Here is a 230,538-nt window from a genome sequence, read left to right as displayed (position 1 = left end):
AGAGTGGGACAGGGGAGGGGGGAGGGAGAGATTTGGGGGTAAAAGAAAGAGAGAGAGAGTGCAGACACGTAGGCTTGTGGGGGAAGATAGGAGAGGCAAGAGAGAAACCAGAGGGATCAGAAGGGGCCCCATCATGGAACTTGGGCAGTAGGGAGGCATTGAAGCTCTTTGACCAGGTGAGTTCCCCATCTGAGTGGTGTTTCCAAAGGGTCACTGGCAGTGAGTGGAGACAGGTTGGAAGGACATCTAGGGAGGCATAGCCATCTCTGGTTGTCCTTAGGTGGACCTGAAATGCGTCCAGAGTTGTGCTGACAGCAGGAATGGAGGGAGGGGCGAGGCTCAGTGAGGCATCAGCAGGGGAACCCATAGGATGGAAAGCTTGACTGGCCACCAGGTGGGTGGGAGTCATCAAGTCTGATAGTTGGGTCCTGAACGGTGGGGTGGCCTGTCTGTAACTGTGGTGGGGAACTCACAAAGGGAGAATAGGCAGTGTGTGTGCATCAGTTTTGCTGATGTAATCCTTTATGGTGAACATTAATAAATTGTGAACTATAGAGAGTTCACAGGATATACACACAATTTAGCCAAAATTATAGAGCAAATTGCCATATTTGCCCCTCCGCACCCCAGAAACCTCTATCCTTTCTCCACCCCACACCTTCCTGCACGGGGCAGGAAAACATCCTGATGTCTAGAGGCATCACTTCCTTACTTGCACGGACAGTTTTACCACCTGTATCTGCATCTCTGAACAACATAGTTTTGGTTTTTCTTATTTTGGAAGTTTATATAAACAAAATCCACATTTCTTCAACTTACCATTAAATTTGTGGGATTCATCTGTGGTGTTGTTTGTAAATACGTTTTATTCAAGTTCATTGCTATATGCTATTCCAGCACGGGACAACACTACAGCTCTGAACCCTTTCTCCTGTGGACAGATGTTTGGGATGTTTGCAGGTTGAGGTATTGTAAGCGATGAGTGTTCTTGTATGTACACAGAGGTGCGTATTTATGTTTGTGTTGCTCCAAGCTAGGTATCTCAGAGTGAAATTTCTGGGCTACAGGTCATATGCGTCTTCAACTTTAGTCTTCGACTAGACTATGCCATTTTTCTGAAGTGGTTGAACCAATTCTCAGTTCTACTCTGCTCGGATGAGTACTCCCGTGGCCCTCTGGTGCCACACGTGCGTGCATGCTAAGTCACTTCAGTTGTGTCCGACTCTTTGTGATCCTATCTATGGATTCTAGCCCACCAGGCTCCTCTGTCCATGGGATTCTCTAGGCATGAAAGCTGGAGTGGGTTGCCACGCCCTCTTCCAGGGGATCTTCCTGATCCAGGGATTGAACCTGCATCTCTTAAGTCTCTTGCATTGGCAAGTGGTTTCTTTACCACTGGAACCACCTGGGAAGCCCTTGCTTAATCTGCTGAGTGTGTAGTGGTATCTCATTGTTACTGTAAGTTACATTTCCAAGGCAATTTGATGAGGTAGAGCATCTCTTCATATATTTATTGGCTGGTTGGATTCCTTCCTCCCCCTTTTAAAAGCATCTGTTTAAAATTTTTGCCTATTTTCTATTGAGTTGTTTGTAACATATGCCCCTGGTGGCAGCATCACTCTAATTTTGGCCACTGTCCAGGGTACAAACATCCCACTGCCAGAGAGGCAGTCTGTCAATGTTCTATCCAGGGTCTTTTCCAACACTGGGGAAAAGACTGGAATGGGGGCATGATAGCTGATGGACGGGTGCCCCAGCTCCTGACCTTCACAGAGATAGCTCTAGAGTGCCTCAGAGGTCCTGGAGGTCCCACCGGCTACAGCAGTGACCTTGATAATGTCCTGGTATTGGGATGTCTACCTGCCGTGTCTCACTCTCTCAACCCTCACTCCTGCCTTGAGCATCATCTTCTAGACACCCAAGCCCTTGTCTCAGTCTCCCTTCTCCTCTTGTTCTTATTGATTTTTAGGGGATATTTATATATTCTGGATATGACTTCATTGTCAGTTAATTTATTGCAATTATATTCTCCCACTCTGTGATCTTACTCACTTTTCTCCCCTACAGTCTTTTTTAAAAAAATAGTTATTTGTGGCTGTGCTGGGTCTTGATTGCTGCATGGGCTTTTCTCTAGTTGCGGAGAGTGGGGCGCTCTCTTGTTGTGGGGCACAGGGCTCTCTCGTTGGTGATTTCTCTTGTTACGGCTCCTGGGCTCTGGAGCTTGGACTCAGTAGTTGTGGCACGTGGGCTTGGTTGCTCTATGGTTTGTGGGATCAGGGATCAAACCTGTGTCTCCTGCATTGGCAGGAGGATTCCTTATCACTAAGCCACCAGGGGAGCTCCCCCACCCCACCCCATCATCTTTTTATGAACAGAAATTTTTCATTTTTATTATGTTCTAGGTGATGAAATATTTCCCTGATGGCCAGTGCTTTTTGTGTTAAATTCTTCCCTGACTCAAAGTCAGGAAGACATCTTTCTATATCATTGCCAGGAAGTTTTGTAGCTTTTCACTGTCAGGTCTTTATATTTACCTGCAATTGATTTTTGTGGCATGTATGTATTAGGGTTGAATTTTCTTTTCATTTTTTCCCTGTATGAATACCCAGCTGTCTGAACACCACTTGTATAAACTCCAGCCTTTCCCCAATGCTCAGAAACGCCAGCTCTGTTGTAAATCAGGCAGCCACTTATGTGTGGAACTGTTGGTGAGTGCTCCAGTCTATTTCTGCATGTCCCAATTAAGTTTTAGAACTTTATCTGAATTGTGTGCCTTTCTGGTTAGATTTATTTCTAGGCACTTGATCTATTTTTGAAGTGTTGTAAATGGTGGTGGTTATATTAGTTTTCTATTAAGATGTAACAATTTATCCCTAAACTCAGTGGCAAAACCTCAAACATTTATCATCTCCAGTTTTTCTGGGTTATGCACCTAGCTGGTGGCTCTGCCTTATGTCTTTTATGAGGTTGCAGTCACGTTGATGGCTAGGGCTGTGGTCTTACTTTTTTAAGTGTACAATTTCAATAGTTTCTAGTATTGGGTGGACCCAAAAGTTCATTTAGGTTTTTCCCATAAGATCTGGTTTTGCAGAACTGTGCCGCCATCACCACAGTCAATTTTAGAATATGTTTATTGCCCCAAAAAAGAAACCTCATACCCATTACCGCACTTCTGTTTCACCCAAGCTTCCAGCATCAAGCAGCCATTAATCTACTTTCTGTCTGTATCAATTTGCCTATGCGGTACATTTCATAGAAATGGAATTATGCAATATGTGGCCTTATAACTGGTTTCTTTCACCTAGTACATTTTCAAGGTTTTTCCATGTTGTAGCATGTATTTCTTTTTATTGATGAATAATATGTCATTGTGCGGACATGCCACACTTTTATGTATTCTTTAATCTGTTGGTAAATATTTTGCTTTTCTTCCACGTTTTTAATAATGCTGCTATGGGTATTCATGTACAAGTTTTTGTGTGAATATACATTTTCAGTTCTTTTGAGTGTATACCTAGGATTGAAACTGCAAATTCATATTATAGCTCCATGTACCAGGGCTGTGGTCTTATCTAAAGGCTTTGATTCCCATGACAAAAAGCTGGTAGAAGAGGCTCGGTTCTTGCCTTCTTTGGAGAAAGAATTCAGCAAAGAGACCAATATTGTGAAAAAGTTAAAAGCATTGTTTGTGTGGAAGAAGTATGTGTGGAAAAAACAATACACGTGTGCAAAGTTACAGAGGTAACCTCGAGGTGAGTAACCCAATAGAGGCAGCTTAGGTTGCTTATATAGAGGCAGTTTCTGTTTGTTTTGCTTTGTTTTCCTGGTCAATCATCTCCATATTTGGTCCTGATGTGGGCATGCATCTCTCAGCCAGATGGATTCCAGCAGGTGTCTTCTTCATCCTTTCATCCTTCCCCTAGACTGAAGGCCTTCTCTGTGCATGCGTCAGGCTGGGAAATCCACAAGAATGCATCCAATCAAGACCCAATACTCCCACTGGTATCCCACTTTGAAATGTCAGCAGGAGACCAGCTGCACTGCCAATCTACCTCCTACCTCGGCTTGACTTGTGAAGGGGACCTGTAGGGCTGCTTCATGACATGACAGCTAGCTTCCCCAGGAGGGAAGTAATTTGAGAGGGAGAGGGAACACCCAAGATGGGAGTCACAGCCTTTTAGTAACCTAATATCAGAAATGACATGTCATGATTTCTGCTATGTTCTATTCATTAGAATATAGATCATAAAGAAAGATGAGCACTGAAGAATTGATGCTTTTGAATTGTGATGTTGGAGAAAACTCTCGAGAGTCCCTTGGACAGCAAGGAGATCAAACCAGTTGATCTTAAAAAAAAAATCAACCCTGAATACTCATTGGAAGGACTGATGCTGAAGCTGAAGCTCCAATACTTTGGCCACCTGATGCGAAAAGCTGACTCATTGGAAAAGATCCTGATGTTGGGAAAAATTGAAGGCAGGAGAAGAAGGGGATGACAGACGATGAGATGGTTGGATGGCATCACTGACTCAATGGACATAATTCTGAGCAAATTCCAGGAGATGGTGAAGGACAGGGGAGCCTGGCATGCCGTAGTCCATGGAGTCACCAAGAGTTGGACACAACTGAGCAACTGAACTGAGGTTACTAAGTGCAGCCCACACAAGAGGAGGGGATTACATAGAGGCATGACTAGCAGGAAGCCAGAATCATTTTGGACCATCATATAATGAATAGAACCTGTAACTGTGACCTTTTAAAAATTTTATTTTCTAATTGTGGCTACTATATAGTATTACACAATGATGTTTTAACGCTGGTTTTTGTATCCTGCAAACTTGATGAACTCTCTTGTTAATTCTAACAGACTGTCAATTTTTTAAAATAGTTTTTCAATTTTTAAAAGTATACTCATCATCACATCTATGAATGGTGAGGTTTGTTTTCTTTTCGATGCTTGTCTGTCTTATCTCACTTCCTTTTCTTATTGCACAGGCTAGGTCTTCACAGAACAATACAGAACTGGTATAGTAATAGCAAGCTTCCTTATCTTGCTGCCAAACACAAAGGGAAAGTTTTTGACAGTTTCACTCTGAAGTATAATATTTGCTGTAAGATTTTTTTCAGTATGTACCCTTTATCAGATTTAGGAAGTTCCTTATATTTCTAGTTTACTAAGATTTTTTTTTTAAACCATGAATGGATATTGAATGTTGTCAAATATCTCTTTTTCATACTTTGCAATGATCGTTAGAACTTTTGCTGTTATTCAGTCGCTAAGTCATGTCCTGCAGCATGCCAAGCTTCCCTGTCCTTCACTATTTCCTGGACTTTGCTCAAACTCATGTTCATTGAGTCAGTGAAATAAAGTTTTATTATTATCCTTACCACTAATAATGCATTTTGCCTTAAAGTCTACTTTGTCTTTTACAAATAAAGTTATACTAGCTTTTTGAAACCTAGTATTTTTATTTAATTGCCTTAAAATGTTCTCTATTCTTATGTTTTAGATATGTTCGTTCATTTTTAAACAACATAAATTCCTCCGCATCCAGTCTGAAATTTTTGCCTTTTAACTGGAGCATTTAGTCCATTTATAATTAATGACTGTGTATAGGTAAATGTAAATGTAATGTACATCTACTGTAAACATTTAGAATTAAATCTACTATCTTATTTTGTGGTGCTTATCTTACTCATCCTATTTTTTTCTTTTCTTTCTGGCCTTGAAAGAATTTTTTCTTTTATCATTTATATGTTTATCATTTATATCATGTATATGTTTTATCATTTAACTCATATCATTTATATACTCTGTTAATAAGTTTGAAATGATATACTCTTTTTCTGTTCCTTTAGTGCAGGAGCTGGTAACTTTTTTCTGTAAAAAGCCCGATGGTAAATATTTTAGGCCTTGCATGTCACTGATAGTCTGCCATAGATTCTTCTTTGATTGAATTTTTATAGCCCTTTTCATATGTGGAAACCATTCTTACTTGGCAGGTCATACCAAAAGCAAGCTGGATCTGATCCATGGAACAGTGTCCTGATCCTTGTTTTACTGTTTACCCTAGATATTGTAACATGCACACTTAATTTATTAAAGCCTGAAATTAATCAAGCCTTTATCATTCACCTGAATACCCCATTGATACTATAACATTTTGATACTATTTGTTTCCCACTCCCAATTTATGTTAGATTGTTTGGTACTTTCATTTCATTTTAAATTCCATTAGACTTTATGATTACTATTCCATACAACATTTTATACATTTGTCCGTATTTTATTTACTTATTTATGGCTGCTCTGGGCCTTCGTAGCTGCGTGGGCTTTCTCTAGGTGAGGGGAGTGGGGGCACTCTCTAGTTGCGGTGTGCGGGATTCTCGTTGCCGCGGCTTCTCTTGTTGCGGAGCATAGGCTCTAGGGCACATGGGCTTCAGTAGTTGTGGTGCATGGGCTTAGTTGCCCCGCAGCATGTGGGATCTTCCTGGACCAGGGGTCGAACCCATGATCCTAGCATTGGCAGCCAGCCTGTCAACCACTGGACCACCAGGGATGTCCTTTGTCTGTGTTCTTTTAGCCACTTTCTTTAGTCCCTATTCTTTTTTTATATCCCCTACCCTCCCATCTAGATAATTTTCCTTCTGCCTCAAGTGCATGTTTTAAATTTTTCTTTAGTGAGGGTTTGCTGGTGATGAATCTCAGTTTTTGTTTGAAAGAAAATATCTTTATTCGGCCTTTATTGTTGAAAGATATTTTAGCTGAGTATAGAGTCTAGGTTGGCAGTTATTCTGCTTCATTACATTAAGGATTTCATTCATTCCACTTTTCTATGGTTTCCATCATTGCTGTTGAGAATGATTTGTAAGTCTAATGGCTGTTGCTTTGAAAGTAAATGGTTTTTTCTCTCTGGCTAGGTTTTAATATTTTTTCCTTATTTTTCTATTTATGTTAAATATCAATTTTTTGTATTTGTTCTGTTTGAGATTTTCTGGGCCACTTGTATCTGTGGCTGGGCCACTTGTACCTTGCATCAGTTCTGAAAAAATACTCAAAATATTCAACCACCATCTCTTTAAATATTTTCTCCTCTCTCCTTGGAATTCTGAAGAAATATACATTAGATTTTTCTCTCACTATATCCTCCATGTGTCTTATCCTCTTATCAGTATCCTGCATCTTTTTGTCTTTAGCAGTACATTCTCAATAATTTCTTCTGATCCATCTTCAAGCTTCTAGGAGTTTCCTTTGGCTCTTTAAAAAATGTGCTATGCCACTTACTATAGTTTACTATCCCCTGAAGCTATTTTCAGCTTGTTGTTCATTTTTGTAGAATGTAGTAAGAATAGTTGTTTAATCTTCTTTATCCGATCATTACAATATCTGCAGTAACCATGGATCTCTTTCTGCTGATTCTGACTTGTCTTTGTGTAGTTTGTCATCTTTGACCTGCTTATGGCCGTTGGCTTTGAAAAATTATTGTGGGACTTCCCCCAAGGAATGGATGTGTTCCCCTCCAGCCTTGTATTTATTTCTTTTTTTAATTATTAATATTTTTTTAAAATTTGAATTATAGTTTGTAAGGAGAGTGCAGAGACAAAGAGAGAGAGCTGGGAAGTCAGGCAAGAAAAGGGAAATTTATTAGAGGAAAATGAGAGGGTGACTGGCTCTTAAGGAGACCCAGCGTCCTCCCTTTCTGACGGGGTGGGTCCTTCTTATACCCCACCAATGAAAAATTCTCTGAAGGGATGGTCATGGAGCCGGAGGTCTGGAATCTGGTGATCTTGCAGCTTTGAGAAGATAGGTGCCAGTGAGAAAACAGCATGCCATTTGGGCAGTTTGGTCAGTCAAGCAGATCACTGTGATTTTACTCTTTGCGAGGTTGACATAATGAGCCATCTTACCAGTGAGGCCCCATGTGGGCCCTGTCATAGTTGATTTATGTTGCATTAATTTCTGCTGTGCAGCAAAGTGATCCAGTTATACATATGTATACATCCTTTTTAAAAATTCTTTTCCATTATGGTTTATCATAGGGTCTTGAATACAGTTCTCTGCACTATACAGTAGGACCGTGTTGTTTTTCCATTCTACATTTAATAGCTTACATCTGCTAACCCCAACCTCCCACTCCATCCCTTCCCAACCACCTTCCCCTTCTTGTATTTGTCTCTGATAGGCAGCTGGTACACTTACAGATGGAAAAATGTAGACGAGTTCACAGCTTGAGGCCCCCTGTTTACCCCTGTCTGTACCTGGGGTGACAAAGTGCCCGAGCTCCAGCCTACAGCTGTAGCTCTCAGAGTGGGCCTCTTCCCTTCCTTCTGCTCTTCTCAATCCCAAATTGCTTTCTGGGGCCAAGGGGAGGGGCATGATTTAGTTCTGGTTTACCTTTTTCTTGAGGAGGGGGTCCCAACCTACACGGGAAGGGTCTGCTTTACGTCTTCCCTCCCTGGACTGGTCTTTGGACTTGACTTCTGTCCTGCTTACTCCGAAGGCCCCCAGACTGAAGCCCAAGTGGGTGGCACCTGCCAATACCCTTCGTACGGAAGTGGCTTTGGTGTTTCTGTCATGCTGGTTACATCTGTGGGGTGATATTTTCTCCTCACATTTAACCTGCTTCCCCATGATCTTTCTAGCTCTTCAATTAAATTTTTTTTTAGCTCAGCATTTTAAGCTGTGTTCAGAGGTAAAAGGAAGTCTGCCGTCGCTGAAAACAAAAATCTCAAGATCAGTTTTAGATCTACTGTGTTGGAGGGTCTGAGGGGACGTTTTGTGTTGGGTCGCATCAAAGAAAATCTTCTCTTTATAATAATGCCAGTGTCTGCACACATCCAGCCTATAGCTTGTCTGTACTGTCGTGTACCATTGCCAGGGTGCTGGCATCCTCTGAGTTGGAGTGAGCAGAAGTGAGTCAGATACAGCCGGCAGAACTCAGAGAAAGGTCAGATGCCTCACGGAGGCAGGAAAGTGGAGCCTGACTCCTCAGTTCCTGGCACATCTCTCAGTGACCTCACGTCTGTCCACTTCTCCCCAGACTGCCACTGTAAGGACCTCCTGCTGCCTCCTCCATGGATGGCTGGTGAAATGAGCGCAGCGCTGTGGCCGATGTCACTACTGACTGTGCAGAAGTGGCAGCTCCCTCCCATACGAGTTATACAACCCAGGAAGCTACCTAACCTCTCCTGGCCTGTGTTGACAGATCTGCAATATGGGATGGTCATAATAGCAACCAGCTTTGAGTTGATAGGAGAGTTAACTAGCCAATAATTGCAGTGCCCTTGAGAGAGTGCCTACAACATAGTAGGCTCTGTAAAATCTTTTTAAAATGGGATGAGGTCTCACGCACCTCTCCAGGTCAACTGTAATAACAAACACAATATTACTGTCACATTTGCTCTTTTACTCTCTTGACACCCTTCAGTTTAGAGGTGAGAAACCGAGACCCAGAGAGGGCAGTGATTCCACAAAGCAGCTCAGCAGGCCACCATCTCCGTTAGGGAGGGCCACTCAGGGTCCCAGCCACACCTCTGCCACCTCGGACTGGCTGTGAGACTGTGGCCTGGTCTGTCCCCTCTCTGGGCTTCGGTTTCCCCCTTGGTGAACCAGGAAGAAAGGCCAGTCATCCCTCTGCCTCCAGCTCCATCTGACCGGTGAAAGGTGTTCTGACCAAGCCCCATGGTTTGTTCTGGGAGATTTTTGGGGGTTGCAATTGCCGAGGTGATTCAAGGATCTAAGCGGGCTGGGAAGATGTGCAATGGGTCATTAGAACTGCCTTCCAGGAACCCAGAAGCTTGAGAACTTGCAGCCTCAAAGCAGCCACATCTACCACTTATAGCACTTAGGAAGGTGTTACCCAGATGCTAACTTGGGTAAGTAGCTTCCCACGGGTCAGGGGGTGGGGGTGGGGGAGAGGGGTGTGGGGGACGGGACGGACAGCAGTGAGGGGTGAGAATTCACAGCAGCTCTCTGGCTGGGGGGCCCCAGGCAGGCACAGAGGCCTACTCAGTCTTCCCTGAGCTGGGGTAGGACATCTAGGCTCTGGCTTCTGACTCTGGTCCCAGCCAGTCCCTCTCCCTCTCTGGGGAATCAGTCCCTCATCAGTGAAATGGGACCAGAGCCAGCACAGATAAGTCTCCAAGGCCCCACGGGACCTGGCATCAGGCAAAGGTCCTTGAGGTCAGACTTGTCCCTCCTAGTGTGTGGACGCTAGGACCTCCACCTGGCCCCACCACAGGGGAAAGGCAGCACTGAGTGCCCTGACCGCCTACTGTCTGACCTCTCTGAGCCTCGGGGCTCCTCACTGGTGCACGAGGAGAATGGCAACACCAACAGGACGGGGCTGGGAGGATTCCCTGAGACAATCACCCAGGGCCTAATGCAGCTCTCAGTGCAAAAAGTAATTCCCACTCACCGACATCCCCTCCCGCCGGGCCTCAGGGGCTAGAGGCAGCTCCCCAGCCCTCGCAGGCCTCCACGCCCAGAGGGAGCCAGACCTGGAAAGAGGCCTTGGCTGTGGTGATTTCGAAGCAGGTGCTACAACCGCCACTCCTGAGGCCTGGGCTCCCCCACACCCATATCCTGCCTCCAGGCCAACCCCCAAATTGGTTATCATTTAGTTAGGGCCACCAGCCTGCAGGCAGTTAATTGTGCCTGTCAGCAAAACAGGAAGAACTTTAGTGAGCAATTCATTAATAAAGCTGGTGACTCCCAGAGCCGCTTTTTTCAGGGAGGACTGATTTCATTAACCACTTCATCACTCAGGCAAAGGCTGATGATATCAGTGGTTTGCATCTTCCAAGATCCTTGGAGGGAGGGGGATATAGAATAACTGCTTCTCATTTGTAGAGAGCCTGCTCTGTGCCAAGCGGTGTGCTTTGCAAATCCCACCAGATTCGGTCCTCACAGTATGAAAGTGTTAGTCGTTCAGTCGTGTCTGACTCTTTGTAACACCATGGACTGTAGCCTGCCAGGCTCCTCTGTCTTTAGGATTCTCTAGGCAAGAATACTGAAGTGGGTTGCTGTGCCTTCCTCCAGGGGATCTACCTGGCTCAGGAATCTAACCTGTGTCTCATATCTTCTGCATTAGCGGGTGGGTTCTTTACCACTAGCGCCACCTGAGAAAGGTACTATTATTATGCCCATTTTATAGGTGGGAATACTGAGGCTCTGAAAGATGATTCTCTTCTCCAAGGACATATTAACTATTAATAAGTACAAATGGATCCCAGTCTGTCTGATTCCAATTCACGTGGGCTTTCTCTAGCGTGGTGAATGGGGGCTCCTCTTCACTGTGTACATGGGCTTCTCTCGGCAGTGGCTTCTCTCATGGATCGCAGGCTCTAGGCATGAGGCTTTGGTAGCTGTGGTGTGTGGGATCACTAGTTGTAGCTCGCATGTTCTAGAGCACAGGTTCAGTAGTTGGGGTACAAGGTTTAGTTGCCTCATGGCACACGCGATCCTCCCGGACTAGGGATCAAACCGATATCCCTTGCATGGGCAGGAGAATTTTTAACTGGACCACCAGGAAAGTCCCAAGCGAGATTAATTTTTAATATTAGTCTAATGAATAGCTTTTCATTAATTATGGCATGTGACCCTGGTCATTTAACACAGGATATTGTGTTTTCTTTTAAAAGCAATCATTTGAATTAAGTTTTAAAAGATCCATAGATTTAAAATATTAAGTAAAAATTTGGCAGATTTAATTTCTGGACTTGGAAAAAACTGTGAGAACAAACTTGCCTTCCTGAGTTGGGGATACATAGCCCAGGTTACCCCTGCCCCCTTCTTAACCAAACAGGTCCAGGGAGGTGTCTGTCAGTTTCAAGAGGGTAGTCCTTTCCCGGAGGGGAAGTTGGCCTTCTTCCTCAGCCAACAGACTCACGCTGCAGCCAGGTTATTTATTTCTCTGAAAATCTTATCAATGTACTACACACACACTCAGTTTAGCATCATGGTTGCCTGGGGTGGAAGTGGTGGGGAGGTTGACTGCAAAGGAGCATGAAGGAAGTTTCTAGAAAGATGAAAATGCTCTGTATCTTGATTGAGGTGTTTGCTACACAAGTGGGCACACTTGTCAAGTAATTGACTTGTACACTTAAAATGTGGAGATTTTTTTGCAGGGAGATAAAGCCGATTTGAAAACAATAAAAACCAAAGCCACAAGTATTCACTTATATTGGGAGCTCCTTGTATTCACTGCTAGTTCTAAATTCTGAGACCTGTGCTTTGCTATGTGATAGAATATGCTGGTCTCATTTAGCTGTTGTTTGGGTTGCTCCCCCAAATCAGCATTTACAGAGTTCTGCCGTATGCTGATCACAACAGGGGGGGGTGTTTAGACGGTCAGAGAGTTACATTTGGCAAAGGGACACCACAAGTGATTGTTGGGACAATTGGCTCTCCATTTACAAGGAAATAAAATTAGATCCCTACCTCACACCATATGCACACATACAAACACTCCAGATAGATTAAAGATGAAAGGATTAAATGTTATTTAAAAACTATAGAAGTATTAAAATAAAATACAGATTATTTTTTTATAATTTTATTTATTTTTGGCTGTGCTGAGTCTTTGTTGCTTGCTGCATGGGCTTTTTTCAAGTTGTGGTGAGTGGGAGCTACTCTCTAGCTGTGGTGCTTCGGGCTTAGTTGCTCTGCAGCATGCGGGATCTTCCCAGATCAGGGATCAAACCCATGTCTTCTGCATTGGCAGGTAGATTCTTTACCACTCACTGAGCCACCTGGGAAGCCCTAGAAGAATGTTTTTAATAAGGTCCGGCCAGTAGGAGCTAAGACATGAGGGCCAAAATTCGTAAAAGGACATTATGTTTGACTATCTGTTCAGTGGTTTCAGTCATGTCCGACTCTTTGTGACCCTATGGACTGCAGCCCACCAGACTCCTCTGTCCTCGGGATTTTCCAGGCAAGAATACTGGAGTGGGTTGCCATTTTCTCCTCCAGGGGATCTTCCCGACCCAGGGATCGAATCCACATCTCCTGAGTGACCTGCATTGCAGGCAGATTCTTTACTGCTGAGCAACCAGGGAAGCCCCATATTTGACTGTATAATAATGTAAAACATCCTGTGACCAAAGATACTGAGAATTTAGCTAAAAGGCATGCAGTGAAAGTGAAAGTGAAGTCGCTCAGTCCTGTCCGACTCTTCGTGACCCCATGGACTGTAGCCTACCAGGCTCCTCCGTCCATGGGATTTTTCAGGCAAGAGTACTGGAGTAGGCATGCAGTAGACCACAGGAAAATATTGCCTCATGTGTGTTAAAGAATTAAAATTTCTAGCATGAAAAGGGGTCCTGTAAATTAGTAAGAAAATAAATTAGTGGCAAAAAAAAACCATTAAAAATGGGTGAAAGATATATGCATTTACTTCACATAAGAAGAAATAAAAATGAAAAATGAAATTATGAAAAGATGTTCAAACTCCTTCACAATTATAGTTAGGGACATTAAAACAATGGCATCAGGACTTCCCTGGTGGCTCAGTGGTTAAGAATCCCCTGCCAATGCAGGAGACATGAGTTTAATCCCTGGCCCAGAAAGATTCCACATGCCACAGAGCAAATACGCTCATGTGCCACAACAACTGAAGCCCACAAGCCCTAGAGCCTGTGCTCCACAACTAGAGAAAGCCTGCTCACAGCAATGAAGAACCAGTGCAGCCAAAAAATAAATAAAAATAAATAAAATTAAACAAACAAACCCTCTCCCCCCAAACCCAATGGCATCAGGCCCCTCCAGACTGGCATAAAAAAGTGGTAAGAGTATGGGAAAATGGACACTTTCACAGAGTTCTGGAAATCTAAATTGGTACTACTTTTTAAGGAAGGCAATTTAGCAGTATCTAGAAAAGTTTTAACTGCACAAACTCTGACCCAGCGATTCCCCTCTTGGGAATCTATTCTTCAGAAATAGCCACACATGTGCCCAAAATATATGTTCATTGCTGCTAAGCATATTATACTAAAACTTGGAAACTGCTTAAATTTCCTTCAAGAGGGGGTTATGGCTAAATCCATTTTATATTGTATGCAACAGAATTCTTGCATCAGTTAGAAAGAATGAAATAGAACTGTAGGTACTGGTCTGGAATAATGTCCCTTATATCTTGGCAAGAGGAAAGAAAGCAAGTTACAAAAAACTATGTGTAGCATAATAACCCTATTTTTATAGACCAGTTGCATTTATGAATCATAGATGATGTTGTTCATTCACCAAGTCTTGTCTGACTCTTTGCGATCCCATGGACTGTAGCACATCAGGCTTCCCTATTCATCACCAATTCCTGGAGTTTGCTCAGACTCATGTCCATTGAGCTCGTGATGCTATCCAACCATCTCATCCTCTGTCATCTCCTTCTCCTCCTGCCTTCAGTCTTTCCCAGCTTTAGGGTCTTTTCTAATAAGTCAGCTCTTCACATCAGGTGGTCAAAGTACTGGAGCTTCAACTTCAGCATCAGTCCTTCCAATGAGGTTTCAGGATTGATTTCTTTTGAGATTGACTGGTTTGATCTTCTTGCTGTCCAAAGGACTCTCAAGAGTCTTCTCCAGCACCACAGTTCAAAAGCATCAATTCTTCGGCTCTCTGCCTACTTTAATAATAATAAAGATTCACAATTATATGCCAGCAGCATGGAATTATTATTCCTATTCAATAGATGAGGAAACTGAGGTACAGAGTGGTTAAATAACTTGCCCAAAGTGGCACAGCTAGCCAGTTGCAAAGCAAGGATTTGAATCTTAGCAACCTGATTCCATAATTTGAATACTTGACATTATTTTGGCTTCATAGGCCCCAAATGCTTTTGTTAAGAGTTGTGTGTGTGTGTGTGCTCAGTCGCTCAGTCGTGTCCAGCTCTTTGCAATCCCTGCGGATTGCAGCCTGCCAGGGTCCTCTGTCCATGGGATTCTTCAGGCAAGAAAACTGGAGCGAGTAGCCATTTTCTCCTCCAGGAGATCTTCCCCATCCAGGGATCGAACCCAGGTCTCCTGCATCTCCTTCATTGGCATGGGGATTCTTTACCACTGAGCCATCTGTTAAAGAGTTATGACCTCCCAAAACAACACTGGAAGGGCTGAGTCCCTTTTTGACAAATACTTTTAAGAGATAGATATTTTCAAACATGAACTGGTAAATAGTACTTATCAAAAGGCCTGATTTCCTGCCAACCCCTTCCTCAGAGTCCACTGCTTAACAGTTTTAATTTATGTCGTGGTTACCTCCAGGGCAATAAATAGCATGCTTATACGGCTGTTTTTTGATTTATTAACCTTGGACATTTTTTTATTGACTTCCATAAGCACTGGAAAAAAGAAAATTCAGTTTATCTTTTTTTCCCCCTCTTCCTGTTATGGTGCGGTTTTCTGCTCTAACTCTAGGCTGGATCCTGGGCTGGGCACTTCATTTACCGTATTGTTGCTAGGATTAGGCCCACTGAGGCTCAGAGTTGAAAGGGCCGTGCCCAAAGTCAGTGTGAGTCAGTGATGGCGGGGGGACAGGACCCCTGGTCTGCATGTCTCCAGGACTGGGCTGTTTCTGTGACGTCCTGTGGCCCACCCCATGGGTGACTGTGGTGTATTTCTGGCCCGTAGCAGCCCCTTTTGCTCTGGTAGAGGCTCAGACAGCTGGGGTAGGGTGGCCCTGGCCATGTGCCCGCGGGAGGCTGGCCTCAGGCCTCCTGCTGCTCGGAGGCGTGTTTGCCGAGCAGCAGGTGCAGCCTCTGGGTGTTTGGCCAGCAAGGGTTTCATTCTCTACTTCTGACGGGCGCAGACTTTGACCTTCTGGGGCCTCTACCTTTCAGATCCTTATCCCCATGTACACTATATCTTCCGGGGAAAGGCCGAGCCAGTGAGAAATGGTAACCTGATACCCAAGACTCTCAGGAAGAAAACACCATCCTCCCCCTTAGCTGACATGAAGTCACTCGGTAGGAGAGGGTTGAAAATAAATGACTAATGTTGGGCATTATCCAGGGTTTGCCCAGTGGCTCAGTAGTAAAGAATCCGTCTGCAATGCAGGAGTCACAGGCGATGCAGGTTCGATCCCTGGGTCAGGATCGCCTGAAGGAGGAAACGACAACCCACTCCAGCATTCTTGCCTGGAGAATCCCATGGACTGAAGGGCCTGGAGGGCTACAGTCCATAGGGTCGCAAAGAGTTGGACATGACTGAAGCGATTTAGCATGCACAGGCATTATACAAAATCAAATAATTCAGAATCTGTGGCAGGAGGCCTTGAGTCTGGATGGACAGGAGCCCAGAGAGGGCAGTGATTGGCCAGAGGCCACACAGCTGCTGCGGGGATGAATACATAGGAGTCCAGTCTTGAAGGCCGCTTCAGCCTGGAGAGAAGCTGGCTGAGTGGGGCCATTGAGGAAATGCAGGGCTGGGGCAGAGGGGGAGGTAGCCACCCGGAAGGGCAGGTGAAAGAGCGGGCAGGGCTGTGGCCGGTATGGAGTCCTGCCCCAAGGCCACAGAAGTGGAGTCCCAGAACCGAGGTCACCTCCGGAACTGAGTCCCTTTGTGTGTGGGTGTGCACTCAGTTGCTCAGTCCTGTTTGACTCTTTGTGACCCTCCAGGGGATCTTCCCGGGGATCGAACCGGCATCTCTTGTGTCTCCTGCATTGGCAAGTGAGTTCTTTACCATTATCACCACCTGAGAAGCCCCTTTGTAACCATTGCCAAAAGCCCCTGGTCTTTACAGGCCAGCTCCCTGACCCCAAATTAGGCAAAAATGCCCACCCAGGTGCTCAGCCTATAGCGCCCTAACCAATCACCTAATGCCACCCTTCCAGCCGCAATTTTCTTTCTCTTGAGGATATAAAAATTGGCTACTAACCCACAGAAAGCCTCAACTCTCCCTCGAGTCGGCCTGCTGTCCTAACAGTGTCCAGCCGACTTTCCCTGGTTTGTCAGTATGTCAGCCCGCTGTGCTCGCAGTGTCCACATTATCTTTGCTCTTTGTTCTTAATAAACTCACTGTTTTCTGCGATACTCTGTTCAGACTGCCACGACAGCTGGGTCTGTGTGCAGTGTGGGTGGCCTTCCTAGCCGGGTCCGGCATGACAGAGACGGGAGAGGCAGGGCAGGGACAGCCATGAAGGGGCTCCAAGGACGGCGATCCCGTTGAACCGAGCCCCAGGTCACCTCATCCTCAGCAGGAGCTGCGTTCGGATGGAGGGCGGTGGGGCTGCACCCCTCCCAGGGATGCTGCTGGGCTTCTCTACACGGCAGGGCTCTGAGAGAGAGCACGGAGGAGGCAGTGGGATTTTCGGGGTGCAGCTTGGGGGATGGGAGAAATGTGGCCCCCCAGTCCCAAACCCCAGTGCCTCCTCCTCCTCTTGAACTGTAGGGTCAGCACCCCCAACCCTGACCCTGGGGTGGCTCTGTGACTCTGTGTTCTGACTCACAGCAGCTGGGGCATCACGTGAGCAAACCCAGCAGCTGGGGGGGGCGGCGGCCAGAACCCCAGGGGCCAGGCAGATGGCAAGTCGGGGTAGGGCAGGGCAGGGCTGGTACTGAGGGGCCTCTCGAGTGGGGTGGGGTCCTGGCTGGGCCTCAGCCTCCCCAGGCTTACCCTTTGCCAGTTTGGTCCTCTCACCCGTCAGGAGTTCCTTGGGGCCCCCGGGGAGCCCTGCAGATTTGGGGGTCAGGTTGGGGCTGCTGGAGGAAGGAGCATGAGATACACATTTTCTGACCCCTTCCCGGTGCCTGCCCTGGCACAGGTAGGCTGAGATATCCACACCCCCTGCAGGCCCCTCAAGCCCCAAAGTCTCTCTGGTTCCCTGGGGGCTTAGCTGGACTAGAACAGTCCTGGATCCTCACTGTCCTCAGACTCTGCGGGGCCCTGGGCTCAGCGCTTTGCACGTACCTTTATTCCCACCAGTCATAAGCTCCTGATGTGCCCATTTTAGAGATGAGGACACCGAGACACAGGAGGCTTATCCAGGAGTGATCTCTTATCGTGAGGGCTCCAAGTGGACTTTTGTCCATTGTGCTCTTCTGCTCCCCTCCATGGAGAGGGGACCCCTCAGCCAGGCCAGACTCCCGTGCTGGGAGCCAGAGGACATGTGCCCTTGTCTTGAACCCCATCCCTGCCACTGCCATCCCTACACTCTTCTGGGGCGACAAGACCCACAGGGATAGCAAGGCTGCTTGTCTGGGGAGAATCCTGGCTTTGTTCCTCTTGGGTTGTGTGAACTTGGGCGTCTGCACCTCAGTTTCCTCACCTGGAAAAAGTGGATAAAATAGTATCTGCTGTGGGGCTGCTGTGAGCATGAAGGGGTTAATGTAGCAACGTGTTGACAACTGCACGTGGCCCATATCAGTGTTAGCCTTTGGGATCTCTGGGTAGGGCAGATGGGTGTACTCGGTCACGTGGCCATGTTTAACTACAAGGGAAACTCGGAAGTAATTGTTCTGGAGAACTGTAAGCCCTGATAAAAGTGTGAGGTTCCATTCCACTTAAAGGGGCACATGGACATCAGGGAACACCCCAAGGCTCTGACATGGGGTCTAAAGGCTGCCAATGAGAGGCCCATGGCGGTGTCTGGCCACATATATAGGCTTTCACTCTCAAAGGGCTTTAAATTCATTTGACAACCTTTTTTTAAAGAATTTTTTAAAATGTGGACCGGTTTTAAAGTCTTTATTGAATTTGCTACAGTACTGCTTCTGCTTTTCTATATTTTGGTGTTTTGGCTGTGAGGCATGTGAATCTCATCTCCCAGACCAGGGATCGAACCTGCACCCTCTGCACTGGAAGGAAAAGTCCGAACTAAAAGTTCTAGCTTTTCTCAAAAGAGCTGAAGGATCAGGCCACACGGGGCCCCAACCCTTTCAAGTGACATTTGGTTGGAGCTGGGCAGCGCTCCCCAGGATGGCCCCTACTCTCCAGTTCACCCTGGGCTCCCCCACCCATTCTCCTCTCCCTCCTGCTCTCATCAGCTTTGCCTGCCTGGCCCTTGGCGGCTTCTGCAGTCTGTACCTCCTGCTCCAGTAACTTCTGCAGACAGTGCAGCTGAGACACAGAGAAATGCAGGGACTCGATCAAGGGTCACCGGGTGGGCCTGGACAGGGTCGCGCCCCCAGCTCCAGCCTGCAAACTCAGCTTGGGCTTGTTCCTGCCATGCCTGAGGTCCAGGCAGGTGTCCGCATGCCAGGGGAGGTTTGGGGGTGGAGGGAGCGGGGAGAATGGCTCAGTGGTTAAGCCAGTGGACACCGGAGCCTGGCAAGCTTAGGTTCAGATCTTGACCCTGCTACTTTCCAGGGTGATTCACTTTGTGCTGTCTGTGGCTTGTACTTTTTGTTTTGTTTTGACTTTGAGATGAGATAATAAGAGAGCCTGCCTCACAGAGTCCGAGGCAGATTCGAGTGAGGTGCAGAGTCCGGGGCTCCTGGCAGCAAGCACCTCTTTACATTTTGTACCCGAACTGCCCCTTCCTACCCCTACTCCCTGCCCCACCCTGCACTAGCAAATCTAATATTAGGACAGGAGCTCAGAGACGAGGGAGAAAGAAGATTGGGAGGAGAGATAGCTGCCCCTTCTATGAATGGGGTGAGGGTGGGGGGCAGACTTTCCTGCCTGGGTGGCCAGGCCGGCTCCCCAAGTTGCCGAGGCTGATCTCTGCAAGGCGCGGTGAGTGCTGAGGGGAATGGAATCTGTGTCAGCTGTGGAGGTGGGCCCGAGATGAGCCCATGCTGGGCTTTCCCAGCAACAACAGACACCCTCTCTGACTCAGGAGCTGCGCCTGCCCGCCTCCAATTTCCTCAGTCTGCTCAGGTTTTTAGCCCTGGCTTGGGTTAGCATAACCTCAGAGAGAAACCAGCCAGCTGCATCTCAGCTGTTCTAAAGATACACCTCCAGGAACGGCACGCTTTGGGGCCAGCCGCGGTGTCCGGGGAGCAGCCCCCCATCATATTCCCTCACCACAGTGCAACATTTGGTTTCAGGCTCTATTTATATCCACCCAGGTACATAGATACCTGCGGTTTTTGTTCTACTTTGACTGTGTTGCGCAAAGCAATTTTAGAACAGCCATAATGAAAATAATTCTAAAACGGAAAGAAACACCCGCAATCCTTCCAACTGGCTTTGCTTCCTGGTAGCATTGTTTCTGGCTTCCCTGGTAGCTCAGACAGTAAAGAATCCGCCTGCAATGCAGGAGACCAGGGTTTGATCCCTGGGTTGGGAAGATTCCCCGGAGAAAAGAATGGCAATCCACTCCAGTATTCTGGCCTGGAGAGTCCCATGGACAGAGGAGCCTGGTGGACTACAGTCCGTGGGATTGCAAAGAGTCGGACACGACTGAGCAACTACTGTACACACAGCATTGTTTAAGTGCCCGCTGCATGCCAGGCACTATGCTTTCTGTGATCGATCTCACTGAAGCTGCACAACCACCCACGGTGGTAGGAACAACTTACAGAAGGAGACACTGAGGCACAGAACTGTCAGGTCACCTCCCCAAGGTCACCCAGCAAGTGTGTGGTAGAGCTGGGATGGAATGGGCTCCAGGGTCCCACACTTAGCCACCCCTCAGGGTTGGTTCTCCTTTCCCCACATCTCTGCTATTGGAAGCCGGACCCAGGGACACAGATATGATACCACCGGCTTTGCAGAGCATTTCTGAGTAGACTCTGGGTATCAGCCTCACCTCAGAGCAGACAAACAGGTCCTTGGGATGGGTAAAGATGCCCCATTTGTTTTCTGCTTATTTTCACTGAATTTATTTTATTAAAAAATTTTTTTTATTTTATTATTTATTTTTGGCTACACTTTTGTTGCTGCACTTGGGTTAGTCTCTAGTTGTGGTGCATGGGCTTCCCTGGTGGCTCAGATGGTAAAGCGTCTACCTGCAATGCCGGAGACTTGGGTTTGATTCCTGGGTCAGGAAGATCCCCTGGAGAAGGAAATGGCAACCCACTCTAGTACTCTTGCCTGGAAAATCCCGCGGACTGAAGAGCCTGGTAGGTGACAGTCCACGGGGTCACAAAGAGTCGGACACGACTGAGCAAGTTCACTTTCTTTCTTTCTTTCTTCTAGTTGCAGTGCACGGTTTTCCTATCGTGGTTGGCCTCTCTTGTTGTGGCTCACTGGCTCTAGGGTGCAAGCTCAGTAGTTGTGACGAATGGGTCCAGCTGTCCTGTGGCATGTGGGATCCTCCTGGACCAGGGATCAAACCTGTGTCCCCTGCATTAGCAGGCAGACTCTCCACCACTGGACCACCAGGGAAGCCCTATTTTCACTGAATTTAGTATTTATAGGCAGTTTGGGGGAGGTTGACCATAAGGTGGGGATGGCCAGCTGTCCCGATTTGCCCAGTCCTCAGGCATTTCCTGGAACCCAGAACATTCAGGGCTGAGAGCAGGGACAGTCCGGGGCAAATAGAGATGGTTGGTCACCCTAGTGGCGCAAGCTGGGCTGCGCTTTCTGAGCCACTTCCTGGCGCTGAGCACTTGGATTGTTTCCAGCTCTTGGCTGGTCAGGTCGGGAAGCCCTGTGACCACAGCTTGTCACTGGAGCATCCTTCCCTCAGGACCCTTTCCTGGTAAGAAGAGGCTGGGCTCTCAGGGTTCCTCAGAGGAGATGTTCAGGACTTGCCCCCAGCTTTTCTGACCTGTCCCTCATCTGAGCCTGCAGGGAGGTCAGTCTGGGACTTGGGACAGGGCTGAGAGAGGTGAGGGCCTCCGATGTGTTGGAGCCTGTTCATACCGGCCTGCAAGCTCCAGTTGTTGGTTATGAAACAGTCTTGTTAAGCATTAAATCACATAAACTTACAATTAAACTATAATCAGAATGGTAATAAATCCTCAAAATATATTACTTTCTAATTATTATGTCACATTTTGCAATTATCTATAGTTATGGGCTGAATTGTATCCTTCCCCTTGATTCATATGTGGGATTCCTCACCGTCAGTATTTCAGATGTGACCTTATTTATAGATGGGGGTCTTTAGGGAGGGAAACAAGTTAATATGAGGTCGTTAGGGTGGGCCCTAACCCAATATGACTGGTGTTTTTATAAAAGGGAGACATTTGGATGCAGACACACACAGAGAGAATGTCATAAAAAGATGAAGGCAGAAATCAGGGTGATGCTTCGACAGACCAGGAAATGCCAAAGATAGCCAGTGAACCACCAGAAGCGAGGAGAAAGGTTTAGAATGGGCCCTTTCTCACAGCCAGCAGAAGGGACCAGCCCTGTGGACACCTTGATCTCGGACTCCCAGCTTCCAGAATTGTGAGACAACCCGTTTCTGTCATCTCAGCTGTTCAGCCTGTGGTACTTAGTCACGGCAGCTTTAGCAAACGAGTCATCTACGTGCTTGTGGTTTTGACATCCATTGCACTGGTAAGATAGAAATGTTTAGAATAGTGAGCCATGGCACAGCTTTCCTCCAATTCCACATTCAAGGCGTGATACATCTTATGGAAAAACGCCCGGACGAACTTTTTGGTCAGTCCAATACCTTGAAATGGTCCGTGGTGGGAGTATGTATACCACAGACATCTACGTATGCTGCAATACAGATCAGGCCTTGATTTCTCGCTTTGTTGATCGTCTCGCTAGACTTAAGGAAGTGGTGGAGAAAATGGTGGTAGGGCACATTCAATGAGTGCGTCACGCCTGTGGCCGTTACATCGTGAATAGCACAAAACAACAGAAAACTGTTATCCCATTCAGCAGTGTATTCAAAAGCTATTATCTGAATCAACAAGAATTCCAGGCTTTGAGGACTGTGATCCAATTCAGTAAAAAAAAAAAAAAAAACCACTCATGTCACTGATGAACAAGAAAACTTCCAACACGTCTTTGCCATTTCACTCTTGTCTTAGATGTTGATGCAAATTAAAATCTCAGTGTTTGGGACTTCCCGGGCAATTCAGTGGTTAAGACTCTGAACTTCCACTTCAGAGGCCACAGGTTTGATCCCTGGTCAGGGAACTAAAATCCTGCATGCCACGCAGTGTAGCAAAAAAGAAAGAAGAAAAAAAGAAAATATCACCGATTATATCTGAACAATACACAGAGAGCCAGGTGTTACTGTTTAGCTGGTCACTGTTGGTGAGGGTCAGGGGTTAGGCCAGCCCTGGACCCAAGACTGCAGAGGGCTGTTGGGCAGATAGACAGAGAGACTGCCTGATGGATGAACAGGTGCCAGCCTTCCAGCTCTAGGGGAGCTAGCTACTGTGGATGGACCAGCCTCAGTGTCTCCCTCCTGGATTGGGTGGGAGGCTGCCCTGCCCTCTCCCCTGGGGGACTTCTGCACAGTTCCTGCTTGACCCTGAAGGACCCTTGATCCTTGATCCAGCCTTGATCAACAGTCTTGACCTAATCAGGGCAGGGACTAGTTCTTCAGCTACTCTCCTTAAAATGTAAGTGGATGCCCTCACTCCTTGCCTAAGTCCACCCACAGCTTCCTCCTACTCTGGGATCAAGATTGCACCTCCCTCCCTGTCTCCACGGCCCTCCTCTCTGGCCTCATCTCTCTTGCCCCTGTGCCTCAGACACATTTACTAGCTGCCTGTTTGCCCAACGCTCCGGTTCTTCTCCCACTCTGAGCCTGTGTGCACAAGCAGTTCCTTCTGCCTGGTTCTCTGTGCCCTCAGCTCATTCTTCCCAAGACTGGCTCTTCCTCGCCCACCAGGACTTTATTACAAGTGTCACCTTCACCAAGAATCCTTCTGCGCTTACCCGGCTAAAAGCAGGTTCCCTGTTGCATGTCATCTCTGCCCTTATGTTTTTTTTTTCTTTCCTTTTTTTGCCTTCTGCATTGCCCTTACATTATATAGAATTATTTTTACTTACTGAATTACTTGATTTATGAATTACTTCACTGAATCTTTTTTAATCCTTCAGCCCATCTGGCTATAAATTCCATGAGGGCAGAGGTGATGTCTGTCTCATGTCCACAGAGCCCAAGGGTGAGGTCTGGCATTTAGTGGGCCCTTGTAAAAATGTTTGTTGAATGAACGAATGAAATACACTTACTGAGAAGCTACGTAAAAGAGACAAGTTATGCTCCAACACAGATATGGGTTCACATGCTAGTTTGGGCACTCACAGGTGATGTGTTCTGGGGTAGGTGACTCAATTTCTTTGGGGCTCCATCACCTCACCTGTAATAATAGCATCCTCCCATAGGATTGTTTCCTGCGGAGCATCCCGTGGAGCATCCCTCCATAGCTTCCCTGGTGGCTCAGCTGGCAAAGAATCTGCCTGCAGTGCAGGAGACCTGGGTTCAATCCCTGGGCTGGAAGATCCCCTCGAGAAGGGAAAGGCTACCCACTCCTGTATTCTGGCCTGGAGAATTCCATGGACGGTCTAGTCCATGGGGTCGCAAAGAGTCGGACATGACTGAGCAGCTTTCACTTTTGATCTTTCAATAGGACTGTTATGGGGATTAAATGAATCTGTCCATGCAGAGTTTAGGCTTCCCTGGTAGCTCAGATAGTAAAGAAACTGCCTGTAATTCAGGAGACCTAGGTTTGATCCCTGGGTTGGGAAGATCTCCTGGAGAAGGGAATGGCTACCCATTCCAGTGTTCTTGCCTAGAGAATCCCATGGACAGAGGAAGCCTGCTGGGCTACAGTCCATGGGATTGCAAAGAGTCAGACGTGACTAAGGGACTAACATACACTTTAAAGCTTTATAAAGGAAAGGGCCTGGCATAGAGATGCCCAGAAGAGTTGGATGGTAGTATTCTTGTAGGTAAAGTGCTGAGGACTTTTGAGATGGTGGGACTCAGGGCAGGCTGCCCCCAGTGGGCCACATTGGTGTATTGATTATTTTGAATTGAAGTTATTCAAGGAGCAGCCGATGCAAGAAGGAAGCTCTGACCCTCCTCTGTCTCCTTGAAAAGCAGGAAGCAATTCTCTGATGTGAAAGGTACCCTTCCTGTGTATGGAGGAGGAAGGACACCCTTATCGCCAGAGAGCAGGAATTTGGGCCGAGAAACTGCATAAACAAACCTTGTTAGTTGTTTCCTTATTGACCGCCCCAAGTCCAAACTCTTGTTTTATTTCTGGCTGCGCTGGGTCTTCGCTGCTGTGTGGGCTTTCTCTAGCTGCGGTGAGTGGGGGCTACTCTCTAGCTGAGGTGAGTGGGGGCGTCTCATTGAGGTGACTTCTCTTGTTACAGAGCACAGGCTCTAGGGTGCATGGGCTTCAGCAGTTGCAGTTTGCAGGCTCTAGCGCACAGGCTCAAAAAGCTCCATAGCTTGTGATATCTTTCTGGATCAGGCATGGAAACTGTGTCTCCTGCATAAACAGGTGGATTCTTTACCACAGAGCCACCAGGGAAGCCCCCCAAACTCTGTTTAGATTCTTCACTAATAAAGTGATAAGTTTCTTTGTCTTGTTAATTCCTCACAAAGTTATTGTTTCTCTGTCTAAAAAGTATAAAAGCTGCCAGCTTGGGCCACTTCTTGGGTTCCATTTTTTTTTTTTTTTTCTTTTCTTTCTTGGCTGCACTGCACAGCTTGTGGGATCTTAGTTCCCTAACCAGGGATCGAACCTGTGCTCCTTGCAGTGGAAGCACGCAGTCCTAACTCCTGGACCAGGGAAGTCCCTTGGATCCCAGTTCTGAGACCTCCCTGCACACGAATTAAAATTTGTTTCTTTATCTCCTGTTAATCTGTCTTGTGTCAATCTGATTATAAGTCCAGCGAAGTCAAGAAGTCAAGCGAAGTAGGGGTGAGATGTCCCCCTTTCCAACAGAGGTTCAGAGGCTGACTTCCCCTAGGGAAGAATGGGATAACTCCAAGAGGACTATTTGGAAGAGGAGACATTTGAATCAGGCTATAAGGGCGGAGGGTGGGATTTGTCTGGGCAGACACGGGATGGAAGATCAGGAGGGGTGAGGGACACTTGTCCCAATAAGAGACCCGTGGGCAGGTCAGGGCCACGCTGGGACTGTGATGAGAGGTTCTCTAAGCTTTTCCCAGACATAGCCCCGGCAAGAGCTGTCCTGTTCTAGGCCCACAGCTCCTGCCCCCACAGTCTTGACAGCTGGTTTGTAACCCATTTCCTGTGTTTAGTTGCTACCCGGGGAGTGCTGACTTCAAGGAGACATGGGTGGGGGGACCCAGCAGAAAATGTGACTCAGTTTTCTAGAACTCAGTGAACTTGACAGAGGACCCCGGGACTACACAAGGACAGCCTCTGCAGCGTCACAAAACGCCAGGGATGTGGCCTGCTGCCACAAACACACATAGGCGATGAGCAAGGTTTTCTCTCTGGATTGCCCTCCGTCTCAGACACTTGGGTACAGGCACTTGACAGAGTTGTTGGGATGGGGAAATGAGTTTTTTGGTTGGCAGAGTGGTTTCAGAGTGGTTCCCTGCCCCAAGTCTCCTCCTGTGATTCATTTGAAAACACTGTGGCATGGGTCATCTTATTATCCCCATTTCACAGATGGGGAACATTGAGGCTCAGAGGAGGGCCCTGACCTGTTCAGCATCACAGAGCCAGTGAGCGGCAGACCCAGGACTGGAACCAGTTTCTCCTGATCCTCAGACTGGGTGCAGACGAAGGAGCAGGTACAGACAGAACCTGGAACACGTGTGTCCAAGGATGCAGAAGGTGGGGAATGAACTCCTCGTGGGAAGCAGGGTAATTCCCTTGGCTATCTCTCTGCCCATCCCAGCACAGTGAGAGCTGTGGGTTTGTACACCCACATCTGGCTGGGGAGGTCACTTTCTTCCAAATGTGGCCAAAAAGGAGGAAGAGGCCAGCTCTATTCAATACGGAGACAGCAGTAAAGACTATGACCGGCTTTGAAAGTGAAAGTCACTCAGTCTTGTCTGACTCTTTGCGACCCCATGGACTATACAGTCTTTACAAGGTCCATAATTTCATTTTCCCTCTGCATGTGGGTATGGCAAATACTGACTGAGTCCTTACCACATGCCAGCCACTGTTGGAAGCAGTTAGCATTTTCTCATTTAATTCTCATCGATTGCTACTGATATCACTCCCATTTTGCAGATAAGCAAACCAAGGCTAAGGGAGGCAAACTGACTGGCAAGAGGAGCTGGGATGTTCCACCCAGGCAGTCTGCTCTAGAGCCCCACACATCACAGCGCTGCTGCCTGCCCTGTGGGCAGTTTGCTTTTGAAAACGTAAGGAAGGTCCTGGCACCCAGGAGTCATTCGGCAAGTATCAGTTTAGTGAATGAATAAATGAATTAGTGAAAAATGACCCATGTGAATTAACCTGTGATTAGAAAATTATTTTAGAGATCATTGAGGAGAATTCCTTCACAGTCCAGTGGTTAAGACTCTGTGCTTCCATTATAGGGGACACAGGTTTGATCCCCGGCTTGGGAACTAAGATGCCACATGACATGGCCAAAAAAAAAAGTAGAGACCATTGAGTCCTCCTCACAAATGTGGCAAGTGTCTTTTCTGCAACACTTCAGCTGAGCACTCCTTGGTTTCCCCTGGGTATGGGGAGCTCACTCCCTGACTGTGGGTAGGACTAGCTCTCAGAGGGAGCTTGAAGACCGAGCCTGAGGTCCTGCTAGAGTGTGCGATATCACAGCTGGGCACCCTTTACACTGCTCCACACTTCCCACTTACCCCAGCAATGAAGGGGTCTGCATTTCCTGAGATTCCCCTCTGAGTGGGGGTAGGGTTGAGCAGAGGGAGGCGGGGTTCACCTAGGGTCAGATAAAGGGCCCCAGTCCTGAGTCAGACTGCCTGGGTATGACCTCAGATGTGTTACTTAACACTCCCCCCACCCAACCCCACCTGTATCTGTAAAACCCACATGAAAAAGCGGGTATAGCGGGGAGTTGAGGGGATAATCTGCAGGTCCTGGATGGCGGTTCCTAGAGACCCAGCCCCCAGCCCCACAAGTGCTTCTCAGACACCTGCTCTGACAGGGCACCTTCCCATCCATCCCCTCTCCTCCTCCTTTTGCCACTGGAAGAGAGGCAGGGCGAAGGCATGTGCTTTCATTCCGCAGATGGCCTGAGGCACAGGCGTTAGGCAACCTCCCCCAGGTGCACCCAGGGAATGAGGGCTCCAGCCCCTCCGGTTCACCTGAAGAGCCTGCGGATGACGTCACCAGCCAGGGCCCTGAGGGCACAGTGGGGCAGCGTGGGGGTTGGAATTGAGAGAGTCATTTCCTAGGCAGGTTGATAAGAAGTCTAGGGGTCCCCAAGGAGAGAGGGGTCTGGAATTCTCATGCGTCGTCTCTGGCCCCGGATTGAATTCTCCTCCGGAGGCCAAGAATCCTGACATCTTTGCGTGGTTCAGCAGTGGGGCAGTCACCGGCAGGTATGCAGGAAGTCACAGGGACTCCCCTGGTGTCCTTATCGGGGTGGGTGGCATCTCTGGGGCCATGGGTGCCGCTCTCAGAATCCCAGGGAAACTCCGTGGTTTTAGGGGTCAGGCTGTCTTCCTGCAGGCCTGTTTCTCCCTGACACCCCACCGCTCTCCTGGTGCCCCATCTGTGTTCAACTGTGGGCACATCTTGCTGCTGAGCAGAGAAGCCACCCAGGCTCATGGGCAGAGCAGCGGTTGTATCAGCAGTTAGAAATTTCCCTGGGGTGAAGATGGGAAGGTGATCTGGGGACCACAAACCACAGTGAGGTATGGGCAAGCCTCCAGGAAAGGGGCTGAGCTGTGGCCAAGAGGCAGACCCTCCCTCAGGGAGTTGGATCTCTCCTACACTTCACCAGACCTGCATCCCTCCCTTGTTCCCATCTGTCCATCTGTCCATCCATCCTTCCTTCATCTCCCTGGGCTCATCTCTACTTCCACCCCTTTATTCAGCAAAGCCCAGCTCCTCCTTATTCCTTAAATGCACCAAACAGCCACTCACCACAGGGCCTTTGCACGTGCTGTTCCTGCCCCCAGAATGCTCTTGCTCCAGACATCGCAAAGTCTACCTCCCTCATCACATTCAGTCTGTCATGTCATATTCTTAGAGAAAATTAAAACCAACCCTTCCTCCTCCATCCTTCTCTGCCTCCCTTGCTTTATTTTGCTCCATAGCTCTTATCACTGGATATATTTCATATTAATTTCCTAATCCGTTTATTATCTGTCTTTCTCAGCTCTAGAAAGGCAGAGGTTTTCTGGCTGTGCTGGATCTTCGTGGCTGCACGTGGCTATTCTCTAGCTGCAGTGAGCAGGGGTTTACTCTCAAGTTGCAGTGCATGGGCTTCTCATTGCAGCAGCTTCTCTTGTTGTGGAGTACAGGTTCTGGGGCAGGGACTTCAGCAGTCATGATACATGGGTTAGTTGCCCCGTGGCATGCGAATCTTCCCGGAGCAGGGATCAAACCCGTTTCTCCTGCACAGGTGGGTGGACTCCCAGCCACTGGACTACCAGGGAATTCTGGGCAGAGATTTTTATATTTTGTTTGCTGCTGTGTCCCCAGTGCCTAGAACAGTATCTGGTACACTGTAGACCCTCGAGAAGCACTCACTAAATACGTGGCTGAGTCTATCCACCTGCCCATCCTTCTGTCGATCCATCATCCACTGCTTCTCCCCACATTTTCTCCTTCACCCACCAGTCACCCAGAATTTCTCCACACCAGGCCCAGACAAGGAAGGGAATGACTCTGACCCTGGGGGATAGGCCCCAGGCGAGGGGAACCCAGGGGCTGTGGGAGACACTGTGTTTGGGTGGTGGTGGAGGGGGGAGGTGAGGGAGGGCGTCAAGGTGTATTTATGTGGCTCAGTGCCTCACCTCCACAGTGGCTCCTGGAAGAGACTTTGCCAAATGAATCAACAACTGCCTGGATGGCTTCTTGGAAAAAGTGGTGGTTCAGTTCTCAGTACTATGGACACTGGGGTGGGGCAGGGCAGGGAAACAAGCCACCTGGGGAAGTGGGGCCAGGAGAACTGCTGGCCTCAGGCAAAGCCTCCAGGGTGATGCAGGGGCCAGGCAGGTAGCGCTGGGCAGGGGAGGCAGGAGTGGACACGAATGGTCCACAGAGGCCCAGGCCTCTGTGGGGACCTCACGGATGGATGGAGCAGAGCCTGCCTGGACCACTCCCCCACTGTACCCCGGGAAAGCTGGGGCAGATGCCCACAATCCCTCCCATTCTTGCCCCCCATCCTTCTTCTGTGTCAGCTCCCCTTTGTGCCCCACACGAGGCTGAACATTCTGACAGCAGGGACCACACCCCCAGTCCCCATGCCCCAGAGCCCCACCCTCGCCTCCTGTCTCCAGCCAGCTGCAGGCTGTTGGCTTGTTCCTATTGCAGGCAGGTGAGTCTGGGCCCAGGATTCAGGTGGGGTCTGAGCTCAGAGAGGAGGCAGGCAGGAGCTTGCAGAGCTGGTCATTACATACGGTGATGGGGGCAGTGATGCCCACCAGCCCTGGGGAAGGGGGCGCTGAGACTCAGAGACATTCAGGGACCCCTGGAGGGCCACAACCCAGGAGGCCCCGGATAGAGGTGCTGAAAGCCCATTAAGGGCTGAGGTGAGGGCCGGGGAGCCTTCAGCACCCAAGAGTCCAAGTCAGCCCCTGCAGGAAAACCCAGGAATGAGAGAGGGAGGCAGGAGCCGTGGGGCCACCGGAAATGGGAAGAGACATGCACGCGGGCGGAGCCATACCTGGGCCCGCCTGCCCAGACAAGCTCCGGCTGGGTGCCTGGGCGCCCTGGGAGAAGGTGGACGGGAGGAAGTTGCACAGAGTCCGGCCAGGGGCCTGCCCAGACCCGAGGTAAGAAGCGGCTGCTTGGGGCAGAGGGGCTGGGGGAGCATGCCTTCCAGCCCGGCTCACTTGACCTTGGCTGACTCCAGGTCTAGCTTCACGCCTGAAGGCAGGTGTGCGGCCCGACAAGGACTCAGGATTCCAGGCTGACGTGAAAGTCCTGGCGGTCCCAGGGTTGCCCCTCGGGGCTCTGAAGGGGGTTTGGCCGTGCTTGCGTGCTGGTCATCGGGGAAGCTGGCAGGCGCGGTGTGCTCCCTGGGCTCAGCCAGGGAGATTGCGGAAGGTGGGGGGCCAAGGGGAAGCTGCAAACCTCGGTGCTTGGATGGGGAGGCAGGAGGCAGGCACCCAGCACCCAGAGCCTACTTCCACCAGGGATCTCACGGGAAACCGGTTTGGGAGCTGGTTGGCCCAGGTTGTCTGACTTTTCACAAGGCGGGGGAAGGCGGTCTCCCTGGGTGAGACCGGACAGGGTGCAGGCCTGGGGGTGTGCCTGCCCCTCTGGCCAGCACAGGGTCCTTCCCGCCGCTCCCCAGACCCCTCACCTGGCAGCGTGTCCCGTCCCACCTTGGCTGTCAGAGACAGGAGGCGAAAGGCAAAATGTTCCCCAAATGGCCTTGGACCCACCCTGGCCCAGGCCCCTGTGATGAGCCCATAGAGAGTGGCCCAGGACGGGGGAGCCAGCCTGGAGCAAAGGGCTGGTCCCACCAGTGCCTCCTGTGGAAACTATGGCAGCCTGCCATCTCTGGGCTGGTTCCCTATCTACCTCTAGGGAGGTGGCAGGAGCAGAGATCTGAAAACAAAGATGGGAGCAGACGTCTCCAGCCCCACCTCCACCCACACACACCCAGTCTCCTGGCCCCACACTGCAGCCAGACGGAGGTGGGGGGCTGGAGCCGGGAGGGGGCCCGGCGCCCAGCCAGCTCTGCCCCCACGAGCTTGGCTCCCTGGGACGTGTGGGAAGCAGAAGGGGCTCCCCATGTTCCCTCTGTTAATTAGGCCACCCCTGCTATTGAGAGTCTGTCATCATCGCCCCATTACGCCTCCTGAACCATCTGCGCCCCAGCACTTATGGGGAGGCCCTGGGGGCGCCCTGGCTGCCAGGGCAGAGGCGCAGGCGGGAAGTGGTGCTTCTGGGAGGTGCTGGGGGCCTCTCCCGGGGTGAGGATGGCCTTTCCGCAAAGTACACCTGCCTCATTATTTATCAAAAGAGGAGTGACGGTAGCCCCGGGGTCCAGGTAAGGACTCTGAGGCACCCTCTTTATGGCTCCCGGGTGCATCTCCTGCAGCCAACACCTCCCACACAGCTCTGTGTGGGTCTGTGCGTGCACACTCAGTCGTGTCTGACTCTTTGTGACCCCATGGACTCTAGCCCACCAGACTCCTCTCTCCAAGGGTTTTTCTAGACAAGAATACTGGAGTGGGTTGCCATTTCCTACCTCAGGGGATCTTCCTGACCCAGGGAGCCAACCTGTGATTCCTGGGTCTCCGGCACTGGAAACCAGATTCTTTACCACTAGCGCCACCTGGGAAGCCTACGCTGGTGCGTGTGCGTGTGTGTGCGTGTGCGTGTGTGTGTGTGCATCTTGCTGGCGGTGTGGCACTGGCTGCATGGGGAGATCAAAGTTGAGAGCCTGAGCCCTGGGGAGCCTGTGGCAGTCAGGCAAGATGACACCTTGTTACCCCACGATGAAGCAAGATCTGCTGTCTTTGCCCACTGCTGTGCCACCTGGCGGGTAGTCGCTCAACCTCTCTGGGCCTGTTTTGCCTCCTGTGACTCAGGAGTGGCAATGCCTCATCCCTGACCAGAGACACCTGGCCCAAGTCTTGGGTGTCTGAGCAGCTGCCACCCAAACCTCCCAGGCCAGGGCTGGGGGTGAGCACTGATCAAAGAAGCACAACCATCGAGACATCAGTGGCAGCTAGGGTGGCTGGCCTGGGTCTCTTGTCCAGGAAGGGAGGCTCCTATGGAGGAGGGAGAAGCCTCTTTCGCTCCTCCTAAAGGGCAAATTTTCCTTGAAAAGAGAGCCTGGAATAGTGAGAGCAACTGTGACTGCGTTCCCTGGAAGCCCTGGCCTCAGACAAGCCTGCGCAGACCCATTTTACACCTGTGAACACTGAGGCTCAGAAGCTCAGATCTGGACAGTTGGATGCCAGGTCCCAGGCTGTGCTGATTGGAGGACTTTGGGAGCAGTGCTGGGAGGAATTTAGGTGGGAGAGGGGCAGTAGGGAGCCTCCTAATCAGCAGGCGAAGAGTTCACTCATTGGAAAAGACCCTGATGATGGGGAAGATTGAAGGAAAATGGAGAAAGCGGTGGCAGAGGATGAGGTGGCTGAATGGTATCACTGGCTCAATGGACACGAATCTGAACAAACTCTGGGAGATAGTGGAGGACAGGGGAGCCTGGCATCCTGCAGTCCGTGGGGTTGCAAAGAATCAGACACGACTTAGGGACTGAACAGCAGCAACCAGCGGGTCTCCCCCAGGCAAGCCTGCCTCAGAGCAGAGCACCAGAGGTCCCCTTGGGAAGAGCAGTTCTCCCAGATGTCAGCCCCGCCAACCCCGGAGGAAGGCTGCACCCAGCTCACCAGCTCCAAAACCCTGGGCTGCAAAGGGGTGCCTGATACGTAAAGACAGCATAGGGTCTCACCTGAGGACCCCAGGCCCCTGGGTGCCCCGCCCTGCACCTACTTCCTGCAGCAAGGGAGGTTCAGGCTGGTGGCCTGGGAGTGGGGTGGTGGAGAGGGCTTGCGGCCCCTGTTTGCTGGGCCTGCCTTTGCCCTGGCTTCAGGGGCTTCTGGAGGCAGGAATGTGGTCAGAATGGCCTTCCAGGCCTGCTCTGGCCGGATCCAACCTTCCTGCCACGTGTACTTGGGGGGCTGGTCTGAGGTCAGACATTCCGTCATGCCCAGGGAGATGGGGTGGCCGCCCTGTCTACCTTCTGTCTTAGGTAGCTGGTCACCCAGGCGTGCCTGCCTCCGGGGAAGGTCAGCAGGGTGGTCCGGGGAGGCCCAGCCAACCTGAACTTTGTCTAAGGCCCTGCATAATGTGTCTAGGCAGGAATAGGGCAACTGTGGGAGATGGCGGGTGGGGGAGAGGGGTGCCGGTATCTGTTTGTCTGACTGGGGCAGGTCCAAGGACACTTCTTGTTGGCATATGGTCAAGATGCCACTGGAAACAGGAAGAGGGTATTGAAGGAAGACGCCGGCCTTGAAGTTGGATCCTATGTGACCTTGGGCTGGGTGCCCTCCCTCTCTGAGCCTCCATCTCTCCCTTCAGCAAAAGGGGCAAGACTTCCTTGGCAGGACTGTGGGAAAAAACACAAGTCCCTTGCTTGGTACACAGGGAGAGCTCAATAGGGGCACATGGGCTCTGAGTCTGAAGCCTTCAGGGGGCAAGGGGTGGTGAGAGGTCAGTGCTGGGGACACAGCTGTGGACACAGGAGCCCAGCGACTGGTATCCAGGGAGTGTCTTTTTCCCCAGACCACAAGCCCCAGTGCTTTTGAAACCTGATGAAGGTAAACATGGGTGGGGCACCTACCTGGTGCCCCAGGAGGAGCCAGTGGGGTTGAGTCTGTCCTTGGCCCTCCAAATAAGGCCTCAGAAAGCCAGCTTGGACCTGGGTGGCCTCTGCCCTTCATTCCACCACTGGAGCTGGCACCAGCCTCTTGCACCCCAAGTCTGGACTTGAATCCCATTAAACTTGTCCCATTGGCTGAAGGTGCCTCTAGCTCTCCTGCGTCTTGGATTTGTCAGGCTCCCTGCTCCTCCTCCGGCTGGGGGATGGGTGGCAGAGGCAGCCCTAAAGCACCGGGCACACAGCTCCCTTTGTGAGGGCGGCTGAGTCACATGGCCTGTGCCAACCCCCTGCGCCCTGGGGTGGCTGTGATGGTGTTATCATGGGACTGTGGCTGCCCCCACGCCTGTGGCCAGGAAGCTTTCCCACGGGAATGAACAGGGAGGTGGCTGGGAGCATCAGCCACCAAGTACGTAGTCTGAGTCAGGATCAGGGTTCGAATCCTGTCTCTCATGCGGATGCGCTGTGAGTCTTTGGGAAAATTCTCTCTCTGAGCCTCAGTCTTCATCTCTGTCAAGTTGGAACAGTCATCGCTGTTTGTAGGGGAGACACTGGACATGAAAGGGCTTTGCGAACGTTGGAGTGTGGGCCTGTGGCATTTGCGTTGACTTGATGATAATCATGACATTGGCCAACATTTGTCGAGCACCTACTGTGTGCCAGGCATGGTGCTCAGTTATTTTCAAGGACACTCAACTTGCAAGGGGGAGAAGCCTGAACTTGAACAATTCTTGTCCAATAAGAACCCACCCATACACAGTCAGTGGTGACCTTCCTGACAGTGGGCACAGTGCTCCACTGTTGCAAGGCTGCCCAGGCTGAAGGGTTAGCGTCAGGAAAGGGTGAGGCCTCCAGGCAGAAGCCCTGCTGTACACCCTCCTACTTGCCCAAGCCTCTGCCACTGTGACCACCATGAATGTCCCATCCCCCCACCTGTACTGGGGACCACACATCCTCCCACCACCCTGACAGCCCCACCTCTGTCTCCTGGGCAGGCTTCTCTGAACGGCAAAGCCCTTGCAAATATATCAGAGTTCACGTTTGTGCCAGGCTGGGCCAGGAGCTTGATGTGTGTGGCCTCATTTATTACTATTGATGGTGCTGTTACTATCTGCACAGATGGTGGATGGCTAGAGAGATGCTGCCTGGGTCCCTAGGCTGCCAGAGCTGGGAGCAGAAGCCCGTTGGTCTGAGCCCAGAGTCTGAGCCCAGCCTCTCGGCAGTAGCATTACCACCTCTCCTCCGTCCCTTCAGGTGAAGCCCTTTTCTGCAACTTTCTGCACTCTCCACCCCATCTCTGGCCACTATCACCAGCTAGTAATGTTCATGACCTTCCCTGGCCCTGGGAGACTCCAGCCTTCAACCCTGAACCCTAGCTATGTGTTTTCAGTGACCTTTTGGAAGGTTCCCCCACTATATCACAAGGATACCCCCATTCTGCTGTGCCCATAGGCAGCCTCTTCCCTGTCACCCAGATCTGCAGTCCGTCCCATGCCCCCTGCATTTCAGGGCAGTCTACAACACCATATCCCCTCTCACATGTGGAGTGGGGGTCCCAGCCTCTGCTTCTCATTTCTCGGACCAAAGTCTCTAGCCTCCCCTAGCCTCCCACCTGCTTCCATCTCTAAAGCCCCAGCGGGGCTCTGGCCTCCCTTCCATATCCCATCCCCTCACTGCTGGTGCAGCTCCTAGAGCAGACCAAGGTTTCTCCTGCTTGAATAAATGCTGGAACTACCTGGGATTTTGTTTAAATACATATTCTGATTCGGCAGATCTGGGGCACACCTGAGATGCTGGATTTCTAACGTCTTCTCTGGTTATGCTATAGGTCTATGGACCGCCTTTTGAGTGCTGGTGACAAGAAATTCCTTCCCTGGCTTCTCAGCACCTTTGATGAAACCCCTTCAGAAGCAAACTCCCTGCTTTCAGAATCTTCCAGAACTTGCCCTCACCCACTAATTAGATCCTACTTCTTTCCAAGGATGCCTCCCATGTCCCGCTTCTCCCCTCTCTGTAGATGCTGTCCCCTCTGCCCAGAAAGTCCTTCCTGATGGTCTCTGTTCATTGAAATGGATTCTTGGAGAGCCAGCTGGTCTCAAGGGCCGACAACCCTGGTTTAAACCCTGGCTGTGACCCTCACTTTCTCTGAGCCTTGTGCCTCTTCAATGGAGCAGGATAACAACTGTCCTGAGACACAAGGGAGATGATGAATGTGATGAACCTAGCAGGAGCCTGGTGCCTGGCAGGTGCTTGGTTGGAGCCCATGGGTCTGGAGACCTAGACACAGACCATTTGTGTCTCTGAAATACCAGCACGACCAGCCCACAGGGTGGAGGATACAACAAGAACTCAGATAGAGCTGAGCATTTTACACAGAGCCTATGGACACAGCCTTGGTGATTAGTCCCGATAGTAGTACTAATAAGAGGTAGCATGCGTGCTAAGTCGCCTTAGTCGTGTCTGACTCTTTGCGACCCTATAGACTGTAGCCCACCAGGTTCCTCTGTCCATAGGGATTTTCCAGACAAGAATACAGGAGTGGGCTGCTGTTTCCTCCTCCAGGGGATCTTCCCTACCCAGGGATTGAACCTGTGTCTGTTGTGTCTCCTGCATTGGCAGGCAGGTTCTTTCCTGCTAGCGCCACTTGGGAAGCCCAGTAAGAGGTAGTGCTGTGATTAATAATAATTTATTTGGTTTCTCTTCTCCGACTCCCAGAGCCTCCTGGGGCTCTGTGGCTGATAACTGACTCCCCAGTGTTGCTACAATGTGAGCCAGGCTTGTCCCCCAACCCCTGGAGCCTGGCACAGTACCCAGCACATAGTAGGTCTCTGAGCAGGAGAGAGCAGGCAGAGCCTGGTGAGCAGACCCTGCCCGTCCAGGCCACCGTCTAGGGCCTTTCCTATGTGGCCAGGGTGGCAGTTAGCTCCAGGCTTCTGCGTCTCTTGCCTGGACATCCAGCTCAGCAAGTCCCGGCCAACTGCAGTGGCGCCGCTGACCCTTCATCTGTGCCCTGCTAGCCAGCACCGTGTGTGTGTGTGTGTGTGTGTGTGTGTGTGTGTGTGTGTGTGTGTGGGTGTGGGTGTGGGTGTGTGGGTGTGTGTGTGTGTGTGGGTGGGTGGGTGGGTGGGTGGGTGGGTGTGGGTGTGGGTGTGGGTGTGTGTGGGTGGGTGTGGGTGTGTGTGTGTGGGTGTGGGTGTGGGTGTGGGTGTGTGTGGGTGGGTGTGGGTGTGGGTGGGTGTGGGTGTGGGTGTGGGTGGGTGTGGGTGTGTGTGTGGCTGGTGGCTGGCCGGCCTGGATCCCAGAGAGCAGCTGAGGCTGCTCCAGTGACCATCTGGCCTGGCCCTGAAGGACAGACCTTGGGGGAACTGAACCTTAGCAGTGATGATTTGCCCAAAGACATGAATTTAAGGAATCCTTGATCCTTTTCCTGGGTCCTTGCCTCCCTGTTGTTTTTCTGATGAGGAAGAACATCTTCACCCCTTGTTTCTTGGTCTCCAATGTGGACCGGCCCCTCCTGCCCTGGCCATGAGGCAGTGCTCACTGCAGCCCTGGCAGGGAGCAGCTGACTGGATGTAGACCCAGTGCCCACCTCTCCCGGGCAGGGGCACAGCCTGATCAGCGGTCTGACCGCTTGGAGAGCACAGTGCTGCTTTCCAGAAGCTCAGGCCCGGGGGCTTCCTTGTACCCCGCTATGTAGCTTTATTGCCCTTCCTCTTCCCTGCAGCTTGATTTATACAAGCAGGTGAGGGACGGACTTCACCAGCAGCAGCCCCTGGCCTCCTGGGCTGCCTGAAAAGCTTCCATTCATGCTGCAGCAGGTGACTTTTCCAGGCCCTTCTGCAGATCCCTGCGAGAGAGAAGGGACCTTAGGGCCCTGGGCATCCGTGGTATCCAGGGTTCGCTCCAGAGGCCTGGGGAGTCTATGTTCATGAGCAGTTAGGACAGCTGGCTGTGGAGCCAGACTATCTGGGGTCCTGTCCCACCTCTGCCACTTCCCAGCTGTGTGATCTTGTGCAAGTTAATTCCCTTCTCTGGGCTTCCTAGCTCTTCCTTCTGATTCAGCATATTCATGGCGAATACTGACTGAGGGCTCGTCAAGTGTCAGGCGCTGGTCTGAGCAACGAGTTTTCCCATGGTGCCATGGCTATGGCGCCAGGGAAGAGTCTGGAATGTAGTAAATGGTCAGTACATATAATTCTTATTATTAATTATTATTATTACTGTTGTTATTGTTGCTGTCATCACTTGCCCTCATTAGGCTATGAAATCCTTCCAGCATCTGTGACTTGGAAATCCTCGGTTCACATTGGAGCGATGAGGGAAGATGAGGGGTTCCCTGCCCTCCACAGTGGGGGAGCATGGGCCGTCTGAAGTTTCCTGACTCCCAGGGTGGCCGTGAAGGTTAACCGTGAGAGGAAACTGCTGACAGAGGCCAGTGGCCAGAAAGCGAAAGGGGGCAGCAGCGCATTTCCAAATTTCTCTCTCTGAGCTTTGGGAGCCACCAGGAAGGGCTCCTCCCCTGGGCCTCAGTTTCCCCCTTTGACCCAGCAGACAAACTGGAAGGCCATTTCAAGAAGCCCTTGGGGTCTCAGAGTCCAGGACGCGAGTCTGCTGAATGTTGTGAGTGCTTGGGGAGCATGAGGTGGTTCCCTCTGCTGGGAGGACGAACTGAGGCTCAGGAAGAGTCAAGGTCAAGTGGCCAGTTGCGTGTGGCCTGGCTGGCCGCATGCCAGGCGGCTTGACCACCCCCCACCCCACCCCACCCCACCCCTTCCCCGGAGTCCCTTCCGCTCTGCTGGTCAGCACCAGCTCACCGGCTCCTGCCTGCTGCCAAGAAGGCCGGCCTTTCTTTCAGGAAGGGGCAGTTGTTGCCGGGCCCTGGGTGGAGGGGGCGGCATCGGGGCAGACTGTTGCCATAGTAACCCTGGCCTCTCTGCGGGAACTTGGGGAGAACAGCCTTGGGGAAGTAACAGATGGAGGGCGAGGAGGCAGTTATCTCTGACCAGCATCCGTCCACGAAGCCTGGCACCTGGATGGGGGGCGGGGGGCGAGGTGAGGCCGAGGTGCCCCCTTGCCCAGCGCTGAGTCACGGGCATCCCCCAATGTCCCCGCCTCGGTGCTCTCGGCCCTGCCCCCTCCCGGCCTCCCTCTGAGAAATCCGTGTGACTCACGTATGGTCCCGTCATCCCCGGCCGAGCTTGGAGGAGGGAGGAGCCCAGCTGGGGCAGGAGGGGGGTGTCCCCCGCCACCCCCCACAAACACACCGCGGCGCCTCCCCCCGGCTGCACACTGGCTGCCTGCCTTGCCCTGCCTCAGGAGAGGGAGTCTCCACGCGCACCAGCTCCCGCGGCCACTGCGGGACCACGGCTGGCAGGTTCAGCCTCAGAGGTGGATCTTGAAAGGTTGTTCCGCTGCCTGGCCCCACGCGGGACCTTCTCCTGCTCATCACCAGGTACCGGATCAAGGGCTCACGGCAGGAGGGAGGCGGGACGGGGGTGTGTGCGGCTGAGGGTGGGGTGGCGGTGGAGCGGGGCTCTAGCCCACACATGAGCAGGGCTGTGCCGGGCTAGAGAGTTGCGGGTAGATGGACAGCCAGACGCCGCGGAAGGGGGTGGAGCCGGAGAGGGTGGAACCTCTCAGAGCCATTTGTTAGCGGGGGAAACTGAGGCTGGGAATGGTAGGGTCCCTGAGTCCGGCAAGCCTGGGGCTGCTCCGTGGACGGGAAGGTACTGTTGTCTCCTGCCCCCACCGTTCAGATGGGAGAAGCAAGGTTGTGAGAGATGACAGAACAAGTCTGGGGAGGGAGAGCCAGCCTCTGGCCGCGGGGAGGAGAGGATAGTGCAAAGCGTCTGGGCACGGGCCCTTGAGGGGTAGCCTGGCCTGCAGCTGCCCTGGGTCTGCGTCCGGGGACCCCCCGCCGCCCACGGAGCCAGGGGTGCCGTGGCTCTTCATGGCCCAGGCCCTGCTTTGGGAGGAGATGAACCGGGCAGGGGGGTCTGAACACGGGGGACCCAGAATGAGACAGAACATCCTGGGAACCAGCGGCCGACGATGGGGAAGTGCTCCCCGCTTGCTAACCGCCAGGCCCCAGGCCCCCATCTGCTAAGAGCTGATAGGGCCTCCCCACCTGGGGGACGGCTGGTTCCTCTCCCCACCTCCTTCCCAACCGGCCTCCTTCCTGTGGTGCCATTTCACGGGAGTTGGGGTCTCCCATGGCCCCCACAGAGGTGGCTGGTGCTCATTTTACTGAGGAGGGTTGGGGGGGCATGAGTTGAGGCAGGGGACCCCTTACCACGCCGCCACCACTACCATCCTGCTTGGAGCAGCTCTGGCCTGGGCGAAGTGGGGTGGGGAAGAATAGCCTGTGTGGCTGTAGAGGGCCCGAGAAGTTAATTATATAAATAATAATTGAGTGCCTACTGTGTGCCTGGTGCTGTTCTAGGAGTGAGGACTCATTTGAATGAGACAAATGGGGTGTGGGCGGTCCAGAGCCAAGCCCCTGCCCTACCCGCCCCACGCCACCCCCAGTGGGGATACGCTGAGGGCAGAGTGTTGATTCCTCAGGATTGAGTGGGGGAGAAGGGTCTGGAGTCAGTGAGAACCATCAGGGGTTGAGTTGGTCCCCCAGATCCCAGGACAGGTGTCCCGCGGGGTCTTCCCTGCCAATGACCAGGGCAGGACTAGTTCTTGGGACCAGACCTGAGCCCTTTTGCTGCGGGGACCCCAGGGGCCTGAGATGCACCGCCACCTTGGTCTTAGCATCACCGTGGCCACCTTGCCTTGCCTCTCTCTCTCTGGGCACAGTGGCCCTGCTGATAAGTGGAAGTGTGTGTTGGGGTGGCGGGTAGTAGCTGCCCTGCCCATCCTGGACTTGGCTCCGAGAGGGTCAGGTTGTGAAGGACACCACTCTGGGCGGGCGTGGCTCTGAGGGAGGCAGAGGCTCTGCTAGAGAGCCTGCTCTGTTGTTGCCAGCCTCGGTGTTTCCCTGGGCCACTGGGCAGGACACCCTCAACTTGTCAGGGACACAAACAAACAAGACAATTAGGATCCAAGGCTGAGGAAGGAGATAAACTTGCTGACGGAGGAGGAGAGAATTTCCTGACCTGGGAGAATGGGAGGCTCCGCAGAGGGCATAGAGGCTGGCCTTGGAGGCTGGTGGGGAGAGGGGGAGGGCTGATGGGGTGGCGGGGGTGGCATTCCTGGCTGAGAAACTGCAGTGGGAAAAGGTTTGGGAATGATGACAACTGGGGGGGACTGGGGCAGGCGATGGTACTGGAGAGCTGGCATGTGTCATTTTGGTAGCCAGGCCAGCAGGTTGCAATCTGCTCACAGGGGAAGGGAGCTGCCACCCAAGCTGGATGAGGAGGGCAGGATCGTTAAGGGGGGAGGGGAGGGTCTGGCTACCCCAGGCCCAAGGCTCCTGCTTGGAGGGAGCAGCTTCATGGCTGAGGGGACAGAGGGGGATGGTGGTCGCCCAGTCCAGGAGAAGGACAGGTAAAAGAGGTGGCAGAGCTGTGGCCAGGTCCGTGTGCAGTGGGGGGTGGGCTTCCTAGCAAGGTCCAACATGACAGATGCATGATGGGCAGGGCAGAATCTGCCATGAAGGAGGCCACGTACGTGGACGGTGCTCTGGTTGAGTCCAGCCCCAGGTCACTTCATCCTCAGCAAGACCATGGTGGGTGGCGGGGGCTGGAGTGAAGAGTCAGGGGCAGGGCTGCTGGGGGGTGGGAGAAATGTGACCACACAGCCCCAAATCTCACTGCTGCCGCCCCACCTAGAGCCAGAGCAGGTTCAGCACCCCCAAGCCTGATCCTGGGGCAGCTCTGTGACTCTGTGTTCTGACTCACAGCAGCTGGGGCATCACGTGAGCAAACCCAGCAGCTGGGGGGACCGGGACCCCAGGGATCAGGCAGATGGCAAGTGGGGGTAGGGCAGGGCTGGTACCGAGGGGCCTCTCGAGTGGGGTGGGGTCCTGGCTGGGCCCCAGCCTCCCCAGGCTTGCCCTCTGCCAGTCTGATTCTCTCACCCATCAGGAGTTTCTTGGGGTCCCTGGGGAGCCCTGCAGATTTGGGGGTCAGGTTGGAGCTGCTGGAGGAAGGAGCACAAGATACACATTTTCTGACCCCTGCTGGGTGCCTGCTCTGGCACAGGTGGGCTGAGATATCCACACACCCTGCAGGCCCCTCAAGCCCCAAACTCTCTCTGGTTCCCTGGGGGCTTAGCTGGACTAGAATGGTCCTGGATCCTCGCTGCCCTCAGACTCTGCTAGGCCCTAGGCTCAGCGTTTTGAAGACACCTTTATTCCTACTCTACGAGCTCCTGGTGTGCCCATTTTAGAGAGGAGAGCACTGAGGCACAGGAGACTCCTCCAGGGCTGACCTCTTATCTTGGGGGCTCCAGAGTCTGGGTTCTTGTCCACGGTACTCTTCTGCCCCTCTCCGTGGGAAGGGGACTCCTTAGCCAGGCCGGACTCCCTGCTGGGGGCCAGAGGACATGTGCCCTTGTCCTAAACCCCATCCTTGCCACTGTTAAGCCCATGTGCTTTTAGGGCAACAGAACCCATGGAGAAGGCAAGGCCACTTATCTGGGGAAAGCTTTGTTCCTTTCGGGTTGTGTGAACTTGGGTGTCTGCGCCTCATTTTCCTTATCTGGAAAAGGTAGATAAAACATAACAGTATCTACTTCAGGGGCTGTTTTGAGCCTGAAGGACTAATGCAGTGAAGTGCTGACCCCAGCGCTTGTCCCACATGTTGGCCTTTACTATTATGGTATTCCCCTTGGGCAGATGGGTGCACGGAGGCCCAGAGATACATGTAATAGCTTGAGGGGGAACATCTTCATGCCTCCCAGCCCGCAAGAGACCAAGAGCTACCTGGGCATCAGCAGGAACCCACCCCCACCCCAGCACCATAGCCTGACTTGTGTTTTGGTGGGGAGGCCAGGGTGGTGGGAGTTGGGCTCTTGGGCTGGCGCTGGCTCAGGCAGTTTGTGGCGCACTTGGCAGTTCCAGGCAGGCTGAGATAAAAGCTGAGCCCTGGAGGAGCTGGCAGGTCTTCCGGGCACCAGTGGACAGGCTTCTGCATTAGAGAGAGATGGCCTGGGGGTGGGGGCCTCTCTGTCCGAGAGCCAGCCCAGCTCTGGCCCCCTGAAAGGCTGGTGGTTAGACAGCTGATGGCTGCAGCCTGGCTCCCGGGGCTCAGGGCCACTCACGCTGCCTCCAAGATGAGCAGCAGTGAGAGATCAGGGCCACCTCTGACTCCCTCCAGTCCCCAGGTCTCTGCCTTCCTCCTCCCAGAAGCCCTGCCCTTAGCTCTCTGGGCCCACGGGTGAGCGCAGAGGACTTTCGGGCTCGTATCCTGCTGCCTAAGGTCACAATCTCCCCAGACCTCAGTGTTCGCACCTGTGCATGGAGGTGACACCACCACCCCCGCAGGGTTGTTGCTGGAATTTGGGGGAGATGGCTGCAAAGCATGTACTCGGCACAGTGGGCAGCTTTGATGGGTCTTCCCTAAACCTCTGCTCAAAGTTTGGGCTTCAGGTTCGGTCACACGGTAGTTCAGTTAGAACTGAGTTCACATCCTCGAAAAGTGACCTTGACCAGGTGGCTTAATTTCTCTAAGCCTCGTTCCTTAGGCTGTCAAATGGGAAGAGGGATACCTGAATCCCTAATTGAGACCCTGTGGGAATCATCTGAATCAGCCCCAGGCTGTACGGGCCCTTGAACAGTAGACCCCCATTCCCAGCTGTCCTGGACCTTTGCTTCCCCATCGCCCAGCTCAGCTGTCCCCCTGGGGGAGGCAGCACAAGATGGGTGGCTCTAGGGTTGCCCTGTTCTGGGCCAGCTGTGTGAACTTGGACAGGTGTATTAGCCTCTCTGTGCCTATTTTTGTCATCTTCAAAATGAGGCTAGTAATGGCACCTTGGGGCTCCTGGTGACTCAGTGGTAAAGAATGCACCTGCCAATGCAGGAGATGCAGGTTCGATCCCTGAGTTGGAAAGATCCCCTGGAGAAGGGCATGGCAACCCACTGCAGTATTCTTGCCTGGGAAATCCCATGGATGGAGGAGCCTGGTGGGCTATAGTCCATAGGGTTGTGAAAGAGTCAGACACCACTTAATGATTCAACAACAATAAATAACAGCAATGGCACCTTGAGAGGGTTAAGTGAGCCAAGAAATCTCAAACACTGGGTATAGAGCCTGGCACACCATGAGCGATGTCATCGAAACTCTTCTGGGCCATCACCAAGCCCTTCTCTGAGGGAGCAGCAGTGAGCTTATTGCAAACATTAGCCCTGTCTTCCCGTGAGTCACTGGGAAAGGACCCAGGCCCCAGAGAGCCACCCCCGCCCCAGACACCCTCATCCAATGGCCTCTTGATCTGCTGGCCTGAGGAGCTGTCCGAGAATGAGGGTCCCTCCTGCCCCTGGAGACCCAAGGCCTGCCTGACTTGACCACTGTCCCAGACTTGCAGGGGAGACCTGGGTTTGAGCTGGGCTGATCTCCTGGGGTAGCTGAGTCCCCTTGGCCCCTGGGCAGTGAGGGCGGAGGTCACTGGCTGAGTCTGGCCCTCAGGGCTGTGGCTCTGTGGCTGGCATCCTGGTTTCTGACCCTGTGGCGGGGGCACAACTGCCAAGACCCACCTGCCTTAATGGTGACAAGTGTGAGGGGTGAACCCCAAGGGGCGGCTGAGTCATGCTTGGCCTGGCGCCCTCTGCCCACTGCTCCCCTGCTTTGTCACCAGTTGAGTGTGTGTCAACCCCCCTGGGCGACTCCTAACCAACCCCCACCCCTGGTGCATACAGCTCCACCGCCTACAAAGACCTTCATTCAGTCGTGGGTGCAGTTGCCCTTGGAGTTTTGAATCTGTACATTTCACAGATGAGGAAGCAGGCCAAGGTCCCCTGGCTGGTCAGAAGTAGTCTCCTGATTCCGAACCTGGATCTTTGCCCGTGGCCCTGCAGACAATGTTCCCAACTGAGGTAGTGAGTTCCCCGCCCCAGCTGGTATTTAAGTCTGACAGGGAAGTTGTAGGGGGACCTCAGGTACCATGTGGGGTTCTTCATGGCTCTTTCCCGTCGTGAGCTTTTCCGACTCTGCCCATTCTGGCATCAGGCGATGTTGGTGGGCAAGTGGCGCCTCCATATAAAAGCCCCCTCCATAGTCTTGCCAGTACACCCACCATTAGAACCATCCATTACATCTTCAGAGGCTCCTCAGTTCAGTTCAGTTCAGTTGCTCAGTCATGTCCAACTCTTTGAGACCCCATGGACTGCAGTATGCCAGGCTTCCCTCCCTGTCCATCACCAACTCCTGGAGCTTAGTCAAACTCATGTCCATTGAGTTGGTGATGCCATCCAACCATCTCATCCTTTGTCATCCCCTTCTCCTGCCTTCAATCATTCCCAGCATCAGGGTCTTTTCAAATGAGTCAAATCTTCGCATCAGGTGGCCAAAGTATTGGAGTTTCAGCATCAGTCCTTTCAATGAATATTCAAGACTGATCTCCTTTAGGATGGACTGGTTTGATATCCTTGCAGTCCAAGGGACTCTCAAGAGTCTTCCCTACCACCACAGTTCAAAAGCATCAATTCTTCAGCATGTTAACAGCTCAGTGAGCTGGATGGGAGGCACAGAGGGCAAGAGGGCCTCAGGGGACAGGATGGGCGTGAGGAAGGAAGGGCTGATGGAGGAGTTGGGAAGGGTGGACACCCGCCTCCTAAATTATCAGGTACCCCTTGCTCTCCCTCATCCAGCAGACCTGCACCTGGTAGGTGTGTGCCTGGCCTCGTGGCACTCCCCCACCCCCACCCCTGCATGTGACATCACCCGGTGAGAGCTGTGGGCAGTGGGCAAGGCCAGAAGGAATCCTCGTGCAGTTTCCTCAAAGCTGTACTTATCCTTTGTCCACGCCTGCCTGGGGCTCTGCCACCTAGGTACACACCCCAGACCAAATGAGCAGAGTCTATTATTTGGCTCCTTGGCTAGAAGCCCAGAGGAGTCCCAGTACCAGGGCCGGGTCTGGGGGCAGTGCACATTGCCATTTGTGGTGGAAAGGACAGCCAGTGTCTCCCCAAGGAGACCCTGCAGCGGGTGTCAGTGCATCTGGGAGTCTGGCCCCTCCCCCGCCCGCCAGGTTTAGGGAACCAGAGTTGGGAGCTGCAGTAACTAATGACCTGGAAGGATGGGAGTGCTTGCAAACCCCATGAGCCTATGGGTGAGGGTCTGGCTTCCGGCCTGGAATGCTTTGGACCCATTGTGCAGCCTCTTGGGCCCCACGTCCACTTCCCTGGAGTGGATGGCAACTCCTCTCCATGTCCTGGAGATTCCAGGGCTAGGGGTGGGACAGTGGGGGCATCACAGGTGAAGAAGTGCATAGAACTACCTGTGGGTTCAGTTTTAGCAGCCATGTGACCCCAGGAAAGAAGCTTCTCCTCTCTGAGCCTCAGTTTTCCCGGTTGTAAAATGGGCTTAATAATACCTACTCCTCTCAGGGCATCTGTGTATGTTGCGGAAGGTCAGGTGCACATTGTGTGGTTCATGCTCCCTCATGGTTCCTGTCTCTGCCCCAGCTCCATCACGAGTCTGCCGGCTGATCCTGGAGATACACCTGCTTCCAGGTACCTAGACCCCAGGATCCTCCCCAGCCACGGGCATATACCATTTCCCCTGCTTGCTTCACTTTGGGGAGCCCACGGGGAGTCCAGATGGGAGATCTTGCATTTGCAGCAGCGGGTGCATGACCTACCTTCATTGATAAATCCCATGTCTGGGCCCCCTCTATCCCGGGGCCATGGGAACAGGTGGTGGAAGGTGTGGCAGTGTTTACTTTGTCTCCATGTAGAGGGAAAACTCAAATTTTGATCACAGTTCAGACAGGATCTCAAACATCAAATAATCTGGCACCTGGGAAAGTATGTCTGTGGTCCCACTCGTCTAGGAAAGCCTTGGGCTTCCGGGCTTGTGCACTGCAGTTCAGTTCAGTTCAGTTGCTCAGTCGTGTCTGACTCTTTGTGATCCCATGGACTGCAGCACGCCAGGCCTCTTTGTCCATCACCAACTCCTGGAGTTTACTCAAACTCATGTCCATTGAGTCAGTGATGCCATCCAACCGTCTCATCCTCTGTCATCCCCTTCTCCTCCCATCTTCAATCTTTCCCAGCATCAGGGTCTTTTCAAATGAGTCAGTTCTTCACATCAGATGGCCAAAGTATTGGAGTTTCAGCTTTAACATCAGTCCTTCCAATGAACACTCAGGACTTATCTCCTTTAGGATAGACTGGTTGGATCTCCTTGCAGTCCAAGGGACTCTCAAGAGTCTTCTCCAACAGTTCAAAAGCATCAATTATTCGGCGCTCAGCTTGCTTTATAGTCCAACTCTCACATCCATACATGGCTATTGGAAAAACCATAGCCTTGACTAGACGGACCTTTGTTGGCAAAGTAATGTCTCTGCTTTTTAATATGTTGTCTAGGTTGGTCATAACTTTCCTTCCAAGGAGTAAGCGTCTTTTAATTTCATGGCTGCAGTCACCATCTGCAGTGATTTTGGAGCCCAAAAAAATAAAGTCTGCCACTGCCATTGTGCACTACAGGACTTCTTAAAAGCCTTCATCAGGTGGCTCTGGATGGGAGGTGAAGTTTCAGGTCCTGTCCTGGCTCGCAGGCTGTGCACAGTCTTGGAAGCCTCTCTCTGGCCAAGCACCTGGCAGCAGTGTGTATGCCCCAACTCAGATAGAAACTGGGGAGCAGAGGCGGCTCAGTGCTGGAATCCGCCGCCCTAAGCATCAGGATCTGGCTCCTATTGGAAACAGGCTCGGAGCCAGCCTGGCCTGGTCAGAGTCCCAGCTCTGTCTCATTCACTCATCCATTTATTAACTAGCTGTCATTGAGCATCTACTGCAAACCAAGCTCTGCAGCACTAGGTACTAGAGATACAAGTGATGAGCAAGATAGACAAGAAAGAGCAAACACAGAGAAATGGACAACAAGCAAATCACAGGGTCATCTCAGACAATGTTAAGTGCTTTCAAGCTTATTACATGAGGTGCCATGGGAGAGGAGATGAATGGGGAGGTTAGTTTTGGTTGGGTGGACATGGAAGGCTTTTTAGGAGAGGGGAGACTTGGATTAAGACTTGAGAAGGGGGACTTCCTGATAGTCCAGTGGCTAAGACTCCATGCTCCCAATGCAGGGGGCCTGGGTTCAATCCCTGGCTGGGGAACTAGATCTCATAAGCTGCACCTAAGAGTTTGCATGCCGCAGCTAAAGATCCCACATGCCGCAGCTAAGACTGGGCACAGTTAAATAAATAAGTATTAAAAGAAAAATGAAGAAAAAAGTCTTGAGATGGAACCAGTCAGGGAAAGAACCCAGAAAGAATGTCCTATGCTGTGGGGAAAGCGTGTGCAAAGGCCCTGATGTGTGTCTGGGGAGAGAAAGACCAGCGCACTGGCGTTGGTGTAACCAAGGAAGGGTGGGGGTGACACAAGGTGGAGGAAATGGAGCGGGGTCACTAGCTTGTTATTTCGGCAGTCATGCGCTCTCAGAGCATCAGTTATCTGATTTATGAGGCTTATCACTTTGTCCCCGACCTCCATCCTGGTCGGGAGTGTTGTGGGTGTTAAGTGAGAATCTTTCCGGCAGAGACTTGGTTATGGCCAGCTATGTGCTACTGTAGGGTTTTTTTTTGTTTTTATTGTTATTACAAGTGCTTAGTGACTATGGGTGGGACCGGGGATCCTGGACCTCTTTCTCTGCGTGTGGCTGCAGTTAGCGAGCACCAAGTGTGTGTACAAGGCCAGGGGTGCCCCATCTGTGGCCCTCGCTCTGGCTCCCCTGAACCACAGCCCCCCCACCAGCTCCTTTCAAGCCTAGGATCTTTTGATCCACAGCGACCGCCTTCTCTGGCCCAGCAGGCCCTGGAATCCTTTCCGGGCGAAGGTTCCACCGAGAACAGCAACTCCTTTCTTTGCTTTCTTTTCCTTTTCCTCTGGGCGCCAAAAATAGTGCTTGAATAGGACACAGCTCTGGGCCGCCAGTGAGACAATAGCCGCCTCCTGGCTCTGGTCCATCAGTGGGGGAGGGGACGATGGGGATGCAGGGGCACACCATCCCAAGGACCCCAGCCCCTGCTGCCTTTCCCATGGCCTCGGCCAGAAACCATCCCAGAGCCCCTTGGAGTGTGATTGCCAAGGGGATCCTTGCTTATTCTGGGGAAGGGCTCTGAAACCCTGGGCTTCTCAGCCATCTGAGCAGCCCCATCCTGGCTCTTGATCAGCTGCTGGTCTGGAGCCGAAGGCCCCAGTGGGGGCGCCCACGGCCCTGGTCCTCTTCTGGGCTCTGTACGGCACACAGAGGCCATCCCATGGCATTGATGTCCTCTTCCTGTTGACTCAATGGCTATGAAAGACTTTTCAGAGGTCAAAGAGATGTGTCCTCTCAAAATGAAGTGAGCCCCCTGTCAATGGACGTAATCAAATAAAGTCTGGATGTACATTGGATGGGGGTGGGATTAGTCAAGGATCAGATGGACATTGGGTCTTGATGTCTTCATGCCTCAGAGGAGATCATGGTTTGAATTCCATACACCTCACTTACCAGTTAGGTGGCCTTGAACAGGTCACATCATGTGCCGGAGCCTCTATCATTCCATCTGTAAGATGGGTTCAACAGGGCTAACCTTTAGAGTGGTGGAAATGGTTTCCAAAATGCCCAGTGGAGTGCCTGGCACACATGCAGGCTTTCAGAAGCTTTGCCTCTGTTCTCCTCCCTCCCCAGACTGGTACTTACTCTAGGGTACAGAAAGGACCCACTCTTGGCCCCTAGGGAGCTCTGGAGGAAAGCCAGGGGGAAGCTCTGACCCCGGGGCTAATTCAGGAGAAAGATTCCTGCTGGGCTGTGGCTATCTGGGAAGGCTTCCTGGAGGAGGCACTCCTCTAAGACATTTCCAGGGAAGTATTGGGCACATGCTGTGTTCTTTTAATCCAGTGGTGGGGATTAGATGGGTATCCAGGGGGATCAAGCCCTAGGCCACAGGCTGGCAGCCTCATGGGCAAATGTAGCTGATAGCAGACATTTTTGTCGCAAGGGTAGACCTCACTAGTGTTCTAAAAAGATTTGGATTTAAAGTAAATCTTGACAAACTTAGGCAGGTGTTCCCCATAACTTAGTGTACTAAACTCTGCCCTTCCTCCTGCCAGCTCCATGCCTGGCCAGCATCTGAGTAAGGGGACATGGGCATAGGACAAGTTAGGGGAAATGCGCTGTGCTGGGTTGGAGCTGGGTGGTGACGTAGTAGTCACTGCAGCTGCCAACGGTTGCCAGGACAACGGTTGCCAGGGGTTGCTGTCACCTGCGCCCCTTTTCCCGGGCTGGCGGCTGGGGCTTGCCGCCCATCTTCCCAGGCTGCCGCTTTGTTTGAGGCTCTGGTGAGGGGGCAGGAGCCGGGGCTGGGGTAGTTCAGCTTCAAAGTGCCCCTCTGGCCTCTTGGACTAGGGAGAAGCTGACCCACCGCCCCAGCAGGCTGTAGCCTGCAAACAAGGCGAGCCCTTAGCCCACTTATTCACGCGCTTTATGTATTGATAATCCGTTTGACGGCACGAAGGAGGAATCCAGGTATGATTCTTGCCCTCTCTCTCCATCCCTCTGACTCCCACTCCCCAAACCCCACCCCCACTTCTCATCCCCTCTCCCCTTCTCCTTGTCCACCTTCCCCTCCATCCCTCTCCCCCTGTATCACCTTCTACTCCCTCTGCCTCTCCCTTCCATTTCCCCAACCGACCTTCCTCCCTAAACTGAAAGCTTAGCTGATAGGTAGGGTGGGGTTGGGGCTGGCTGGCTGACACTAGGAGCTCAGATGCAACTCCGAAGGGAACTGGTCAGTGAATCAGACAGCAGCCCAAAGTGACGAGGAAGTGGTTGGGGGTAAGGGCCTCACACCCCACACTCCTTCCCTCAGCCACACTTCAGCAAAAATTCAATTTCAGTTTATGGGCTGTACCCCCGTTATCGAAGACAAGCCTCTGGCAGTGCTGGGAGTGGGTGTCCAGAGCCTGCAGAAGACAGAGAGCAAGAGTGTTGCTGGGAGGGGGTCCTGAGAGCCCCCAGGACCAGGGTTTCTTCAGAGGAAGGAAATCAACTAATCCAAGGAAACACATTTCTGGAAGCATCTTTTACTGGGAATTTTAAAGAGAAGCCCTTTCTAACAGGTAATGTCAAGCAGAAATGGACTGCAAAGTCGAGAGCCTGTGTTCTGGAGCCAGGCCCCCAGGCTGTACCTCAAGCCGCGTGATCTCCAGCAGCCAACCTGATCTTCTAGGGCCTCTGTTTCCTTATTTGTTAAATGGGCAGAATGGTATTTGTCTCGGAAGATTTGGGGGAGGATTAAATGTGTTCCCTTGGGTAGAGAGCTTAGAATCAAGTCTTGCATCTTCAGAGAGCTTCATTTAATGCTAGCTGTGTGGCTGGAGGTGGTGAGCACCCTGCCCGTGGGGGTATGCAAGCAGTAGTGGAGGACCAGGTGAGGCGGTGCTGGGCGCTCAGTGAGCTGGGATGGGACCCTAGTCTGTGCCTCCACCGACCTTCCCCGGAGGGAGCTGGAACCTCAGGCTCACCCTGGCCCCCAGCCCCTGTGGGGGAGGATGCCTGGCTGTGTGTCCGGTCTGCCCCTCAGCCAGGGATCTGGGACCCGGAGGAGGAGAAAAGAAAGGGAGGGCTGGTGGCTGACCTTGGGAATGCTACGGGGTCCTATGCTCCAAAGGCGGGCGTTCTGCCAAGGCCCTGGGGAACTGAAACGCAGCCCCCCAAAAATGAACAGGGAGGTAACTGGGCTGACCTTGTATGCCTGGCCTTGACCAGTTTGGGAACACAGATGCAGAAGGGAAACTGCAGCCAGACGGCTGAGGTCCGTCTGTGGTTTGAAAGGGAAGACAGGCTGGCCAGGAGGATGAGATGGCCAGCACCTTTTTCCTCCCCACTCGCTGTCAGCCAGGAGGTAAGCCCTTCCCTTCCCTAGAAGCAACCTGGGGCTCTGGGCTATGGAGAAGACAGACAGGGGGACAGGGATCTTGTCACCTCCTCAGTAGAGGAGGAAGCTGAGGCCCAAAGAGGGGACTGGCTGCTACAAAGGTACTAGGACCAGTCAGGTGTGGGGCTACTTTAGGACCCTATGGGCTTCCCTGATGTCTCAGGTGGTAAAGAATCTGCCTGCAATGCAGGATACCCAGGTTCAATCCCTGGGTTAGGAAGATCCCCTGGAGAAGGGAATGGCAACCCACTCCAGTATTCTTGCCTAGGAAATCCTGTGGACAGAGGAGCCAGGCGGGCTACAGTCCATGGTGTCCCAAAGAGTGGGTTACGACTGAGCGATTAACACACATGTGTCTAACTCCTGCCACCCCTGCTCTGGGAGTGTGCATTCCCTGGGCAGGTGCTGACTGGTGAGGGCCCTGAGGCCCAGCTTCAGCTGCTCTTTGTGGGGAGGGCTGTGGGGAGCCCTGGCTGTGGGCTGCAGGCTGCCCCAGGGCCATGGATCTGGGCAGGGCTGGCGCCACTGTCCCAGGACTGCTCATGACAGGTCTGCTGTCTGAACACCACCCCTAAACTGGGCCAGACCCAGACTTTCCTAATCCCTCCCCTTCCCTGGGGTTCAAGATCTTTTCCATTCACACTCAGATTCTAAAAAGGTTGTGATTCTCAGCTTCTAAAAGCTCTTGCCTCCCCATCACTTTATCTTTCTTTCTCTCTCTCTCCTCCTCCCTCATTCCCTTTCAGTCCTAGCATTCTAAATGTCTCTGCTGCTTGAGATGACTGCGGTTGACTTTAATGGCACAGCCAATCCAGAAACACGGCTGGTACTGTCCCTTTCCCCAAGAGCTGGTGCTGCCGGCCAAAGGGAGGTGGGATGGGGCTGTCTTTACCCTAGGTTCCCCCAGGACCTCTGGCCTGGAAGTGTCAAAGATGGTGATGAGTTGCCCTGGGGAACATCACAGCCTGAATGGCTCCTGTAGCCCATCTCCCGCTAGTTAATGGCCTTTGGGACAGCTCAGAGGGGAGGGGAGGGGAGGCGGCTGGAGGCTGGGAGGGGGAATGCTGACGGTTTTCTTATCTGCGAGTTGTCAACATTTCTGAGACCTCCTTTTTTTCACATTGGTAACAGGTATTCTGTGGAAAAAAAAAAAAGCATGCACCATCATATTGGGCTGGGAAACTAAGCCCAACCAAGCTCTGTGGACTTTCTTTCTGCAGAACTTATCAGAGCCTTTGATATGTTAATTCATACGACCAAGTAGGACCAGCAGTATTTCTCTAGCTTGGGAACTAGTGCTTCTTAGGGAGGAATTTGCCTGTCGCTCATACAGTAAAGAATCGCTTGCAGTTCAGGAGACCTGGGTTTGATCCCTGGGTCAGGAAGATCCTCTGGAGAAAGGAATGGCAACCCAATCCAGTGTTCTTGCCTGAAAAATCCCTCGGACAGAGGAGCCTGGTGGGCTACAGTCCATGGGCTTGCAAAGAGTCAGACATGACTAAGTGACTAAGTACACAGCTTCTTAGGAAGTGCTTGGCAAAGTTACCTCATGGTAAAGTCAGGGAGATAGTTCCAGAGAAGGGAAGGAAGGGGCTCTGGTGACCGTAATGGCTGAAATCATGGGCTTTGAGGTTTGGTAGACTAAAGTCTGGATCCTGGCTTGGCTACTTACTTGCCTGGGCATCACTTAGCCTCTTTGGATTTCCATTTCCTTTTTACATGGGGGCAATAATAGCATTTGCTTTATAGAGTTAAGGTGATGATTGAACGATCATTTGTGAAAAGTGCCTTGCACAGTTTTGGGCACCAAGTGCGTGCTCGCTGAATGGGAACTGTCACCCCCCACTCCCCTTCTTGGATTCCAGCTCCTGTTTGCTGTGCTGGCTAGACCTCTGTTTATTCCCACCGTCTGCCGTTCTGCCAGGCGCTGCGAGGCTGGAGTGCAGGGCAGTCGGGGGAGGATGTGGAGGCCGAAGGCCAGTGTATGGTCCGGGATCCCGCTGGGGTCTGGTGGGGGTACCTCCTTTGTTTGTTGGGTACACAGTGTTTCTAAGTTAGACCTTTACAGATACGTCACAAGGCTGGCATCCAGTGGGGAGGACCGGTGTGTGCAGAGGTTTGGAGGAGGGCACACTCAAGCCCAGGCTCATCTCTGGTGATGGTGTGTTGGCCTTTCTGAGGCCTCTTAAACACTCTGGTTGCAGATAAAGCAGGTGGCAGGGTGGGCGGCTCTGGACAACTGGCTCTCGGGGGAACCCGCGTCCTTCACCTGGGCAGGTGCCCCTCTCCTCCCCTTCATCGCTCTCCCCACAGGGCCGGGCCCGTCTGAGCACGCGGAGGGAGCCGTGGCCCGGGGACCTGCTGGACGGAAGCCATGGGGCGGCGGGGCCCGCGCTGGGGGGGCAGCGCTCCGGAATGTGGGACTCATCCTGGGCAGTGAGCCGGCAAGGCCTTGGCACCCGCCGGCCTCTGGGAGGCAGGCAGCTAGCTTAATTTTTATTCTCTTTAATTGTAGAAAAATTCCTGGAACCTGAAGTCACTCTGTTTTCCCCGGCCAGGCCAGAACACCCTTCCTGGGGGGAGTTCTGTGTGGTCACCTCGCTTGGGCCTCGGTCACCCGGCCTGTGACTGATGGGGGTTGGGGGGAGAGACGGGCTCCATGTATGCAAGCGGTGCCCCCTGGAGCCCTGGGCTCTGCTGAGGGGCTGGGGGCCCGGCTGAGAGTGAGGTGTGGTCGGGGGTCCCACCGGGGTCTGGTGGGAGCACTGCCTTTGTTTGTTGGGTACATGGAGTTTCTAGGTTAGACTGCTTTTATGAGAGTTTGGAAATGGCTGGTGGAGGGTCCTCTCAGCTCCCCACCCCACCCCCGTGGGGGAAACACCTGCTGCAGAGCCTCCGCTCTGTTCTAACGTCCCTCCTCACTCCCCTACACACCCGCACACATGAGCGCACACACACGTGCATGCACACCTCATGTGCGTGTGTTCTACCCTCAAGGACTTCACACTCACCCACCCCTCTCTTGGCCAAATCCTTCTCCCCTAAGGCCCTCTGTCCAGGGCTGGGAGCGGGGAGCCAGCATCTCCATGTTGTCCCTCCTCCGTTGCGCCCACCGCCCCCCACACTGACCAGCAGCTGAAGATGAGGCTGGAGCTGGGAAGCTGGGCTGGGTCCTCCCGCTGCTGGCCCTCCCCACAGGAGGGCAAGACCAGGCTCATACCTGGAGACCCGCTGGGGCAGGGGCTCCCCGCCCCACGCCCCCCTGCTCCCAGCTGTGCTTGGGGAGTCCCCTTCCAGGTTCCAGGCACCCTGCTAAATGCTAGGTGAGCCACCCAGGACTGTGATTCATCTTCACCACCACTGAGGTGGAGACGAGACACCGCGGGGGAGGCAGGCTGCCCTGGCTCCCGTCCAGAGCTAACCATTTACCACCTGAGTGATCTGGGGCCGGGCCCCACCCGCCTCTGACTCCATAAGACAGGGCTCCTGGTGTCATCCCAGCCTTGTAAGCCAGTGGTCCTATGCCCGCGGAGTGTTGGTCAACGGGATGCCTGGTCAAGCTGGACTCCCGAGCCCCGCACCAGACCTGGAGTATCTGCCCCTCACATGTTGTTATTGTTTAGTCACTCAGCCCAACTCTTTTGCAACCCTGTGGACTGTGGCCCATCAGGCTCCTCTGTCCATGGGATTTCCCAGGGAAGAATACTGGAGTGGGCTGCCATTTCCTTCTCCAGGGAATCTTCCCAACTCAGGGATCCAACCCGAGGCTCCTGTCACATCTTCTGCATGGCAGGTGGATTCTTTACGGCTAAGCCCCTCACGCATATTCTATCACAAAACGTTTATGTATCCCTGACAGTACCCTGTATGTATGTGTGCAAGTGTTTTCATCCTAATGTTACTACTCTCCTGGCAAAAAAAAAAAAAGGAAAAAAAATTGGAAAAAAAAAAACCCATCAGACTCATAGCTACTGGGTAAAAATTCCCCCCTACTTCTGATTTGCTGAATGAAGAAAAAAATCTTTTGTGCTATTTTCAGAGATACTGAATGTCAGTGTGGAGGGATCTGTGATAATGCATTTCAGTGAACTTCTTGGGGTGGTTCTGACCCATCGTGGATTTTGGCACCTCTGATGTGAACTTGTGGCAAAGGTGGGCATATAGGGTTGAGTGTAGGCTGTGGACTGCCCCCTTCCCCACCACACCAGGAACACAGAAGTTAATTCTGATGGCAGTTAGGGAAAGCTTCAGGGGGAGGGCGTATCTTCACTGAGTTTCGAAAGCTGAGTTGGGTCATGGAAAGAGGGAGGCATTCCAGGCAAAGAGGCTGGTCAGGGGATGGATAAGTCTGCCGTCCACGGTGTATGTTACTGGCAGGAGAAGGCCAGGGGGCCTAGGTCATCTTCCTGGGGAGGCGCCTGCCCGGGAAGGGTTAACCCCAGAGCCACTCAGGTCCTGTCCACTCAACTTCCACCTCCGTCCTCCGAGGAAATGGGTTTTCCAGGGGCCTGGACTGGGCCAGCGGTGACTCGTGGCCCTATATGGATGGCAGAGGAAGTGAGTCAGGCCTCAGGGGAGAAAGTGAGCCACTGGTCCCCTGCCCGTTACCCTCTCCCCCACCATGAGGATGGGCAGGGCTGAGCCCACACTGGAACTGGGGTTATCTCCTCCTGGGCCCAGCCATCCTGGGGGATGGGCAGCCGGGAGTCTTAGCTTAGATGAGACCTGCCCCTCCCCACCCCCGGCTCTGCCTGGATCCTTGGGGACTCTGTGATGGTGGCCCCCATTGTGTCAAACTGGGCCGGATTGTTTTGTTCTCTACATGTGTTTACGGAAGGCCTGAGGTCAAGGGCAGCTGCTCTAGAAGGAACGGGGTGGGGGGTGTAGGGGCCTCTCTTGGGGGCTCGGCCCCCTAAATTCTCTCTCTCGGGCTGGAGTTGCCTGCACAGCTTGTGGTCTTGGCTCTCACCCACCCACCATTTCTCTCTCCTTTTGTTTGGGGGTCTCCCCAAACCAGAGGAGCAAGCATCTCTAGAAACTATTGGCTCCAGCTCTCCAAGGAGTTCTCTAGAATAACACTGAGGTCCGTGTCTTAGCTCCACCAGTAGGGCATCTTAGGACAGATAGCCCTGCCCTAGTCTCTGTTTTCTGATCTGTAAAATGGCAAAGCAGCAGGACCCGCCTCACAGGATGGCTCTGAGGATTTCATGAGAGCGTAGATGGTGCCCCTGTCCAGCCCTCCTGTCTCTCAGAGGCTTCTGGGGACAGGCTCAGGTCCGTGCTGTGAGGTGGGAAGTTTTCTGGGTGGGGTTTCAGGCTTCCCAGAAAGGAAATTTCATGCTCGAAGAATTTCCGGTCAAGGCGCTTTGGAAGTTGAGCTGGCTGTGGGGGCCACGAGGGGGTGACGTGGAGGGTGGGAGGGAAGGTGTAGGAGTCGGGACCTGTGATGGGCCCAGGGGGTTGGGTGAGGGGCAGGCGTGAGCTGGCCAGGAAGGATGTAGAGGTATTTGGCCGACAGCGATGGCACCTGCCGTGTGCATGCTCCTGCTCTAAATCCTCTATGGATATCAATTCATTTAATTCTCACAATGACCCTTGCGATAGTCTTGATTTTTATTCCTATTTACAGATGACAAAAGTGGGGCCCAGAGAAGGTGAGTAACTAGTCCAGAGACACACAGCCATTGAGTAAAGGAACTGAGATTTAAACCCAGACAGTCTGGCTCCAGAGTCAACTCTACTAAGGATGGGTTAAAGGAAACCAGGAAGCCCCTCCCCCTCAAATTCCAAGAAAGTCTATGAGGCTAGAGTTGTTCACCTTGGAGTGGCTATTCAAGCAGCCAGGGTAGAGTGGGGATGACCTAGGAATGTCAGAGCATGCCATTGATCCCTATCTGTTGGAATCATGGCATTTCACAAGTGCAGCCTCACTTGTATCCATCTGGTGATGGGAAGCTCATTCCCTCTTTCTGCTTTTTCGTTCTCAAAGAGATCAGTCCAGGAAGATAAATGAAAATAGGTGACTCTGCCCTGTCCTGGGCACCGTTTACTGATAGTGGTAACTCAGTTTGAAAGTCAGTGGGCCGGAGAGATACTTGGATTCTGGTCAGCTCCATCCTTGCTTGCTGTGTGAGGTCAGGGAATCACTGGCCTTCTCTGGGCCTTGAATGCAAATGCCATGATGAAGAACTGGGGCCATATTTGCAAAGTGATCTGTGAACTCTGAGTTCACAAGTATAAAGCAGAAGTCAAAATAGGGGTTGGGGAGTTGCCTGGAGGAGATGTCATTTGTACTGAGGATCAGGTATAGACAGTGACAGGGACTGGCAGAAAGGAAAAGGAAAGAGAAGGGGTCCAGGAGACATACTTCTGTCTTCAGATGCTGGGTTTCCTTCCACTGTTCTAGGGTGACAGTTTCAAAAGGAGCCAAAACGGGAGACACTGCTTTAGAAAGATCCTCAGCGTTCTCCTTACTTCAAGTAATAAATCCTTCATTCCCCCTAAAAATAAAAACGAAAACACCAAAACCCAAAATGAACCAAAATGCTCAGAGAGGATGCAAAATGAAACCTTAAAGATCACAATTTAGGAAATAGCAGCCATTCCCCCAAAGACTTTCACTTCCTTCTTCTCTGAGGTCTTGTGATGTCACCAGGGCAGGGTGATGAACCCAGTTGACCAACGATTAGACCGACCAGACCCAAGAAATTAGGGTCCCGTTATATATGTTGGGATACTGGAGACTGGCTTGAGGGGGCCAGGTTTGTTCAGTGAATTCCTGCCTGGGCCACCCCTTCATTTAATGCTGCCCTCAAATAGTCCATCCAAAAGTCACTTCCTTCTGGAAGCCCTCCTGGGTTCCCCCAAATTAAACTCCTCACATGCCCCATGGATGCCAGGCTTCTTTTGTCTGGCTTGTGGCAAATGACTGCATCTGTCACCACAGACATATGCAGCTCCCCACAGGATGAGGGTGTCTGTTCGTGATTCCCAGCACCCAGCTCAGTCACTGGGCCAGATGGCCGTGGGGTGGGCCAAGCCACCCGGCATCTCTCTGTAAGTACCAGGCACGCAGGTTCCCTGCCAGGCACTACAGTGCTGATCAGGCAGGGAAAGCCCTTGGCCTCTGGAACAATTAAATGGGCAAGTCATTTAATTCCTTGGATTTCAGGTTCCCTATCTGTGAAATGGGTCAAATGGTAGGGCCTATTTCACAGGGTTGGAATGAAGATTAGCATAGGTGTAGGGGTGAGGAAGCTGGGTCAGCACAAGCTGGCAGATAGTGGGTACTCAGCTAACAGAGGCTGGAGGAGTGACCCATTCTACTCCAGGAGAGGGCTGAGGGGAGCTGGATCCTCCCCAGCTTGGACCATACTGTTTGTCTCTGCCAGACTGGGACGTCCCTCTGCCTTTCCAGTTGCCTTGGGAACTGGCTCCCCCTGGTGGCCATACCAGGAAGTGCCTTTCTCCTCCATCCCCTGTAGAGGGCGCTGTGACCGCACTGATCCTTCACTCCAATTCCCCCTGCGGCCTGGCTGCCCAGTAACCTCTGTGAACACCAGGGCCTGTGCACAGCGATGGATCAGGAGCTCCGTGTGGTGGAGGGATGCATCGTCCTGTACCTCCCAGAGCTGGCTAACAGGAGACCCTGGCTGGAGGCGGGAACCAAAGGAGTCCAGGACTGACTGTAGAGGGCGTTGAGGATGTCTTCCATAAGGAGATGTCCTCTGAGCTGGGTCTTAGGGGTGATCATGGTGAGATTCCTGGAGGAGAACCCTGAGAGCACCCTTTTTCTTGTGTCTTCTGAAGGCCTGGAGGGGGCAGGGTGGGGTGGTTCCTGGTGATGCTATGGAGCTTCCCCCCCACAAATTCTACCCTGATTACCCCATCACTGCTGGGTTCGGAAGAGAGGTACTATTATTAGTCCTGTTTTCCCTGACTTACACAGGGTTATGCAGCAAGCGAGAGTTGGAGCTGGGACTTGAATTCAGTCACTGCCTTTTTTTTTTTAATTAAAAAAATTTTATTTTAAAATTTATTTTATTGAAGAATAGTTGATTTACAACATTGTGTTAATTACTGCTTATAGCAAAGTGATTCAGTTATATAATACATATATATTCTTTTTCATGTTCTTTTCCATTATGGTTGATCACAGGATATTGAATATAGTTCCCCATGCTATACACTAGGACCTTGTTTTTTATCAATTCTGTATGCAATAGTTTGTATCTTCTAACCCCAAACTCCCAATCTATCCCTCCCCCACCCACCTACCTCTTGGCCATCACAAGTCTGTTCTCTATGTCTGTGAGTCTGTTTCTGTCTTGTAGATGTGTTCATTGGTGTCATATTTTAGCTTTCACATGTAACTGATATCATACTATATTTGACTTTCTGTGACTTGCTTCACGTAGTGTGATAATCTTTAGGTCCATTCATGTCGCTGCAAGTAGCATTATTTCATCCTTTTTTATGGCCAAGTAGGATTTCATTGCATGTATGTACACACCTTTATTCATTCTTCTGTTGATGGACTTGTTGGTTGTTTCCATGTTTTGGCTTTTGTGAATGGTGCTGCTATGAACCTACGGGTGCGTGTATCTTTTTGAATTATAGTTTTGTCCAGGTATATGCCCAGGAATGGGATTACTGGATAATATGACAACTCTATTTTTAATTTTCTGAGGAACTTCCATGCTGTTCTTCATAGTGGCTGCACCATTTTACATTGCCCCCAACAGTGTAGGAGGGTTCCCTTTTCTTCATCCCTTCTCCAGCATTTGCTATTTGTAGGCTTCTTAATGATGGCCATTCTGACCAGTGAGAGATGATACCTCATTGTAGTTTTGATTTCCATTTCTCTAGTAATTAGTGATGCAGAACATCTTTTCACATGCCTATTGGTCATCTGCGTGTCTTCTTTCGGCCACTGCCTCCTGATTCTCCACTCCTGGCAGCTCTGGGGGAGGTCCACAGACTGTTGCCAACGTGCCTCCCTGCCTCGCATCCTATGTCCATACTACCCTGGTTTGTCCCTCTGTGGGACTGGTAGTCACCCTGGGGGTCAGGACCTCAGCTAACACTGCTGGCTTCTTTCAGGCGGTGATGTCTCGGGTGCCTTGGCGGAGGAAGATGACTGCCCAAGTGCTGCTGCAGATGCCGCTGTTCCTGCTGGGTCTCCTCCTGCTTCCAGGTAGGTTTTCCTGGAGGTGCCCTGGGACTTCTGTTAAAATGCCATCCTTGTGTTAAGGACCAGCACATCCACTAACCGCTTTGGGCAGGCACAGGCCTGCAAATACAGCTTAGCAAGTAGGCGGTACCTTGGAGAAAAGATTAAGGCTCCTCTTCTTTCTGTCAAATGCAGCCCCCCAGTACACAGCTTGGGGTGCATTTTGGCCCCACTCATCTCTGCAGCCAGAGCACCCTTGTGCAGTGCACAGCCTGCACCACTGTCTGCAGCAGGCATGGCCTTGTGAAGTATTTTATTGCTATTTAAAATATTATTTTGCCTTTGAAATTTTTTTTTCTTTCTTTCTTTCTTTTTTTTCTTCTGATTTTGAGTTTGTTCTTTTCCTATTTTGAAGCCAACCATCTTGGAGCAGGGTAGATTCACATTTTTGGAGACCCTTTGAAGTATAGGTCCTTGGAATGTGTGTGGGTCCCAGGCACTGGGCTCCTGTGTTCTGGCCCCAGGGCCTGCCTCCAGCCCAGAGTCCCATCTTCAGTCTCTGCCCCCTCAGGTGCCCGTGGCGGGGGCCCCCGGGAAGACTTCCGCTTCTGCGGCCAGCGGAACCAGACGCATAACAGCAGCCTCCATTATAAGCAGGCATCCCAGCTCCACATCTCCATCAGGAACTCTGAGGAGGCCCTCATCATCCATGCCCCCTTCCCTGGAGTCCACCCGGCTTCTTGGCCATTCCCTCAGCCCAGGGGCCTCTACCACTTCTGCCTCTACTGGAACCGCCACGCGGGGAAATTGCATCTTCGCTACGGCAAGAATGACTTCGTGCTGAGTAACCAAGCCCCTGACCTCCTGTGCTTCCGGCATCAGGAGGAGACCCTGGCCCCGGGGCCCCCGCTGTTTGCCACCTCTGTCAGCTCCTGGTGGAGCCCCCAGAACACGAGTCTGCCCAGTGCGGCCAGCTTCATCTTCTCCTTCCACAGTAAGGCGACTTCCAGGCGGAAGGAAGGGCTTGGCCCAAGGCCTGGAAATGGGGAAGGCAAAATGCACTGGGGCTGGGAAGGGGGGCTTAAGGCAGTCTGGGCTGCATGTCAGGTCTTGGAGTTGGGGGGCTCTGTTCACAGGCAGTGGGGACTCAGGGAAGGTGTCTGAGGAGCGGAAGGAGTGTCAGGCAAGGTGTGTTTGTGGGAAGACAGGGATGAGGGAGGAGGGTGAAGTCCCGTCCCGCGGCTGCAGCGTAGGTCCAGGTAAAGCAAGACGAGAGATGAACAGGGTGGGAGCAGAGAGAATGGAGAGATGGGACTAGAGGTCTGGAGCCGGAGGAAAAATTCTGCTTAATCAGCCTCATCTAGACTGCTTATCCCCATTTCACAGAGGAGAAACTGAGGCTCAGAGAGGCCCAAAGTTGCAAGAGTAACGAGTAAGAGAGGGAGCCAGATTTGAACCCAGGAGCTGATTGGCATGGGGCCGCAGGACAGGAAGAGAGGTCAAAGGTCAGGAAGCGGCAAGGCTGGAGGCCGACACTGAGGTCCGCAGACTGAGTCTTCTGGCTGAGATGTGACAGGTGTGGCCGGACCACTGCCTTCTATTCAGTGTGGGGTGGAGGCAGGGAGCAGGGGCTGGCCAGAAGGAGCTGGAGGCTTTACTTCTGGTCCAGGATTTCCCTGATTCTGGGTCCTTTCAGGCAGCTCCAGTTTGGGGCAAGGCTCCCAAGGGAGGGGGCACAGGGCTTTGAATATGTTAGCATCTCCAGGCCCATGGAAATGCTACGGGGTGGGGGGGTTGGGGAGAGGGATGGAGGGGGCAGAGCTGGGGCAGGTGGGGGCGGGTAGATGGGGATCCCTGTCCCCAGGCCCGGATTCTGCCCCAACCTGGGAGGGTTTAGGGCAAAGTCAGGAACAGCTGTAAATTGGCCTCCTGAAGAGGAGATCTGATCTGGTCTTACTTGGTCTGTAGAGAATTTTTGGAAAACATGAGCCAGGGTTTTCAAATGACTGAAAAATCAGGCTTTCTGCCTTAAAAATTCAGATGTGACCACAGGGCCTGCCTTATTTGATGGCATAGGGTCTGCTCCCTCCCCCTATGTCCCTATTTCCATCTGCCTACTTCATCAGAGTTCCATCTAACCCCTGGAGATGCCTGAGTCTGCGGCCCTTGGGGGCAGGGTAGCCCGGGGAAGGCCCTGGAGCCACCACAGAAGCCCCCCACCCCCCAGCTCCTCCTGAAGGAGGCCTGGCTGGTCCTGAGGAACTGGCCCTCCCAGCCGCCTCTGTGTGGTCAGAAGGATGCCTGGGGTAGGGGTAGGGGTGGTCTAGCCCACCCTGCTGAGGCTGGAGTTGCTGCGGGCTCTGTATGACAGAGCCCCATCTGGCTGGCTACATCTCTGAGTGACCTGGGGAGTCTACCCCACTCCTTGGAGCCTCAGTTTCCTGTTCTGTAAAATGGGGACAGAAACTGTCAGAGTTACAGGGGGAGTAATTGAGAGTGTGATGAGTGTGGCCTGAGTTGAATGAGTGGAACCCCATTCAACAGCCTTTGGTGGGTCTGTCCGTCCCTCTCCCCAGATCCCCCTCACAAGGCCTCCCACAATGCCTCGGTGAACATATGTGAGCTGAAAAGGGACCTCCAGCGGCTCAGCCAGTTTCTGAAGCATCCCGGGAAGACCTCAAGGAGGCCCCCCTTCACCCCCATGGGCCAGTAAGTGTGGGTCCGCAGCATGTGAGGGGTGAGGAGGAGGCTCCCCCAGACCCAGGCCTGGCAGGGATTTGGAATGAGAGACCATGGAGACCTCCCCTTGGTCTCCATCTCGATTCAGTCCCACTGGCCAAGACCCCTCACCTGCCTGTATCAGAAAAAAGAAAAGTCTCTCTTATTAGCACCCAAGCCCTCCTCTCCACCAATAAGGGAAAAGGATTGACCCATTTTACAGCTCAGCAGACTGAGGCCCAGAGCGGGGTAGGGCTGCCCGGCGACGCAAAGTAGGTCGGTCCAGGCAGAACTGGGCCCAGAACCTGGTGGCTGAGTCTGAGGCCACTCCTTTCCTGTTTGCGCTGAGGCCCCGGTTTCCTCCGCATCACCCCCGCAGGTCATTCTGTCGGGCCCCACACTCTTTCCTGTGCATCAGCCTGAGTTGCCTCTCTGCTCACTCTGTCTTCCTGCTGGCTGGCATACCTGGATCCCCCCTTCATTCCCAGCAAGTCATCCCCTCCTCTCTCCCCCCTGCTTCCAGGCAGCTGCAGAGCCTGGAGTCGAAGCTGGCCTCTGTGAACTTCACAGGGGACGCCGTGTCCTTCGAGGAGGAGCGGGTCAATGCCACAGTGTGGAAGCTCCAGTCTGACTTGAATCCACGGGACCTGCACATCCACTCCCGGCGGGAGGTCAGGGGTCGGGATCGGTAGCCAGGGCAGGAAGCAGATGTGGAGGCTGCAAGCGCTCCCTCCCCCCACCCCTCACACGGCCCGCCCCCACCCCCACCCCTGGCCTCTGGGAGCCAGATGTGTGCTGATGAGGAAGGCCTCAGGCCCAGAGAGTCAGGCCCAGACCTGGTAGCATTGAGGACCCTTCAGGTCACAGCAGTGGGGACAGAACAGGCAGGGACCTGGGCCCGGCACCAGGGGCTCCTGGGACACATCCCTGTGGACCGACAACCAGTGCCAAAAGGCCTGTGCCTTGATGGACCTGGTTGCGGGGAGGGGCGGCCACCCCCCCACCCTCCATATCCCCCAGCACACCAGGGGGCCATAGTCAGGGTCAGTGTCTGACACCCAGACACCAGAATACCACATGATCCTCCCAGGCCCTTATCGCCTGGGAGGGGGATAAGGCTCCCTAGCCAGCCCCGGTGCCAAGGAAAGGAGGAGTGAGCGGGGTTGTTGTGAGTCTGGCTTCGTGAAGGAGGTGGGCTTAGAGATGGCAGCATGCAGGAAGGCGTGTGCTGGGGGGACATGGCAGGGTCCTGGAAGCCCACTTCTGGCTGAGCCCCAGCGGGTCCTCTGGTCTGCAGGAGGAGCAGAGCGAGATCCTGGAGTACTCGGTGGTGCTGCCCAGCGTGCTCTTCCAGAAGAGCAAGGGCAGGAGGCAGGAAGCTGAGAAGAGACTCCTCTTGGTGGACTTCAGCAGCCAAGCTCTGTTCCAGGTAGGGGTGGTGGTCCTTGTGGCCTCCCTTGGGGAAAGTAGCTTCTGTCTGACAGAGAGAGGGAAGGTAGGCATGGAAGGTAGCCCTCTCCTCCAAGAGTCCTTGTAAAGTCAGAAATCAGATGGCAACGTGCATGAGCCTTAGAGCTGGGAAAGGCCTAAATGCTGTCATTCTTACTATGGTGTAAATGACTACCTACGCAAGAATTGTTTCCAGAGGGAGACTCAAAATCTGGGAGCAATGTACTGGGCAGAGACAAGAGTGTACTCTTCTTCTCAGTCCTGAGCCCCCTCCCTCCCCTCTCCTCCATACCCCATTTATCTAGGACAAGAATTCCAGCCAGGTCTTGGGAGAGAAGGTCTTGGGTATTGTTGTGCAGAACACCAAAGTAGCCAACCTCTCGAAGCCTGTGGTGCTCACCTTCCAGCACCAGCCACAGCCGGTGAGTGTGAGCCAAGCAACCCAGGGAAAAAGGGTCCCTGTTTGCCCATGTCCTCCTGTCCCTCCTCTTTTCTGAACTACTCGCCTTTAACAAACTGATGGACTGGCTGAGGGCATTGGCCAGTCAGGTCAAAATAGGGTGGGGCCCTGGCACTGGCTCCCTCGGCCTGGCTGGAAAAGAGTAGACTGTCACAGGGCCCACCCCTTCTTTCTTGTCCCTACAGAAGAATGTGACTCTGCAATGTGTATTCTGGGTTGAAGACCTGACATGTGAGTGTGGAGGGGACTCTGAGCTTGGCAGGTACCTGGAGGCAGGTAGTTGGGGTCCTAGAGGGTGGGGTAGATGGAGTTAATCAAAGAGGGCTTCCTGGAGGAAGGTGGCTTTGAAGAGGGAGTGATGGCAAGTTAGGGGCCTGATGAAGGAAGCAAAAGCTCAGAAGGGGGATGCAGTCATGCATTTGTGGGGTACCGGGGGCGACAGTGGGGGTGCTGAGCTTGATCTCAGAGCCTCATGCTGGCCTTTCCTCAGCGAGCAGTCCGGGGAGCTGGAGTGATGCGGGGTGTGAGACCATCAGGAAAGAGACACAGACATCCTGCCACTGCAACCACCTGACCTACTTTGCAGTTCTGATGGTACGTGACCTCCTCCTGCCCCACTGCCGCCACCTGTCACATATATGTTGTTCATTCCTCACAACAAGCCTCAAGATGACTCCTGCTGTTGTCCCGTTTTATCGGTAAGGAAACTGAGGCTCAGAGAGGTTAGGCAATTTACCCAAGGTCACACAACTAGCAGTAAGTAAAAGGTCTTTGAAGTCCTTGCTCTGTATCCCCAAATTTGGGTGCCTGATACAAACACAGGTTCCTGGTCCTAACCTAGGATTCTGATTCTACAGGGCTGGGGTGGGGGCAGGACTGTGTTTCTATTAGAACCTTCCAGGGGATGCTGAGGCCCAGTGCAGAGGCCCTTGCGGTGGACTTCGGTGCCCACCCCCCGCCAAGATCTCTTTGAGTCCTACATTCATTCTCCCAGAATTTTAGGACCCAGCATCCGAGGGAGCAGAGTGGTCCTCTGGTGCTCTCTGGGTGTTGGGCGCTCACTCGCTCCCAGGAGACTTATTTCTGGGTTGAGTGTTCTAGAAACATATTTAGTGTCAGGACAGAAAAGGGGTTCTCTGGTGGAGTCCGCTGGACCTTGGTGGGGACAGGGATCCATATAAGAATGTGGTGAAAAATGTACTCATGGGACCACACTTTGCTCCGCTGGGGGGCAAGAGTGGCTCATAGATGCCCAAGGTCCTCCAGGGACCACGGGTTAGCCCTCCCTCTGGGCAAACCCTCAGCACGGAGGCCAACCCCGACCTGCCCTGTGGCCCCAGGTCGCCTCCGTGGAGGTGGACGCCGTCCACAAGCACTATCTGACCCTCCTCTCCTACGTGGGCTGCGTCATCTCCGCCCTGGCCTGCGTCCTCACCATGGCCGCCTACCTCTGCTCCAGGTAGGGCCTGGGGCTGGGAGGGAAAGGGGAAGGGACAGCCTCCATGCCCGGCCCCTGAGCTAGGACCCCACAGTCAGGGAGACCCACCCTGGAGACTGGCCTGACTGACCCTGACGTGTGTGTGTGTGTGGTTTGTGGGAGCCCTGGGAGGTTCGGTCCGCTGACCTTTCTCTTTGGATCTGTGATGTTTGGATAACATCGCACTGACAGTTTATATTAGCTGCCAATATTTAAAATTGGGCGAGTTGACATAAGAATCTAGATTCCTGTCTTTGAAGAACCAGATATGATTCCACTGGGGGCATATAGTAATATGATGATGCTGGTGATGATAATGGTGAACAATTACATCAAGCTTCCCACATGCCACACCCTGTTCTTTTTTTTTGAGCATATAGAATACATTCCTTTATTTTAAATATCCCATTGTTTCCCTCTATTTTAAATGCATTTCAATACTTTATTTGCTTAAAGGCTACTCAAAGATTTGCAATTTTTTTTAGTGCAATTTTTTCTTTTTTAAAAAAAATTTATTTTAATTGGAGGCTAATTACTTTACAATATTGTAGTGGTTTTTGCCATACATTGACATGAATCAGCCATGGGCACACCCTGTTCTAAGTGCTTTATAGACATGAACTGGGTTCATCCTCACAAGGGTCCTATGAAAGAGTGCTCAGAGAGGGTAAGTGACCTGACCGAGATCACACAGCATGGAAGTGGCAGAAGCAGGCTTGAACCGAAGCAGGCAGGCTCCCGGTCCACAGGGCCCCAGTTACTGAGCTGTCTGGCAGTGACCTCTGTGGACAGGCAGAGCCTCCAGGGTTCTCCCCAGCCCCCATTCCCTGGTGTCTGTTTTGAGGCCCGGCCTCCTAGCTCCATAGAGGAACGTGTCTCCCTAGTCATTTGGGTGCCTGAGGAGAGAAGAGGTCACCTTTGGCAGAGTGAAGAAATACCTCCCCCACCCTCAGACAGGCTTGTGTGTGGGGTCTGGATTGTCAGAGCTGGGCTTTGCCTAAACTGAATCTACCTGCAGTTGGGGCTTGCAGCCACTGGGGCAGAGGGGAGACAGCCTTAGCTCTGGAGTGACACTTGGAGTGAGCTCACTGTCCTTCTAGGGAGAAGGGGAGGGTGGAGCCGTGTGCAGGACGGTCACAGATGCACACATGGTGGGCTGCAGTCGGTGACAAAGAGAGACGGCTGGCAGGCTTAGTGGAGGGCCAGGAGTGGGGGCACAAGCCCCCCAGCCCACTGATCACAAAAGTGCCCCAGGACACAGGGACGGGAACCCTTCGGGACTGAGCATCTTATCTGTGCCGGGTGCTTTATATCAGTGTAACCCTCACCCCACCCTTGAGGGGGGCCAGTTCTCCCACTTCACAGATGAGTAAACTGGGGGTGAGGGGGGTGGGGCCAGCCAATAGTGGTGCCTTGTGTTAGGGGCAGGGCAGGTGTGGAAATCCAGGATGGCAGATGTTCTTCTGCACCCTCTGGGACAGGCAGTGTATGGTGCCAGGCAGGGCACATTGGGGGCAGAAAGGCTGATGGTGCCCTGGACCACATAGTGTCTCGGGATGGGGGCAGGGCGTGCACACACAGGCTTGCAGACTCAAGGACCCTGGCACACACAGCCTGTGCTCACAGATGTACAGTTGTGCAGACAGAAACAGACATGGAACGTGGGTGGCATGGATTCTCCAAAACAGCAAAAATTCCAGTCTTTCCCTTCTGACTTTGGGAGCATCTGGTTGATGGTCGTGTCTGTGTTGATTGGAGCATCTGTGCCTAGCTGAGACTGCTGTTAAATGCACACACGGTGTCCAAGCCTGTGGGTGCTGGGTACAGGGTAGATGCAGAGGGACAGGTGGGCAAGAGCCTGGCTGCAGCCACAAGAGTAGGATAGGAAGAGTGTGTGTGTGTGTGTGTGTGTAGTCTGGGAAGGCTGCCTGGAGGAGGAGGGGTGGGCGGGCCCTCCCTCCCACCTCCCTCCCACCTCCCTCCCACCTCCCTCCCACCTCCCTCCCACCTCCCTCCCACCTCCCTGCTTTCCCACACTGGCCACCAGAGTGACCCTGTCTGCCCACCCCCGACCTGTGCAGGAGGAAATCTAGGGATTACACCATCAAGGTGCACATGAACCTGCTGCTGGCCATCTTCCTGCTGGACGTGAGCTTCCTGCTCAGCGAGCCAGTGGCCTTGTCAGGCTCCGAGGCTGCCTGCCGTGCCAGCGCCATCTTCCTGCACTTCTCTCTGCTCGCCTGCCTCTCCTGGATGGGCCTCGAGGGCTACAACCTCTACCGACTTGTGGTCGAGGTCTTCGGCACCTATGTTCCAGGCTACCTGCTCAAGCTGAGCATCGTGGGCTGGGGTAAGTTAGTGGAGGGGGTTTGTGGGTTCCCCCCAGACCTGCCTCTTCCTCTTGGCTTTTGACAAAAGGTGGGCACTTCGGTCTACTTCTCTACCTACCCTTCTGATTATTCCCTCACTGCTTTCCTTCACTCACCCATCCTCAGGGGTTCTTTACCTTGGCTGGATCAAGGTCCTCTTTAGGAGGATGAGGTGATGAGCCCTGTCTCCAATAAAAGCTTACATACTCTCTTCATCTCTGTTTTACAAGTGGGGTTTGCAGACAGAACCACCATGTACAGATGTGCAGGTTGTGCACTGCTCAAAGGCACCCCGTTGTGGATGCGTGGGGCTGTAATCCAGTCCTCACATGACTCGCCTAGGCTGGTGGTGGCCCAGTCTGTGGACCCCGATGAACCTCAGATAACAGATTCCCAATGGCTCTGGCATTTGTTCTTAGCCAATAGCAACCCAAGTCACCTATGGCCTGACCTCTCTTTTGTCAGACCCGAGGCCTAAGGACACACACCACAAGTCCTTTTGATCACTGCGTGGGCCCATCAACCTCCACATGACCCTGATCCCAACTTGCTGCTGCTCCCATATTTTTCATTTGGTTCCTTCTTGGTTCATATCATTGATTTATATGAAATTCCCTCAGAATTGGCTGTTTGTCAAAATCCAGGTGTTTAATGGTGGGCAACCCCTTCCAGGGAGCTCTCTGTCTCCACTTCACGGACAGAGTCAAGGCCCAGAATAGACATCCCTTTGGGGCTTAACTCTAGATGTCCCCCACTGAACTGTCCTCCACCCCACCCCACCAATGTCTGCTTCTCTCATTTCTCCTGTGACATCCAGCCCCCCAGCAGGGACCTGCTGGCCCTTACCCAGGGCCTCCCAGGATGCTGAGGGGGCAGGGGTTAGGTTAGGGGAGATAGGCCCCACTTTGGGAAACCAGGAGCTTCCTTCATAGCTCAGTTGGTAAAAAATCTGCCTGCAATGCAGAAGACCCAGGTTCAATCCCTGGGCCAGGAAGATCCCCTGGAGAAGGAAATGGCAATCCACTCCAGTATTCTTGCCTGGAGAATGCCATGGACAGACGAGCCTGGTGGGCTACAGTCCATGGGGTCGCAAGAGTTGGACATGACTTGGGAAACCAGAACTGGAATAGAGAAGGGAGGGTCCAAGCTTGGAGGACTTGCCCCAGGTGGAGCTGGCTGGGCTCTGGGAGCACAGGTCCTGGAGGGAACGTGAGAGGAGGCGGGCTCACCAGAGGGAAGGGGAGGGCAGACCTGGGAAGGTGGGAGACGGAGCTCCCTGCTTCATTGCCCACAGGCTTCCCCGTTTTCCTGGTGATGCTGGTGGCACTGGTGGACGTGAACAACTATGGTCACATCATCCTTGCGGTGCACAAGACCCCTGAGAGTGTCATCTACCCTTCCATGTGAGTGGCTTGTGCAGTGGAGGCAGGAGTGTGGGCCTCCTGGTGCAGAAGTTAGAGCAGCCTGGGCCCAGGTCACACTTAGCAGGAGACTCTTGGGTGCCGGGTGCTGGAGGTACTGGCCTGGCCTTGGCTGGAGCTCTGGGCTAAGGGTGATGCTTCTCTCAGGGAGGGTGAGAACAGGCCTGGATCTGCCACTCACTTAGATAACCTTGCACAGGTCCTGGCCCCTCTCTGGGCCTCAGTTTCCCCACATGTGTGTAGGAGTCTGGGCTGGAGCAGATGAACCTTTAGCATGTTCCTTTGCTGCACACTTCTATCTCCCTCCCTATGGAAAGATAGAAAGACTGAGTCCCAGAGAAGGCAGGGATCCACACCACCCTGCTCAAAGGTACCCAACCAGGAGATGAATGGGGCTGAAATCCAGTCCTACATTCAGCTAATTCACCCAGGCTGGTGGTGGCCTGGCCTGTGAGTCTCTCTGAACCTAGAGTAGAATCCAGAGCTCCTGAGCCCTAGGTTAGGAAGGAATCCTTTCCATTCCTTCAGTGTTTTACAAATTTCAGTTTTTTGCACCATAATCTTGTGATTTTTGCCTTACTTTGTATCATCTGTATTATTATTGCTTAATTTTTTTCTTTAAATCTTCTGGCTTGTTAAATGTATTTTCTTTAAGTCATATTACACATAAATGGGAAATAAGCATTACTTGTCATAAACAGTGAATAGTCATGAAAGCAAACCCAGGAACAAGAGAACCCTGCTACTAAATTCTTGATGAAAGCAGTGAGCCTAAGTCTGGCGCTTTTTGAAAAGGGAGACTAGCAAGTGTTAAAAGTTAAAAACGTATTGGCACCAAACTGAGCCTTTCTCTTGACTGTAGAGGAGGAGTATAGGATAGTTGAAAGAAGAGTGACTTTTTGGCCCTTGGATCCGTGGTGTCTAAAGTAACTGCCCTGTAACTGGGGCTCACCATGGTGCTTGCCCACGGCCCAGGAAGCACCACGTGAGCCCGGCCTTGCCCTGAGCCTTCTTACGCTTGCCTACAGGTGCTGGATCCGGGACTCCTTGATCAGCCATGTCACCAACCTGGGCCTATTCAGCCTGGTGTTTCTGTTCAACACGGCCATGCTGGGCACCATGGTGGTGCAGATCCTGCGGCTGCGCCCACGCGCCCAGAAGTGGCCCCACGTGCTCACCCTGCTGGGCCTCAGTCTGGTCCTCGGCCTGCCCTGGGCCGTGGTCTTCTTCTCCTTTGCTTCTGGCACCTTCCAGCTTGTCGCCCTCTACTTCTTCAGCATCGTCACCTCCTTGCAAGGTAGGTGTGGAGAAGACCCCAGACCCCGGCCCAGGAAGGGTGCCCAGGCCTAGAGAACAGGCCACGGATGAGATGACCCTTCTCTGGGCCTCAACCTGCCCGTTCGTAAAGTGGGGGCCTCTGGGCCACAGTGGATAAGTCTCTGTTTGTACAATAGGTACTGACGAGTACCTACTCTGTGTAGATTCTGTGTTAAGCCCTGGTGCTCCAGTTGTCAACTAGCCGGGCAAGAGCCTTGCTTCACAGAGCTCATCTCTAGTGGGGAAGACCAAGTGTGGCCCTGAAGACCAAGGTGGTCAAGGTGATAGATGGTCTGAGCCTCCTGGAGGGGAGGGAGGCCCCTCTGTTTAGGAGACATCCAAAGACAACAGAAGGATCCAGCCATGGATCCAGGGTGCTGTCCACTTTGCCTCCCTCATGCCCCACCCCCGTTGCACGGGGACCCCATGGAGGCCTCGCCTTCCCTGTTATCCTGCCCAAGTCCTCCTACCCAGCACGGTGAAAAACAAAGGTGGGTCTCTCTACCCATGGAGAGATCAAGGGTCCCATTACTCCAAGGGTGTTTCTTGGACCAGCAGCATCAGGAGCTTGTTGCAGACGCCGCCTCTGGGCCGCCCCACACCTGCTGAGTCAGAGTCCTCCTTGTTACAGACGCCCAGGTGCAGCTTACAGGCTGAGGAGGCCTGGTCTAGGACTGGAGTGCTCCAGGCAGAGGGAGAAGCGTGAGCAAAGGTCCTGAGGCTAGAAGTAGGGTGTGTGTTGGAGGAACCCTGAGGAGGAGCTGCGTAAGGGGTAGTGAGCTTGGGGGGAGACGGGGAGGAGGTGAGGGGGGAGGAGCAGAGGGGCTGGATCGTGGGGGCCTGGCTTGATGCCGTGAGGGTCTGTTCCTGGTCTACCTGCACCCTGCTTCCCCCACACCCCCAACATCACACACACACACCCCTTCGTTTTTCACCATGTTGGGTAGGGAGGAAGGCCTGGGCAGGAAAACAGGGAAAGCAAGATGGCTCCAGAGCCGGACCACTGCTGCTGGGCTCCTGGCTCAGCCAAGCCCCTATGCCCTGGGCCTCAGTCTCCCTGTTTGTAAAACAGAATGATAATGACGGGGCCTGGTCTCAAGGGACCTGGAGAGAATAAAGTGAGATGATACATAGAGCGTTGTCCAGTGCCTGGCGTAGTCAGTACTCCTGGGATCGAGTCAGTGTGGGGAGCCTGTGAGGGGGGTGTGGGCAGACATGGGTCAAAATGGAAGGGAGTGGTGTTGGGGGGGCAGCCCCCAGCCTCTGAGCCCTGTACCCCCTTGCCGCCCACAGGCTTCCTCATTTTCCTCTGGTACTGGTCCATGCGCCTGCAGGCCCGGGGTGGGCCTTCCCCTCTGAAGAGCAACTCGGACAGTGCCAGGCTCCCCATCAGCTCGGGCAGCACCTCATCCAGCCGCATCTAGGCCGCCAGCGCCCCCCGCCGGTGTGAAGAAGCAGTCACCTGTCTCTCTTCACTGCTGCCTGCAGCCTCTGCAGCCAGGCCCGGCCCTGGGTGGGCCAGCTGAAGACTTGAGAAGGCCCGAGGACCATGGAGGGATGGGGCTGTTACCATGGCAGCCAGAAATTCCCAGGCTGGGCCTTCTGACTACTTGCCTCTTGGGTCCATCTCAGGGGGCCCAGGAGTGGAACTGAAGGCTGGTCTTAATGCACCACCACTGGACCAGCCCTTGTAGCTGGGGGTTGGGAGTCTGCAGGACTTGAACCTTGGAGGCTGGCGGCACCCTTGGTCCTCGGCTCCCGCCCAGGATAGAAATGTGCCATGGCTGCTCTGTCTCTGGTGATCACCACAAGGGTACTCTGTAGCCCCAATCATTTTAACCTAAGGATGGCACGCAGGGAAAATGGGTTGAGTCAGAGCTTTGAGCCAGACCCCTGGAGAAGCACAGCTTCCCTACCTCTGAGCCCAGGGCCCTCCCCTTTTGTCAGCCTCCCCAGCCTTCCCTCTCCCCTTCCTGCGCCTCCCTTGCTCTCCTAGGACCTCCCTAGCCTTCCACTCACAGCCCCAGGGTCCCTGATTCCAACCCTGGACTTTGGGCAGTGGTTCCCAAGAGCTGCCTGGTGCCTGCTGTAAACCTTTATTTACCGTGTGGGCCTTTGACTGCCCCTGACTCAGGCTTAGTAGAAACATTTCTGGGCTGGGCTAGGTCCATCTTTCCATCTGGGCCTCTCCAATGCTGCATCTCCCTTGCTCACCACTGCCAAGCCCACACCTCACAGGGGCCCACAGCTTCTCCCAAAGCCCTCTTGCCTCACAAACTATGGGACATCGCAGTCCAAAATCGTTTCCACCGCAGCCCTGCAAAGACTGAGACTCGCCTCCCCTGATAATGCTGGTAGAGCCTGACGTGCCCCTTAGCGCCCCCTGCAGGCAGTTTTTATCACACCACAGCCAGTCACAGTTAATTCTGTTGGACACGAATGGCCAGACCTGGACATTCCCCTCTGTGAGTTCTCAGTCTAGTGTGGAAACCACGCACAAACACAAGAACTCTTAGAGCTGCAGGCAAAGGATTGGGGGAACCATCACTCCTAGCTGGGATTCCAGGACGACTTCCTGCAGGAGAGCAACATTTGATCTGGCTCTCAGACTTAAAGATGGGGAGGATTTCCTTTGTAATTACCAGTGCATTTGTCTTTTGATATTAAAAAGAAGTATGTGTTCATCGTAGAGAATTTGGAAGCTGTAGAAGGGTACACAGAAGAAAATAAAAGTTGTTGTCACCTAACCAACAAACGCAAACATTTGAGGGGGCGTTTCCTCCTGAACTTTGCTCTGTGCTTCTGTTAAGAGTCACCGATGGGGGTGGGGCAGGGGGCACAACAGAGAAACACGAACAAGAGGAGACGGCCATGTATAAAAGAAATCTACTGGAAATGTTATCAGGGCAAGGGGCAGGAGAAATGGCAACTGGGTGTCAGCATTGGGGAGGCAGTGGCAAGTGGTGGGGTCAGTGGGGGACTGAAGGTTACAAGGGGTCAGTGGGGGACTGAAGGTTACAAGCCTCACGCTGAGGGTGCAGTTGCTACTCAGCTCGAGCCGATCACCACCTTGCAGGAATGAGGGCCCGTGTAGCCAGACCCCACCTGCCTTTTACAAGGAGAAATCCAGATTGTGCTGGTGTAAAATCCCCTGATTTAAAAAACTTGGCTAGAGACTTCCCTGGTGGTCCAGTGGCTAAGACTCCACACTCCCAGTGTAGGGGGCCCGGGTTTGGTCCCTGGTCAGGGAACTAGACCCCATGTGCCTCAACTAAAAAAATTCCCACATGCTGCTACTGAAGATGTCACTTGCCACAATGATCAAAGATCTCTCAACCCACGTGCAGCAGCTAAGACCTGGAGCAGCCACATAATTAAATAAAAATAATAAATATGAAAAAGAACCCTTGGCTAATCCAAAATATTCGCCGGTCAAAGAAATCACATTTGAGGGCTGAATGCAGCCCTTGGCTGGTCACAGGACATATGTAAACCAGTTTACTGACTGGTGTGTGGTGGGTGGGCTGCAGGAATAAGCTGATTGGACCTCTTTCCCATCACTGCCTTCTTCCTTGTCCCGTCAAGTCTTCCCTCTCTGTCCTGTGACACAGGTGAGGCAGGTCAAATAGCTTCTTATCCCCCTTCAGTTACCGGAAGGAGTCTTGTTTGATAACGGCTCTTTGTGTCTAAAAGTCCAGTGTAGCTCCAGCCCTGGCCCGCATCTGAGCTTTCCGTCCCCACGATCTCCTCCTTCCTGTCCTGGCTGCTCCAGGAGGAACATGGGCTGGGGAAAGAGGCACGGCCTCCAGAGATGGACAGGAAGGGGGGTGAAGTGCCTTGGCAGCCAGGGATGGGCCGGCAGTGATGTGACAGGCTTGAATGTGGGATCTTTGGGGACCTGCCCAGACCCACTTCCATCGGCCCCTGCCTCTGCCTTTCTCCAAGTGGTGGGCTCCTCTTGTGCCCCAGCCCCTGAAGGCAGAGGACAGACGTCCTCCCCTACTCCATTGTCCCGATTGCGCATCGGGGTGGGATGCAAAGAGATCAGGGCCATCTCCCCTCTTGGACCTCTCTGGGGGTCTCTCAGACTTCTGTTACTTGGCTCGAAGTTAGGAAACATCTCCGGCCATCCTCTGGGAGGGCAGGAAGGCGGACCCAGCCCCTTCCCCCAGGCTGGTAGCACTCCCCTCAAACAAGTTTTCCCACTTCAAAGGACTCTCTTAGCACCTAATGTCTGTCTCAGGGGCCAGCTCAGGTAGTGGGGACCAGGTTTCTGGTCGGGTCTCATCCTCTCCTGACAGCCCTGAACGGGCCATCTGACAGCTCGGTGGTGCTCCTCAACCCACACGGTTCTTATCACGCACGTCTCTGTGCTGTGGGACTGTGGACAATAGGACCACTGGTCCCATCAGGCTTGTCTCCCCCTTGGCATGGGAAATGGACTGGGAGACTCCAAACCTGGAGCCATTTGGGCAAGCTGAGGGTGGGAGATGGCTGGAGAGGGAGGTTTTCCTGGGACTCCCCAGGGCTCTAAGTGGCTCCAGGCTAAGCTCCAGCCCCTGTGGGGCCTAGGAGAGGCGGCCCCTGCTCTGGCTCTGCCGGACCCTCGCTCGTCACTTGGCCAGTCCCCGGTCCTGTCTTCCCAGATGGGCAGCACACTCTGGGTTCCGGTCTGCAGGGCTCAGGCTCTCCTTTATGAAAAGGCACCTGGGAGTCCCTCTGGGAGCCCCAGGCACCAGGCGGGTCTCCAGGGGTGGAACCTAGCGGTCTTGGTTCACAGAGCCCTTGCCCTGACCTGCAGCTGGGAGGGAGGAGGCGGCCGGCCAGGTGAAGGTGGACGGAGGGGCAGGCCAGTAGCTCCCATTCACCCTCCCAGCCTTCCCTGCAGAGGAAGCGCCTGCTGTCCTGCCAGATTCCCACCTTCCTGCTGTGTGGCCCCGACCCTCCCAGGGCCCAGAGGGCCTAGCAGGAGGCTGAGTCCTGTCTGGACACTGTGTGGGAGGAAGAGGAAAGAGAGGCCAGCCAGGGCTGGGCGGGCCTACCCATCTCTCGAGTCCTCCCCGTGCCTCGTAAGAAACAGAGGTTAGCTCACGCAAGCTCAGGCAGCCGGGAAGTGGCCAGGACAGACGTCAGCCCTGCTCTGACCAAGCCCCAGGGCCCTCGCTCACGTCTCTCCTGTTATTCCATATGCTGGGGAGGGGAGGGGAGTGGCCCCAGAGGCCTCCAGGCCTGGCTCCTCCTCTCCTCCCAGGACCCTAGCAGGCCTGGGCTTGAGCCTTGGTCTTGTTCGGAGGAGGGAGTGCGAACGCTCTCCCCATCTTCATCTTCATCCCTACAGCCGGGTTGCGTGCCTGGTGTGTGACAGGTCTCCTCACACACCCGACACCCTAGGAGGCATTGCTGCATTGCCGTGTCTGTTTTGGTGGTTTAGTTGCTCAGTCGTGCCCAATTCTTGTGACCCCATGGACTGTAGCTCACCAGGCTCCTCTGTCTGTGGGATTTTCCAGGCAAGAATACTGGAGTGGGTTGCCATTTCCTCCTCCAGGAGATCTTCCTAACCCAGGGATTGAACCCTGGTCTCCTGAGCTGCAGGCCATCTCCTACAATGCAGGCGAATTCTTTACCCACTGGGCCACCTCATGTCTGTTTTACAAAGGGGGGAATTGAGGCTCAGAGAGGCCCCTCGTTTGTGAAAGGAGGATCTGAGGAAAGAATTCTTGGTTCCAAAGCCCAGGCTCATCATCACTTCCCAAGAGCCTGCTCAGAGCTTCTGTGGCCACTGGATCCCCACACCCACCCAGATAAGATCCCAGGAGCATGTACCTGGGGTGGGTTCAGCAGCATTCAGGGAGTCTGGGCCCTCTGCAGGTGGTCATGGGGCGGGGTGAGGCTAGGAACACTGCCCAGTTCCCCACACTCACCTTTCACAACTTAACTGACGGTGCCATGGCACAGGAAGGGTGAGAAAGAGGCCACAGGAAGTGGTGACGCTGCGGGATGGGGGCCAGGGAGGGCCGGCTCAGCAGAGCCTGGGACCAGAAGGACACACAGCTGCAGGGCTCGGGCCGGCGTGGACGAGGCTGGCCCAGGATGGTGGCGCCCAGGGCCCTGGGGGTCCTGCTACTCCTGCATCTGGCCCCAGGTGAGCAGTGGGCTCCTCACCCCCTCCTGCCAAGCCTGGGAGAGCCAGGGTCGGGGACGGGGAGGGGTGGGGAGGGGGCATGTCCGGAGCGTGTCCTCTGGGAGCCCACCCTGACGGCCGCCTCACCTCCTCTGACCTCTGGGTCAGTTTCACTGTCCTGATAAACTTGGGTCAGCCTTCGTCTTGGGTCCCCTTGGCTTCTCCCCACAGCGCCCTGGAGATGGGAGGGGGCCGTGGAGGGTGCTCTCCACCCCTACACCTCAGGCTGTGCTCTCTGACAGTCATGGCTCCGGGACATGGGGTGAAGGGTTGGGACAAGCCCTTTTCCACTGCCTCTGAGTTCCTGGGAAAGGAGTCTGGGACCCTCTGGAGGCTGAGGCCAGACACGGCCTGCACTGCGCTCCTACCACCACCCCCAACCCCTTTCCCCAGCCACACTGGCTCCCGTTCCCTGACCCCGCAATAGCTCCACGGGACCCAGTCACCCAGTCTGAGAATTAGACTTTCCATTCCTTCACTCTTGGCCTTTTTTTTTACAAAGATTTTTTTTTTTTTTTTTAATGTGGGCCATTTTAAAAGTCTTTCTTGAGTTTGTTACCATATTGCTTCTGTTTTTTATGTTTTGCTTTTTGACCCCGAGATGTGCAGGATCTTAGCTCCCCAACCAGGGGTCGAACCCACACCCCCCACACTGGAAGGCGAAGTCTTAACCACTGGTCTGCCAGAGAAGCCCTCACTCCTGGTCTGGCGCACACCCACACAGTGTCTGTCCAGAGGCAGCCTGCGGGTGCCAGGCTGTGCCCTTGCTGTCCTCTTTCCTGGGAAGGTGGGTCCCCACCCCTGGCCCACCTGGCCAGCTCTCCTGGCTGCTCTGTGCCATCTGCAGTGACCCCCTGGGGCAGAGGAAGATGCACCCTCCCCATGGGCTGTCTGTTTTCGAGCCTCGCCTGCCCCTCCTGTTTCATTCTTGATTTAGTGAGTGGCCTGCGTGCCTGTCCCTCATCCCCACCCCTGTGTGTGTCCAGCGTGGGGGTCACATGGCTTTGGATCGACCTCTGAGGGCTCCAAGTAACCCTCTTCTCTTCAAAAGTTGGGAAATTCAAGGAAATGCAAAATTCAGTCTATGGCGCAAAATAGGGCTTCCCTGGGGCTCAGATGGTAAAGACTATGCCTGCAATGCAGGAGACATGGGTTCAATCCCTGGGTCAGGAAGACTCCCTGCAGAAGGAAATGACAACCCACTCCAGTATTCTTGCCTAGAGAATTTTGTGGACAAAAGAGCCTGTGGGGTCACAAAGAGTCAGACATGACTGAGCAACTAACACACATGGACATGGATCCAAAAAGTGTAAAAAATGGCAATGTTGTACCAGAGGTGTGGCAGCAATACTTGAAGGATTAATTCACTTCATAACCAATAGTGGCTCCTGCTCGATCTCATAAGGACCCTGGGCCCCTCACAGAAGTTGTAATTTTCTGATCGGGCCTTGAAGTCCCCTCGGAGTGATGGAGTTTCCCCTGTGGTGACATAGGTGCTCTGGTTCAGCTGTTTAAACAGTGTGAGGAGCCCTGAGAGATTTATGTCTTGAGGTAAGCTCCTTCCTTTGTGGGTGTTTTTGGGCAGTTGCCATGTGTTCACTTGCTCTTTTCATTCATTCATTTCAAAATGAAAGGAGCCCTTGACACAGTATCAGGCCCTGTGCTCACATCCCATGTGGTCCCTGCTCTCAGGGGACTCACATTCCAGCGAGTGACACAGGTGCTTCAGAGGAGCAGGGACCCAGAGGGAGAAGTGTGTGCGCGCGCAGTCGCTCAGTCGTGTCCAACACTTGAGACCTCATGGACTGTAGCCCGCCAGACTCCTCTGTCCATGGGTTTTCCAGGCAAGAATACTGGAGTGGGTTGCCATTTCCAACTCCAGGGTATCTTCCCGACCCAGGGGTCGAGCTCTCTTGCATCTCCTGCATTGATTGGATTCTTCACCACTGTGCCACTTGGGAGGTATCTAGAGGGAAGCAGACGGTCTCTTTAATAAAGGGTTACTTTCCTGGGACTTCCCTGGTGGCCCAGTGATTAAGACTTCACCTCCCAGTGCAGGGGATACAGATTTAATCCCTGGTCGGGGAGTTAAGATCCCACATGCCTTGTGGCCAAAAATCAAAAACATAAAACAGAAGCGTTGGGGAGTTTGTGATTTCCTCGGTTCTGTCTCGTCGCACCAAAAATTTGAAGTGATGGACGGACCAGTGTTACAACCCTCGGATGGGCCAGTGTTACAGTAGAGCTCGGTTTTTTTTTTTTCTCTTTATTTTAATTGGAGGCTAATTACTTTACAATATTGTGGTGGTTTTTGCCATACATTGACATGAATCAGCCATGGGTGTACATGTGTTCCCCATCCTGAACGCCCCTCCCACCTCCCTCCCCATCCCATCCCTCAGGGTCATCCTAGTGCACCAGCCCTGAGCATCCTGTCTCATGCATTGAAGCTGGACTGGCGATCTATTTCACATATGATAATATACATGTTTCAAGGCTATTCCCTCAAAATCATCCCACCTTCATCTTCTCCCACAGAGTCCAAAAGTCTGTTCTCTACGTCTGTGTCTCTTTTGCTGTCTCACATATAGGGTCATCGTTACCATCTTTCTAAATTCCATATATATGTGTTGATATACTGTATTGGTGTTTTTCTTTCTGACTTACTTCGCTTTGTATAATAGGCTCCAGTTTCATCCACTTCATTAGAACTGATTCAAATGCAGTCTTTTTAATAGCTGAGTAATATTCCATTGTGTATATGTACCATAGCTTTCTTATCTGTTCTGTCTGCCGATGGACATCTAGGTTGCTTCCATGTCCTGGCTATTGTAAACAGTGCTGCGATGAACACTGGGGTGCACGTGTCTCTTTCAATTCTGGTTTCCTCGGTGTGTATGCCCAGCAGCGGGATTGCTGGGTTGTATGGAAGTTCTATTTCCAGTTTTTTAAGGAATCTCCACACTGTTCTCCATAGTGGCTGTACTAGTTTACATTTTTTATTTAGAAAGCAAGGGAAAACATACTCTCGAGGGGTGAGGGCGAGCCGACCCAAAAGACGTGAAGAGAAGCCCCTGGGCCAGTTTTGACTCCTCTTTTTATATGTTTTTTCTCCTCCCCCTGAGCATGCCCTTTGTAAATTGGGCTAGCCAGGAGGGCTGTTTGTTTTACCTGAGGTTCTCACTCCGGCCCTGGAATCTTCCTTTGTTCTATTTTCAGGGGCTTTTCCCTTCTTTGTCTTTGTCTTTTAGCCAAGGCCATTCTGGACTTCTTTTTCCTATTCTAACTACCTAACAAAGCAACATTGTAACAAATTCAATAAAGACTTCAAAAATGATTCACATTAAAAAAAATCTTTAAAAAAGGCGGTGGGGATACTTTACTAAGGACAGGTCAGGGACAAGAGTCTGTGGCTGTCGGCAAAGAGAAGCAAGCCAGTGATGGGGAGACTAGGGAGGGGCAGGTACAGTCCTGCCCTCTGACCTCCTTGCCCATCCCCCACTCCCCATATGAACCCGGATTGAGGTGGTTCTTGGAGACCAACCTCTGGGTCAGAGCAGGATGGAGAAGAGTAGGGTGGGTTTGGAGGGACCTCCGGCACAAAGGCCTGGGTCTGGCTCTCCCTGTGTGCGCTAAATGCTTCTGATAATGTCTTCCAAAACTAATTGCAAAAAAAGATGTTTTGTAATCTTCTCTGCCCCAGGAACTTGCCAAGAGCTTCATAAGTCTGAAGGCCCTGAAATCTCACGGCGGGCCAGAAGGGAGGCTCTGTTTACACCTGCAGAGGTGCCCCCTGTACCCAGCACCCGTGAGTAACCCTCAGACACACAGAGGGCTGCCATTAAAAGACAACGTTACCTGCCCTGGAGCTGACATGACACTTTCCTTGGCTCCTCTCCTCTTCCTCTCTGCTCTTCTTCCTTCTTTCTCATGTCTCCCTCTTTCCCTGTTTTCTCTCTCTTCCTCCTTTTTAAAAATTGTTTATTTTTGGCTGGGCCAGGTCTTCATTGCTGCCTGGGCTTTTCTCTAGTTGTGGTGAGCAGGGGCTCCTCTCTAGTTCTGGTGCGTGGGCTTCCCATTACGGTGGCTTCTTTTGTCTCGGATCATGGGCTCTAGGGAGTGCAGGCTTCCGTACTTGCGGCTCCTGGGCTCTGGAGCACAGGCTCAATAGTAGCGGCTCACAGGCTTAGCTGCTCTGCTGCTTGTGGGGTCTTTCCAGATCAGGGATCAAACCCATATCTCCTGCAATGGCAGGTGGATTCTTTACCTCTGAGCTACTGGGGAAACCCCTCTCTTCCTCCTTTCCTTAAAAGCAAACATGGATCTTACTCTACATATTCTCACCCATCCTCTGCTTTTCTCCTATTAAACAACAAATTATGAATATCTTTACAATCTAACAGAAAACTAAGATTCCTTTATAAGCTACTTAAAACATTGTCACATATAGCCCTAATTATTATAAAATCCACTTGAAAATGTTACTATTTTACCCTACATTTACCCTAACTTTGGTGTGCTGTTGTCTTTACCATGTATTTCATTTTTGTCTTAAAATTTAACTGATTTCATTTAATGTGAAAGTAATACCGTACATAGTTTTTAAAAAATCAAACACTGGAGAAAGGTGTGAAAAAATGAAAAGTAAATGTCTCTCTGCCCACCTCACCCTCAGCTCCTGGTGGGCCAGTTAGAACTTAAAGGTACAGATTGTCAAGATCCAGTCTCACCCCTGTAAAGGAAACAATAAAGCAGTTCGTGGAAAAAGACATACAAATAGATGCTCAAACTCCTAAAATTAAAATGAAATCTAATTTTACCCCCCAGTCTAGCAAAAATTTGGAAGTTTGGTGAAGTCTAGGACTGTGAGTGTGTGAATAAGCAGTCACACTTGCCCATTTGGGTGCAAGTATAAAGAGCTATAGCCCTTTTGAGAAGGAATTCTGAGGACTTTGAGGACTTCCCTGGTGGCACAGTGGTTAAGAATCCGTTTGCCAATGCAAGGGTTATAGGTTCAATCCCTGATCCAGGAAGACTCCACATGCCGCCAGACAACTAAGCCCACAGAACAAACTGGTCTGTTTGCCACAATCACTGAAGCCTGAGTGCCCACAGCCAGCGCACTGTAAGTAGAGAAAGTCTGCCTGCAGCAGCGATGACCCAGTGCAGCCAAATAAGTAAATAAAATTGCATACATCTCTTTTTAAAAAAGAAGGAAATTTTATAATATCTATCAATTTTCCAAAGTGCGTACATTTTGATATAGAAATGCCGAGGATAGGAATGTTTCCTATGAATTCATAACATACACTGACAAAGATGTAAGTAGCATTATTCAAAATAGTAAACAAAGTAAAACAGAAACCCCCTAAATGTTCACCAAGAGAGGACCAACTGAAGAAGCATTGCAATACCTGTATACTGAAATAGTATGTAAATATATGATGAATGAGATGGATCAGTGTATGCTGATGCAGAAAGCTCTTTTAGATATAATACTAAATGATCCCATTCATGTAAATTTGTAAATTCACATAAAATACTTGCATATGCATAGTCATTCCCTGGAAAGTTGTACAATAAACTTTTACAGGTAGTGAACTCTAGAGTGTGACCTGGGAGTTGCGGGGACTTTTACTTTTCATTTTATGTACTTGTGTACAGTTTGTTTTTAAAAACTCTGTTCATATGTTATTTTTGTTGAGAGATAGGTAAATATATAGACACATCCTTCCATCCAATGTAAATACATAAATATGCAAATAGTTTTACAATGCCTTTCTCACCTCCTGGAATAAATAATACTGACTCTTTGTACTCCTCCAGTGAGCTATGTCCTTAATGCATATGATCTCTAATCCTCCCCACAACTAGGAAGGAAAGTATCATCAGCCTCATTTGGCCAATGGGACTGAGTATCAGAGAGTTTAAGTAATTTATCTGAGGTCACACAGCTAGTGACCCGAAGCTTGGACTCCATCCCGTACCAGGTGAAAGGTGACCTTTGGTCCTGGAGCCTCCAACTAGCTGGTGACCTTGCTCAGTCATTCTGCTTCAGGGAGCCTCACTCGGCTATATTTTCTGCCCATACCAGGAGGTAGCCATGAGGGTTGTGCTGGGAATGTGGGAGAATGAGGCAAACCAAAACAGATCATGTTAAGAGTTACACCATGCGTCCCACTTGTGTAGGCTTTGGAAAGTCTGATGTGGAACAAATGCAACAAAGCCAGGCAGACTCCCTGGAGGAGGCAGGAAAGGGTACTTGCACTAACATGAACCTTTATCTATAGAGTCACGTGCCAAGCCTTTTGTACGCACTTTCCCCAAAGCAGCCCACTGGCCCTGTGAGATGGAGGGTGGCGGGGGGTGCGGCAGGGGCAGGGTATTATCTCCTTCACCTTGATACTGAGGTCCAGGGAGGGTATGGATCCATCTCAAGTTCACACAGTTGGTGTAGATAGATGGAGCTGGGGTTCTAATCCGCACCACTAAACTCTGGACCCTGAACTCCTCTACCCTCTGCCCTTGTGGCGCCTCCTCATGCAGAACATTCACATCTTGCATCCTTCTGTTAGGTAAGGGAGATTCCACGCTCAGACAGGAGAAGCCCAGAAATGTCTGCCAGGGCTTGCCTGATATGAACCACTATGAAGACTTTGACCTAAACAGAACTGCTGATTGCTTCTCAAAGTGTACACAGTCGCAGAAGGAACCCTGTCATCTGGGAAACTTGCAGAGGTAAACGGCCCTCTGAGCTGGTGCAGGAATCTGGGCCTCTTCCATAAACATTTGAATTCAAGTTCTTTATAGACATATGTTTTCATTTCTTTGGGAATGGAATTGGTGGGATATACAGTAAGTAAATATTTAACTTTATAAAAAACTGCCAAACTGATTCTCAAAGTGGCTATATCATTTGCTTTCCCATAAGCAGTATAAAAGGGTTGTAGTTTCAATACATTTTTACAATACTGTTCATATTTTGGGTTATAGCCATTTCACTGAGTGTGGATGGTATTTCACTATGGTTTTATTTGCATTTAACAAATGACTAACGATGTTGAGTAACATTTCATGTGCTTATGTGTTTTCTTTGGTGAAATGATTATTCAAATCTTCCTCTCTTCTGAAAAACTGAGTTGTCTTCTTATTACTGAGTTTTAAGAATTCTGGATACAAGTCCTTTATCAGATGTATGATTTGCAAATATGTATTCTCTCCCAGTATATGTTTTGTTTTTTCATTGAAGATCAAAAGCATTTAATTTTGATAAATTCTAACTTAAATTTAAAACATATCAAAGAAATGTTCATCTAGCAAGGATATAAAATTTTTCTTCTAAGTTTTCTGCTCTAAGTGTATTGTTTGAAGTCTTATAATTAGGCTCAATTAGCATTTTTGAGCCATTTTGAGGTTCATTTTTTTGTGCACAGTGTGAGATAAATGTCTAGCTTTATATTATTGCTGTCATTTTGCATTTTAATAGCTAATGGTTTTGGCACTATCTTTCCTTTTTTAATTTTTAATTAATTAATTGATTTATAGCTGCTCTGGATCTTTGCTGCTGCAAGGTGAGTGGTGGTTTTTCTTCACTGCACTGCACGGGCTTCTCACCGTGGTGGCTTCTCTCGTGTGGAGCACGGGCTCTGGGCGTTCAGGCTTCAGTAGTTGCAGCTCACTGGCCTAGTTGCCCCGAGGCATGTGGAATCTTCCCGGACCAGGGATCGATTGAACCCATGTCTCTGGCCCTGGCAGGTGGATTCGTAACCTCTGGATCACCAGGGAAGTCTGATTTTGGCACTATTTATTAAAGAGACTATGCTTTCCTCCATTGAATTGCATTCGGGAGGGCATTTCATTGAATAGCTAAATACTAGCTTCTGGAATGTCTTCTTCCCACTGAGATAGTAAACCAGAAACAAAACAACATCGATGGGGGCAAATATAAAGATTAATGCAGCCATGAAAGACTTGAAAGAAGCAGAAGTGATAATACCTGCCATAACTCCATTTAACACACCATCAGTCAGGTGGGACTTGGAGAATGACTTGGACTGTCATAAACTTAATCAGATAGTGAATCTAATTGCAGCTGCTGTCCCTGATGAGTATTTTTACACAAAGAAATCAACACAGCCCCTCGCTATCGCTATGCGGCTATTACATGGCTAATTTTTTTCTCCAAACCATTTTTCAAGTACTTCTAAAAGTAGTTGCTTTTTGAAAAAGTTTTTGAAAAAAATGTTGGCTGTGCTAGGTCTTCATTGCAGCACATGGACTTTTCTCTAGTTGTGGTGCAAGGGCTTTGCGTTGTGATATGTGGACTTCTTCTGTTGTGGAGCATGGGGTCTAGAGTGCTTGGGCTCAGTAATTGCAGCACATGGACTCTAGCGGCAGTGAGGGGAATTTAGTGGCCCCGAGGCACGTGGGATTTTAGTTCCCCAACCGGGAATTGAACCTGAAAATAGTGAAAGTGAAAGTTGCTCAGTCGTGTCCGACTCTTTGTGACCCCATGGACTATACAGTCCATGGAATTCTCCAGGCCAGAATACTGGAGTGGGTAGCCTATCCCTTCTCCAGTGGCTCTTCCCGACCCAGGAATCAACCCGGGGTCTCCTGCACTGCAGGAGGATTCTTTACCAACTGAGCTACGAGGGAAAACAGTTGAACCTGAGTCCCCTGCATTGGAAGGTGGATTTTAACCACTGGGCCACCAGAGAGGTCCCTGAAGTAGTTTGCTTTTACTTGGCAGAGCTAACAGTATATAGCCACAGTGTTTCCTCGGGGCTACATCAAGTCTCTTCACTCATAGGATAATTCACAGAGCCCTCACTAATCTTGACATTCTACAAAGTTCACCATATTGACAACACTGCTGATTCGATCTGATGAGCAGAAAGCGGCAAGTAGTGAAGATGCTGTAGGAAGACATGTGTGAACCAGAAGATAGGAGACAAACTCCATAAGAATTCAGGGTCCCATCACCTCAGTGAATCTCCTGGACATTCAGAGGACTAGAGAATAGCAAGATGTCCCCTCCAAGGTAAAAGACAAGTTGTTGAACCTCACACCACTTACAATGAAAGAAAAATGTATCATGCAAACAAGCATAAACAAAAAGATATCTCAATAGTTAAATTATTATCAGACAAAGAAGATGACACTCAAATGGGTGTCAACTTTATAATTAAAAATTCAGTTATACATCTATGGAGAAGGGAATGATAATCCACTCCAGTATTCTTGCCTGGAGAATTCCATGGACAGAGGAGACAATCCATGGGACCACATAGAGTTGGACAGAACTGAGCGACTAACACTTTCTTTTCACTTTCATCTATGCTTTAGAATTTCTGAATATATGTTATTTTCACAACTAAAACAATTTTTTAAAAGTGCTCTGAAAACCAGATCAGAAAATCTTCCCTCAATAAAGTAAATTCATAGGCTGTTTTGTAAGGGAAAGGAATGTTTGGAATACATGAGGTGAGCTATATGTATTGTGAAATGCAATTCTCTATTTTATTTGGTAACAATAAAAATCACAAAATTTTGTTTAGATTTTTGAAAGATAAAAAGTAGCATCAATTGGTGTATCTCAGTCAATGGATTTGGACAGTCTCATCCCACTGTTTCAGGCTGGATGTTCTAGCTGCCTGATCCATCCAATCTCATTTGCACATGTTTTCACGGATTATATTTTACAATATCTTTGTCACGTGGTTTCCCTGGAGTTTTATTCCTTGGTGCTGTGCTAAGTCACTTCTGTCGTGTCTGACTCTTTGTGACCCTATGGACTGTAGCCCACCAGACTCCTCTGCCCATGGGATTCTCCAGGCAAGAATACTAGAGTGGGTTGTCATTTCCTTCTCCAGGGGATCTTCCCGACCCAGGGATCGAACCAGAATCTCTTATGTCTCCTGCACTGGCAGATGTGTTCTTTACCATAAGCGCCACCTGAGTAACTGTGACTATTCAAAAAGTGATGTTGAAATAAAATTCTCCCTTTTGTCTCCCTTGCAAGCCCTCCGTAGCTCCTTTCCAATAGACTTGATCTGGCTCTATCTGCTCTTGTTCCACTTCTCTCCCATTTCTACTTCAGCCTTCACCTGTTTAAAATTACTTTTAAAACATGGGCAATAGCTTAGGAAAAGGAGCTCTGGCCAGAGACGTTTCAGCACCATGGAGAGCACCAGGACAAGGATAGGGTTGGGAGGGGGGACTTGCCTCACCCCAAATTTCTAGCCCAGTGGTCCCCAAAGTTTTTGGCACCAGAGACAGTTTTGTGGAAGACAATCCCTCACGTCCTGCTGTGCGACCCTGTTCCTAATGGTCCATAGACCAATACCCATCTGTGGCTCCGGGGACTGGGGACCCCTGTTCTAGCCCATGGCAAGAGGGCTACAGTGAAATAAATGACAATTAAATTTGTGTTCTATGTATTTCCAATGCCAGCTCAGTTCCCATAAGTCACTGTCCATAGAGCTAAGTCTTCAAAGGCTGAATTCCCTGTATTCACTTAGCACTTGGTAATACATGTGAGTGAGCTCTCACAGCGGGGCTTCCCTGGTAGCTCAGCTGGTAAAGAATCTGCCTGCAATGCAGGAGACCCCAGTTTGATTCCTGGGAAAGGAAGATTCCCCTGGAGAAGGGATGGGCTACCTGCTCCAGTATTCTTGGGCTTCCCTGGTGGCTCAGATGGTAAAGAATCCACCTGCAATGTGGGAGACCTGGGTTCGATCCCTGGGTTGGGAAGATCCCCTGGAGGAGGGCAAGGCCCCACTCCAGTATTCTTGCCTGGTGAATCCCATGGACTGAGGAGCCTGGCAGGCTGCAGTCCGTGTCACAAAGAGTCAGACATGACAGAGAGACTAAACACAGCACAACAGAGCACAGCCCTCACACCACTGATCATCCCACAGTTCCGGCTACTCAGAAGAATTTCTCTGAAGAAGATTTACACAGACCAATAAGCACATGAAAATGTGCTCAACATCATTAGTCACTAGAGAAATGCAAATTAAAACCACAATGAGATATCACTTCACACCCCCTAGGATGGGTATAATTGAAAATGAAACAAAACAAAGTGGAAAATGTTGGCAAGTGTTGGCAAGAATCTGGAGAAATCAAAACCCTCATCCATTGGTGATGGAACTACAAAATGATGCAGCTAATATGGAAAACAGTTGAACAGTTCCTCAAGAAGTTAAGCATAGAATTACCAGCAATTCTGCTCCTAGGTATCCACCCAAAAGAATTAAAAGCAAGTCTTCAAGGGCTTCCCTGGTGGTCCAGTGGTTAAGACTTCGCCTTCCAATGCAGTGGGTGTGAGTTCAATCCCTGGTCAGGGAGCTAAGGTCATACATGTCTCTGGCCAAGAAACAATAACATAAGACAGAAAAAGCATTGTATCAAATAAAATAAAGACTTTAAAAAAAAAAAACACCTCTTCAAACAAAAGGTTTTATGTGCATACAAGCAGCTCTGCTCGTAACAGTCAAAAAGTGGAAATAATCCAAATGCCTGTCTATGGAAACATGTATAAACAAAAGGTGGTATATACATACGAATGTGTATCCTTCATCCATAAAAGTGAATGAAATACTTACACATGCTACAACATAGGTAAACGTTGAAAACATACTAAGTGGAAGAAGCCAACAGACCCGATAACACATAATTCCATCTATATGAAATATCCAGAATAAGCAAACTCATAGATTAGTGGTTTCCAGAGCCTAGGGGTAGAGTAACTGCTTAATGGGTTCAGGGTTTCCTTTTAGGGTGATGGACATTTCTGGAGCTAGATAGCAAAGATGATTTCACATGTGCATGTCTTTAATGCCACTGAATTGCACACTTTAAAACAGTTAACATGACAAACTTTACATTGTGATGTATTTTGTTACCAAAAAAGAGAAACATGTACTCAGAGGGGCCTCGGACTAGAATTTCTCAGAACCAGCAAGAATCACTCCCACTCTTCTCCTGCAGCATCATGGTCTTCTGTTTGATATCCTGGGTCACCACTCCTACACCAAGAGCCTGATGATCGCTGTCCATGGTATTCCTCCTCCTGTCATCCAGCTGAGCGGACAAGGTGAGTGAGCGACTCAGCCTGCAAGACCCTGTTTTCCCTTGTAGATATTGGCTGAACTTCGAGACCTATCTGGTGGAGAAAAGTCAGATGGACACATTGAATACGTCTTTTTTGACGGCGCGCGTCAGGAGCATCAACACCAGTGTCTCAGAAGACCTGTACTTCTCTCTGACCCCCTCTCAGGTGAAGACTCCCCCATCCCCTTTGGTGGGTTCTGGCCCTACTTTCCTCAGGCATATTTTTCTGAGAGAATCATGGTCTGTGCTTGGGGTCCACCAACAGTTGTCCTTCCCATGTCACGCTGGGTAGTTCTCTGCCACCTGACTAGTGCGTGCTGGTGAGTTAACTGGATGAGTGGATCCTGGTACAAGGTTATCCAGGGTGCTAGCATGAGACCTTCAGAAAATCGCCAAATTGAGAGTCAGGGTTCTAGTCCTGGACTTCCCCCCACCTAACAAAGTGTCCCCCAGGAAATCCTCTCCCCTCTCTGGGCCCCTGAATCCTCATCGATAAAATGAGCTTGAAAGCTCCTCCAAAGTCTGACATTCCCGTGAGAACGTCTATCGGGGAACACATTAGAAACCAGGTAAAGGCACTGATAGAGGTTACTGCAAAGGGTTAACAGGCAGACTCTGGGTTTACACTGGTCTGGATTCTGCCCCTCACTCGTTACTGTGATCTTGGGCAAAGTACTGAACTTTTCTGAGCCTCAGTTTCCCCATCTGTAAAATGGGGATGGTATTGCCCACTTTCAAGGTTATCAGATCGAGCAAATGCAATATCTTACAGGGAATGTTTGGTGCAGTGAGGGCACAGCCTCCCTCAAGGCATAAAGTGGAGGGTGGAAGTTTGGGCAGCAGGGAAGTGGTCTGTCACTGAGGGACTTTTAGGTCAGCCTAGAGAAGGAGAGATGGAAGATGGAGGGGCCTTTCTCAACCCTTTATCACATCACCCTAGCAGCTGAGCCCTCTGCGTGGGGTAGGCACCGGCCTCTGAAATCACCCACTTGTCCTTTTGACAAGGTTCTGTGCTAGGAAGCAGAAAGTTGAGCTCTTAGCTACAACACTTAGCTCCCCCTGTCCCCATGCCCACGGGTGCTTTTGAGGCAGGATCAGGTGGGACCCGGCTGCAGCCTCAGAGGTGTTCCCTGTGAGGTCACAGAATGGACGAAACATGCTTGGCAACTACCCATGAAAATTTATTTTAATATTTTGAACATTCTTAGCTGTTACAAAATGTGTTGTTGGGTGGGGATGGATATCACATTTAACGTGAATTCTTGTATTCTTCTTCTTTGTCCTCACTGTCTCCCTTCCCGACAGCCTTATGCTTTCTGATTATCCCTGAGTCAGAAACCAGACGCTGTCACCCTAGCCCTATGCCAGCACAGCAGGGGTCAGGACCCTGGCCGAAAGCACTATCACTGACCCCTCCTCACGCCTGCAAACTGACCTGTCCAGGTGTTGCCCCTTCATAGCCCACTTTCAGCCTGCCTGACCGGTGGCCACGTGACCACCTTGCTGGCTCCATTCTCCATATTGGGAAAACCAAGGCTCCACAAGGGCTGTGACTTGGCCAAGGGCTCACAGCCTGATCAGAGCAGAGCTTGGACTGTGTCCCAGGTGTCCTGCCTCTCAGAGCTGTCCTCAGACCCTGGTGCTGTCCCACCACCTAGCGTGCCTCAGTTTCTCCTTCCAGTTGGGGGAGGGGCAGGAGCTGTGTTGGGGCTGGGCTCCTCCGGGAAAGACAGAAGTGGCTGGGTCTGTGGTTGCAGATTCCGAAGCAGGTGACCAAGGATGATCACCAGCACCCTGACAGAGTCCGGCTGCCCAAGAGTCTTTTCAGATCCCTGAAGAGTGGCAGGCCAATGGTCCGGTTGGGCATAATCATCCTGGACATCGGTCTGGGGAATGTCTTCAAGGTGAGGAGAGATACAGGCTGGCTGAGATTCAATACTGGGTTCACTGGTACTCGCTTGCCTCCTCTGGAGTCTTTGTTGAAGGACCCAATGGGGATGAAGGAAGTGATGAACGTCTGCAGAATCTTCCTCAAGCAGCCAAGGTCATCTAGACCCCTGTCCTTAGAGTCTGGACCTCAGGGTCATGCTGGTTATTCCCATTTGGTATTTAGACTGCACCCCGCCCCCCACCAACCAGTGTCCTTGGGCTTGTATCTATATCCCAAGTGAGTTCATGTCCTGTGTGCATCCTTGTCCACGCACAAACATGCATCCCTTTTCTTATTCCTGGTTACACACATAATCATGTATGTGCTGGTGTGACCGTGTTCACTCGAGCAAGCATATGCATTCCCTTGCAAATGCGTACCAGGTATGTCCCCAGAGGTGTGTCTGCACTCACACGGGGGCTTCTGCATCCCTGAATGCTGCTGGCCAGGGGTTCCCCACCTGTAGGCATCCACTGTCCTCCATCTCTCAGCTGATCTTCCTTCTTACCATGCGCTCCAGTTAAGAGGGCAGAGGAGGCCTGGGGACCAGAAATGGACAGCTATCAAATACATAGCGTTGTGGCCATTCGGCCTAGGGTGTAGGGTCCGTCCTGGCATAGCCGGTGCAGATTTCGGAGAGCAGCAGGAAGAAGGTCACCCATAACCCCCATCCCCTGGACCTCTGGCTCTAGACTTTTCCCTCCAGGCAAGGTGCACAAGCCCTAGAGGGTCCTAGGAGCCCCTACCAGGGTTGGGTTGGGGGAGCCCCTTGTGTAACCTGGCTTCCGCCGCATCCCTCCACAGGGCTCCCTGCTCAACCGGGAGGACGGCAGCAGTGTGTTGAACAATCGCATGGTGGGCTTGACTCTGGGTCGCATAAATGTCATCAAAATGGCCGAGCCTTTGGAGATCACCTTCTCCCACCAGTACCAGCTCCCCGTGAGTCCCGCACCCTGGCCTGGCAGTTCCCGAGGGGCACATGGGCAGGTGGGCATCCCCAGGCATATAGACAGACACGCAGGGGACTCTGCACGCCCCCCCACCCTCCCACATCCACCTGGGAGAAGCCATTAGGACCAGACACACAATTGTGCCCATGGATACATGTCCAGCCTATTCACACATGTCCACGTGCCTCCCAACATGCTCCACTCACGTGCTCCCAGAGGGGCCCAGTGGATCTGGCAAACCCACACACACACACACGGCTTTGCACATCTGCTCACATGTGCACTTCCCTAAAGGAGCCCCCAGACATACGCCCCTCCCACCCACACCAGTCCACACCCCACACGCTGACCTGGGATACATCAAATGCTTCAAACGTGGTTACTGTGTGACCACAGGCTGAACCTTGCTTCCACCTAATGCAGGTACGTGCTGAGACACGGAGCACGCCCCGCTCCCCCAAACTTCCTCTCCCCGTACCCAATCACCCCTGCCTCGCCCCTGACTCCCACTCTCTGGTTTTAGAACATGAGCCTCAGCTGTGAATTCTGGGATGAGACTAAAGGTAGGGCCTGGAGGACCTTCCCCGGGTAAGGGGAGGGTAAGGGTAAGTCCTGTCCTTAGGGGACAGGACTCCAACAGCAGGGCCGTCCCCTCTTCCTTTCCTCTCCGGAACTCTCTCTTCCCTTTTCCTGCCCTCCCCTCTGCTGTGCTCCCTCTCCTTCTCCCCTGGGTCATCAGGAGACTGGTCTTCCAAGGGCTGCTCCACAGAGGTCGGAGTCCGCAGGACGGTCTGCCGCTGTGACCACCTGACCTTCTTCGCCCTGCTGCTGGTAACAGTGCCCCTCCCCGACCATCCCAGCAATTCCAGAAATGCCGAGGCTCCTGGCCCGGGTATAGGGGTGGCTGTGGGCAGGGCCAGGCCTTTGGGGTGTGCGGGCCTGGCCTCCAATTGATAGGATTCTTGTTCGGGGGAACCACCCACAGAGGCCGATCTTGGATGAGGCCACGGTGAAGGCCCTCATACACATTTCCCAGGCTGGCTGTGGAACCTCCATGATCTTCCTGGCCTTCACCATCGTCCTCTATGCTGTCCTGAGGTGAGTCACCCCATCCCAGCCCCACCCCACATCTCCTTTCCGCCCTCCAGGACAGCAGCAGGGCAGGGTAGAAACCAGCGGAGTAGTGTTAATCCTGTGTTATACTCATATTTTCTCCAAACCTCAAGTTCATCATCTATAAAATGGAATTGGAGGCTGGCTATTTCAGTTACAGGTGGCAGAAACTCAACTCAAATTGACTTAAAATAGATAATGCATGGTTCACAGGATTGAAAAACCCAAGGTGATCTCAGTTCAGGTGATGCTGGATCCAGGTGCTCAAAAGATGTCCCTGGGACTCCGTGTCCCTCTGATTCTCACCACGTTGCTTTCTCCTTTGCCAGTCATGTCAGGCAACTTCTCCATACTCAGGGGCCTTGGGGAGCCCCAGGCTTGCATCATAGCTTCTTAGCTGCCTAAACAGCTAATCTTCTGAACTAAGCCTCAGAATTGAAGTCTCTAAAAAAACTTTATTTTGAAATCATTATAGACTAACAGGAAGTTGCAAAAATAGTACCTAGAGTCCCAGGGTTCCTTCACCCAGCTTTCTGCAGTGATGACATTTTCTGTAACTCTAGTACAGCATAAAACCAGGAAATTGATATTGGTACAGCACTGCTCTTTGGAGAAGGAAATGGCAACCCACGCCAGCATTCTCGCCTGGAAAACTCCATGGACAGAGGAGCCCAGGTGGGCTACCGTCCATGGGGTTGCAGAGTTCGGATGCGAATGAGCAACTAACACACATACACACGCTCACACACACGCGCGCGCACACACTCTCAGCACTGCTAACAAGAATACAGAGCTCATTCAGTTTTCACCATTTTCCACATGCATTCAATTGTGTGTGTGTATGTATGTGTGCGTGTGAGCATGTTTACACATGCACACGGGACTGGCTAAATCATTTGCAGGGCCCAGTCCAAAACGAAAACATGTAGCCCCTCATTCAAAAATCATTAAGAATTTCAAGATGGTGACAAGAGAGCATTAAAACAAGCATAGAACCCTTCTGAGTGCAGAGCCCTGCGGAGGTCACACCCCAAGAAGCTGAGCCTGTGCATGCCCTGTGTGTGTGTATGTATTCAGTTTTGTCCCTGTTCTGCAGAACTGAGTCTCACTGGTGTAACTTAGACAGTGTGCCCATGACTAAACACGCCCGCTGTGGTGAAAGGATGGATGACTCTGATTGGTCAGGCCAGATCACGTGCCTGCTCTTGGGTTTGAGGTTCACGGCTGAGAGTGGGGAAGGGTACTCCTTGGGGAAACCTAGGGCTGTTCCTGGAAGAAGGAGGAGCAGGTACAACAAAAGCTGCTGCAGCCGGTCCCAGGCTCTTCCGGGCCCTGGCCCTGGCTGAGGGACCCACAGGAACTTCTGCTGAAGGAACCCGTGGGAGCAGCCCCATGCCTGGCCTTCTGACCCATGACTGGCTTGGAGCAGCCCTCGGTCTCCCGACTCCCAGTCTGGGTCCTCCCGTTGCCCTCCTCCACATGCTGGTGCTGTTTTTCTGGGGGGCTGAGGCCCCCACCAGCTCCACCCCCCCCACCCCATCTCAGACCAAATGGTGAGTGTAAGTGGTACCACCGCTGCCCCCATCCCCAAGCCCTGGCCCAGGACACGACAACAAGCTGACCGTGACTTGCCAGCTGGTTGCCCTGCTGGACCCTGTGGGAAGCGCTTGGAGCGCCAGGAGGAAGTGTCAGTATCTCCTAAGGGTGGGGCCTGACTTCTCAGGTGAGGTGGACATTATCCCTCAGGCCCCCTCCAGGCAGTCCTGAGGGCCCATCCCGCCAGTGAGAGGCCTGCAGGAGCTGATTGGCTAGGAAGGTGCCGTGAGCTCCGCAGAGCAGGCGGGGAGCCCTGGGCTGGGAGCCTGGAGCCTCGGTCCTACTCTGTGACTCTGAGTCCCTGTCCATCTCTGAGCCTCACCTCCTTACAATTTCTAGGCCTCGGGCATCCATGCGCCATCCATCCAGTCACTCAACCAATGCGGGGCCTCCTCCTGCTTATTGAGCTAAGTCCATGGTCACAGCATGGGGAAAGACAGAAATAAGGGGCAGGAGAGTTACACCGCACTCGCTTCTGGGAGACTTCCACCTAAGCCTGGGATAAGTGGCCTCCAGAGACAGCCTTCTCAGGAGAAAACATCCAAGGAGGGTTTTGAAGGTGGAGCAGGGAAAGGCACCTGAGAGCAGAAGGAAGAGCATGGGCAAAGTCTGGGAGCTGTGGAGGAGCAGAAGGCATTCAGAGAGTTGCACGTTATGCAGTTTGGCTCCAACATGGAGTCAAGGAATGAAGCCAGAAAGATCCAGAACCCACAGGGTCCTGCAGGTCACGAGAGAGCCCCTGAACTTGAACCAGAGGGTGCTCATACTGGCAGAGATAGAACAGAGGTGGTCAGACGGAGAGGTCTGGGTGCCCTTCTTCACTGGCCCTTCTTGCCCCAGGTTCTCCCGGCAGAGGTTCAAGTCTGAAGACGCCCCCAAAATCCATGTGGCCCTGAGCATCAGCTTGTTTCTCCTGAATCTGGCCTTCTTCATCAATGTGGGGCAACGCCTGAAGGGGTCCGACGCTGCCTGCTGGGCCCGGGGAGCCGTCTTCCACTACTTCCTGCTCTGTGCCTTCACCTGGATGAGCCTGGAAGCCTTCCACCTCTACCTGCTCGTCATCAAGGTCTTTAACACCTACTTCGGCCACTACTTCCTGAAGCTGAGCCTCGTGGGCTGGGGTAGGTGTCTCCTGGCCAGGCAGAGGGTTGGCTGGCTCTGTCTGGACGAGGCCAGAAGGGGACCAGCCTTCGGGAGGGCCACGGGCAGGGGCAGCTTCCTCTCTGATTGGCTCAGAGCTCAAGAGATGGACCGCGGGAGGGGGATGTGAAGGAGGACGTGCCGAGGGAGCCTCAGCTATGCCATACGTCCTCCCCTCCTCGCCCCCAGTCCTGCCTGCCCTAGTAGTCATCGGTACTGGGATCGCCAACAGCTACGGCCCCTACTCCATCCGTGATGAGAAGAACGTCACCACGCTGGAGCTGTGAGTGGTGGCTGTGGGAGTCGGGGTGACCTCAGGGCCCTGGGGGCACAAATTAGGGCCAGAAGGAGACGGGGAGAGGGGAGACTCCCGGGAAGAGAGACGTGTAAGTCAAGGCCGAGGATCCTCAGATCCAGCTAGCTCATGGCCTGGAGGGGAAAACTGAGGATGGAGAGAGGAAGGACAAGGAGAGAGGGGGCTGGGAAGGAGAGAGGACTGGACCAGGAGGCAGGATGCCCTGCTCCAGCCTGCAGCACCACCGGCCGCTAGATCACCATTGGGGAAATTTTAAAAGGTACCCCCTCCACCCCTCTGACCTACCATGCCAGATGCCCAGCCTGGTGCGTGCAGGGTGAGCTGGATTTCAGCCTCCACCTGCCCCCAACCAGGTGCCCTCGTGCAGGGCATAACTGTCCAGCGCTTGCAGCAGCCCCGGTTCTATGCAGACTCTGCCTCTGAGTTGCTGTGTGACCGTGGGCAAGCTCTGCCCATCTCAGAGCCTGGGTCTCCTCCTGTGCATCAACAATGGAGGCTGATCCACTCTAGCTATGGGGCCTTTCCCAGGGGTCCTGCCTGAGACCCGCGACTCTGTGCTGAGAAGAGTTGGTGGGGCCTTGGTGCTGTGCCCAGGGCCTCAAATGCAGAGTCCCAGGGGCCAAACAGGTAACATAAATGCATGCAGCGGCCTGGGTGGGCACAGCTGCAGACTGGCAATAACATGCCAGCCTAATTGGCAGCTGATTACTGTCCCTCCGGAGGGTGTCCACAGAGCTGCCAGTTGTATGGTTTCATAAGAGAAGCAGAAATTGGCATATTTAGGGAATTCCTGGGTGGTCCAGTGGTTAGGACTTGGTGCTTTCACTACCAGTGCCTGGGTTCAATCCCTGGAGGGGGAACTAGGATCGAACCCAGGTCTCCTGCATTACAGGCTGATTCTTTACTGTCTGAGGCTCCAGCAAAGCCCAAGATCCCATGAGCCGAGTGGAATCTGGATGTATATGCCAAACCTTTCACTTTTAAAAGGGTGTTCCTTAATTCTTTTTTTTTCCCCCAATATAAGGTGGGGTGAACAAAACATGCCTTTGGAACCAAATCGGCCTTTTGTACCCACTGGTCTAAAGGGATAGCAACCTGGAGCCTTATGACATCCTGGAGTCTCTTCCCTGGGAGGGCAGGGGAAGGATGGGTGGATACGGGGGCGGTGCATCTTCTTGGTCAGAGAAGAACAGGCTGGGGAGATTGCCCAGGGCTTGCTCTCAGGGGACTTCCTCTGGTCCCAACGGCCATCCCTTTCCTCCAGGTGCTGGTTCCGTGAGAACACTGCCCTCTACGTCACTGTGCACGGCTATTTCCTCATCGTTTTCCTCTTCAGCGCAGTGATCCTGAGCCTGGTGTCCTGGAAGATCTTCACTCTGTCAAGTGCCACGGCGGGCAAGGAGAAGGCACAGCACTGGAAGGGGGTCCTCACCCTGCTGGGCCTCTCGTGCCTGGTGGGCATGCCGTGGGGGCTGGCCCTCCTCACGTCCCTGGGCCCATTCACCGCCTATGTCTTTGCACTGTTCACCTCTCTGCAAGGTGAGGCTCCTGGGCTAGGGAGGAGACGGGCTGCCTTCCTGCACCAGACGGTGTTGGGGGGCTTTGGAGGAGGGTGTAGATAGCAAGAAACACGATTCTACTCAGGCTCGCTCAAATCAAGTGTTGTTGTTGTTTAGTCGCTAAGTAAAGTGCAATTCTTTTGCAACCCCATGGATTGTTGCCCTCCAGGCTCCTCTGTCCTTAGAATTTCCCAGGCAAGTATACTGGAGTGAGTTGCCAGTTCCTTCTCCAGGGGATCTTCCTGACCCAGGGATTGAACCTATACTTCCTTCATTGGCAGGTGGACTCTTTACCACTGAGTTACCGGGAAAGCCCGGTGGTACTCAAGGGTACTGATTTTAAATATCCAAGGTTCTTCCAAGGACCCCAGGGCAGGAAGACTGGCTGACTTCATGGGAGCTGGTAGCAGGGTCAGGAAAAGCCACCAAAACCAAAGCAGATACTTGCTCCATCTTTTTCTCTGGAGTCACAAGAAGTCTCTCCCCTTCTCTCTGCGGTAACTTTTTCCCTCCACTGTTCCATTCTTACCCATATCCTCCAACTGGCTGCCCAAGATGACCACCTCATCCCTATGTCATCTTCCTAGTCTGCTGACTGTGGTCTGGTTCAGTCTCTTCTATGTTCTTAGGAGAGTCAAGGATCTGACTGGGCCATCAGACATCCATCTCTGGTCCAGCCATCTGTGGCCAGGAGAGCAAGATCATGTGATGCGATGGCTACGTAACATGAACAGAGTCTTGAAGGGTCTGTGGAGGCGGGGAGGAAATGATTAGTGGAGGAATGGTAGATAAGCCTGCTCCCTGCCCCCACAGGGTTTTTCCTCCTATATCCAGCAAAGGACCAGGCACTCAGGGTGCATGTGGGGCAAGGTTTCCCTGCCTGCACCTGTCCCCTTTCCTCCTCATACCCCTGTTTCATACACGCAACTTAAAGAAGTATATCACAGCCCGACTGTGAGGGAAAACAGCCCGGAGAGGAATGGCAAGTGTGGCTTTGACTCACAGTCTCATCCTGTCCAGAGCACTCACTAGGGATGCAGGGGGTCTAGATCCAGCGGGTGCAAGCCCACAGGAGCCGGGCTGGCTCCCGGTGCCTCACAAGACTGCATGGCAACATGATTGGCAGCACTGGGTACAAGCAGTACTTGTTGTTTAGTTGCTAAGTCATGTCCAACTCTTTCCCGATCCCATGGACAGTAACTCGCCAGGCTCCTCTGTCCATGGGATTTCTCAGGCAAGAATACTGGAGTGGGTTGCCATTGCCTTCTCCAGGGGATCTTCCTGACCCAGGGATCAAACCTGCGCCTCCTGCATTGGCAGGCGGATTCTTTACCACTGAGCCACCTGGGAAACCCGGGGAGAGGCAGACGTAGGTTCAAATCCTGCCTCCACTCACCACCCCAACAACTCATTCAGCTCGGGTCCTTGTCATCTGTACAGTTGGGATAATCCCAGTACTTTTCTCACGAGATCTCATGATGAATAACTGAGATAATGTGTGTGTGGGACACAGTAAGCCTTCAATATGTGGGAACTATGTTAACAACAGAAGTCATTACTATTAGGCCATCAGAGACTGGCCCTAGATGAAGATTCATGAGTCCACATCTGAGAAGTCTCAGGGGTTAAGGTTTAGGGGCACATCTTGAAACTATGGATTGTCATTCTTTCTGAGGTTACCCATCATAGCTAAGTCCGAACACTTCACCGCACTGAGGTTTTTCGACTCTGAGTAACTCAGTATTTCTCTCTTTCTCACAAACAGCCCTCAGCCCCACTTTAACTGCCCTTGAAGTCTTTTCAATATTTTTTTAAACGTTTACTTGTTTTATTTTGCCTGTGCTGGGTCTTCATTGCCTCACACAATCTCTTTGTTGTGGTGTGTGAAGTTTTTTAATTGTGGCACACAGGTTTGTTGTCCGGTGGCATGTGGGATCGTAATTCCCTGACCAAGAAACCTGTGTCCCTGCATTGGAAAGCAGGTTCTTTACCACTGGACCACCAGGGAAGTCCCCTTAATACTTTTATTGTTGTATAGGCTTTTAGTTATAAATGTCTTTTAAAGACACAGGAAGATTTTTCCTTCTCTCTCCATGTCTGTACTTACTACAGTTTTCATACCTCACACCTTCCCTCTTCTTGCTGAAGCACATCCTGGAATAACCCTTTATAAGAGGGGCAGTGGTCATTGTTTCATATGGTTGAAAATCTCTTCATTTCGGCCTTTGTTTTATGTGATAGACATGTACATAGATTTTATTTCAAGGACTGGTTTTCATTCCCAAGATGTTGATTAGGTCCTTTTTCAGGAGTAGATTTCACCTTGGGGGCTGATGTTTCTGTACATTCTTGAACCGTTACAGCGGAGCGGTTTCGCCTCTGGGCAGCCACCAGCCCCAGCCCTGCCCTAGGCTCACTGAGGCTTTCTCCTCCCTGACAGGTGTCTTCATCTTCTGCTGGTTCATTGTCCTCTACTGGCCACGCCAGAGCACCGTGACCTCATCTGGCACTGCCCGGATTGACCATGCCCACACCGTGTCTCATGAATAGAGGACGGCCTTTTGGCCAGGCCGGGCCCACCCTGCGCTCTGGACCCAGCTCTAATTTGCTGTGTGACCTGGGGGTGGGGGGAAGGGGGTCCCTGCCTCCTTCTGGGCCTCAGTACCCTTCTCTGTACCACGTGACTGGGGAGCCAGGGGATGGGAAACACTTTGGGCCATGTTGTCTCAAGGGTCTTATCCAGATACACCTATGGGTCTGAGAGTTCACAGATCCAGGACGGCAGGAGTCTCAAGGCCCTGTAATCCTGAGACCCCTGCTGGCACAGAGCGACACCCTTACCCCTCCCCCAGGCCCACCCCCTGCCCTCAGAGCAAAACGGCCTTCTAGTCTGAGAAAACCTGAGTTCCGAGAAGGAAGTCAGTCCTCAGCCTCGTGAAGGAGTCCCCAGCCGCTCCCCTTCCTCCCTTCCCCTCATCACTGCCCTCCCACAGCTCCGCCCTTGGGCCGCCTGTACCTGAGGGGACACTCAGGGCCGCTGCTCGGGCATGGGGGGCTGCTATGGACTGGAGGTTTGTTCTGAGCGGGCGGGGGCTGGTCCTCCTCTGGCCTCACCGGGTCTCAGCCACTCTCTCCAAGGCCCGTCCTCACAGAGGTCCCCCTGCCGTTCAGGGGTGCCGGCAGCCCCTCAGGTGCTGGGGACATTGAATATCAAGGAATACCACTTACTCAGTAGGTGGGCTACCTCAAAGAGTCCCCCAGTCCCTCCTCTGGACTGCTTCGCAGGTGGCCCTGATACCGACAAGGGTCCTTGGTCTTTCTCGACCAACAGACATTGACAGGAGGCCAGACGAGCAATTCAGGCAAGGCTTTATTGGGGCCCCTGCTGCAGCAGGGGAAAGTGAGAACCAACAACAGGTTGCCTTGCTTGCTCGCTCCCTGAGGGCAGGGGTGGCGAAGCTAATTCCTTTCACGGGGTGAGGGTAGGGGTATGTCCAAGGGTTGGGCTGGAAGCCTGGCTTAGGTGGTTTGCCCATCCTTCTGGTGGTGTTGAGTACAGGGGGCATGCGCAGTACCCAGCTCTTTTCCCCGACACCCTGTTTTTATTTCTGGCTCTTCAGAAGTGGCATTAGGGATTTTTTCTGTTTTGTTTTGTTTCTTTTGTCCAGCATTGGCTGCAACTACACATGCACGCAGTTATTTTTAGTCCCATATAGCTTCTCTGCATTTTGTTGCTGGAGGAGAGGTTTGCCCAGGTTGCAAGCATTGCAGCAAAGGACCCCAGGTCCCAGCTGGTCTCAGGTGGACTGACCTCTGACCTGCTGTCTTGGTGGGGGTGGAGGGCGTGAGGTTCAGGGCTCAGCACACCTGAGGGCTGAGGAGCCAGTGCGGGGGAAGGGGATTGTGAACAGAGAGAGGGTAGACATTTCTTCTGGCATCCAAGCTCCCATAGTGCCAGGGGAGTGCCTCAGGCCAGACCCAGCTGGGTTTGTCACTCCCAGTGGCTGGGCTTGGCTTTGAAACCACTGGTTTCCTCAGTAGGAAACAAACAAGAGGCAGAGACAGTAGAGATAGACACAGAGATAGAGAGATGGAGAGAGATAGAAAGATAGACTGATAGAAAGATAAACTGATAGAAAACTGACCCAAAGAAAGAAAACAAAAGGAGAGAGACAAAGCAGGGACACACTGGCCCACCGGGCTGGCCCGACCAGGAGGGCAGGGCGCTGGTGTCCACCCCTCTCTCTACCCGACCCTGCACCTCACCCAACTTACCATTCAGCCTCACTCTTCAACCCCCTACCTCCTCAGTATGCTTTGCAGAAAGTCTAGCACCTTCCACAGGTGAGAAGTTAATGTTATTAGAGCCTCACCACAACCCCTGGCTGCCAGGCTGCCTCCTCCCCACAAACGCCCTGGACTTGGCTTCCGCTTCTCCCTCCTCCCACTCAGCAAACTGATGAAAGAAAGGAAGCCCGGGATCCTGGCTTTCTGCAAATCACTGTGTCCCTAGAAGGGAAATCTTAAGAGTGCAGACACTGCAATTGTTGAGCCATGTTATCAGTTTTGGGGGACAAACTTGGTGGGTTTCAGGGCTTACCCTCACAGACACCCATTTCTCACACTGAAGTTCTCAGCAACCTTACCCCAAAGTCTCAGAGTTAGTAACCTGTCCTCAGGAAGAATGGCTGCTTCAGTGTCTGACAGGCCTGGGTTCAAATCCCAGCTCTGCTGCTTAGGAGCTGGGTGACCCTGAGCCTGTCACCACACCTCTCTGAACCTCAGCCTCACCCTACCTAAGATGGGGCTTGTTGAGTCTCACGTGTGCATGCTCAGCCGCTCAGTCATGTCCACCTCTTTGCGACACCATGGACTACAGCCTGCCAGGCTTCTTGGTCCGTGGGATTTTCCAGGCAAGAATACTGGAGTGGGTGGCCATTTCCTACGCCAGGGGATCTTCCCAACCCAGGGATCGAACCTGGGTCTCCTATTTTGGCAGGTGAATTCTTTACCACTGAGCCACCTGGGAAGCCCGTTGAGTCTTAAGTGAGGTGGTCAAAGTAAAGTGCCCGACATTAAGTCAGCAGGAGTTAGTTTGCTCCATGAGAATCCACTTGGCCTAAAGAAAACCTGGGTATAAAGCAAACCGTGAGCTTCTGCAACCTGTTTGTTAACTAGGAGGGTGTGAAGTTCAAAGCTCCCTTCTATCAAGAGGGAGGGGACATACGTATACCTATGGCTGATTCATGTTATGTTTGGCAGAAACCAATCCAATATTGTAACGCAATTATCCTTCAATTGAAAATAAAAACATTTTTTTAAAAAGCTCTCTTCCAGATTCCTTGCACAGCTCTGCCAAGTGGTCCAGCCCTGGGTGGGGAGGAGGAAATTGAGCCCAGAGAGGCCCAGCAACCCCACCCAAGACCACCTTGCAAGCTGGGCAGATGCTAGAGCTGGGGGCTCCCTGGGTTTAGAGTTATTACCTTGTCCCCGACCTCAGAGTCTCAAGGGAAAATCCTGGGAAGTGGTTTTTTTCTTGCTTTCTCCTTGCTTTCTCATTTAGACATGCTCAGTGGGATGAGAGACTGATAGAACCACAAGCCCTGGATGGGCAGGGTTTCCAGGTGCAGTTGGGGAGAGCCGATGGGGTGCGTAGCTAACAGAAGAGATGTCCTGTTTGCTGCCTCGCTCTCCACCCCAGGGCCAGGCAGCGGCAGAAGGGCTGGGGTCCCTCATTGCTTGAAGTCACTGCAAAAGTGGCTCCAAGCACCAAGTTGAGCACATGCTAAGCCAGGGAGGGCTATGGCAAAAAAAACACCCCAAGGTCCACCCAGACAGACGAAGTTCTCCTGTCACTGACACATCCGAAGGACAACTTAGGAGGTGGACAGCCCGATGGTCAAAAGCACAAACTCAGAGGTCAGCCTGCCTGGTCCAAGTTCTTTGCCTTGGACCAGTTCCTCACCTACTGAATCTGTAAAGCAGGGATGACGGCAGCTGCCCGACAAGGCTGATGATTACATGAGATAATGGCTAAGAGGGCTGCCCACCCAACACAGTGTGACTGTGACTAAGCCGGAACTCGGCTTTGGCTGACACCTTATCAGGCCATCGGCAGCAGTTGTCATCTCTGTGCTGCAGGAAGGGTGTCCTCTCATTGTGGTTCCCTGCCAGGTTCTCTCTGTCTGTCCCAACTTCTTCTTTCCTAATACTTTTTCATTACAATGTAACAAATAGGTAGGAAGTTAGAAGATCTACTTGCTTCATGCTTTCAGAGAAGTAATTTAATATCAAAAGATAAAAACTCTTTGCAAATTGATCTATGAATAAAATGTAATTCCAATAAAGATTCTAAGTGATTTTTTAGGCTTTCTGAAACTTATTCTAAAATTCATGTGAAAGGGTTTCCCTGGTGGTCCGGTGGTTAAGAATCTGCCTGGCAATGCAGGGGATGTGGATTCGATTCCTGGTCCAGGAATATCATTTGCACCCTGATCTACATGCCGCGGGGCAACAAAGCCTGTGGGCTACAACTCCTGAGCCCGTGCACCCTAGAGCGCGTGCTCTGAAACGAGAGAAGCCACCACAATGGACGAGAGAAGCCCATGGACTGCAACTAGAAAAAGCCCATGCACAGCAATGAAGACCCAGCACAACTAAAAGGAAGTAAATAAATAAAAATTTTAAAAACTAAATAAAATAAAATTTATATTAAGGCATATGGGCTTCAAATAGCTCAGTCATCCTTAATGAAAGAAGGCATAGAAGGAAGAACTGACCTGCAGATATAAAGAGTGTACAAGGCCGTAGTGGTGAATTCAACATGGAGTCCGTGCAGGGACAGACATGGAGACCAGTGGAATAGAACAGAAGGCTCAGTGGCAGACACATGTATACCTGGGGGACTTAATGTATGACAAGAGTGACATCATGAGGAAGGGACAAACGATCTGATGATGGTGTTGGAAAATTAACTCATTGTAAGGAGAAAAATAAAACAAAATCCCTACTTAACTCCTCATACAGAGATGGACTTCCAGCCGAGTAAAGGTCTAAATGGCATGGCAAAATTATAAAGCTAACATAGGAAAATATTTTTTATTGCAGTATAATTGCTCTACAATGCTGTGTTACTTTCTGCTGTACAACAATGTGAATCAGCTGTATACATATATCCCCTCTCTCTCGAGTCTCCCTCCCGTCCCCCACCCCACCCCACTAGGTCATCACAGAGGGGAAAACATTTTTGTGACTTAAGTGCAAGAAAGGATTTCTTAAACAAAAATTCGTAAGTGCAAAACGTCAGACCAAAACCTGATAGACTCAAATACATCAAAATTAAAGTTTTCTGTTCAATGAAGGTCACTGCAGGCAAGGTTAGTGGACCTGTGACAGAATGGAGGGAGGCATTTGCAACATCTGGAACCAGAGATTAACACCTGGAAGTCCTGCAAATCCAAACAAGATAATTCTCCAATAAAGAAAAATGGGTTGAGTTTTTAAAAAGACAGTTTCAGAAGAAGAAACCCTTGAAGCTAACACACTAGCACATGAAGACAGATTTAAAATCTTTAGGAATCAGAGAGGCACATAGTCAAATGACAATAAGATCTTGTTGTACCCCTACGAAACTAGCAAACATCAGGAAAGAAGTGAATATCAACTGCTGGTGGAGGCAAGAATACCAGGCTCCCTCAGGCATTGTGGGAGGGGGAGAGAGTGTAGGTTTCACCACCTGAAAAAAAGTGCAGTGTTGCTGCTGAGCCAGCAGTCCTGCTCTTGGCTCTTTATGCCAAAGATACACTTGCAGGTCTAGAAGGGACTCCAGCAATGACATGTGTGGCACTATCTGTGAATAATGGGAGTTGATGGCAAAGTGGGGTGTCATGGCTGGGAGAGTAAAGAGGTAATTAATGTGGGTGGATTTTTTTTTAATAAATTCTGCTGCGGTTTTTGTTTGTTTGTTTAACATTTATTTATTTTCTTTATTCTTTTGGCTATGCCAGGTCTTAGTTGCAGCATGCAGGATCTAGTTCCCTGACCAGGGATCGAACCCAGGCCCCCTGTTTTGGGAGCCCAGACTCTTAGCCACTGGACCACCAAGGAAGTCCAGTGGGTTGATCTTAAAAACACAGTTCTTAGCAAATATCTAAGAAACAGAAAAATATTAATACAATATCATTAACACCAAGTAAAAATGCTGACACCATGTAAAAGAATGCTCATTTGGTGGGGAGTTGGGGAGCGTCAGAATGAACCTATGTGGGTTGGGAATGGGTAAAGGGGAATAAACAACTATGTGGAGGAAATTAGGTGTTGCATGAGACAAAAGGAAAAAGGAGACCTATGTTCCATTCCACCAGTGGCGCATATCACATTTTCCTTTTCCTCTTCCCTTCCTGGCTGCTTCCCAGGTGAATTCCCCAGAGAGGTAATCCCAGGGTAAACTCCAGGACTGAAGTCCACACACCATCTCAGGAACTTCCCCTCCATCTAATTTATCCTTCTCATTTTATTTTACATGACTGCATAATGTTCCCCCCAGAAGAAAAAAATTATTCTTTATTATCAAGAATTGAGGTGATTCCTACATTTTCACCAATAGCAGCAACTATACAATCTCGTCCAGACATCTGCAAGATTTCTCTGGACCCCACTTCCCTCCACAAGGCGGCATCACAAGTTCTGTGGGCCCTTTCCTTCAAAAACAAAACAGAAGTTATCTTTTGCAACTACACTGGTACCAAGACAAATATAATCCCAGCTGGACTCATAATGTGCATTATCGGTCTATTCATTTTTTCTTTGGAATTTAAAAGAAATTAAAGTAAGCATTTTCATGGGCCACTAACCTAACAAGTAAGTTTTCTCTGTGCCATGAGTTTTATACTAAATCAGTGGTCCAGGCTGGACTAGAACCAGGACTTGGGCAGCCTGACTCTGTCCACTATGACAGGCGGCCATGCCAGGACCCACACTGGTTTCTATCTGTTTTGATGAAGGCCATACTGACCATGCAAGCAGAAGCAGTGCTGTCTTGGTAAATGTTTAACAACACTTGATGAGAGAAATCTCTAATATTCTTGCCTGGAGAATCCCATGGGCAGAGGAGCCTAGCAGGCTACAGTCCACAGGGTCGCAAAGAGTCAGACACGGCTGAAGCAACTTAGCACCCACAATGAGAGAAAAAGTCCTTGTCTACAGCATTTGCCAATTTCTGTGGTATAAATAATCTCATGGACAATTTTAAGCTACCTATGTGACATCACTGAACAGAGTTAGAAAAAGATGCGGAGTAGCTTACCCTTACATAATAGTTACATAATAATTTCACTGTACAGATACAATAGGGATAAATAACCTCTGAAGCTTAGATAACAATAAAATGCAATAAAATAATTAGGAAGTGATGAGTTTTGAGTATTTCTTACCTCTGCTTTTAATATAGTCTATTTATTTATATGTTTTTATAATTTAAATTTTACTAATGACTGTGTTCATCAATGGGTTCACAAACATTCCTAAAGCTTTAACCATCAGCTCTAGCAAACTGGCACACAAGCTGGTTCCAGCCCACCACTGGCTGAGGGACACACTGCAGTGGGTCTCCTGGACCCAGACCTGGTTAGTGACAAAAGACTACATTTCCCAGAAGCCTCCTCTCCCAGGACCTGCCCTGGCCTGGAAAGCTGTTACCATGGAGACAGGCTAACAGATGGTACAGGCTGTCCTCAAGGGTGAGATGGGAGCAGGGGTGTGGGGTGACTGAACCACACCTGGCAGGGGGGAGGCGCTGGTGGTAAGAGGGATTCTTCGGCCTGGGGGCTTTCAACCCCAAACTTTCTGGGGAAGTTTTCAGTGTGTGTGTGCGTGTGTGTGTGTGTGTGTGTGTGTGTGTGTGTGTGTGTGTGTGTGTGTTGGTGAAGAGGAGGTTGCTGCTGGGGAGAAAGACGCAGGGAAGGGCTTGTGGGGTGGGGACCGCTGCTGGGCGCAGAGTTGGGGGAACTTTAAGGCGGGACTGCCTTCCCCAAATTGTGCTTTAGCTGAAGGGGCAGGCTGATGCAGGGAATAAGCATTGCAAGTTCTGGCTCAGCTCCACCTCTGATGACGTGTTCTGTGACCTTGGCTCAGAGCCCATTTTAGTGGCTGCCCACTGACACCTTGGCCTCCACCCCTCCTATGTCTTTCCTTACTCACTCCCCCTCCACTAAACCATCCATTCCTACTAGGATTTTTACATTTCATTAGGCCCTTAAATGCATGGATTTCAGAGCCAGAAATATACAGGTTCATGTATACTTCTGCTCCTTACTAGCTCTGTGACTTTAGGCCGAACATTTAACCACTCTAGGCCTCAGTGTTCTCTCTGAAAAGTGATTATCATAATAGTATCTGCCTCATAGGGTCTGTAATGGAAAAACTCAGTCTTCCACCTTCTGTGTGTCTCCTTGACTACTCAGACAAAACCCTTTGCCTCTGACACTTCTGGTTACCAAATGTGTGGGTTTTCCCCTCACTGAGTAATTCCTTTTCTTAATATTCATTTATTTGGCTGCATCAGTTCTTAGTTGCCCCACACACAGATCTTTATTGCGTCACGTGGGATATTTCTTTGCAGGGCACGGACTCCCTAATCATGGTGCGGGGGCTCAGTAGTTTTGAGGAATGGGCTTAGTTGCTCCACTGCATGTGGGATCTTAGTTCCCTGACCAGGGATCAAACTGATGTCCCTCGCATTACAAGGAGGATTCTTAACCACTGGACCACCAGGGAAGTCCCAAGAAATTCTCCATGACACCACTTTGGTGTCCTACAATTCAACTCAATTCTGACATTACCTACTTGGAGATGGCATCAGATCCCACAGGTTAAGGGCTCAGTCCCACGAGACTCTTTCCACTCACTTCAGATGCCAATAGCAAGCAAGTAGTCAGTCCCCGGGTTACCCACAACTTCTGTCCAATGTGGCTACCAATTGGGGGTTCCCATGACCCCCTCCTCGGGTTCTATTTATTTGCTAGAGGGGCACAGAGAACTCAGGGAAACACCTCATTACATTTACCAGTTTATTAAAGGGCATGGTAGAGGACACACATGGCCAGACAGATGAAGGGATACGTAATGCGAGGTCTGGGAAGGTCCTGAGTGCGGGAGCTTCTGTCCCCAAAGAGGATGTTGCCTTTCCAACCTGGAGGCTCTCTGAATATCCTACTATTGAGAGTCTTATGGAGGCTTCCTCACATAGGCTTGATCAATTATTGACTCCATCTCTACTCTTCTCTCATCTCTGGAGAATGGAGGAGGGGCTGGAAATTCCAAGCTTCTAGCCACGGCTTGGTCTTTCTGGTTCCCATCAGGGTGTCATCCAGGGGGTCACCCAACCTTGCTGAAACAGGAAAAAAAAAAAAAAGATGTACCTGGTGTTCTTATCACTTTGGAAATTATAAGGGGACTGGATCTTTGGTGCACTTTAGTGAGGCTGGGCTCTCTGGCCGCAGACAAGGCCTTCCCTAGGGCACATGAGCATATATGGCATGTCAGTGTGTCCAACCACCACCCCCCAACCCAAAAGTCCTCCATCCTGAGAGATGACGCAAGGGCTTGGCCAGAAGAGTGTAGACTGCGTCACTGCCACCTGCCCCTTATTCAGGTGCCTTGGAGGCAGCCCCATTCTTGCCCTCTCTGTGTTCCAAGTTTGGTGATGTTACCCCTTTGTTTTTTCTTCCTTGCTATTATGAATGGGCTTCCCCGGTGGCGCCAGAGGTAAAGAATCCTCCTGCTAATGCAGGAGACATAGGAGACACAGGTTCAATACCGAGGTTGCGAAGACCCCTGGGGTACGTTATGGCGCCCTACTCCACTATTCTTGCTTGGAAAACTCCATGGGCGGAGGAGCCTGGTGGGCTACAGTCCGTGGGGCCACAAAGAGTCAGACACGACTAAGTGACTAAACCACAACTGCTTATCTCCAGCGTTGCCAACCATGGTGCCACCCAGTCTCTTGAGGCACTGGGAACCAGCCCTGTTAGCAACTTAGTGACCGAACATATAGGTGTCATGTCTAAGAGGTCTAAAAGATAAGTATGAATACGTTTCTTTGAATTTAGACTTACTGGACTTTATAAATATATTTAATAGGAAACTTCATAATACTAAACATACAGCACTAACATCACCTGCCAGAAGGAGAAAGTAACTGGCAGAGTAAATATACAAAAAGCAAAGTAAGGTTAATAAGTCTTAGCTACCTGCTCCTGCCCTGACAATAGTCTCAATGTGTGACCTGCGTCATCTCTGCTTTAAGGGGAAATTTGCAAATGTCAGAAAGGTGTTACAGGTGTGCTCGCACCACGTGGAGACTTTCTCTCTGATGGAAAGGATGTTTAAGAGGGTCTTGCCTCCTCCCTTTGTGATCTAAACCAGCGGTCCCCAACCTTTCTGGCACCAGGGACCAGTTTCATGGAAGACAATTTTTTCACAGACGAGGGGTGGAGGGAGGTGGTTTCGGGATGATTCAAGCACATGACATTTATTATGCAATTTATTTCTATTATTATGACATCTGCTCCACCTCAGATCATCAGACATTAGATCTCGGAGGCTGGGGACCCCTGAATTCTAAAGCACATCAAAGCACCGCCCAGGGACACAGGTGGTGTCGTTGACTCCATTCTGGCCTGAAATCAGCCATTCTGAGTGCATTTAATCCTCCTGCAGCGACCTCCTCTCTAGACAGTCAGAGACACGCCAGAATGGAGGTCCTGAAGGAGAAGGTGGAGGAGGAGGAGGCGGCGGAGCGAGAAGAGGCAGCTGAGAGGGCCGAGAGGGGCGAGAAAACCAAGAGGCCGACGGAGGTGCGGAGGGAGGCGACCACCATGACGCAGGAGATGCTCAGAGACCTGGAGAGGAAGCTGTCAGAGATCGAGGTCTCTGTCCCGGAGAAGCTCCTGTGAGTGTCAGGGGTGGGAGGGAGGGGGCTTTGGCCCAGCCACCCTGGTGGGGTCAGATCAGGGCTGGGCAGAGAGAGAGCAGGTCAGAATGGTGATGCCTGGGCTGGGAGGCAGCACGGGGACATAGAAGGAGGCGGTTAAGAGTGAGGACCATGCTTTCAGGCTGTCCGGTCCAAGTCTCCACTCTGCCCCTCCCTAGCTGCGTGACCTTGGACAAGCCACTCAGCCCCTCTGTGCATCATTTCCCTCATCTGTTTAAAGGGACAGCTGATCAACCCAGTGCTCTGTGACAACCTAGAGGGGTGGGATGATGGAGAGGGGAGGGAGGGGACATATGTATCCTTATGGTTGTTCAGCAGAAACCAACACAACCGAGTAAAGCGATTATCCTCCAAGTAAAAATAGATTAAACAAATAAAAGAGCGGCTGATAAGAAGGACACTTCCCTCCTAAGTAGTTGTGAGGATTAAAGGAGGATGCAGTAGAGGCGGTGGCAGCTAAGGCCGATGGAGGGCTCCCTGTGTGCCAGGCCCAACCCCACGCAGGCTGATACCACCCTCTTGTGAACACAGGACCTTCACCAAGGACACTATTGACACCTCCAAGCTGCCCCTTTCCTACCAAAGCAACACGCTCAAGGAGGAACACCTGCTGCAGGTGGCAGACAACTTCTCCTGCCAGTACAGCCACCTGTGTCCGGACCGCGTGCCCCTCTTCCTGCACCCACTGAACGAGTGTGAAGTGCCGGTAAGACCGGGCGGTGGAGGGCAGGGCCGGGGCACAGACCTCTCACGGGGGTGGTGGGGGCAGCATATAAACTCAAATGCCCACAGGCCCCAGCAGGCCTGGTGTGTGTCATCCCTGGGGTCTGTGGTGGCTTGGAGCCCCCGTGCCCCACCTAAGGGGCAGTCGGACACCCAGTGCGGTCTCCAGCCCCTGAGGCCAGCCCTGTGCAGAAAAAGGCAGAGATATAAGACAAAACAGGCCAGGACCAGAGTGCTGGCCTCCTTCCTTCCCACCCTGGGACCCAGGGCACGTCCCTGAGTCTCTCTCAGCCTCAGTTTCCCCACCTGTAGACAGAATGGCAGGAGATGAATGGGAAGTTACAATGCCGCAGCCCATCCATAGGCTGACTGGGGCTTGCGGACCGTTTGATCTGGCCCACCAGGTGATGTAACCCTTGTGTTAGCTGCCAGCACTTGGAACTCAACCATTCCAACCAGATCCCTAGTCCCCTCTTTCCTGGATCTGGTAACCCCAGACCTGTGTTTCTGCTACAGCCATCAGCAGGGGCTGCCCCTTAGGTGGGGCCATGTGTGATCTGGTGCTGGTGGAATCTTCCTCGAATTCACAGGGAGACCCCAGAGGCCTGGCCCCTGGCCCCAGGGCAGCAGAGCAGCCCCTCAAAGGCCACAGAAGCACTAGGGCCCCACATTGGGCCACGGTCTAGAGCCAGACAGACCTGACTCTGCCACTGACTGTGAACCTGAACAAGTCAGCTCACCTCTCAAGCCTTGGCTTCCTCGCCTGTCAGCAGGACCCGCCTCCCAGAGTTGCTGGGGGTCAGGGAGGTGATGCGGGTCTGGCGGCACTGAACGGGGTGGTGGTGATGACGCGGTAGCGATCACATCACTCGCACAGGATTATTCTAGAGCTGGGCAAGAAGGGCCTTGAGGGAATCCCTTCCTCCAACTCCCAAGGCCCTGAGTAGGAACCCGAGGCCTAGGGAGCCACCCCCAACCCCATCCCGAGGTCTCCAGCTTCCTTGGAGCACCGTGGTTTCTTCCCAAGTGGCACGCTGCCCCAGGGCCTGTGGTCTCTCCGTCTGCAGAAGTTCGTGAGCACAACCATCCGGCCCACACTGATGCCCTACCCTGAGCTCTACAACTGGGACACCTGTGCCCAGTTCGTCTCCGACTTCCTGTCCATGGTCCCCTTGCCCGACCCCCTCAAACCTGTAAGTACCACCTGGGGCTGCATCCTGAGGCCACGAAGCCAGAGATGGGAAACCAGGCAGGTCGGGAGAAGGAGGCTTGGCCAAACTCGGGCCACAGTCTATGAGTCTGTCTGGGCCGAACCCCTCACCGACACCCTGGCTGGGAGGGAGGATGGGAACAGGCCCAGAAAGGAACAGCCACTTGCCTGAGCAAGTGGCTCAGCATGCTTGATCTCTGTGCTCCCACCTCTTTGCCTCCTTCAGCTTTCAGAGTCTTCTTTACAGGACTTTAGGAGGTGGAAAAGGAGAGAGGGGGACCTGCTACCCATGTTTCAAGGCCAGATTTTTGGGGTTCTGACCAGCTTAATCTCTTTAAGAATGGAGGGTGGGAAGGAGGGCAAGAGAAGGGGATACATACACAGTGGAGAAAGAGAAGAGAGAGACAGAGGTAGAAGGTAAGGGTAACTTTGGAATAAAACCATAAAACATCCAGTCAAAGATCCTCATACCAGAAGCCTCAACATCCCAGACAGTCTTTCCCATCAGGAAGAAGTCCACAGCCCCACATTACAGGCAAATGTGGATTGCACTTTCTGGACACGGGGGCTGTGGTTTTCACCCCATTCTTAGCAGGCTCCCTAACCCAGCAAAGGGGAGGAGCCCCACTGGGGTTGAGTCTGCACACTGGCCCTGGCGCCCAGCCCCGGGGAGGCTGGCGAGGGGCGGGGGGAGGGGGCGGCTGTACTGACCAGCCTGCTGTGCCCAGCCCTTGTACCTGTACTCCTCGACCACCGTGCTCAAGTACCAGAAGGGGAACTGCTTCGACTTCAGCACGCTGCTCTGCTCCATGCTCATCGGTGCTGGCTACGATGCCTACTGTGTCAACGGCTACGGCTCGCAGGACCTGTGCCTCATGGACCTAACTCGGGAGGTGTGCCCACTCACCTTGAAGCCCAAGGAGGTACGGCCAGGCCCCTGCTGTCCTCAGCATCACACGAGACACGCCATCCTTACGGCAGCCTGTCCCTGCTGCTGAGCTCTACAACTGGGACACCTGCGCCCACTGAAATCAAACCACTGATGATTTCTCTCCCCTTGGCATCTTCATGCACACAACCCATTCCTCCAAACTGGCTGCTCCTCTCCACTTGTTGTCACTCAGTTGCAGCTACTGTGTTCCCCACATTAGCGAATGCCACATGGCGGCTATCTTCAGCCAAATTCTTCCAAATTTATCCTGTGCATGCGATAAAAATCCATCCAGTCATTTTCATATAAGGAAAAAGCAGACAAATGAACAGACTTGTAGTTCTTTCTTTTTTTTCCCCCCTCTCATGTAAAAAGATCCCTTTTCAACAGCACAAAATTTCAGCAAACCACAGCAGGCAGTGGTTGTGCTTTTATATATGCTGGCTGAGCACACCATAATGACCCGAGGTGGCTGTGAACACTCAAAACACTTCTAAGTGAATTTAATTGTAGGAATCATTAAAGCATCTCTGTGCATTTGGAAAATAGCCACACTACAGGCAGAAAGGACTTCCCAGGTGGTTCTAGTAAGAACCCGCCTGCCAATGCAGGAGACGTAAGAGATGTGGGTTCAATCCCTGGGTTGGAAAGATCCCCTGGAGGAGGGCATGGCAACCCACTCCGTATTCTTGCCTGGAGAATGCCACGGACAGAGGATCCTGGCAGGCTACAGTCCATAGGGTCACAAAGAGTCAGACATGATTGAAACGACTTAGCATGCATGCACAGGCAGATAATGCTTTTCATGAACTGGATTGATTCCAGGACTTTGTGATCCAGGGTCAAGGCTCCATGGGTATCTGCAGCTTGGGGCAGGGGGTCCAGGGACCTGAGGCAACCAGCATGATGCACCTGTGTTATATGTGTGTAAGCAACTGGGGCCCCCGGGGCTGTTCTCTGGTGGAGGAGGGGAGGGAGGCACCTGGTGAGAGCCCAGCCTGCTCTCTCAGGCCCAGCTCCCCAGGAAAGATGGAACAAGAAAAGCTCCATCACTGCTTTTGGCTCCAAAGGCCTATGAACTCACATAGGGGCCTCTTAGCTCAGCCAGAATTTTAATTATGAAATTGATATCAATAGCTAATGGGTGCTGAGAACATTCCGGTCTATAAACCACTTACACGTTTCTTGACTTGGTTGCTCCTCTCAAGAGCACTGCGTGGTAGGAATGATTGCTCTTGTGTTTTACATGTGAGTGTGTTGAGATGACATAGTTTTTGTGACCAAAGTCACACAGCTGGTAAATGGGTCCCTGGGGGTTGAGGCCCAGTCTGTCTGACTATGAATGGTGGAGATTTGCTATTTCTCCCTCATACCAGGTCCCCATTCTGCAGCTTCTGTGGTGTCCTTTCCTGGACATTTTTCTGGCCACCTAGCACACATTTGGGTACACACGCTCATGCACACACACACACACACACACACAGACACTTTGTTCTTCTGAGCCCAGGAAACTCATTTCAAGTCAACATATGAAGCCCTGAAGAAGCAAAACCTGGAAAATCTGACTCCCGACAATTTGCCCCATTTTTTAAATCAGATCCAGATCACAGCTAGTCTAGGCTGTGGGGGATGAAGAACGGAAGTCACACCTCCTGAGCTCCGGCCTGGATGGGCAACTCATACAGGCATTGCCCTGTCTTCATTTGGCAGATCAAGCCTGGGGAAAAGGTTCTCACTGAATTTTGCAGAAGATCCTGCGGTTAGGGAACTGGGAGGACATGCCCACAGTCATGGGTCTGGAGCTGAGGCTCTTTCTGTGTTTGGGGTCAGAAAGCCCGCAGCCTCCAGGAGCAACAGTGTGGGTGGCTGCTGATCCTTTTTCTCTTGTCTCGTGACAGACAGTCAAGGAAGAGGAGAAGGCACCCCCTAAGAAGTATGCCATCAAACCTCCCAGGGACCTGACCAGCAGGTTTGAGCAGGAACAGGAGGTGAAGAGGCAGGAGGCGATCAAGGCTGAGGAGGAGAATCGGCGGAAGCAGGAGGAGGCACGCCTCTTGGTGGGTCCACCATCCTCAGCCCTCAAGCCATGAACTCGGCTCCAGAGAAGGGGCTGCTAGGAATGGGGAAACAGATACAGGTCACGAAGGGATGTGTTTATGGGCCCCCAGGTTCAAATCCCCTCCTTCCCCTTCCAACCAACCTCACCTCCACCAGGCCATGCGGGAATTCCAGTGGTGGTCAGCCAGATGCTAACACTACAGAGCTTTGCTGCCTGGGCCAATTCATTGTGTGCTGTGCAGTTCTGGTGTCCTTGTTCCAGACCAGGAGCTCACTGAAGATTTACCTGCATACACTCTACATCCATCGTCCCATCCACCTTCCCACCATCCCTCCCATCCACCTTCCCACCATCCTCCCACCATCATCTCATCCATCCTCCAATTCACCCTCCCATCCACCCTCCCATTCATCCTCCCATCCACCCTCCCATCCATCCTCTCACCATCCTCTCATTCATCCTCCCATGCACCCTCCCATTCATCCTCCCATCCACCTTCCCACCACCTTCCCACAATCCTACTACCATCCTCCCACCACCCTCCCATCCACCTTTCCATCCATCCTCCCACCATCCTCCCACCACCCTCCCATCCACCTTCCCATCCATCCTCCCACCATCTTCTCATCCATCCTCTAATTCACCCTCTCATTCATCCTCCCATCCACCCTCCCATCCATCTTCTCACCATCCTCTCATCCATCCTTTCATCCACCCTCCTGTTCATCCTCCCTTCCACCCTCCCATCCATCCTCCCACCATCCTCTTACCTATCCTCCCATCTCTCCTCCTATCCCCCCACACTCTCATCATCCCTCTCATCTACTTTGCCTCCCTCCCTTCTTGTCTTTCCTTCCATATAGTATTTATTGAGGATCTACTGTGGGATGCAGTAGACCCTGGGGATGCAATAATGAACATGGCACAGTGAACCTTTTCCCAGAGGGGTGCAGACAAGGAAGCCATATGGTGGCCCTCTATCTTTCTTTGGATGAAATCTCACCCAGAATCACAACACAGAAAGCCAATAAATCCCAGATACCCTAGAGCTCCATAAGGTCAAGTTTATAAACCACAGATTGAGCTAGATCCTCCCATTTTACCAATAAGAAAATGGGTTCAGAGGTGGGGTGATGTCCTCAAGGTCACGAAGTCAGCCAGAGATGCAGTGTGGATCAAAATTCGGTTCTTTTGCCAGTTCCTCAGCCCCAGGGAGATGTTTGGATCCCTGATGATCCCCTTCCCATCCATTTGCTTCAAGGTCACCCCCCTTTCCCGTGCAGGAGCAGGAGAATGCAAAGACCGACCCCCTGCATGGCCTCCGTGTGCATTCCTGGGTCCTGGTGCTGTCAGGGAAACGCGAGGTGCCTGAGAGCTTTTTCATTGACGCATTCACTGCACACAGCTACAGCACCCAGGACGATCACTTCCTGGGAATTGAGAGCCTTTGGAACCATAAGAACTACTGGGTCAACATGCAGGATTGTTGGAACTGCTGCAAGGTGCTGGGCGGGGCCTGGGCGGGTGTGGCAGGCACAGTGGGGGAAGGTGGGTGTGACCAGTGGGGAGAGCTGGCCACCAGCCAAGAGGGCTTTGGACTTTTCCTGGAGTACCCAGGGCCTACTGCTTTGCCCATACATAATCATTCTAGTATGATTATTGTCACTCTTAGTTTCTGTATCCTTATAAAATGTGGATTGTTAGTTCAATTTTTTAAAAACATTGTATTGAAGTGCAATATACATGCTGAAAAATGCACTTATCCTACACGTTCAGCTCAATGAACTTCCATACATATTTATGTATAAGAACACAGTGCCAGGACTTCCCTGGTGGTCCTGTGGCTGAGAATCCCTTTCCAATGCTGGGGATGCGGGGTCGATTTCTGGTGGGGGAACTAAGATCCCATATGCCTTGGGGCAATGAAGACCCAGTGCAGCCAAAACAAAAAACAAAACCTCAGTGCCATTTAAAGACGTTAAAAGATATGTGCACACGTTTGGAGGGAGGTGCTAACTGGATACCAGGGGACTTTCTGGGAGTGTGGATAATGTTCTATTTCTTGAACCGGTTTTTGCCATGCAGTGACACCTCATCTCTTCCTGTAAGGACAATGCCAAATGAGCTCCACATCCAGGCCTATCCCAGGCCAGAGAGTTTCCGAGTCTCTCACCCAGAGACCAACACGGGAAGGGAGTCCCAGCCCCCTCAGGGCCTCCGTCTCCCTGTGGGGATTAGGAGGGCGGGCGAGGACTCTCAAAGGCAGCCTGGAGCCCCATTCTGGCCCCTCTGAGACCCAGCCGGGTCTCTTCTCACCCTGGGCTTGGCAGTTCCCCACCTCCTCCCTGCCCCTGTGGAGCAGGAGCGGGGGGCACTGGCTGTGGGATGTGCTCAGCGACCCCCTTCTCCATCAGGAGTTGGTCTTCGACCTGGGAGACCCTGTGAGGTGGGAGTACCTGCTCTTGGGGACCGACAAGCCTTTCCTGTCCCTGACTGAGGAGGAGGAAGAGGGGATGAATGATGATGATGACGTGGAAAAACTGGTGAGTCTCCGTGGAGTGGGGAGACTTGACACCCTGTCTTGCTTCAGGCCAGCCTGACATACTTCCCCCCACAGGGATGTGTCTAGGGTCGGTGGGGGGCAGTTCAGATAGACCACTTATAGATTCCTTGAAACAGAAGGGGCTGGACCATGCCCTCACTTTACAGATGGGCAGACTGAGGCCCAGACATGTCCAGTGACCTGCCCGGGGCCCCCAAATGGTGCAGGGAAAGGCTGGGATTTGCATTCAGGCCTCCTGCCCACCCTTCACTCCCTCCCTATAGATACACACACAGTCCACACCCCATTCAGGGGTTGCCCTGCCCTTTGGAGTAGGGCAATAAGACCCTCTCCATAAGCCTGGGGAGCCCCAGAACCCATCTCTCACATCCAGGCCTCTCCTGCATAGTCATCACGATCCTCCACACACACACTTCCACACCTTTCTTGTCCCTCCTATCAGCCCTTCTGAAGGTCATTGGCCTGGTCATCTCTGATCTCCTACTCAGGGGCAATCCAGGCAGGTCTGCATGAGGCCCTGTGAGTGGAAGTCAGATGCCCAGATGCCTTCACTACTGGTTCCGACATCTTGGGCAAACTTCCTAACTGTTGGAAACTTCAGTTTCATGGTCTGCATGTAAAATGGGGGAATGGGGTCAGTTACATCACAGTAGGAATAACTGGGGTATTCGTTTGTTAAAGTTGCCATAACACAGACTGGGTGGCTTACACAGTAGAAATTTCTTTTCTCACAGCCCCGGAGACTGAAGTCGAGCTGTCAGTGGGGTTGGATTCTCCTTAGCTTGTAGGGGTGCCCACCCCCAGGTCCTCACACTCTTTCCTCTGTGTGGGTCTGTGTCCTAATCTCTTCCTATAAGGACACCAGTAGTATTGGATTGGGCTCAACCTAATGACCTCAGTTTAACTTAGATACCTCTTTAAAGATCCTGTCTCCAAATATAGTCACATGCTGGGGTTCTGGGTACTAGGACATATGAGTTTTGGGGGGATACAATTCAGCCCACAGGTAACACTCATGGCCCTTTCTAAGTGCTGTGAAAGAGATAGTGTTAGTGGCTCAGTTGTGCCTGACTCTTTGCCACCCCATGGACTGTAGCCCGCCAAGCTTCTCTATCCATGGGATTTTCCAGGCAAGAATACTGGAGTGGGCTGGGATCATCCCGACCCAGAGATTGAACCTGGGTCTCCTGCATTGCAGGCAGATTCTTCACCATCTAAGCCACCAGGGAAGCCCTTATAAGTGCCAGTAGGTATTTAACTTGCCAAAATCTTGACAGCTACCCGGGGTGATGGGTACTAGTATTGTCATCCATGATTATTATTGCCCCATTTTACTGACAAGAAGGCTTATACACAGAGGGGTAAAATAATTGACCCAAAGTTAAACAGCCAATAAGTGACAGAGCTGGGATTTGACTTGGGATTTAACAGTCCAGCTCCCAAGTCTGGGTTCTCAAAGGCAGTTCTGTTTGGCCTCCTGGGGCTACATGAGGACAAGTGAGACCACCGGTGTGATGTGCTTAGACAGACGTGTAGACTCACCTGGAAACGGTGTTGAGTGTTCTCAGTGTCTTCTCTCTGGAGACCAGAGAGGCGCCGCTCCTGTGCAGTAAATCCTGGACCACTGGCGCCCCCTGCTGGCCTCAAAATGAGAACAGACAGGCCAAGCGGGTATCAGAGATCTGAACAATTCGGCAAGAGTTTTTTTTTTTTTTAATTTTTTTATTTTATATTGGAGTATAGCCGATTAACAATGTTGTGATAGTTTCAGGTGGACAGCGAAGGGACTCAGCTATGCATTTACATGTATCCATTCATGGAGAAGTTTCAAACTGAGAAAATCTTGTGCAAGTTTCTGTGGTTACCTAACCTGAAGATCATTTGTCCAATGTAGTTGCTAAGTCATGTTCGACTCTTTGTGACCCCATTGACTGTAGCCCGCCAGGCTCCCCTGTCCATGGGATTCTCCCCTGTCCATGGGATTCTCCAGGCAAGAATACTGGAGTGGGTTGCCATTTCCTCCTCCAGGGCGTCATCCTGATCCAGGATCAAACCCACATCTCCTGCATTGGCAGGCAGGTTCTTTATCAGTGAGCCACCCGTGAAGCCCTTAAACCTGAATTTATTTCTGTTTTGCATGTGTATTCATTTGTATTGTTTTTAAATTGAACATCAGAGAATTCATACTGGAGAAAGACCATATAAGTGAATGCATTCAATGGGAAAAATGTTTTACCCATAAATCCTCTTTTCTATGTACATTGGAGAATTCAACTGGAGACAGGCCTTCCACGTGCAATGAATGCAGGAAATCTTTTATCAACAACTCCAATTTCCATAGACATCAGAGAATTCACACAGGAGAAAGGCCTTAAGCCTGTAATGTATATGGAAAATCTTTTATAACTCTGGCTGGCATCCGTTATCAAGAGAAAGTTCACAGTGGGGAAGTGCCATATAAGGGCAGTGACTATGGGGCATCCTTTAATCAAATGCACCTCCTCAGTTCCTGTAGGAAAATCCACACTGGAGAAAAGTCTTATGAGTGCAGTGAACGTGGGAAATCTTTTACTGCTAACTCTGGCCTTTGGTATCATCAGAGAATTCACAGTGGAGAAAGGCTTTATGAGTGCAGTGATTGTGGGAAATCTTTTATTGCTAGGATGAGCCTTCTCAATCATCAGAGAGTTCACACTGAAGAAAGACCTTATAAGTGCAGTGACTGTAGAGAATGTTTTACTAGCAGTTCGAGCCTTCTTCGTCATCAGAGAGTTCACAGTGGGGATAGGCTGTGTGAATGCAGTGAACATGGGAAATCTTTTCCTGCCAGCTACGGCCTTCGGTATCATCAGAGAGTTCATTTGTCTAGACTAGGCCTTATTTGCCAGATGGGGAAACTAGGCTCAAAGAGAAAGAAAAATAATAAGGGCAATCAGGCAGTGTCCCAAACCCTTATGTGCATTTATCAGTCAGTCCTCCCAAGCAGTTAGAAAACTGAGACTCAGAGCCGTTAAGGGACTTTACCTGAGCTGGTGTTGGATGGAGGGTGGGGTTTGGGCCCACCCGACTCCGGAAGCCCCTCTTAAAAGGCCTGTGTCTTTCTCTCCCGCCTCTGTGGGCAGTGGGAGGGGGTCACACGGGACAGGGCGTGACTGTCCTCGCCAGGCGCCAGGTGGGCACAGGGATGGAGCTGCTCCTCCTTCTCCCCCGTCTCAGGTCACACCAGGTCAGATCTCTAGCACCCCTGGGGGAGCTGACAAGCCACCTTGTGGGGCTTGGCCCTGGAGGGTGAGAGACCTGCCCGTAAGTCAGCCCTGATCAGAAGGCCCAGTCCTGATCAGAGCTACCTACCCCACCCCCACCTCTCCCACCAGGGCAAGGAGGATGAGGATAAGAGCTTCGACATGCCGCCCTCGTGGGTGGAGCAGATTGAGATCTCCCCTGAAGGTACAGCACCTCTGGGCCTTTGGGGGCGTCTGTGGTAGCGGGATGCTGGCAGGGGCTGCCTTGGCCCCTCATTTTCAAACCCCAGCTCCATGTTTCCTGCTGCACCCTCTTCATTTCTTCCTTCCCACCATACACACTCAGCTCTGCAGCCGGGGGCCTGACCCTAGTCTGGCGCACAGGCCAGGGCTCAGTTACCAGACCCAGGCTGATGGAGTGTGGCAGGCGCTGGAGGACTGGGGACCAGGACACAGCTGTTCCCCTCCCTCACCCCACTCTGCCAGGAGGAGACTATGCACAGTACCCAGGGCGGGCAGGGGTCTCAGGACCAAGAAGGGGCAGGCAGGGAAAGCAGGGGGTCAGGGCATGCTTTTGCCCCATGCCAACCTCTGCTGATTGCTGAGATTTCCATCTGGGAGTGCCTAGACCCACAGGGAGGACCTAGGCTGTCCCATCAGGGCGGGAAGGGCTGGAGAGGGTGTCATGGGAAGCCGGGGGTTGGAGGCTGGGGAGTGGGTGGGCAGGAAGGGCTTCTGGGAGGAAGGCTCATCTAAGCTAAGTTTTAAGGGATCAGAAGAAGTCAGCACAGTGAGGGCAGGAGGGGATGGCGTTTCTAGCCGAGGTCTGGAAGTAAGAGTGCGGTGTGGTCAGGCTCAAGCTGAGATGTGCTCCAGGGCAGGAGCCACACCGGTGACTCGTCCCCTCTGCCTCCCTGGAGTGGGCTTGGGGGCTGGAGGAGCTGAGCAAACAGCACAGTGAACAGAGGCTGGACAGTGGCTGGTGAGGCTCCCCAGTGTGGGGAGGAAGGACCCCAGCCCACTCTGTGTCCTCAGCGTTCGAGACCCGCTGCCCAAACGGGAAGAAGGTGATACAGTACAAGAGGGCGAAGCTGGAGAAGTGGGCCCCGTACCTCAACAACAACGGCCTCGTGTGCCGCCTTACCACCTACGAGGACCTGGAGTGTAAGGGGGCAGCCCTAGCTGCGGGGGGCGGGGAGGGGGCAGGAGAGCTGGGTCCCCGACAGGTGACGTGACCTCGGTCATGTCACCACCCCTATCCGTGTGACTGCGGGCCCTGCTGGTCGCTGTGTGCTGGGAGTGGTGGGACGGCGGCTGGGGCACCTGGCCTGGCTGCTTCAGGCACCAATTGGGCCCCACAGGTACCAAGACTTTGGAGGTGAAGGAGTGGTACCAGAACAGGGAGGACATGTTGGAGCTGAAGCACATAAACAAGATCACGGGCTTGAATGTCGACTACTTCAAGCCGGGCCACCCCCAGGCGCTGCGCAGTGCGTGGACCCCGTCACTAGGCCAGCTAGGAGCCCAGGGTGGGGGCCTCATGTCCTCCTTAGAGCAGCCTGCAGGGCAGCTGATGCGTGGTGGGAGGAACCAGCATCCTTATTGCCAGGGTTCTTGGGTGGAAAGCAACAGAAATAGCCCCTGCCTCCCCAAGCAAAGCAGATGTGTGGGAGGTCAGAGGAGGCACAGAAAATCTAAGGAAATGTGACAAGTGTTCCTCCAAGAAAGGTAAAGCAGGGCCGCAGTCCATGCTGTGGTTGGGATCAGGTTCCCATTGGGGCCACGTTTACAGGGGTTAGGATGCTGACAATAAAACCAACAAGCACCCCCACAAGGGCGATGCAGGGGGCAGAAGTATGGCAGTGCGGATGTGGCCGCAAGGCCAGGAGGCTGGGAAGCAGGGAAGGACATATCCTGGGAGAGAATTAACAACCCAATCCAAGAATTCACAAAAGAAAAACATAGGGTCAATATACATCTAAAAACATGACCAATCTCACTTGGTTGAGACAGGAAGAAGGGGAGGGGAGGGAAGGGAAGGGAAAGAAAGAAAGAAAATCAATAAGGGACCAACCTACAACCCTTCAGTTGGCAAAAATGAAAAAATGGCCCTACCATGTGTAAGCAAGTGACTCCCCGTCATTCCTGGTAGGACAGCAAATTGGCACAACTTTTCTGGGGAGCAGCTGGGCAAAATAATCAATGATAGCTTTCAATTATGTATGTTTTTTGACCAGCAGTTCTGTTGCACAAATAGCAGGCAAAAAGAAAACATACATAAAACACATGTTCATCATGGTGTTGATCATAACAACAAAAAAAGCTAGAAGCAGCCTAAACACCGAGCTCTAGGGCATTGGTGCCATCATACATGAGGCTTCTCCCCAAGGCCTGGGGTCAGGTTATGAAGCCAGGGGCTCCAGGTGCTCACCTAGGCATCGCCCGGCCCCAACCTCCCCGCAGTGCACTCGTACAAGTCCATGCAACCTGAGATGGACCGTGTCATGGAGTTTTATGAAACGGCCCGCGTGGACGGCCTGATCAAGCGGGAGGAGACGCCCAAGATGATGACAGAGTACTACCAAGGACGGCCGGACTTCCTCTCCTACCGCCATGTCAATTTCGGGCCCCGCATGAAGAAGCTGGCTTTGAACAGCGCAGAGTCAAACCCCCGGCCCATGGTGGTAAGTACTTGCTGGGCATGGGGATGGGCTTACTGCTTACTCTGGTGGGCCAAGGTTACCCTGAACGGGAGGAGCCCAGACTCCGGGGAACCTTCTTTACTGAGTGACCCTTCCTGTTTTACCAAACACACCATCTCGGGTCTGTCTGATACCAGACATCAGCCACTGGGCCACGGAGGTATTATGTCCTTGTGTGTGTATACGCACTCTTGACTAAACACTTAGAAAATATGTAAAATTATAAAAAGTAAAAAAATCTCAGAATGCCATCTCTCAGCTATTATCGCATATTAATATATTGGATTTTGAGAGTCTTTTCAAAGATGTGTGTGTGTGTGTGCGCGTGCGTGCGCACGCATAATTCTTGATTCATCCTCTTCACATTAAATTGTGCGGCTTTTTCCTCCATATCATCACAAGTTATTTTGCACCTGTATTTAACCTCTGCACACCAAAGAAGCTCTTACTAGCAGTAAGCAATGTCAGGTGATAGAGCAGGCTGCCTGGAGAGGTGGTGAGCTCCCCATCTCTGGAGGTGGGCAAGCAGAGTCTGGCGGAAGGAGCTAGAGAAGAAATGGCGCACCACACGGGGCTGGAGGGGCCGAGCACTACGAACCCCTGGGGCCTTGAGAGCCACTGTCGAGCTGGGAGGGGCTGTTCTACATGAACCCCCGTCCCCCAAACGAACCCAGACCCCAGCGTCCCTGAGGGTCCTTTGCGCCTGTCCTCAGAGCAGGCACAGAAGTCCTCCTTTTCCACCCCACCTCCTCCGCATGTTCTGGTCTCCCAGAAAATCACAGAGCGATTCTTCCGCAACCCTGCGAAGCCTGCGGACGAGGACGTGGCCGAGCGAGTGTTTCTGATCGCGGAGGAGCGCATTCAGCTGCGCTACCACTGCCGCTCGGACCACATCACGGCCAACAAGCGCGAGTTCCTGCGGCGCATGGAGGTGGACAGCAAGGGCAACAAGATCATCATGACCCCTGACATGTGTATCAGCTTCGAGGTGGGCTCGGGAGTCTGGTGGGAAGGGGCAGGATGGGGTGGAGTGAAGAGAGAGCCCTGGGGCCCTCCATGCTGTCTCGGCGACCTTGGAGAACTGGGGTGGAAGACTCTGGTACCCAGCCTGGAAATTCATCTTCACCCCTGGGAAAATCAAGACCGCCCATCTGGGAATAATACTCATTGAGCGCCCCTGAAAATCGTCCCCTTTTCCATCCTGCGACCAAGGCTGTGACAGATCTCAACACCTCCACGGGGCTGGCTTTCCTAGTTCCAATCCTGACTTTGCTGGCACATCCCTTAGCGCCCCCCCCCCCCCGCCCTGAGCCCCCAGTTTCTCTTCTGTTGCTAGTTGTGTTTCTAGAGATGCAACAGATCCAGAGAGGTGAAGCAACTGGCTGGAGGTCACACAGCTAGAAAATGGCAGGGGAAGATTTGAACCCAAGAGATCTGGCTCCAGAATCTGCCCACAACCCCAGCCCTTGCTGCTTCTTCTCCGAGTCACTGTGGTGGTTGTTCCAGGTGGAGCCGATGGAGCACACCAAGAAGCTTCTCTACCAGTACGAGGCCATGATGAAGCTGAAGAACGAGGAGAAGTTGTCCAGACATCAGGCCTGGGAGTCGGAGCTGGAGGTCAGGTGTTCCGTGGGAGAGTGGGCAGGTGGCAGGTAGCAGGGGTGGGGGTGTTTTAACCATGTCTGCCCCCACTTCCCAACTCAGGTGCTGGAGATCCTGAAGCTTCGGGAGGAGGAGGAGGAGGCACACACGCTGACCATCTCCATCTACGACACCAAGCGCAACGAGAAGAGCAAGGAGTACCGGGAGGCCATGGTGAGCCCTGCTCCCTGGCTTCCCCGGGCCCCTCCCCCACCCACCCCACCCCCACCTCCAGGGTGCTGAGGTTGATAGGGATTCTGCGGGGAAGCCCTTTAGAGGCGATGAAGTTATTGACACCACAGTGGTCATCTTTGCTGTGAGCTGACCATTTCCCTGATCACTCTTCAACATGTGCTCAGGATACAGGCCAGGTCCCCCCACACCACCTCCAGGAGCTATGGCCAAGCCAAGACGTCCACTTGGGGGCTTCCCTGGGGGTTGTGACCTGGTCACGGGCTTGAGTTCTCTGGCCCCTGCACACAGGGCCTTCACATTACCCACTCTGGTTGCCAAGACCCAGCTTGGTTTTTTGAGGCCAGCTTCTAAATCCCCTTCACCAACCAAGTGGAGATTCCTAAAAAGAAAATAGATGAGGTTGGCAAGACAGGACTGGGCACCTGAAGTCTGGTTCTCAGACCCCCAGAGGTGGGGATGTCCGCCCCCACATCTCCAGCTTCACTGGGCCCTGGCGGCCAATGCAGGACATAAAGAAGGCCCCAGGGTGGAAGGGAAAAAAGGGACTCACCAGCAGTTTTTAACATCGTTAACAACCATGCTTTATTCCATTTATCGAGCGAGCATTTGCTGAGTGATAGGCATGTACTGAGGCTCAAGTGGAGATATGTGAACTCACAGACACAGAAGTTGGCTGTCACCAATAACCATGATCTCAGGAGTCAGCGAAGAGCCCTCTGAGGCCTCAAGCACAGAGGGTCTGAAGCCTGGTTCTGTGTGGTCACATCTCGACAGAGCTGGTTGGGGGATGTCTGCAGCCCCTGCTGGTCCAGCTGACCCCCTGGCCCCCTCTCACAGGAGCGCGTGTTACACGAGGAGCACCTGCGGCAGGTGGAGGCCCAGCTGGACTACCTGGCCCCGTTCCTGGCACAGCTCCCGCCTGGGGAGAAGCTAACGCGCTGGCAGGCCGTGCGCCTCAAGGATGAGTGCCTCAATGACTTCAAGCAGCGGCTCATTGACAAAGCCAACCTCATCCAGGCCCGGTTTGAAAAGGTGCAGCCAGGGCCCTAGCAGGGGTGGGGACCTCGGCATCCTCTACTGGAAAACCGGCCCAGGGCTGTTGGCTCAGTATCTCATAGACTTGTGAGGGACTAATGGGCGGAGGGGGAGGAGGTCAGTGTTTGGTGTGTCCAAAGGACCAAGTTGTCCTTCCTCATCCTTGTTTATTGGGTGGAAGGGTGGATGGAGGGGTGGATGAGTGAACAGAGGGAGGGATGGAAGGGTGGATGGATGGCTGGAGCATTATAACAACTCCTATAGTTTTTGACCCATTTCTGTTGGTCAGGTACACATCATGTAGTTCCCCTGCATTATCTTATTTAATCTTCACAAACAGCTCTATGGTGGTGGGGGTGGGGGTGTATGCAATGACCCTCATTTTGCAGATGACAGATTGGAAGCTCTGAAAATGTACTTTGACCAGAGTCACGTAGCTCTCAGTCCTGACTCCTGTTCTAACCTCGTGGACATGTTGTTGTTTAGTCGCTAAGTTGTGTCTGACTCTTTCTGACCCCATGGACTATAGCCCACCAGGGTCCTCTGTCCATGGGATTTCCCAGGCAAGAATACTAGAGTGGGTTGTCATTTCCTTCTCCAGGGGATCTTCCCCAGTCAGGGATTGAACCCTCGTCTCCTCTATTGGCAGGCTGATTCTTTACCACTGAGCCACCTGGGAAGTCCTCGTGGACATGTATCCCTCTAAACAAGGGTTTCCTGCCTCTGCTTCTCTGGCTTCTATGAGAAGGGGTGATGGGGCTGACCTTGTGGGGCTGTCTGATGCCCAGTGCAGGGGGCGGGATCTGCAGCCTGCAGTCTGGGTCAGCCCTCCTGCTCTCCTTCCCCATGCCCACAGGAGACTCAAGAGCTGCAGAAGAAGCAACAGTGGTATCAGGAGAATCAGGTGACCCTGACGCCTGAGGATGAAGACTTATACCTGAGTTACTGCTCTCAGGCCATGTTCCGTATCCGTATCCTGGAGCAGCGGCTCAGTCGGTGAGGAGGCAGGGGTCGGGGGAGCCGAGAGGACCCACAAGGATGTTGGAGCACCAGCTTTTGTATTTTTGGCTGTGCTGGGTCCTCATTGCGGTGCCTAGGCTTCTCTGGTTGCAGCACGCAGATTTAATTGCCCTGCAGCATGTGGGATCTCAGTTCCCCGACCAGAGATCAAACCCATGTCCCCTGCAATGGAAGGATTCTTAACCACTGGACCACCAGGGAAGTCTCTGAGTACCAACTTTGTAACCCCTCCCTCTGATTTCAGACACAAGGAGCTGGCTCCACTGAAGTACTTGGCTCTGGAGGAAAAGCTCTACAAGGACCCACGCCTGGTGGAGTTACTTAAAGTCTTCGTTTGATGCTCTTCACCCTCTACACTTGTGGTCCTTTGAGTCCCTCCTGAGGCCTCAGCAAAGCTGCCAGAGAAAGAAACCTCCCCCAAAGCCTGGCCCTCGTGTTCCCTATGCCCAGCTAATCACCATCCACTCAGGCACACTACCTTCCCGCTTTTCCTAATTTGCCTGTAAATAAACACTTGCCATTTGCCACGGGTACCTCATGTTTCACAGACTCCAGCAGCAGCCTTTTTCTCCTTCCCTTCTTTATCTGTGGCCTGGGACCACCTTTGCAGCCTTATCTTATTTAACACAGCAACTGCATCCCCATTTCACACATGGCTAATTAGTGGCTGATAAGAAGAGGGGCTGGAATTCAGTCTCTTGCAGTCTAGCGTCAAGAACCCAAGTTCTGGGGCACACACCTTGGGCTTGCCATTTCCACTTTGTGAGCTGGGCCACCCCAGCCATGCATGGTGGGGGTGCAAGACTCTCATTTTGCAGAAAAGAAACTGGGAGCTCTGAAATGTACCGTATCCAGAACTACATGGCTGTCTCAACCTTAACCCCGGCTCTGACTTCATAAGCATTGTATCCCTTTAAGCAAGATTCCAGTGGCTTTCTCCCAAGACATGTGTGTGACCCCTGCTCCTCTGACGTCTGTGGGTAGCGGCCCTTCCCAAAGCCCACCCCACCCGAGTCCCAAATGAAGTCGGCCTTTATTGGGTTCCAAATCCAAATTGGTGGTCCCCCTCAAGCTGCAGCGCACTCATCCATTCACCGAGGCCGTGGGGGTAGCACTCCCGGGCTCCAAGAGTGACTGGGACCCGGAATCAGACTCCTATTCCCTCTAAGCCTCCTGCGTGGAATTCAAGCCGGGGTCCGAGCCACAGAAGAGGGACAAAGTTCTCAGAGGACGCCAGCACCGAACCCGAGGAAAAGGAAGAAACAGTAGTCTCGGCAAAGTGCTGACTAAGGCCTCTTCCCCTGTTTTACCCCAATCCAAGATGGAAGGTCGGCGGCTTCACGCTGCTCCTGATGTCCCCTTCCTATTGGCTATCCTGAAATTGGTTTTCCAATAATACGGTTGCTGATTGGTCAATTTGTGACGGTTGCTAAAGCGATTGGTGCAGCCGCCCTTGGTGGGCGTTTCGAAAAAATTTTTTAAGTGCACAAACTAGTTTTCGTGAAAGAGATGGAAAGGGGAGGAAAGGGAAAGCTTGAGGCGGAGGCGGAACCAAGGAAACGGCAGCTCGCATTGGTTCACTAGAGGCCTAGGGGCGACTCTTGAACGCTCCTTCCTCATGATTAGTCCAATTCAGGAAAAGAGGGCGGGCACTTAGGAGAGGGCGGCAGAAGCGCCTGCTTCTATTGGTCATACCCGAAGGGAGGTGGAGTGCTCGCGGCGGCTGATTGGTGCTGGGAGTGAGGAAGGAGGGGCTCTGAGCCGGAGGTTTTGTTGTGAGGGTCGGTTGTCAAGCAGCGGCCAATCAGGCCAGGGGATGGAGGCAAGTGGGGGTCGCGCCTGGAGCGGAGCCTCGGCCTCCCGAGCCGCAGCTGCAGGTGGAGTGGGCGAGGGGGCGAAGGGGCGACGCGGCGAGGGGAGGTTGAGCCTTGGGCTGGGCCGAGCCAGGCGGGGCCAGGCCGGGATGCTGCGACGGAGAAGGCTCTGGGCGGAGGGAGGCTGGAGCCAGTGCTGAGAGGAGTGGGAGGGTTAGGCAAGGCCGAGGGACCAGCCCCAGCTTCGGGAGGGGCGGGACCGGCGTGGAGGCCCTAGGGGAAAATCCTGGGAGGCCGGAAGGAGAGCCGGGGGTCTGCGGGAGGAGGGGGGATGAATGGGGACACTTGAAGCAGGAGAGTGAATGAATGGGAATACTGATAGCAGAGAGAAAAGGGGGGACTTAAGAGGGTCTGGCGAGGCAGGGGCCAAGTTAGGGAGCCCTGGAGACCGGATGTGCACACACAGGCGGCAGGGAGAAGGAGGAGAGAATGGAGAATTAGAGAGGCAGACCTGGGGAATCCAGGAGAAAGAGGCTTGGAGGAGCGGATAGAAGGCTCCATGAGGCCGCCTTTTAATGCTGAAGAGTCATACCGACTCATGCCCAGTCTGGAGGCCTAGTTCCCAGCACTGCCCTTGGTAATGGCAGGGACCTGGAGTAGTTCCCTTGATTCATACTGGACTCCCAGGGCCCACTTCAAGACTCTACCTAGAGAAAACTTCAGTCTCTATCTCTCGGGTGCCTCTCGTGGCCCCCTAAACTTAGTCTCTGACTCCGCCCCCTTCCCATACGTCAGACAAAACTGACTCTCTCAGATCTATCGGAACTGCGGACATGTGGTCTTTCTTCCCCGCCCCACTGCAGCTGCTGCATTTCAGCTGCATTTCAGGCAGCCAACCTCCTGGAACAGAACCTCCTCCCATCATCCTGGCCTCTGAGAGAAGCTTCTTTTTCTCTGTGCTTCAGCCACCCTGCCTGAGATACCCCCTCTCCAGATTCTCAAACCCAGCTTGCAGTGGAGCTCTTGTCTCTGGTGCCTTTGGTGGGTGTCTGTTTTTATCAAGTGACCTTGGTCATCGAGGGAGCTGCAGCTGCAGTTCTGTGAACCCAGGGACCCCCTGAGCTCCCCCTGAGTGTTTGCTAACAAGCCTTCACCTCTGTTTGTATTCCAGCCCAGTGTTGAGCTGAGATGGCTCAAGCTTGACATTCCATCACCCAGGATCCCAAAAGGCACCCACGGGCTGCTGCTGTGGATGATTTAAAACCACCAGGTGGTCCGGAGACGAGGCATTCCCTCTGCCTGCATGTGTGGAAACTCCCTGCCAACTTGATTGGTGGATCTGGGGGGGATCCACCCCCACCCCACAAGGAAAGCACAGTATATTGTGGGTGGAGCTTCAGGTGCCAGCCAGCTGAAGGATGGCCACCCCTGTGGTCACCAAGACGGCCTGGAAGTTGCGTGAGTGGCTTGCTTTCTTACCCCATTTACCCCGGTAGCTGTTTGTTGGTGGGTGGCCCGGACCCTCAACTTTGTCTTCCACTCGTGGCACAAGGGGAGACTCCCAGGCTTTGGCATAAAATAGACCAACTTGCAAATCATGACTTTGGCACTGAGTGACATTGCCTAAGTGACTTAACCTCTCAGAGGTTTAGTTTCCTGTCTGTACGATGAGATAATCACGCTTCCATGCTAGAACTGCTGTGAGATTCAAGTGAGAAAATGAACATAATGAAGCACTTAGCAGGATTTCCAGTTAGGCCAGCAGATGGGATGGTGCCCCTCAAAGTTGTCCTTGGTGTTTTCAGACATCTCACCAGTCAAGCTCCCTCATCAGATGAGAACATCTTGGGCCTGGGTCGGAGGTGAGAGGGTAGACAGGGGGCTGCTAATAGCCTCTGCAATGTATCTGAATCCAGGTACCACCCACCCTCACCATTACTGTAAACTGACACCTCTAAACTCTTTGATCTTAGGATGCTTTTATATTCTTAAAACTTACTGAGGATCCCAAAGAGTTTTTGTTTATGGAACTCATATCTACCCACATTTACCACTTCAGAAGTGAATATTGAGACATTTGAAAACATAACGCACAAACGTACTGATAGTGATGATGTCATCACATGTCATGTATCTTCTGGAAAATGCCACTATATTCTTGTGAGGAGATGAGAGTATAAAAGTCAAACTCCATCTTAGTATTATGATAAAAGTAGTTTTGTTCTCTTGGATCCCCTGAAAGGATCTTGAGGGTCCCAGGGTTCCCTGGATCATATTTTGAGACCTGTTGCTTTGCACCTGGTGCCTCTGTGGGCCATACTCCTCTAGTAATAACTGGCTGGCATAGATCTGGTGTGTCCAAACTGGTCATCCTTTGCTATGAGCTGTCCCTGGGCTGTTTTCAGAAGCAGGGCTGGGCTCCTCCACTTTTTACTGTGAGAACCTGAGCAAAACTCTCTGCTGGGTCTCAGTGTCCTCATTTGTAAATGAGAAGATTGGGCCATGTTCAAATTACTCCTCAGTTCCAGAGTTTAGGGAGAATCATGTTATGGGCTCCCAAGGAGGTGCACTTTGGACAGAATGGCTCTGTATTTATTGGGGTTATGTATATATACCTTCAACAGTTGGTTTTTGCTGAGAAACCAGGGAAGAACCAGGCACTGGGGAGACAGTGGAGGGCAAAATAGGCAAGGTCCTGGTAACAGTGGGGCTTAGAGTCTGGGGAGCACAGCATTTGGGAATCAGTTAATCACACTCACCTGTCTCTCCTTCTCTGATTTCAAGCTGGAACGTGTGCTTTAAATCAGTTAACTACTTGATAGAGGGGGTGGGAGTAGAGGAGTGTGGTGGGCTGCCTAAACAGCATGTGCAAAGGCCCTGAGGCAGGAAACTTGGTGGGTTTCAAGGTCTCAGAGGAGGCCATGGGCTGCAGCATGCTGTGGGAAGAATGTGGTGCCACATAGGCTGGTAAGGTCTTCTGGGACCTTACCCAGCCCTTCTGAGGCTTTGACTTTATCGGAAAGGCGAGGCCAAGCCATCAGAGCATTCAGGTGGGAGGCGACGTGATCAGGCACGTTGGGCATCTGCTGACAGTTTGATGTGCACAGCAGTTTCCATGGGTATAAATTGTCTAAAGAGCTCAAAGGCCAAATGACCTCTGGCTCCTTATGGTTCCAGAGTCTGAGGAGGATCAGAAAGTGCTTGTTGAAGCCCAGTTCTTTGCACCTTCTGTTGGCATGCAGGTGCTTAGTGCTTCTGACCAGAACACAGTGTCCCCCTAGCTCTGGCTGGGATGTGGGTTCCAGACTGTGCCCCCTGCGCTTGGGAAACCAGCATGAGCCTGGGCCCCACAGTAGAGCAGCAGCCATTGGCCTGGCCTGCTGTGAGGACTTCTATTTGTTTGCATTTAAATTTGGTACCCAGGCCTGGGCCACTGCAGGGTACCATCCTTCAGGCCAGACTGGGAGCTCTTAGGCTAGTGCCCTGTGCCGAGCCCTCCTCTGCCTGATGCCTGAAGTGTGCCTCCCCTTTCCACACCCCACCCGCTGGTCCCTCCAGGGGTTCCAGCCAATCCCCTGGTCAGGCTTCTTGCAGGGGAGTAGTCTGAGACCTTCTCGAAGGGCCCAATCTTCAAATTCTGCTTGCCCTAAAATCTGCAGTTCGTTGGGCTGGATGCCCTGTCCCCAGAGCCATCTGACCAGGCTGGAGCATGGAGACGAGAACCTTATCACTGTCACTCCCCACCGTCTCTCAGCACAGGGCCTCTCGCGGACACCCAGGAAACAGTCATACTATGTGTTAATGGCTGTCTCTGTAGGCAGCAGTCCTGAGATGCAGACAAGGGTGGCAGTGGGCCCAGGAGACCCAGTGCGGTGGGGCCCAGCCCGAAATTTCCCTGGGAAGGCTGAGAGGCAGGGTGGGCAGCTAGGCCTCCTGGTGGGTCACGCGTGGAGGGCATCACATGTAGGGCATGTCTTCAGAGAACGGGAGGGGCCCCGGGCTGGGGGGTCGCAATGCTTGGAGGGGAAGACTGTTTGGCCTCCAGCTAAATTGGGCAGTCAGTCCGGCCCAACAGAAGCTCATGAACAGATAGCTCTCTGTGACCAGAGCCCCAGGGCACCCACGCATCTGTGCTACAGTGTCCAAGGGACAGAAGGCTGCTTGGCCGAGGTGTGGACCAGAGAGAAGCCCAGCTTCCTCGACTCCAGGGGCAGGGTCCCCCAGGCCCCGGCTCACGTTTGGGCCTGCCGGGGGCTCTCACCTGGCTGGGGCTGACACCGCCACCCCTTGAGGTGGGGTGTCGTCTGTGAGGTTGAGCCTGGGGCCTAGTCCCCCAGGCAGTTCTGACAGCCCCTGTGCGGCACGCCGCCTGGCCAGCATCCTTCCCCAGCCCAGCTTGCCAGCCTTCCTGCAGTCTGAGGCCGGCACCACGGAGACCGCCAGGCAGGGTGGAGGCTGGAGGCTGGAGCAGGCACCCAGGACGGGCCTCTGCAGAGCAGCTGCACCGCCCTCTCCCTCAGCGTGGCCCAGGCCAGCCTCCCAGCTGCCTCAGCACATCAGCATGTTTCCCTTGTCTGTGTGGGGACGCTGTTTCTTTCCTCCCCCTTCTCAGGAGAAACTACTCAGGCCCTGGCTCGGAGACCTGGGCTGCCTCTTGCTTCCTTGCCTGTTCCTTCTCTGGCGATGCCCTCTGAGACTTAGTGTCTGCTGCAACCCTGCCTCCCCCCCAAGTCCAGGCCATGGGCCCTCGGGGCCACCCACAGTGACCTTACCTCCTTCTCTGTCCATTCGGCTCTCACACCCAACCCCTCAGTTCAACTGCCTCCTGCTCCCTCCTCACGCAGCCCACCTCCTGGATTTCTCCTGGGCCGCAGTGCCCACTCTCCATGATGTCTGATCTGTAGCCTGCCTGGCAGCCATGAGTATTCAGCCCCTCACAGAAGTTCACAGGAATGTCCTCAGTGAATCCTCAGCAGTCCAGTGAGCCACACACTATTATTATCCCCATTTACCTGAGGAGTGCAGCACTCAGAGAGGGTGAGCAACTTGTCCAAGGCCACACAGCCTGCAATAGCAGAGCTCAGACCAGAGCCCAGTCTATGATGCTGAAGCCCTGGCTGAGCTCACCTGGGGACAGCTTGTCTGCCGTTGACCTGTATGGTTCTGAAAGTGGGTTTCCCCAAGCAGGAACACCAAAGGGCAGTTGCGAGGCCTTTAGGTGGTACATAGGTCAATATTTTTTATTTTAATCATTGTTTTCATTTTTCTTTTTGTATCATAGAAAAAATGTAGTGAACATATCAAGCTTGTAATTTTCATGTGTGTTATTGCTTAAATGACAAAGCTAAATAAAAATAGCAAGTCAGTTTTTAAAACTGATCATAGTAACTTAATAATAGTACCCGTTGATATGCAGAAAAAGGAAAAAAAAATCATGAGGCTTAAGGGTAGGATGAGAGTGACTGAAGTTGAGAAATTGTTGTTTCTGTCTCAGGCCCAAGCCCTGCACTGTCTCACTTGCTCATGGGGTGTTTCTGGGCACCAAAGGGAGCCGCAGGGAGCAGGGCCCTCCCTCCAGGCTTCCAGTGCCAGGGATGGGGGCCGAGCAGGATAAGGCCCAGCCTGCCTCCACGTGGCCTGTCAGGCCCCTGACTGTCTTCTCCCTCTGCTCTTCCCTGTATAGAGGAGATCGTGGCCCACGCCAGCAATGTGTCCTCGCTGGTGCTGGGCAAAGCCTCGGGCCGGCTGCTGGCCACGGGCGGGGATGACTGCCGCGTCAACCTGTGGTCCATCAACAAGCCCAACTGCATCATGGTGAGGTTCGGCCGGTGGGCAGGGTGGGGCAGATGGGCAGGCCAGGGATGGGTGCTGGGAGTGGGCAGCTTTGCAGAAACCCAGCACATCAGTGCTCCCCTCCAGCTGTCTGCTCAGGGAAGTCCAGAACGACCCAGATGGCTGGGACAGCAGCCAGTCCTCAGGAATGGGGAGCGGGGGCGGTCACCTGGTCGTGGGAAGGAATTCTGGGGAGCCTGTATGAAAAGGCTAAAATAAGCCTACAGGCCCGAATCTGAGCCTCCCTTCCCCATTGGCCTATACACTTGCCTGTTAGTTACATGCAGGGTTATTTTGATTCATTGCCCACCTCATTCCACAAAAGGGATTTGAATGCCCCTGGTTGGAGCTAGTTAGAGGACTGGTTCTTTAATAGTGTTAATGAACTCGACTCTGCTTGGCTTGGGAGCCAATACACCAGAGGCAAGTGTTGGTTGAAAGGAAAGGTTGCTTTATTCAGGAGGCTGGCAGCTGGTGGGGAGGTGGTCTTGTGTCCAATGGCCAGTTCCCCACTATTGATCAGAGGGCAAGAACTTTTAAAGGGGAGTTTCAGAGGTGTGTAGCTGATGCGAGGGAGCCACGTGCAGAGCAGCACAGCCAGCTCTGACGTCACCAGAAGTCGGCTGTGCGGTGGTCCACCCAGCAGCGTCTTCAGCCCCACGGTCTGTTTGTTCCCGTTTCTTTGAGGCCAGTTCTCAGAACTGTGGCATCTTATGTCATGGTGACAGTGTGGTCGTCACGTAGTCAGTCAGCTTCTTCCATCTGGTGGGAGTTTCGATATCTACAAGATAGCTTGACAAGATAGGGTTCAGGTCAGGATCCAGAGCCCTTGAGAAGGAACCAAAGCTCCTTGACTTTGTTTAATGACTAAACTCTTATTATTTGGTCTCGTTTGGCTGCTTTCCTTTGCTTCTTCTGCATTTTCCTTACTTCTCTGATTGAATTTGTTCTTTGACAAAAGTTTTTCTCCAGATAAAAGACAGGCAAAGGACATGGAGGTGGGTGGCGTCTCTCCTAGGAGGTCCCTGTAGGGTTCTGCTCCAGTTTGTTAGCACTGTCCCCCTGGTTACACAGCTGTATTCAATGCCAAAAACCGTTTTCCAAAACGAAATCACACAGGAGGGGAAAAAAATACAGAAATGAGTTCTGTGCAGTTTGATTACCCAAGGACCATTACACCTGGTACTTTGGTCTGTGTGCTACTAGGGGCTGATACAGACACATGTGCGTGCATGTGTGTGCAGACTTGTGCCTATGTGTACACATGTAAACATGCCCACGTGTACACGCACAGAAATATATAACAATATGTTTCCAGTACACTGTCTTACTCTTCTGTAGCCTGGTTTTTTTAAAATATAGCAACGTTGAGAGTGTTTTCCTGTGTCAGCAAATACCCTTTTACAACACGAGTTTTAATAGCTTCATGGTATCCCATTGTAGGGTTGAACCTGGCTCCCAGTGTGGAAGTCACAGCCGGGTTTTTGGCTCAGCCTAGCCACAGTGGGGCACATCCTCATCTCCCTAAATCTTCAGACAGATCTGCAATCATAAGATTGAATCTGTGGGTGTGTACTTCTTATAAAGCTTTCAAAACATATTGCCAAACTGCTCTCCAGAAGTCAATTTACATTCTCATCGGTGGCACTGAAGCTTGCCCTCTCCTCCTCCAATCTTGCCACACACGGCAGTGTTCTTTTGACTCTTGACCGAGTAAAGATAAAAAGGAGTGAGGTTTATCAGTAGAAACGTGATCAACTCAGTGTTCTTGTGAGATCCAAAGGGCAGCTGAGATCTGACCCAAACCGCAGCCAAGGGTAAGGTCAGAACTGAGATCGGGTTAAGAAGAGAATTGAAATTGTTTTGCATCACTTTGTTTTGGGGGTTCAGGTGTGTTTCCCGCTCCCTGAAATGCCAGAGTAACACACCCCAACTGAAAAAGAATCAACAGAGGCTGGTCTGAATTGGGGAGAGTGTCTGTGTTTCCAGCAGAATCACTCCCGGGTCCTCTGGTGGGGGTCAGCCCCTGGGGACCTGGGGGCTCCAGAGGCCACTGACAGGTCAGACCTCAGTTCTGCCGTGGTTTCCCCTCTGGAGGGCTGGGCCAGGCAGAGTAGAGATGGGAGCACAGTCCAGGAGGACAGTGCTTTGGACTTGGGACTGAAGGGTCAGCTGCCCCCCCTGGAGGGCCACTCCTGCAGGTGACGTTCCTGTCGGGAGCACAGCGGGTGATGGAGTGTGGCTGGGGTCTGGCCCACTTTCAGCCCTGGGAGCCGAGAGGCCTGGGGGGCCACAGGATCCCTGCTTGATGAGCTTCCCGGGGATCCAGGATTGGGGGCAGCATCTGGGGGTCTGTTGACACAGCACACCAAAGCTGCTGCCTTCTCTCCTCAGAGCCTGACGGGTCACACGTCCCCCGTGGAGAGCGTCCGTCTCAACACCCCCGAGGAGCTCATTGTGGCCGGCTCCCAGTCGGGCTCCATCCGCGTCTGGGACCTGGAAGCTGCCAAAAGTAGGTGCCCACGCCTGCCTCCCCCCACGCGTGCCTGCAGTTGTGCTTGTCCCCAGCTTTCCCGTCCAGCCACTTTCTCCAGGAAGCCTGTCCTGACTAGGTTGGGTGCTTCTCTCCTGGTTCACTGACCCGACAGTGTATTTTAGGTTCCAGGGTTGCTTTGGGAGGTCATCCCAGATCCCTCTCATGGGACCTGCTTCTCTCCTCCCCTGCCTCCCCTCCCCCCGCCCGCAGGCTTGTAGGACCTTCTCCCCAGTGTCCTCAGGTTTCACAGTGAAGGGCGTTGGTGTGCACATTCTCATCCTTGTACTGGGTCCTCGCTGGGGTCTTGGTCTGGAGCCTCATGCCCTCAGTTCTGAGCCAAATAGGGAGTCCCACTTTCCCTAGAATGGGGGCTGCCTCTCAGCCTCACCGGCTGTTGCCACATCGGAATGTGGGCGCAGTCTTGCCAGCTCTACAGATTTTTTAAGAGAAGCTGGGAATCTGGGCATTTATGTGGAATCCACCCATTTCTAAAGGTTGACAGCTAACTCAACATACTTTTCAGAACACTGTGCAGGCTGACACTCAGAGGTCTAAGTAAAACCTGTTTGCTCACTGCTTTCTGCCAGCCTCCAGTCTGGACCTTGCAGCATGCCAGGTGCGAGGCCATCTGCTCCCTGAAGGATGGGAGAGGAAGGGGTGGCATGGGTTTTTGCCAAGTCTGCCTCTCCCCAAAATGATGCCCTCTTTGCCTGGCTGAGACTTAAAGGTCATTCTGGCCTCTCCTCTGGTGCCTGCAGGATGCTCTGCTGCAGGATGGAGGCCATTGGCCACACATGCCCAGTGGCCATGCATGCCCAGTGGCCAGGTTCATCCTGCTTTCGTATAGGTGGTCCTCGAGTTAGGACCTCACTTGAGCCTCTTGGGTGATGCTTGCCCACCCAGTGGCAGACTGTTTCAGAAAGACAGAGCCCCAGGACCTCTTAGATAATAAAACAGGGGCTGCGACCTTAGCATCTCAGCACGCAGTCCCACTGCCCGGCCACACATAGGACCCATAAGGCGGGGGCGTCGCTGGATAAGGGGCCAGGGAGGAGCATGCCCAGGCTGGCTGGGCTCCAGCCAAGAAAGCAAAAAGCCTCAGGCAGCAGGCGGTTCACCTCTGGGAAGCCTCTGCCTAGACCCAGATCCCAGTGGAGGGTACCAGCCATTCGCCATTCATGGAGGAGCAAGACATAAAGAGAAGCCAAAAGTTGTGATTTCGCAGCCATGATTTTCATGCACAAGGGAATGTGAGGAATTTCTTGAGGTAGGCAAAGAATGGAAACTAAAGACGTCTGGAATTCCTGAGCCCTGGGCTCCCGGGGCTGGCTGTTCTACAAGCTACTTGTGACACATCCCAGACCCCACTCCCAGAGAAACTGACTCAGGAGAGTGATGGGCCCAGGATCTGGCTGTCATAAGCTTCTAGCTGGTTCTGATGCAAATCCAGGTTGGCACTGTCTCCTTTTTTGACAGATGGGCAAACAGACCCAAGGAGGGCCCTGAACTTGCTAAAGACTCCGTGGCTGGGGTGTCTGACCTCGAATCCCGATGTCAGGACTCCCATACCAGTGCTGTCTGCCCTGCCATTTGGCAGGGGTGAGTGGGTTTCAGTGACAAAAGAGAAACTCGCCCTCAGCATTCTCGGCAGGAAGACCTAAGACCTCAGGCCTACCTCCATCCCCACCCACCACAGCGTGGGTGGAAATGATACAGAGGCAAACTGGCACCTCACGTGCAAAAAGGAGTTGTTAAAGGGTTGCCTGACTGTGGCTTCACTTGCCCATCACTGGAAGGTCCAGCTGCTCGGCTGGAGGGTTTGGAAGTTCCCATGTGGGGTAGACAGGCCCTGGACACCCCTCCTCTCTGCAGATCCTGGATCCCGCAACCAAGTAGGGCATCAGGAGGCCCCAAGAGCCCTCCCAGGACAGAACAGCAAGGGCAGAAATCACACCAGAAGAATGTGGTCCTGCCTGCTTTCCATGGAGAGCCAGAGGGCGAGGGCGGGTCAGCCCGGGATCCCACAGGAAGGCAGTCTGGGCTTCACAAAGCCGGCCTACGCAGGGGTGGGACCTGCCGCATCCTCTGGGGTGGGGCAGGATTTTGGAATCCTGGCTCTGGGATGCAAAGCAGGTGGGCTGGCAGGGGCGGCATGGACTGGAGCATGTGCAAGAGGAGTGTGCACCCTCCAGGGCCTGGACTGGGCTGCATGTGCCCGAAACCCCCTTGGCCAGAAAGGCAGTGTTGAGCCCCCGATGGCATGTGACAGCTACAGTGTGGGGAGGACAGCTGCTCAGATCTTAGTGTCTTCGAATTTTGTCCTTAAAGCATTATGTGTGGAGTCTGCTTGAACACCTGCTCCACCGGAGAGCTCACTACCTCACAAGGCAGCCTGTTTCACCTTGGCTCAAACCTGAGGATCCCTGGACTGCCACACTTCTTTGTCCAGCACCCTTGGCATGATCAGTTTCATTCAAACAGCAGAATTATAAATCTTCTAAAAAGTGAGGCATAGGGGCCAGAGAGAAGAGGCAAATTTGAGTGGTACCAGAGAATACTCTGATATAGAAACGCAAGCCTCCCTCATCCACCACCCATTGACATCCTGCTCAAATACCACCTCCTCCAAAAAGCCCCCCTGGATTTCTCTTTTCAACCTAGCAGCTTCTCCCCCACCTTGGACCACTCCTGCGTCCCTCTCCTCGCGCTGTCTCGGGTGTGATGGGATGCCTGGCAGGTCATAAGCTCCATGTCCATAGGATGTAAACCAAATGCAGCAGCTGCTCGACTCTGCTGACTCCAGGGCTTCACTATTGTGAGAACACGTTGGCACAAGCCCAGTGGCACAAGCCACATGGCGCTTGCGGGGAGTTTTCTGGGGGCCCATGTAATGGCAGAAATGGCTGGCATCTCTCGGAAGGAAAGTAAGAAAAGTTAGTTGTTAGAGTGGTAGGACTCTGGTTGACTTTCCTCGTCACCTTGAACGTCTGTGTTACTGTTGTGTTTTTCTGCGCCGTCAGTACGAAAGCACACACAGAAACGAACACTGAAGCCCTTTCTCTGCTCACCGTCCTGTTCACCTCTCACACCACTGTCTGCTCTCTCCCCTGTTAGTCCTTCGCACACTTATGGGACACAAAGCCAACATCTGCAGCCTGGATTTCCACCCATATGGCGAATTTGTAGCCTCGGGTTCCCAGGACACAAACATCAAGGTGAGACACCACTCAGCACCCTGGCTCTCCCGGGACTGGGCCGGCAATGGAACCAGGATGGTGAGTCCCACCCCCGCCCAGGCAGGGAGATGTGGGAGCACTGGCCAGACATTTGTACTCGGAATGCCCAGCTTTACTGAGCAGTTTCCAGACCCCTGTCATTTTGGGGTATAATGACCTGGAGGTGCTCAGAGCCCCTCTCTGCTCATGGCCATCTACTGCCCTCTGACCCAAGCTCCAGGACTGAGCTTGGCTAGGCCTCCCCAGCGCAGCCCACCTTGGTTGTGACCTGTCCTGACCCCGGCCCCTCTCTGCTCCCCCCTTCACAGCTCTGGGACATCAGGAGGAAAGGCTGTGTCTTCCGATACAGGGTAAGCGAGGCCCCTCTGTCCATCATTCCACAAGCACCTTGAGGGCATGGAGCCTGGGGTGGTGCCCAGACCTGGGAGGGGCTGGAGGAGCTGCTCATCCAGCCTGGGTGAGAACGTGAGAAACAAAAAGTCCAGATGAGAAACGTGCATCTGGAGCAGAGCAGGGTGCAGTGGGTGGTCTGCACCAGCTTTCCATGCTCCCCACGGAACCATCTTCACCAAGCTGTGCTCCACAGTTTGTAGGCTGGTAACAGGCGTTATTAAGTGAAGGGGGTTCCTGTTCATATGAGTTTGGAAGCACTGAGTTTAATAATTATTTTTCGAAGTCGTTAGACCCTTTGACATAAGAGGAGGCATTTAACTCTCCAAAAAGAGGCGCAGGACGCATTGCCCCTCAACCTGTAAGACCACGAGGTCTTGATCTGGAGTGTCCTGCAGGACTGGGGGTCCCTGACCACCCATGGGGAGGCGTTCCTCTGTGGCATCCCCCGCAGCTGGCGGTCTGTCACCTCTCTGCCGGCTCCCAGGAAGCACTGCTTGTGGAGGGCAGGGAGGAGTAGGGGCTGGGGAGGGGAGCCCGCAGGGTCCGGCCCCTCCAGTGCGCATGCCCTGTCTTGTCCTCAGGGGCATAGCCAGGCCGTGCGGTGTCTCCGGTTCAGCCCTGACGGGAAGTGGTTGGCATCGGCCGCAGATGACCACACGGTGAAGGTAGCTCCCGGCCAGGCATGGGCCCAGGGCTGGGGACTGGGGTCTGCCAATCACACCCAGGTTGGGTCCTTATCTCCCTCCCCATCGGGCTCGCCCACCCCAAGACTGTCCAGAGTGGGAGGCGGTTTGTGGATAAAGAGCACGGACTGGATGAGAGGGTCATCTGGAGGCTGAGGGCCAGGCTGGTCCTGACCTCCAGCCCACCCTGCCCCAGCTCTGGGATCTGACTGCTGGCAAGATGATGTCCGAGTTCCCTGGCCACACGGGGCCTGTCAACGTGGTGGAGTTCCACCCCAATGAGTACCTCCTGGCTTCCGGCAGTTCTGACAGGTGAGGAGGAGGAACAGGGCTCGTGACCTGTGACTGCCACACCTCTGTGCTCTGGTTGTGTATCTGCCCCCGTCTGCCTCTCAGTCCCGGGGTGTCACATCCTATCTGGACTGAACTGACTGCCAGCCAAGCCAGCCTGGGACCCAGGTCACATCTCTCTCCTGACTCCAGTTCCCCGACCCCAGTGTCCTGGGCCTTCCTGGTCTGGATCCAAGGCCAGTGTCCACCTCCCACGTGCTCAAGAGTAGCCCTGACCTGGGGGTGGGTGGGCAAGTGTCTGCAGAAAAGCGGGTCTTCCCAGCCACTGGCCTGCATAGAAACCAGCATGGGGCCTGACTTTCTCTGCAGGACCATCCGTTTCTGGGATCTGGAGAAATTCCAGGTGGTGAGCTGTATCGAAGGGGAGCCTGGGCCTGTCAGGTAGGCGTGCTGCCGGGCGGTGGGTGGGGCCTCCTCCGGGCCATGGGGCGTGGCTGCGGTGGCCCTTTCCAGTCCCCACTTCCGCTCTGGTCCTGGGCTCCCCGCAGCCTCTCCGGAGGCTTCTGACCCACGGCCTCCTCTCACCTGGCCCAGGAGCATCCTCTTCAACCCCGATGGCTGCTGCCTGTACAGTGGCTGCCAGGACTCGCTGCGTGTCTACGGCTGGGAGCCAGAGCGCTGTTTTGATGTGGTCCTCGTCCACTGGGGCAAGGTGGCTGACCTGGCCATCTGCAACGACCAGCTGGTGAGAGAGCCACCGCCCACCTTGCACCTTTGCGCCAGGCCGCCGGCCTCCTCCCCCGCAGGCCCCCAACTCCCTCCTGGCCCTGTGGGGACCCTACCCTCAGGGCCCCATGAAGGGTCCCGCCCCAGCTCCTCCATTTCCTGCAGATAGGCGTGGCCTTCTCTCAGAGCAACGTCTCCTCTTACGTGGTGGACCTGACGCGGGTCACCAGGACAGGCACGGTGGCCCGGGACCCGGTGCAGGACAGCCGGCCTCCGGCGCAGCAGTCGTCCCACCCCAGCGCCCCGCTTCGCCGCATCTACGAGCGGCCCAGCACCGCCTGCAGCAAGCCTCAGAGGTGGGGTGCTCGGGGCCTCAGAGGGCGCTGGGGGGTGCAGGAGGTGGGCCCCCCCGGCCTCACCACCCGCCCCCCGCCTCCCTTTGCTCGGCCGGCCCCCCAGGGTGAAGCAGAACTCGGAGAGCGAGCGCCGCAGCCCCAGCAGCGAGGACGACCGGGACGAGCGGGAGTCTCGGGCCGAGATCCAGAACGCGGAGGACTACAATGAGATCTTCCAGCCCAAGAACAGCATCAGTGAGGCCCTCCCCTCCCCTCCCTTCCCATCCCTGCCTAGCCCCACCATCCCACTCTGGGACGCAAAGGCAGATGGTCCTTTCCAGGATGGTGTCCATGTTGCTGCGCCCCCTTAGCCTAATTCCTCACCCACATCTGGGCCCGGCTCTGTCCCCAGGTCCTCTAGGCCCCGGCAGAAACCCAGCAGCCCCTCAGTGCTTGGCCTGCCAGGGGCCAGGGCATGAGGAGTGGCAAGCCTGAGGGTTCAGGCCCTAGGAACAGATCACGGTCTACAACAGTATGTGCACCCTGGAACCACTGACCCATCTCCTGCATCCTGTGGGGCCCTGGGGTCCCGGCCGACTGGGCCCTGAGGGCTCTGACAGCAGCCCTGGGCTGGCCCATGTGAGTCCCCAGCCCCCTTCACCTCTGCAGGTCGGACGCCACCCCGAAGAAGTGAACCCTTCCCTGCACCCCCAGAAGATGGTGAGTCAGGGGGCAGAGCCTGGCCTCCCAGGCTCCCCAGTCTTCCTCTTCTAGGCTACCCCCCCACAGGACAGTTCCCAGCCTCTCTCTCCCTGGGTCTTTTCCCACCATTCACCCAAAAAGCACCTACTGTGTGCCAGGCGTGGGACTCGGCCCTGCTAACTTAGCATGAAAAAGCAGGCAGGTGCCCACACCCAGTGAGGAAGGCGGTTGGTAGGCAGCCACGTGGGAGGAGGAGCCCGGGGTGGTAAGAGGCACTGGGGCCTGTGTACAGGGGGGCTGTGAGGCTCTGCAGAGGTGGTGCATTAGACAGGCCTGGGGGCCAGGTGAGGATACGGGGAGGGAATAGCCTCAGGTGAGAGGAGGCTGAAAGGAGGGCAGGGGTTTGGGGGGCCAGGTCCCCAGGCCCTGGGGGTTGGGTGTTGCTGCTGGAGGATTTTTGCTGCTGGTTTTTGCTGTTTGATTTTGCTGCTGGGGAATTTAAGAAGGGAGAAAAATCTGATCTGCTTTATGACTGGAGAAGGTGGGATGGGGCACCCTCATCTTCCAGCCCAGCCTCCGCCTCCCCACCCCTCCCCACCACCAGCTTTCTCCTCAAGGGGCCATCTTCCTGTGCCCCTAACGCTGGGTTCCTGAAGCACCTCTCTCTCCTACACTCCTATTCACCATCCACTCAGCACCAACCCCCCCTGAAAAACACACTCCATTCCTAGTGAGGTGTTGAGGCCACCACTCCCTGGGTCCCATCCACATGTGGTGTTCGGTTCCTGCTTTCTGCCAGACCTGTGGTTGAGTAGGTGGAAAGGGAGGGGACAGGCCCCACCCCCTCCGCCAGGCCTCCCCTGTAAGAGGCGAGGCGCCACCCAGAGTCCCAGCCCGAGCCCTGCCTTCCCGCCTGTCCCATCTCCCGACCTGACCTGACCCAGGGATCTTTCCCTTCTATCTCCAGACATGGCCACAGCCAAGGAGGCAGCAAAGCCCAGCCCAGCCACAGACGCACAGTTCTCGGTGCCAAACGTATGTCCAGGTGGAGCAGGCACGGTAGGAGGCTTGGAGAGGGCTTGGTGTCCTGAATCAGGGCTGGGGTGACCCTTGCCGGAGAGAAGGGCAGAGCGGGAAGCCTTGGGCTGGCTGCCTGCTAACTCCAGACCCTTCCAGCTTGAGGTCCTGTCCCGGCCCCCGGTCATCACTTCCACCCCCGCACCCAAGGCCGAGCCTGCCATCTTTCCTGCCACCCGCAATGAGCCCATCGGACTGAAGGCCTCCAACTTCCTGCCCGTGAGTGGGGGGCCCAGGCTGAGAGCGGGTGGAGGCCCATGGGGCGAGGGCAGAACTTGGCTGCCAGCATCCGGGCACCCGTCCCACGCAGGCCGTGAAGATCCCCCAGCAGGCAGAGCTGGTCGACGAGGATGCCATGTCCCAGATCCGCAAAGGCCATGACACCATGTGCGTCGTGCTCACCAGCCGCCACAAGAACCTGGACACTGTGCGGGGCGTGTGGACCACAGGCGATATCAAGGCAAGTGCCACCTCTGCCTGGGTTTAGAGCTGAGCTGAGAATAGAGCTTGAGGTGGAGGTTGAAGGGGTGGTAGGCGGCTCCAATCACCACACCTTGCAGTTTTATGTACACCCCCCAGTAAAGCCCGCATCACAGACCCAGGCAGGGCCACTGTGTCCCCGGTCCCCACTGACGGGTGCTCTGTTTGCACAGACGTCGGTGGACTCGGCCGTGGCCATCAATGACCTGTCTGTGGTCGTAGACCTCCTTAACATTGTCAACCAGAAGGCGTGAGTGGCCGTGACAGGGGATGGGAGGTGGCGGGGGGCGTGGGCAGGGCCAGGTGCTGAGGGCACGTATCCCTGGCCCTCTCCCCAGCTCCCTGTGGAAACTGGATCTGTGCACCACGGTTCTGCCGCAGATCGAGAAGCTTCTGCAGAGCAAGTATGAGAGGTACTCATGGGGAAGCCACACCTGCCTCACAGCGGGGCGGGGTGGGGGTGGACCACGGGAAAGACCCCCAGGGCTGGTGCACTTGTGAGGTGGCTGCACCACACTGCTGTCCCCTCCGAATCTGGAAGGCCATAGTGACCACAAGTCCATGCTGCCTCTGGCCCCGTCTCTGCCCCGCTTTGTCTCCATGAGCCGTGCTCTCTGTCTAGTGATTCTCTCCATCCCTCTGCCCTTGCAGCTATGTCCAGACAGGCTGCACCTCCCTGAAGCTGATCCTGCAGCGGTTTCTGCCCCTCATCACAGACATCCTGGCGGCCCCGCCCTCAGTGGGTGTGGACATCAGCCGGGAGGAGAGGTGAGGAACCCGGGCTGTGGGGGGGGGTGTGGTGTGTTTGTCTGTGTTTGTATGTGCCTGTGTGTGTGTGCGCGTGCCATGTCAGGCAAGAGCACACAGGCCTGCTTGTTGATGGCCCTGGTGAAACAGCCAATAGAGGTGGTCACTGTGCCTGGGACAGTGGCACAGGGCACGAGGTGGAGTTACTAGAACCTGGGTTCCTCCATGGCCTGGCTCTGGCCTGGGCCCTGCTCTTTGGGTCTCAGCCTTCCCCTGGGAGGAGGGCCGGTGTGGTTAGTACAGGAAAGGCCCTGCGCTTGGGCGGGGGTCATGGGACCGTGCCGGCTGGCCACCTCCAGCGCTGACCCTCTGCCCACAGGCTGCACAAGTGCCGGCTCTGCTACAAGCAGCTCAAGAGCATCAGCAGCCTCGTCAAGAGCAAGTCAGGCTTGAGCGGCCGCCACGGCAGTGCCTTCCGAGAGCTGCACCTGCTCATGGCCAGCTTGGACTGAGGAACCCAGAGAGTGGGGGCACCTTCAGGCCTGGCCTTGGCCCCCACTCCTGTTCCCTGTGCACCCACCAGCCCATGAGCCTCTGCCCGGCCCCCACTGCTGCCCTGGGGCCATCCTGGAGGCGGCAGCGCTGGCCCACTGGCCACTCCTCAGCCCTGAACTCTGACAACTTCTCTGCAGCAACAGCTGCCCAGCTTTGCCCAACTCCTGCTTCCTGGGGCAGTGAACTGAACCCTGGGGCTGCTGCTGTAATTTATAAGGTGAATTTTATTAAATTTGTAACTATTCCTTGCTTTTCTTGCTGGGAGGTGCATCCTCTGGCGGCCACAAGGCTCTCCTGGGTCCCTGATGGCCTCTTCAGAGAGGAGACCACTTCTCCAAGACCCAGAGGTGGTGCTTCACGCTGGGTGGCCAGCAGGGGGCAGCAGAGTGATGGGCCGGCCGGAAGGGGTAAGTTCAGACTTATTCTGGGGGAAGGCGGGCCCAGCAACTCTGCCTTTCATGGCTAAAAGAAACAGGTGAGGGGTGGGCTCAGGCTCTCCAGCCCAGCCCCTCTGTCTCAGCCACACTCCCACCTGTCCAGTGGATGCCTCTGAGGCCAGTTGGCGGCTGTACCCTGCAGGGGGCTGGGACCCCAGCCTTGCAGTGGGGCCACTTACTGCAGTGGCTGATCCAGAGCTCACCCCCCTCCCCCCACCCCCGGAGGCCTCCAGGGATGGGATCGGAAAGGCAGCTACCCCATTCTCTGAACAGCTGCTCCTCCCTACAGGCTGGCTGGCCAGAACAGCTCCCCTGACCCAGAGGTCACCCTGCTTCTCCTCCTGAGGCAGCTTCAGCCCATTTGGTGGGAGGACTCCACAGAGCCCTGCACACATTTCCCCAAGGCTGAGACCAGGTGCAGGCCAGCACCACTTCCATGGTGGGGAGCCTAGTGGGCATGGCACCCATGGTTGGGGCGCTTTGGGCAGAGGGAGGAGGGGGGTGGCACTCACCTATGGCCATTCACGTAAGGGGGCGAGGCCAGGGCAGAGGGCAGGAGTGGAGTAGGGACCACTGTGCCTAGGTTTTTGGCAAGGCTTTGGAGAGCTTGAGTTTCCCATTTATTAGGTGAAGGTGCCAGTACTTGCATGGGTCAGTCATGGTAAGGATGAGGGTAGGAGGTCACTTGATCCTGACTTAGTGGGTGACAAGCCAGCACTGGGGAACCACCCACAACATGCCAACACCCTGCTCCCTGCGTCTGATCAGGGGCTCACAAGACCAACTCTTCCAGACAGTGCTTGTGTAAAAAGGTTATTTTAATAAGTAAAAATGGCTAAGCTTCCAAAAGTTCTTAAATAGGATTTCAGAGGGAGGAAAATTTCAAGAGGCTAGTGAGCAGGGAGACAGCCTGGTGCCAGGCAGAAGAGGGGAGCAGCAAGATCCCCACTCACTGGCCTCCTGCCGGCCATAAATAAAGCCCGACCCGCGGCAGGAGCAGGCCTCCTGTGTACACCTAGGAACACTATATACACGCCTGGCGAGATGCTCTACTCCCAGAGAAGAGCAGGACAGGGCTGCCCACCAACCACCCAGCTCCCACAGTTCCTGTGCCTTCTGCAGGGGCCCTGCGGGCTGGGGAGGGTTGGGCCAGCCCGGGCGAGGGCCCACCCTCCCACACAACACACTTGCCCTCCCCACAAGGGCCCACACTGATGGCCTGGGCCCGCCCTTCCAGCCTGTGCCACTTGCACCCAGAGCCACAGCCAAGAGACAGGGTTTCCTTCTGAACATGTTTCTCATCTCAGGGGAGATGGGGTCAAAGAGGCGCCTCCACTCTGGCCTCTGCTTCACGGGCTCCAGACGCTGCAGCGGGGGCAGGCCAGCCGTGCGTGGAGACCCAGTCGCTGGTCCCTGGTCCGGCAGGGTGGGCATGTCCATCACACGGGCAACGGCCTGGACTTCCCTATGGGAGGGGGTAGGTTTTGTCAGCACCAGGACAGTCAGCCTCTGTCCCAGAGCAGGAGGCACCCGGGCAGAAGCACACAGATAGCAGGCAGCGAGCCCCAGACCCAGCCAACTTCCCGGCACAGCCCTGCAACCCGAGGCGGCCAGGCAGGCGGGTGGGCGGGCAGCCCTGGGCTGCTGGCCCCCACACTCACCTGGAGACTCTGCAGCCCCAGCCGTCAGGCTGAAATCAAAGCAACAGGTGTCTCACTGGTAGGCTTGGCCTTGGGCTGGGACCCACCCCCCAGGACCCTGCTGCCCACAGCCCCTTTAGACTCAAACACTTGCCAGGCCCTTCTGTGAGTGGGCCAAGCTGGGGGCTGGAGCCCCGGATTCTAATCACCCATCCATGGCCTACTTGGGAGGGCATGTCTTTCATGAACCCAGCCTCAGAGAACTGCGTCCTGGGCCTCACATCAGCGGCCCAGCTAGGAGTCAGGAGGGCTGGCCGCCTCCTGACACTCCATCTCGAAGGGGCCTTCAGTTTCCCACCAGTAAAATGGACCCAGCGCTGTCTGCCCTGACTACTTCCCAGGGCCAAGGAAGGTGAAACTGAAGCTGGTCTGGAGAAGTTCCATAAATTTAAAGCCCACTCCAATAAGGGCAGCCCATGGCTGTGATCAGCTGATGGGGGAGGCTCCCCACCCTGGCTCCCTCCCTGAAGACTCACCTGAGGGCTGCAGCTTCCTCCTGATGGAGCCTGGGCGGCTAGTGGTCCCAGAGCCAGGGGCCGAATGGGCTCGCGCTGAGGGCTGTGGCGTCTGGCAAGCTGGCTCCCACTGTGGGCAGAGAAGGGCAGGTGGGCGGGGTCTGCTGCCCTGGGTCTGCCCCCACCCACGTTTCCCCTCCCCAGCCACCTGAAACTGTTTCACCTGCAAGATGGACGTCATGATGATACAATAACCATGGGAAGAAGGTGGGAATTAACAAAGAAGTAAACTAGTTACTACTGAGCATCTGTGTGCCAGCATGCACCTCCCTGCCCCACCTCCAACCAGCTGATGACCCCTAGGTACCTCTGAGGTCAACAAAAACACCTGGACTGAAGAAGACTACTGGGTTTGGGTTCAAGTTCTGGCTCCAACCTCTCTGGGATCTTCCTGTCTTCCCCACTCCATGCTGTTCTCCCCGCCACACCCTCCCTCCTGCCCATGACAGGAATCTTTGATTCAGCGCCGGACGGAGGCAGGCCTGTGGGGGTCCCAGTACCTCTAGGTGCTCCTGGCTGGACCATGACCCGAGCTCTGTCCTGCGGGACCCAGGGCCCAGCTCCACAGAGCGCACCCTCTCAGCAAACTTGAGGGAGTAGAGCGTCTCACTGGTGTTCTTCTCCACAGGGGACACCTAGGGGACACACAAGAGCTCACTCTCCACCTGGCTGGCCGGCTGTCCTCACAGAACTGGAAGGGGCATCAGAGGGAGCTCACAACCAGGGGATTCTAGAAGGCTCCCTGGAGAAGAGGAGAGGGAAGGGAGCTGGGATTGGGGGGCAGGCGTGGCGGGCAACTTCACCAAGGTGCCTGAAGTGGAGAAAGCTGCAAGCAAAGCGTGACTGGCCAGGTCTGTTGGGTAGGCTATGGGGTGGGGGTGGGGGGCACATGTCACTGACTCCAAAGCTGCTGAAGACAAGAGGCTTTTCTCTGCACAGCCTGTGGGGTATCCCGGCTGCAGGGGAAGGAGGTGGGTGGGAACCCCTGTTCTTGGAACTGGCCAAGTCCGTACACGCTGATGGCCACCCTGACAGGCCCACCTGAGACCCTCACCTGCACCACCATGAGGGTCTTGCTGTCCCCGCTGAGCGAGTCCTGCAGCAGGTAGGTGAGCTTGGAGTTGCGGAAGGGCACGTGGCCCTGACGGGAGCGCAGGGCAGCGATGACATCGCCCAGGGCCGACAGCGACTTGTTGATGTGCTGTGCCTCCCGCAGGCGGCTGCCCTCCGCCCCCGACTTGCCCACGCGCTCCGAGCCGGCCAGGTCCACCAGGTTCAGCTTCCCTGCGGGGAGGGCGCGGGCAGGTGAGGGCCGCCCCAGGAGAGGCAGGGGTGGGGTGCTCGGGCCGGGCGCTGGGGGCCCTGGCTCACCCGTGGTGCGGAGGCCGGTGCTGCAGTCCACGCCGCGCACCGTCACGATGAGCAGGGCGTGCGAGCGCGAGCTGTGTTCGTTCAGGTTGGTGAACTCCGTTGTGCGGTTGGTGTGGCCGAACTCGAACACCTGGAGGCGGGAAGGCCGAAGCACCGGCTTTGGAGTGGGGTCTTCGGAATCCCCAGTCCTGGAGCACCCCAAGAGGGGGCGTCACCCGCTACCTCCTCCGGGGGAGGAAGCAGGTTCCCAGAGGCCTGCAAACCCGGCAAAGCCGGACCTCGAGCCCCATCCCTCCCGGCGGAGCCGCCCCGCTGTGGGCGGAGCCGCCCCGCTGTGGGCGGAGCCGCCCCGCTGTGGGCGGAGCCGCCCCGCTGTGGGCGGAGCCGCCCCGCTGTGGGCGGAGCCGCCCCGCTGTGGGCGGAGCCGCCCCGCGTTGGCTCGCCCAGCTCCTCACCTTGTTGATGTCCTCCACGCTCTGCACCTGGAACTCGGTCAGCCCCGGCACGTATAGCTGCCCGCTGCCGTCTGGGCACAGCCGGATTTCCAGTTTCTCCTGGGGCTCCTGTCCCAGCAGGTCCCTGAGGGCAGGAAGGACAGTCACGCCCTCCTCCCAGTCTGCATTCTGCTTACAGTTGCTCCCGCCCCCAGCCTGGAATGTTCCCCCATCACACTTCAGGATGCCTTCCTGGACACCAAGGGGCTCAGACCCTCTCCCTTCCCAGCCCCAGCTCCTCTTGGGCCCTCAGTTTGCTAAAGGGCAGAGGCAGGAATGTTCCCCAAAAGTCCTGGGGTGGTGGTAACTCCAGCCCCCATGCTGCACTGAACCCCTGGAGGCAGGGTTCCCCAAGACCCCACTCTCACTTTTCACCACCCAGTGCAGCCTGCAGGCAGGGTGAGGGCACTCTGAGAGGGACAGGAGGGCCTTGGTCTGGGTGTCCCAGCTGGGCTCAGTGGGCCCTCCTCCCTCCCGCCTGCTAGTGCAGGGGAGGGGCCTGGACACAGTGAATCCTCTGGGCCCAGTCACGACATTCAACTCCCACCTGAGGCCCCCATCTGAGGGCCCTTCATCTGAGGGCCACTCACCTGAGGACCTCATTGTAGATCTCCGCGGCACTGACGGTGATGGTGTACTCCCAGTCGGACGCTTTCTCCTGCACCTCAGAGAAGAGCAGCCGCAGGGCCCGCTGGTTGATGCCTGGGTTCTCAGGGGTCCCCTGGGGGTAAAATCAAGGCCCCAGTGAGCCAGGCCTCTCCCCTCTCCCCACAAAGGCTGACCTGTGCAGATGCTCTCCACCTGCTCTAGCTACCCCTCCCAGGCCGGCCTCCCCAACTTAAGCTCCCACATGCCGGCCTGCCCCCGAAACACCCTCCACCAGCTACAAGCCGCTCCACCTCCTTGGGCCTCAGTTTTCTCACCTTTAAAACAGCCCTACCAGGATTGGGCCTGAGACTTAAAGCAGAGCACCAGGTGGAACTTGGCCCAGGGCATGCACACAGGGGCTGCTGATGGATACCTGGCCGTGCTGGGCCCCCTGGGAGGAGCCACTGGGAATGTGTGACTTCCCTGCTGCTGCCCAGAGGCCCCACTCTGGGGCTCAATGTCAGGTGGGCCGTGGTGAGCCAGGTTCTGCGGGAGAGCTGGCGAGTGAACTGGGGCCGGATGGGCTGGCTAGCCTTTCTAGAAACAAATCTGGAGTCCTCACCTGGGCCTCCGTGTGAATGGCACCTTCCACCTCCACTTCCGCTTCTGCCACTGGGGCCTCAGTATCCTCCCACACCCTCCAGCCCCGTGGCCTCTGCCCCGCTGTCCCCTCTGCCCCACACTCCTCTCTATGACTGGCTCTGGTGTCTGCACCAATGTCACCTCCTCAGGGAAGCTTCCTTTCCCTCCAAATGCCGGATCCCTCCCTCACTGTTGATTCCTCATTCCTGGCTGAATTTTCCTCCCTAGCACCTGACCGAAGGACACATGGTGACTTGCCGTGGGCACTGCCGTCTCCCCACGGGTGGGCCAGCTCCGCGGGGCAGGCACTCTGGTCATGGCTGAGCCCCAGGCAGGGTGCCTGACGCACGTGGAGCCTCAACTGGTTGAGTTGGAGTATGGGTGCCCCTGTTTTCACCTCAACTCTGGGCACCCCAGCAAGAGCTGGGAGCCTAGATGGTGTTGCACACACTACCCCCAATCACCCCCTTCCCCTTCCCATCTTCCTTTGGCCTGCCTCTCAATAAACAGTCTAATCAATCCCTTCTTGAGGGAAAAGATGGTCCAGATTAGGGAAGAAAGGCCCACCACTGGAGCCTTCCCAAAGGGTGTCTAACAGCCTGGGCCAGCAGGGCCCTCTCACAGCCCTTGTTGGGACACCAGGTCACCTGCTGTCCACCCCTACCTGGAGAATCCCGCAGAAACCCTCAAGAGCCAGGGAAATGCTAGCAAACCAAAGACACGCCCTGGGACCAGCTTTCCATTTTTGTCTACAGTCAAGATTCTTCCTCCTCTCAACACCCCTATTCCAGGCCACTGCCCATGGAGGCATGGGGCGTGGGGTGGGGGGAGGGTGGCACAGGCGGGGAGATGAGGCCTGAGAGCTGCAGGTAAGAGCTGGGCACCCCATGACAGCCTCCACTGACCAGTCTCTCCTGCTGCCCAAGGATCTTCTTGGGGGCCAAGACCCCCCTCATTCATCCCAACACCCCCAGGGCCCAGCATGAGCAACCACACAACAGAAGCCCAGTACATGTGTGTGGTTGAAATGAGGGCAATTCTGAGATACGTCACAGCAATCTGACCTGGACTCTTAGCCCAGGCCGAGACCCCTCTGGGGCCAGAGGCTATTGTCAGCACACCTTCCCCTCCCCGTACCTACTAGGACCACACAGGTGTGCTTGGGCAGGGCACCCCCTCTTCAGGCCTGGTGCCTTAGGGTTAATACAAATAATTATCGGCTCGGCTCTAAGGCTGTGAAGACCAAGTGAGGCAAAACATGCCCCACACAGAACCTCGAGACCAATGAGGGCCACCCCCATCAATGGCAGCAAGGGGGCAGTCTTCACTCCGAACCCCTGCTCCATCCAGTGGGTACCCACCTCCATTGTGTACGTCTTGCCAGCACCCGTCTGGCCGTAGGCGAAGATGCAGACATTGAAGCCATCAATGCAGGAGGTGATGAGGGCCTGCACCTCCTGGAACACCTGCAGAGAAGACGCAAGCTGGAGGATGTGGAGCTGCCAAGGCTGCTGGCCGCCCCCCACCCCAGCCACCTCCTCCTGACCGCTCCCCTCCTTCAGCAACAACATGGCACATGTTATCATGGGCAACCAGCTCACTGTGGAGGAATTTGTGACTAATGAGTCATTTACACGAGGCGTCAGTGGGCAACCTCATTGCCGAAAGACTGAAAGGAAGTCAGGGTAGTAATTACTGCCCACTGGCACCTGAGGAAGGGGCAGCCTGGGCCAGGAGCTCAGGAGCCCTCCCCCAGCTTTTCCATCTCTCAAAGCAGAGGCAGCATGTGCCTGGCACCTCCACTGGCTTGCCTGCCAGCCATTGACAAAGGACGGGGGCAAAGATAAAAGCCTAGCCTGGGCACAAGCAAAACAGGCCTCTCAGGTTAGCCCTGGCAGAGATGAGGGAAGAGCAGATGCTGAAAACACCTGGCTCACACAGGCTGCAGGCTCCTCCCTGAGGTCTGCGCGAGCAGCATGGGAGTCCCTAGAAACGCCCGTGGGGCCCATAAAGGTCGTGCTCCTGGCTGGAGAGGCCTGCCTCCACACAAGCCAGGGTCCAGTGGGTGGGCGGGGCCATGTGAGTGGGAGGGGCTGAGTGGGTGTGGTTGATTATGGGAGGGGACCGTGTGGGTGGGAGGGGCTATGAGGGTGGGTGTGGCTATAAGGATAGGAGGGATCACCTGAGTAGGGTGGGCGCAAGAGTGGGTGTGGCTGTGATGGGCGGAGCCACGGGGGGTTTGCCCTAGCTTATGCATGGATCTGCCCTTCTGAAGTCCTTTTTGCCTTCCCACCCTCCTCTCTCCTCCAGAGGTAAAGAGAGGGACCATGTAGCCCTAGGCTTCTCCATCCTGTCTCCCCTCCCTTACATTTATTTTTGTCCAGCCCTCACCCATCTCTCCCCCTTCATGTGAGGTGAGTGTGTCTCTCTGTCCCTCTCCCGGCAGGGGCCACACTCACGTCCTGTTGTGAGGCCTGTGAGGAGAAGACCTTGTCCAGCTCGAAGGAGACAGGCTTTCCTTTGTGCAGCAAGTGAATGATGGAGTCGTCATCGGGATCAAAGGTCACAGCATTGGTCGCCTCTGGTCCTTCCCCGTCCTCTTTGGTGACTGGCCGGACACGGGCAATCACCCGGATGTTCCCTAGATTGGATGGGGCAGGAGAGACGGGTACAGGCCAGGTCAAGACCAGACTACCTCCACACTGGTGTCCGGAGCAGGCCAGTGGCTCAAGAGGTCCCTATCTTCTTAGTAAGGCCCCCAAGGGCAAGGTGGCCCACAAAGCTGTTCTTAGTCATTCACTATACTATGAATTCATGTATCAATACATTTTTTGCTAAGCAAACCAACTGAGGGTGGCAGCCTCACCTTGGGGACATAGAGGAAAGGTCAGAGTTCAGACTTTGCACCTTGCACCCAGTTTGGGTGGGATACCAAAATGGACAACTCGTTACACATCTGGACTTCAGTTTCCTCCCACACACAATGAGGGGCTTGGGTCCCACTAAGCTAAGGAGCTTGTTCTCTCATTCTAGAAGGGCACTGTGAATGCCAGGATAGAGTCTGGGAATCAGATGGGCTGACGGGACCAGGCAGAAGATGGGCATGGTCAACAGGGCAGCCCCGGGGTTGACTGGGCACAGATTCAATCATGTCATCCCCCTTGCTTCAAGCCCTTAGAGGGGATCCCAGAGGCTTGAATGAGGAGAATGAAGAGAAAACTCGCCATCACATGTAGCATGGCCCCACCTCCCTTCACCTGTCCACTCCAGCTCACAGTCCAGGTCTCAGCCCTGGTTCCACCTCCTTCAAGAAGCCCCCTCGACACCCTCAACTGTCAGATATTTAGGAGCTCTGAGAACCCCTCCTCAGCCCAGGTAAAGAGGCACTGATGAGGTTCTCAGGGTGATTAATGATCACTGCTCCCCCCACTGCCACTGAAGGAAGCACCATGAGGGCAAGGACGGGTTCTGTGGGGTCCACAGACATATCCTCAGTGTCTGGAACAGCATGTGGCACAGAGCAGGTGCTCTCTGGACCACTGGGCAGTGAACAGGTGGTCTCTCAAGCTTGACCAAGCCCTACATCAGAATAAATGATATTCTAGCCACCCACCACCCAGTACTTCAATGCCCCGCTCCTCCAACACCCAGTAGGCTGCCATGGGCACTAGGAAAGCCTTCAGAGTTGGACAGATCCAAGGTGGACCGTTGATTTACACACCATTCAGTTTTGAGCAAATTTCCTGTGACATTTCTGTGCCTCCATACCCTTATTTACAAAGAGGGGATCACAACAGTGCCTCAAAATGACAGGGCACAGCTCCAAGGACTGGAACTGGAGCCAAAGGGAAGGGCAGGAGCACCCCTGAGGCAGATCAGGGCCCCGTCTGCTGGGCACCCCCCAATCCACCCGGCAGTCACCTTTCAGCCGCACGAGCTCGTTGTGGCACTTTTTACGCAGCTGTAGCTCCCGGCGGTACTTGCGCAGCAGCTCCTGGTTGTTGCTGTTGACCTCCTCGATGGCCTGGCCGATCTGGTGGGGGAAGGGCAGCGCCATCAGGGGGCCAGTTCCACCCACCTCACATGCCCGGCTGCTGCCCCCCCACTGACAGCCTGCTCATCGCTGCCTGCCCTGGACTGGGCACCTGAGCTGAGCTATCACACATCAGATTTTCCCAATAACCCTCTGGGTAGGTACTGTGACCAGACCCATTTTACAGAGCAAGAAACTGAGCCCCAGAGAGGCTAAGCCAATCTAAACATTGCCCTGCTGATGAGCAAAGAGCTGGGACTCAGCCCCTCACTCCACAGCACCAGGCCTTGACTACAGGATTCAGCTGGACCTAAATCTCAGCTCTACTCTGAGGAGCTGGGAGACCAGAAGCAACTGGCTCGATGTCTTCGAGCCTCAATTTCCTCATCTGTAAAATGGGAATTCATATGAGCTGGTGATAAAGATTTCAAGTTCCATTCATAGGGAAAAGAAACAAGATGCAGGCCACACTCACACCTGTTCCCCTTTGTTGGGAGAAAGGGAAGTACTTGTACATGCACATACATGTCAATAGTTTTCAACATGCTCGGGATACCCTTTAGGGGGCATGCTGGGAGAGGTTTCTTTTGGGGAGTGGGCTGGGTGGCAGAGAGAGGCCTTTCCTTTTCATCCGACACCCATCTGTGAAGTGTGTACTTTCAACATGTCCATGTATTATTGACATGATTTTTTTTATTAAAGGAGAAGAACTATTTTCGATTTCCCAAATATATGTCTACCCTGCAGAGCTGTCACACAGACTCAAGGAGCCAATGGCTATAAAAGGCTTGGCATGTAGCAGGCACTTTACAGACGTTGGTTATTCTCATACTGCGCAAGTACAGCTTGAAAAAATTAAATTAAACCTAACAGATGTAAAGATATGTGTAGCATGTTTGAGATATAAAGATATGCGTAGCCCATATGGGATATAAAGATATATGTGACATGTTTGCTTTACAGACTCATAACAAGACAAATACCCCTGACCAGACTGTTTTTCCAACGGTCCGAGGACAGCCATGTGTGTGGTAGGGAAGGGAGCTGCCGTCTGGGGGTTTGTCTGAGTTTGGGAAGGGCGTGGTGGGGGATGCTGTGTCCACCCAGGGGCTCCAGAGCCTCTCCGAGCCCCGCCACCCAGGGCCTGCACTCACCTCGGCCTTGACGCTCTTGAGGGCCTCCTGCAGCAGCAGCGGGAAGCCGCGCACCTGACGCTTGAGCCCATTGTAGTCGTTGGTCAGGGTCCGCAGCGCTGGCTGCAGCGTCAGCAGGTTGGTCCGGACGCCTGTGGGGACACAAAGGGGTGAGAGGCAGACGGGGTGAAGGGCCATGGTGTGGGGAGCAGGCTAGGGCTCAGCCGGCCGGCTCACCTGCCAGGTTCTCGTGTACCGCCTTCATCTCCACCTGGGCTCTGGCAAAGGCCTCCTCGATGGCCCGGTTCTTGTCCTCCTCCAGGGACTGCATCTCTTCCAGCATCTGCCCGTGGGCCCTCTCCAGCTCCGACTCGTACATGGCGATCTGAAGCCAGGGTCAGGAGCTCAGTGCAACACCCCATGGTAAGGCGAGATGCCCCCTCCCACACACACACATGCACAAGGGAGGGAGAGGATGGCCATCTCTCTCCCCGAGAGGGCTGCCAGCTCCGTGCAGCTACTTCCCGGCATCAGCCCAGCACTATCCAGGGTCCCATAGGCCCTGGGAAGCAGGGGAGAGGATCTCTTGTCAGTTATGATACAGACCAGGGTACCCTTCCAAGAGCGTGTGTGACGGGCCCTGAGTCAATCTTGCGATGAGGTCAAGCCCCACTGGGAGCTGGGTTCTGCGATCAGACCATTTTACAGATGAGCAGAAACTTGCCCTTGGTCACCACAGCCAGCAGGGAGAGGGGGGCTGGAACACGGGTCTGTGGGACCCCAAGTGCTCTGCCTCTGCCCTGTGCCACAGGGCGACCCCAGCGTGCACACGCCGCCCCGACAGCCACGCGCTGACCCGCGCACCTGCGCCCGGAGCTGGGCCGTCAGCTGGTGTGAACTCTGCAGCTGCTGCTCCATCTCCTTCAGCACCTGCCTCTGCATGGCCACCTGCTCCTGCAGGTGCTGGTTCCGGGCCTGCGACTCGCTGAGGGCCTGCTTGGTCTTGGACGACTCCACCTCCACGGTCTTGATGACATACTGCAAGGGAGGGGCGGAGGGGCGGGAAACACAGAGGCGTGTGGGTGCCTTGCCCTCACCCTGGGACCCTGAGGGGACCCCTCAGGAGCATCCCACTCACAGCCCGCAGAAAAAAACTAGAGGAGCCCTGAGGTCTTGGCTTTCCAGAATGCTGCAGGGGCCTCCTGGAATCTTCTCATTTTCACGAGCCCCAGAGGAGCCTGGCTGTGGCCCAAGGCTGGGCACAGGACAGACAAGGAGGGCAAAGACAGACAAAGACAGACAAAGACAGACAAAGAGGGCGGAATGTCGTGAAGCATCGCAACCATGCCTGGCTCACAGCAGGCACCCCAAGCCTCGGTTGCTGGACGCCTACATGGCCTGACCCTGGACAGCAGGAGAGGGAAGGGGCCAGGCTGAGTGCAGACCTGGAAGGATTCCTTCAACCCCTTGCACCTACTTATTCACCAAGACATGCCTATTCTACATCCGGCCTGTCCTGGGCTCCAGGGACCAGTGCCGAGGCACAGTCCAGGTGCATACAGCAGGCAGCCACCTGGCCCCGGCTCACCTTGATGGGCGGTGACTGGGCGCGCAGGCTGGCGATGGTCTCGTGGCTGTCTCGCAGGCGCCGGCTGAGCCTCTCCTCCTCCTGCGCCTTCTCAGCCAGGCAGTCCTTGAGCCGCAGCTCCACCTCGGCCAGCCGGTCGGTCTTCTGCTGCACCTCCAGGTTCAGCTCTGACAGCAGGCCTTTGTTCTCCGCCACCTCCAGCTGCAGCTGGGACAGCCTGTCGCGGAGCTGGGCGCTCTCCTGCAGACGGACAGCCACAGAGGCACGGGAGGTGGGGACGGGTCAGGTGTGAGACCAGCGGGCAAGAGTCAGCGTGAGGAGCTGGGGTGACTGCTGGGAATCGAGCCCCTGGCTCCCCCGACCCTGGGACCACGCTGGTCCTGGGCCCACCTGGCTGTGCTCGCAGCCTGTACAGGGGGCTGCCGGCTTGGCCCTCAGCTCCTGCAGCTCCGCCTCGCAGCGCCGCATCTCCTGCCTCAGTCGCTCATTCTCCACCATCAGCAGGTCCCGGTGCTTCTCCAAGTCGGTGCCTCCCTGCAGAGAGTCGAGGGGGGACATGTGGTCAGGGCAGGTGGGGTGAAGGACGGGGCAGTGGGGAGGCAGAGACAGTACAGGGTGGGGTGGGCAGAGGGCCAAGATGGGGAGGAAGAGAGAAGGAGAAAAGAGAAAGAAAGGCCGGTGATGGACGGAGAGAAGAGAGAAGGGTCTCCAGAGAAGATAAAGACAAAGATGAGATCAGAGGAGAGGAGAGACGGAGGAGGGTGGTGAGACAGCAACGGCTCCCGGCTGCACCCCAGCCCTCTCATTCTATTTTCCTGAGTGTGAAAGTAACAAGGAAAGTCGTATTTATATACACAGAGATCACACTCCTGCTTTACATCAGCAAACAAGAATTAACCTCCCTCCCATTATGGGTCACGCAACCTCGTGGTGATAAGTACCCTGGAAGCTTCTCCCCACCCCTCAGCCCCGTTAGGATGGTGTTAGGATCTCACCAGCTCAGATCGAAGGCGGCTCACTTCCTGGGCCTGGCTTATGAGTTTCTCCTTCAGGTGTTCCACCTGCCAGCAGAAAGCCGGGGTGGTAAGCCTGGTTTCTCACTCCCAGGCCTCTCGCCTGACCCCATGGCCCCAGCCCTCCCTGTGTTCATACATCAGGCCACACCTGAACTCCAGGTGCGATGCACCTGACCTGTTCCTGACAGCTCTCAGCACCTTCTCCCATCACAGGACCAGCCAGCCTGGGCTCTCAGGAGAGTCCGGGGAGCGAAAGCGGAGAGGGGACCCCTGGGCCCACTCCAGGGGCAGCTCGATGGGGGACTCAAGGGACTGACCCTCAGGACACCTGCCTTGCCTAGACCCCTGCCCAGGCCTGTACCTACTTTTGTAATTGTAACTCTATATCCTTTTTTCTTAATAGGCCTCCAAACTGTATAAACTCCAGGCACTACAAAACGTGGATTGGTCCTTGACTGGCCCCTAGAATTTTCCACCCTGAGTGGTTCCTGGGGAGTCTGTCTGTGGAGACACCAGCCGGCCAATGACCAGCACACCTATAGGATCTGAGATCATCCCGGCTTCCAGTCTGCCTTGCCGGAGATCCATGGGGTGTGCACCCCATCAGGAGGCGAGGGTGACCTGGCTCAGCCAGAGCCCAAGGAGGAGAAAGCAGCCCCCAGAGAGCAGGATCCCGGGGGGCTGCCTGCTCTCCACGTAGGCCTAGACCCTGGTTTCACGTCAGCCCGCCCGCAGGAACTCTCCCCTCAGAAATAACCCAAAATGCAGATGAAGACCAGCATTCATCAGGGCATGTTTAGGGATTTCCCTGCAGAACATTCTGTGATGACCACAGGGAACCTTGGGAAAGGTACCGTGAGAGAGTCAGGCTCCCTCCACGGAGATAAGGAGGTGCGGTTTACACAAGCAGGCCACGTAGCCTTGGGCTGGCTACTACTAAACACCAGGAGACAAAGCCTACTGCCTACAGAGTCCACCAGCCAGCTAAGGCAGGTGGAAGGCAGTGCAGGACTAGATGGCCAAGATCCACCTGAAGAAGGTGGGGGCAGGGGGCGGCGGTGGGGATACAGGCCCAGCGTTGCCAAACTTCTGACCTTTCAAGCGAGCCAGACATTGAGATTTTCAGGTTGTGCATATTAAATCTCCCCACTACATACGGCTGAAATGTCATCAACAATCGGTTGAGCATGAGCTCAGAACCAACCATCTCCTGGGGCTGGAGAAAGCGGCTGAACCACAAGTGGACCTCTGCTTCTCTGGGCAGGTTGGGGGAGGAACTGGGTCACAGGTGTGACCCCACCTCCGAGGAAAAGACCAGTGATACCAGCGAGCTGCTCACTCATAGTTGAGGAGGTGGAGTACAAGACACAAGACCCAGAGAGGGGCTGGGAGGACCAACCTGGCTGCCCAAAGCCTGCTGGCGGACAAGCAGGTGACTTAAGGGCGGGCACCCGAGAAGGTCACCTCTGTCACCTGCTCCACCAGCACATTCCTTCCTAGCAATGCACTGGACATGGACCAAGGCAGGCAGCAAAGCCTATGCCACTTCTCTGCCCACTGCAACACCCCCTTCTGTTAAGAGCCGGACACAGAGTGCTCAGTCCCCTTGCCCTAGAGGGGAGTTTGAATAAAGCAGCCTTTCATTCCTTAGTGATGAAACGGGCAATAACCTGAATGCCCAGCATTAGGGGAATCGTTAGGTAGGTCACGGTAAATGCACTCATACACTACTGTGTAATTGTCACTTATATGCTTATCGTGAATTTTAAATGATGTAAGGAATGGCTCCTCAATGTATTAAGTAAAAGAAAAATCCAAAAACAAAATTGCATTTGCAATACAAAAACATAGAGGGCGCTGGGTAGCAGGATTATGTTTGACAAATGTTTAACACTTTGCAGTAATTTTTAAGTCTCAAAGAATATATATTTCTCTTGCACTCCTTCCACCCTGAAACAGGTGGAGTCCACCTCGTTTTGAAAGGTTGGGGGCCCCCACCTCCCTCCCCTTCCTCAGAAATCACCCAGTAAGATCCACTTGCACGGAGTCAGTGTCCCAACAGACTGCTTCCTCGGCACCGGGCTGGGGGTACTCAGACCTCGTGCCAGCACCACTGGCACTCAGATCCAATGCAGTGAAAATGGGGTTTCCAGTGTTTATCTGGGGTGGGGGGGGCAGGTAGTCAGGATGCTTACCTGCCACCTGCCTGCAGCCCAGTTCCTATTCTCTTCTTACATCACAATCGGAACTCTGGGAGTGCCAAGCCTCTGTCTGGAATCTCAGAGGGGCACCCCAAAAGGCAGAGGCTGCCCTGGGGGGCAGGCTAGGGGTGAGGTGGGGCATGAGGAAGAGGCTGTAAAAGACCCCTCTTGTCAGAGATGTCAGACCCTCGTTCTCTCCCGGCTTGTCTCGGGCAGTGGGATGGTCACACTGGCACCGCAGGACGGCTGGTCAGGCACAAACCACCCCGTGGTGTGCGGTGGCTGTGCCCCGGCCGGCCAGCTCCATTAGGGGCTGGGAAGGAAGAACACGCGCTGCCCAGGCGCGGGACCCCTGCCCCCCACACAGAGGGCTTGGCTTTGGGGGGGCCGCGGGGAAGATGGCAGCTTTCCCCCAGCCTGGGAGGGGGAACGGGTGAGTCCCTCACGGTCAGGGAAAACAGTGGGCGATGGAGACAGAGACAGAACCACCGGCGGGAGGCAGGCTCAGAGCAGAGACGGGGAGCTGAGGGTGAACCTGACCAGAGGGCAGAGCTTTTGGTGGGAGGGGGTGCCCCACAGGCACCCCCTTTGCCCACCCAGCACAGCTCTGAGTCAGCGACCATACCTGCATCTGTACACCAAGAGGGTTCAAACGCGGTCAACCCCAGCGCTGAGAAGCGACCAGGCTGAGTTTGTGCAACACTTTCCCTGGGGCTTCCCAGGTAGCACCAGTGGTAAAGAACCTGCCTGCCAATGCAGGAGACATAAAAGACACAGGTTCGATCCCTGGGTTGGGAAGATCCCCTGGAGGAGGGTATGGCAACCCATTCCGGTATTCGTGCCTGGAGAATCCCAGAGGAACCTGGTGGGCTACGGTCCATGGGTCGCAAAGAGTCGAACATGACTGAGGCGACTTAACATACACACACTCCCTGAGCTCAGTCTTCTAGTCATCGGAGAGAAACTGAGTCACAGGCCTGGTGCAGGGCAGCCTCGGGGGAGACCTGGGAGATGGGGCCTGTCTGCTGACCTGACGCCAACCCCTAGTTACATCTCCCAGCAGAAGCAGGCTCAGCAGAGGGTGGGCTGCCCGGGCTGGTCTGCGTTTTCCCAGTTGTCTGCTCCTCTCAATGCAGACAACCTACTGATTACCCACCCTCGACCTCCCACCGAGCCTGGCCCTCCATCATCAGCTGTCTTCTGAGGAACGAAGGGCTGTCCCAGTGGCAAGATCAAGGGGTTCCTGAACTGGGAAAATGAGAGGGCCTGGGATCCAGACGGCCCCAAGGAAACACAGTCTAGAGGCCTAAGGGACAGCCCTGGGGAAGCACACTGTCTTGCCCCCAACACACTCCCCATCCCAGGAGACCTGACTCCTGGCTGCCTACATATGTGACCAATGACCAGGCCTGTCTGGCTGCGTCTGTCCACCCTGCCTCTACTGCTGGGTTTTCACATGTGAGTTCTCTGCCACCAAGGGTCACTGGGATCACGGACTCTCAGGCCAGACTTGCCCAGCAATACAGACATTGCCCTATGTGCCGGACAACCCTGGACATGTCTCAAGTCCACCATGCCTCTCTCCATATCCTTAGCTGTAGAATGAGGCTATCTTACTGAGGAGGTCTGGAGGATTAAGTGAGATTACAAGAGATAACATATGCAAAGTGCTTAGGACAGGGCCCAGCACCGTAATGAGTTCTATTAATAGAATGAAAGTTCAGATAGGCAGAGATGTTTGTCTATTGTGTCAGCGCTGTACTCCAAGTGCCTAGAATGGCACCTGAGTAGGTGCTCAGTAAACACATATAGAAAGAGTGTTGAACACCTGAGTGAGCTGTAAGCCAGGGCATGGGGCAGCAAATGTGGTGTGGGCTGGGGCTCACTGCAGGATGCTCCCTTCCACAAAAGGCAGGAGTGGCTACTGGGCTCCAGGCAGTGGGTACCATGCGGGAATGTCAGCCCAGAAGTGCCATATCTTCCAATATTTTATGACAAAAAATGGAAGCTGAGATTTTTATATGAACTTAACTAAGATTTAAATGGTGGCAACTAACTTGAGCATTAAAAAATCAGGCCAACTGGAACTAATAAATTCAGCCAAGTTGCGAGATACAACACATTGAAAATCAGTTGTGTTTCTATGCACTAATACTGGATAATACAAAAAGGAAATTAAGAAAACAATTTCATTTACAATAACATCAGAAAGAATAAAATATGTAGGAATAAAGCAACTATGGAGGCAAAACCTTGTTCACTAAAAACTATAAAACGTTGCTGGAAGAAATTAAAGATGATAATGGTAATGGAAACACATCCTGCATTCATAGTTTGGAAACAATATTGCTAACACATCAACACTACCCAGAGCAATCCATAGCTTCAATGCAATCTCTATTTAAACCCCAATGACATTTTTTGCAGAAATAGAAAAGTCCATCCCAAAATTCACATGAAATCTCAGAAGATCCCAAATAGCCAAAACAATTTTGAAGAAGAATAAGGTTGGAGGACCCACACTTCTTGATTTCAAAACTTACAACGAAGCTCCAGTAAACCAAAAAGTGTGGAATTGGCATAAAGACAGATATATAGACCAATGGAGTAGGATAGACAGCCTAGAAATAAAACTTCATGTATCTGGTCAACTGATTTTTGACAAGGGTGCTAAGATTTTTAATGAGGAAAGGATAGTCTTTTCAACAAGTGGTGCTGGGAAAATGATATCCACATGCAAAAGAATGAAGTTGGACGCTTACTAACACCATATACAAAAATTAACTCAAAATGGATCAAAGATCTAAATACAAAAGCTAAAACTATATATAAAACTCTTAGAAGAAAACAAGGGGAAAGCTTCATGACTTTAGATTTGGCAATGATTTCTTGATTAGATCATTACTGTGAACCCCCCAATCCTGTGAGGTACATACTATTATTATCTCCATCTTACAGGAGGAAAAACTGAGGTCCCAAGAAATTAAGCCTTGGTTAATCTTGCAAAGGTCACTTGACTACTAAGTGCTGGCGCTAGACTTGGAGCCCCTGCAGTGCCCTCAGTCTTAACCACTAGGCCACGTTGCTTTTCAGGAAGAGCAGCATGAGAAAGCCAGCTGAGTTCAAAGATAAGTCTGGACAAGAATGGGAACCAGGAGGCCTCCTGAGAACAAGGTGGAGGGTACCCCATGGTGGGCTTTTCTTAGAGAAGCAACAGATAGAAAAACCAAGAAGGTCAATCTGTGTCAAACCACAGTGAGGCTGAAAGGAAACCCGAGCGCACAGACCTGACACCTCACGAGGCACAGCACTTTACAGTTTATGACCCACTTTCTGTCCAGTCTCATAGCTGAGCTGCTCAGTAACCACGGAGCAACATCATCAGACCCAGTTTAGAGACGGGTAAATGAAGGCTCAGAGGAAGTGACTTACTACAGCCGCACAGCCAGCACGTAAACCCCACGCACGTGATTCCAACTCCAACACTCCTCCCAGTAACAGTGAGGGCGGTGACGGTGGTGACACCAATAATACTGGTCATCTCACCAGATACTGCTATTATGTCCATTTCACAGATGAGGAAACCGAGGTGCAGAGTGGTAATTAACCCAAGGTCACACAGCTGATGAGTAGTGCCAAAGTCAGGATGTGGATGGGGCTCCAGGCCCTCAGCTCCACAGGGTCAGACCCTCCCAAGAGTGGTTCAGAGACCTGGACCTTCAGGTGCATCTCCTGATATACTTTTTCAGATAAGAGTTTGCAGGAATAAGCATGAGCCAAGACTGGGAACCATTCGGAATTCTCCAGATCATCCAGAGGAGTGAGGGTTGGGATGAGAGAAGGAGTCAGGACTGCCTGGAGAGCTGCAGCTCAAAGACCAAAAAGACTGAGATGTTTGACCCTCAACCTCCCATCTAAAAAGTAAGTCAATTTTGCTAATTAAAGGGGAAAAAAAATGTTTCTTAAACATTCGTTTAGGGGCTTCCCTGGTAGCTCAGTGGTAAAGAATCTGCTTGCAATGCAGGAGCCACAGGAGATGGGGGTTGGGAAGATCTCCTGGAGAAGGGCACGGCAACCCATTCCAGTATTCTTGCCTGGAGAATTTCAAAGACAGGGGAGTCTGATGGGTTACAGTCCATGGGGGTCACAAAGAATCAGACACAACAGAAGAGACTAGCATGCACGCACACAAACATTTGTTTAAAGTCACAATAGGCCACATATTTCATTTATATGAAATGTTCAGAAAAGATAAATCCATATAAACAGAAAGCAGGGCACAGGACTTCTCTGATGGTCCAGTGGTTAAGGTTCCATGTTGCCAATGCAAGGGACACAGGTTTGATCCCTGGTCAGAGAACTAAGATCCCACAAGCCATGCGGTGAGGCCAAAAGATTTTTTTAAAAACCCAGAAAGCTGGGCAGTGGTTGCCAGGGGTTGGGGGAAAGGGGACATGGGGAGTGACTTAATAGGTCTTTGAAGGGTGACAAAAATGTTCTAAAGTTAGACAGTGGTGACGGCTGCATCATCACCTTAATATACTGAAGACCATACATTGTATACCTTAAATGGATGAGTTCTATGGAATGTGAATTCTATCTCAGTAAACTTCTTAAGAAAAAAAAAACAAAACTTGTTTCAAAAGTGAAGTGCCTGGACAAACTAAACCAAGGGAAGTCGGGGAAGGAAGAGCTCTCCCCGCTGCAGGTCCTGATCTCCCTGACAAAGGCATCAGGTAGGAGCGCTCATGCCCTCTGTGCGCGCCCGCCAGCAGAGACTTTGTTACTCTTCCAACTGTACATAAATGCAAGTGACAAATGTCTGTCCTCCCCTAGACTGCAGCTGCCACAGGCCAGGGCGTGCCTGTCCACCTGGGCACCCCCACTGCTCAGCTGGGCGCCCCTACAGACCAGGCACTCAGCAGCCATCTGAGGCAGGAAGGCAGGAGGCAACAGTGATACAAAGTTGGTGTGTTACACCTGCCGTGAAGAGCTCCCACGAGTGGGACAGACCAGACCAGGGGCAGCAAACAGTGGGGGTCAATGCACGAGGAGACAGACAAACTGGGCACCAGGGAGGCCCCGACAGCCTGAGGACACATTTGTAAGCTGGAAAAACGCTGCATCTGAAAAGTGCATGAGGACTTCCCTGGTGGCAAGGTGGGTAAGAATCCACCTGCCAATGCAGGGGACATGGGTTCGATCCCTGGCCCGGGAAAGATCCCATAATGCTGTGGAGTAACTAAGCCTGTGGGCCCCAACTACTGAACCCCAGCACACCTACAGCCTGTGCTCCGCCGTGAGAGAAACCACAACAATGAGAAGCCTGCGCACCGCAACGAAGAACAGCCCCCGCTGGCCGCAACTAGAGAAAGCCCACATGCAGCAATGAAGACCTAGCGCAGCCAAAAATTAAAAAATAAATAAAAGTGCATGAAAATAATCTGCTGCCCCCGGAACTGAGAACAAGTCACGGCATCCAGTAATGAGGAACAGAAGGTCCACAGGCTGGGCAATCACAGAGAAAGAAGCTGGTCCACCTGAAGGCAGGGCGTTCTACAGAGAGCCAGGCCCAGGAGCGCAGGCACAGGCTCCAACATGGAGACGGTGTGCAGACAGGGATGGGGACCTTGGGGAAGTGGGGAAGGTCAGACTTGGGCCTGAGAGATAGACACTGATGATCAGAGTGGGGAGCTGAGCCCCAGGAAAGGGGCCTCGGGGCCCACATCATGGTGGGAAGGAGTGAATTAGCCAGGCACTTGAGGGAAGGCCAGGGGTCAGCCCACAGGGCCTGTGGCATCCCCAGCATCCTCCTGGCCAGCTAATGCAGGAGACAACACTGGCCAGCATGAACCTTCGCTTTCTCTGGCTCCCAGAGGTTTGAGAGCTCCCTTCTCTCCCTGGTACACACCCCCAGCCTCTCATCTCCTGCCAGTTTTCCATGGGGCAACCTCTGCAATGAGTTTGGTCCATGTGGGCTCCCCAAGCCAGAGCACCTCGGAAGATGGAGTGGACTCAGCACCAGCCTCAGAGCAGGAACATCCCTGCGCCTTCCTGCTCCGCCCATGTCTACACATACTGCCTGTCACTCATGAAGAGGCAGATCTGGCCCCCTGGTAACCTCGAGGAATGGCATGTGGAGGACCAGGACGGGAGACCCAGGCCTCCGTGTGTTCCCAAGCCAGGGGAGGAGACCCCATCTGTCCATTATGCCGGTGGCCTGGAGGGTCCCAGGTACCCTGGGCGACGTCCTCCGACCTGTTCCACAGTGGGCAGTGGCCTCAGCCCGTCCCACCCTCCCCAGATACCTGGTTCTGCAGCTGCGTGGACGTGGCTTGCTGCTCACTGTCACGGACAGCCAGCCTCTCCCGCAGGGCCACCAGCTCCTCCTGCAGCTGGGCTTTCTCCTCCCGCAGCTGGGACATGGCCTCCACCATCCTATGTACCACGGGGGTGGCACCGGGCGACCCCGACAGGCTCGAGCACCTCCCGCTGCCAAAGGGCCGCCCACCTATGAGCAAAGTAGCGGCCGATCAGCAGGGCAGCAGAGGCCCCAGCCTGGCTGAGGACAGGGGGCCTGTCATGGCAGGATGGACCACGGGGACGGGGAGTGGATGCAAGCAGAGCAGACAAGGGAGCTGGGCAAGGGCTGGAGCAGCAGCAGGGGTGAGCGGGTGCCTGTGGGTTAGTGGGGGGGCCTCCAGGGCCTGCCTTGGAGGAAGCCGCTTTAGCGGGAAGCTTCTGGTGGGTAGAACTGCCTGGGCCAGGAGTCAGGAAAGCAACTTCCACTCATTACTCCCCCACAGCCTATGTTCTAGGTTTGATGGGCAATATCTTCTCCATGGCCAGCCTGCAGGGACCTGCAGTTGAGAAAGACGTGCCTCTGGCAACCGCTGTTGTCTCCCTGGAAAACACCATCCTTGGTGGAACGTGATTTCTTTACACCCCAAACCTTCTCCAGGGTAGAGAAGAGAGCAGGGGGCTCACCAGCCCCTGCCCTCCACAGGGAGTGATCACCGCAGAGAGAGAGCAAGCGGAGGTGTGCATGCGCAAGGGACAGACAGACCAGGACATGGGACAAACGCAGCAGCACGCAAGCAGGAACATCACCAAGCGTGCTCCCAGGCGGACCCCTGTGGGACTGAACACAGGGACCACACAGGCAAAAGGGAGGGAGAAAGCCGGGGGTGGGCGGGGGGTCTCCGCCTTCTACCATCCTGTCACCGGGAGCAGAAGAGACACAGACAGATGGACAGAAGGACAGAGACACAGAATCAAGGCCTGGGACCTGCTAATGGGGCCTGGCATGCCCGTCACAGCCTGCTTTGATGGCACCAAGAATGACCACTGTCTCTGCAGGTGGGGAGCTGGCAAGGGGGTGGGGCAGCAGACAGAGGAGAGGCTGGAAGAGCAGGGATCTGCCTCCCACATCGGGCAGCCTAATCCAGGTCCTGGCCAAAGTCCGTGAGGCAGGACAAAGTGTCCAAGAGTGCAGCGTTGAAGAGTTGCTGCAAGCCTCCACCCTCGCAGAGCACCGGGGCATCCGGGATCCCCCACGCCAGGTCCCAGAAGCTGCAGCCCTGTGTGGGCAGGACGGCGTGGGCGGGGGGGACCCCAGGCTCTGGAAACAAAGCCATCTGCGCCTGAAGTCACACAGTCCAGCTTCGACCCACAGGAAGATGACAGGTGTGTTCAATGAGACGGCAGAGAAGTCGACACGGCAGCCTGGCTCTTGGACTAAGCAGGAACGTGGGGCACAGATGGCATTGATTCCAGGCTGGACGGAACAGCTCAGCACTGGGCCCAGGAGGGGTGGACAGTGAGAAGCCACCCACTCTCGAAGGAGCAGGCCCTGCACACACAGACTGCCTTTCCCTTCCTCCCAACCCCAAGGGTTGGCTCCGACTCAAGGCCTTCTGGAGAGCCGGAACGGGGGCCAACACTGGTTGGCCAGGGGGCTCTGGCCGTGCGGCCTGCATGTGACACCGTATGCATGTCACACACAGCTGGCCAGGCTTCTGCTCTCTGTTCTAGAGAGCACGAGGTCAGACGGATGCTTCCAGGCCAGCACCCGGAGCTGCCATAGACAGCATGTGACCAGCACGGCCCTGTGCCCTCTGCAGACGGCCGTGGGGTGGCAGGAAATGCTCTCGACTCTAGGTCCAAGAGCTGGCACTGCCACTTCAGAGCCCTGTGGAAGGATCCCGCTGGGGCTTCCCTTGTGAAACAGGGGCAATGGTCCTTGTCCAAAGAGGCAACCTTGGGCAGGCACCTGGAACCCATGAGGGGCACACAGGTGTGTTGCCCAGCAGGACTGGAATAGCCCTCCTTGCTGGGACACGGCTTATCTCACTCTCAGCCCACAGACGGGGGGCTTCATCTTAACCTTGGCATGGCCCACGTGCCAGGGGAGCCACAAGGGGCCTGGAGAGCATTTACTGTGGAGGAAAAGACCTTGAGGAAGCTAAGAGAGAACAGCAGAGGAGGGAGAGATGCGATTAAAGGAGAACTTAAAAGGGGGCTGAGGGACCACTGCATCATCATAGTAGGTCAGCTGTCCATCCGCATTCTCAGAAGACAGTTTCTTTCTCTGAGACCCTGCCTGGACACTGTCCCTCAAGGACACCCAGGCTCGGGGAAGCTCAGCCCCAGACCCACTAACAAGAGTCAGACCTCCAGATTGGCTGGACAATGCCCCTGCTTCCACAGCCCGGCCAGACCCCAACACCCAGCCCCAAATGAGTGCCGGGCCCAGACAGGTGAAGGAGGCCCTGGATCAACCTCAGAGAAGGGGGTGGCTCCTTCCACCTTTCAAGTTCAGACACAAAACAATCTCTGGTGACAGGAGGAGGCAAACAAGAGAAAGGCCAGCTCCTTTCCCCACTCACTCTTGGGTTTCTTCCCCTCGGGTTTCTTGAGAATGCCCTTCCCCGACAGCTGCTGGGCTCTGGGTTCCTGCTGGGGAACCCCACAAAGGGGGCCCACAGAATCTTCTAGAACTGTCAGCCTCGCCGGAAAAGACGGGAGCCACCAGCTCCTCTTTCCCAGCCTCGACACAGCAGAGCGAATCCCTGTCCCAGGGCCTCTGGGTCCCTGACGGACCCACGGATATACAAGAGGAGGGGATCAGGCCTCTGCAGGTGGTGGCGTCTTTGCGGCTGCCATCCTCGTCCTGCTTTTGACAGGCGCTGGGGAAAAGACAAAAAAGCAGGGAAATTCAACCCCAGCGTGTGCTGGCCAAAGCTGCTTATCACCGGCTGGCGCCCAGCGGCACCAGGAGGAGGGCGTCCCTGGAGTCGGGATGGGCAGGCTGGGGTCTCCGAGTTCCACGTCAAGGCGGCCACTCCAGGCGAGAAGGACAGTGTCCGGGGACAAGAGCCTCCCCTCCGACACCAGCGTTAGCCAGGGCTGTGCCAGGTGGGTGGGCAGACTTCCTTTACCTGTTTTCTCTACATTCATGGCGCCACCAGCTTCCTGGGCCTCCCGGTCCCTCCTGGGGGCCGGCGCCTGCCTCTTCAGGGGCTTCTCTTCTTTCGTCCCCTGACTCTTGCTCTCGCACCCCTTGTCCCGCAGGGCCTGCTGCCAAGACACAATCAGAATCCTCACATGAAGAGGGGGGATCGCAGTGGGGAGGGGACCCCCGTGGAGCCTGAGGATGGTGCATGCTCCTGGAGCTGGTGAGGACCCCAGACCCTGCTGGTCCACCCCTCACTGTGTGGGTGGGTGAGAACAAGGAGGCCCAGAGTCCGGAAGAAAATGCGCCCAGAACTCACAGAGAGAGGGAGCAGTGCGCTCTCCTGGCCCTCATTGGCAGCCGGCCCTCAGGACCAGCAAACAAGTTCCTTGGGCACCTAGAAATCCTCAGGTGAAGTTCACCTGGCCGACCTGTGAGCCCTGAGTCACCAGTGCAGTGGCCTGCTTGCTTCAGGTGCACCCTCGTCCCACCACTCACAGGCCTGTCCAGCCCCACCAGGCACATGGCAGTCTCAGGGCAACAATGCCCACCCGTGACGTCAGCTGCCTCCATCCCCTTTCAGATGGCACCCAGCCTGGGACTGCCAAGGAGGGGGCACACGGGTCCACATGGGCGGGGCAAGGCCATGGTCCACGTGTAGGCATGGCTATCCGGGACCATGAGACCTTGTCTCCAGGTTAAGGAGGAATCAAGGCAAAGAAGGCGGGAGGAGAAGAGACCAGTGAACTGGCGGGGAGATGAGGGGAGAGGCAGAAAGAGCCTTTCAACCAGAGAAAATCACATGCAACTCACATAGGACGACAGGTAAGCTGTGAACAGCAGAACCACAGGCAAAGTGCAATCCCATTTAATGACAATGGAAATAAAAGAGACCTTCCCCTCCCTCTCCCAAATCTGGGGGAAATAAACACTGGTTTCCTCTGGAGGTTGGGTGATGGTACCGGGGCATCATTTAAATTTGAGGGATGGGCTTTCTTGGTGGCTCAGTGGTAAAGAATCCAGCTGCTAATGCAAGAGATGTGGGCTCAATCCCTGAGTCAGGAAGATCCCCTGGAGGAGGAAATGGCAACCCACTCCAGTATTCTTGCCTGGAGAATCCCATGGAGAGAGGAGCCTGGCAGCAGAGAGTCAGATATGACTGAGCAACTGAGCACGCATGCAAACTTTGGGGAAATCAAAAGAAACTTGTTGCAAGAGAAAGTGGGGAGAAAGGAAAGGCTTTATGTGTCATTCTGAACCTTTCTGGCATTTGCATTTTTAACCTTGTAAGCATCTGTGGTGTTCTGCTTTGTTATCTTTGATAACAGAAGCTATCCAGAATGAGAGATTACAGGCACTTTTTGGTGTGTCTTTGTGCCAGCCTTATTCAAAACAAAAAGACAACTGCTATGTCTAAAAAATATTCCAAGTCTAGAGTCGGAAAGGCCTTGGTGTGAAGCCTGACTCAGGTAAGCTGTGTGACCGTGGGCAAGTTACTTAACCCTCCCTGAAGCTTCATCATCCCATTCTTAAAACAGAAACTCTACTTTCTACTCCAGAAGGAGTGGTGGTGAACATGTCTCGTATTTAGGAAAATTCCCGCCGACTTAATTTTATCCCCACCCTCTGACCAACTGCCACACCAGCATGAGCAGCCTTGTCACTGGCGGAGGCAACAGAAGCAGCTGGAAGTTTCCATTTGCCGTCCAGAGCAAAGGTTACACTATTTCTGGCCCGTTGGCCAAGCCACAGGAAGGGCAGACAGGCCCCTGGGGGTTGGGAATTTCTGCAGCCTCCAAAGGGAGCGACTCGGGTTTTAACTGCTTGAGAAGCTGGTGGAGGAGATCACCAGGCCCACCAGGTCACTTCACTGGGTCTGGGTCCCTGTTTGAGCCTCACAACCCCCTTCTCGAAGCTCCTATAAACATAATAAAGCTTCACCAGCACAGAAGAACACATATGTGGAAACTGGCGGCTGGCGGCAGCGTCTCACATCCTCAGTAGATCTGCTGACCCCAGGACTCAGCGGCAACCACAACCCAACAGCCCATAATCAAAATTCAAGAACAGAGCCTCCACCCAACTCAAGGCTGCCCATTTCTGACCACCTCCTGATTTAACTACCAATGGCTTGAGTCCGATAAAAAAAAAAAAAATGGTTCTCTAGTTTTTTTTAACTGTTCCTGCACCAGACCTGCATTTCTAGCAGAACTTATAGGTTTAAAAAAAAAAGGACCATTCAGTTCCATCTTCAGATGAACCACACCAGAGGGGATGAGAAAAACCAGGAAGCCCAAGACTGTCTCTGACGCAACAAGCAAGGGGTTCATGTACAGATCAGGACTTGAAGCCACACGCTCAAAGGGCACCTATCTCCTGCACCCACCCTGCCCTCCATCTGCCTGGGTCCCTTCAAGGTAGCCCCTGTCACGCACAATCTTTCTTATGGGGAGGGGCCTTGGCAACACCACCAGATAACTCTGATCCTTCATCCTCAGCCATTATGTCAATGTTTGCCCATCCTGGCCTCTCTGCTAGACTGCCAGGTCTATTTCTCTTCTTGACTGTGTGCCAGCACAGTCTTCTTACAGAGTAGGCACTTGCAAAAATATCTGTTAACAGCTGCATCCATTTAAAAAATTACAAGGGCTTCCCTGGCAGTCCAGTGGTTAAGACTCTGCACTCCCAATGCAAAGGCCTCAGGTTCAATCCCTGGTCAGGGAACTAAGATCCAACATGCTGTGTGGTGCAGCAAAAATAAAACTGCAGAGCCTGTGCTGTCCTGAAATTGCTCAAAGTTTTATGTGCACGAATGCATCTCTATTTGTTTAAGGAGCTCTTTGCAATCAGAAACAATACAGAAGATCAGTGAGATAAACCCTGAAGTAGAATATTATGCGGCAGTTTAAAAGAATGAGGTAGTTCTCTACATATTGACAGGCAAGAAGAAATCAAGACTTACTGTTGAGGGAAAGAGCTAGTCACAGAATAGAAGGCAAAAATAAAGAATAAAAACTGTATAAACGCAAGCAAGTAGTTGTATAGAAAAGATAAATAAATTAATAGTGGATTTCTCAAAGACACAGGACCACAGGAGACATTCAGTTTCTAGATATTACATGCCACATGTGTGAGTTCTTTATACCATTTTTAAAACTCATCATGTTCAGACCCCAGCTTGCTGTGTGACCAGTAGCAAGTCACTTAACCTCTCTGAGCCTCCTTTACTTCATCCATAAAACAGTAACTGTGTCTTGGACTGATGTGAGACATATAACATATGCCACAATGCCTGGTATGAAGCCAGCGTTCAGTAAATATTATTATTGCTATCAGGATGTCTTCATTCTACAACCAAATACTACACATATAAATGTAAAGTCAGTCTTTTGAAAGCCCCATGATAACTGACTTGCAGTGATGACTGCAAGAGAAAAGAAATCAAGTTTTGGTAAAGTCCTCACTTTAAATGAGGAAATTTAAGTATTGCCCCCATGGACTCACATGCCCCAGTGGGAATAAACAGCTCCCCTAAAAGCCTGCCCATCTTCCTAATAGCTTCTCACTGAAGGCCCCACATTTCCCACTTTAACACTTCAGTCAGGGCGTGGCTGAGAAGCTCCTGTAATCTCCTGTGAGATTTCCCGCCAGATAACCTAATAAAGCAAATTGCCCCACACAGGCAGGCTCAGGGTAGCTGTGCTATGAAGGAGCTTGGCAGGAGGCGTGAGACCCATCCCCTTTGCTGCCTCCTTCCCCGGAGGAGCCCAGCGGCCGGCATTCAAAGGGCCACGGCACACCTGCCTGGCTAGACACCCAGAGTTTCTGACAGCCCCCAGACTTACCTGCAGGGTCAGGTAGAGCCTGTGGGGGCTCCCGGGGCCAGCCCAGTCCACGCTGAGGGCTCGGCACTGAGCCAGGGCCGGGCGAGCTGCACTTCGGGCGCCCGAGTCCTCGTCACCGCCGGCCGGGCTGTCTTTTCCACGCCCTGTCCCAGGACAGAAGAGATAGGTGAGATGCCGGATGCTGGTTGGAGGCTGCTGGCCGGGGATCAGTGGCCAGGGCTGAGGCTTAGCTCTCCTTTCACATACTCAGGGCGGCTCAGCCGCCAGGAGGGACTCACACGCCCTCACATGCCTGCCCGGCACAAAAAAGGCCTGGCGCTGAGCAGGGGCTGAGCTCTTTCTTCACCACAAACCGCCTGGGGATCCTCTGCAGGAGGTCGCCCAAAACCAACCCCCCCGGAGGTGGGGGCTTCCCCTCCCTCCACAGTGGCCTAGGGTTGGCACGTGCCCACAAGCAACCCTCTACGGAGGGCAGCAGAAGGAAGCCAACGCCACGCCGATTGTGCTAATCCTCACAGGAGGTGCACCCTGGGGCCGTGACCTCATTACCAAGGCCGCCTCTAGGTGGCAATTTCTCCCCTGCCTTCATAAAGACCAACCCCACACTGGGTGGCCTGGTCCCCGTGGCCTTCAAAAGCGCATCCAGGACCAGTTAAAGCACATCCTCTCGAGTCTAACACGTCGCCGCCCTCACCGGATGGCGGGAGAGAGCTGACTGTGGCTTCAATACCCCATTCACCACTAATCCTCAGCCCTCCAGGACAGATTGTGGGGCTGGACGGGATGGGAGAGGGGACTTGCCTCAAGGGGCAAACTGCAGAGCCCCCACCCTGGGGAGCTATCACATCCTGACTGCCAGCACTGGACCAAGTGCTCTCCAGGCCTTATTTCCCTTCCTGATCCTCAATTTCCTTGTCAATACAATGGGCATTAAGAACCAACTTCAGTCATGCGATGAGGATTAAATGGGGTGATACATGTAAAGTGCTCACACAGAAGGTAGTCACCAATGCAGACCAATAGCTCCTTACAACAACCCAGAGAGGTGTGAACCAGAGGCCCAGAAGGGTTAATAATATGCCCAGGGTCACATGAAGCCAGTGTTCCAATCCCATGTGCTAACCCACCTTCTCCTTGCTTTCCCTTGTCAAAGTGGCAGTAAGTGTGGGGTGGGGGGGGGGGGGGACAGGTAGAGGGGCCTAGGGACACCCATGCTGGCTGAAACGCTACCGAGTGGCAGGCACCATGCTTGGCATTTCACACACAGAATTTCACTGGACCTTTGTCTTAAATTTTAAAAGTGGATAAAAGTCTGTATGGTCATATAACCCTCATAATACTTATTTAAGAGAGCAATATGCACATGCAGGACTGGAAGGAACTATATAAAATGTTTAGTGACAAGCTTCTAGGTGAGTCTTCTTTTTTATACCTTTCTGTGGTTTTGTGTTGGTTTTTCTTTTTTTCTTTTTTTAGTGTTCCAAGATAACATGTTTTTATTTTTCAATTCTTGCTTTCTTTTTTTAAACCAGAAAAGCAATACTATTCATTCATTTTACAGTCTTAATCCTTTGGACAATCTTGCAGGGTAGAAACCATCTTCAGCTCCTTCCAGACAACTGGGGCCACCTGATTCAAGAGCCCAGGCTTTCCCAGAAGGACTCCAGGGTCAACCCCAGCCTCACTGTCCCTGAAGAAGAGACCGTGGAGGGCAGCACTTTGGCTGCCACTGATGGTACAAGTGAGCTGGGAGAGAGGGAACTGGAGCTTGCTATGTACCCTCTCTGGGCCTCGGTTCTCCCTTCTGTACATGGAGGGGCTTGGCCTTATGTCCCAGAAGGGCTCTGCTAACTCAGACAGGCTGGCCCTCTCCAGCCCTCTCCCAGTAGGTCAGGAGCAGTCAGACAGCAAACTCCTGAAGGCCCCCTGCCTAAAGACACACCCCCTGCCCCCACTCTTCCAGGACGACCTGCCCAAGCCAAGGCTGGCAGACACCTACCGGGGCAGCTCCCCAGGCCTGATGATCTAGCCCCCACCGGGAATCACAGAAGCCGCCCACTTCTTGATGTTGGCAGCGCCAGGGGACATGACCCAGAAAGCAGAGCCGGTGTTGACAGCTCCCTCAGGGGGAGGGAGGGCCCAGGCTCGGGGACTCCCTCACTACCCACCTGCTGTCGGGGCCACCTCGGATGGCACCTAAAAGGAGCGCATGGCACCCACCCTCTGCCAGGCCACGCTCCGGAGCAGCCTTTCGTCCACTCCGCGCCATCCGCCGGCGAGCCCCGGCGGGATCAAGTGTCGGCACCGCGCAGGGCGCCGGGCAGCTCCGCACCTACCTTGTTTACCAGACGCGGGCAGAAACCGGGGCGAGACCACGAGTGCTCGGCCGAGGACGGGCGGATCACAGAGCCACAGCGACCCGGCCGGCCAGGGAGCGCGTGGCTGTCCGCCGCCTTCCCCGCTCTGCGCTACAAACTGCGTTAACGTTTAACTCGGCGTCCCGGGCCGGTCTTTACAGAAGGGCGGGCGCGGGGCAGGAGCGCCCAGCGAAATTGACGCCCTGACTCCACGCCCGGCTCGCGGGCTGCCGGTACCCTGTAATTACCTGACAGCTCTGACTGAGTCTAGGAACTTGCGAGAAACCCCGGTCTCATGGCTGGTATCTGGAGGAAGGAAGGGAAATAAAGAGGCATTTTAAAAATGCGGACTCACCAGTTCTCAACCTCCCTGGGCCGGTGTGTGGGAAAGGGCGGGCGGCCGGGCTGGCTGGGGCGGGGCGAGCCATCCCCGGCTCGGGCTCCCCGGCCCGGCCCACTCGCCACAGGCCGCGCAGCGAGGGCGTGGCTCCCAGGTTCCACGTCCTGCGAGACGGGACCATGGCCCGGCGGGGCTTAGTAGCCTCCTCCGGGCGCCGGGCAGCCTGCGGAGAAAGCAAGAAAAGCGAGATTGAAGCCCGCTGGCCGGCACCTTCTCCCCCGCCTCAACCCCAAGCAGATGGGAGCCTGCCATCTGCAAGGGCCCCAGGGACTGGGTCACCTGTTAACCCAAAGCCCCAATTCCAATGTCCCCCAAGGACCCCCTGGGCTCACGCGATGAAACAGGGCCTAGCACCGTTTCAGGGTGCTCATTAAGGAGAAGGGAGGCTCAGAGGTGGGCAAGGAGCCCACCAGGAGCATCTGCAGCACAGTGGGGAGACCCCACATCGCAGCCCCTCCCCTCGGAGCCTGGCAGCACACAGACCAGAAACAGCCCCACATGGAGGCACCACCAGGGCCTCCAACAGCATCTCCATGAATCTATTACGAAGGGACCCTGACTGTGGCCCTGACAAGTCAGGCTTATACGCATCAAAATTCTCTTTAAATCAACTCATTCATGTATTCAACTAGCCCTCACACTGTACTACAACTGGCAGACACCCTGCCAGGACTCGAAAATACAAAGATTCATTCACTCTTCATTTAATAATTATCTACCCAGTACCTGCTGTGTGCGAGGCACCTGCCTGGGGTCCTCTTTGATCAGCAGAGACATGGCCTCAAAGCTCCCTGTCAGGAGGGAGGTAAACACTTCAACAATCCTTCACAATCAGAACAGGAGGCAAGGAGGCTCCAGGTAGTATGGAGAATGGGGGTGGGGGTGTGGAACACTGGTCTGGGTAGAAAGCCCCATAGGGCCCTTATGCACTGAGCAAATGAACAGGACAGACTTCACTTACTTTACAAGTCTTTATGGAGCACCTATTGCGTGCAAAGCGACTCTGAAGGCATTTAAGGTGATACCAAGCTACAGTCCCAGATTCAGACAATAAGTGATGCCATGTTTGAAAGAAGCCAAGTCAGCTCAGAGAGGTAATGTGGAGTTTGCTTTGAGTTTAAAATGGAGTTGGAGGCACCCAAGGATTTCCTAATGATGCCACCTGGCTAGAGACCACTCTCCCCACCCCTCACTGCACTGATTGCTTTCTACCAGGCAGTAAAACTATTTAAACAGTGTCCATCCCCCCTGACCCTCTACAGTTCCCCAGGGTGAGTCCCACGGCACCCAGCCTGGAGCAGCAGCTACATCCACACCAAAGAGCTGGCGAAGGCTTGGGTGAACGCCTTGATAGGAACGCACACGAAAGCCTGAATTGAAGCTTGGAAGACAGCAGGGCTAGAGATGGAATCACTGAGTTGCGAGGCTGATGGGGGTCACTGTGCCACAGGTGAGGAGCCAGTCGTCATAGATAGTGCAAGATGAAAGGCAACCAAGGAGGACAGAGGTGATTCCGAGTGGGAAGGAAAGCTGGAGAAGGAAGGTCAGAGGTAGCAGAAGCAACAGACAGGTGCAGAGTTCTCAGAGGTGACCGGGAGCGAGTGAGAAGGAGAGGATGGTCAATTACCAGGGAACCAGGCCATGGAGAGATCAAATTGGAAGAAAGTTCAATGGAGCAGAGCAGAGGGCAGACCTGGGAAGGTCTAAGGTGGGGTGGGGGTGGCTAGAGGAAGCCGCCACTTCCTTCTCTTTGGAGAAGTTGGCTAGAATGGGAAGGAAAGGATATGGAATTTAGAACAGGAGAGAGCTGCACATGCTGGGTCTACAGAGGAACAGAAACGACTGAAGCATCGAGAGGCAAGAGAAGGAAGAGCCCAAGGATGGGTGGCCTGAGGTTCGCAGAGCTGAGCCCTGGAAGAATGCCAGGCTAGGGAGTCCTGGTCTCTGCCTTCCTTGATTAAGGAAGACACCTTGGAGGAGGAGTCTCCTGGGTGCCCTCTCCCTGGCAGGGGTCAGGACTGTGGGCCAAAGGGCAGAATGGACGTTAATCCTGTGGGCAGCTCTGCTGAGGAAATGGAGATGGTCCAGTGGGGAGTGCAGGGAACTGGGAGACGTAGCCAGACGTCCCTTTCTCCAGGCTACTCAGCACAGAGCTGGGCACACATTCCACCCTGAGGATCAGCTGCCCAATGGGTAAAGAAGGAGGGAGCAAGACGGGCTCCACCTGCATGCTGAGCTGCTGGAAGATGAGATGGCAAAGGGCACTTAAGGTCGATTCCATGGTTGAGGGAGAAGACTTTCACGCGCCTCTGTGCTCAGTTGTGTTGGACTCTTTGTGACCCTTTGGATTATAGCCCGCCAGGCTCCTCTGTCCATGGGAATTCTCCAGGCAAGAATACTGGAGTGGGTTACCATTTCCTTCTCCAGGGGATCATCCCTACCCAGGGATCATTCCAACCCAGGGATCGAACCTGCGTCTCCTGCATTGCAGGCAGATTCTATTTGCGCTGAGCCATCAGGGAAGCCCCAAGAAGACTTTTAAGAAGATCAGCTAAGCCTGACGGGCAAGGACAGAAGGACACATTATTTCTTGGCTTTCAGGAAGGGAAGTTGGGAGGCAGGAAGATATCAGGAAGAAAGAGGAAGGGTGTGTACAACATCCTGAAGAGGACAAAGTAGCTGAATTTAGCAGCCTGTGGGATGTGAGAGTCAAAAGCATCAAGGACTTTGAAAGAGCCCAAGACTGGAGACTCAAAAACCTAGGTCATAGGACCGGGTGATGGGAGCACAGCGTGGTTATAACCAAAAGCTAGTTCAGAGCCCGGCTGCGCCACCTAGTAGATGTGCAAGCCTGGGAGAATGACTTTGTCTCTAAGCCTCAGTATTCCCATCTTTGAAATGGGAGAACTCTACCTTAATAGGGTTGGTGTAAAGTTTGGACAATACATACGCACAACATTAAGAACAATACTGACATATACAAAGAACCCTACCCCCCTACCCCCGCCAAATTTTATTTTTCAGTGACCGATATCCAGCAGTGGGTGAACGCAGGGGGCGGGCTGCAGGGGAGCCCCATCGGCTTCTCCAGGTTTAGGCCAGGGTGGCAGAGGTGCAGCCCCCTTCCCCCAGACCAGAGTTGCTGCAATGACTGGGGGACAGACTAGACAACTGCCCAGAGACCACTGCCCAGGAAACATAGTCTCCGTCTCCCTGGGAGAGGGGGCAGAAGGTCTGGGAGGATGGACAGGGTCTGGACCTCTCCTGTGCACAGTCACACGTCCTGGGTTTCGCAGGTCAACCCAGATTTCAAAGCCTCTGTTCCTTGGTGCCCAGAAGGAAAGCAGAACTCATTACCCCCACATCCCTAAAGTCCAGTCACTGCAAATACAGGGCCCCATTCTCAGACTGCATTCCTCGCAAATGACTCTCTGGCCAAGGAGACGGCTACTTTTATCAAGGGCATGGGGAACAGCCTGGGCCAGCAGAGTTGCTCGCTCAGCCTCAGGCGGACAGAAAGCCAGAGAAGGCGAAAGGCCAGGTGTGGCCAGTACCCCCAACCTTGAGACAAATGTGTGTGTGGGGTGGGGGGGGGAGGGTGCTGGTGACAAATGGTACTTGAGAATTTAAATACAGCTTCCTCTTTAAAATCTGCCAGGACCAGGCCCTTCACTGCGCCAGAGTTCCGCTCTAACTCACAACAGGGGGCTGACGGAGGTGGCTTCGGGCTGGCCCTCCCAGCTGGGAACCCCTCCCCACCAGGCTGCAGCTGTCAAAGGCTCAATTTCCCCACTGCCCAGGGGGACGCCGGCCCAGGCCCTCCTTCCTAACCTGCGGCTAGCCCACCCCAACCCGGCCCTGCTAAGGGGAAAGTCAACTGCCCAGGGGACCTACGCGGTGGGAGGGCTCGAAACTGCAGCGTTCAGGGAGCCTTGCGGACCCCGGGACCTCGGCCCGGGGAGGGGGCGGCGCTGACCGGCACGCGGTTCCCCGGCAATCTCCGGCTTTCCCGGACCATTGAAATCGGAAAGGGGGTCCCGAGGCTGCTTGCATTCCAGGGGACATGTCGCCCCCATGCTCTGATCGGCTCTGGCTGGACAGCGCGGGGGGCGGGAGTGGGGGCGGGATAGCGCAGGGCTGGGTCTCTCGGGCCCGGCCCTCCCCCGCTCCCCACCTCGGGACTGGGCAGGGGGATCCCGGACGCGACACCCCGAACGACGGGCTGGGCGGAACCCGAGCGCCCAGTCCTCCCTCTTCCCGCCCGAGCCCCGGACTCACCGGCCTGGCGGAGGCAGGATCCCGGCGTCGCCGCAGCGCCTGGGGCTCGGCCCGGCCCGGCCCGCCGGCGGGAGGCAGCTCCACGCCACCGCCTCCTTGGCCCGCCCCGCTCCCGCCCCGCTCCGGCCCCTCCCGCACACTTTCCACAGGAAATGATTAACTCGGGCCGCGGCGCGTTCCCATGGCAACCGGCTCAGACCCCGGCGGGGGGCGGCGGCACGCGCGCGCGCGCTCCCGCGTGCACACACACAGAGACTCACACTCTCACGCGGGGCCGCCCGCTCCGCTCAGACCTTTCTTCTGGGTCTCCCGGCGCTCCGCACACGCCCGTGCACACGTGCGCGCTCACCCCAGACGCACACGCGCCGTCCTACGTGCTCACAAATAATACACGCGGCTCTCACAGGTTTGCACACACGCTCTAATGAGTCCACATGAACACATTCACAGTTCTCACACACATCCCCACGTTCGTTCCTACGTGCATGCTTTTGCACTTAAACTGACATTCTCATCCACACCTCCTCAAACCCTAGTACAAAACTAGCACGCACTAGAAAAAAAAAACTTTTGCACGCATTAGTTACTACTACTAACACACAATTCTCACAAATGCTCCCTTGCCACCCTTCACAGTTTCTCACAAACTGTAGTACACTTTTTTTTAACTTTCTAGCACACACACTCTAGCTGCACACTTGCACATTCTCACACACTTCCAATGGGCACTCACAGTCCTGTATGGAGTTCAGACTTTCACCCTTGCTTTCCCACAAATGCTGCACATGCCTCTTCACATACTCTTGAACTCTTCCTCACATTCCACATAGCAACATCCCTATGTTGCTAACCCCAGTACAGACTTTCATGGGCTTCCCAGGTGGCTCAGCTGGTGAAGAGTCCACCTGCCAATGCAGGAGACTTGGGTTCGATCCCTGTGGGGCCAGGAAGAGCCCCTGGAGGAGGAAATGGCAACCCACTCCAGTATTCTTGCCTGGGAAACCCCATGGACAGAGGAGCCTGGCGGGCTGCACTCCATGGGGTTGCAAAAGAGTTGGACTTGACTTAGCAAGGAAACAGCAACACACACTTTAGTGAGCACGTGTGCACATGCATGCACCGTCACACATCAGCACACGCGTTTTCACACATACATTCTCACCAGCTCTAGTAGGAGTACACAGTCCAGGTTGCCTCCCTGGCCAGGGCACCACCTCCTGCCCCCTGCTCCTCCCTGACCCTGTTCCCCTCTCATACCCCCCTCAAGAGATAAACATCTTGCAGAGCAGGGAAGTTGTTTGGGATTTTTTAAGGTAAAATACTCCTTTAATCTCCAGTAAAAACGCATTCAGAATGCGGGCTCGGAGCAGACAGCAGGTCCTGGACCCAGACGGCCTTCCTCAGAGGATGTCCCAGAAGAAGCCTGGGGGAGGCAGGGAGCCTGCCAGCCAAGGAGAGCCAGCTGACCCGGAGGAGCCACTCTGTTCTTTGTCTCCCAAACAGAGGCGGCATTTTATTCCAGAGTCAGCAGCAATATTCCCCCTCCAGGGTGCGGAAGGAGGAGAGAGCAAAGAATTCAGGAGCCAGCCCAGTGCAGGCTGATGGTTCCCGCAGATAATGCCAGGAGGGTGGGTGCTCTGCCTCTTCCTGTCTAACAGCAGGGGAGGATGACCCGACTGGAGGGGGGCGTGCAGCTCCAGGTGGGTTCTGTCTCGTGTTGCTGAGCAGGCGCTGGGCTGGCGGTCAAGAATCTCAACCAGAGGCAGAGCCAAGGTCCCGGGCCTCGGATGGTCCTAGATGCCAGACCAGGACACTCACAACCCCCCTACTGAAAATGGGTTCATGTGTTTTATCTTCTCACTGAGATGTCCCAGTGCAGGCCCAGTAAAGGGTGCCTGTCACTCTTCTGGTTTTTGTTTTTATATTTTTGTCCAAGCCACAAGGCATGGGGGATTCTAGTTTCCAGACCTAGGATGAAACCTGCATCCCCTGCACTGGCAGTGCAGAGTCTTAACCACTGGACCACGAGGGAAGTCCCGAGTCACTCTTCTGGAATGGTTTCCTAGAGAGTTAGATTTCTAGCTAAGAAGCCCAGATAACCCTCCCAATGGGAAAGCAGGTCATAATTTGAGAGGCACTTTCTCTCTGGCTGCCCTGCAGACAGCAGTGGTCAGGGGGACAGTAAGGTCAAATGAGGACAAATTTTCTCTAGATCCTTGACCAAGTATCTCCTTTCCCTAATGTTTGACTTGGGGAGAGGGATGGGGTGGGAGTGTCTGTCTTTCCAAGTCCTGATACAGAACCGGAGGCCTTGTCTTACTTACAGCCGGCACATTGACATTAACTGCAGGTTCCTTCCGACAAAGCCAAAGCCAGATTTTTAAATTAATAATAACATTTATTGTTCATTTCCTCTGATTACAAAAGTAATAGATGTTCATTGTAACCATAATCCCACCCACTAGAGATAAGTGCTGCCAACATTTTAGTACAGTTTTTTTCCTCTATGCACATAATAGCTACCATTTATCACAGTTATCACTGTGCCAGGCACTGCGCTGAGCTCTGTAAAAACAAGATCTCGTTTAACACCAAACACCCTATGAGATAGGTACCATCATAGCCCCCATTTTCAGGAGGGGAAACTGAGCCTCCTAAAGTTCATTGACAAACCAGGTGTATGCTACTGGTGAGATATGAACCCAATAGGTGTGTGTGTGTGTGTGTGTACATGTTGTTTTGTTGTTGTTGTTCGGTGGCCAAGCTGTGTTTCACTCTTTGCAACCCCACGGACTGCAGCCTTCTAGGGTCCTCTGTCCATGGGATTCTCCAGGCAAGAATACTGGAGTGGGTTGCCATTTCCTTCTCCAGGAGATCTTCCTGACCCAGAGATTGAACCCATGTCTCTTGCTTTGGCAGGTGGATTCTTTAGCACTGAACCACCAGGAAGGCCTGTGTATATATACATATACACAACGTATAGTACAACTATATGTATATAGGTGCTGGAGTCTACTAAGTTAAAGCACCAGTGAAGGAAGAAGAAAATTGAGATGGTTGAGGAAGCACTTGCCAAATTCCAGTAAAACTCTGACTTGAAATGCAAAACCAAATTGCTTTCTGATTGCTGGAATTTAGTTTAAGGTTGCACAATGTCAGAAACTGCGTATCAGTGACTTCGGGGTATATTTCTATCCCATCAGAAACTTCACTGATGGTTTGATATGGAGGCTGCCAATTCTCCCCAGCCACACGGAAAGTGAAACTTGGCCACCCTGATGCTGAGGTCCTGAGCCCATGGGTGAGGACTCTTGGGTTCACCCTACCTGCCTCCTGGCAGAGGCATAGATGTCCCTGGGAGGGCCACAAGAATGCAGTGGCCAGAAGCTGAAGCTCCAATACTTCGGCCACCTGATGCAAAGAGCTGACTCTTTGGAAAAGACCCTGATGCTGGGAATGATTTAAGGCAAAAGGAAAAGAGAGCAGCAGAGGATGAGATGGTTGCATGGCATCACCAACTCAATGGGACATGAGGCTGAGCAAACTCCGGGAGACGGTGAAGGACAGGGAAGCCTGGCATGCTGCAGTCTTTGGGGTCACAACAAGTTGGACACGACTGAGTGCTTGAACAATGGAACACTGCAGGCTCATATCCACATTGACCCATCCTCCAGGAAAGAGGGGGCAACACCATTGTTGTTCAAAGAGTCTGAAAGCCCTTAACTCTCAGGCACCCATCTGAGAGGTAGTCAAGGGCTTAAGGGGTTCTTCTGCATAGAGGGCAGCAAAGAGGGGGTGATAATAAGCCAGTTCTGTTTGATCTGATTCTTGTAGTGATCAGAGTAAGGCACACCTAAGATTTACACGATTTTCCAGTTCTAATGACTTAAGTTGAGACTCGATCACCTTCAGGCCTTTGCAGTGCTGTTCTCTAGAGGCCTCTCTTCTCACCTCATTCCTACCAGCCTCCACCCACCTTCACCTGGGCATCTCCTGTTTCTCCTTCAAGCTTAGAGTTCACCTTCCTTGACCCTACCAGGCACCACAGTCCCCTGACTGCTCTCTCCCCTGCGGCACCCCCCATGCTGGATTGCAAAGGTCTCTCCTGTCTACACCATCATCTCCTTGAGCTCAGGACTCTTTCCTAAGTTGATTACAGGGAAGGCCTCTGCTACAGACTCTGCTCCAACAGGCAGTAGGTGCCTGGCATCACATCAGGTAAATAAAGAACTAGATCACACAGGGATCACAGAGGGAAAGAACAGGGTGCACTAAACATGTATGAACAGACTTTCTTCCCATGTAAATAACATAAAAGACTTATAAGACGTACACTGCTATATTAAAAGTGGATAACCAACAAGAGTGATCAAAAGATTGAAGGCAGAAGGAGAAAAGGATGACAGAGGATGAGATAGTTGGATGGCATCAGCGATTTAATGGACATCAGTTTGAGCAGACTCCAGGAGGTGGTGACGGACAGGGAACCTGGCATGCTGCAGTCCATGGGGTCTTGAAGAGTCGAACATGACTTGGTGATTGAACAGCAACAACCAAGGACTTACTGTATAGCATAGGCAACTCTGCTCAATGTTATGTGGCAGCCTGGATGAGAGAGGGATTTGGGGGAGAATGGATATATGTATATGTATGGCTGGGTCCCTTCATGTTCACCTGAAACTGTCACAACACTACTTGTTAATTGGCTATACCCCAATACAGGAGAAAAAGTTTAAAGAAAAAAGGAAGTAAGTGAAAGGATCCTTAGGGAATCATTCCATTGTGGTCAGTTAGGAGCCCCCTGCCCCTGTGAAAAGTGAGGTTGGTACATGTTCCTGTAACAAACAGCTTCTTGAAGTCAGAGGGTACCTCCTGGAGCTGAGTCACACAGTTAGTAATTCTGACTCAGTTAGCTGCTGTTTTGAAGCCATTCCAGGAGCCCTGATACAGCCCGTCATGGACAGTGCAGAAAGACCTTGGAGGATCCCGGGAGGGCGCGGGCAGGGCTCTGCACCCAGCCCTGCAAGCACGAGTTCGACTCCTCACCAGCAGCAGGACTCAAGCCTTCGATCTCTGCGCATACTTGGGGACTGGCCCTTTGCAGGGGGTTGGGTGCTGCTGGACTTTGATTCCCACCTCCCAGCTCTGAGGAAGTCACGCTTCTCAGTGGACGTGAAGGGGTGGGGTCTTAGATGACCCCGGGGCTGGACGGTTAATCCTGACTCTCCTCTGTTACAGGCTCAGCTCCTGGGAGCCCTCAGTGCCCATCAGGTGTTTGAACAAATGATCCCAGCCTCTCCCCTCTCCCCTTCGTGCTCCTTCTGTGCCCTCCCTCTTTCCAAAAGCTGTATTAACGAGGAAAACCTTGCTCCCACTTCCAAAGGTCTCTGCTGGGAATCAAGGCAACCTTCCCCCAGACCACCTTGCTCTAAAATAGTTGGACAGTGACTGACCTGCTGCATTTGCCAGGGAAGTTGGGCTCAGCTGTGCTTCCCAGCTCTCAGGTGAAGGGAACCTGAAGCTTCTCCATGACCTGGGGAAGAATTTGGCAGATAGCCCCCTCCTAGCATTCCAGGGCAGAAAGAAAACAGAGGGTTTTTTCCCCTTATCATTTCCTGTAGTCTAAAAAATGAGAGGAATGCAGACACTAAGGAGATATGTACTTAAGTATACCAGGTAATAAAGTGATGGAGGAAGGGTGACAGAGGCAGATGAGCCCTGCCCCCACGGCTTCCCTCTGAGTCAGCCCTTCCCTGGGATCATCCAGAAGCCCTGGGCTTCCTCTCCCAAAAAGCTCCCTCCCTGGCTCACTTCTTGCTCCTAAATCATTCTCTCTCCTTTTTCTAAGCCAAGACATGCATTATTCACATCATCCCCACTTTTTTTTCAACTTCCCCATTCATTTTTCCCCATCTGCTGCAAATTCTAGATTGCTGGGGTGGGGGTTTGTTTTTTAACATCAATTTTTATTTTTTCCTGCACAAATGTAGTAGAAATCAAGAGAGGACAAATCACCCACGCCCCCAAATCCCACCGCTCTTCACTTATTGTCATTGGCCCAGATTTTCTTTCTGGTGAAAGTGTGACAGTGTTAGACGCTCAGTCATGTCTGACCCTATACGACCCCGTGGACCATAGCCCTCCAGGTTCTTCTATCCAGGCAAGAAGAATACTGGAGTGGGTAGCCATTCCCTTCTCCAGGGGATCTTCCTGATCCAGGAGTCGAACCCGGGTCTCCGACATTGCAGGTAGATTCTTTATCGTCTGTCTGAGCCACCAGGGAAGCTCAGAACACTGTTAACTTTCAAAAGACATTATTTCTGCAGTAAGGGGAAAGAGACAGTGAGAGCAATGGTTAAAACTAGGTTTGAGGGTCAGGTGGTCGGGGGTCTGAACCCTGGCTCTGTCACTCCGTCGGTGCCTCAGTTTCCTCCTATGACAAGGTAACTAACTCATTGGGCTGGTGTGAGAAGTAAATAAGAGCAAACACGTTACACCCAGAGCCCGGCATCTGGTGCACCAGCTGTGGTTATAGTGGGGAGGCAGACCGTGGATACAATTTTCTACTCTGCCTTTTTCTCATGTTACATCATAGAACAAGGGATTTTCCAAGTGACTTTTTCCTACTAAGGTCTGTCCTTTTCTGCACTGCAGAACCAAGACGGAGGATGAGGCCCAGGGGCCATTCATGGTGTGGGGTACACCTAGCACCCTGTAAAAATGACTGAAAAGAATAAACATTTTAAATGGCTGCATAATATACCTCTGAACGGCTCTGCCACCACTGAACTGGCCATTCCATGGGATCAGATATGTGAGTGGCTCCCATTTTTACACATTTATAAACAGCATTGCTGTGACATCTCCCTACACACAGCCTGTGCATTCCCTGGGGACAGAGTAGGAGACAGGGCAGGGGGAGTAGGGTTGTTAACTTCATAAAATCTGAATAAAGAGTCTGATCATTTTTTTTTTTACACTTTCTAAACATGTTGCCAGATTGCCATCAGATGGGCTGTGCCAAATTTACACTTTACGCTGTCGCTGGCAGCATTTTAGACGAGAGCTACTTTTTGTACTAATTTACAGTTTTTCTCTTGGATCTGGAATTCTCGCCTGGGCTGGTTCCCCTGTGAGGCATGAGGCACATAAAACGTCTGAGCGATGGCTGTCAGGGAGGGGAGTGTCTGGTTTCTTTGCTGGGTTTCTGTCTGCTAGGCTGGCTCAGGCCCGGCCGAGAGAGCTGAGTCAGCGCATCCCCTCCCTATCTGCTCTTCAAGCCCCCAGACACCTTCCCAGGTGGGTTCTGGAGCATCCCACAACCTTGGAAGACTGCTCAGGTGGCCATCAGCATTACTAAGATTATCCCTGCTCTGACACCAGCTAGCAACCGCATCCTGTGTTCTTGCAAGAAGTCCATCAGCCACTCATGTGCTCAGTCGTGTCCAACTCATTTGCGACCCCGTGGACTGTAGCCCTCCAGGCTCCCCTGTTCATGGGATTTCCCAGGCAAGAATACTGGAATGGGTTGTCATTTCCTACTTCAGGGGATCTTCCCAACCCAGGGATCCAACCCACGTCTCCTGCATCTCCTGCCTTGGCAGGCAGATTCTTTACCACTGCGCCACTTGGGAAGCACCTATCCATCACTCCTGGAAAGTAAATCCCTCAAGAGACGCTGGTATCTGCAATCAGCTTTTCATGTCTCAGGGGGCAGGAGTGGGTACACAGAGGCAACAGCCAGGTGAGGGAAGCTATGTTTTCCGGACAACCACAACCCCGGCCCCTGACCACCTGTCAGCCTCTTGGCGCTGCCAGCATGGCTCACCCAGCTTCTTCAGCAGCCCCGTGGCCTCTCCCCTGCCTCTGGTCCTCCTCCTCTGGGGGTGGCCCTTGTTTGCAAACAGCCACGGGAAGTTTTGACGCTGCTGATTAACCAGACTCCCACAGCTCTGGGTTGTTAGTCATCAAGACAAGTCTCAACCTTCCGCCAGCCCTGCCGACATCACCAGCCCCCAGGTGACAGGGAAGCAGTGACTAGGATCTGGGCAGTTTCAGTGGCTCCCATCGTCATCTTCATGGGGTGGGGGAGGACCGCCACCCATCCCAAACAACCAGAGTGTGCAGGGCCTGGAATGCTAGGGTGGGACTTTGATGCCATTTAGCTTGCTTCTGCCGAGGGATCACTAAGTGCCAAGCGCTGGGCTAAACTCTACATACAGGATTGCTCTAGATTTCATTTAATCCTCACAATGATATGTGCAGTAGGTATTATAATTCTCATTTTACAGATGGAAAAACTGGGGTACAATGTTATAAGAGTGGCTGGGCCCAGGAATGCGTAAGGGGCAGCTGGGGGAAGGCAGCTCGAAAGCTGAGAAAGAGGGGTACTCCAGGCCAGGAGTTGTGTTCCCAACCTCTGCATGACTTTGGGCAGGTTTCTTTACTTCTCTAGGTCTCCTGTCACCTCCCTGGATAAATGAGGAGGATGAGCAGGTGAACTAAAACCACAGGGGAGTGAGTAGGCAGTTTGGAAAGGATGACTGTGATTCTGAGGTACTGCTGCCTGAAGTCCTGGTCCGAGGGAGGGGTAATTCCAGCTGCGAACCTGGGGCTCTGGCCTCACTGTTGACAGTTGCTTGACAAATGAACGCCAGGAGAAGAAAGGAGATGAGTGGTTGCCAGGGGCTGGGAAGGGAGGGGGAAATGGGGAGTGACTGCTAATGGGGCTTCTTTGAGGGGGTGATGAAATGTTCTCAAATTAGGTTATGGGGAATGGTTGCATAGTTCTGCAAATATACTAAAAACCATGGAATTGTACACTTTAAATTTTGTGCTATGTTAATTACATTTCAATAAAGCTGTTTAAGAGAGAAAGAAAGGAAGAAAAGAAGGTAGGAAGGGAGGGAGGGAAGGAGACCACACAGAGGTTGGGCCAGAGCTCCCTCTGAGATTTGCCTCCTGGGAGTGGGGCCCTCACACGCAGCCCTCCCAAGTCACCCCCTCCTGCAAGCACCCCGAGCCTGGGAAATGTATGTACCAAGACACCCAATTGGCAGGTGATGGTTCCAGATTCCAACCAGTAGTGATGGGAGCCTCTGACCTCCTCGGAAGCAGAAGGAGCCCATGAATCAAAGAGCAGGTGTGGGCCTGGAGGGATGGGGGAGGGGCAGGGATGACAAGAAGACGGATGGAGGCCAAGGCATGGCGAGTGGCTAGGAGGAGACCCTGAGTGACAGAGGTGTGGCTCTGATGGGAAGGCCCAGGAAACAGAGAGCCTGGGCTGGCCAGGGTCTCTCTCGGTGGCCTGAAACCTCGCGGCATCCCAGAAAGTGAGCATAGAAAGTACCTCCTGCAGCTGAGGGCCCCTCAAACTGGTACAATCTGGCACTAGTGGGGTCCCAGACGGATGCAGCCATTCTAGAGGCAACATTGACCCAGACTTGATCCCGAGCCAGCTGCGCAGGTGCGGGGGGACCCAAAATGAAGGCAAAATTGACCAATAAGAGTCAGGAACTCATTCCACTTCTGCTGTTCGGGCAACTTAACTGCTGCAAGAGGAGACTCCCGGAGGGTCTTAGAGGCACAGCTTTCCTGTCTAGATTTCCAAGGGCAGATGAGCCAGAAAGCACCTTCCCACAGACAAACCTCCCCTGTCCACATAGGCACATCCTCTTGCACCCACCTCTTTGGGCAACTGGCTGTGGACAGTCCGGCCATAAGGGAACAAAGGAAGCTCTATCTTGGAGACTGTAACTGCCTCTGAGAGTCTTAGCGCTGGGGTCAAACCCATGTGCCTGGCACCCAGGCTGGCAAAGGCTAAGGGGACATACCCCAAGGCTAGGGGCTCCTGGTTTATTCCTCCAGCCCTGGAGTACACATGCTGCTATTGGCCCTGTTCTGTTGAGGTGACCCCAGGCAGACTGGCTCCAGGGGCTGGTTTTTTGTTTTGTTTTGTTTTGTTTTTATGGCTGCACTGGGTCTCCACTGCAGTGCATGGGCTCAGGAGTGGTGGCACACAGGCATGTGGGATCTTCCCAGATCAGGGATCAAACCCGTGTCCCCTGCATCGGCAGGTGGATTCTTAACCACTGGACCACCAGGGGAGCCCCTTATTTATTTATTTGGCTGCACTAGGTCTTAGTAGTGGCACGTGGGAGCTCCGATCTTCATTGTGGCATGGGGGCTCTATAGTTGTGGTGTGTGGGATCTAGTTCCCTGACCAGAGACTGAACTCAGGCTTCCTGCATTGGCAGCACAGAGTCCTCGCCACTGGATCACCAGGAAAGTGCCAGAGGCCTGGTCTTAAACCATTGTACCATACAGCCTCTCCAGGGTACAGTTGGTGGGGTCCTTGTCGCCCCGTGTCCGTCCTCTGCGTGCATTCAAGTCTCTTTGCCATCTGCCTGCAGCCTCCCTGCCCAGCGCTCTCTCTCAGAGCTACACCCAAGCCACTCTCCGGTTCTGAGTTTACTATGTGTCCTCGCCTCTCTGCATGCGCACATGCTGTTCTTTCCGTGATGATACCCGTTCACCTAGTGAGGCCCCGGAGAAATATCACCTCCTCGTGGGACCTCCTGGTACTGCCTAGTCAGAGTGCCCCCAGGCCCATCTGCCCTTCCCTTAGCTCACTCAATACTCTGAATTGGAGCTTCTGGAGAACTAATCACCCTCTCCCATTACCCTGGAGCTCCCTGATTCGGGCCCCCATGCTGTGTGATCTTGAGAAGGCACTCAACCTCTCTGAGCCTCCATGCCCTCATAAATGGCTGTCCTAATTATAATAGCTATTATTCTTATGGGTAATATTTACTGTGTGCTTACTATGTGCCAGGCACTATGTGCTAAGTGCCTTATGGGCAAGATCTCATTGAATCCTCACCGCACCCTAGGAGGTGGATGTTATTATTATCCCTTGTTACAGATAAAGCCACTTTTGTTAGGATGACTGCCTTTATCATGGTTGCTATTCTTTCTTCTGTCGCAAAGCTTAACATGCAGCAGATAGTCAAATCCTGTTTGTTAAAGTCAAGTGTGGTTAAAAATAGAAGGGGACTCAGATAGGGAAAGAGTTCCAGAAACATGGCCGTGTACACACTCCAGAATGTTGAGGTCTAATCTTGTCCTGGCTGGAATGATACCATCTCTGGAGCCTGATGCTGGCAGACAGTGGAGACCCAGTGGAGACTGGGTGGCCCACTTTGGATTCTCCCATCAGTCCTAGCTTTACTATAGAAACAGACTCTGCCCACACCAGCCCTGCAGTGCTCAAAGCCCCACAGTTAACAGGGGATTTTTGTTGTTGTTTAGTTGCTAAGTCGTGTCCAACTCTTTGTGAGCCCATGAACTGTAGCCCACCAGGCTCCTCTGTCCATGGGATTTCCCAGGCAAGAATACTGCAGTGGGTTGTCATTTTCTTCTCCAGGGGATCTTCCCCACCCCGGGATCAAACCTGCCATGTCTTGCATTGCAGGTGGATTCTTTACCACTGAGCCACCTAGGAAGCCCCCGCCCATCCCCCCACAGCAAACAAGCCTCCTAGGTAAATGATGACTGAGGCTCTGGGGGTTCCGGGTGGTTGACTGAGGGTAGAATTTGTGCATATTCATAACTAGAATAGCTTCAGAGTTGACTTTGCCAAGCTCAAGGCCAAAGGTGCAGAGGGCCCTGTGTGTCCATGCTCCAAGCTCCAGATGCAGCAGTGTTTCCTAGGACCCCTCTTCCGACTCCAAACATTTCCTGAAAGCCTCAGGGGTTGCTTACAAGGTCTCTGCCCATCACTCCCACTGGTTGATCAAGGACAACATCAGCATCTGGCCTAGCTGTGCAACCAGGATGCTCTCCACAACCAACGTGCATCCCTGACCCCCCAGCACCCAGGAGGCTGCATCTTGTGCTGGAAACATAGACTCAGACAGAGAAAGTGAGGGGCAAACTACTGAGAAACACTCCACTCAGGGAGAAATATCTGCTGTCTTGATTAGGCTCAGCCATGCAGCTCAGCCGGTAAAGAATCTGTCCACAGTGTGAGAGACCGAGGTTCGGTCCCTGGGTCGGGAAGATCTCCTGGGAAAGGGAATGGCAACCCACTCCAGTATTCTTGCCTGGAGAATCCCATCGACAGAGGAGCCTAGCGGGGTACAATCCATGGGATTGCAAATAGTCTGACACAACCAAGAGACTAAGTTCATCCCATGGCAAAGATGCCTGGGTTCATGGCATCACAGAGTCCTCCTAACTCACCACCAGCACCTCCAAGACACCAGACTCCTCTCCTGGTCACTGCTCCACCTGGACACACATGCAGTCCTTGGTGCCTCAATTAAGTCTGCGCTCTGTGGTAAGCTCTGCTCCAGGGGACCCAGCATCCATTCATACAATGGACCCAGCTGGGCTGTTCTCTGCCCAACAGACAGGCTTTCACAGCCTTAACCTTCAGCTGGGGCAGTCAGAAGTCCTGTCTCCTTTCCCCTTGAGGCCTCCTTGGCCCTAATATAAATTTGTGGACATAAGCAGTAGGAGAAGAGGGTGTCAGAGGATGAGATGGTTGGATGGCATCATCGATGCAATGGACATGAACTTGGACAAACTTCAGGAGATGGTGAGGGACAGGGAGGCTTGGCGTGCTGCAGTCCATTGGGTCACAAAGAGTCGGACACAACCAGGTGACTGAACAAGAAGCAGGAAACACCACATTCAAACCCTCCCACCATGCGACCTGCTACTTACAGTCATTCACCATGGGACCCATTTGAGGGAGGGCATCTCCTCTTCTGATTATTTCTCAAGCCCTTGCAACATCTCCATTTATAGGAGAGAAAATGGAAGTTCTAAAAGATCAAGTGGCCCGTCCAAGGAAAGTGCCAGAACCAGGCATTCCATGGCTACTTCTCTCCACTGCTCACTCTTATCTGGATCCCACACATTGACACTGCTTACCCCAAACCCAGAAGCCATGACGGGCCCCCGAGGGAGGCAAGAGATGAAGTCAGTCTGTCCTGGGGTGTTGGAAGGACTCCAGAGGCCCGCGCGTCCCTGCCTGCCTGCCGAGGGAGAGCCTCGGAAGACCTGCCTCCAGGGGCTGAACAGAAGCCAGGCGGAAGGCGAGGGATCCGAGCGCCACGGGGGAAATGCTGGGCTCGGGACTGCCCAGTGAATTGCAGCTGATGCTCCTCGTCTACAAGTTAAAAAACCACAATGAGCTGAGGAGTGACAGCCAGCTGCCCAAGCGTCGGAGGAATGTTGTTGCCAGACAGGTTGACGGGGCGTCTGCCAAGACGGGCTCCAGAAATCAGGCCTGGGCTTTTGCCACGCCAGGTGGCTCCTGGGAGGCCAAGGCCACAGGGGCAGCTGCCGCCCTTCTCACAACAAGGGTCCCTAGAGACTCACCGCAAACCTCGATAGAACCCCTCTAGACGCATGGGGGCCAGTCATCGCCCCCAGGGGCAGCCACCCTGTCCAGGCAGGGCTCATGGAGACCAGAGCTGGGGCAGCCATCCCACCCCACCTCACTCCCAGCAAGGCCTGAGGTGGGAAGGCTACAAGGCTTTCCTCCAACCAAGTCTGTAGCCATGACAACCTACCATGAATCATTAATAAAGATAATTCCAGGAATAATGGGCTTCTCCAGTGGCTCAGTGGTAAAGAATCTGCCTGCAGTGCAGGAGATGCAGGAGATGTGGGTTCAATCCCTGGGTCGGAAAGATTCCCTGGAGAAGGAAATGGTAACCCACTCCAGTACTCTTGCCTGGAAAATTCCATGGACAGAGGAGCCTGGCAGCCTACAGTGCATAGGGTCATAAAGAGTCAGGCATGATTGAAGTGACTGAGCACACACACACAGGCATGATAACAGTGGCTGACTTTTCTAAAGCACTTACACCATGCCAGGGATCACGCTGGGCACTTTTTCTGGATCTTCAAATGTATTAGTTTCCTGTGGCTGTTGTAACAACTGACCACAGACTGGATGGCTTAAACCAGTGGTCCCCAACATTTTAGGCATCAGGGACTGGTTTCGTGGAAGACAACTTTTCTGTGGACAGGGGATAGGGTGGGGGTGGGGAACTCAGGCGGTTGTGTGAGCGATGGGTACCAGTGTGTGACCCGGGGGTTGGGGTTCCCTGGCTTAAACAACAGAAGCTTACTGTCGCCGAGTTCTGGAGGTTGGGGTTAGAATTCAAGGTGCAACAGAGCCACACTCCGTCTGCAGGCTCCAGGAAAGAAACCTTTGCCTCTTCCAGCTTTTGGTGGTTGCTGGCAGTCCTTGGTGTTCCTTGGTTTGTAGACAAATTCTTCCAGTCTCTGTCTCCACATCATGCTTTCCTTTCTGTGTGTCTATTCAAACTTTTCTCCTCTTATAAGGACATCAGTTATATTGGATTAGAGCCCATTCTAATCCAGGATGACCTCATCTTAACTTGACCACCTCTGCAAAGACCCTATTTCCAAACAAGGTCATGCTCTCAGGTGCCAAATGGACATGAGTCTGCATGAGACACTATTCTACCTACTGTATCACATATAATCCTCCCAACAACCCTGGCACTGCTGTTATCCCCATCTTACAGATAACACGATTGAGGTTCAGAGAGGTTAAGCAACTTGCCTGAGGTCACACAGCTGGGAGACCAGAACCCTGTTTTACTGATTCTAGAACCCACAATATGTTGTCCCAAGCATTACGCTCATCACCACCTTCTCTGGGGCCCAATGGTTCAATGTTCACAGGGCTTTTCCTGGCCATTGTTACATCTTCCTGCCATCACAACCTCAAAGAACCCTGTTTTCAGTTTACAAAGGAAACAGAGACTCCATTAACTAACCTGGCCAAGGTTTCCCTGGTTGCTCACCTGTCCATGCAGGAGACGCAGGTTCCATCCCTGATCTGGAAAGAATGAAGGAAATGACAATCCACTCCAGTATTCTTGCCTGGGAAATCCCATGGACAGAGGAGCCTGGTGGGATACAGTCCTTGGGTTCGCAAACAGACAGACACGACTTAACGACTAAATAGCAACACAAAGGTCACATAGCTAAAAAGTGGCAGTCTCTCAAACCCAGGTCCAGCACTGTCCACAATGTAGACTCCAAATGGGGAGTTAATGGGAACACTTCAGGGCTTTGTCAAGTCAGTCAAGGCTATTTCCCCCAGTGTGATCAATGGCTGCGCTGTGTTTACTGATAATACCAACTTCAGCTACACCTGCCAAGCTCATAGAAGGTATTGTAAATCTGCGGCTTAAATTCACCTCCTCAGGTTTCAGCCCGTCGTCCAGGACTCTTCTCTGCCAGCAGCAAGGCCAGCTGTTTGAGTGGTTACAAAGCAGAGAAAAACCAGGTCAAGAATCCACGAGGCTCTCACGGATCACATTTCAGCCGCAGAGCTTGGGCCGCAGCAAAAGATCCAACGGGCACCGTTTGTCCAGTCACTCCTGGCCCAGAAGGGCAAGACTCAGACACAGACTCATTAACCCAGTGCCAGGCAAGACTCCAAGCACCATCCAGCTTTTTTTCACTAAACCACACAAGTACCCATGTGCATGCTAAGTCGCTTCGGTTGTGTCCAACTCTGTGCAGCCCTATGGACTGTAGCCCACCAGACTCCTCTATCCATGGAATTCTCCAGGCAAGAATACTGGAGTGGATTGCCATGCCCTCCTGCAGGGAATCTTCCCGACCCAGGGACTGAAGCTGCGTCTCTTATGTCTCCTGCATTGGCAAGGCATATTCTCTGTCACTAGCACCACCTGGAAAGCCAAGGACCCATGAAGTAGGTGCCATTGGTACCCCTATTTTTCCAGAGGAGGAAACAGGCTCGGAGGAAGTGCACTCTCTGCTGCTGAGTGGCTACGCCAGGACTGGGTCACAGGTCTGCTTGAGTCCAGAGCCCCAGTCTTGGTCTCTGAGGAGGGACATCCACAGAGGCCTGGAGCCTATAAGAGTGATCTCTGTGATAGAAGCACCTTAGAACATGCAAGGGACAGAGTGGGGCCAGAGGGGGTTTTGAGAGAGGGAGGCCAGGCCTGAGGACCAGAATGCCTAGCAAGCCAGTGTGCTCTGGAGCCAAACAGGGCAAAGAGGATGTGAGGGGATGCAAACAGGCACAAGCAGGACGGTAGGAACCTGAGGGACCTCCCTCTGATCCACTGCAATAGCCAGAGAGGTTTAACATGAAAAGGAAACCCCATCACCTTCTGACTTTAAGAGCACCATTGGTGGGACTTCTCTGGTGCTCCAGTGGTTAAGACCTCACCTTCCAATGCAGGGGGTGCAGGTTCAATCCCTGATCAGGGAACTAAGATCCCCTGTGCCTAACAGCCAAAACATAAAACAGAAGCAATGTTATAACAAAGTCAATAAAGACTTTAAAAATGGTCAGCATCAAAAAAAAAAAAAAAAATGAAAGCACCAGTGGCTTCCTGTGAAGCTTACAACAGAACCCAAACTCCTTATTGTGGCTGATGACCCTAACCCCGTGGCATCCCATAGCTCAGTCCTGCTGCAGCTGCACAGGCTTCCTTCTTGTTTTCCAAGCGTGACACTGAGCCTTAGTACTTGCTATTCCCTCTGCCTAGAATGCTGTTCCCTGAACCCTGCATGCTGGCTCCTCGTCCTTAGATTCTCATCTCAGTTGTCCCCTCTTCAGAGTGGCTTTCCGTGGTTGCCAGTCCAGAGTAGTAGACCCCCATTATTCTCCAAGTAACTGCCCTGTTTTCTTTCCTTCTTAGCACATACTACGTCCTGCAATTGCTGTTTGTTGATTGTTTGCCCTTTAATCTTACTCCCATGAAGTCAAGGGCTTTATCCTTTTCCCTGCTGACCTGAGCACCTAGTACAGTGCTTCACCCATAGTAGGTGCCCAGTGGATATTTGTTGAATGAATAAATTCACTAGAAATACGGAGTCATAGATGGATCACCCAGAGAAAGACCTGGGAACAGATTGGGCCGGCAGTTGTGATGGGATGAGAAGAGCAGCCCAAGAGTAAGGCCCAAGTCTAAGCTACTGGGGAAATCCTGGGAAAAGAGAGAAGTGTGAGCCACAGGGGCCAGCTTGGCCTCAAACAAGGGCAGAAACGCACAGAAAAGAGGTAGTTTTCTTAAGAGCAGTGCAGACAGAACTCATGCCAACCAACTGGCACATGCAACAGTGGAAAGGCTAGTGAGAACTTAAGGGTGATTTGTCAGAGTGCCAACGAAAGGTAGGTCCCAAGGCATCCTACATCCATCCATTCATTCATTCATAGGTACTGAATATTTACCATGTGCAGTGAATGGGGAAGGCTGTTCTGGAGGGGGCAGAGTCAGGGATGGGGTCAGAGTAAAGGACGTAGGGGTTACCTGGGGTTGCTGGGCCTTCAGCCTGGAAGACTTCCTGGAGGAGGGTGACCAGACCCTGTGAGAAGATGCTCTACCTCAGGCTGCGGCACTGGGCAGGGGCAAAAGCAGTAAGTGGAGCCAGGTGACTCTTTGCCACTTCAGCTCCAGCCACAGCCAGAGAGACCAGACCAGAGAGGGTTCCTTGGTTCATATCCTGTTCCAACCCATAACAGGGACTCAGATCAGAACCCAGAATAGGAACTCATATCATGGACTCAGATCAGAACCAAGAACAGGGACTCAGATCAGAACTAAGAATAGGGACTCAGATCAGAAGGCAGGGGTTTTTAGACTCAGAGGCGAACTTTCACCCCATAACTCTCTGCACCCATCTGCTCACAGCCTCAAGGCTCTCATGGTTAATTGCCCCCTCTTTTCTTACAAGGGAAAGTCCAGAGGTCAGCCACCTTATCTCAATCGGTATATAGGGAACAGTTCTGCTTAGGGGATGGCTGGGGACCTTGACCACAATTTGCTGACGTTAGAGTTTCAGAAGTTAAAAGAGACAACACTTGCAGATAAAACAAGAAAACTCTCCATGACACAATGGCCCAGCAGTTAGGAGGTTTGACTCCAGAGTTTAAAATCCAGGCCTACCTCTCTCTGGCCGAACCACTTCAGGGAAGCGCTTTAACCTCTCTGAGTCTATTTTCCTTGAGTGCACAATGAGCATAATCATATCACTTGTCCTTCCAAGGGTGGCTGAAGAGATGAATGAGATAATGCATGGGACGATCTTGGTACATGGTGGGCCCTCAAAACATGGTAGCAGTTATACGCAGCCAGTTACACACCAGGCACACTGGAGGGCCCTGAAATCGACAAAATACCTGGCCTGTCCTCTTCAAAAACATCAACATTATGAAATACAAAGAAAAGACCCGGGCATTGTTGCAAATTTTTGTTTAGTGGCTAACTCCTGTCCGACTCTTTGCAACCCCTTGGACTATAGCCCGCCAGACTTTTGTCCATGGGATTTCCCAGGCAAGAATACTGGAGTGGGTTGCCATATCCTTCTCCAGGGGATCTTCCTGACCCAGGGATCAAACCCACGTCTCCTACACTAGCAGGTGGTTTCTTTACCATGGAACCACCAGGGTAGTCCAAAGTCTGTAACTATAGAAGGGAAAAAAAGAAAGGAATGCATAATCCCTGGCCTTGAAAGGATGCAGAGAGCCCTGGCATGTCCCTCTGGTGGCAGACTTCCAAGGAGGGTGATCAGCTATCCGGGTTTGCTCGGGACTGTCCTGGTTTTAGCACTGAAAGTCACCCATCCTGGGAAATCCCTCAGTCTTGTGTGAACTGGGATAGTGGGCCACCCATTTCCAGGGGAACTGTAAGGATGAATACTGTGGGCCCCTGTGGGCCCAGTGAGCCTCCCTGCCCTGGTGGAGACCCCCTGGGTTGTCTCTTCAGTGGGGGGACAGGTTTGCCATGAGTGGGCAGAATGCAGGCTGGACATCTCATCCCACCCAACAAGAGCCAGGCCAGAGATTGACAGGCGAGTGAAGTGCTCTCCTCAGAGAACAAGATTTCAAAGCTCTGTGCCGTGAGGCCCCAAGAGTGGAGTGAGGCAGCTTGGTGAAGCCAGTCCCACCCCACTGACAGCTCTTGACCAGTTGCTCACTCTGCCTCAGGCAAATAGTTAAGCGCCATGTGAGGCCTACTCAGCTCTCACTGTGATGGGAAGTCTGTGTGAAGGACGGATGGACACCCGGCCTCTGGCCCTATCCACCCGGTGCTTCATGGCCGAGGAACGTGACCTACAGCTCACACAGCCTGGCCTGCCTGACAGGTTGGCAGCCTCCTGGGGCGGGCCTGTGGGCAGTCCAGGCTGCTCGTGACCTCCGGGGGGGACTCCCTTCCTGGGTGAGGTGGAGCAAAGGCACCCCTGCCAGACATCATGAATCACGGCCCGGTCCCCTCTCTCCCCACTCTCCCAAACAGACGTCGAGGGTCTGTGCTATAGCCGCCCCCAGCCTTGAAGGGCTCTGAGGAGAGTAAATGGGGTTTGCATATGTGCTTTGAACCCCACCCATGAAAGCCCTAAGTATCATGATTATGACTAGGATACCAGCTTGCATGTGGCAGGCTGTCAGACCCCCTGCAAAGAGGGCGCCCCCTCCACTGAGCTCCCTTGGCCCCTGTGGGGCCAGCTGTGAGTCAGCCTTTGACCTTGGCCACCTTCTTAATTTAGAAGAGTAGCAGCTGCCCACCCAAATTAGCTGCTCCTTGCTCAGCCCCCAGTTCCGCCATTCACAGGCCTCTCCGCTCAGGTCCTCTTGAAAGTCAAGTCGGCACATTGCCCTGTGGCGTTGTTCTCTGGTTGGACTGTTTTGACACCAGACGAGTTCAAACAGTACAGACTCTGATGAAAGCAAGCCTCCCTCTCACGCCTGAACTCTGTCCCAGAATTCACTTCCTCTGAGCCGATCACTGTGGCCAGTGGCCGGTGGATCCTTCTGAGAGATAGTCCCTGCATACAGGAAATGCCAGGCTTACCCGTGAGTGTCAGCGCAGCACACACTCTGTCCAGCACCTTGCTTTTCTTACTTCACCTTCCCAGAGAGCCCTCCAGATCACACAGAGAGACTTGCCCCCTACCGTTGTATAAAGGGCAAACACACCCAAATGATTAACCACCTCTGTTGGCTGATAATTGAGTTATTTCTAGTCTTTTGCAACCACAAACAATGCTTCCAGAAATGTTTCAGTCCCTGGATCATTGCGGTCACTTATAAGTAGTCGTAGATATTCCCAAAAAGTGGAATGGTTAGCATTATCATTTTTAATTTTGGGGTAAGGACCACCAACTCCTTTGAGAATCTACTGCAAAATAAAAAAAAAAATCCTCCTCTCCAGAAAAAAAAAAAACCTTATGCAATGATTTTACAGAAATTCAGATTTCTGAAGGGAGACTCACAGATACCGTATTAAGAAGTCATTGCATAGGGGAACAGAAATTATGTAAGAAAATTGCATCTGACTATCACTTCTCTGTGTGTCTATGTATATAGATTTCACCGCGATATAGGAAGAAACCAGTTTGTTGCACTGACAGTCACAGAAACAGCCAGCAAAGTTCAGTTCAGATTCCAGGAGTCAGATTCCTTCTCACACTTTGTTCACCAGTGTACATACCTCTCATGGCTGTCGTGCTTCTTGACCTTGGCTCCCTGGAACCTGGCCGTGGAGCAGGTGCGCTGGGCCAGGGCTGCGCCTCTCAGCAGGCGCAGGGCCTCCAGGCCCCCCAGACCCTGCCTGCAGCTGTCGTCTCGCCTTGGGATGTGAAACCAGACCCTGCCCCTGGAAGGCTCCAGAGCTCGCATACTCACTTAGGTATTAATATTTTATTCCGGCAGACAATGAGCACTCGGGTTAACAACAGTCTCTCCAGGAAAACGCTGTCCAGAGAGAGTACAGACTTGGCCATCTCTCAGTCAGGATTCACGCTGGACTAAAGAGGGACTGCCCTGGTGGTCCAGTGGCCAAGGCTCCGTCCTTCCACTGCAGAGGGTGCAGGTTTGATCCCTGGTCAGGGAACTAGGATCCCACGTGCTGGGATATGCAGCCAACAGCAATAACAAAGAAAAAGAAAAGAAAGGGAATCCACTAGAGAAAAGCTGAAAGGAAACAGAGCTGGGAGCAGCCAGTGGCTGGTTAGAGTCTGGCACCAATGAGTTCAGGGTCTGAGTCTGGGGCCCTCTGAAGCCAGGAGCTCCCCTTGGGCCATATGGCCACATTCCAGTGTCCAACTGGTCCTGAGACTGAGAGCCCTGCCCACAGTGAGGACAGCGCAAGAGCTGACGCCAGAGAGCCAAGGGCCTTGACTGACTGTCTCCCAGGCCACTCCCCTGACAGAGCTTCATGCAAGACTGTTTCCACAAATCCGGAGCAGAGCCCAAGAGCCACCTGGAGCCTGGCTCTGAGGAGGCACTCAAGACCTGTTATCCCTCCCCTTCTTCTCCCTTTCCTTCAAAGTTCCTGGAGTTCAAGCTCTCTCCAGACCCTCCTGCTGCCCACACAACCCACTGTGGTTATTACCAGGGTGACAGCCCCCCACCCCTGGCTCTGGTACATGGTCATTTCCTGAAGCTGAGAAGTCAACCGCTTGAGTCTCAGCAACCAAGAGGCCATGGATTTAGGGGAAACTCCCCAACACTCAGTGAGCGACAAACCTTCCAGTGGGCAATTTGGAGAGGAAGGAACCGAGGACTCACTTCTGGAAGCCCACATAAGTTCTAGAAGGTTCTGTCCTGGAGGCTATAGCCACCTTGCCATCTGTGGCTTGTGTGTGGGTGTGTGAGCACGCTTAGTAGTGTCTGATTTTTTATGACCCCCATGGACTGTAGCTTGCCACATTCATCTGTCCATGGAATTTTCCAGTTGGAATGAGTTGCCATTTCCTTCTCCAAGGAATCTTCCCAACCTAGGGATCGAACCCATGTCTCTTGTGTCTCCTGCATTGCAGGTGGCTTCTTTACCAACTGTGCCACCTGGGAAGCCGATTTGCCATCTGTGGCTTGTGTACTGAGAAAAAAAATTACCCAACATCCACTGAGCAGTCACTGCAGACCAGGTAGCATTGCAAGCGTTTTCAAATGTGTTCACTTTTATTCCTCCAGCAGCCCCTTGATGTGAATTCCAGGATTATTCCACTTGGATCTGTAGCCCAAGTGGCTCTACCCTGGGCTGCACCCTGCCCCCAGGCATGGGCTTTCCCCTGGGCGGCTTCCTGAAGGAGATGGGAGGAGAGAGCAGCTCCAGGCCCTCCTCCTCCTCAGGATGGAGCCCCGTGTGTGTGTGTGTGTGAGTGTGTGTGTGTGTGTGAGTGTGTGTGTGTGAGTGGGGGTGTGTGTGAGTGTGTGTGTGTGAGTGTGTGAGTGTATGTGTGTGTGAGTGTGTGTGTGTGTGTGAATGTGGGTGTGGGTGTGAGTGTGTGAGTGGGGGTGTGTGTGAGTGTGTGTGTGTGAGTGTATGTGTGTGTGAGTGTGTGTGTGAGTGTGTGTGTGTGTGTGAATGTGGGTGTGGGTGTGAGTGTGTGAGTGGGGGTGTGTGTGAGTGGGGGTGTGTGAGTGTGTGAGTGAGTGTATGTGTGTGTGAGTGTGTGTGTGAGTGTGTGTGTGCACGCATGTGTGTGTGTGTGTGCGTGTGTGAGTGGGGTGTGTGTGTGAGTGTGTGTGTGTGAGTGTAGGGGTGTGTGAGACTGTGTGAGAGTGTGTGTGTACACGCGTGTGTGAGTGTGTGTGAGTGTGAGTGTGTGAGTGTGTGAGTGTGTGTGTGCGCGCGCTGTCACCTGTGTCACCTTTGCAATTGCCCCATGAGGTAAGACGTGTGTTTACATCCCTTCCTCAAGTACGCAAGCCGATGTGAAGCAACCCGCCCAGTCACTCAGTGGCAGGGCCGGGATTCGGCCCCGGGCTGGGCCGTCAAAGGTCAGGCCCTCACTGGGCGCTGCATGTGGCGGCCCACATGGGGGACGTGGCCTTGAGGAAATGGAGCGGCAGCGAGGGATGGGGGGTGGCGGGTGGGGGGGGCTGGTGAAGCCTTTGCAACGTGGGCGGCAGGAGCAATGTTTGCAGCAAAGTCTGGTCTGTGTCTTTGCCTAGATTCGCTTGTGATTGTCTCCCTGAGGAGACAGCCTGGCATGGGGCCTGATGGCTCTGGGCTGGGGTCCGAGCCTGGGTTTCTCATCCCAGCTCTGCCCTGACAGATCCAACCTCTCCACAGGCCTGGGCAGAGGGCGGGCTCTGCTCACCCTTCTGGCCATGATGCTTTGTGAGGCAGGAGTGGGAAGCAGAGCTGATGGCATAAACCCTCACCCATACGGGCCTTTGAATATGTGCCTCAGAAGCAGCCCACCCCCAGGGGAGCCACTCAGTCCCCCTAACAGCAAGCTCATCGCCCCCCAGCAGAGGGCAGTGACAGCAGCCTTCCCAGCTGAGCACTAACTAGATGCCAGGGGCTGGAGGCTACCTCTACACAAGCTGATCGCTATGGACCAAAGCAGATGCTGTCACTACACCCATTTTACAGATGAGGAAACTGAGGCTTAGAAAAGCCAGTAGGTACAGTAAACGCAATGCCCAAGGTCTATAGGATTTGGCGGGGGAGGGTCCATGAAAATATTTTAACATCACTTAAAAGCAGAAGGAAAAAAAATTCAGGATGAAGAAAATGGTTTTACACATAACAAAATATTTATCTTTAATGCCAACATTGTGGTAAATATATTTTTAGAGTTTTCTTTTTAAAGAAAAAGAGAAAGGGCTCCCCAAAGGCAAAAATGCTGAGAGGACTTCTGAAACTTGTCATGCTGAAACTTGAACCTAGATCCATCCCCTCTGAAGGTCAGAGCTGTCAAAGAACTGCCCAGCCTCTCCCCTGGTGTCAAAGGAACAGCACCACCCAGGCATGGCAGTCCAGTGGTTAGGACTTGACCCTTTCACTGCCAGGGCCCAGGGTTCGATCCTCTGTCAGGGAATTAAGATCCTGGTGTAGACAAAAAAAAAATAAGGAACAGCGCCAGAGTCTTCCCGGGAACTGCAGTATGCCCCCGTCCCTGAGAACAGAACAGCCACTCAGCCATGGTGCTCACCCTACCTGCTGCTACTGCTGGTGGGCAGGACACCCGGGCTTTATTCCTGGCCTCCAAGAAGCCACTGGAGCAGAGCAGTCATGTTTCAGAGGCTGAGTCATTAATGGGGAGAAACTAAGGAAAACTGTGAGCCCCTAGAGGTGTCTACCTTGGAGAAGCAGGAGGAAAATGACAAAGATCATTCAGAAAAACACTCCAGCTTTCCTCCTCACCTGAAGAAAAGGATAGATAGATATCCTAGACTGTAGGAATTCTGATAGACTCACTATAGCCCGGGTGGACAGAAAGCCCAGTGGAGTCACACATGCCTGGATTTGGGTCCACAGTCTGTCATTTAATTTACTGTGTGACCTTAAGAAAGTTACTTCACTTCTCTGATTTTGTTTTCCCTTCTGAAAAGTGGAATAATAACAACACCTTCCTCTGCACATACCCCTCCAATAGGATTGCTGTGAGAATTGGTGGAAATAAAATGCTTTCTATAAAATAGACATTTCAACTAGTAAAAGACAGGAGAATACTAATTTGTTTGGGAAAGAAAAAAAAAAATTCATCCCAACATCCCTAGGGTCTTGGGTAATTGCGGTGTTGCGCGCTTGCCCGAGATGGGATCAATTTAGAGAAGCCGCCAAAACCACCGTAAGCCTCCTCGTCCCTCCGAGTGTTCTGAGGGGCCAGTTTAGACGGGAGGCGATAACCTGACCCGTGAAAGGGGAGTGTCACCTCCAATGAAGGTGTCACCGGAGTGGGGAATTCATCAGCCTGGTGACTTTCGCCACATTTGAGCCTCGCAAGCCCAGGATTACACAACCGCAGGCAGAAACCGTGAAATTAGAACAGAGGCATGAGTAATGAGCAGACCCAGGGTTCCCTCCAGGTGAGCAGCACTGTTGCCTAGCAGGTGAGCCTGTCTTACACGAAGGCTCAGGGCTATAGTTAGAACCGCAGCTGTTCACGGCAGGGAGGCTGAGCCCTGCTAATCCAACACGGAGCTTCTCAAGGCTCCAGAAACCCTTGGCAGGAGGCAGCCCCCTTCCACAGAGCAGCACTTCTCAAACATGAATCACCTGGGATGCTAAGATGCAGCTTAAGACTCAGTGGTGGCTCAGTGGTAGTAAATCTGCCAGGAGGCGCAGGAGATGCGGGTTCTATCCCTGGGTTGGGAAGATCCCCTGGAGGAAGGCATGGCAACCCACTCCAGTATTTTTGCCTGGAGAATCCCATGAACAGAGGAGGCTGGCGGGCATACAGTCCATGGAGTCGCAAAGAAACATGACTGAGCACGCACACATGCATCCATTAAGATTCTGTGGGGCTTCAGATCCTGCATCTCTGACAAGCTCCTAGGTGATGCTGATGCAATTGCTAGGGTGAGGACCTAGTCATTCCTCTGGTCCCATTGACACCTGAGGCTTGCCCTTCACCAGGTAGACCAGGGCCCTGAGCAGTTTGCACTCCAGAACTTGGGATTCAAAGAGCCAGTAGCATTACCATAAGTGAGATTCCTCACAGTTTCTTTATGGGGGGGATGGGGTACAAAATGAATTAAATGTAAGCATCTGTGGCAGCAAAATTTGTGAAAAGCTAATTTTCTTTTCTCCCAGCATACCCACTCCGTTTTCGGGCAGGTAGCAAGACCTTGCGCTCTCTTGCCACTGGGATTTTAAAGGACAGCTAATTGCAGCCATATGATGCTTTCCTTTTATAAACAGAAGGCTCCAATAAAGCTGAATCCTCTGCCATGACCCCTTCTCCTAACTCCTCCCTGCTTAAAACTCCCCTGCTTATGTTTATAGAAAAGATTTTTGCAGAATCACCTTGGACTGTCTTTTCTTTTATAAAAATATCAGCCCAAGGACCCATGATAGGGGAGGGGACTGTGGCTCCCTCTTTCCATCTTGCGTGAGATGTGGTAGCAGGAATAGGAAAGTTTGGGGGTTGTCAGCCTCCCCATCAGCTCCACCAGGACCCCCTCCCCTAACTCTTGAACATAGACACTTAGCCATGGCACTCTGGGGATGAGGATCCAAGCACCCTGGGCCTTTCTCACCAGTGGGGACAAGCCTGGCACTGGGGAGCTGGACTGAGCAACCACTGAGGCACCCATGCAGGGTTAGCCTCAAAGAGGAGCTTCCAGCAATTCCTGGGCTCCTGGCTCCAAGCTTGTTCCACCTGGAAATGGCTCCCAGGGGCCCCCTTTAGGACCCAAAGACCAGGAGACCCCTGGTGTCAGCATCAGAGACCAGAACATCAATGGGCAGGGGCTCTGCCCCAACCTTTGGTTGAGTTCACCTCTATGATGACACCTGGGAGGAAAACAGGCCTTAACATCATTGAAAAGGAATTTGAGGCCACCTCCCTGCTCCCCAGGGGAGCCTGGAAATAGCACCAGAGCACATCAATAGCAAGTTTTAAAGCAGTGCCATATCCACTGCATATACTTAGTTTAATGATATTCATTATTTAGGAAAGCATTTACCATTTTACTTTTAAAGTAATACACGTATGGTGGTTTAGGCACACATGATCAAATACATTGTCTGATTAAAAATCACTAAAGGTTACCATCTGCTAAAATAATCTTAGTGCTGTTTCTTAGTGGAGCTCTCCTCATTTCAACTCTTCCAGGCCTAGGGAACATCAGTTCGTTCCCAAGTAAACTGTGCTCCCTTTCATTTTTTAAGCAATGAAAAAGAAAAAAAAACATCGCAAAGGTTATACACATTCTACAGTTCATTTATTATTCAGTAAAATATTCACTTTGAATATTTTTCTTTTAAGTGTTCAAATTTTGAAACTTCTGTAGAAGAAAAATACCCGTGATGGCATCTTTTGGTGTCTCTACCGCACTCCCTTCGGCAGAAGCAGCAGTTAATTAGCGATGCTCAGGCTTTCTCTCTCCCTGCAGCCCAGTCCTTCCCCAAGGAAATAGATCTAGGAAACGGTGGTAGACCTGCCTCTGATAGTGAAGTTCAGGAAGGTTAAAAAAAAAAAGCAACCACCAGAAACTTCCTTCTTTGGCTTTCCTCTTTGCCAAGACTGGATTCCTGCAGGGCCTCTCCACCCTCTGAGTAAGACCGGAGATTCATTCCCTCTTTTTTTCCAGGCACGGTCATGGGAGAAAGACTGCCTGTGCCCCACAAGGCACTTCAGCCCTTGAGATATTTGAGTTGGTGACAGGAGATTTCATCATCAGGAAGTTTTGGCATCAGAGAAAAAATAAACCTTTCAAAAACAAAATTTTAAAATTACTAAATCAAATCAAATCATTTATCAAGAGGGAGAAAAAAAAAAATGAATGTTTGCTTTCTGCATCCCAACTGGCTCTGAAAGAAGCTGGAATGTATTCTAAAAAACAGCAAAGACACACATATGGAAAGTTTAAGCACGCATCTTCCAATGATGACAACTGGACCGTGCACTTTTCCTTTGTGGATTTCTGGAAGTGACCATCATGAATAGAGTATGGGCATAACCTAGTGGGTCCTTGTTGGTTGTTTAGTCCCTCAGTCATGTCTGACTCTTTTTCGACCCCATGGACTGTAACCCACCAGGCTCCTCTGTCCACGGGATTCTCCAGGCAAGAATACTGGAGTGGGTTGCCATTCTCTTCTCCAGGAGATATTCTGGACCCAGGGATCAAACCCATGTCTCCTGCATTGGCAGGCAGATTCTTTACCACTGAGCCACCAGGGAAGCCCATTGGGTCCTTACTCCATGCCAACAATTTCTATGGCATGTCATTTAATTATCAGAACAGCCGCATGAGGTAGCACTCCTTTTGTCAGCCCCATTTCATAGACTAACCGAGGGATTAAGCAACCAACTCAGAGTTTCGTAGCTAATAAAACTTGATCCAATCCAGGCATCTGTCTCCAGGCCCTTGCTCCTCCTCCAGGCTGAGCTGGACTCCACAGTGAAGCTGAGCCATGACCAGCATGCAGGTCACTCTTCAGGGGAGTGCAAAGGTTGCAGGCATTTTCTTATTAGTCTTTATAAGGCTGCCCTCCTCTCCCTTCCCCTCGTAGGGCTAAGAGCATTAAGTTCTCTTGATCAAGAGCTAAAACCCCCTGCTCAAGGAGTTGAAGAACTCATACAAGGTCAAAAAGGAAATTTTAACAGGAGAGTCTTTCTGGTATCAGACTGGAAATTCTATCTCTTTGAGCTACCCCCAAAAGTCACAAAAAGAACACAGGAATGTGCCCGCTTGCTCCAAAATAATTTTCCTGGCTTTTATCTCAGCCCTTTAAAATGCATCATCTTCTCTGTTACAAACCATTGTGAACAGTGTGTGAGTACTTGTGAGTGTGTGAGCATGAGTGTGTGGTGTGTTGACAGGGTGACAGAGATGGGGAAAGAGGCAACAACTGAGGAATTCAATCAACCCAATGGGAGAAAAATAATCACAACGCTGCAAATGTAGCTGCAAACAGGAGATCGGGTTGCCATAGCAACCATTTAATTGACATTTTCATTTTCCCAGCATTTGTTCTGGGCAGGTGTGGGCAGATACGTGTCCTCAGGGATGTATGAGGAGGAGGGTGAGCCCATTTGCCACTGTCAGTGTTCACAACTGGGGAAGGGTACTGGCCCCCAGCTAAGACCATTGGAGTGGGGGTCTTGGACAGTCAGTGCACAGAGTGTCCACACCACGCACAGCATCATTACTGTGTAACAGCGGTGGAGATGATGATGTTCCCAAACTTCATCACTGCAAGATGGGACAGCGGGGCTCAGGCTGAGGGTCATTCAGAGCAGCCATGGCAGAGCCCGGCTCACACACAGGTACTGACTCTTGGTGGCCATTTCATACTGTTGCTGAACCAGGGTCAAGTAGGAAGGGGGGTGGTGATGGGGAATGAGGCAAGGCGGCAGCACAGCACAACTTAAATCCACCCACAGAGCGCGGTCATCTTTTCTCTTCTCAAAGAGCAGTAGTTTTCTGCACTAAGCCATGCATGGCCAGTGAATCTGCCTCCAGAGGACAAAGAACAGAGAAATGGGGGGTGGGGATGGGGGCGGCAGCATCCCCAAGCTCAGCGATCGAGGATGGAATTAAACTCCGAGGTACCTGGAAGAACAGCCTATGTTTTAGCAACAAACCTCCTCCAAGCAGCCTCGAGATTCTGAACTCCCGTGCTTTGCAAGCGGCACAGCAATCCTAGAGGCAGCCCTGGCTGGGTCCTCCAAGCCCCGACGCGTACAGAATACTAAACACATCCTGAGTCCCGATGCAGCCACCTGGTTACAGCCCTGCGCCAGCTTGTCTGCAGCAATTTCTCTGAAAGGCGAGGCTTCATGCGTGTTTGTTACCAAGTACCCATAGACAAGACGGTGCTCCCAAGACGGTGGGAAAATATGAGCCGTCAGCCCATCATTTGGCAGGGGCAGGAAAGTCTTTGGGTAGAAAATACTGCTTTTATGATTTCCCCGAGAGGAAAGAAACAGCTGAAATTGCTATGCGCTAGAGCTTCCATTTTCCAGAAAGCAAAATGCCTTCAAGAAGCCCATCAAGGCTGTACCGTAGCATAGCTTTGCTTAATCCATTTCTTCCCAGGTTTTGTATTGTCACGTTGGCTTCCTGAACCGCTCCTGATTTTTTTTTTTCTTTTTTTTTTTTTTGCCTCCACTGTGCGGCATGCAGGATCTTAGTTCTCAACCAGGGGTGGGGGTGGGGGTTTGAATTCCTGTCTCTGGCATTGGGAGCTCAGAGTCTTAACTCCTGGACCTCCAGGGAAGTCCCACTCCTGCATCTTATAGTGACCACAAGTTTTGCATCTCTGTGTGTGAAAACCAAGCGACAAAAAGGCACCACTGCAGGAGATGCATTAAACTCTAGGTGGAATGGTGACTTGGTTAAAGATTATTTTTAATTGTCTCTGAAATTGAAAGGCTAAATAGAAATCCTATATATATTGGAGACCTCCCCCATGGTAATTCTCTTCACTGCATTTTAAATTCCATTGAAATTTATTTTTAAGCACTTCTTGTGACTTAAAATATAGGCATTTTGGATAATAATATTATCTTTATTGCTATTGGCTGCTGCATTCACAGCATGTGTGATCTTAATTCCCTAACCAGGGATCAAACTGGTGCCCCCTGCAGTGGAAGCATGGAGTCCTATACCACTGGACCGCCGGAGAAGTTTCTGGCTAATATTATTATCTGATGCTTTGTGCTAGAATGAAATCAAAGCATCAGGTTTATTTACCCAAACTTAGATCTAGGTTTTGGATTTTTTCTTTTTCTGGATCTAAAATTCCAAAATACTTGAGCAACACATATTTGTCAGTTTGACAATTTCTCCACTATTTTAAGCACTATTTTTTTAATCACCATCTTTTTGCCATTGACAATGCCACTCTGCTGTCTAACAGACTTCTCAAGTTGACTCTTCCAAATAAGTTGTCCCCTCTCCTTTCCTGTTCTCCCCCTACCTGTCCCAGTAAATGGCCCCAGTTGCTCCAGTCAAAATCCTAAAGCGAGTCCTTTCATTCTTCAAACACTTACTCCAGCCATTAGCAAGTCCAGTGGGCCCTAACTGAAAGGCAATGTCAAACCACCTCCCATACCCTCGTCTGGGGGCCAAGAATGCCATCTCACCAGGCTCTCCATATCCCCCTCCACGAGGCAGTCAGAGGGACCTAGTAAAAGCAGAACCTACAGCATTCACTTTATCCAGTCTTGCATTTAACAAATATCTGCACACCCACTCTGGGCCAGCACTGTTCTAGCACTTTCTAGACCTTGCTAGACATTGCATCCTCATCAGGAAGAGGATAACCGACAAAAATAAAGAGGGGAACGTAGAGCGTGCTAGAGAATGTTAGAGCTATGGACAGAAAATAACAACGGGGTGGGAGGACGTAGAGTGTGGTGACTGGCTGAATTCATTCCAGTCCTTTAAACAGAGGGTTGCAATTTTACGTAGGGTGGTCAGGGAAACCTCACTGAAAGGGGAATATGAGACCAGAAGGAGGCGGGAGAGCCATCTGCACCACACCTGGGATAAGAGCTACAACCCTTCAAGGGTTCCCTATTCCACCAAAATAGAGCCCCAGTCCCTTAGAAATGTATTTACTTTTGGCTGTGCTGGATCTTTGTTGCTGTGCACAGACTTTTCTCCAGTGGCAGACAGCGTCGTCTACTCTGCGCAGGCTCCTCTTGTGCAGAACAGGCTCAATAGCTGTGGTGCACGGGCTGAGTTGCCCCACGGCATGTGGAATCCTCCCAGACCAGAGGTCGAACCCCTGTCCCCTGCACTGGCAGGCAGATTCTTTACCACCGGACCACAGAGGAAGTCCTGCCCTCTGTTCTTCAGCCACCACCTCCCGGGTCTGTCACCAGGCCAGCCAGCTGCTTCCCTATTTCAGGGTCTTTCCTCTGGGTGTTCCCCTGTCTGGGACACCCCATCCACCACTCCACACACACTTCATTCCCCTTTCTCCTTCTCTCAAGACTGGTTTCTGTCCATCCTTAGGTCTTAAGGATGTCACTTCCTCCAAGAGGCCTTCTCTGACCACCCCCAGCCCCCCACCACTCACCCTCTTGCTATCTTTTATTCTCATTTTGGTTCTTATCAATGTCTGAAATCATCTTGTTTCCTGTCTGCCTCCCCTACCAGGAATGCCAGCTCCAAGACAGAGAATCGGGTCAGCCTGTTTACGGCCTGGAATGGGCCCTGGTACTGAGCAAACATTCAAAATATTTATCGAGTGAAGAAATCAATCGGTCAAGTCAAGCTAGATAACGAACTTGTAAATAATTAACGTGATTCAGGGCAGCAAATCGAGAATCACCCAAAACGAATCAACCCTCATCTCAGACTCTGCCATTTTATCAGCAATAAGAACAAACAGCAATAACAATAAACAATAAAACAATTCAACAATAATTCAGCAATTCCATTTCATAATTCAATTCCATAAGACAGTTCAGCAATACTAAAAACATGAACCTTTATTGAATTCCTTCACCTCTACCATTTTTTTTAATCCTCATGACAACCCAGTGAGAGATGGATAGCCCATTATTCCCACCTTAGTGAGTCCAAAAACTGAGGTTTAGGGGATGTTTTGTGACTTGTCCAAGGTCACTCAGCTAGTATGGGGCAGAATCAGCATCCTATCACCAGGTCACACAATGGTACTCAAATTCCTCTAAGTATCACGCAGCATCTACTGTGTGCAAGGAATTGTGAGAATTTCAAAGGCTATTTATCTCACAGGCATATTGAGATGTCTTAAATAAGAGAGTCTTCAGCTAATTCTAAACTACTTGAAAGAGATCCAACTATAGTAGACACGGAATGTGAATACCACATACTGAGCATTTACTGCCCACAGGGCCCTGGGTGATGCCCTTTGCATGCATTACCTCATTACTATGTATTATTGCCCCACTTTACAGATGAGAAAACTGAGGCCAGAGCAATTAAGTGGCTTGTTCAAGGTCCCATGACCAGGAAGTGATGGAACTGGGTTACTGAACTCAGAGAAAACCTAGCACTCCATGGGTTAGATCTGATCCACTACTAGAACTTCTGAGAATATAGAAGATACTAGAAATGTCTAAATCTGTCCACTGTCAGACATGTTTGCAGGACTTGCAGGAAAACATCTATATATTCCATTTTTGGAGAAGGTTCTTTCCTTTATCTAAAAGCAATGTGAGCCCCTGGGCAAGGTCTGGTCCCTCAGCTCCTTACCTGCAAGCCATGGCCCAGTATTGCCAGCATGCCTCCTAGGGAGGGGGCTTGGAGTTTGGCAAGAACAGCTCCTTTGGAAGTGCAAGGGCCAGGCCAGTGGCCCCCGTGAGAGCCTGGGGCCTTCTTCTGGCCTGTGCTAGGGTCTCTCTCCCATCGTCCTCTCTGCAGGGCCCAGCTGTTGGAGCCCAGTCTTAGTAGGGCTGGAACCATGAACATGATGGCCCTGGTCTGGCTCACTCTGTCAGGCCGTGAAAGCAGAACCTTCCAGACTGGAAAATGCAAGCGCCTGTGTCCTGGAATGTTCTGCCAGGCAGCAGCTTTGGTGTGGAACAAGGTAGGTGTTCAGTCTTCAGTGAAGCAATTAAAAGACTTTGAGGACATGATCTTCAGCTTCCAGGGGGAAGACCCAGGCTGTAAGCAGAGGTCTTAAAATATCACTTGTTGTTTTCTACCCAGCGTATCTCCTCTGCGGTCCATTCAGTCTTGAAAAGACTTAGAATTCTAGAGCAGGGGGAGCAAAAATAAAGTAAATTAGGCTCCCAACATTCAAGTGGGAACTCAGGATGTCCAGAAGTGAACCTTAGTTTTCATCTTTTCAAAATCCTGCTTCATTCCCCAGCCTTCCAAGCCCAGCTAAGAACAATCACCTTCTTCCAGAGACCCAAGTGGAAACTGCAGGCGTCCTGGACTTTCACTCTCTTTCACACCCATAGCCTCTCATTTACAGCTCCTGGCAGTCCCACCTTCAAATATCATCCAGAACCTGACCATTTCTCCCCACCTCTACTGCACCCACCACCTCTGTCTGAGCTCCTATAAGGCTCTGATTAGTCTCCCAGCTCCAGCCCTTAACCTGTTATTGTCACTCCTCAACTCAACAGCAGGGCTATTGACCATGTTAAAATTAAAGTCGAATCTCATCATCTCTTGTTCAGGGTCTTCAGTGGCTCTCATAATGCTCCAAGGAAAAGTAAGATCTCTCTGCTCCAAGTCCTCACTACTCTCCAGGCCTCCAACCTGCTCCTGAAATCTGCCAGGCACCCCCAGGGCCTTTGCACAAGCCTGATGCCTTTCCTCTGCCTGATACTCTTTCCCCACGGAAATTATCCACCTAGCTTCCTCCCTCCCTGCTTTCCCATCTTCTCAGATGTCTTCTCAAGGAAGTTCACCCTGACCTTACAGAAGGTGCCAGCTTGTCCCTCGTCTTCCACCTCTGCTCCCAGCTCTCCTGCCATCCCTTATGTGCTCTGGTTTTCCTTTGTTCCTTCCTAGCACTTAACACTCCTGACCCACTAAATAATGCACTTCTGTGTTGTGCCTGTTGCTCATATGTTTTCCTCTGTGACAGGGGTCCCCAGCCTCTGGGATCTAATGCCTGATGATCTGAGGTGGAGCTGATGTGATAATAATAGAAATAAAGGGTGCAATAAACGTAATGCTCTTGAATCATCCCGAAACCATTTCCCACCCCTGGTCTGTAGAAAATCGTCTTCCACGAAACCAGTCCCTGGTGCCAAAAAGGCTGGGGACCGCTGCTCTGTGAGACAAAGTCCTACCAGGTGAAGATCTTTCTCTATTTGCTAGCATATCTTGGGCAGTTGGACTGAGCCTGGCATGTGGAAGGAGCTCAGTAAAGATTTGTGAAATGAAGGGGAGGCCCTGCAAAGCACAGAATTTGTGCCAAAGATGAGAAAGAGAAGAGAGGAAATATTTTGGACTTTCCTGCCCCTTGGGGAGATGAGATAGGAAGAGGAAATCGGGGAGAAAGACCATGCAGGCCCCTCCCATAGCCACTCATAAACCTGTGCCCACCCCTACTCCAACAGAGAGGGCAGGCCCTTGACCTCTAAGGGCTGGGTAGTGGAAGACCTCCACCCACTGGGTCCTCAGTTGCTCTGAGAACACCATGACCCCGAAATCAGGCAGAGAGAAGCAGGCAGAGCTGTAGGAAGCCTCTTTCCCTACCTGTGGCCTCCCAGCGGTCTCCAATCTGGTGGTGGACTCTTCGAGGCACTCAGCTTTCTAAGTAAAGGTATCGATTGCTGAAGAAAGCAAAGGGCTAAGAGTGATGTTAAGAGACGCAGCCTCTCTGCAGAGGCTGGCGTGCCGAGGTCTGCTGGGACGCCCGCCACCCAGGCTGAGAGAGGATGGCACCGCTCCCCCCACACAAGTACAAATTCAGTCTATCCTTGGCCCTGGCTCTTTCATGAATCTGGTCACAGCCTGTCCTCCCTCCTCTCTCTCCCTCTCCATCTGGGTGTTAACAAGAAAAGCAGATTAGAACTGTCACTTCCATGACTGGTTCAGAGCTGCACCTCCGTCCACATGCGTTCCATTCCAACAGGTCCAATTTCCTTCCTCAATCAAACACCAGGTATTGGGTTTTGAGAAACTTTCTGCTTGTTTGGATTTTGGGAGCTCGACTATGACCTGGGGTCAGTAACTCTTTTATGAACAAAGTATAGAAAAGGCCAATAATAAGGAGTTTGGTTTCCTTTGTGATTGCAGATGGAGTCCATGCAAGTCAAGTACACACAGGGCTGCCCAATTTATTATAATCAGGGGAGGTGAGTCCTGTAAGGGGATGTGCAAATGGTGTGGGTGAAAAAGAGAAGATTCTTTTTCATCATCTTATTGTTTAAGAGTGCATACTGTCCTTTTCAATAAGTCCCAATGCTAGACGAGTCCTTTACGAAACAATTTTTAAATACTCTGAAATATTATAATTGGGGCATCTTTGTTGTTAATTAAAAAATAAATCTGAAGCCAAAGTTTTATCGTCATTATTTTATATAGAATGTCCTGAAATAGCCATGTGTTTAAAGGCGTCTACTAAAGCTATAAGCTCATTTTATCCACATGGGTGTTCATGGGTTATTATGATGCCCTTGGGAAGTAAGAGGTGTCCCGGAGTGATTGTTATTTAGTCATTGTTTTCTTTAGCATGAAGCTGAAGATGAACAGGCGTGATTTAACTGGGAAGGAGGACCACACAGACAGCTGAAATTCAGGACCAGCATGAAGATGCCTCCCGAATCTCATTTTCAGTTCTGCATACCGACCACTAAAGCGTCTCTAAACAGAAGCCCAAGGAATGACCACATAGTGTGTTTAACAAAGGCTTATCGCAGCTTAGGACTCTCTGACTGTGATACCTTCAGCCAGCCTTAAAGAAAAACTGCAAAAAAAAATAAAAGAAAAACTGCAGAGGTTTACATACTTTTTCAAGGTGTTTCTATAAAGAAGAAAAACTCAAGAATTTAGATTCCCTGGAAGCAGTGACCTTAAACTTTGTTTTGTTTTCAACACGGAAAATAATCACATAAAATTAAGCTTTTCGAGAATGTTTCTGTGATGATTTAATTTCAACTTTTTCTCCCTTCATTGACGCACTAACTCTAGAATCTGAATAGTATTCTCCCCCTTAGATGTAATGATCAGTAACCCACTTTTTAAGGGCTTTTTATTAAGCAGACAAGGGCTTCCCTGGTGGCTCAGCAGTAAAGAATAATCTACCTGCAATGCAGGAGACTCAGGTTCGATCCCTGGGACGGGAAAATCCCCTGGAGAAGGAAATGGCAACTCACTCCAATATTCTTGCCTGGAAAATCCCATGGACAGAGGAGCCTGGCGGGCTACAGTCCTTGGGGTCGCAAAGAGTAGGACACGACTTACGACTGAACACACATAATAAGTGGACAATAATAGTATTGAGTGATCAGGTGGTACAAGGGATTAGCAGAGAGGTTAGCAAGAAGCTTTAGAGGGTTATGTACCTGGAGCTCCATTATCAGAAACTGGGCCGCACTGTTTGCTGGAAGCAAAACCTGTTAGCCAACTGAAGACACTTAATCATAGCAGTTTCTGTAATGGGTGATCTTGGTAGAAAGGGTAAGTTGTAAATAAGCACATAATAAGCACATCAGATACCCAGTTTTCATGCATTAATTTATTCCCGAAAGACCAGTTTAACTGTGATGAATTACCTTGTAGATAATAACAATAGAACTTACACATACCAAACCAATTGAGATCAACCACTGTGTGCATCTGTGAAAGCATTTACTTGGCTGATCCTGAGAGAATTATCTTAAAGCACTGACTCAGGAGCCTGGAGGGCTGCAGTCTATGGGGTCACAATAGAGTCTGACACGACCTGGCAACTAAATATCAGCAACTTAGTCAAGTGCTTATTTGGTGCACAGTGGAGCTTCCCCAAGAATCTGAAAGTCAGTGTAGTCTTTTAACCTACAGTGCTAGCATCCTGTTTTGGGGGAAGGGAAGAACATAAACCCACTGCTTCTAGAAGAGATGTTGAATAAAGGTGCTTAGGATGAGTGTTTGATGTTCTTCACAGCATAATGCTAAGATTCAAAGGATTTCCAGTGATTCACTCTTGTTTGTAATGGGAAATTTTTGAAGGAGGATCTTTATTCAGGGAGAGAGAAACTACTTTTCTTCTGCCTCTTAACAGTGGAAATCTCTGATTAACAAACACACTGAAAATCCCTGGACAAACCTGAGATCTATGACTCCTTAAAGAGTCTTAGCAACTACACTGTATTGCTTATTCTTAGCAACTGTATGCTGGGCACACAGCAGGAGACGTTCCATCTAGAAGCTCCTGTGCTTCAGGGGTGGAAACTTTCCTGTGTTATTTCTTTGCCATTTTCCTCCCCTCCATCTTTCTCGGTTCTCCCTGGAATTCTTTTGGCTCCATTTCTTGTTTTTTAATTTCTGATTTGTTCTACCATTCTTTTCTATTTTTCGTCTTTTTGCTCTAGCTCCTGAGAAATTTCCTCAAGTTTATCTTCCAACTCACCTACTGATCCCCCCACACACATTATATTTTTAATTCCCCAGAGGTTATGGTTTTTTTGAATATTCACTTTTAAATAACATTTCAAGAGTGCATTTGCATCTCATCTCTCTGAGATATTGTTAATCATAAGATTTCTTTCTCTCTTTTCTGATGCCTGGACTGTCTTCTCTCTCCTGTCTCCTGTTTGTTTTATTGTGGTATCTACTTTTGAGTTAGACTTCCTGTGAGATTATCCTTGACTTTCTGTTTATATTTAAGGATAAAACACTACAAAGTCCAGGAAACTGCTGTGTGGGAAGAGCTCGTGATTGGAGGACTTCCTGTAGAAGGATGAAGTGGGGACTGGGACCTTTCATTGGAAGGCTTTCATTGTCAGTTTCATTAGGTCCTTTCTCTTGAGATGATTAATTTCCCTGGAAATGAATAATCCTGTCTCCTGCCTAGGTTGGATAGTAGGGCCGATATTCTGAGACCTAAGAGAGGAACAAACGCCAGGCGCCTCATTGTTCAGAGCCAGACTCTCACTTGATCACCAAACCCTCACCAGCCCACCCCTCGGTGCCAGGGGTTTCCAAGTCCAGATTCCTGGACATCTTTTGGCCTGCCGTTTTTCCTCTTCTATTATCTTCATCCTCGTGGGGTTTTACTTTTAAAATCCCCTAGTACAGTCATTTCACTTGGGTTCAGGAAGAGATGAAAATAAATGCACACACTCTCGCCTCAAGGCCTAACTAGAAGTCCTACCCATTCATCTTCCACTTCAAGAGGTTTAATGCAAAGCACATTCATAGGCGGATCAATAGTTGTTCTCTGAGTTCCAGTGGAGCCCAACTGGGGGAGAGTAGAGAAAACCATATGGTGCAAAGATGTCTACATTCCACTGAGGCGGTGGCACATCACATCACAGGTGGCCAAAACTGTCGTCTGAGCAGCTAGCACTTCCCAGCAGACACTCATGACAGTGTTCACAGCGGAGTGGAGGGCAGAGAGGTGCCGTGGGATCAAAAGAACCCTTTTCTACAGGTGAAATATTTTCAGGCTCAGGGAGTAGAAAGACTAGTCAGTAACGCGTTTAGATCATCAAAGAGTGAGGACAAGCTTCTGGCTACGATGCTGGCAGAGTGGGCCTCCTCAGGGCAGCCCATGCCTGAGAGCTCCCCTGTTCCTTCTGCGGTGGCTCCTTCCCACCCTTCAGCTCAAGCGCCCCCTTCTCAGAGAGGCCTCCCTTAACTTCTCTGTTTAAATTAAGTACGGATTCAGGCTTCCCTAGTGGTTCAGTGGTTAAGAATCCACCTGCCAATGCAGAGGGCATGGGTTCGATCCTTGGTTGGGAAGACCCCTCTGCTGTGGAGCAAATAAGCCCAGGAGCCACAATTACTAAAGCCCAAGCACGCTAGAGCCCATGCTCCACAGCAAGAGAAGCCACTGCAATGAGGAGCCGAGCCCCGCACGTAGAGAGTAGCCCCCAGCTCTCTACAACTAGAGGAAAGCCCACCTGTAGCAACGAAGACCCAGCACAGCCCAAAATAAATAATAATAATAAATAAACTAAGTACGTATTCAGTGTACACATGAGTCAAGAAGCGGAGCCCATAACCCGAGTTGCAGTTTCCTCCTTTGTAAGGAGGAGGGTCAGACCTGTAATGAGGGGCAGACCTGCCCGGAGCCCCAGTACATGTGGGCGCAGAGTGAGGCCTGGGGGTGAGAGGGGAGCCAAAGAGGAGAGCGGAGAAGAGCTTTCTTGGCAGGGGAAGATCCCGGAGGATTAGAGACAAAATATAAAAATACCTGGCACGTGGTAAGCCCTCAGTAAATGGGAGCTTTTACTGCCTCTTAAAGACAACCCCAGACTTGGAAACCTATGGAAACAAAACAAAGAAATGATCACGTGCTTCGGACTTTTAAAGGACCCTCATTCTACCCAGGACTTGGCTGTGCCCCTCTCTCCTCACAGCCCCCCTCCCCAGGCATATTTGAAATAGGGTTCGGTTCACAGGACTATTAAAATTTTGGACGCCAAGAGATCTTAATAGTAATAATAAACTTATGAATGGGACAAAAGGGAAATAGGGTGATTCTGGACTGGGAAATTCTTAAAAAGACAAAACCCTCCAGGGGCAAGGGGCAACTCAGGGCCTGCTCAGAGAAGCTCCTTCCCCCCGCCCCAAATTGTGCCATGCCTACTACAAGGAAAGGCACAGCTCCCCAGCAAGCAGGCCACGGCAGGCTGCTCAGGAGAAATGATGCCCTCAGCCACCCTCAGTGGTGGCACCTGGAAGAAAAGTGCTGTGGTGAAAACAGAACTTGGACAAATAAAAGGGAAAGATCAGAGGCATGACCCAGAGGAGGAGGAGCATGGTGGTGGTGAGAGGTGAGATCTGTTTCTTCCTAGTTCTAATTAGTTCCTACGGAGGGAGGGGGATGGGAGGTGTGTTCATAATCCCATTAAATCCAGTGGGGGAGGGGTTGCTCTGCAGGAGGATTTTCTGTGTATCAACTTAGAACGCCCTTGAATTGCATTCTAAAAATAATTTCAGAAATGTTATCAAAGTAATATGTGTGGTTAATTAAAACAATTTCTTCAATGCTTTATAAGTAGTTCAAGCACCAGAGTCGTCACAACCCTCTAAGGATATCGATGACAGACCCAGTCGCTGTTTTTCAAAGAGAACACGGTGGTCAGTCCCACCCCTGACATCTCCCTCCCAGCCCCACGCTGCGCCCACCCCGCACGTACAGCTCTGGGACACCAGCCACCGGCCTTCCTTGCCTCGGGGCTTCCACGCAGCTGCCAGGGTGCTCTTTTCTGGAAAGCACATTTGCCCACACCATTCTCCGAGCTCTACTCCTTCCTGGGCCATCCCACCAGCTCGAGGAAATCCCTGAGCCCAGCACCTCAGACGAAGCCTTCAGACATCGGTCCCCTCCTTCCAGGATTACCAGCTGTCCCCTCGCCCTGTGCCCTCTGGCATCAGCCACAGCAGCTGCTTCCAGCAGCCTCTCCAGCTTCACCCATGCTCTCCTCTCTCTGGAAGCCCTTCCTTCCATTTCTCAGCCTCCATGACTTTATGTGTCCTCTGGCCTCTAACACTATCTCACTGAAACCTTCCCTTTAAATTCCTCATGCAGCTGAAGGTGAATTCCTCCAAGTGATCAGACTGTATTGCCATCACCGCTATTAAAGCATACCTGATTTAGGGTGTGACTTTTTTTTTTCCTGTTTCTGTATTCCCTAGGAGAATGTGAGTTCCTAAAATCCTTATCTGATTTGTTGGTTTTTAATTATTCCCAGTGCCAGGCACTGTGCAAAGCAAAAAGTAAGCATTCGATAGCTGTTTCTTGGATGAACAAAATGAATGAATGAATGAATGGTAGCTGGTCAATGGTACACTGCAGTTATCAGAGTGCTCCTTCTGGAAAGCAGATCTGATCATCACTCCCTGAGCTATATCCCTTCCAGGGCTCCTCCTCAGGTGATGAGGTTATAGAGGGAGCTAGTAATAAACAGGAGGAGCAGACAAGGGGGCAAGGGAGGAAGAGAGGAAAAGAGGAGAGGAAAGTGGGAGGGAGGGGAGGAGGAGGAGAATAGGAAGAAGAAGTCTATGTGACTCTGACGAATTACTCATTTTCACTGAGTTTCGGTTTCCTCATTTGTATAATAAAACGGAAGTGCTGGCCAGGTTACCTTTGAAGGGATCTGCCAGTTACCAAGTTCCAGCCCTCTGGACTCCCAACTAGTCCTGAGTCTCTGGCAGCTATAACCCAAGTTTTCGCGCCATCTAGTGGTAAACAGACAAAGCAGCAGTGAGGAGAAAGGCAGACGGGCTCGGTCATGCCCGACTCTGTGACGCCCCAGTCGACTGTAGCCCACCAGGTCCCTTTTCCATGGAATTTTCCAGGCAAGAATACTGGAGTGGGTTGCCATTTCCTACTCCAGGAGATCTCCTCTACCCAGGGATTGAAGCCACGGCTCATGCATTGGCAGGTGGATTCTTTACCACAGAACCACCTCAAACTTAATTATTTTATGAAGCAGCAAGAAATGAGATCAAGTGAAAGTCGCTCAGTCATGACCGGCTCTTTGTGATCCCATGGACTACACAGTCCATGGAATTCTCCAGGCCAGAATACTGGAGTGGGTAGCCATTCCCTTCTCCCGGGGATCTTCCCAACCCAGGGATCAAACCCAGGTCTCCTGCATTGCAGGAGGGTTCTTTACCAGCTGAGCTATCAGGGAAGGGTATTAACCAGGGAATTCCATTAACCTGGTAATGGAATAATTAATTAACCTCAGAAAATATAGGAAGCAGCCAATTAGGACGTCTGAAATGAAGACAGCAACAAAACAATTCCTGTGTACTCCTGTTTTCTTTTTTAAAATCAGTTTACAGCTTGCTATCCTGATTAAATCTTTACCTTGGGAGGGAACATACTTTTGAAGCACTGGTGGTGTGGAACTCTAATACCTCAATTAACCACATGCTAAATATTTAGTTTAAACTGTACTTCTTGTTTCAAATTTCTTTTTTTACCTTCACTGGAGTGTGATAAGAAATGTTAAAAATCCAAATATTGCCAATTAACATTGTAGAAAATATTAGGGACAATTCTGAGCGAGGTAGCAGAATAGCAAACTCCAGGGTCTAAATAATGCTCATGTGTAAGTTCCAATAAAATATACTGACCTAAAATTTTTATCAACCTGGTATTTGATTTCTAAATTACTTTCTAGTTGCCACAAATAAGAATCAACCAACCAACTTGAACTAATACATACATTTTTTTAATTGAACATATATTGAAGAATGACACTGAATTTTTGCTATAATCTGTCCCCAGAGTCATACTCCTGAAATGACTTTCTGGGCAAAGCAAACATTTAAAAGGTATTTTATAGACACTTAAGTATAAAGGGCCGTGAGTGGGAAGGAGACAAATTGGTCCTACATTTAAACCATCTCTAAAAGGGAGATCCCACTGTAGTGTGTAATTATATTTGCAAGTAATAATAACCTATATCTGCAGAGCACATTACTTTATAAACCTGTTCTTATTCATCCTACCTTATTGTGGTCTGATAGAATCTTGCTAACTATTGATGAATACAATACATATGCAGGAATTATTTTTGTGTAACCCCAGAAATGCATATAGTATGACACTGAAACTGAACCATTGCACTGTATTGACTATATTTTCCAAACCAAAAATCAGGCTGCTTGTATTTTTTTTAACTTTTTATTTTATATTGGAGTATAGCAGGTTAACAATGCTGTGATAGATTCAGGAGGACCACAAAAGGACTCAGCCATACATATAAATGTATCCATTCTCCCCCAAGCTCCCCTTCCATCCAGGCTGCCACATAACATTGAGCAGACTTCCCTGTACTATACTAAGGCCGCTTGTACTGACAAGAATGTATGTGCCCATGGAGATGGAGGGAAAACTGGAATTCCCAGTACGTATCACCTGCAGATTACTGCTTCCTTGAAAAATTTATAATCTAGAAGTGTTCAAAACAACAGAAGCTACAGAAGCAAAGTCGATCAGTCTCTTTATGACTAGAATCAGAATCCAATCTTAAGTCTCAGAGACAGCTTTGAAGGAAGGTATGACTCGGTACTATTAATAACAACATGAAAGAATGTAGCGAGTTATGGATGATGGACTTAGGAGGCAGGTCTGTGCCTGACTTCTATATTTTATCTGCCATTACATATACGCCTTAACCTGCAAGCTTAAAGATGTACCTCGCTTGTGCCTAACATAGTTACATAAAGGAGGATATGTTTTGTTTGGATAGGCTCCATTTATTTGACAAATTCCAAGAGAGTTTTAAACATAGAGTTAAAAAACAAACTTGCCAGAAACAAAATGCTAATAATTAGCAGTTTTAAATGCTAATAATGCTTAAATGCTTCCCAGGTGGCTCAGTGGTAAAGAATCCCCCTGCCAATGCAGGAGATAGGGGGTAGGAGGTTCAATCCCTGGGGTGGGAAGATCCTCAGGAGAAGGAAATGACAACCCACTCCAGTATTCTTGCCTGGAAAAATCCCATGGACAGAGGAACCTGGCGGGCTATAGTCCATGGGGTGGCTAAGAGTTGAACTCAGCTGAGCAACTGAGCGCGCGCACACACACACACACACACAATGCTTAAATAGGTAGCCAAAACACTCGGGGAGAAGGCCCGTTAGCCCAGTGCAAAGTCATCAGCTCCATAGTCAAAGCCAAACAAGGAAAACACCTGCGATTAATTTCATGGTGATTTAAAGTATACTAGGTGATTGCAAACAACTCCCTTCCTGAATAGGGCTTCCCTGGTGACTCAGTTGGTAAAGAATCCACCTGCAATACGGGAGACCTGGAGTCGATCCCTGGGTTGGGAAGATCCCCTGGAAGAGGGCATGGCAATCCGCTCCAGTAACCTTGCCTGGAAAATCCCCATGCACAGAGGAGCCTGGCGGGCTACAGTCCATGGGGTCACAAAGAGTCGGACATGACTGAATGACTAAACACACACACACACACACCCCTTCTGAATTGGCATCCATTGAAATGTAAATATTTCTCATTCTCCCCCCTCCCCATTATTTTCCATCCTGAAATTCCATTTGGAAATTGTATATCCATAGACATCACAGTCATTACCTCTTCTTCGTTGATAAGGATGCTCTGCTTAGAGGTTTTTCTGTGTTATTTTTCCTGTAATGAACCGTCAGCAATTCAAGCCCGTCTTTTCAGCTTGCTGCATGTAAGTGTCCCTTGATTAATGGACCTGTCACCTCCGCGAGCTGATATCCAACAACAAAGCCTCAGCTGAAAAACATCATTTTCTTATCCTGGTTGCCCAAGCACTTCTGGTTTCTAAGCTTTGTGCATATAACATATGTCCCCAGTATTTCATTCTGGGTTCTGTTAATAATAAGGAAAGTTACATTCACACAGAAAATTGAATTGTTGAATTCAATAGAAATAATTTCTTTTCTTCAAATTATGTGCTTCATATGATGGAGATTTATTTCCCCCTTTCTGTTTTTTCACTACCATCAACTGAACTGCGACCTAGCCATTTAAATCAGTGTATAGGGCAATATAAACATTTTGTTTTTTGCTTGATTCCCACTGGAGATAAAAACTTGCAAGAATAGAATTGTTTGGGGGGGGGATTAAGTCTGTAAATAAAAATATTTTGCTTTAGTAACAAAGGCATCAGTTCAGTTTAGTCACTCAGTCGTGTCCGACTCTTTGCGATCCCATGGACTGCAACGCACCAGGCTTTCCTGTCCTTCACCAACTCCCGGAGCTTGCTCAAACTCATGTCCATCGAGTTGGTGATGCCATCCAACCATCTCATCCTCTGTCATCCCCTTCTCCTACTGCCTTCAATCTTTCCCAGCATCAGGGTCTTTTCCAAGGAGTCAGTTCTTCGCATCAGGTGGCCAAAGTATTGAAGCTTCAGCTTCAGCATCAGTCCTTCCAGTGAATATTCAGGACTGATTTCCTTTAGGATTGATTGATTGGTTGGTTTGATCTCCTTGCTGTCCAAGGGACTCTCAAGAGTCTCCTCCCGCACGACAGTTTAAAAGCATCAGTTCTTCAGTGCTCAGCTTTCTTTATTATTTATTTATTTATTTATTTATTTTTATTTTTTTT

General features: G+C 52.4%; 5 protein-coding genes, 2 long non-coding RNA genes and 1 other non-coding gene across 29 annotated transcripts; 6 read left to right on the top strand and 2 right to left on the bottom strand.

The window, feature by feature from the left end:
- The first annotated feature begins 9,781 nt into the window (after positions 1 to 9,781).
- LOC122420107 lies at positions 9,782 to 27,169 on the top strand. Of its 2 annotated transcripts, none has more exons than XR_006263179.1 (3): positions 9,782 to 9,876; positions 26,446 to 26,613; positions 27,019 to 27,169. It is a non-coding gene; the product is annotated as an uncharacterized LOC122420107 (long non-coding RNA). The 2 variants fall into 2 exon arrangements; XR_006263178.1 differs by lacking the exon at positions 9,782 to 9,876 and adding an exon at positions 24,969 to 25,102.
- Positions 27,170 to 30,581: 3,412 nt separating this feature from the next.
- ADGRG1 (adhesion G protein-coupled receptor G1) lies at positions 30,582 to 75,439 on the top strand. 6 transcript variants are annotated; one of them, XM_043436612.1, is made up of 15 exons: positions 39,606 to 39,734; positions 51,270 to 51,491; positions 61,412 to 61,505; positions 62,053 to 62,475; positions 64,058 to 64,190; positions 64,723 to 64,870; positions 65,497 to 65,628; positions 65,954 to 66,070; positions 66,294 to 66,339; positions 66,599 to 66,702; positions 67,449 to 67,567; positions 69,667 to 69,935; positions 71,249 to 71,357; positions 72,404 to 72,672; positions 73,986 to 75,439. In XM_043436612.1, the coding sequence occupies exons 3-15, from the start codon at positions 61,418 to 61,420 to the stop codon at positions 74,114 to 74,116; spliced, it is 2,088 nt and encodes a 695-aa protein (XP_043292547.1). In that variant the 5' UTR covers positions 39,606 to 39,734; positions 51,270 to 51,491; positions 61,412 to 61,417; the 3' UTR covers positions 74,117 to 75,439. The 6 variants fall into 6 exon arrangements, with proteins under 6 accessions (XP_043292545.1, XP_043292544.1, XP_043292547.1 ...); XM_043436611.1 differs by lacking the exon at positions 39,606 to 39,734 and adding an exon at positions 50,702 to 50,898; XM_043436610.1 differs by lacking the exons at positions 39,606 to 39,734; positions 51,270 to 51,491 and adding an exon at positions 30,582 to 30,716.
- Positions 75,440 to 78,747: 3,308 nt separating this feature from the next.
- Positions 78,748 to 104,894, top strand: ADGRG3 (adhesion G protein-coupled receptor G3). Of its 3 annotated transcripts, XM_043437820.1 has the most exons (13): positions 78,748 to 78,834; positions 82,577 to 82,681; positions 85,449 to 85,611; positions 91,021 to 91,159; positions 92,751 to 92,897; positions 93,728 to 93,862; positions 94,397 to 94,436; positions 94,613 to 94,704; positions 94,859 to 94,971; positions 97,423 to 97,703; positions 97,912 to 98,005; positions 99,303 to 99,577; positions 102,038 to 104,894. In XM_043437820.1, the coding sequence occupies exons 1-13, from the start codon at positions 78,783 to 78,785 to the stop codon at positions 102,145 to 102,147; spliced, it is 1,746 nt and encodes a 581-aa protein (XP_043293755.1). In that variant the 5' UTR covers positions 78,748 to 78,782; the 3' UTR covers positions 102,148 to 104,894. The 3 variants fall into 3 exon arrangements, with proteins under 3 accessions (XP_043293755.1, XP_043293756.1, XP_043293757.1); XM_043437821.1 differs by lacking the exon at positions 82,577 to 82,681 and having other exon boundaries at positions 78,761 to 78,834; XM_043437822.1 differs by lacking the exons at positions 78,748 to 78,834; positions 82,577 to 82,681 and having other exon boundaries at positions 85,597 to 85,728.
- A 4,422-nt stretch (positions 104,895 to 109,316) lies between these two features.
- On the top strand, positions 109,317 to 130,442 carry DRC7 (dynein regulatory complex subunit 7). 2 transcript variants are annotated; one of them, XM_043437927.1, is made up of 18 exons: positions 109,317 to 109,334; positions 112,315 to 112,546; positions 113,120 to 113,294; positions 114,379 to 114,504; positions 115,250 to 115,444; positions 117,351 to 117,509; positions 118,795 to 119,013; positions 119,926 to 120,054; positions 123,449 to 123,521; positions 124,352 to 124,480; positions 124,678 to 124,806; positions 125,780 to 126,000; positions 126,791 to 127,006; positions 127,525 to 127,635; positions 127,723 to 127,833; positions 128,692 to 128,886; positions 129,746 to 129,885; positions 130,154 to 130,442. In XM_043437927.1, the coding sequence occupies exons 2-18, from the start codon at positions 112,350 to 112,352 to the stop codon at positions 130,245 to 130,247; spliced, it is 2,619 nt and encodes an 872-aa protein (XP_043293862.1). In that variant the 5' UTR covers positions 109,317 to 109,334; positions 112,315 to 112,349; the 3' UTR covers positions 130,248 to 130,442. The 2 variants fall into 2 exon arrangements, with proteins under 2 accessions (XP_043293862.1, XP_043293863.1); XM_043437928.1 differs by lacking the exons at positions 109,317 to 109,334; positions 115,250 to 115,444 and having other exon boundaries at positions 112,350 to 112,546.
- LOC122421700 lies at positions 127,892 to 131,194 on the bottom strand. Of its 2 annotated transcripts, none has more exons than XR_006263561.1 (3): positions 131,005 to 131,194; positions 129,827 to 130,071; positions 127,892 to 128,233 (listed from the first exon to the last, which is right to left on the bottom strand). It is a non-coding gene; the product is annotated as an uncharacterized LOC122421700 (long non-coding RNA). The 2 variants fall into 2 exon arrangements; XR_006263562.1 differs by lacking the exon at positions 131,005 to 131,194 and adding an exon at positions 130,649 to 130,948.
- A 445-nt stretch (positions 131,195 to 131,639) lies between these two features.
- Positions 131,640 to 149,560, top strand: KATNB1 (katanin regulatory subunit B1). 2 transcript variants are annotated; one of them, XM_043435650.1, is made up of 20 exons: positions 131,640 to 131,786; positions 132,895 to 133,181; positions 137,407 to 137,537; positions 139,950 to 140,067; positions 143,206 to 143,306; positions 143,636 to 143,677; positions 144,302 to 144,385; positions 144,600 to 144,715; positions 145,064 to 145,135; positions 145,289 to 145,439; positions 145,586 to 145,776; positions 145,880 to 146,010; positions 146,425 to 146,475; positions 147,425 to 147,516; positions 147,634 to 147,753; positions 147,845 to 147,994; positions 148,188 to 148,264; positions 148,353 to 148,427; positions 148,666 to 148,782; positions 149,141 to 149,560. In XM_043435650.1, the coding sequence occupies exons 2-20, from the start codon at positions 133,142 to 133,144 to the stop codon at positions 149,271 to 149,273; spliced, it is 1,992 nt and encodes a 663-aa protein (XP_043291585.1). In that variant the 5' UTR covers positions 131,640 to 131,786; positions 132,895 to 133,141; the 3' UTR covers positions 149,274 to 149,560. The 2 variants fall into 2 exon arrangements, with proteins under 2 accessions (XP_043291585.1, XP_043291587.1); XM_043435652.1 differs by lacking the exon at positions 131,640 to 131,786 and adding an exon at positions 132,080 to 132,764.
- Positions 149,561 to 150,553: 993 nt separating this feature from the next.
- KIFC3 (kinesin family member C3) lies at positions 150,554 to 185,681 on the bottom strand. Of its 11 annotated transcripts, XM_043435642.1 has the most exons (22): positions 185,369 to 185,521; positions 181,046 to 181,253; positions 178,334 to 178,476; positions 174,475 to 174,613; positions 171,343 to 171,545; positions 162,813 to 162,878; positions 162,208 to 162,351; positions 161,818 to 162,057; positions 161,094 to 161,267; positions 160,467 to 160,614; positions 160,251 to 160,381; positions 158,985 to 159,096; positions 157,523 to 157,704; positions 156,425 to 156,529; positions 154,424 to 154,554; positions 153,795 to 153,918; positions 153,340 to 153,469; positions 153,023 to 153,252; positions 152,469 to 152,603; positions 151,930 to 152,038; positions 151,415 to 151,443; positions 150,554 to 151,218 (listed from the first exon to the last, which is right to left on the bottom strand). In XM_043435642.1, the coding sequence occupies exons 2-21, from the start codon at positions 181,209 to 181,211 to the stop codon at positions 151,439 to 151,441; spliced, it is 2,817 nt and encodes a 938-aa protein (XP_043291577.1). In that variant the 5' UTR covers positions 181,212 to 181,253; positions 185,369 to 185,521; the 3' UTR covers positions 150,554 to 151,218; positions 151,415 to 151,438. The 11 variants fall into 11 exon arrangements, with proteins under 11 accessions (XP_043291577.1, XP_043291573.1, XP_043291572.1 ...); XM_043435638.1 differs by lacking the exons at positions 151,415 to 151,443; positions 185,369 to 185,521 and adding an exon at positions 185,629 to 185,681; XM_043435637.1 differs by lacking the exon at positions 151,415 to 151,443.
- Positions 177,140 to 177,212, top strand: TRNAG-CCC. The gene has a single exon. It is a non-coding gene; the product is annotated as a tRNA-Gly (tRNA).
- Positions 185,682 to 230,538: the final 44,857 nt, after the last annotated feature.

This window comes from Cervus canadensis, chromosome 18 (genome assembly GCF_019320065.1).
Source record: "Cervus canadensis isolate Bull #8, Minnesota chromosome 18, ASM1932006v1, whole genome shotgun sequence".
NCBI lineage: Eukaryota > Metazoa > Chordata > Mammalia > Artiodactyla > Cervidae > Cervus > Cervus canadensis.
This window is presented reverse-complemented; position numbering and strand designations above follow the sequence as displayed.

Bases quoted from the DNA above. Each gene is read 5' to 3' on its own strand.
- ADGRG1 (XM_043436609.1), top strand. From the start codon at position 39,456: ATGGTCCCGTCATCCCCGGCCGAGCTTGGAGGAGGGAGGAGCCCAGCT. The intron at 61,506-62,052 runs GTAGGTTTTCCT...CTGCCCCCTCAG, and splicing joins GGGTCTCCTCCTGCTTCCAG to GTGCCCGTGGCGGGGGCCCC. The intron at 66,703-67,448 runs GTACGTGACCTC...CTGTGGCCCCAG, and splicing joins CCTACTTTGCAGTTCTGATG to GTCGCCTCCGTGGAGGTGGA.
- KATNB1 (XM_043435650.1), top strand. From the start codon at position 133,142: ATGGCCACCCCTGTGGTCACCAAGACGGCCTGGAAGTTGC. The intron at 137,538-139,949 runs GTGAGGTTCGGC...TTCTCTCCTCAG, and splicing joins ACAAGCCCAACTGCATCATG to AGCCTGACGGGTCACACGTC. The intron at 148,428-148,665 runs GTACTCATGGGG...CTGCCCTTGCAG, and splicing joins CTGCAGAGCAAGTATGAGAG to CTATGTCCAGACAGGCTGCA.
- ADGRG3 (XM_043437820.1), top strand. From the start codon at position 78,783: ATGGTGGCGCCCAGGGCCCTGGGGGTCCTGCTACTCCTGCATCTGGCC. The intron at 78,835-82,576 runs GTGAGCAGTGGG...TCTCTGCCCCAG, and splicing joins ACTCCTGCATCTGGCCCCAG to GAACTTGCCAAGAGCTTCAT. The intron at 97,704-97,911 runs GTAGGTGTCTCC...CCTCGCCCCCAG, and splicing joins GCTGAGCCTCGTGGGCTGGG to TCCTGCCTGCCCTAGTAGTC.
- KIFC3 (XM_043435638.1), bottom strand. From the start codon at position 181,211: ATGGTCCCGTCTCGCAGGACGTGGAACCTGGGAGCCACGCCCTCGCTG. The intron at 159,097-160,250 runs GTGAGTGCAGGC...TTCCCCCACCAG, and splicing joins TCAAGAGCGTCAAGGCCGAG to ATCGGCCAGGCCATCGAGGA. The intron at 153,919-154,423 runs GTGAGTGGCCCT...TCCTGCCCTCAG, and splicing joins ATCTACAATGAGGTCCTCAG to GGACCTGCTGGGACAGGAGC.
- DRC7 (XM_043437927.1), top strand. From the start codon at position 112,350: ATGGAGGTCCTGAAGGAGAAGGTGGAGGAGGAGGAGGCGGCGGAGCGA. The intron at 120,055-123,448 runs GTGAGTCTCCGT...CTCTCCCACCAG, and splicing joins ATGATGACGTGGAAAAACTG to GGCAAGGAGGATGAGGATAA. The intron at 128,887-129,745 runs GTGCAGCCAGGG...CCATGCCCACAG, and splicing joins TCCAGGCCCGGTTTGAAAAG to GAGACTCAAGAGCTGCAGAA.